Consider the following 288358-nt stretch of genomic DNA (forward strand, 5'->3'; position numbering starts at 1 on the left):
TCAGTGTCCACCTCTCAGCCTGGGTATAGCCTGGTATTGAGATTTTCCTGTGATTCCTTCTAGAAGTTGTGTTCATAAATCATTGAATCATTTGTTCAGCTGATTTGTTCAAAAACACTGATTCATTCAGGAATAAGTGACTGAGTTTATGAGTGAGTCATTGAATCATTCATTCAACTGAGTCATTCGAAACAGATTCATTCCATACTGCCATGTGTTGACTTGCTCTAGGTATGTTTGGAAATATTTTGATTTGTGGATCAAAACTAGACAAAATAACTGGTAATATTGTCTTTAAAATATAGAGTAAGTCACATAATGTTCTTGTTTATTGAATTGTTGGAAATGAAATGTTAGCTTTTAAACATGTTGGAGCAAATTGAGGGTTGAGAACCAGAAGGCCATAAGTTACATTTTTGGTGAAATGGAGATATATTCATCAAATAAAAGCTCTTAATGAGCTCTTTCTAATGGCAAAAGTACTGTCGTCCATGAGTGTACACATTGGTATTATAAACAGTTGAAATCAGTACACAAAGTCAGATCAAACTATGGTAATTGTTTTTTGTTTTGGCTCTCCTGTAAAGTTGGTGAAATGTCACTTACGCTCTTCTGGTTCTCAACCCTTGTACCTGAGGAGTTTGAAAAGTGGAAGTTCAACACAAAGGTTAGAATATAGTGAGTAAAACAAGTCCGCTAACATACAGTTAAAATGAATGTGTGTCTGTTATTAAAGACAGATATCTTTGAATTTGACGTGTCCTTCTTCTTTCGTTCTTCTTGTGCTTTAAAAGACCTATGAAGTGTGCTTACAGTTCTCCACAAATGACCTCTATCATGCTGAACACTTTGGATGAATATTTCTCTTGGACATCGCTTCTCCTCGCATCATCAATAATAAATCAAAATCAAATCATAACGCACATATCAGGTCTGAATAAAACATGAGTCTTAATCCTGAAAGGAAATGGAGCCAGTTTCCAAAGGTATATTGTGACATGAAAATGTATTAGTGAAATGAGCTAGTAAATCAGGTTGGAGAAATCTCTGAGTAAAACATAAAATATGCAAACGCAGGAGTATATTATTAGATCTACGCTAATACATTCATTTAGAGTGCTGCTTAGTGTGTGATGGAATATTGAGATCTGAATCACTCCAATGCTACAGAGATTTCTTCACACAAACGCTGCGCTCTCACTTCCATCCACAATCTCTTTACTTTCTGTCACTCATGGATTGTGTGAATTGAGTCTTTCTCTTATAGATTTGAGGAAAGTGTGTTTAGTGAAACATAATGTAATAGGCAAGCTCAAGATTACATCTTTCAGTCCCAATCTCTCCCTAAGTTATTTGTCTTGCACCTCATTGTCTTTCTCTCTTTTTAGATATTTGTTAATCATTATGACAGCCTCGAGCATACAGTTGTCACTGAAGCATGTCAGTGAGTGAGAGAAACCTCTTTTTCAGTGTCATTTTATAGCTGGTTGACAGCTCAGTTTGATGATTTTACAGAGTGTGTTTGGTTTACATATGTTTTTGTCTCAAGCGGTTTCTTCAACAGTGAGGTTGAATTGTAACTGCTAGGGCTGTTAAAGTTCTCACAGCAGTACTGTTTATCTGTATTTTGGCAGTGAGATGATCCATTTGTGAACCTGTGAAAGAGTCCAGAGACTCAAAGTCCACAGCTCTGACTAAATTACTATGTTTAAGTTGTTCTATGTGCATACCAGGCCTTGCAATCTGGCTTGTGTCAAATATGTATAAACGCATGGAATCTGAAGGTGCTGTTTGTTAAAGTGAGAGTGTAAAGGCCTGAGCAGATATAACAACATCTTTTGGTAACTATTTGTTTGTTATCACCATAGCGTGCTAAAGCTTGACATGACTTATTCTGTTTAAATGCATAAGTTTTGGCTAGATTAACAAATAAACACACGCCACCCAATCTAAATATTCCCTCACAGTTTAATAGTAATGACTTTATGAATTTCTTCACTGATAAAATAGCTAACATCAGAAATACAATAACACATGTATATTCTACTGCGTCTAGTATTTCAGCTTCATTCATCGCATCCAAAGAAAAACTGCAGTGCTTTACAACTATAGGACAGGAAGAGCTAAATAAACTTATCACTGCATCTAAACCAACAACATGCCTGTTAGATCCTGTACCCACTAAATTACTGAAAGAGTTGTTACCTGTTGCAGAAGAACCGCTTCTCAATATTATTAACTCATCGTTATCTTTAGGTGACGTCCCAAAACCATTCAAGCTGGCGGTTATTTTAGATTCTAATGAACTGGCAAATTACAGACCCATTTCAAATCTTCCGTTGATGTCTAAAATTTTTGAAAAAGTTCAGTCTGCTCAATTGCGCTCCTTCTTGCAAAATAATGATCTCTGCGAAGAATTTCATTCAAGTTTCAGGCCCCATCACAGCACAGAAACTGCAGTAGTTAAAATTACAAATGACTTGCTTCTTGCCTCAGACCAAGGCTGCATCTTATTGCTAGTTTTACTTGATCTTAGTGCTGCGTTCAACACTATAGATCATGACATACTCATATAGATCAATTACAAAACTATACTGGTATTCAAGGGCAGGCTTTAAGATGGTTTAGATCCTACATGTCAGATCGCTACCACTTTATTTATTTAAAAGGGGAGTCATCTCAATTATCACCAGTAAAGTATGGAGTACCACAAGGATCTGTCCTAGGTCCTCTGCTATTTTCAATGCATGTTGCCCCTTGGTAATATCATTACTTGCCTATAAGGCCCTAAATGGTTTAGCTCCTGCATACCTAACTAGCCTTCTACCACGCTACAATCCAACCCGCTCCCTAAGGTCGCAAAACTCTGGACTTGGTAGTACCTAGGATAGCAAAGTCCACCAAAGGAGGTAGAGCTTTTTCACATTTGGCTCCCAAACTCTGAAATAGCATTACTGATAACATTCGGGGTTCAGACACACTCTCTCTGTTTAAATCTAGTGTATTTCTATTCATTTTCAAATAGACTCGGCAAAATTACAGCTGCGCCTTTGCTATGCTCATGCAATGCAGTGCTGCTCTGCAATATACTTTTACCTGTTAATACAGCTGTGGAAATAAATATGCACTGCTTATGCTTGCGGTAGAAAACAGGCCTTGGATTTTCCCATGACACCCAATTTATTGTAACATTTGTCTTTTGATACATTTCATATTTGGTCTAATTTTTGGTGAGTACAGATAAAAATAGCAAACTAAATGCAGCCATTGGGTAAAATATAGTTTATTAATAGTTATTTAAACAGGGATTTTGTGGAAATGCTAATGCGCCTCCACATTAAAAAATATTAGTTCATTTTGTATATGAGACAACTGTACACCACCTCTCCTCTACATCCTCCTCTACGAGTAAACTTCTAGTGACCCAGTTAAACCCAGCCTCTTTCAATCTGACGAGACAGTCACTAACCTAACCTGTCTGGGGTGACAATGACACTTAATCAGTCACAGCAAGGTTGTAGCCGATTTTTCCAACATGCTTGTGCATGAACCTGTTTTGATTATGTATGTTGTATATTATATTTATAGTAATTGAATCAACTGAGAGATATTAGAAGCAAGAGCGAAAAAGTAAAAAAGATGGAGCTAAATGAAGTTTCAAACTCATTAGCATCAGTGATGAGTCAATAAATACATTTATTAAAGATTTTTCTCTCTCCCTCTCATTGTCTCTCTTTCTCTCTTTTATATCAGGAGAAGTGTCTCTTTGGTGCTTTAAGGCTTTAAGGGGGATTATGACAATCAACCAGAGCTTTTGAAAGCCCTTTAGAAATAATTACCTCTCTCACACGCTCTTTCTCTCTTTCTCCTTCTTATTTATTGATGTATTAGTGGTGCTATAGAACAAGGGAACAAATATGAGTTCCGGAACACATTCAAAATGTTACAACTTTCTTTTACAGTGCCTCTTAATGACCATTAAAAGCCTCGTAGCCATTACAGAATAAAGCGCGCAGGCAGACCAGCACGCTCTCATAAGAAAACATCACTCTGTTGAGTTTCATCTGTCACTCTGGTACCGTTATTAACTCATTTAGAACATTTCACTCTGGTGCCATTATCATCTCATTTCTGTAGTTTCCCAAAGGGTTTGCTCATCCAAAAATTTAAATTCTGTCATCATTTACTCAACATCATGGGTTTTTCAAAACCCAAGTGATTTTTTGTTTACCAAAATGGAACACAAAATGTTCCTTATGGCTGAGCAGGGCCTTGATAATCTATTATTGAAGCATACAGGTATCCATTTAATGGCAAAATACATGACACAAATTTTAGTTCCAGTTCCCTGAGCATTCTTCTGTTAATAGACGAATAGCTCAGTAATGTAAACTTGGCTGTGATGTTTCCATAGTTACATTATTAGACGTCTAATGACACCCCCTTAACACCACTGTGCTCTACCAAGATCCTCAAAATACTTTCCACAAAGTACAGATATTAATTCATTGAGAGCAAACAAGTTTTCATATAGATATGTACTTTATTAAGCCTTCACAGGAAATTATACAGTTACTAATATACATCATGTGTCATACCATTGGACTTTAGAGTATACTGTATATAGAACAGAGCACACTGCCTATTAACACTTCACATAGAAACTATATTAAATACATCAGAGTAAATGATTTGCAAACCCAGTGTCTAGTCACTGTAACATTGTGTTTAGAGACGGTGTTTATATTTTTGAATATGTATATTTAAACTGAATTTTGTCTATTTTTACTGATAAATTCAGTGGGAAAAAGAGGGAAGCATCAACTGAACATTTAAAAAGATGTCAGAGATTCTTATCGAACAGAGTTTACAGATCTGGAGGGTTTCACACCATTCCCACAGCACAGACATACCCCCATGCTGTTTTAGCAAGAATAGCAGCATACTTCTTTATTTATAAGGTGCTCAATGTGTTTATGTGTGTGCAGACATTGCTTTGAGAGCTTTGAGAGAAGATGGATATCAAAGGATGTTTTTAAATGGATGGTTTTCCAAAACAAGAAATTTTAAAGAATGTCGGTAACCAAACAGTTCCTGGTAGCCACTGATTTATACATAACATCACAAATAAACTTTCAACCAAGCGGTCAGTTTATGGGCATGAAAACACTTTAAAAGATAGTTTACCCCCCAAAAATTTAAATTACCCCATGATTTACTCACCCTCAAGACATCTTAAAGTAGATGTATATGACTTTCTTCTTGGAGTTATATTAACAAATGTCCTGGCTCTTCCAAGCTTTATAATGGCAGTGAATGGGTGTTGAGATTTTTAAGTCCAATAAAGTGCATCCATCCATCATTAAAATGTACTCAGTATAGCTCTAGGGGGTGAATAAATGCCTTCTGAAGTTAATCGATGCATCTGTGTAAGAAAAATATCCATATTTAAAACTTTAAACCGTAATCTCTAGCTTCCACTAACTGTCATGCACATTATATGCACATAGATAGATAGATAGATAGATAGATAGATAGATAGATAGATAGATAGACAGACAGACAGACAGACAGACAGACAGACTGAACTGGATAAAAGTGTCTGACACATAACTGTAATGAAAGACTTATTTTGTAATAAAATGTAGAATTTCACGTCTTAGTAACTGGATTGAAAGCAGCACTAAAGCTGCATGAACCACAAGTTTGTGTAAGTTTGATGAGCCTGATATCTAGCAAGACACTTCATGCTTTCAAGATAAAGAAGGGTTAAATTTAGATTTTGAATTCCAGTTTTTCAATATAGCCAACTTTATTGAAATAAATTGTACTACAGAAAAGAAAAATATCACATATTATAATCAGACATAAAACAAAACCTAGATAGATGGAAAGAGAGAGAAGCTGTTTAAAAATAGAACTCTGATAGGACCATGGGGACCAATACATGTTCATGAATATTAATGAACCTCACACATGTTCCAGCATTCTAAACAGACACAAATATCTCTCTGTCTTCATTTCCCTTTATCTGACCCTTTCTCTACTCCACATTGATAAATGAATTATATATATGAATTATTGGGCAAGAATCTTTGCTCTATAGCTTGTATTTAATCTCCATACCTAACGCGTGTTTCTTTTAGCTCTGTCATTTCACAGAGAAAGTTCAGAGAAAAGAACTGTTTTCAAGGTTTAATGTTTTCTGAAATGAGGTAAATTTTCTTCACAAAGTAATCACACCCCTCCCGGTGCTTATTTACGTGTTTCAGTTACACATACTGAGGTGAGAACTAGAGGTTATGGAGTAAATGAATTAATAATGAGCAGCCCCTCCCCTTTCCCCTCCCCACTGCTTACATTCCTCAGGGATTCCACCCTCATTAATAATTCATCCCCTGTCAACTCCAATATTCTTGCACTCAACGATGCGACAGTTCACACTGGGATTACGCATGTGGGCCTGTGTGTGTCTAACATGGATGGTTCTATCACTGTCTACTTATATACAATCCTATACACTGATGTGTATGTGTGTGCATCTAGATGTGCTTGTTATCTTCCATTCACTCATCTGAGATGGACCATGCCATTATTTAGGTCATTCTAGGTGTCAAGAAGGTCATTATCTAGGTCATAATGTCTGTTTGGAAAGTAATGAATTTTTTTTTTTTCATTTCCTGTTATAGACAAACACCTACTGTTGGACACTTGGCTAGTCTGAGATTAAGTGCCACGCCGCGGGGTAAAAACTTCAAGAGTGGCACACCAGAGCCTGTTTTCTTCTGTGATTGAAATGGACACACACACTTCAAGGCTGTGTCTGTTTTGTGTGTTGGTGCACTGGGGGTACGCAAAAATGACTAATTTAAATAAGTCAGCACAAACTGTGTTAAAAGCCAAGTGAGGACCTGTCTCCTCTGGCTCCAGTGACACATAAACAATCGTGCAGTCGGTGTGTTTCAGCAGCTGCTGTAGTTGAATTTGGCATTTACAAGATACTCCACTCATTCTGTTTATCTAGCAGCATTGAAGACAAATGCCATTAAAATCTCATTCTCTCTGCATATGATTGACCCATGTCTCCTCTATGAAAGGACACCGGGTGTTTGAATGGCTGTGCTAATAGATGCAGTGCTGGTGGATCTGATTATCAGGCATTATGTATTTCTCCTCTACAGTTCTCAAGGTAAGAGCCTCGGAGATTTAGAGTGGCATATGTAGAAAACCATACAGATCCTCTTATAGAACTTAACCTTCTGTAAAACTTACATTAAGGCCTGCCTCAAGGTTTCTTGTACCCTTAGAACTTATTTGCCTTGAGGCAGTCTTTTTTGGCTTTCAGTATTTTTCAGTTCGAGGTAGTTGTCTTGCTTCCAAATTTTCAAAATTTACGACACTGTGTAAAAAGTGATAAGTTGACTTAACTTAAAAAATATTGAGGAAACCCATTGCCTTAAAATTGTTTAAGTAAATAATTAAAAAAATAATAATAAGTTAAGTGAACTTGACAATTCACTTAACGTATTTTTTTATTATTATTTAATTAATAATTTTAAGGCAACGGGTTTCCTCAATATTTTAAGTTAATTCAACTTACCACTTTTTACAGTATAGCAAATTTCACAGATTCAAAGAAAACACAAATGACACATTGAATTAAATGTGAAATGTTGAAGTAGAAAGACTGAAATAATATTTTATTGTAAAATATACTATAATAATCTTTGATTTATTTACCACTTTTTGAAAGTATTTAATTTTTTTACAGTGCTCTTGCCAGGGATGTTCACTTATCCAGGTCTAGAAACTCTTCCAGCCTCCTTTCCAGCCAGAACAGCAGAATCACAAATAATGTTTGTAGATTAAAATATATTTATTATTTCCAGTCTTTTACATATTATGAATGGGGACTGGAGCTGTCAAACTGCAGAAAAAATAAATAAATAAATAAAAACATGAAATTAAAATATAATAAAAATAGATCATATAAAAAGTGTATTACTGCACTCTAAAAGATGGTGCTAAATAGCACTAAAAGTGGTTCATGGGAGGAACCCCATTCTCCTCATTATATTTTAGATATGTTACTCCACTCTCATATGTTTGCAATGAATGGGAATTTACTACAATTGCAAAAGCCTTTTTAAATCACTTTTATGCTTTTCTGAGGTCAAAAAGTCTTATGTGTGAGCCCTGGAATATTTCCTTATGTGGCGCCCTTGGGGGCAAAAAGGTTGAGAACCACATTAGCTTCAGGAAATCTATATTTTAATTAGTGCTGTAAAATGATTAATCATGATTAATCGCATCCAAAATAAAAGTTTTATATAATATATGTATGTGTGCTGTGTATATCTATTGTGTATACATAAATACACACACATACAGCATATATTTTGAAAATATTTGCATGTATATACATTTATATACATTATATTCTTATATTTTATATTATATATAAATATATTTAATATAAAAATATAACATTTTTCTTAAATATACACATGCATGTGTTTGTATTTATATATACATAATAAATATACACAGTACATGCACACATATATTATGTAAACAAAAACTTTTATTTTGAATGCGATTAATCGTGATTAATCGTTTGACAGCACTAATTTTAATATAATATCTTTTAATGTTGTTTTATAATCCTCTCCATAACTACACTAAGAGACTTAGAGAGAGTTTTAGAACCTTTAAAGAAGTATACAAGGGCTTAATGGCTTGTTTGTAACGCAATGGCGCTATTTAGTACCTTAACCACCCCAAAGAACCACAGAAGAACCACATTGGGCTTAACGGGATCTTTATAACAGGAGCAGTGCTACAGCACCTCAACCACTCCAATGAACCGCTGAAGAAAGAATTGTGTGTGTGTGTTTGTGTTTGTTTCAAATCTTCTGAAGCCATACAATAGAAAAATATCTTTGTGTTTGTTTTTGTATTTTTTGTTGTTTGTGGTGGGTTTCTTTTCTTTTTTGGACCCCATTGATTTTTATTGTATGGACCTAAAATTTGACAAAATGCTTGACAATGGAAGTGACGTATGATTTTCTTTCATCTGTGGAACACAAGTGTTGCTGTCTATGGTAACCAAGAATGTTTGTTTACCAATGTTCCTCAATAAATCTGTTATGCTATAAAAAAATTAAATCAAGTTTGGAGCGAAATGAGGTAAGTGATGATCAAATTTTCATTATTGGGTGAATGATCTTCACGTTATTACTCACTGAAAATTGTCCTCGCTTAGTCTAATCAAATATGCCCATTACCCTCTAAAAATGTCTTAAAAATAGGATCTAGTGTACTGTTATTATGAGGGAATTTTCCCTATTGATTTCTCATAGATGTTTCACCTATATTTTTAATTACACCTTGTATTGTGTTATGATGTAGATTTAAAGGAAATGTTCTGATATATATATATATATATATATATATATATATATATATATTCTTGTTCTTGCAATTGTCTTTGAATAACATGTAAATGTAAAAGTCAAGTCTAAATGGGTGTTTGCTGACATGACAGACTATGGCAGATGCTGATCATTTACATGACAAAAGGTTTGAAGCACATGGGTTTTTAATGCCATTTTTATCACTTACTGGGCTTACTGAGTGCATGCTGATATTTTATGTCAGAGGTTTTATGAGTAATCATGTTTCCCTGAGGGTTTGCCTCTAATTTTCCACCCTTTGCTCTATTGATTCTCAATTAAAAACAACTATCGCCTGAAAACAAGATCAAGTCAGAACATTTCACCATTCTCATAGATCAGCTCTCATCATGTAAAGCCTAAGGAGCAGTTATGAGATTCCTTTCAGTTGAAACCATTCATTTTCTGGTGTAATCAGCAACAAGGTGCACTTATTTTTAATTTTTACAGCATTAGAGCTGTATAAGTATCATAACTTACTTTCTTTCTTTGAACATGTAGCTTTATTTAACCTAAAACCATCACTTCTGGCCAAAATCCATAATAACACTTCCACTAGTTAATAAGTCCACCTTTTATTGTTCTCTCACATCAAAATCCACCAACAGTTTTGTTTAGAACAGTTTGAACTGTTCGAACTGTTTACCCTTTTAAATGGTACCCGATCTGTGCATATTTCTCTCCTGATTCAAATGAGGCAATTTTTTTAAATGGAGAAAGAAATATTGTGCATATAGGACTTATATTTTAGTTGGAAGCAATAATTTGAAGTTACAACATCTTAAGAAGAAAACATCAAGTAAGAAGGACATCTTAAAGATTCTCATTCTGATGGTACCCATTCACTGCAGAGGATCCATTGGTTGAGTAAGTGATATAATGCTAGAAAATGATAAACAATGCTATACAAACTCATCTACATCTTGGATGGCCTGAGGGTGAGTACATTTTCAGCAATAGTTCAAATATTCCTTTAATAGTCTTCTTCTGTCTCTAGTTGAAACAGAGGGTAAATGAAAAGAAATTTCAGTCAGTTTTTACTCAGAATTACTTTTGTATTTGCATTACTTTTGTGCAAATGCAGTTGTTTTATTTTATAATTTTGCTGCTAATGGATTTAAATAATCTCATTTAAGATGCATTTGGCAAAGTACATTTTTCATCTTACCATCAATATCACTAACAAAATAAAAAAACCCTTACTGACTGATCGTGTTAGTCAGTAATTTCTCAGCATGATATTAACATTGCATGTCCTTCACCTATGAGATCTGGCCTTTACCAATCAGATGCCAGCTCAGTCAATGAGATCCAGCATGCACCCCACACGCAGGTCTTCATTCTTTCTGACAGCACTGGAGCAGCTCAGGGCCTCAGCAGTCATTATGTCTTAAACTCACAGGGGTGCAGACACACTCCTCCTGACCCACAACCGGGTTATGAAGCTTTTTAGCAATCTAGCAAGTCCGATCCAGGACCAGCAGCGAAGGTCTACCCTTCATTCGCACCTGACAGATTAGACTGTCACATTCTTCCTCTCTCTACTGGATGAATGAATGGAAAGAAGGTCCCTAATGGAGAAAGTGTGTTCTCTCTCTCATGCAGGCTTTCACCGCCTCACACCACTGTCCATAGAGGACACCCTCTCAAAATGAGAGAAAGGGTTACTCTCGCCTTTCCTTCCTCTGTTTTCTCTGCTTAAATGCTTTGAATATGGCACTTAACATATAGTGCACGGTAATTGCTCTACAATCTCCTTGGTCTTTCTATCCCATATGAAATATGGTGGAGATGAGCACAATGGTTCTGGAAGTGCTTGGACTGATTAATATTTTATGATTTTTCTCTCTTGATTTGTGAATAAGTGAACAGAAGAGCTTCAGCAATAAGAGAAAAGCTCAGCCCAGGCGAGACCCAATGTGCCATCTAACATATTCAAGGTCATTAGTTACCTAGAGGCCCGAAGCCATTAAAACTGGTCAACATCTGATAACTCTTAGGTTGTACACTATTGTTCAAATGTTTTCTTTGTTTTTTCAAAATTCTTTTTGGTTTTTTGTTTTTAAAAAAGGAGTCTCCTAAGTTCACCAATGTGTATTTATTTGATACAATAAAAGCTGTAATATTGTGAAATGATGTTATATTAATTAATCATAACTGTTTTTCGAATGTAATTTATTTCTGTGGTGGAAAAGCTGAATTTTCAGCATCATTACTCCAGTTTTCAGTGTCACATGATCCTTCAGAAATCATTCAAATATATTGATTTAATACTTCAAAACATTATTATTATTACCAATTTTGAAAACAGTAGTGCTGCTTAATATTTTGGGGAACTCATGATACATTCCTTTGACAATATTGTTTAAAATTTTAAAAGATTTATTTATATATATTTTTTTTTTATAAATTTCACTTATTAATTACTTTAAAATCAGTTTTAATAACAAATTATTTTAAAATGATTTTATGTTCATATTTTTAATATTTAAGAAATTGTTCAATTTAGAGCTACAGCTGAGATGCAAAAGTTTAGTTTATTGTTATTTTATGTTAGCTTTAGCATTAACTAATGTTAATGTTAATTTATTAAATTAAGATGAATAATTGCTGCTCATTGTCTGTTCATGTTAACTTTTGCATTACTGTTTACTTATGTTAATGTTTACCTTATTGTAAAGAGTTACCATAGATTTAACCCAATGATATTGATATAAACTATAATGTAATATATGCAATTCAACATCTTTCTGAGTGCAATATGATATATCATTAAAAAAAAGTAGGACAAGACTGGGAACTGTTTGGATTGTGAAAAGTGGGTGTTACAAGGGATTGAAAAAGTAAGAGGCATTCAAGACATCAGCCAAAATGGAAAGTCATTTCAGAGGCAAAGGTATTTCATTTTGATAAAAGATTTCGACAGATTACATTTGTTCTTATCTGGAGTAACATACTTATTAATTGTGCACAATGAGATCTGGAACATGCATTAAGAAAGTACATAGGGCCAATTCTGATTTCAGTTGACTTGAATGTTAATAACATCCTTGCATTCTTGTGTTGTTGTAATGCATCTCCTTCATCCTACAACATTATAGAACCATTTTTTTCAGGATGGTAATTACAGTGCCATACACAGTTATAGAAAGCTTAAATTATTCTTGAGAAATAAAAGCTTTAATAATGCCCTGCAGTCATTGTCAGACTGTGCACTTTGATGTAGTTTACTTTCAGAGAATTATGAGTATTTCAGAGCTTTTGATTTTACAGGCACAAATGTTTATGTCAAATTTCTAGTCACATACTTTATTTAAAATAAAGTTAGTTTATAGTTAATACATCGAAGCCCAACAAAACCCCTCTGAATGCCAAGTTGACTGCACATCTTTTAGAATGTGTATGTGTTCATTTTTAAAGCAAAGCATTAAAGAGAAATCAAGTTTTTATTTGTACTGAGAATACTGCTTCATTCTCCTCAACAACTGACATCCAGGAGAAAAGCACCTCTGGCTACCCATAAATGTATAAATGTAATACTATTCAAGAATTCAAGAACACTAATTATGGAAATTAGATTGTGTTCTTTTTCATAGTGCAGAGTAATGGTCATAGTGTAGGAACTGAAGATAAATCTCCTTTTTGCGTTGTTAGAGATGCATTCAGAGCTGAAACATGTCATTAATGCATTAAAAATAAATGAACATGAGACAATTTATGGACCTTAACAGATTGTTGTTGAGATGGTGTGAGTGCCACAATCATTCTGTTGTAAACTTAATCACGTGGGTTATTTTCTCAATGATTTTGGTATTTTAACAGTCTATATGTTTGTGTATGTGTGTGTGTGTGTGTGTGTGTGTGTGTGTGTGTGTGTGTGTGTGATTGTGTGCATGTTTATGTGGTTTATGAGGACACAAATTTGTATAATGACATGGGTATGACAGAGGTATTACAATATGAAGGTGGTTTATGAGGACACTGCCTATGTCCCCGTAATTCAAAAGGCTTAAAAAACATACTAAATGGTGTTTTTTTTTATCTAAAAATGCACAAAGTCTCCTGTGAGGGCTAAGTTTAGGTGTAGGGTTGGTGTAGGACAATAGCACACACAGTTTGTTCAGCATAAAAACCATTACGCCTATGGAGAGTCCCCATAAACCACAAAAACCAACATGTGTGTGTGTGTGTGTGTGCGTGTGTGTGCGTGTGTTAGAGAGAAATTATGCTGATACTTGTCCCCATTCAAGAGTGGAATGGGTCTTCATGGGCCACTGTTCCATTTTAGTCATGACATTATGATTGAAGGTGAGTTCTTTTGTGAATATAATAATAATGAGACTGTTACATGGTCAGAAGAAACCCACTGCTTTTTCCATATCACATTATATCTCTTTATCCTACATAACCAGAGATTTGACTAAACAGCATATAGGTCTAGACTAATTCACATTGCAGCTTTTCCTGTGCCAAGATCTGCCCACTTAGACAGAAAAAGGTTGTTGTTTATTGTAGGGGTTTTCAAAATGGGCGCTTAAACTACTGTATAAAAAAAGAAAGAAAAAAAGGGAGATATTATTTTATTACAAACTAACATTACAAAATTATATGAAATGTTATTTATCACTGATTTATCTACTAAGCAATTTAAATAATTGTACAAAAAAACAAACAAAAAAAGGATTGAAAAGCCAGGTCGCTGCTTGGCATCTGAGTAGCTTTTTAAAAGTAATTCTTTATTTATTTTAATAATCGTTTATTTTGTATAATTATTTAATTTTGAATATATATATATATATATATATATATATATATATATAGTGGTAGTGTATATAAATATATATATATATATATATATATATATATACACTACCACTATATATATATATATATATATATATATATATATATATATATTTATATAAATAAATAAATAATTGTGTATTAAAATATATTTAATATTTAATATTTAAACATGTATAAAGAGTGTCTGTAAATACATTATACATTAACAGTTAATACATAATATGTAACAAATTATTTCTGTTTTGAAAGAAAAAACTGTCCTCTTGAACTTTCTATTTATGAAAGAGTACTGAGGGGAAAAATCATCCTTTTTGACAAAAATGTTAAGCAGCACAACTGTCTTTAGGATTTCCTCAGCACTTTGTATTCATTTTTAAATTGTGATAATATTTCACAGTATTATATTTGTGACCCTGGAGCGCAAAACCAGTCTTAAGTCGCTGGGTTATTTAGCAACAGCCAAAAATACATTGTATCAGTCAAAATGATTGATTTTTCTTTTATGACAAAAATCATTAGGATATTAAGTAAAGATCATGTTCCATGAAGATATTTTGTAAATTTCCTACTGTAAATATATCTAAACGTAAGTTTTGATTAGTAATATGCATGGCTAAGAACTTCATTTGGACAACTTTAAAGGCAATTTTCTCAGTATTTAGATTTTTTTGCACCTTTCCAGATTCCAGATTTTCAAATAGTTGTATCCAAATATTGTCCGATCCTAACAAACCATACATCAATGGAAAGCTTATTTATTCAGCTTTCAGATAATGTATACATCTCCATTTTAAAAAAAATTACACTAAAGACTGGTTTTGTGGTACAGGGTCACATTTATGAGTGATCAAACAAATAAAAAAAAAAACAGCCTTGGTGAACATAAGAGATTCCTTTCAAAAACATTTTTAAAATCTTACATAAATCAGTCTTACAAAAATATGAAAATGAAAATATGAAACTGACTGAAAGACTGTGTTGGTGCATATGTGCTATCTGGAGCTCAGACCACCTCTGATGACTCTGCATTGCTCGACCCACTAGTTCTGCTGAAGCCAGCGGTGAACTCACCCGGAGGCAGCTGAGCATCAGCTAAGCATTCTGGGTGGAATGGTTTGCTCAGTTTGCTGAGTTTTGTTGAACTCTCATCTCAGCAGGCTGGCAGAACCTCAGTCAAAGATTATTGGTAGACTCTTCTCCCTTCAGTAGGTTCTTGAGCTTGTATTTATTTCAGGGCTTCAGAGAAGGTTTAACTCTGACCCACATTTCACCATTACTGCCCTGATCTCTTCACCAAGACACCAGGGATTAAATTAAATACGATTAAATTACTCACACAAGCACATACTGCCTGGGTACAGGGAATAGAGCCAAAACTGAGCTGAATATGCTGCACGCGCTCCTCGCCGCTGCCTTGTGCCCAATACAAGACATTTAGTGCCTCAATGAACAAGTAGAGCACCTTGTCCAATTTAAAGGACATATGAATTATATGTTATATAGCACACACAATTTCTTAGCCTTGCTCTCATGCTCTCACTCCCACTGGTATTAGTCTATGCGCTTGTGAAAGTATGAGGCAGAAAAGCAGGACAGAACCGAGACAGAATGAGCTCCACTGTATTGTGTCATTATATTTTGATACTCACTGATTTGAGATTTTTTTGGTTTTATTGGTTAAAGACTAAAGACTCGTTGGCTGCAGGTTTTTGTTTTGTAAAAACCCACTGGCTAAGGTTTTTGTTTTGTGAAACTTCCTTTGCTGAAAGGTTTTGTTTTGTAAAACAAAACATATATATATATTTCTTCAAAGAAGAGAGAATACAGTTCTGGTTTATTATTCTAGTTAAACTCTAGTTTAGGTCCTGCAATACTAAAATACATGAGGTATTTTGTAATGCTTGCTAAATTGGGTTCCAAAGATGCCGTAAATGGTATCTTGATCTCTCAAACAGGTTCAGATTGTCAGAACTGGCAGTTATGTGCTGCCCTCTGCTGGTCATCACTGAGTGCGACGTTTGAGTGATGTGTGCCTGCTTGTTTATGCTGTACATCAATTTCCATATTCATGAGGATAGGGGAAAGTGGGGGAAACGGGGTAATATCAGCTGCAAAAATATACACAAATGCACATTTTAAAAACACTATAATATCTTATTTTCAATTTACTATGATTTGGGATGCATGGATTAGGATGGACAGTACTGTATTGACATTGGGATGCAGCAGTAGAAAGTACCTGTATGTGTTTAGAGTGAGTGTGCCTGTCTGGATGTGTGTATGAAATGCTTGTGAGCTTCTATTTTCACTTCATGCTGCAAAGTGTGAATCAAAGGGAAATCAAACCTACAGATATCTCTCACATCATATACATATACTTGCGCATTTTCTCTCTCACACACACATCGTGACTCACCTCCACTGAAACAAAAACACTATAGAAAGGTAACATTCATCATCAGTCTATCTAAAGGAGGTCAAGTGGCACTGATGGAGCTTTGAAGACACACACCTACACAATGTGTGCACTTTAGTCTGTAACACTAGATAGGACTGATTATAATGTTTATTTGTGTGTGTGTGTGTATCAACCTTTGCCTTTGCTTGGAAATGTATTATTTAAAGTCAATCCACAAATAATAATTAGTGAAATTATATTTTGTTGATAACTCAATTATAAGGTTTATGCAAATGTCAAGTATAGATTGTTCAGTAGGATGTGATTCAGTCAAGTGTAGTTTCGAGCATCATGTTCTTATGCTGAGAGTGTGTTTCAGATTGAGGTTTAGCACTGGGGTGATGTAACACGGGATGTTTTTTCTTGTTCGAGTGTTTGATACCAGTTGTACTATAAGCCACTCTTGGACTCTGTAACTGTTAAAAAAATGATATGCTTGTGTTGTAATTCAATAAATTATTTCTATAGACCTTTAGAAACATGCTCAGCTGAGGCACTAAACAAATGGGTCTCAACTTTTTGTCCAAGGTGATATTGATAGCCCCCCCCCCCCCCCCCCCCCCATGTTTCTGGTACTTCTGGTGCCTTAGTTTTTTTGCTCAATTTTTTTTTTTTTTTTTTTTTTTTTTACATTCCAACAGAAACTAGATGTGGCAATGTGTTGAGTAAATATATTAATCATAAATGACAAAAATATTAAATGATGTATTACGTTTCAAGTTGGTGGTGGTTGAGGAGAGACCCCCCCCCCCCCCCCCCACACATGATTGTAAAGCGCTTTGGGTGTACAGCAATACACAATAAAGCGCTATATAAATGCATCATTCATTCATTCATACTTTTGTTGTGATTACAGGATAAGATTGTTTTAAATTATTTTAATTTATAATTAACAAGTTCTCAGCTAGTTCTATCCCATTAAATATTTAGACATTACTTAACATTACTACAAATTTTACATGCATTAAATGTCCATTAACTTGTCTTTTTTTTCACAGTCTAAAACAAAATCACACTTTTAAAATGCCCATTCAAACCTTGGTTGTTACAAATGGCAGTAACAGTCAACAAATTGCAACAATTAAGCTATTTTAGCATCTTTGATTGTTTATTTTGCAATATTTTTCATCACATTTTGAATTATTAATATTTACATAAATCATGCTTACTTCAATTCAATTATCACTATTCACATAACTGAGCAGGATGAAAATAAAGCCTGTCAAAGTCTGGATTTGATCAATTTTAATCATCTTTTCATAATTTGATGCAAAAATTATGATGGAGTGATACTGAAACTCTAGAAATTGACGAAAACAATATTTCACATGAAAAAAAAAAGAATAATTTTGAAGAAGGAACAGCATATGACAAATATGCCAACATCAACCTCCAAAGTAATTGAATTATTTAAATTTGAATAAATATAAATTAAATTTTTAATGAAATAAATATAAAAATAAAATAATTCTAAATGAATTAAATTTGTTAATGAGTTAAATTTGTGTAGTAAAAAAAAAATGATAAAAGAAGTTGAATTTCCATGTATGAAAATGACGCAATTAAAAAAATTTTATTAAATTTCCGTTTTGATGAAAATGTAAATGATAATCGGAATGAATTATTTTGAGTTGCACAGTGGCTCTTCTATTCATCATGTTTGTGTGGCATCAGCTGGTGTGGAATAGTGATGTTATGACAGCCAAGTACAATATGGGAGAAAGAGGGGGAAAAAACAGCTTCACACAGAGAGAAAGAGAGACAGATAGGGACACAGTGTAAGAGTGAAAACAAAGGGCTAAAGATCCTGAGTGGAATCCATTAGTGTAAAAGCTCTGAGGATGACAGACAAATGGCCTGGTTAGTCGATACTGGCAGCAGCAGTGTCTCCTGTCTGTTTTTATTTCTTTTCAAACTGAGATCACGACCAGAAGGGCAACTCATTTGTTTTATTGAATATCTCTCTGTCTTTCTCTCTCACATATCTTTATCTCAGAGGGAAATGAAAAACAAACCAAACAATAGTACCAGAAGACAGGCGGCTTTAAAGACAAACAAATGAAAGTAAAATGAGTGGAAATACATGTATATGAGCATACAGCAACACACACACACACACGCACACACACACACACACGCACACGCACACGCACACACACACACACACACACACACACACGCACACACACACACACACACACACACACACATATTCTGTTACTGAGGGAAGTGCTTTGCAAAATATTCTCATTACAGATGGCCTAAAACCATTATGACATTCAAAAGCATCCAAATAGCTTATAGAAAAGCATTGAATGATAATTTGAATTCTTTTTCATTACACATATACAGAGGGCAGGGTGCAGTGAGGAATTACGTGCATAAACACATCTCATTTGCATACATAAATGCATCTTTTTATCCATTTCACTGCGCCTCAATTGAACCGCAATTCAAAACAATTTCATGCATGAGAAGAATAGTGCGGTGACCACACAAGCCAGACAAGCTTACACACAAACCACAAGCATTCATACAGGCCAACTTAAATAATATTAAAACACTCTCCCAAACTTCATACGTAAATCTCATCAAACAAAAAGCCAAAACAGTGATGTATCTCAATACAATCTCATTACAAAGTTTAAAACAACAGCATCAACAACAAATCATTAGACCTATTAGTCAGGGTATAGCACAATATTTAATTTCTTGACAGGAATGAAAATGAGGCTGTGATAGATAGAAATACAGTGCATTTAATGAATTTAACTGATCATTCAGCTAAAGAAATGTCTTTCAAAACTCCATAAAACAGTTTTTTTCAGTTACTTAACACCTTAATACAGTGCGAGCCATTGCAAAGACCAGTGCTAGTTAATGTAATATATACTACTAATAATAGTTACTCTTTTCAAAAGTAATATTATTACTTTAATTGCAACAGTAATTACTTACACTACTAGTTTACTTTTCTTTCACGCCCCACATAAGTTGCATATATCTTCCCCATAAAATTCTCCTAAAATGCTAACAATATATTTCTGCCTCATCATTTGACCAAAATCCACATCCCAGATGCCTGCTGCACTGGTGACTTCATGCTTGTGCAAGTTGTGACTAGTGACTACACTCTAAAATATGCTGGGTTAAGTAAAACCCAGTGCTGGGTAAAATGTGGACAAACCCAGCGATTTGGTTGTTTTGACTCAGCGGTCGGGTTACTGCCCAGAAGGTTGGGTTTAACATTTAACCCAACTGTTGGTTGAAAACAACCCAGTTGCTAGGTTTGTCCATATTTTACTCCCATTTTTTAGAGTGTAGCTGTTTTATGAATAGTATATGAATATTCCCGGGATGAAATTAACATCCAGCCAGTCACGCTTTCCAAAAGGCAGCTTGAAACTGCTTTTCATATCAATGTCATTTGATGTGTTTTTCTGTTTGTGTCCATGAGGGGGCGCCAGAGATAAGGTTAGGAGGAGCTCATTAACTCTCACTGAAACTCAAATAAAGGCGCATTTATCAGCTCACCTTTGCCATGACTCATTAATAATAGCTAGACAGAATTTAGAAACATCCGGTTGCATTAGAGAGTAATACGTATCGGGACTGAGAAATATGTAATGTTAATATATATATGTAATAAGAATATATATATATATATTTATTTATTTATTTATTTAGTCATTTAGCAGACGCTTTTATCCAAAGCGACTTACAAATGAGGACATAAGAAGCAATCAAAACCAACAAAAGAGCAACAACGTGCAAGTGCTATTACAAGTCTTGGTTAGCCTAACGCAGTACAGATAATTATTATTATTATTGTTGTTATTTTTTAATAAAAAGACATAGATAAAATACAATTAGAATAGATAGTGCTAGAGTTAGAGGGTCAAGTAAAGATGGAACAGATGAGTTTTTAGCCGTTTCTTGAAGATGGGTAAGGATTCGGCTGCTCGGATCGAGTTGGGCAGGTCATTCCACCAGATGGGAACAGTTAATGAAATAAATATGAAATAATATGAAATATATATAAGAAATATATATATGTATATGTATATATATATATATATATACATATACATATATATATACGAAATATATATATGTATATGTATATATATATATATATATATATATATATTATATTTGATAATATATTGTTTTTGTAAAAACAAAAATGTTTTAAGCGTTTTTTTTTTGTTTTTTGTTTTATCCTGCCATTAATATTTCATGAATGTCTGAAAAGCATTTACTTTCACACAGAAAGAATGTGTTGTGTCCATAGATATCAATGCAAATTAAAATCAAGTGCACCGTAAATAAAGAGACAATGACATTTGAACAGTATTGTGTTTAAATCACTACAATAAACTGCATGTAAAACAAACAACCGTAGACAAAGACACTGAACAGACGCTTACTTAGCCCCGCCTCTTTCACCTTAACATCCAATCCGAACGGATCATTCTGGCTAGTGGTCTCCGCCTATTGGCTGAAGGATCTGTCAGTGGCAGCGGTCTATATTTTCGGCCGGGACAGTAGCACGCACTGCCAGCAGCAGAGAAAGTGAGAAATAACTCCGTAAACTGGGATACATCTGACCGCGAGGACTGATGAGCGAACAAAAACACATATGAAGGTAATAAAATTAATACATCATGAAATTATGACTTCTTTTTGCTAATGATAGAGGGCGTGAATGTGATCTGGAGAGCGTGCTGGAGTGGACGAGTGAAATCTCAGATCCCAGGATAGATTTCCAGTACATTATCTCGCTATTATTATGACATGTGCACATCGTTTTAAATATGATAAACATTGATTTCTTAGTCACACAGTATTCTTTCATACTCATGCACAATTAATACAGCCTTACTAGACATGTTTTTACGGATTTAGATACAACTAGATAATTAACTTAGTTGTATAGTGTGTCCACTAAATGCTAAATAAGCTGATTTCAGACATCTGATCGTAGGTTCTTCACATATTTGAGTGCTCTGATTGCCTGTTTAGCCGTATGTGAAATGTTCCATATGTTCAGGGTGATTTTTTTAAACACTGAAAGGAAAGCTTTGTGTCCAACAGGAAACCTGATATCCACAGAAGGGATTTTTCCTGAACAGTGCTTGAGTTTATGGCTCTTATTGCTAATCACGCAGCTTATAAAAGATTAACCATGCATTGATTCTTAAAACATGGGACAAATCTTCACCTGCCATTAGTTCCTAAAACAGCGACATTTTCACTTGGAAAATTAACAAGAGATGGTATATTTGTATTAAGAAAATTACAAGTGATTATTTCATATCAAAAATATGACATTACTGTACCTGTGTCCTCAGATCACGTGTGAATTAAAATATGTATTAACAGATATTTCTATAAAAAAATGAATGTGTAAACTTGCACATACAGTACATAACATCTGTACAAAATACCAATCCTCATCCCATTTTCACCTACTATGAGTTTAACTAGCTCATATTTGTTATTGTGATAGTGTTTATACTCGATCCTTAACTTTATTCTGTTTTTGTTTTGTAGCATTGTTTGTGCAAGTGCTTAAGAATCTGCATACACTTTTATGTTCGTAATGGATTCTTGTAGTAGCTATCGAATACATATGCCAGAAATTTGGACACATTTGTTAAAATGTTAATCTGAATTTAATCACTCAGTTGATGTGTTTATTTGAATCAAACAAGCCGTGATTTTTAAAGAGCAGACATGTGAGTGTTTGTCAGTGGATGAAGAGCAAAAATGTGGTCTAGCCTGTATGCAGTGAAATGCTCTGTTTTGACTGGCATGTCAGAATCAGTCACTTGAGAACAGGGTTGAAGACATTCTCTCGGGTCAGGACGTAATTACACCAAAGAAGAGCTTGCTTCGCATTGCAGATTTTCCTGTAGGTCTAATGTATCCAGTTAATGGCCAGTTTTCCTTCAGTTTGAGAATGTGGCCCATAACATCAACGAATAAGGATTTTAGTCTTCAGTAGCTGTAAGTAAACAGTGGTTTGAACAACAGATATTGCGGGCAAATGAGAAAGTACTGGAATAATCTTTTTAGCAATAATGTCAATGACAGCAGAAGTTTGAAGTCATGGTTTGTCACCTTAGTAACCACTGGGTGGTTTGTTTGAGTCCCACTCTATACAAATTTACTTCAGAACCGCAAATTTGCAGCAATGAGGAAGCTTTGCTCAGTAAAAAACACGGTGCTTCAGTCCAGCTTGACTCTTTACCCTGGGGAAAGGGTTGAGTTTAGGATACCATGTATTGAACTCATTTGAGCTGGGTTAACGGGTTTAGTTTACTATAATGTGCCAAATCACTGCATTCTGCTTTTATGCAAGTGTTATACAATAGCTCCCATTGTGAAATCATTCTGCATGGTTATGTTATGTTGCCTATGATCTGAATACTGCTTCAAAATCTTGAATTTGCAAATCGTTAATAAGATGTGTCAGTGACAGGGAAAAGCAGATGCTGGATCAGCTGTTAATATAGTCGAGATGAATTAGTATGCATTACAGTCTCTTCTGGAGTCTCTTTCTGTTAATATTTGATTAATGAGTGTGTGTGGGGTGTGAATTCCTGGAATTCCTTTCAGTCTGTGTAATCCATATAGTGTTTCTCTTTTTCCCGCTCTCACACTCTCTGTGGCTGTGTGAAGATTGTGTTTTGTTGCCAGATAATGGCTTTATTGGGCTTGTACAGGTTTAATGTGGGGTTATAGCATCAGAGCGGTGCCGTGAACCACACACTGACACATGTCCCGCTCTCTCATTACTGCTAATGATTCATTAAGCAAGCTGACATTATGCTGTGGTCTGATGTTTCTTTTTAGCAGCTGTGGTTTAAGTCTGACGTTTAGTGAGTTTTCATTGAGATGAGAAAGTGAAGAGAAAATGTCTGTTCTTACATAAGCAGATCCTTGAAAGGAAGTTCAAGCAAAATAATAGACTAGTTGTCATTATTTACTCATAATCATGTCATTCCAAAACTGTATGACTTTTTTTCTTCTTCTGTGGAACACAAAAGGAGGAATTTTAAAGATGTGATATAGTCTTCTTTTCTTCTTGAAAATGGTCCATACTTTTAATAAAAGTCTGTTCTTTTCAGTGAATCAATTAAACTAGTTTACATAACTGGTCCAAATAATTAATTTATGAATCAGTCTGATCTTGTTCTTGAGAATAAAGTATAAAGTAATGGCTTCAATTTCACTCTGTACCTCACATATAGCTTTAATATGACATATGCATTGAATCGCATATTGATCACTTTGATGACACTTTTGTTGTAGTTAATGTATCCTTTATGAAACTTTTAAGGTGCTATCACATTAAGGCTATCGTCCATTGTCAATAGTGTAGAAATGCATGAAGAACAGCTCACACAGAAGTCACTTTCAAACAAAGCAGCTTTCTGTTGTTCAGCGTATAATTCACACAACCAACCTGAACCCATTCCGAAATCAATGCAGGGGAATTTAACTTGAAATTTCTATTGATGTGAATGGATTTCAAACTTGAAATTTCGCTGAGGAATGATAAATGTGATCACAACAACAAGAAAATATGAATAAATGATAACAGGATTTTAAATTTTGGGTTGAAAGACCTCTTAAATGATACGAGATTCATATCAGTTGTCTGTCAGGAGATCTTATTTGTCACTTCACAATATGTATATGAATGTTGTAGTGATACAAGAGATTTATTGGTTTCAAAAATCTTGGTGTGCATTTGGTTTTGGGAGCAGCAAACTGGCAACAGAGCCAGTAACTCTTTCTCTATAATCTCTCTCTCTCTCTCTCACAGACACACACACACACACACACACACACTGTCGCGCACACTCATAGCCTTATTCTCTTTATTATATAAAGTAGTGAAACATTTTACTGTTAAATAGCCTCGTTTCTCACTGCAGCTGTTACTGATTTCTCATCATCAGGATCGGTGTACTTAATGTGTAACTGAATCAAGGTCAGTCTGTGGCTCATCGTTGTTGTGCGCCAATTTTTTCAGATTTCGTCAACTCGGCGGTCTAAATGATTCGTTCACACATCAGACTGATCTGGTTCTTGTAAATAAAGTAGCCTAATGACTTAAATATCAGTCTGCTTTCATTCTCTCAGGTCTTGGCTGCTGCAGTGAAGATTATATGAAATGAGTCCTCTCTCCTTTGATTGCTATGTATAGTTTAAAGTTATGTTTCCTTTTTCTGGAATGCAGTTCTTGTTAAAATGTGGTATTTGTGTAATTGTTATTTACAGCCTGGTGTAGGAGGTTTCTTAGATTCTTTAGGCAGAAAACCAGATTTTTCCCTTCTGACCGACACATTACAGCCACAGTCAGGGGCGTCGTGCTCTTTTTAAATTTTGAGTGGGCACCAGTGGGAGTCCTGGCTAGTTGAGATAAGACATATCCAATAAAAAAAACAACAAGCCAATCAAGTTACTTTAATTCATGTAGCGCTTGAAACAATATACATCAAAGCAGCTTTACAGCGTTAAACTGGAAAATAGTGTCAATAATGCAAGAGGACAATAACAAACAGTCAGTTTTTTAGTTAAAGTCAGTTCATTGTTGAGTCAGTGATCATCGTCCAGCTCAGTTTAAATAGTGGCTCTGCAATCAAGCTGACAATTTTGCCAGAAATTAAGTGTCCCCAACTAAGCAAACCAAAGGCGACAGTGGCAAGGAACCAAAACTCCATCGGTGACAGAAATGGAGAAAGAAACCTTGGGAGAAACCAGGCTCAGTCGAGGGGCCAGTTCTCCTCTGGCCAGACGAAACCAGCATGGTGTGTTTAATTCCAGGCTACAGTTGTTCAAAACATGAACAAAAAATATGTTAGTCTGGTGGTGCAGGTTTTGTTTAGCATGCAAGAGGACGCTGGATCCATTCCTGACCTGATATACAGTTGTTTTTTAAAAAACCAAGCAAAAATCCAACTAACGTGACAGCCAGTGATCAACAGTTTTGGCATTTTGATAAAACATAAAATGATGATAGACAATATTTCCTAATCCAAATAGTGAAAACCATATTTTATTTAAAATACTTTCAAGATTATGTTGTTGGAAGCTTGTTAGCTTCAGTGTTTCAATTCTCCCTTGTCATACCTGTGTTTGTCCAAATCTCACACAATAACAATATAAGTGTGTGTGGCTTTTATAGGTCCTCTTGAGAGGAAAAGTAGGCAGGAAGGATGCACTTGTGATCTGCACGGATAGTGTTTTTACCGGATGCTGCAGGATGAAGATTCTTATGGGAATAATAATGCAGTCTGTTTCCTATATAGATTGAATGGATGTAAATAATGAGTTAACCAACCCTGCACACACAAACTGAAAAGATAAGATGTTTCAGGTGGTTTGTGTCTCTGTCTGTGTAAGTGTTTATGTATTCATTTGCATGCGTTGTGGTCACACCATTATTAGCAGAGCAATTTATAAAAGGATGTCAATGATGTCATAAACATACAACTCCTAAGCAAACAACAGTTTCTGTATCCATGGTTTAATGCAAATATTAGGTGTATAGCCTATCAAATCAGTGTGTAAGCAGACACATACACACAAACACACTCCGGTTGGATCACAGACTCCAGTGGTAATACTGCATGAGTTATAAAAGTGAATTCCAGTTTTAACACACACACAGACACACACACATATTCTGGCTCTACAAACAGCCCCCATCCGCAGTGTGTTAGTAATGTCTGGATGACATCATTGCACTGAGATTATATTAAGTCTGGACAAGCTGTGTAACTTTCTATTCAATGGAAGGAAAAAAATAGCACACTTGTCATCCTAGTAACACACTGACGTGTAACCAATTTGAATCATATCAGGAAGTGATCTCATTAAATTGTTTTAGAGAAAAAACACCTAAAGCCTTTATCTAGGTTTTTGATTCTTGGATTGATTGAGAAAGTTGTTGTTGTTGTAAAAGGTTTTAAAGCTATGTCATAAAAAATTAGATGCACATTAATAAGCAATCCCTCCTAACATATTCTGCATAATTTTATATACACTATTATTTAAAAGTTTGAGTTCAATAAGATTTCTTTAAGAAATTAAGAGAAAAAATCTGCAATTGATCAAAAGTGACAATGAAGACAATAGTAAAGTTATGAAAAAATTATATTTAAAATAAATGCTGTTCTTTTAAAATTTCTATTCATCAAAAATAGAATAGAATAGAGTCCTGAAAAAAAAAAGGATCATGGCTTCCACAAAAATATTAAGCAGCACAACTGTTTTCAACTTTGATAATAAGATTTTTTTCTTGAGCATCAAATCAGCATGTCGAATAATTTCTGAAGGATCATGTGACACTGAAGACTGGAGTGATGATGCTGAAAATTCAACTTTCCCATTAGAGGAATAAATTGCATTCTAAAATATTAATAATTAAAATAGAAAACAGTTACTTTAAATTGTATTAACATTTCACAGCATCACTGTTTTTGCTGTATTTTTGATCAAATAAATTCACATTAAACTTTAACATTAAAAAAATCATACAGAGTAGACCCCAAACTTTTGAAGGGTACTGGTAGGGCTGGGCGATAAATCGATTTTATCGATTAACTGGAATGTACAGTTTATGTCGACTTGTTTGAATGAAAATCGTTTTTTCTAAAAAAAAAAAAAGACGTGTACTACAGAACTCCAATAAATACGAGATAGGAGATAAATATCAATACATTCTCTCGCAGTTATATCATTAGGTAATCATAATTATGATTATGGAATTAAGTAATCATCATTGAGCCGCTATTATGCATCGCTGCACGTTTCAGAATCGAATCACGGTGCGGGTGTCTTTATATCACTGCATTTCTGAAAGAAACCGACTGTCTTCAGAACATTTTGAATGTCACTTTCATTTCATCTTGCATCATTTCTGATAAAGCAGCGTATGTGAGCAGAGTGCTAATTTGTGTACAGCGTTACCGGGGAATACGCTATTTCTCCTGCTCTATAAGCGCCTCCTGCTGGCAGAGAATTAATTTGCATATATGCAGCCACAAATAAAGTCCAAATCTGTGGGAAACACTGTTAATGTAACAGGCAATTGTTATTTGTTTTCTGTGCCTTTCTGAATACTGATTCACGATTCAGGCCAAAGGGCATCACATAATTTTATGTCTTATGTTAGGCCTACGTTACATTTTATGTTATGTTACATTATTTTATGTTACATTTTCACTGTCTTTTTGGCTTGTTGTTTCTGATTGCACTTTAACCCCAAGGGGGGAAATCCAGATCAAATCCCAGAAGGCAAAATCAAAACAAAATAAACTTAGGGCAGCGGCTATTAGTGAGCACTGAGTGTAAATGGCAATTAGATTCTATTTATACTAATTAGTGCAAATAGCATATTTTCTTAGCAATAGATACTATTTACACTAAGTGCAAATAGCGATGGATTCTATTTACACTGTTAAAATAGCAAGATTTTCTGCTATTTATGCTAGGCTATTTATTGCAAATAGTGGCAATTATCTGCACCTCAGTATTGTAGTACATTTTAAAACCGTACGCAATAATAACGTATTGAGTGTAAATTATAGTTTTAATTATTATAAGACATTATACTATTATATGCACATTCTCCTGGTCGGTCTTCTAACCTGGACCTTCTAACTATTCCTAGAACACGTCTTAAGACAAAAGGTGATCGTACTTTTTATGCTGTGGCTCCAAGGCTCTGGAACTCTCTCCCGTAAATCTGATCGTAAATCGTATATTTTGTTTAGGCCATATTGCCCAGCCCTAGGTACTGGTAATGACTCTGAATATTAATGCTAATAAAGCCACAACATGAAATGTAGTGGATGTTATACCTAATATATGCATTAATTTTCTGTTTGTCAACAATTATACCTAAAATACTCTGGTGTATAGAACTGCTTACTTATGCAAACAGTTAAGTATATTGTCCGGAAACAAACAACGTGGCAAAATTATATGCAGCTGCAATGTGGTCATCAAACCTGAAACTAACTGTGCAATAATGAAAATTATTCTACACCTTTAGAACGTGAGTCATTCAATTGGACAGTGTTGTTGTGTGAAGTAACTGTATGATTATGATGATGATGTTCAGCTGTGGGGTAAGGGAGTAATTATACAGAATGATCGTAATTTGCACAAATATTTTATAAATCAGTGGTCACACAGACTGTGTTTGGGTGTTTGGCAGGTTTTCCTCTGTCCTTCTGCTCACACACAGTCCAACATAAATGGAAATATGAACACTGACACAGCAAGCCAAACCTTAATGGTTAAGGAAAAACCGTCCTTTACACTGCAGCTGAATCCAGATCTGTCTGTGTCACTTGCAGTAAACAGAGAAATTATTCACAAGAGCATTCAAACACACTGAATGCAATGTGTGTGTGACTAGACTGAGGGAATCCGTTACAGTACAGCAGTTGAACTCGTTCACTGGAAACCTCTGTGCTGATATGCTAATAGCTTCCTGCGTTTATGTGGTCTGACGGAGAGCCAGACCACAATGCAGAGACACCGAACACTGCTGTGCGTGTGTTTTAATGTTCATGAATGCCAGACTCACACAAATGTCATTTCAGATCAAGAGTGATTCACTGATGAAATCTGTGGAACTTTATTGCGTTTCTAGGCCAGAGAAATTGATCTGTGTGTGTGTGTGTGTGGTATGATCCTGTTACATTGATCTCGGTACAGTTATACAGTGCATGACCTGCTAAAACATTGACTTATATTGCCAGACCTGTAAATCAGCGGTTTTGCTTCAGGGCCCAGATTCTGAATTCATTTGTTTGTTTGTTACAGGGCAGCAGGATGAATGTGGAGACTCTCAGTAAAGCTGAACTTCTGATGCTGCTCAGCATTTTGGAAGGAGAACTGGAAGCACAAGATGTAGTCATACACACACTCAGGGTAAGAGCACACACACACACATGCATGCATTTATAGCTGAACTGTGTCAAGAATAACTAAAGTAAAGTTTGGCTGAACAAAAAATATGAAAAATTAATGTTTAAAATGCTTTTAAATGCTTTAAGATTGACAGACAGAAAGTCAGAGTCAGAAAGACCAATGAAAACTTTATGCATACAATTCTTGCAATATTACAAAACTTTAAACCACATTAGATCTTAGTAGACCCCTAAGAAACCAACAGAGAACAAGTAAAAAAGACTTTAGTAAAAACTTTATACTTTAAAACTTTATACATGCAATGTTACAACACACACACACACACACACAAGTCAGAATATATACAATACATGCAACATTACACAATTTTAAACCACATTAGACTTTAGACCAGTAGACCCCTAAGAAACCACAACAGGCAAGAAACCACCATGGGTGCAGCAGGCACAATGATATTACGCAGCGCCTGAAAGTAGTCCTCAGCTATATCATAGGCTACTGAGCTGGGGACTACTTTCAGGTGCTGCGTAATATCATTGCGCCTGCTGCACCCATGGTAGGACAGCAAAGTTCCTTGATTATTACGCCGGAATGAGAGTATAGTTCCTAGCCATATCAGCCTAGAAAATTTTTCATTTTCAGTCTTAGTACACGATGTAACTGCAGAAGAGTCAATCTTTAAATAGGAAAATTATAGAAACTCTTTGGTCATTTTTGATGACCAAATGCTAATGGATTAATCCGATTCAATGATCTATGCTAAGCTAAGTTAAAAGTGGTACCGCCAGACCCGGAGATTGGCTGAAATGGATTCAAAAACGGTAAAACTCAACTGTTTAACTGTTGAGTTTAAAAGTTGTAAAATTAGCCTATTTCCAAAAAGTGGAGTGTTCCTTTAATAAATGTGAGATTTGAGCAGTTGTGAGATTTCAGATGTTGTATTTTTACTGTATAACCTCAGATCTGTATGTGTGTAGATTTGTGTTATGTAACAGGCGGTATGTAATCAGTGTTTGGTGTGGACTATTGGTCAGGAACCACAGGAAGTGTGCCGGGGGTACTCAGGAAAGAGGCAGACAGGAGAACAATAGAAGGCAGTGCTATTCCTGTAAAATACACACATACACACACTCCATTTTTTGTAGGGACATTCCATAGATGTAATGGTTTTTATACATCTATACCGGTGATAGACAACATCGGTCCTGGAGTGCCGCTGTCCTGTAGAGTTTAGCTCCAACCCTAATCAAACACACCTGAACAAGCTAATCAAGGTCTTCAGAAATACTAGGGGTGCTTCTCAATATCCCTTCTCGCTTCCTCACTCCTCCGTCCTCCATCCTATGACCCGGAAACCGATCAAGCTTAGCCATCTTGAAGGACATCTCAATTCTCTAATTGCACCGTGAGGAGGCGAGGAACGAGGAGTGAGGAGCCTTCCAAAGGAGCTATGAGCGAGGATACACAGGTGTATCCTATGCGGAAATCTTTTTCATCGAAAAACCTGACGCACGTGTAAATTCTCCTCCCCCTTCTCATCTGTTGTAATAATTTTTAATTTATATTTTACCTTTGCAATTTAAATAAACCATACATGTCATATATTTCAACAGGGCATCTTGCTTTATTAATGTTTATTTTGAAAGTCTTAAAAAACAAACTTTAACAACATAAGGGCGGATCCATTTTGCGCAGCTGATGACGCTCTAAAGTGATGCTAAAGGGAGTGAGGATATATCATTTCACCTCATTCAATTCCTCCATCCTCGCGTCTTTTATGTGCATCCTTCCCTCGTATCCTGAAGGGGTGGAGCTAAGATGCGAGGAAAGGACGCAAGGAAAGGAAACGAGGATGCACAAATAAGAATTGAGAAGCACCCTAGGGCTACAGGCAGGTGAGGTTTTTTCAGGGTTGGAAACTCTGCAGGACATCGGCACTCCAGGACCGACGCTGCATACCCCTGATCTATACTTTATTTTCTATCCCATTACAAACCTACCCTCGCACAAAACTTTCTGCTGTTTTGGATTTTCAAAACACTCATGGGGACCAGAGCAGACCATGTATCAATTAAAGGGATAGATTTCCTAAAAAATGGCATTAAGAGATGCATGAATTTTAATTAGATCATGCAGAAGTTCCCAAATAATTGAATATTCATGAACTATGCCATGAATTGATTCATTTATTTGCTGTCTGATTAGTGCAGATTAGTGCAAACGTTTTCCTTTCAGCCATTAAGTGCATCATGAAACATAAATAATAATTATGAGCACAGTCTTCATCCTCTTAGGACTTATGAATTACTACATGACGACATGTACATTCTACAAACAAAGATTTTAGGTAGTTATTTCTTATATGTTCATTTTCAACTGTTAAATGTTTTTAATGTATAATGAAAGTCATCAAAAATGACTGTAAAAATGTTATCTTGAAAAAAATGATTACTCCTTAATACTTAAACATGTGTTAGCAAAGAGCCCTGCCCTACAGATTTCTTTATCATTACTCTCTTAATTCGCCATCTTCCATTTCATTTTATGCTTTGATAAGCACACAAATTAAATCAGCTTTGCTCAATTGAGTCTTTATTCCTCAAAACTAGAACAAATCTAGTTCATTTTTGCGTGTACTCATACTGACACATAACAGAAGCCCACAGTGTTCCCTCTGGATATATATAGTGTGTGTGTGTGTTTTATTAGGCCTGTAATTATTCTGTCTGATGCTATAGTTAAAGAGTTAACACGGCGTTAATAACAGAGAACAGCAGTTTCACATGAGCTCAGGGGTGTGTGTGGGAAAGATGGAAACCTGAGACGAGGGGCTCAGCCACTAAAACTGCTCTGGTGTCTAACTATGACCCGCTGATCAACTGCTGACTCTTTGCACTGGACTGAGATTAGTTTGTGGGACATTGAAAACTACACAGAGAAGCTACATTCATCTATATATTAGTGTATTCACAATACATAGTTTCTTTTACAGACACATCTGTATTTTTTACAGTGACTTGTTCAGTCAACATCTTATACACGTGAATAGGCTTTGTTCACATTGTGCACAAATCTGATTTAGTTTCCAAATTAAGGTCATTTAGCAAATGATGGGCTTACAGTTCTGTCTGAAACCGTTTAGTCAGACAAAGCCAAGTTGTGTTTTATGCAAATTTATCCTGTATCCTTTTAATATGCTATATATTTCTTATATGATATACAGTTTTTCCGCTTAATTTTTTTTGGCAATTTCTATATATATATATTTTTTTTTGCAGGATTTTTTGATAAATAGAACATTCTGAAGAACAGCATTCATTAAATTAGACATCTTTTGTAACAATGTTAAAGGTTTGACTGCCACTTTTGATTAATTGTAAGCATTCTTGATGAATAAAAGTATTCGTTTCTCTCTTTCTGTCTTTTTTAACAATAGTGTAAATTCACTACTACTTGGATGGATATTGTCAGCCGTGTCTGGTGCATCTGCCTTATTTACCTGTCCAAAACCACTGACTAATTGACGCATTTACTATTCAATACATAGTGAAAATATCCTGATTACTATCAGATTTCAAACAACACGTGGACGTGTTTTTTGTTTTGTTTTTTGCTGTTGTTTGCGGCCTACAGATTTCAGACGGATTTATGAAATCAGATTTTTGCTTCCTGTCTGAACTTTTACTGCTCAGCCCTTGGCAAGATCCTAAGCGTGTGTGTGTGTGTCAGTGTCTTTTAAAAGCTTAATTTGACTTTCTTCCTGGGCAGTAAGGGCTTTATTCACAGAGGGAACCTTGAACCCTTTGGCCTTGAGTCTTTGATCATGAATGTTGCGGTGTGTGTGTTTAAGTATATGTATGTGTGTGTCACTTCAGTGCCCTCAGAATCTCCTGTATGTCCCGGCAGTGATAAAGCAGTGCATGCTGGGAGAACAGTGTCAGTCACGTTAGATGCTTTGGAAGCCTCCAGATCAACTGCAGCGCTTTTTGCTCCTCCTTTTGAGTTATTTTCCCATGGCTCATTTTGATGTAATGGAGCAGCCAGTATCCTGAGGGCTGGTGGTTAAAACGGGAAACCAGCCGTTAATATGACTCACTCGCTTGCTGTTTCATCATCTAAGCCTTATAAAGGAAGATCAGGTCTGTTCACAGGTCTCTGAAAGGGGAATTCCATGTTAAAATCACAGTCCAAACAGTCTAAACAAGCCAGTTTGTTTGTTTTGTCCTGATAGGGAGGATGTCTAGCCCATGTTTTACCTTTATAAATGTGACTCATTTCCACACACACACACTCACAGAGAAAACCAATGGGGTTCCTCGCTCTTCTGAACTGCCTGGAGTGTGTGTTTGTGGGTTGATTAGAAGGAAGTAGGATTCCTTCTGTGTGAACTTCCTTCCAGGAAGTCTCCTGATTCCTCTCTGTCTCCGACGGTAAGCGCTTCAGATCAGCAAGAGCTTGATTAAAAACTGCTACAGCAAAAAGAGCGTCCTGCTCTGTCCTGCATATGTATTACTAATCTCACAGCAACACACAGAGTAAAATAATATTAGTCAATAAATTACCATAAAAAACTAAAACAACTGAATCATGCTGCACTGAGATCCCACTGTGTGGGAATACCCATAAACCCCTGCTTGTAAATAATCAAATTAATTATCCACGGATGAGCAGTGGGATTTAAAGGGATTATATAAATAGCTATTATTTAGAGCTAAAATAGTAAGTTAAATCATTAAAGCTGAATGTCTTATCTTTAGAAACCTGCCATTCTCATTAGTTTTTTTCTACCAGTAAACTCTTTTACAAACTGAAGTCGCATGTCAGCTTTTGAGGTAGTACTGGCAACTGAGTTGCGATTCTGTTGCAGTTTATCTACAAATGTACAACAAAAAAATTGCTGTGCTTACTCAAGTAATTTTTGAGATTGCTACATTACAGGACGTCCTGAACTGTAATTAACTGTAGAGCTATTGGCTGTTACTGTAAGTATGGCAACTGTGCCAGTATTTTACCGTAAATGCACAGTGAAATCTTTTATAGTGCAGAGAAAGCAGAACAATTAGTATGTTCAAACTAAACATCTAGAGACTGACAGGGCTAAATATAGTAGCTGGATTTCTGGTGGGAAAAGCAGTTACTAATGTGTGTAGTGCTGTCTGTCCCGGTAGACTGTTATTGTTGGTGTGGGTGTGTGTCTGGGCTTGATGTGAAGAGAGGCAGTCAACAAAGCTTTGTTTGCAACTGGAAAATATTATTTTATTACTAAAGGATTCAAATGTTTAATATAGATGTTTGGTACATTACCATTCAGATGTTTGGTGTCTGTAAGACGTTTCTTATGGTCACCAAGGCTGCATTTATTTGATCAAAATGCAGTAAAAACGGATATTATAAAGTATTACTACAATATAAAATAGCCATTTTCAATTATTTAAAATGTAGTTTATACCTGTGATGACAAAGCTGAATTTTCAGCAGTCGTTACTCCAGTCTTTAAGTGTCACATGATCCTTCAGAAATCATTCGGATATATTTACATTTATATTTATTTGGTGATCTAGAAACACTCTTATTATTAGCAGTGGAGAAAGCAGTTGTTGTTGTAGATTATTGCTGCTGCTGCTGCTAAGCAAGTACTATACAGTGCTGTGAGTATTTAAGACGTACTGCTGCTGCACAAATAGCATATACTAACCCATAACAGATCTATACAAGTGGAGCTGGGGAAGGTAGAAGGTTTCAGAGGATCTCTGAAGGTGTGCTACCAACCGCACTAGTGAATGCTAACCAGCCATTTAAATGTAAAGCAGTAAGCTCACTGGCTGCATATGTAACATGAACCAATCAGCTTGTGCCAAGTAGTTTAATGCTGTGAGTATCATCAATTTGCGTTAACGACGCATCAGCTTGCGCCATCTAGAGTTTCATGTCATAGATGTTGTATTGCCACTTTTGATCAAATTTAATGTATCCTTGCTGAAAAATGTACTAATTTCTTTCATAAAAATAAAATCTTAATGACCGTGAATTTTTGGACAGTAGTATATATCCAAATATTGGTTGCTATGACAGTGCTTTGCATTTGCTAAAGTTTTCCAGGTGGTTCTTTACTCTTTTGCCAAAGTGAATCATTCTTCATATCATTTATGTCTGTAGCACAAATTGTATAGGATGAGTTACAGCCAAAAATCTAATAATTAGTGTATTTGATCAAATATATAACCCGTAGTAATAGTGATGTTTGTCTTGCCGCTGTCTCCTCTGTTTCCCTCAGTTGTGTCTCTCTCTCTGATCTCTGGATAAGGTCATTCAGAGGCCAGCAGGGCCACAGATTAAAGCCTCTAGGGCTGGAAATGAACTGTAATTTTCTATAATGATGTTGAGTAGTATACAACACTGCTTAATGCTTAAGTTAAACAAATAAACTATCCAGCCTGGTGGTCTGAGACACACTTAACACACTCACACTGCTTCATCATAGACATAACTACAATATGAATTTCTGCTTGATACAGAGAGACTGAGAAACAGAAAATGGATGTTAGTGTTAACAGCCTGGATTTAAATGGTTTGTTGTGGTTACATCTGCTGCATTGTGCTGATCAATATGCCGATGTTCACACCCAGTACACACCACACCCTCTGCGATTCTCTGTGTTATTAAAAGACTTTGAGTCTTGAATGATCACAGATAATAACCTGCAAACGGCAGAAGTTGAGATCTCTTGAAGTCTGGTTGGTTAAATATTACTTTATTTCCCACATGGATTGTGATCAAGCAGATAAAAGTGTATGTTTTTTTTAGCGTTGGTGTGTTTAAGGAGGACACAAAGGCGTGCTCATTAAAATTCCAAATGTGTATGCGTCATGTTCACGTTAGCCTGATAAGTTCATGATTCTTCACCTGTAATTTACAGTATCATATTGGATATTAGCCATTTTTTATTTATCGGAATTGACCAATTTGTCATTAGTTTGTAAATGTGCATTTAATTGTCATTCCATCTATTTTTATATTTAGATTACCTTTGCCATCATTATATGATCATATAAAGTAAAAGCTGGCATTGAATTAATATTCACCATATCTATTTTCTAAATGGATGCTGTTGTTAACTTACTGTGAACAAGGGATAGTTCACCCAAAAATTTAAATTCTGTTATTAATTACTCACCCTCACGTTGTTCAAAACCCGTAAGACCTTTGTTTATCTTCAGAACACAAATTAAGATATTTTTGATGAAATCTGTGAGCTTCCTGACCTTCCATAGACCCACAAAGAACCGCACAAAGAATCACATAAAATTGATGCCACATGGACTATTTTATCTTTGTCCTTACCACCTTTCTGGACCTTGAATAGTAGTTCCCTTGATGTCTATGCAGGGTCAGAAATCTTTCAGATTTCATCAAAAATATCTTAATTTTTGTTTCACGAAGATGAACAAAGGTCTCAATTGATGACTGAATTTAAATTTTTTGGTGAACTATCATCGACTGTTGTATCTTTTTTTGCAAATAAAATTATAATAATAATTATATAATATAATATAAAAAAATAATAAACTCTTCATATGTTTACACAATACTATGGAATAGAATAGAAGAACAGAAGAGGGCAATTGACTCTTTTGAATCGGGTATGATTTGAAACAGAAGAATGCAGCGGATGGAAGAACAGCATGAAAAGGGCAGAGGAATATAGCAGGATGCAGCATGTTTGTGACCCAGAACATAAACCACATGTCTATTCCAGTCCTGAATTTAGTGTGTGTGTGCCTCCCATCTGCTGATCTGTTTAGTAAGACCACCCCATCCCTCCTAAATTAGTCACACTGCCCCCCCTGTTTCAGCCCTCACACATGCGCACACATGCACAATAAGTAGTGAACAACACCCCCTACAGCTGGGCCTTTTGTGGTGTGAGCCCCCCTCTCCATCCCTTCAGCCCAGGGGAGGTTTAACACCTGCCCACAGAGGAGGGGTCAGGGCTGTGATTATGTTTTGTGAAAATAGATCTGATAGTGACCAGCTGTAATTGCATCATGATGTGTTTAGAAATCCTGCTTTCTCTTTATGTCTCTCATAAAAACACATGGCCCATATGCAAACATAATGTAAGGTATTAATCAGTCATTCGGTGAACTTGCTGTGTAATCACAACAGAAACCAGTTACTTATTCCTATCTTTTCCTGTCTACCTTTGACATTTTTTAGGCACAACAGAGAGATGCATTTGTACAAGAGCGATATGGACATTACAACCTCCGTGACCCCTTCATAGCACTGCTGAGAGACCACGAGCTGTCGCAGGCTCAAGATGATGGAGGGCAGAGTCCCGTGTGTCTGAACCCGCTGGGCGTGTTGAAGCTAGTAATGGCCCACTGCACCAACATGAAGGAGAAAATGATGAAACAGCTCGCTGCTGCAGAGCGGAGACACAGACAGGTGAGAGACAAAGACTGAGATCTGAGTTACCTAGGCTGTATTTTTAGACTCCTATGTGAAGCCTGTACTTTTTAAAATAAAGGTACATTATTGGCACCTGAGGTTCCATGAACCTTTAAAATCCATGAATTTTTTCCATTCCACAAAAGGTTCTTTATAGTTAAAAAAGGATGTGTAGATTTTGAAAATATTCTAAACACCAAGAAAATGATTCTTTTAAGAACTGTTCACTAAAATGGTTCTTCTATGTCTTCGCTATGAAACCTCCATGTTCGTAATTTTATTTGTGTCCCTGGACCACAAAACCAGACATAAGTGTCAATTTTTTAAAATTGAAACTTATACATAAGCTGAAAGCTGAATAAATAAGCTTTCCATCGATGTATGGTTTGTTAGGATATATTTGGTCGATATACAAGTATTTGAAAATATGGAATCTGAGGGTGCAATAAAATCAAAGTATTGAGAAAATTGCCTTTAAAGTTGTACAAATTAAGTTCTGAGCAATGCATTGAGCAATCAAAAATGGTGGGCAATTTACAAAATATCTTCATGGAACATGATCTTGACTTAATATCCTAATGATTTTTGCCATAAAAGAAACACTGATAATTTTGAACCATATAATGAATTGTTGGCCATTGCTACAAATACACCCGTGCTTCTTATGACTGGTTTTGTGGTCCAGGGTCACATTTTCAGGAGTGTGGTAATGCTAAACAGCTGTAGGTGTTAAAACTAGTGAGGAGTGCTATTAATGTCATTTTAATCAGTCACTTTGGATGCTGGGTTTGAAGGTAGTTGCCTATATAGACAGTAGACTAGCTCACAAGGTTTTGGAACAGAGCTTGAGTGCATGCATTGAAAATATGTATGTATGCTTATGGAACTGGTTCATTCAGTTCTTTGAAAAAGGTTTATTTATTTCATAAACATTGTATGAAAGATTAATCCAAAATGAAACAACTATTCTCTCTGTTATGTACATTGGGTGAGTCTTATTTTGAAAGGGTGCAGATCTCTGAATAACAATGTTTGATCTTCTGACCAAACACTCTTTATTTTATTTTTTTTGCAATTATGATAATTATACTCATAAACATAAGAAAAATTATGTGACTCAAACATCAACTCATATGAAATAATATGTCCACAGTTAATTAGGTGGAGCAGTCATAATTAGTCATCTTTCTTGACCTGATGTTTGAATGTGTGTATGCCTGTAGGTAATAGCTGATTTAGAAGAAGAGAAACGACGGCGTGCTCAAGACAATGCTGTGGGTGATGACATCACTGCCATGCTGGAGAAGGAACGAGACAGACTTCTGCAACAGGTAACCTGGCAACGCCACCAAAACATATATACACATGCACAAACTGTGGCATTATAAATACAACATAAATGGAAAAATAAAAGCAATCACAGCACCCTGTCCCAGCAGATTTTGTGTGGCTTTGTTGTGTAACTGTTGCCACAGATGTCTTTTCTACAGAGGAAAGGCTCCATTGTTTTTATGGACTGTGGTGCATAAGAGTCCGTCCGCCTTTGTATGTGCGCAAAGACATTCCATTGTGTTTTTGTGTTTTTATGGGATTAGGATAAGGTGATGTTAAGGTCAAAGTACAGACTGCAGTATTATGTAAAAGGCCCTTCCTGTCCTGCCCTGAGTTTCTCTTACACACAGACACTTTCACACACTCATGGCTCTCGCATATTCTGTAGCTCATAGGGTCCTGAAGTCTTAAAGATATTCATAAGTATTGTTTGAGGCGGGAAGTAGCAAGTAAACAAGATATTTTTAAGAACAGTTGTATAATTCATCTTCGATATTGTCTGCGTGGTGTTATTCCCTCTGACTTTACTAATATCTTCAAATTTTTAAAGTGACATCTCTTGATTTTCTTCTTCACAGCTGGAGTTTGAGAGGGCTCAAGTCGAGCGTTTAGAACGTGAGCGGTCAGTCCTGTCGAATCAAGCTGAGGAGGATTTAGCGCAGCAGCAACAGTTATCTTCGACACTGGCGAATGAATGTCAGAAGGCTACAGCACGGGCAGAGGAGGAGAGCCAGCGGGTTGCAGATCTTAGCCGCCAATTGGAACTGGAGACCAGTTCCGTCAAAACCCTAAAGGGGGAGCTGGAGAGTGAACGCACTCATACTCAGCAGATAGAGGCGAGAGCTGAGAGAAAGCTGGCCGAATTGGATACAGAGCGCGAGCAGATGAGAGGGAAACTACTGAAGGAAGAAAAACGGTATCAGGAGCTTTTGGAAAAGTTCAATAGTCTAAAGAAAGAGTTCGATGAAATGAAAGAAAGAGAAAAGGCAGAACTGGAAAAGGACAATGAAGAAAAGGTAAAAACTCCACAGAAAGCAACCACAGGGATCATGCCTCCTCTTAGTCAAACAGAAGTCGATGGCAAAACCATTGCATCTAAATCATCTCCGCAACCCAGGCTAAATGGCCACCACACTCCCACAGAATCAGAGTCTCCAGCAGATGAGAGGTGCAAGGAAGTGGGATCGGCCGACAATGGGATAGTGCTCCCTGGAGGAAGTGGAGCCTTGCAGTGTCTCTCCCCCAGCAGTCCCGCCTCGTCCTCCCTTAGCTCATCTCCTTGTTCTTCCCCAGTACTGACCAAGCGTCTGGCCTCTATAGGCTGCTCTAGTCCGACGTATCCATCCTCTTACCAGGCCAGCATCAACCAGCGATTCCAAGCAGCACGACACAAGTTTCAGCAGCAAGCTGAGTCAGAGCACCAACATGGAGCATCCATTGTCCACTCGCCTCGAGACCTCTCTCCTACTGCGACTGCTCCTACTACTCCAGACAATTCTACTGCAAAGCAGATTGCCCGCAACACTGTCACTCAGGTGCTGTCACGGTTCACGAGCCAACAAGCAACAAGTAAACTCCCTCCGTCCAACAGCTCACCCTTTGGCACTGATTACCGCAACCTGGCCGCAGCCTCCTCGCCGACAGGGAAGAGTCCAGGGGTTCTCTCACCAGGGATCCGCTCACCAATAATTCCTAGGGCAGAGAAGATTCATCCACCCCCTGTTCCTCCTAAAAAGCAGGGGGTCAACCAGTCTCCTGGCTCACCGGTTCCTTCTGGCAGGGCCAGCCACTTCCCCGAGCTCTCTGGGAGCTGTGGTCTCACCAGTGGTCAGGAAGATGCAAAAGAGCTTGACTTGGTCGTGTCGTCATCTAGTTAACCAGCCTAGAGTTCACAGCCTGTTCTTAGCCTTCTCCACTCCATTCCCTCCAGTAGCTTCTAAAGCACTCTCTCAGAACCTCAAGGTTTCCTTCGTTTGTTATTTTCACCCTCATTGTCTTGTCATAGTTGTTAATTCTTGTCCTTAAATGCATAGTTCATCCTAAAAATGAAAATTCTTTACTCAACCTCATGCCTTTATGACCTTTTTGGATCTTTTTGCTTTTCTGGACTTTCAATGGAGGGACAGATATCTCTCGCTGAAAAGTATCTTCATTTGTGTGTTGATGATTACTCAAAGTGTTATAGGTTTGGAACAACATGAGGCTGAGTAAATGCAGACAGAATTTTCATTCTTGGGAGAAAAATCCTTTTAAGTACCTTCGTTTTGGATGTCTCCTTATCTGAAACAGTTAAGGTCTTGGAACCTTTACAAATGAGCTAATGTGGTAAAGAAAGACATTCAGAATGTGTAGTGATACAATACTCCAGAACTGAAAACCACTGGTCTGAAAGGGTAGACAACCCTTCTGGAGTACTACCTTTCCGCAGAATTTTGCTCTAACTTTAGTCAAACAACCCTGAACCAGCTAGCCAAGGTGTTCAGGATTACTTTAAGATTAAAGGCAGGTTGTGTTGGAACTGAGTTCTGCAGAAAGGTAGCTCTCTAGAAACGGTTGGTTACCTCTGCTCTAGTGTACATTGTTCTGTTTCTCCAACGTTGTCCAACTCTGATTTTGGAGGGTCACCTATCTGCAGAGTTTAGCTCTAACCCTGATTAAACACTCCTTAACCAGCTAATCAAAGTCTTCAGGATTACTAGAAACATCCAGGTGGGTGTGTGTTGGAGCTAAACTCTGTTGAAAGGTGGTCGTCCAGGAGCAGGATTGGACATCTCCGATGCAGGCCACACACTAGACGATTTTCAAATCTTAACCAATTTTAAAACCACGGGAGACCACAGACACGAAGACAGTTTTAACCGATTTTGAGCCTTATAGCCATTCTGTCTCGAACGAAAGCAGTTAAATAATCGTAATGACACCACACAATAGTGGACTTTTTGGACAAAAAAAAATTGTTTGTGACAAGTCTTGAATCAGGCCACCCACACCCCTAACCCCAAATCACCACCGCCACACCCCCTCCTGATCGTTCAGGGAGAAAATCGGCCTTAAAATCTTCTAGTGCGCAGCCAGCTTAAGTGCACAGAGGTGATGCCTCACTGAAAAGCTCTGGTATCCCAGAACAAACCTTAGCCTGAGACTAACCCATCCTAACTTTGTGAAAAGTTTGAAAGGAACACATACAGTCAGCCTCTTAAATACTACTCCTGTAAGACTGAATCTATTTAAATACTATTTTAATCTGTCTTTTAATGTTTTATTCCATTTTTATTTTTTACAAAAAGATTTTTATTTATCCTAAAATGTTACTATTAGTCCATCCCTAATGACCTGCACAGATATAAAATGTTAGTATATAAAGTAAAAACTATGCTAAGCAAATAGTGATTAACCGAGTCCAACCAACCGGTCAGTCTTAGGCTACTAATATTGTCTTTATCTGTCTGGCGAATGTGTGACATTTAATATTATGTTTATGGTAAATATATAAAGTATTGGTTATCTGACAAGCAGTAATATATGACGTGGAGTTGCTGTTAATTTCCTAAATCTATTTAGAAATTAACTACTGGAGATATGAACTGATATGAAGCCTCGGTGTCCTACTGTATTGCACCATGACTACATTGTCCTCTAGTGTCAATCTGAAGCGCTACTCAGGAAGCTGCCACCTGGTGGTTGGGCAGCATTAAACAACAGCCAAACCAGAATACCTTCTCTGTAAATGAAGATTAAAAATTTAATTCTTCTCATGTGACATGATAGTCAACAATATTTGCAATCAAGTCAAAATGTTATGTTCTGAGAATGTAAGTCTGGGTCTAATAACCATGCCTGGATGTATTACTCCATCACTGATCTTTGTTTATGCTGTACAGTCTTATCTTTAAAATTTTAATTTTAATTAAATATTAGGTAGAACCTATAGCACCAGTTTACATGATTCACAACCATGGTAAAAGCACAAGTGAGTAATGTCATCATTTAATGATTACTTTACCCTGGGACTTTGTTTTCTTACCTGTGTCCTCCTTGAAGTCTTTTTGACGTTTTAACTTTTTAGTATAAAAATAGACATGATTTTATGTTTGTGTCAAAATCTTGCTGGCATTAAGGTATTGCTTACGAGAGAACAAAGTATGTTGGGTTTTTATGAGTAAATGTGGTGCATGTATCTGTCCTGTCCTGCCTAGGTTTCAGCTGCTCTGTCATTTAATTTTTCTGTTTTAAATACCTCACCATTTCTCCTACTGTACTGAAACTTTTTAAGTAGCAGTTTAGATTTTTACTACTGGAATGTTTGTTTTTTGTGCATCAATAAACCTGAACCGACACTTGGAATTTTTATATTTCTACCCGAGACTTTCAAACTTTTTGCTAGTTGTATGAAAATAGTTTGTTAAATGAGTTGCATTTTTCCAAATTATTTTTACACGTTAGCAGAGTTGCCAACTGTATTTTATCCCCTAAAGGTTTTTTTTTTTAAGTTTGCTTTTTTCCTATGCATTTGACATTTTGACTGTAGTCCTCACCCTAAAAACATCACTAGGAGTAAGGCTGTGTTCGAAATGCCATACTATCATACTACTCTTACTATTTCTGCAGCATCCAGTATGTATGCTGCTCATAGTATGCACATTTGCTGTATGCATGAAATGCCCGGATGACCTACTATATTTGCCAGAATCTGCTAAATATAACTCAAGTACACTGAAATCAGTACAGAAGCTGTTCTGAATGGCATACTATCATACAACTCCTACTGTACTGCAGTATGCTGTGGGAATACTGTGAATAGTATGTGGATTTTCTGTATGCATGGAATGCCCGGATTACCTGCTACATTTGCTGAAATTTGATGTATGCATCTGAAGACGCTGCGTGGGGTACTGTTTCCCAGAATGCAACGCACTACATGTGACCTCTCATCTTCAAACGCGTGACTGAACTGGAGGCGGGGAATAATAATTATAAATGTAACACTTGTATATGCACGTTTATACATATACATGTAATCTACAAACTATCGCTGTGCATTTAAAAATAATATCATTTGTAGGAAATAATTGTACTTTAATCTCTACAGCACTTTTCCGATCAAGTCAAATGACGTCACCTTTATCTCTATAGCGCTTTATACATTGTTTCAAAGATATTACATAATAATATTAATATTGCAGTAATATAATATATAAATAAATTATATATATAACTAGAATTAATATTTCAAGAAACGGAGTGTATTTACTCTCAATTTGTTGTCAGAGGCTATTTCCATTAACTCCGGCCACCAATGCCTGGCTGTGATAAACAGCTCTGCAGAAGACACGTGTATTTCTGTAGAATCAGTGGCGGAGAAAGTAAAAGATACGAGCTGCTGTTGATGCGAGCGATCCGTCAATGCGAGCTTTTGTCAAACTCGTGCAACTCCTTTTCCCATCACATACCAGATCAGAAAAGCATTTATTTTCAATAAAAAAATAAGTAAATATTTGAAAAGTGGAGATTAAACACCTCATTAATAATACAGTGTGCTTAGCTGTTAGTAGGTTTTTGTCCCAATAAAGTTGCGTTCATCAAATAAAATTTGATAATTTACACTAAAATGTTGTCTAATATGTTATTACATACTGTTTTATAATGTACTACAGTATAAATATCTGCCACCTAACTACTATTTACACACCTGTTGCTAAAGAAAATGCTGCTATTTTATTGTAAACATAATTTATCATTATTTGCACTTAGTGTAATTAGATTATATCACTTTTTCCACTTAGTGTAACTGCCAAAAATATTGTTCAGTTAAAGACAGCTCATTCAGTTCAGTCTATAGCCTATGTAAAGTTATTCAATTATGAAATGAGTTCAATTGGCCAATATTGTTTACTAGTATGAAGCCTTAATAACAAGCCTTTGTGAAAAGAATAGTTAGCACATTTGTTTGTAAGGTAACAACCTTCACAGCTGTGCTGAATTAATGTTTGTGTTTGTCATGTGACAATTAAGCATACTACTCTGAAACATTTGTTGCTTACTGTATACTGTTTCACACACTATTCTTTAAAAATAGTAGGCAGTATACACTGTGTACTGGGCAGTAAGCAAATATGCCATTTCGAACACAGCCACTATGTGTAAAGATGTCAGGCACAAACACAACAGTTTACAAAATAAAGGCTCAGAAATAACCATTTAGTCATTTTGGTGCCATTTACTGTGAGCAGACGTTACGTTTGCATGATTTAAAATCTGAAAAAATAAAGGTTATGAGAGAGAATATGCCAGTCTTACAGGATAGGTGTATTTTACAGAGGATCTTTGATGGAACAGTCAAGACAAACAAGGTTAATGTGAAAGCAGGGTGGCAGAAACATGCAGTTGCAACACTGATGGAGCCCTCAGTACTCTGGACAAGAGACTCAGATTTACTGTGTGGTTTGTGGATTTGTTGCACACTGTGGATACCCTAAATGCATCACAAGTACCTGTAACAACAGACAGTCTAAACCTCTATATGTGAATAAAATTCATCTGGTGTATAAATATAAAAATCAAGACTTAATTTGGATGCCTTTGCCACCAAAGAGGGTTATCCATGGATTTATTTATTCTGTGTTTTTGGGTTATTAAACATTTAGTTTAGCAGACGGTGAGTCAGACAAAGATACGGTGAGAGCAGTTAAGACAGATGGCCACTCCAAACCCTGACACAAAGCCCATTCCCCTCCTCTCCTCGCCTGACCTCATACATGCCCTGTTACAGCCTGGACAGTTGAGGACAGGACAGCAGGAAATCTCATCTCTCCAGGTTGTCAGTAGGAGGAGGAGGAACGGGTTTGGAGATACAGTGAGTGAGGCATTAATTATCCACCGTTTTAAAACACAAGCATTGCAGGTGTCACAGTTCACAAAAAAGACAAAAATCAAAACAATACAACCTCTTTGAGTGACTTGCGAGTGGGTAAATGACAGAAAAGCGACAATTGCCGATAATTTAGATCCACGATTCCCTCCAAGTTCTCATTTGAACCTCATCCACAGCTGAGACCCATCCAAGTCTATAAATGACAGAAGGTTGAATGGAATCACATCTTCTTTTAAACGGAAAAAGTTTTTTTGACTTTTTATTTTTGGGAGAATTCTTCATGCTGAGCGAACGGCACGTGGTGTGTGTGCCGGCTCCGCACTTGAACAGAAGGAAGAGGAACCGGGTCGGTTTCTAAGCATTTTGCATCTCTTTGCCGATCTTGTAGCTCAGGATCTTGTTCCAGTCGATCTTGGTGCGAGTGACGGGCAGCTGTCTGCGGAGAGCTTTGAAGGTGGTGTCTGACATTGTCTGGTAGTTCTCGCTGATGGCCGTCTGGAGGGAAACATTTAAAAAGCGCAGATGTTAAACTGAATTCTGATCATTAAAATTGGGGATGCACCAATCATATAAAATATTTAATATTCATCTTAATTAAAATTTATACCTGGTAATCATTTTCAGCTTTTTTAATGATTTCTACAAACTCCTTGGCAGTCTGGGTTTCATTCTAGAGAGAAAAGGGCAGGAATTTACTTTGTTGAAATCTTAGCTTTGGTTAAAGCTTATGCGAATATCTCTTTTTTTTTTTTTACTCACATTCACTGCAATGGACTCCTCCACCTCTTTATGACTCACCAGTTGTACATTACCATCCTCATAATAATGTACCTGTAGGAAAACAAATTATGTAACATTTTACCATCACATTTTTGTTTTCTCATCCCCACTATGCTAATCTTTCAGGTCTCACCTGGATCTTCAATACTCCCACCACCTGAGCTGATGACTGACTAATGGTGAACTTCCACTCTGACCTGCACCGGCCATTCCTGATAAGAGAGAATCATCAGAGAGTCAGAGTACTATCAGATTTAGTCTTACTACAGAATCAGACTCCAGACATTGAATTGGACAATTATAATGTAGACCGTAGAGACTCGCACAAAGATTTCAGACTAACCAAATTAAAATAACTCATGGCAGATCTAATTTGATAAGTGATGTACAGCCAGCTGATCATAATTGCAAAACAAAACGTGGCAAGAGTGAATCAGTTCTTAATCACCTTTAAGAGCTCCAAAAATGACAGATGGCTGTACATAATGCCTGTTATTTAACAAATACACCATCATTTAAAGACTCAGGGTCAGTAAGTTATGCATTTAGAAAAAAATGAAAGAAATTAATACTAATAACCAGCAGTAAAGACTATAAAATAATTTCTATTACACACAAATACTGTTCAATTTTCTAATCAAATAATCCTGAAAAAAATGACATTTTCATCAAAATATTAAATAGCATGTGTGACACTGAAGACTGGAATAATGGCTGCTGAAAATTCAGATTTGGCATTACAGGAATAAATTACATTTAAAGATATGTTCAAATTGAAAACAGTTAATAACTGTAATTAAATTGTAAATAATTGTAATAATATGTCACTGTATTACTGATCAACTAAATGCAGCCTTGGTGAGCATAAGAGACTTTGCAAAACATTTACATTTTTAAATTACACTTTTTTTTAACAGTTAAATCTTACCAATTCCAAATGTTTGAACAGCTGTGTAAAAACATAAATGTACCAGAAATGCTGATTTAAATTATCATGAAAATAGCAAAGTTATGTAAGAAATCAGTTGCCTAGGACAAAGGGTCAATTATACAGTTTAGCAACATTATACAAGTATTCCAGAGAGCTGGGTATAAGGAGATAGAGCGTTGAACATTACTCACCAAAAGTTTTTGGGCTGGAACTGATGACCCTCAATACATGCAATAATTGTTTGCTGTCCGTCAACAGTCTTCCCATACACCTGCAGCACAAACATCAGTGCACATGACTTCACAAACAATGGCTGCCAGCATAAATGCAAATGCAGCAAGTGCTAACAGTAAGCAAAAAGTATGAAATGCATATTATTCTGATGAGATTCCCATAGGAAAACTGTGTACCGTGCAGACTCCAGTGGGATAGTGCTCTTTCACATAAGCACTGAGCGCTTCATCACAGGCGTCCCTCCAGGACCGGAGGGCAGTCTCTCCCTCGTAGGGCTGAGGATCGCTCGCTTCCTTTCGCAGGTGATCGAAACGGAATGACACCCGCTTCCGTGGGTCGAAGAACCGTCCCTGACCCAGATCTCCATGCTCAGTGATCAGAACCTGCAGGAAAAGGATGTCCCTTCCTCTTTAGGCAAAACTAATCACACACAGATCTGCAGCTCTCCTAACGTAGCAGCAAACACTCAGTTCAATGCTCGTGCCTGCCCTAATCACTCACAAAGTACAGTCCAGAGAGCAGAGTTTACAACCAGCTTGAATAAATGTGTCAATATTGTGCTCTCTGTTTAAAACTAACACAGAGTATCATGGCAGCACAGAAACTGTACTGTACACAGAAAACGTTAACTTACCGACTCCTCACTACCGTCCAATTTGACAGGAGTGAACTGATCCATGTTATACTGAGCAAAGGCACTGTGACACAAAAGAAGAATGCAACATAAATACTTCTTACAAAAACACACTTTCAACTACATGCAGATGCATCTTGACATAACGTGACACACAGATCTGTAAATAACTTACTGTGCTGCCCCTTCACGGAGGAGGTTGTCATTGTTGAGGAGAAGTCGAACATCTTCAAAAAAAAACACAATAAATAAAAATCAATCACAAACCTAAGCACAAGTCCAGTATAATATACAAAACTGGTTTGAAATCAGGTGTTTTTGATGAGCGAGAGAGCAGCAATGAGCAATCCATTGTGAAGCAGGAGCAACCATAAATAAACATCAAACGACTCCCCATGTCTCCCCGAGCACTGTCTTCTTGTGTATTTTTTCTTTTTTTGCCTTTATGTGCAAATCAGTAAACATTTATCACAAGCATTTCCTCCATGTTGTTTGATGCTGGTGTAAAGAATCAAATCTCTTATTGTGACCAGCACAAGTTTGAGATATTCTGGGACTCCAGCCTCAGTTGGGTAGGAGAATGATGTTGTAATCAACATAAAACAAGCTGTACACAACTGTTCAAAAGTTTGGGGACAGGACAATTAAAAAAAAAAAAAAAATCTCTTATTTTCACCAAGGCTGAATTTATTTAATCAAAAATACAGTAAAAACTGTAATATTAAAATTTTAAATAAATGTTTTCTAATTTAATACATTTATAAATGTAAATTATTCCTATGAAGGCAAATTTGAATTTTCAGCAGCCATTAAACCAGTCTCCAGTGTCACATGATCCTTCAGAAATCAGAGAGATGTTCTGCCTAATATTTCTGTAGAAATTGGGGTACTTTTTTGGAGTTCAAAAAAACAGCACATATACAGTGGCATGCAAAAGTTTGGGAACCCCTTGCAGAATCTGTGAAAATGTGAATAATTTTAACAAAATAGTTAATTTTCCAGCATCTTTTGCATATTTGAACCCTTTCCAGCAGTAACTGTATGATTTTGAGATCCACTTTTTCACACTGAGGATGATTGAGGGACTCAAACACAACAATTAAAAAAGGTTCAAACATTCACTGATGCTCCAGAAGGAAACACGATGTATTAAGAGCCGGGGGTGAAAACTTTTTGAATTTGAAGATCAAGGTAAATTGTACTTAATTGCAACATGCAACATAACATGCAAGTAGCTTCTGTTGCTTCCGAAGGGCAGAACTAAATGGAAAAAAAATTATATTTCTACAAAATAAGAAAAATTTGGACATCTTCATTCTGTTCAAAAGTTTTCACCCCCAGCTCTTAATGCATCGTGTTTCCTTCTGGAGCATCAGTGAATATTTGAACCTTTTTTTAATTGTTGTGTTTGAGTCCCTCAATCATCCTCAGTGTGAAAAAGTGGATCTCAAAATCATACAGTCACTGCTGGAAAGGGTTCAAATATGCAAAAGATGCTGGAAAACTGAGGAATCTGCAGGACATGGAGGATTTTTCTGAAGAACAGTGCTCAGTTTAACTGTTCAGAACAAACAAGGGACTCAAACACAACCATCACAAAACAAAAACAGTGTCGTAGATCATCCAGGTAACCACACACAGTAGTAAGAACCAAGGGTTCCCAAACTTTTGAAGGGGGTTATTTTTAATAATTTCAGCTGTTTGTATATCTTGTGGACTATATGTAAACATCATTTATGTAAAATATCTTACTCAGGACAGTACTAAATAAAAAATAACATGCATTTAGTATGATCTCTCTTATTTTGTTAAAATTATTCACATTTTCACAGATTCTGCAAGGGGTTCCCAAACTTTTGCATGCCACTGTATGTGTATATATATATATATATATATATATATATATATATATATATATATATATATATATATATATATAAGAGAGAGAGGGAGAGAGAGAGAGAGAGCGAGAGAACATTATAAACATCTTTACTCAAACATTTGATCAATTTAATGCATCCTTGTTGAACAACCATTAATTTTTTCCATCTCACTGACCCCAAACTTGGTAGTGTAACTCTTCAAATGTGCACAGGGTGTGGATCCTCCATCTTGTAGTGTGTGTTTGATTTTTTAACATGCACCAAGACACTTAAATTCAAATTCAAATTTGTTTAAGCATAATGAAAAATGAAAGCACGTATTCATGTTCTTCCACTTTAAACCTTGAAAGAAGTCCCAGAACAGAACAGCTGAACATGACACTCACCGTTGAACACTTCATTGAATTCTCCAGGAGGAGCGTGGGTCACAAAGTTAGCTGCGATGCGGACCTGCAGATATAACACATAATAAATTATGAGTAGGCACATATTTGCCTCACTAAAACACTCTGGCTTCAGCATTACTGAATCACAGCCAGTTTCCAGCGGGTGACTCTAGAGCTCAAATTACCCCATATACGCACCCTGGCCTGTAACACTTCAAGAACACACACCGCTGAGTTCTCAACAATACACACAAGTTACACGTTCATGTTTTAAAACCACATCATCCACACTACTAAATATCAAAAAACATCTCATTCAAACAGCTTATTCCTGTCCTCAAATATCCTCTCAACCTTAGTGTAAACGTTGTTATGTTGACCAGGGGGCTGTTCCATAAACCAAGATTAGAGTATAAGCCAGGCTTATTTCGGTTAGTCAGGCTTATTTTTGGTAGATTCGGTTTCATAAATCAAACTTAAAAAAGTTCAAACTCAGTTACCCCGGCAACTTATGCTGGCAAACTAACCTGGTCCGGAGCAGGCTAACTGTCAGGCTAAACTGAGCTCCTCTAACTCTGACCAATAGGAACGCATCCATATTACCACTGACTCTCTCACATACAGTCAGTTTAATTTATTATCGGTCCAAAAATAAAAGTATACAGAAAATACACCTTAAATAATCAAATAAATAAAAAATAGGCTACAACCAACTGTATTTAATGTATTGTGCCCAAAATGTAGGCGAATGACATTTTAACATATTGCTACTTGTGCATGCAGTTGATCAGAAGTTTCTAGCCATGCAGCCTTTCTCTCTGAATTTATGACAGCTGTACCTTTTATGGTTATTAGAACATTAAAACATTACAATCTAAAATGTCTCTTTAAAGCATTAAAGCATAAAAACACAATCAAAAGTTAAAATCACTGAATTAAAAATGTAAATTTATAATAGAAATCAGAGTACATTTTAACTGATAAGAGGAACACACATTTAACTCATTGAGCTAGTGATTAACAGTTGCTGCTATCATAAAAATACACTTATATGTAGTAAAATTCTATGTGTCACATTTAATGTCCAACAACAAATATTTTAGCAGAATGTATATTTTATTCAGAATTCTTGCGCTAGTATTCTATTCTGCTCTGTCTGTGTAGCGCGCATGCGCGCCGCAGCGCTCGTTCTCTCGCATAAGCCTCGCCCACTCCTGACAGCTAAATGGATATATTTGCATGGCTTTCTGACATTTACAGATGTAAAAAATATACCTGTGACGTATCAGTTATGCACTGAGGAAAACACAATGTTTCAAATGCGTTAAACAGCACAAATATTCGCTGTTTGCTATGGTGGATCGATTTGATCCATGATCGACATTATGGGCTGCTTCAGAATAAGCGTGTACGTCACATTATCCTGACTCACTGAACCTGGATAGCATTAGTCAGATTGCGTGAACTTGAATTGCCGTTTATGGAACCGCTTTAGTCTCGATTGATTTGTTAGGTTATTTCAAGTCAGGTTTTGGACTTTAATCCCCGCTTTTCTTAGCGTCTTTTATGGAACAGCCCCCAGGACAATTCCACATCCACATCAGCTGTGTGATGTTAAAGTGATTGCTCATCCAAATAAAATATTTTGAAGTATTTTACTCAAAACTACTTAACCAAGTATTTAAGCTGTTTGTAGGGCTACACATTTTGGCCAAACAATTTGTAAACATTCAATTTACTATATATCAGTCTAAGTGATTGGAAAGATTATCTCTCTCGGATGGCCTGGGAACGCCTTGGGATCCCCCAGGATGAGCTGGAGGAAGTGGCCAGGGAAAACGGGAGGTGTTTCCTTACTCAGCCTGCTGCCACTGTGACCCTGTCCCAAATCAGTGGTGGAAAATGTATGGAATGCATGGATATAATAATGTATTATTAATTAAAATAAGATAAATAAAATATTACTATTGTAATATATAACTGTAAAATAAAAAGATTATACATAGCAAACAACATTGGATAACATTAATTTTTAAAAAGCTAATCCCCCGGTTTCACAGACAAGGCTTAAACCTAGTCCTAGACTAAAATGTAAATCTGAGCTGTTTCGACTGAAAGAAACTTGCACTGACTGATCTTAAAACATGTCAAGTGTCTTTGTTTTGTCTTAAGATGCACACCAGTAATGTTTTTTTCTAAGGCATGTTTATAAAAATTACTTAAATGTCCTAATTGAACTATGGCCTAATCCTGGTTTAGGCTAAGCCCTGTATATGAAACAATGTCTTTCAAACCCACCAAAAGAAGCCATCAATTACACATTTTTGACAAACAAAACACATAAGAACCCACGGTGATGCGGCTGTTACAAGCACCAGTGGTGATTATCTGGAAAGGTCCTTTTAAAGCATTATCCCACACTTTCAACTCAGGAAGTCCCTAAGTGACATATAATGAACACCCAGGTTCAGTCATGTGACAATGTGTGCATTTTGTGAGTGAAGTGACATACGGCCAATTATGGTGACCCATACTCGGAATTCGTGCTCTGCATTTATCTCATCCAAAGTGCACACACACACAGCAAGGGCACCTCAGTCGTGGTAATGAGAGTGGGGAGAGCGCTGTACATTCACCGACAACCTTTTGATTACGAGTCCGACTCTCTAACCATTAGGCCACGACTTCCCCTTTGTGTTGCCATGTGTTTTTGTTACTAAAGGTATGTTTCAACCCATGCAACAATTCTAATATTTTAATAACATATCATAGATTACTCTTAACCTGATTTTAATACATTTCTTGAAAAATTGATATAAAACAAGTTACAAAGATATTGTGGTGACATATGTCACATCGGGCTATTAACCTTATAAAAGTAGGTGGAATTTTGATGTGACGTGTCACATTAAAGGGATAGTTCATCCAAAAATGAAAATTTGTTTATCTGCTTACCCCAAGGGCATCCAAGATGTAAGAGCCTTTGTTTCTTCAGTAGAACACAAACAAAGATTTTTAACTCAAACCGTTGCAGGCTGTCAGTTATATAATTGTGGTCAATGGGACTCACGGCTTTGAGAGAAAAAAAAAAAACAAAGTCACCTACATCTTGGATGCCCTTGCGGTAAGCAGATAAACATTACATTTTCATTTTTGGGTGAACTATCCCTTTAAGAAATATGATCTGTTCAATTAATTTAGCTGATTCAATTATTTTAGTGTTATATATTTTCTGCTGCTCATTTCAAAGCATATTTTAACAAATCTACGTGCACGTTTAACATGTTGACCTCCAGTGTGAGATAGTTGTTTATTTTTATTCAGTTCGCACATTTTCGAATTGTGAAAAAATAAAAAATCTAAAAATGTATTTCTGGTTAAACCATATACCTGAAAAGGTAGAATTTTGATATGTTATAAATAGCTGTTGTAGAACTTAATGGTCACAGTTATGTGGTTTTGAAATATGTTGTGGCAAAGCAAATAAAATACGAAAACTGTATTTCTTCTGAAAAATGTTTTTGTTTTATCTTCCCAGAAAAGTAATCATCCTGATATAAGTTGTGGAAAAGCAAATAAGCAAAGAAAAAAAATGTTATTTAGCAAAAAATATATAAAATGTATTTTTTTCAATGAAGAAACGGCCAATGTAACATTATGTAACATGAAAAATTTATCAAACGCCCAATGTGTCATATGTAACATTACAGATCTTTCACAAGGAGTGATTGTATTTCAAAAACAACTGTAGAAACATGTTATAAGTGGTCCATTTGGTTTGTTGTATATGCCCCATATTTTTCCTATAAGGATAAATTGATACGGGTTCTTATGGGTTCATATATATTAAGGGGAAGAGATTAAAATAAAGGGGAGCATCTGGTAATCTGCCTAATGAGCATCTCCTGTGGCCTGGCTGGGGAAGTCAGCTGAGCCTGTAACTCAAAGCTCTGACAGTATGCAGAAAAAGACCACATGCAATTAAAGGGGAAGAAAATACATAGCAGTTAAATGCGGCTTTTAGAAAAGGGACAAATGCTGACAGAGACTGAACGAAAGAGCACAAATAAATCAGAATCCACCCATTTGCTCCATATAAAACTCGAGACTACTGTCAAAGTGACTGGCCATGTAATTGACAGTCTTGCCCTTCAGTTTCAAAATATGGAAAGATGCAATTAAAAGCCAACGCTAAACAAGACAGTCCATCGCTAACATTCTTCCTAACGTCTCGTTTTTGCTTCACTGCAGAAAAAACACTGGGGTGTGTAAATGACGACAGAATTCTCCATTTGGCTAAACTATCTCTTTAAGTCAGCGTAGACTGCAGACTTCCACCTCAAAACACACCCGCTCCTGCGGTCGTAACTTCATCCGGCCCGAGGCTTTCGGCTCAGATAGCTGTCGTGTCAGGCGGATCTGGCATCTACTGTCCCACACATGTGTAATTCTACCGGAGCACAGCCCGTTAAAGCCCGTCGGCTCGGTTCAGAGTGGGTGGATCTGCTGAGATCTATTTCTGAACTCACTCTGACAGCTAACTGCTAACAGCTGGTGTTCACAACACTTCCACTCAAAACAACACGGCCATTGCGGCTTTAACGGACTGCGCGTATCTTACTAAAATACTGCGTGTTGATCGGTGTTTCGTTATTATTAAGCCAGATCTCTGTGTTTTACGGGAGTGCAAAACTGCGATTTCACTTCCTCACAGATTAGCACAGCTAACCGGCTAGGCAACCCCGGGCTCCTTCCGGGAACCAGTTATTCATCCTTCTGCACGCGGAGCGTTTTAATATAAAGACGTACGAGCGTGTGTACTTGGGCGGTTTGTGAAAGTTAATTTAATGTTTTATTTTTACCTTCTCCTCGTCTGAAAGCGGCTCCTCAAAGTCGGTCATCTTGGCTGTGGCGGAGCCTCACGCCGCGGCGCATGCTGGGTAGCGCGCGCTGTCACGCTCGTGACCATAATAGGGCATAATGGAGCGCGAGCCACAGCCTCGAGCAGCTCCTGCTCTCCTCTCCCGCCTCCTCCGGTCTGACAGTCAGCTGGCGGAGAGGATATACGGGGAGCACGACTTCGAGGTGCACTTTCTAATGGGCATTTTGATTCATAGCGGTGACTCGAATCTTTTGGATCAGTTCATAAAAACTTTAATTCAATGATTCGTGTAGTGGTCCTTTCTGCGAGTTACATTCTTACGCCAGGAGGTGGCGACAGGTGAATGTGTTTTTGTCACTGAATAATTCACTCAGCAGATTCTTTAAATAATAAGTTGATCTTAAAAACACATCTTCTTATTCTTTTTTCGTATGAAAATTTAATTCCCAAAAAGTAACAAAATAATAATACTAAAAAATGTTGTGTCATGCTAACTGCACTACATCTACAGTCTGAAATATAAATTAGCCTTGTGAGCTAATGTGAGGCCCTTGTGAAATTGTATTTAATACACACACACACACACACACACGTCTGTTTCTGTGAATTGTGGGGACTTTCCATAGACTTCTATTACTTTTATACTGACCAAACAATATTTTCTAACTTACCCTAAACCTAACCTAACGCTAAACCTACCCCTTACAGAAAACCTATTTGCATTGTTACACTTTCACTTTCATTTACTATTTTTACTATTTTCTTCCCTCGTAATGTAAAAAATGTCAGGTTTTACTATCCTTGTGGGGACATTTGGTCCCCACAATGTAGCATATACAAGTACACACACATACATACATGTTATGTTTCAATGTTTTATGGGGACTTTCCATAGGCATAATGGTTTTTATACTGTAAAAACCGTATTTTCTATCGCACTACACCTAAACCTACCCCTTACAGGAAACTTTCTGCACTTATATTCCTTTCATAATGTCCTGCTTGCATTTATATGTACATTGCATTTAGGCGACTTTTGCTGTGTTGTGATGATAAGCTTATAAGAGTTCACACACACACACACACATTTGTTCCAGTTATTGTTTTGCTGTGTTCAACTATGAGAAACCCCCCCATCCCCCCCCCCACCCCCCATCCCCCCCACTCTGTATGATTTATAAGCATTTTGAAAAGTGGGAACATGGGTCAATGTCCTGAAAAGTCACCTTCACCTTGTAATACCTGTGTCATACCTGTGTCATTATACAAATTTATGTCCTCATTTGTCACAAAAGCGCGCGCGCAATATAATTCAACAATATAATTGACAAATCCTTTCTGTGATTCTTCTGCTGTCATACAGAGAGCAGCATTTCTCTAACATTTGAACTGCTGTTGGATGTATAAAAAAAAAAAAAAACGAAAGAAAAAAAAGAATAAAAAAAACTTTATTGAGCAGTAGAGGGCGCGATTACTCTGCCAATATCTGTGAGAAGCACATTCGCATCTAGAACCATAGAGGTGAAATCACTGCTAGCCAACAGCATTCGCATCTGGGTCTTGTTTTATTCTCACGAATCTGACACAGAACTTCAAAATTCACTTATTCAAGAAGAGATAAATAGAAAATGAAGTATTTTCTATTAACGTTTCCATTTGCTGAAGTAGTTGCACAATGCATGCACATTTTTGTAGTGACTTTAAAAGTCGCCTAAATGCAATGTACATATAAATGCAAGCAGGACATTATGAAAGGAAGAGCACGATCCATCGAACTTCATTTTAATGCCCTGGAACTAATGTGCTTGCCTGGAGAGAAGTGCACCACAGAGGAGCCTTTAGGCCCCTATATTTCCCCTTTCCCTTCTCTTCTCCCATCTCTTCTATCAGAGCCTGAACCTTTAGGTTTCTTGCTTATAGCACCATACCTATTACATATACAATATATCAAGCTACAGATTAAATATGACTCTTAACCGAGCAGAGCTAAACAAAGCAAAGGCAAACATTACGTCCAGACTTGCAAATTCTTTCCACAAACTTTCAAACAGTTTTCAAACATGGACATATGTCTCAACAGAGAAAAAGAGCAAAAGGACACAGAGAGGAATATTTTTTATTGCGTATAGTGTGCTGAGGATATTCTCATAGTTGAACACAGCAAAACAATAACTGGAACAAATGTGTGTGTGTGTGTGTGAACTCTTATAAGCTTATCATCACAACACAGCAAAATAGGGGTAATGAGGGATGAGAGAAGCGAGAGAGAAAGTCATCCATCACTAATGTGTCATCTCTTTGATCATAACCAACATTAGTGTATGTTGGTGAAATTTCTTGCATTTGTCTCTGGTATTTACCTCCCTCACACTGAACTTTGCAGTAAAAAAATCTGTGTGTGTGTGTGCAGTGAGGAAGTGAGGTGTGTTCCCACGACCTGTGCGTGTGGTAACCTTACCTCCCTTTGATCCTGCTTTGCCCTGATAGATTCTGCCTCGCACACTCACACACATACTTGGGAAGGCACTGATGTGATGTGACAGTGTTAAGGCCTCTCGCTTTGATGTGGATGGATATGTGGAAGTATTAGCCCTTCTGTGATTCAATCAAACACGCACGGACCTCTTCCAAACCACACACATGTGCTGTAACTGAGAAGCTTTTGTTATTTCACAGCAGAGGAGACACTGGATTTCGCTCCCTATTTTTCTCTCATGGAATAATTTCTGTGTGATTATCAGCAAATGTGATTAAAACAAAACAGGCAGCACTGTCCTGAACGCACACAATTGGTCGACCAAATAGAAAATAGATTGGAGAAACAATGTATTTGCGTGTGTGTGTGTGTGTGTCCAACTATTTTCTCCATACAATATTGCCAAAAGCACACACTACATAAGGAACAGCTTGGGCAGGAACGAACAAAATATGTAGACACTGTGGATTATACATAAACAACTAGCAAATAAAAATAATATAATATAATACAAACACACACACACACACACACACACACACAAACACACACACACACGCACTCACACACATATACATATACATTTTAATTGGTTAAGCATAACTATCACTAAATGTATTATTTTTGCAGGCATTTTTGCATTGTATGATTTATACATGTATACATTTATACATATTGTATGATTTTTTTCAGCCTGTTTAGTTGTGCTGATGTGAAGCAGAGTATTTCTTTGTCTCACTATCCTTCTTTCTGTCTCATTCTCTCTTCTGTTTGAACCTAAAGAGGTTGCGATGGTCCCAGGTCCCAGTTGCACCAAGGAGATTCTGTTAAGGTCCCTTCTTTGCCAGAAGGCTTTTTTTCTATTTTATTTAACACAGCCAACCAAGACTGTCAGCGCATGCATTTAAGAAACAAAAACAGAAACAAACAGTCTATGGAGACCTTAGTCATCCAGATGAAGTGTTCTGCGCTGTAGCGGATCAAGCACAGCTTATAAAAGATCTTCTTGTGGAATGGCAGACATTACTTTGTGGCTTTAAATGTGATGGGAATAACTATTAGTTAAGCTGTTGGTCTCCTGCTATTGCTGTGTCACAACCAATAAGACTGGACTGCTAGATTCATCTCCACAGAGGAATTCCTGTTACGACTGAACCGAGTCTTCAGCATTAACACACACACAGTGAGGACAGTGAAAAATCCCTCACACAGGGGCTATCATTCCTCTAAACCCAGACAGCAACACAGAGACAGAGGAGGGGGACAGAAGGTCAGGTTTGTTTGACGGTAAAGCATCACAACACCCTGCAGTGTTTGTTTTTGTTGCTGGTGTTTTAGGGGAAGAGCACTATCAGCACGTTCAGGTGTGTGTCGGTATGTTTATGTGTGTGTGTGTGTGTGTGTGTGGTGATGGTGTTTTGAGTAAACGCCTGGGAAAACTATTGTGAAGGTAAAGTCATCCATTAGTGACATCTGACATTTTATGGTAATTTTATGGCACTTTATCTGCACACAATACACAAAAACTGACAATCTCAGACAGCAGAGACCCTGATGATCCATGAAGACTTACAAATTAGATTAACTGAATGGGAAGAATATTTTCTTTGTATCTAGATCAATATGAGTAATGCAAGATGCACTTGTTTGTACGAGATACATGTAACAAATAGACATCATCTTATCAGATCCATAACCGCGTGTAAATCAAAATTTAAGAATAAGAAAAAAATGTGTTTGTTTGTTTGTTTTTAAAGAAATATATTTTTAGTGAATAATAACATCACTGGTCTTCAAAGAGTAAATGTGCTGTTTTCTTTCACACACTTTGTCTCTGTCTTATGCCATGTATCTTGTAAATACTGTAAGTGCTGGTTGCTGAATAGGTGGAATAATGCAAGAAAAAAGAAGAGAGGAAAAAAGATGAAATCTTTTTTTCCAAGAGCACTGGGAAAGACACAAATGACATAAATCAAAGAGAAAATGAATTCAGAGAAGAAACAGAAATACTAGACTCTTCGCTCTTTCATAGCTCAAGAGGCTTTACTATGTTCTCAGGTATTTTAAATATCAACTTTGCCTCAGATGTTTCACTTAGAAGGGAAATAAAGAACAAAAACAAATGAGTCAATTGTTGACTTGGTTTTAGAAGAATCTGATGGGAAATTTGGGCTCACACTGTGACTTTTAATTTCAGACTTTGGTATGTTGGCGAATCTGAGCACGGTGTCAGACATTGTTGAGATCTGCGATTACAGAGGACTTATCCATTTAATCTCATTGCTCTCTCTGAAAAACTGTGATATTAAAAAGATGATTTACTCTTCTGTGAGTGTCGAGAGAGAGAGTGAGAACGATTCTTGACAGCGATATGTCGTGATGTTGCATATCTATGTAATGTGAAGTGATGTGCTGTGTTGTTTGCTCAAGCTGAGTGGGAATGTGTTTATTGAAATGTTTACTAAGACTTTCAAACATGCACAAACATTCTCTCTCTCTCTCTATCTAATCTCTCTGTTTTCTCTCACTCTCTTTTCTCTCAGTATTTAAAGACGACTCTGGAACCACAGACATAAAAGCAGGTCTCCACACCTGTGTCAGAGATGCACAGGTGTTTTAATCTCATTCTCTTGACATCTCCGTCAGTCATCTGCCACACTCTCTCCGTCTCTTTCTCCCCCTCACATGCCATCTCTCTCTAACAGCTGTAGATGGGCAGAATATATGGCTATGTAAACACATTAGAAGTCTGTTTATGGCTAAGTAAACCCCTACAGTTTAAACACTTTTGAGAAATGTGATTCAAGAGCCAAAGTGAAGTGCTGTGAGAGGGTGCGCCGTTAAGGTGTCCCTGGCATGCCTGTTTATTTTGGTTGGGGTGTCCTTGCCAGTGGACAACTCTCACCAGGGGTGAGGGGGGTTAGATGATGTGAGCTCTGCGATGAGGATGAGAAAAATGTCAAACAAACCAAGGAGCAAAAGAGAAGAACTCAGCTGTTACAATACGTGAGAGTGTGTGTGTGTGTGTGCGAATGTTTGTTTGTATGCGTGCGTATGTCTTTGTGTTTTGTATGTGCATTGGTTTATTAGTCATGCAATGGGAATCGTAGGAACTTAACAATTCTGGTTCTGATTCTACTAAATGATTCATTCAATTCTATTCATTTTTAGACGGAAAGAATGGACATTTTATGGTATTCACTTTTTAAACAACCTGTTGTCAAATGACGAGGTCATTTCGGCCGAGAGAAACCGCACTCCAAAATGAATGTTTGTTTCATAATGTTTGTTAATTTTACGAACAATTGTTCAGCTGACAAAATGTTTTTCCGAAGTAGACAAAAACCCCATAAAACAGTTTTGAAAGTTGTATGTTGTGAACATAAATTGAGCATGCCGTAAAGACTTCAAGTCTATTCCTCACAGTCTGGTTTTCATGTTAAATGTCTACCTTGTCTACATTTTTTTTCGATTTGCAAATCACACTGAATGATTCATTCGTGAATTGGACCGATCTGATTGGTGTTTGCTGTTCAACTCACTGATTCCGGTTTCCAGTCAAACCAACTCTCCCAGTACAACACAACGATTCAATGATCCGGAACGACTGGAGTAACAAGAGTAAGTGAACAGGAAAGGTGGTATTTGAGTGTCTGTATTTTAATATTTTGACCCTGACCCCATAATCCCAGGAACCAAATTTTGTGAAGTGTGTTCAGAGAGCATCGGTACACTTAACTCACATTCACTAAGCAACTTCAAAGGCACCTGAATTATACCCCAGCCCTCTATCTGTCTGCTCTCTGTCTCGCTCTTGCGCACTCATACCTTTCAGAGGACTGGAATCCCATGCATTTGACCCAGAGACCCTCAAGCCAACAAGCAGATTCAGCATTCACTCACTCATACATGTAATCAGATAATCAATATATCATAATAACATAATATACAATAAGGCGTTTCACAATTAGTAAAATAACAAGACTACAGTATATAGACTTACAAATGTTTTAAACTCTAAACGTACCTGCATATGCAAAGCACAATTAAAATCAGATCAAATATCTCAACCACTCAATATTCCCCCAATCCAAATGCCAGTGCGAACAACTGTTTCAACTGATGGGGTCGACCAGATATAAATGGGAAGATTATTCCATTTAGGAGCCACTACAGAGAATGTTTTATCACCTTTTGACTTATTATTATGGACAACCAGATATATACACACGATTATCAAAACCACATATGTATGTGAATGCACAAATACAGTGGAGTACAAAAGTCTGGGACCAATTTGAAAAGCTGTTTTTTTTTTCTGTATGTTTAAATCCTGTATATATATATATATATATATATATATATATATATATCCAGTTTAAATTTAACATGAAATTAAAGTTTAAACATGAAATTAAAAACACTAAAGAAACAAATCACATAAAATAAGACATTTCAGATTCTGCACCATTTCTAGTTTACTAATCAAATATGTGTGATAATGAGAAAAGGTTAGATGTTCTTGGAGTTTATGCAGCTTGATGTCATTACAGCAAAAGCAGGACAAATCAGATATTCTCAAATGTTATTTTTTCAATTCAACCTTAAACTCAAAATGTTAGACTAATGATACACTGCCCTCCAAAAGTTTGGAAACGCCATAGAAAAGTGGGGTTTTGGACAATATTGGCATGAATCCTTTTTAATTTGTGATAATTTTGCACTGCTAAGGGACAACACAAACTACGAAAACATATTTTATTATATAGGTGTGCTGACCCAAAAATCTTTTAAAAACCTGGGCCAAGTTTAAACCAGTAACCAGGCATCACAGCTGGCAAAGGGGCATGCCTGACTTTGGCATGTATATATTGCCATTATTATGTTTTATTGCTGGTTTTCAATGATAATGTCAAGTTACTTTAACATATTTGCAGCAAAAATTTATAAGGATTTATACTGATATCGTCCAAAACCACACTTTGCCAGGGGTGTTTCCAAACTTTTGGAGGGCAGTGTATATTCAATATAATGAAAATGTTGAAAATTAGACAAATGCAAAGTATTTTCACTCATGGTCTCAGACTTGTGGTTTTCACACTAGTGCCAAGTTGTGTCATGAAATTGTAAATGGCACAGACCTTAATGCAAAATGATGATATTCACAGATATTCACTGCATTCAAACTATACTTGGCACCTGCTGATTGATTAATGTTGCATGCACAGACATTCACAGCGCACTTTCAGAGTTCCTCTGAAACTCCACCTTCCCCAGATCCATCTGTGTAGATCTGCAACAGGTTATTATGTATGCTATTCGTGCAACAGTTGTATGTCTTTAATACTCATGGCACAGTATCGTATGTATAGGAAGTAGCAAGTTCCTGTGCTTGCTTTGCAGCAGCAGCAGCAATAATTTACAACAACAGCAATAACCACCAGCAGCAGCGTAGCAGATCTATTCCGCTGAGACCAAATACATTAACATTGTTATATCCATTACCATGCTCAAACCTTCAGAGAGTTGTCATGATAGAAATAAACAAAAATACATTTATGTAATTAAATTCAACATAATACCTGCAGAAATTATACTTGAAAACAGCAGTATTTCAATGTGGATCATTCATCAACAATGAAGAAAATGTCTTGTAATCACTGCACACTGTATAGCCTCCAATTCCTATCATACCCATATGGTCAGTGAGTGCAAAGCTTTCTGTGAACAGATGTAAAGACAGCACACAGTATGCCAGGATAGATAGAGCGGAGAGTAAAAGGGCAGATCAGTTGAAGGCATTCTTGAGTGCTGACTCAGGGGGATTTTTTTATTTTTTATATGGTACCATGTAATGGACTCTATGTTCTGTTTGCAGTCACTCCCTCTGGACTTCCTCTGCAATCTTATAAACATAGGTAAAACCATAAAGCTGCTCCTCGTACATATACCTCTCTCTATCTCTCTATCACATACATAAAACATGTGCAGAGGAACTTATGCATCAGATCTTGCAACTTTACTCACTTTTCCTACTACATTAAAGGAAACTAATGCAATGTTTCTGGGAATATGACTTGATATGAAGCAGCCCTCATACTGACTGGCTCCTCTTCTCCCTTAAACGTACTTACAGTAGAGAAAAAAAAATAATCACAACTCAAACAGGTTGAATTATATGGAATAAATTGACTCAAAAATCAATTGGGTGTAAACCATATGTGTGTCATTATAAAACTTCAAAATTGTGATTCTATGAGGGATTCCAAAATCTATGATCAAAACAGATACAGATGTGACATTTGCTTTGTTTTGTTTGAGTACGACTCAAAATGTATGACAGGTTGAGTTTACACACGAAAATGTCTTTCCATAACTATTTTTCCATAGAATTAGTACATTTTTGCATGAATGTGTATGTACTGTATATTTGCACTATTGTGTGAAACACCTCTGTGATAAAGGTTCCCCAAGGATCATATCAATACATAAAAGGGATAGTTCACCCAAAAAATTTTAATTCTGTCATTAATTACTCACCCTCATGTCTTTCCAAACCTGTAAGATCTTCGTTCATCTTCGGAATACAAATTAAGATATTTTTGATGAATTCCGAGAGCTCTCTGACCGTCTCATAGACAGCAAGGATCCTTACACGATCAAGGTTCAGAAACTTAATAAGGACATTGTTAAAATAGTCCATGTGACATCAGTGGGTCTACCGTAAGTATACAAAAACATAAAGGTTTGGAACGACATGAGGGTGAGTAATTAATGACTGGATTTTCATTTTTGGGTGAAATATCCCTTTATTTTCTTAACTATTCCTATATTCTATAGCAGCATGAATTCTTACCGACCTGCTGAAGAGCTTCACCTGATGTCAGTCTGAGGAGGTGAATAAGGTAGTTAATGATATATGGAGAAAGGAAGAGAGGAATTGAGTGACATTGAGGTAAAATCTGATGACATGCAGGCATTCAGATGGACAAATGGTGAGTTTGTGTCACTGATAGTGGGGGGTCTGTGATACTGATATCTTTTAGTCTGGGAGCAAGTGTATATGTATGTGCGCTTGCATCTTTAGCACCGTCCTGACTGGAGTTTTGGGTCTCGTTCAGACCCCAACATGCACTGGAGCAGGACAAGGTGACAGGAGAAGTAATGAAGATGAATGTGCGTGTGTGTGTGTGTGTGTGTTTCTGAGAAGGCTGCTTTTCTGCTCAGATTAAGATCAGGCTTGCTGATAAAAATGCCCGCCAGGCCACTCAGAAACCCAACACTCCTCTCTTCTCATCTCTTTCCTCACCTCTCTTCATTTCCCCCTTTTCCCATTCCCTTCATCTCCGTCCATTCCTCTTATATGAGTACAGGAATGAGCTTTTGGGTTTTGTCTTCCTTTATAGTCTTTTTAATAGAAGTTTGCGTAATTGCAAAAAATATTTCCCTCAGTTTTCTATGTACAGTATGTTGTATATGTGTGAGAGAGAGCTGAAGGGCCGCTACTAAAGATTGTTTGGGTAAAAATGACAAAAATGAGTACTGTAATGAATACTGTATAGAGTCCGGGAGGTTTAAAAAACCATACCATATAAAATCCCAAAATAAAGTTATGAGATAAAAAGAAGAAAAAACATTTGAAAGTGTGCACTATTTTTGACATCATGACAACAAATGGCCTCTAGAGACAAGCCAGACTGCTGTGACAACACAGCATAAAAACCATCTGTCATGCTTCACTATGTTCATAACATGTTCACTATGTTACCTTATTTGATTAAATCCTGAGTTCTCTTCATCTGACTAAATATTTCCTGATGGATGAAGTGAATAGTAGAGCGCTGTATGAGATAAATCATTTGACCTTTTATTCGGTCTCAAAAAAACATCTCTTCTCAGAACTGCTGGTGCACATAGTGCAAACCCAAAATGGGCTTGAGAGTTGTCTGTAGCACAACTTCTCTGAACCAGGTTTCATAAATCACTGTATAAAACCTGGATCCTAATCAGGGTCATGCACCCTCTCACCCACCAGCGGAATTAGGGCAGACCCAAACAGACCACTCAGCAGGCCCAGATCGGTGGCATTCGTCAGCTACCATGCAGCCTATTTATTTGCTGGTGACATGTGGCTGCAGGCAACACTGATCTCTCTCTATCCCTTTGTTTCTATATCTCTCTATCAGCACCCTGATCCTCTAGGGTCATATTAAGTGTGTTTAAGGCCACTGTTAAATGGTCTGAATTATCATACTGTAACAATTAGTAATAATGGCCCACAGCTCATTCAAGGCAATCTGAGAACTATACCACAGCCTTATTGTGCACATCTGCTTTCCTATGAGATCATACTATACATAGAAATCACTTAATGTTTGACAGATTACAATACTTGCACTTTTACAAAACTCACACACAAACAGTGTGTCAACAAAGCTGCAGTGTAACAAGTATAACAAGTTTTCAAGTATAATCAAGCGACAGTCTTCACCTATGGGTCAAAGTATACATGACACAATGCATAATTGGATATTTGAATGATTAAACAGACATTGTGCACTACCTTTGTCTTTTGCAGCAAGTGTAGTGCAGAGACCAGTTGTCCATTGACCTGTATAGATGCTGAATTAAGCTGAGCTATACTCACATTATCTAGATAGTAAAGTGCATGTAAGTGCAAGTAAACTGACTAAAGGTATACATTCTTAGTAATTAAGGAACGAAAGCTATCACCAGGTTGGTACCTTTCAAAAGGTACACCTTTGTACCTAAAAGGAGGATATTGGTACCTTATTAGTACCTAAAAGCTACAAATGTGTACCTTTTAAGAAATGTATCACCCCAGTGACAGATTTTGTACCTTTTTTGATACCTCGCAGATAAAAACGTTGGATGTCTGTTGTCGATAGTGTAGTGCGGCAAATTTGCTTGACCTTCTTGAACACAATGAGAAATCTGCATGGGAAAATATTTTATCTTCATGTGAAATTCCTAGTTGTGTAGCTTCCCATTGAAGTGACTGGATTTCACTACTGAAAATTCACCGAACAATGGTAAATGTGCAGTTTAGCAGCATTTCTACTGCATAGGCTTTTTGCAGAAAATAAAGTGATTTATTGTCAAAAATAGTGTATTTCTTTTGATAAATGCCATAAATCATAAATGGTTCTCAATAGTGGTTCATTGAATGTTATCATGAAATTGACCATTGTAAAAACACATTTTTCCAATAAAAGCAGATCTTCTGAAAACGTGTTGTTTCTAATCAAGGAGAGAAGATTGTAGGACATGCTATGCTTAGAAAACAAACTGAAAATCACAAGCAGACACAAGCCCCACTGTGATGGAGGCCTGTTCAAAGCTCCCTCTGCCCTGTCATTAAACTAATCAGCTCATTATTGGACAGTTCATGTTGGTCATTGGTCACGTTTTGTAGAAAGAGAGGCCCTTTTACTAAGCAGTGCTTATGTCTGAGATCTCTCTTAAGATACCCTAAACTCTGAATTAAACTAAGGGATCAATTTTTGGCTGCTTAGCATGACCCTTTAAAGGAGTAGCCCCCATGCCATCCAAAATGTTCACGTATTTCTTTCTTCAGTCGAAAATATGTTTTTTATGGGAAAACAATCCAGGATTTTTCTCAATATACTTCAGTGGTGGCCGATGGGGTGAAGAACCAAATTGTAGTTTCAGTGCAGCTTCAAAGGGCTCTACATGATCACATCTAGCAAAAAGATAGGTAATTTATATACTTTTTAACTACAAATGCTCATCTTGCACTAGGTCAACCTCGCACATTACATAATCACATTGGAAAGGTCACACGGAAGTGTTTACAAAGCAAACCTGTAAAGGAAGTCAAAATGCCCTCTACAAAAAAGGTCAAACGACGATGTCGGACGATTTTGAAGTTGTAAGGAGAAAATGAGATTTTTAGCCCTACCCTTCCTTTTTGAACTGAAGTACACAGACGAAGAACTAACCACGCGAGACCTTTTCAACGTGATTACGTATTTTGTGAAGATGCACATGCGCATTGCAGAGCTAGCGCAATATAAGTATTTATGGTTAAAAAGTATATACATTTTTATATTTAAAAGAAAATGACTGATCGTTATGTTGGATAAGACACTTATTCCTTGGCTGGGCTCGTGTAGAGCCCTTCGAAGCTGCACTGAAACTGCAATTTGGACCTTTAACCCGTTGGCCACCATTGAAGTCTATAATATGGAGAAAATTCTTGGAATGTTTTCCTCCAAAAATTTTATTTCTTTGCAACTGAAGAAAGAAAGAAATGAACATCTTGGATGACATGGGGGTGAGTAAATGACCAGGAAATTTTCATTCTGGAAGTACTGGAACTACTCCTTTGAGGCAGAGCTGTATTTTCAGCAGCCATTTTTCCCATCTTGAGTGTCACATGATACCTCAGAAATCATCCTGATAAAACGATGTGGTACTCAAGAAACATTTCTTATTATCAATGTTGAAAACAGTTTTATATATCTTAAATATCTCACTGGTCACAAGCTTTTGATCAGTACATATATAAATATATCTATCTCATTATAGTAAAGTAGATATTTTACCAGTGCTCAATTCTTTTTAGAGGACTTCAAAAAAGGATAAAGTGAACTTGTGCTGCCATGACATCATTATCCTGCAGCTCCAGAACAATTAGTCACATGACATCAACTGCTAAGGTAACTGGCTTAAAAAACTGGTGGGAAAGCAGGAAATAAAATGACTCTTTATGTCATACTTAATGTCTTTATATGAACTTCTGCTGAAAAAATAATACAGTTAACAAGTACCACCGCACAGGAGAGCTTACACCTCTACTAGTCACATGTTAACACCTTTCTTCATGTTTACACAGGCAATGATGAGTTTTATAATAACATGTCATTTTCGCTCCACTGTTAGCTAACGGCCTTAGTGCATGCTCGTTTATATTATTAATATTACCTCTGTAGATTCCAGAGAAATTCTCTGTTAGGGCTCCATGTGGAGTGAGCAGCCCACATAGCTGTCATCCATTTTGTCCTCCTCTGACCACCCTCATTCATTTTTATATTCAGTACCGGTGGTAAAATACTGTCCAGTATGGGCACGTGATGTTTGTTAAGCACATAGTTGTGTTTTCAATAACATGTGATGTACATATTCAGCTATTAGCCATGATAATATCTGATAGGCTCAGAGTCAGTTTAAAATATTCTTTTAAAAGCAGCACACCTTTTGTCACAAAACAACACTCACAGAACAAAATTCTCACGTCAAAACGAAACAAAAAAATACACCAACATGTTACAGCACAGGTTGTTCTTGAATCTTAAACCTTTACCGTCCTCTGACCAATTCAAAACAAAAACAAAGAGAGAAAAATCTGCCATACTGGGCAAAGGGTGCAAGGCGCTCATGAGAAATGTAGATTTCAGTTGTAGTGCTTTCACAAAATAAGTTCAAATAAAGCCATGCAACAAATAAGAGGGATTTGGGGGGCAAGGTAAAAAATGCAAGGGATGGACTTCATATCCCAGAATGCTGTGGACAAAATCCTGAGGAACGGAGGGAAGCAGGTGTGTCTCAGGTCTGGTCCAGCCATTCGGCACGTTTAGGAGCTTTACAGGTGTGAATGTTGATGGCCTCCTCACAGTCTTTGCACTCCACGGCGCAGCACCACTTAAACTTACACTCGCACTTGGTGATGCGTTTTATGCGTGTGGTGTCATAACCCCGCCCACAACACATGACCTCGCAGCCGTCGGTCCCCCGGGACGTCTTGTTACAGACCCGACCAGCAGTACCCAATGAACCTAGAATGCGAAGAAGGAAAATGATTACTAGGTTTGCGCCAAGACCCAGATTTTACATCGGTCGTCAAGTGGTGACCCACAATAAATCTGTAAAATAACAAAAAAATACTGATCATTGCCAGGACTTAATCCATTTAATGCAAAATGCAGGTAAAACACCTGTAAAAAATAAATATGGAAATTTTCTTCAAATTAATACAGCACATTTTGACATATTTAGATTTTTTGTTTGTGTACCCTCCGAAATAAAGTATTTTAGAATGTATTAACAACCATAAATTTATTAAATCATTAAATATTTAAATATAATTATAAATTCAATAGACAGTTTGATTCTAAAAGTGTTTCTTATTTCAGGATTACAAAGTTAACGTAGTCTGGGTCGTATAATTTAGCCCAAATCCTGTTTGACTATAGACACTAAAAATGATGTCTGTGAAATCATGGCATAACTTCAATGAACAGAAATAACTACTTAGAAATAAAGGTTCTTGATTGGCATTGATGGATCCATGAAGATCCTTTTACATTCATGCAATATTTCCTCCTATTGTACAAAAGGTTCTTTATAGAGAAGAAACAAAAAAAATCGGTAGCACTTTATTTTAAGGTGTCCCCGTTACATGTACTTAGTATTATAATAACAATTAATTATGCATAGTTACATGTAAGTAACCTTATAAGACAAACCCTAATCCTAGCCCTAACTATATAGTAAGTACACTCAAAAAAGTGATTCTTTAAACTAAGTTAATTCAAGTATGGACAATGGTTCCACACAACCAAATTGTTTTGTATTAACATGAATTGATTTTTTTTAATCTATGCAAACTCTGTGTTGTGTGAACACAATTGAATGAGGAAGAATCTATGTGAAATTGTAATGTCCAACCAACTGGATTTATTAACTTCCCTGTAACTTAAACCGGTTAAGTTTAGTGAACATGTTTTGGTTTATTAAAAACTGGCCAAATGGGTTTCACTTTATCAACATAAGGAGGTTGGTTTCAAACAACTCATTTAAATTATGGACAGTGGTTCCATCCAATTAGTTCTAGTTACTTTAAATAATTTCTATTTAAAGTTACTCCCTTCAACAAAGCATTTTTGTGTGTGATTGTCTTGTAATGACTCATAAAAGACAAGATGCATCACAAATGATCAAGTGTATTTGTTAAACAAGAGCAAAACATACAGTTACATACAGTTAAATACAGTTGAAACCACATTAGACAATTACACAAAATAACAGAAATATCAAACTATTGTCATTTTCTAATTGGCATTTAAAGGTAATCAATCAAACCTTATTCCAGGAACAGGCACTGGCTCCAGAAATAACTTCTGCAGTACTTCAAATGTGTACCTGAGGTCAGGAGGGTTGCTCAAGTTCAGTCCATATATCAGTCCCAGAAACATGGTTTTGCATAGGGTATAATGCCTGGGTACTGAAGAACTTTATCTTCCAACCCTCCAACATCTGCTGTCCACACCTTCACATCTTATGACATAGATTCCCATGAGTCTTCTGGATCACCTCCTGAGGGCCAGCAACGTCTGTATCCTAGAGAGAATATTTAAAAGTAAAAAATACTCAAATTTTTGTGTATTAACTTTACCAAAGCATTTATCATCCTTGAGGAAAAAAAAAAAAAAACAACGTACTCACCATATACTCCATAAGACATGGTAGGGATGTGCGCTTCGTCTAATTTTACTGTCGTTTAAACGGAAGTTTGGTATCCGACTAGTCTAAAAGCTAGACAACCCCAAAAAATGGCAAAAGAAAAAAAATTTGCATGTCCATATAACAGCCTACACTTGAAATACGTAAATCTTTGAATCACACTGTCAAATCCCTCAATGAATTCTGCTAAAAATAGGTCATGATTATGCCATTGCTTGCCTCGCGTTATCATCATTTAATATTAGGAGGTCGTTAAACAGAAAAAAAGAAAGAGCATACACTCAACATAAACCGGTGCATAGCTTATTTATTCAGATCGGCTAGAGCAATGCAGAAATGGAAAATCAATCAATAGACTGACAGAATTCTTCATTTTCATATAAAGTTAGCCAACATATTAAAAAAATAGGAACGTTTATCAAGGAATAGCATTAAAACGGCTTAAAAATGTACTCCGTGTTGGTTATGTTGTCTAAAAACAAAAGAATGCTAGTTGTACTTACTCAGACCATGCGCATTTGTTCAGTGAATTTACAACGTTAACGTGGTCTGGCGAAAGACGGGACTAGACGATTCTGCACTTGAAAAAAAAAACCCCCACTCTCGGCAGGAACTGAAGTCACAGGCACGCAGAGAGATAACTACAAGCAAGCAGACAGTTTCGAAAAGAGCCTGGAAATCCCACAGCACCACCGAAGTGGGTCTTCATTTAGAAGAATAGATCGCACGGATGGGATCACGGACCGCAGCGACGTATGAAAGATTGACATTTGCTGGCTTTGGCTAGCCTCCAAGCTAACGCATGCGTGTATTGAATAAGATTACGCATCGCTCCAGTAACGTTAGTTATTGTAAGCCAATTTGACATCACACAGTTTACACAACTTTTCAATCTCCTTCTAATAATAAAAAAAGAATCCCTTGCTGGTCTTTCCTGTGGTCATTTTGAGCTCGCCGCAACTGACATGAAGAAAACACATGAGAGGTCTGAGGTAAAAATTTAGTTTCTGCCCAGATACGCTTTTAAAAATATTTATATATTTAAATATTTTGATATGTATTCTTTTTCAAAAAATTTATTTTAACTTGTTATTTAAAATGTTTTAAATGTAACGTTAACATAATGGTAATTTGAATGATAAAGTCATCATGTTTTTTTTTTCTCTCGTGTAATCGATTATTGTTTTCAGTGTCGACTAGTAGGAGCTGTAACTTACCGTTTAGCAGACTAGTCGACTAGACCCGCACATCCCTACTGCTAGGGTCTTCAATCGGGTACTTCAATGCCATTAGTCTAAAGATTAAAACAACAACAAAATTTATGTGATTTAGCCTTTACATAAAAAAAAAAAACAGAGTTCAGCAATATTCCCAATTAAAGGGATAGTTCATCCAAAAATGTAACTTCTGTCATGAATCTCACCCTCATGTCGTTCCAAACCCACAAGACCTTCATTCATCTTTGTAACACAAATTAAAATATTTTTGATGAAATCCGAGAGCTCTCTAACCCTGCATAGACAGTAATGCAACTGAAATGTTCCCAGACTCAGAAACGTTGTAAGTACATCAGTTTTTGTGAGCAAACAATTCTTCTCCAAATCGTGACTTCCGCCATTATCGAGAGTACATCTGCATGTAAACAACGTACGCGTGTGATTCTGCTGACGTCTGCGTGTGACTGCTGTTTGTCACTCTACTAGCCTGACCCCCAACCCCCCCCCCCCCCCCTTCACTCATGCCCCCTCAAAAATAATGAGTGCATGAATTGTTGAATAATGATTATTTTCATTTTCTTTGCACACAAAAGGTATTCTCGTAGCTTTGTAAAATTACGGTTGAACCACTGATGTCACATGGACTATTTAATTGATGTCCTTACTACGTTTCTGGGCCTTGAATGTGGTAGTTGCGTTGCTCTCTATGGAGGGTCAGAAAGCTCTCGGAATTGATCAAAAATACCTTAATTTGTGTTCCAAAGATGAACAAAGGCCTTAAAGGTAATTAATGACAGAATATTCATTTTTGGATGTACTCTCCCTTTAAACACACCTGAATCAGCTAATCAAGTCTTACTAGAAGTTCCAGGCAGGTGTGTTGGATCTAAACTCCACAGAACACTGGCTCTCCAAGAGCCGGCTTGGACACACCCGCCTTGCCTCAAAATAAATTGTTTATGGTAGGTGAATACATTTGTAATATCCGTCACATATTTTGTATTCATTGTATTAATAAACCTAATCTCATTATATTGATCTTTTTTGTTAATACCCATGACCATAACCCTAAAACTCAGTGGCCGGTGAGAGAATAATGTTTTAATACAATGTTTTGTTGAGTGCAATTGTTCTTACCTGTATAGTGGGCACCAAGAGGGTTTAATTATTTGTCCAAGGACTCTTCTTCGATTTGCAAACATCTTCATAATTTCTGCAGTGTGGATCGTTTTTTTGGCAAAGACAGTTGACACTAATAGGCCTATCATAATTCTGTCTGTCTCAAATTCTGCACAAATCTGTAAACACATGAAGTGCAATTTGTTACAAGAACACCCATACAGTTTAACAGCAAAGACAAATTCAATGATCAAAAAAATCAATGATTTGTGTGAGTGATGAATAGTGTCATGTTTATCATTCCAAAAGGGTGGACGTGATTACATATCTGGAGCATATGTATAATGTGAACAGCTCAGAGTACTGTCCGGTTTGAAGTCATTGTATGACCGCCCCGACATGTTTATAACCAAAACTTCAAATAGGCTAAGCCGTGGATTGTAACAAAAGTCTACAAAATATTATTACAGGGTATCTGCAGGATTTTCTAAATCAAATTTCTCATATCTATCAAACAGACAGCAATGTGTAAAAATTAAAGGGGTTCATTCTAATACCGTAAACTCTACAATGGGCATACCTCAAGGATCAATACTAGGCCCTTTATTATTTAGTTTATACATCAATGATCTCCCACAGCAGTGCGAAGGGATACAAGTGCAAATGTATGCTGATGATACTGTTATTTTTACACATGCGAGAACTGCAAAGTTAGCTGCTGAAAAGCTAAATGTTGCTATGGAAAGGATTACACAGTGGTTAGAGCAATCATGTCTTACCATGAACACTGGTAAAACAAAAGGGATGTTTTTTTCTAAAATGAAGGTGTGTTCTTCCAATGCAGATATTTTTATAAATGGTGAGAAGATAGAAATTGTCACTGAGTTTAATTATCTAGGTTTAACGCTGGATTCAAACCTTAGTTTTAAAAAACATGTAAAGAAATTGGTGAGGACTATAAAATATAGTTTGATAAACTTCAGACAAATTAAACAGTCTACCTACTGATGTAGCCTTGCTACAATTTTTTCTCATCTGTCATATTGTCTGACATGATGGGGTCAAGCAGGAGAAACGGTTATTAAACCGTTAAAATCTCTTTACAAACAGACTCTAAAAACGTCTCGGGTTACGTATGTAACCGTGGTTCCCCGAAGGGTACGCTTTGGGAATGCCTTTCCAAAGCGAATGAATTGACCGTGGTCTGAATCACATGTGTAATCAGTCCAATAGAGGGCGAGGCATCACGGCGGGGTGCGCCGTGGTTCATGGTTCGCCCTTCGGGGAACCATGGTTACATATGTAGCCTGAGACTTTCCCCTACAGGAACTCGAGCTGCGTCCGAAAACGCTTTGGGAACGAGATACCCACGCCGCCAGACTGACAAGTCCCTGCCCAGTGTGTACTAGGACGAGAGGACAGAAGAGCCCGGAGTGGCTTGCATGTCGAGGTCATGGAACCTCACGAAAGTGAGGGGCGTGGACCACCCAGCTGCGTTGCTTTTGTCCTGCATCGACACACCTGCTAAAAAGGCCTTGAAGGCCGCCACACCTCGGGTTGAGTAAGCTCTGACTCCCATTGGTGAGGGGAGCTGAGAGGGCTCATAGGCAGTGTTAATCACATCCACTATCCACCTCCTGAGGGTCTGCTTCGTAGCACGAACACCCCTCTTAGGAAGACCATAGCACACAAGCAGTTGGTCCGCCTTTCTCCACAGGGCAGCTCTGTGGATGTACGTGCCCAGTGCTCTTTGGCACCCTGAAGGGAGGAGGACAGAAGGCCTGAAGTACAATGGGCTGTGGTGTAACGGAGGGAACTTTAGGTACATACCCCACTCGAGGGTAGAGAAAAACTTTGGCCATGCCGGGCGCAAAGTCAAGATAGGCAGGGGCCACTGAAAGGGCCTGAAGATCACCAACTCTCTTTAGAGAGGAAATAGCCAGAAGGAAGGTAGTCTTAATAGTGAGGAGTCTGTCAGATATGTCCTCGATGGGCTCGAAGGGAGCCTTGCAAAGAGCCTCTAGCATCACAGCCAAGTCCCACGTGGAGAGACGTGAACATACCGGCGGCCTCAGCGCTGAGGAAACGCAACAAGGGGGTGTCTACCCACTGACTGACCACCGACAGGGGCGAGGTAGACCGCAATGGCCGCCACGTAAACTTTAAAGGTTGAGTGGGTTAACCCTGTGGAGAAACGGGCCTGCAGGAACTCTAGCACTGTACCAATCGGGGAGTTAACTGAGTCGAGCTGGCGGTCTCCGCACCATGAAGTTAAGAGTGTCCACTTCAGGGCATACAGTTTCCTCGTAGAGGGAGCTCTGGATTGGAGGATGGTCTCGACAACATCGGTTGAGAGACCGGAAGCTATGAGCTGTGCCCCCTCAGTGGCCACACCTACAGCTCCGGGCGAGGGTGGACGATAGTGCCCTCCGCCTGTGAGAGGAGATCTCTCCTGACGGGAATCTCCCATGGAGTGCCGTTGAGGAGAGAAATCAGGTCCGAGAACCATACTCGGCCCGGCCAGAACGGTGCTACTAACAGTAGACTGACCTCGTCCCGGCGCACTCTCGCCAGAACTCCCGGGAGCAGAGCGATCGGGGGAAAAGCGTACAGACAAAGCCTCGGCCAAGTCTGTACCATAGCGTCCAGTCCCAGAGGAGCTGGAGGAGCTAGAGAGAACCAGAGGGGACATTGTGCTGACTCTCGAGTTGCAAAGAGGTCCACCTGTTCTGTGGAGGAAATCGGACCAACTGCTTGTGTGCTATGGTCCCCCTAAGAGGGGTCTTCCACTCTTAGCAGGTGGATAGTGGATGCCATCTTTCTGGCATACGAGGCCTCTGAGCGTCCCCCGCCGCTGGGAGTCAGAGCGCACTCGACCCGAGGTGTGGCGGCCTCCAAGGCCCTCTGGGCAGGTGTCCCGGATCAGGACATCTGCAACGCTGCTGGGTGGTCCACGCCCCTGACTTTCGCCAGGTTCTATAACCTCGACATCCGAGCCACTCCAGGCTCGTCCGTCCTATCGTCCTGACACCAGGCAGGGACTTGTCAGTCTGGCAGCGTTGGTATCTCTTTCCCATAGCGTCTCCGGACGCAGCTCAAAGTTCCTGGAAGGGAACGTCTCAGGTTACGTATGTAACCATGGTTCCCTGAAGGGAACGAGACGCTGCGTCTCTTAGCCACACTTCCGGCATCCCTCGTCGATTTTTAAAATTCAGATTGTTTTCCGTCTTATTAATGATATATGAGCAGTTAAAAAAAACTCCATGTGCTCTTTCTACACTACTCAATTAGCTAAATCACGGAAGTGAAGAGTTAATTTGCAAGAAACGGTAAACGCCAATTTAAAAAAAAGAAAAAAGAGCTGATTGCCGTGCATTATTCTCCACAGATAGCGCGATCTGAACACTAAACGCATTTTGTCAAAGCCTGTATTGTCCACTTTCAAGGCATCGCGAGTTCACGTTTTACTGCAGAAGCCGACAAGCGCCCTTGCTGTTTTTGAACAGAAGCCGATAAGTCCAGTTCTGGCGGATACGGGAGGAGAAAAGGACATGCCCGTCTCACTCTCGCCAGCCAGATCAGCCTGCGAGCTCCACGAGCTCTATGGGCAGAACCGCACGTGCTTTTATGCTTCCTGGTTGTGACGTCACCCCGCCCGTGCCGCCTCACCCTCCTTCGGACTGATTACACCTGATATTCAGAGCATGGTCACGCTGAAGGCGTTCCCATAGCGTCTCCGGACGCAGCTAGAAGTTCCTGGAAGAGAATCGTCTGTTCCACGAGCACTCAGTCCAAACACTACAGAAAGACATGCGCATTCATATCTCCAATCCGCACGAAATCATAACGGCGCGGTAAACAGTTACACAATAACTACTCGACTGCAAAACAAAACACGAAAAGCACACTAACAGAAATGAAAGACTTTGACTTAACAAAAAGAAAACTTTAGATTTTCTTACCTGACTGGTACTTCTAGACGCCATGATGCACCTCCTTCGTGCTGTCTTCATCAAACGCGTTCGAAATCGTCATATCCATTGTTTTGTTTTGTTACGTTAGTTTAACGATTGATAATTAAGTAAAATGGAAAATTAAACAGTTTAAGTTACTTAACACAAATATATTTTATTTTCCTCCAAAACATTAATGTATTGTGTTCGTTTTAACAAAAAATATCTGAGTAAAACGAACAGTGGCACAAGACCATTTTTTTTGAGTGTACATGTAGTTAATTAATATTACAGTAATTAAATGTATAATTACACTGTAACAAGGACACCAAGTGTAATCAAAGGTTCTATAGATTATTAAAATGTTGTTGCACTAAGAAAAAATGGTTCTTTTAAGAACTGTTCATTGAAAGGTTAGTGTCTTTGTTTTTAAAAGTGTACTTGATAACATTCTTGTAACACAAAGTAACAAGGAAAGTAAGACCATACATAATCCGGGTGGTGTTTTGGTGGGTCTGTATGTTGTTGTTTCGCAAGGTTGAACACACAGTGGACAGTGATGGTCTCTCTTAAAAAAATAAAAATAAAAAAATTCTCTGCCTTCCCTGCGGCCATGAGAACCAGAGAGTGATGGTTGTGCTGGCAGCTTTGAAAGAATGGGATTTGAAAAATGAGCCTGTTGTATCCTTGGGGTGCAAATTCCACTGGGGTGGTGGTGCTGGTGGTGGTTAGGGGGTAAGCGTATTGACCCTCTGAAATCACTGAGCTGTGAGCTGTCTGTCTGAACCAAACACACACTGATGCATGAGCTGCAGCACTGATCTCAGAAAGCAGAGAAACACACTGTCCTAGCCAGGTCACATGACACACTTCCAGAGGGCATATGCTGTCTAAACTATTAGCCGACTGGTCAGTCTTAAGAATGTCCTCACTATTTCTGACCCATCACCAAGTGAACATGGGATATTTGCAGGTAAAAGGCTACATGCAGAGGTGTGTGAGAACATCAAGGATTAACAAAGCAAAAAAAAATCCCATCCCACCTCTTCTGACCCTGTCAAAGCCTTGGTTGCCCTTTTTACCCTTAAGGTTTCTGGTTAGGTTTAGGGCAGGGCAGGTGTGAGAGTCAATTTACCTCAATTACTGAATCCTATCTTTCTCTCACTCTCGAGTCATGTAAAAATGAACATGGCTTACCACCATCAGACTGAACCTCATGAATGGGGACCCTCTGAGGCCTGTGACAAGTGACTCAGCCTATTAGTCTTGATAAATTAAACACTTTATAGTTTCTCATAAACAGGATATTCCAATGAATTGACACTATATTTTTTCACTTAGACAGGCTGAGCACTTCATGTGTTCTGACGTCTTGTATGATCTAACTCTTAATTCTGAGGAATCCATGTGAAACCCAAGTTTGACATTAATTTTGTTAATACTGAGTGATTCAGGGGCAGCAGAGTTAACTATTTGTGTCATTAGTAATACATGAGTCACAGAATATTTTAGTGCTACTTGCATTATTACTAAATGAGTTACACTGCTTGAAAGACAAGACTGTACTGATATTCTTCAAACATTCAAGCTTAGTTTATTTTAAACTCTTTAACCTTAATTATTAAACAACTGGACAATTAATTCAACCTAAAAAGCTTAACATTCAGACTCTGCGTTTTAGAAAATGTCAGCCCTAAGTGTGGTATCTTTGATGCAACTGTAAACTTTGTGATATACAGTATGTAAGAAATATAAGAAAAATATTCGCTATTTATGCATTTATTCTTTGTGGAACAGGCATAACCAGAAGCTTCAAAAATGAAAGAACAAAATCATTAAAAAATCGAATAAATAACAAAAATAAAAAATATGTATTACATAAATAATAAAATGATAAATAAATAAATTAAAATAAAGTAATACAATTAATGAAAAGTTTTTTTATACTTTTTCTCTTTCTTACCTGCAGCTTTGTCCATGACACAATAATCAGGTGAGTTTTCGAAGTACACCAGGTCATTTTTTGTGGCTTTCCTGAAGTCTTTATTGGCTACTGTGAATCCTGTCCCATCTTGGTTCATGGTTACCTCGATGGCACCGTTGTATTTCTTGCGAAGGTAATCTCCGGTTTTACGGAAATCTGACATTGCCAACCAGCAGGTTCTCAGAGTGCACGACCCACTGACTCCATGACATTTACACTCCAGCTTCATAAACCGCTTTACAGCCTATAAAACAGAAACCAAAAAAAACATCCCTAGTAGTAATTATATAAACAGATTCCACATGACCAAGAATAGCTGCAGAATGTAAACAGAGTTTTACAGGAACGTTTAGCGTCAATGTGTCAGTATTTATATGCCAAAATGGTTGTAATATGTGTTTCATTCGACATGAGATTTTGTAAGGTTTCTCCACCACACGGGTAGAGTTATATTATCTTAAACGTACATAACCTTACCATTCTCCCACAGCGGTTATTGTGAAGGTTCATGAGTGCTCGTGCATCTTTCACAGTTTGCTCTTTTGCATCTACGAAGGCTTTGGCAAACTTTATCCCATAGTTTATGTTATCACTGCAGCCACCCCAGTCAAACTCTCCTCGTTCGTCACTGGCCCGACCACGCTTATGGGGGTCACAGTTGCACGTCTTTAGCTCCCCCTGACTGCAGGCGCGGGTAATGGCGAAAACCACTCCTGCTGAGGAGATTGCGTATACGAACGCCGCCTCACGACTGCCTGTGAAGACAAGAATCATGTAGCCACAACAAACACATGCAGGTCCTTTATCAGACACTCACAAACACTTAATTACACCCTCCGCTCTCATATAATCTCAAACAGCACTTCTGATTTGTCTGCTAGAGACCTGTCCATAGAGGCATGACTGGCCCCAGTGTGAGTGTTTTGTTTAAATATTAGTACAGACCTAATCCCTCCAGGGTGGGCCATTCTCTGCTAGGATAAATTGTTTGAAGGCTAGCAGTCTGATAGTGAACTGCCACAGTTATTTTCTAACCCTAACCTGGTATTTCTAAGCGTCCTGCATGTTTGGACTTATGTCACTCACACTGATTTCTTTAGCCTGACTGAATATAAGACAGCGAAAAAAGTAATCAACTCCTCTCTACTTCTTGTAATTGTCCAATTTTGTGATTGTACCAAATGTGTGCTTCACGGTTTGTATTATGGAATGTACTTGCATTAAACTTTCTAACAGTCTTTTTTCTATTAGCGAGGATGCATTAGCTTGACAGTAAACATCTAAAACGTTACAAACATTTCCATTTTATACAAATGCTGTTCTTTTCAACTTTCCATTTAACAAGATGAAAAAAGTAATATTAAGCAACTGTTTTCAACATTGCTCATAATATTAAATGTTTCTTGAGCACCAAATCAGCATATTAAAATGATATCTGAAGGATCATGTGACACTGAAGATTGAAGTAATAACTGAAAATGGAGTTAGCATCACAGGAATAACTTATTACAATTTATTAAAATAAATTAAACACTTTATCTCCGGTTTTACGGAAGATGCAGAATTTTTTTTTTAAATGTAATAAGTATTTCACAGTATCGTTTTTGCTTTTGAACTATTCTTGCATTTGTGGCAGGTAAAATCCTATTGCATTAAAATGTGTCCTTATTACACATTAAATTAATATTACATGGCAATATTAAAGGACATATAAATAGATTTTGTTTTAAGCCAGTAGCTTTTAAATTACATGAGACATGAATAATAAAATTTTTAAAGCTTTAAATATATCTGCGGAGTACACCAGCATTTAAATAACCCTGAAGCTCTATATTCTAGTGTATATTAATAAATTCCACAGGATTAAAATATTGTCACGGTGCACACACACACACGAGGACTATACAAGAAAACGGAGACGAGGAGTAAACTCAAATGAACACTCTTTAATGTAGACATCAGGGCAAGGCAGGGCAAGACAAAGCAAGGCTGACAGACAGGATCACCGGGGAGTAACGAGTAGACCAGACAAAATCAAACTGAACAGACAGGACTATAAATACACAGGATAATCATAGATAGAGACAAACACAGCTGAATGGAATTAACTAATAAATCACACTAGACGAGGACAGGAAACAAACCAAATATGGAAACAAGAGACGGGAACACATGACAGAGGTCTGACATAACTCCCCCCTCCCGGAAGGCGCATCATGCGCCTTAACAGTTCCACCGGGGACGGGGGGTGGGCGCTCTGGAGGACTCTCAGGACACACAGGGCCAGGAACACAGGACGGGGACCTCTAGAGCGGAACAAACAAAACGGAGGCGATGGCGGTGCAGGGAGCTCAGGAGGCCATGGCGGGTGGTCTTCGTGGCCGTGGCCTTGTCCCGCCACTCCAGCCGGAACCCATCTAGCCCTCCCCCAAAATTTCCATGGGGCAGCTAGGGGGTATCAGGAGTCCTCCGGGGCTAGACAGACAGGACAGCCCACAGGAACAGGAGGCCCTCCTAGGCTAGCTTGGAAGCTGAGGCTTCTTCTGGGCATGACAAGGAGTCAGGGGCCCTCACAGGGTCCCTCAGCAACCACTTCCACTTCCGCGACAAGACGAGTCCCCATGGACATGACCGACAAGATACATTAAAACTGTTCCTGAGGGCAAGACAAGACTTGAAAACCATGACTCTGGGGACATGGCACGGCACTCCTGGCCGTGATATGGACTAGATCCATGGGACCGAGTCAGCGGAGGGACGGCAGTAGTGATGGGAAGTTCGGATCATTTTACTGACTCGGACCTTTGAGTCTCGTTCAGCAAAATGAATGAATCTTTGAGTCATTTCATTCATTTTAGCAAAATATAATTCAAAATGTTACGCGCTACTTCCCTAACACATCTACGTATGCAAACGTTGATCACACTACAAACAATACAAAACTATAATGGTATAAGAAACAGAAAACAAAATAATTTGTTGTTTACCTGGGTCTAGTCTATGATTAGCTCACCTCACCTCTTATCTGACAAGTCTTCGGGTTTGAGTCATTTGTTCATCACGTTACATCCCCATAAACTTAATCAATGCAGTCAGAGCCGGAAAGAGATTTGATTAGTTCATCTCGAGTCTTCCGGTTTGAGTCGTTCGTTTTTTTGTCACATGACGTGACAGCATTGGATAGAGAAATTAGTTAATTTGAATTCCTTACAAACGGGTGCATAGTTATTATAATAAGTATTGTTATTATTAATTTACTCTTACAGTTTCGTGATGCGTTTCTGGTCTCAAATTGTAGCCTTTTATTTCTTACAGTTTATAAATGTGTGAATCTGTCATGATGGTTCTTTTCCATAACACTAAATGTGGTAACAAAAGGTAATAAACTAAAGAGTTGGTTATTATTATTAATAAGTAGTTTCCCCTCAGATTGCATTGGTTTAGCTTATGAGGCTGTCATGTGATGAACGAACGACTCAAACCCGAAGACTCGAAACAGGTGAACTAATTCAGTGCAGAACCTATAGGATGTTGCGCATGCGCGACTAAACGAATCACTCCGAGACGACTCGTTCTTCCCGAGTCACATTAAAGATTCGTTCAAAATTAACGAATCGCTCAAGAACGACCCATCACTAGCCAGCGGGCTTGAGTCAGCGGCGAGCTTGGGAGAGCCGCGGACAGCGGCGTCGATCAGACTTGAGGGCTCGTGGCCAGCGGACTCGCGGCGATCCCGCCGAACTCCCACGGTAGTTTTCAGTTTCCTGTTGCAGCTAAAATGTGTTTCAATGATCTGTGCTCATGTAGTGCAATGACATCTGGAGGATATCTATGTTTGAATCGCTCCATCATTCATACAGATAGATATTCTCTGAAGAATTTTTTTTTTAATAGTACAGTTGCTGTTTATGGGAGAATCCTCTCTTGGCAACCGCTCCAATTCTAATTCCATTTCATAAACTGAATACGCACAGTGCTGCAAGAGTCTGTCCGGCTGCCAGAATCATCTCCAAACATTTACATCCACTATGCCTGTTTATGTGGTAAAGAGGCATAGAGAATGCTGGAGGGATGATATTTTCACACAGGGATCTTTGGAACGCTGTATGAAAGCCAAAAAGAAAGCACATTTACAGTACGGATTTCTTGAGTAAACTTCAGGTTCAGACTGATTTAAATGATCCTGCGGGATTTTTCTGTTTATCACACCTGGCGAGGGACTTGTGTGAATGTGGCTGGATTTTCCTGTGAGATCTGAGTCCTTTCATTAATGTCCCACAGTGATAAACAGCAATGGACGTGTCCAAGCATAACTGTTTAAAATATCATTATTCTATTCTAATCCTTAGTGATATACTGTGGTGACATTACAGTATGAGGATCTAGGTATTTGCTGCATGTAATATATGTATCTGACTGGGGGAATGCACACATACACACATATATACACTACTGGACAAAAATGTAAAGTAAATATTTAAAAATACAATTTTAATTGTTTTTGAAAAAGCCTCTAATTCTATCTAAAATACAGTAAAAATAGCAATATTGTGTTATACAGTATTATTTTATAACAATAATATGGTAAATATAAATATAATAATATATAAAATGATAAAATAATACAAATTATTGTGATTTATTTAAAATGATTTATTGTCATGATGGCAAAACTGAATTTTCAGCAGTCATTACTCCAGGCGTCTTTTCAGCTCAAAAAAGATTTATTATTATCAATTTTGAAATCTAAATTTTGAAATTTAATTTAGTAGAATCCATGATACATTACTTTTCAAAATGTTGGGGTATATTAAATAATATAATGCTTTTATTCAGCAAGGACATTTATAATGCTACAAAATATTATTTTTTAATATATTTTTATATAATAATAATAATTATTATTATTTCTAATATATTCTGTTCATTGAACTTTCTGCTTATCAAAGGTTCCTGAAAAATGTTGTAAACCTTGATAATAATAATAAGAAGAAAAACTGAACACCAATAAAAGCTGAGCACTAAATCAGCATATTAGAAGGATTTCTGAAGGATTATTTGTGACCCTGGACCACAAAACCAGTCTTAAGTCGCTGGGGTAAATTTTAAGCAATAGCCAAAAATATACTGCATGGGTCAAAATTATTGATTTTTCTTTTATGCCAAAAATCATTAGGACATTAAGTAAAGATCATGTTCCTAGAAGATATTTAGTAAATTTCTTACCGTAAATATAAAACTTTTTGATAAGTAATATGCATTGCTAAGAACTTAATTTGGACAGCTTTAAAGGCGATTTTCTCAATATTTCGATTTTTTGCACCCTCAGATTCCAGATATTCAGATATTGTTGTTGTTTGTTTTGCTTTTTTGATCAAATAAAGCAAAGCTTTGCTGAGCATAAAATACTTTTTTTCAAAAATATAAAAAAAAAAATCACAATTATTCCTTTGACTGCTATTGCCTCCAAAACACACACTGAGACATTTCCAGCACTCACTGCGCTGTATGACTCTCCCAAAAACGGTATGGTCTCTGTCCAGGGCGCTGCAGTTCCAGCGGTGATGACGGAATTGATGCTGGCACTCTCGAATCCACTCTTTAGCCCCGCCCCCAATCGACTGCATGATGTCTGGGTACTTCTGACACAACTGCCTCTGTTTATTCACTAGCCCGGGAATGTTGTCACAAATCACACGGGCACCAAGTGCTCCAATGTACCTGAAACACAGACACAAACACGGACGCTTAAAACCTGAATTGCTTCAATCAATCACAGCAGTTGGTACTCTGCGAGCAAATGTCATTACAAAAGCGATGAATCTGTAAACATTCAGTGTTTATGCATTGTCTGATGCCAAAGAATCTGATGATTGAGTCTGATCATTCCCAGAATCTTACCACTCATTAGTGGAATTTCAGAGGGAAGTTTGGCAAACTGACATTTGTCATAAACAGACATTCACAAACCAACCATTATTTATGATTTATTTGCAGGCAATTGTATAATAAGTGCAACATCAACAGATTTGGAATATGTTTTTGAGCCCTATGATAACCTTGCATTTTGAGGTAAAACCTTTAGTTTTTAGATAATCTGAAATATTATATATTGGCTCCACTATCTTTTGCTGTGATTTGATTTTACTTAATTCAATCAGCTAATGAGAACAGAAGGAGATTTAATGAATTCTGATGTGTTCTATCTCTGTATACTTTTCATTCCCTTTCTGAATGCTTCAATCCATCACTGTTCAATATTTTTTGTCTAACACCAACAGAAACTGGCACAAACTCCTCTTTCTCATACACACCCAAACTATCACATCAAGCTTAATCTCAGTCATCACACACTCACTCATGTCAGACTAGGAGGAGGACTAATATTTTAGTCTGCTAAAATGAGCATTTCTAATGAGAAATGAAGGTTTTACCTTTTGAAGAAAATGTTTGTGAATGCTGATCAACCTTTTTATTATGACTGTGTTCCTACCATTCCTCTGCCTCATTTGACTGTGATTATAGGGCTTTATCGTCCCCTGAGCTTTGTGTTCGATAGAGTTTGGAAACACTCTCTCTCTCACACACACACACACACACACACACACCAGGCTGGCCGCACACACTGTGGTGGTTTGCAGGTTGGCTTTACCAGAAGCAGTAAATCATTATCCACAGGACCACAACCACATGCTGTAAAAACACAGTAAAATCTGCTCTCATTTACATCACGTGTCTCTGTGTGTCTAGTTAGGCTTGACTGGGTAAAGAATGCACGACTGTAGTAATTTGTTGCTTCTATTACCCAAATAGTAGCTAAAAACTCCTCTCCTCCCTATTTCTCTCCATCTCTCTGGATCACCCCATCTTTGTCTTTTTCAACATTGGCATATTCACATTTTCTCCTTTAGACAGGAAAGCAAGTTAGGGAAAACAATTCTCAGGCTCTTTTGATGCAAGAACAAAATCAATATTGGCATATTTTATTATATCTTTCAAACTTTTCATCTGAATCAGAGTCCTAAAGTTCTGGATGAATGATTTGTGAATTGCTGAAATGTACATGTGCTCTAATGTTGCAGTCTTTATTTATGCAGATTGCAATATGTTTGGACCATTACAAAACTAGCCTGTGCGCTATTTACAAAGGAACTGAGAAATTAAACAAATTCATATGACAAAAATTAATTCAACTAGAAAAGCAAAGTTTGTCAAAACATGTTGACCTCATTTAAAAGTTTGAAGTTCAAAGGTCTTACACATGGATAGATGGATAGATGGATAGATAGATAGATAGATAGATAGATAGATAGATAGATAGATAGATAGATAGATAGATAGATAGATAGATAGATAGATAGATAGATAGATAGATAGATAGATTTGCAATTCAGTACATTTCTGTCAGCCCAATTAAAATTCCAATTCAACATTCTGTGGGGTGTGTCCAATTTTCAGTTCTGAATTTTGTCCAACCCTGGAACAAAAGTTCAAAGATGAAGTTCACTTCAAAGGACACACACACCTTTCTATCTGTGTGGAAGTCCAGGGCAGGCTTATGTCTGGCTTCATCTGTGTGTGTGTGTGTGTGTGTGTGTGTGTGTGTGTGTGTGTATGTTTCTGTCTGTGAAATAAGTTCACTAGTATGAGACGCTAACAGGCCGCCCAGTAGCTTAAGAGGATTCCTGCTCTGTCTGCTTAAATTGATGAATGAGCAGATCAGAGAGAGAGAGAGAAAGAGGAGCGAAAGATCCCTTTCTCTCTGGCTCTGGTGAGTGCCTCACATTGGGAATGTCAGCCTGACTTATTACACCACAATAGTGACAAAGGACTTGCTTTCCTCTGGTTTCTTTCTTACTTTCATGCACATCAAACTTAACATGTAACTGATTTCTGAGCTGTTTGTAAAACCTGTAATCCCTGATACAGTTGTTGAGGGTCCAGTAATGAACATATATGATCTTTAACAGAGATCGCTATAGAACATGGATGTTTTAATAAGAAAAACATTAACTTTTGTCTTCTTAATCTCTCACACACAACCACATGCACATGTATAAAACCCAACAACTCCCCAACTACATTTATGTGTGAGCAATGGGCATGTGGCTGGTTTCTACGTGATTGTTCAGGCTCCACCAGCTAAGTGTGTGTGTGCCTGTGTATCTAAGCAGGAGGCCTGACACATACTGCAGTTATTTCATTTATTCCTCTGTTATTGGCTGGCACGACACCTCAAGAACACCATGAAAACCCGACCCATAACTCTGATATAATGATGTGCAGAGCCTGTTACTATACATAAGCACAAGCTCTGGGGAAAACCCCATCCCTCATGAGACTTTTTGAGGGGGAGAAGCGCGTGATTTGTGTGTTTCTAGAATAATTGCGTTTTAAATGCCAATATCTTGAGCGGTGAAGCTGCGTTCCTGCACCAAGCGCGACGTGTGTGTTCATTATAGTGTGCTCTTGAGTCGACTGCCATCTCCCGAGCTCTGGCTGCCCACCACCAGGGTGCGAATTATGGGGAGTTTGGGGGGTCCGAGACCCATAATTAAGGCTTGAACCTCCCCAAAGGAAATAAAAACATAAGGTTGGGGGTCTCAAAACTATGTATTCTTTCACATAAGTATAGGTCTATACACATTTCAACAGCGTTTTCAAATAAACAACAACACAAAAAAATTGTGTTTTAGTAACCTCAAAAGTTAGATTACAAGTTTTTTTTTTCAGACTGCGCTAAACAGACGCTCGCAAACAGAGGTCGCGTTCGCCTGAGAAGATAACCATAGCAACAGATGCCCGAGCGCTTTCCGTCAGGATCCGTAGGGACAATATCAGTAGCCTATATATTTTTTATTCATCACTTATTTACATATAAGTAAATAATAAAATAGTTTTTCATTAACCTCTCCTCCTCCGTACCTTACCTTCAACGCAAACCACTGTTATCCAAAACGGAACTACGTAAAAACTACATAAGAATAATTGTACCTAATAATAAACATCTGCTAATGTTCAGTCTCCCAACTGACAGCAGCTCAGTCACCGTGAGTAGGAAAAAAAAACGCCCGGCTTCTGCGCGCGGGTGTGCGCCACCGGCGGCGCGTCGGGATGCTGGACGCTACTCACCACCAAGACGAGTCCACGCGCGGTGTGAGGATGAGTAGGAGGAACAGCAGCGCGCAACACAACCGCGAGGACGCACGGGGACCGCTGTTTCTGATTATATGTCTTAATCCTGAGCCTCCTGGAGCAGCGGTGGATCTGTTGAGAATCCGGGGCGACGCAAGAATTTTACCGCAGCCAAACATAGTTGAGCGTGTCCTCCGGCAGTGATAAGAAAACACGATTGTGTATTAGGGAACCGGCGTAAAGACCGTTTAGGTACGCGGGGACCTGCTGGAGTTGGGATTGCTGATAGCTGGACAGATGTAGAGCTCTGTGCGGACGATGCACGGACGGATATCATGTATCTGCCCGGATATTAGCGTGTGCCATATAAAAGTATTCCCCGAAATCTGGCAACCGCGTCAGAAATAATCCAAGCCAGACGGCAGGTTCAGAGAGCGCTTTCTTTTCTTTTTTTTTTTCACCTCCTCTTGAGAACAGATGAAGTCTCGGTGAGGTGCAATTTGATCAGAAAGAGTGCCAACTTTTCCACTTTTTCTCTCCACGTTTTGCGTTCAGGCAGGGCTGTGAAACACGCGCCTCTCCGTTTTTCCATTGGAGTCTGCGAGCGTTGATAGCAGACTGCGCGAGATAAACCGGGGCGATGAACTGTGCGAACTGCAGACCGAAGGGGTGGGCGACGGGGGGAGAGAGAGGGGCGATAGGAATGTTGACAGGCCGCCGTCTCTCCACTCTTATTGGGTAGAGTTCTCAGAGACCGGAGCCCCGGGGAAGCTTGAGCTCGCGCGGGATACGCGCCTTTCCCTGGTCAGCAGAGACATGCGCCACGCTGCTTTCACCTGCTGAACGACACGCTGCATCCTCATTTACACACCATTCTGGAGTTCACGCTCACAATTTCACAAACACGGGAAAAACAACAACAAAAACCTTTTTTTACAATTCTAAAATGTAGCTATATATATGTATTTTTTCGTTGTCCCAGCAATATACATCTATTTAAATTGTAACAATAATGTTCTGCATATAAACTTAAATGTTTCACTTTAGTGAGTTAAAACGTTGCAGTGTGGATTTCAGGGATGCCACATATTGACACATATTCGCCGGTCTCATGAAAATGCGGCTATAGCAGGCAGAATACAAACAGAAAATTGTGCTATTGATACGCAGAAATTGACTTCGCGTGCATATGATACGCATCTACCCCACAACTCTAATCCTACACATTGCGTATCATATTATAAAGTATATTATCTAAGCATACTATACATGCTACTTCATACCTGCATATTAGGATACTATGCAATTGGAAACCACATATTATGATCACTGTATAAAATAAAACACTTATAAAAATCATATATTTTAATGTACTCAAGCATGCAGCATTCGCACTGTTTGTAGCCGCAGTTACGAGGCCTTTATCGTCTACAGAGATGCGCGTGTCTGAATACACAAGCTCGTGTTTACAGATAAGGCTAGAGCTTGCACGAGTGCTGCTGTGTATAAACATCGTGCGGATTCCAGTTTCAAAACATCACATAGTTGCCTGTTGCATGTCTCTCTAGATAAGTGAAGCCATTCTCTTCATTAATGTAATGTGCAGGAGCTCTAATCCCACAACAGCATCCTACATTTAAATGGCTGCAGCTGCACTGCTCCTATAATGTAAGATAGACACGCACACAATATATAGCAAATACACTGTTTCAACAGTAGCAGCTAAAACTCCAGATGAGGGATCTGCAACACCCAAGACTGCACTTCTGTAACACTTCACTGAGCCGCAGAAATAGGCCCAAATCCCTGTTGGAATTGAAACTATTAGAGTTAACTGCACTTTCCACCAGGGATTAAATGAACAATTATAATGTTTAGCTGTAAATCCCAAATTAGGCTAATCCTGAAATTTTCATTTGTACTTAAACTTTAGCCCCTTAGATGCTTTTGTCCACCTAAAGCTGCCATTATAGTCTGTGAAACAGAGAGGCCTATCTACTAAATGTGGAGGAGAACATGTCAGTTTAGAGGGGGATTCTATGGCTAAAAAAGAGGAATTTGCCAGTCTGTTCCAGTCAATTTTATTCCAGAAGTTACAGATACATTCTTACTGAAGCAATTCATTTTATTGGACAGAACAAGGCCTCTTGGAAGTTTTCAAACTGAGAGACTATACTCAAATAAAATAATTCAATATGTCTGATCTACCGATTTCTGGATGAGTACACCTGATCGAGGCTTTTTCCAGCATCTTCTGCATATTTGACTCCTTTCCAACAGTGACTGCATGATTTTGAGATTTATCTTTTCACACTGGGTTCAACTGAGGTACTCATACTCAACTATTTCAAAAAGTGAAAACATTTACTGATGCTCAAAAGAAAGCAACACGGTGCATTAAAATGCAGGTGTAAAACGTTTTTTCCATTATTGACAATTTGCATTTTCTGCAAGCGGTATGTGTGCGTAAATTAGAGCAATACAAATTAACAAGCACATTACTGTTATACTGAACATTTGAGGTTTGGCTGCATGCAGAATGCCATAACTCCATGTATGAGATCAGCTCACAGTCATACTGTGTGTGTGTGTGTCCCTCCCTTTCTGACTGCTCTATAATAGACCGAACACACACTCAAGGTGACCACAGGGTACAGGAACACCTGAGAGAATGAGCTCACGGTTTATTTCTGTACCTGTGTTTGTGTGACAGGTCTTAACTCTTCAATGCCGTAAGGTTTGGCTCTGTTTCAGGAATGAGGACACTGTGAGTGTCCTCCTGCCGGCCTGCTCAGAAGTCCACCACTGGCTATTTTAGAAAGGGGCTCTGGGAAACACTCACCTGATTTTAAAACCTCTTCCAACTGTTTAAGTTCTTTTAATTCTGTACTGCTCTATATTTCTTGAAAATGGTTGTAAATTTTGACCCAAGCTTGTGCGAAAGTGCATGCATATGAAGTGTATGTTATGTACCTGTTCTACCCTTGTTTTTAGCTCATTAAATGGCACTTTCCACAAATAGGGGTACAATTTGGTGTCCCCTGCTCTCTCTCTCTCTCTCTCTCTCAAAATAAAAAGTGCAAAACTGTCACTTGTTTTGCCCTGAAAGTGTACTTAGCCTTCCAGACTGAATATCCAACTATTAAAATTAAAACAATAATGTAGTTTTTTTAACAACAATCACTCTGTTTGATTGATATTAATATAATTGTAACAAAATTTTTTAAATTTTTAAGAAATTAAACAATATTTAAGAAGTAACATTATTTGGACCTTTTCTATAAGAGGGGAGTAAATACATCATTTTGTTTCATTTGCATATTGTTAGGTTTAATTATCCAACCTGATTACCAAGAAAGAAAAATATGAAAAATGTAAATGTAATTATTTTCATAAATTACAGAAAATTAAGGTTTATCAATAACTACAAACTGAAATTACTCCTCTATTTCATTTCTATTAATAGAAACGTTTAAAAACACACAAATATGTATAAGGTTAGAAAACTGCAGCTCCCATATAAAATGTATAAATAATAAAATAGCTTTTATCATATTTAGACCTTCTGAGGCTGAGAACACTGACAATATGTTGAAAATGAAAAAAATATAATTTTATTTTCATTCTGTCCCCATTTTGTACTCTATTTGTGGAAAATGTCAAATATATTGACTAATTTGGTACTTATACACTTCTAATATTAGTACTCTACTCACATTTAACACATTGTACCATTACCATTTAGCATTCAAATCTATACTACAGATTCTGTAGATTCTGCAAACTTTTCTTACAAAATCAGCACAGAGAATGTTGCAAAATCACAATATGACAATATGAATCTGCTAATGTTGAAAGTTATAATGCTGAAGTTTTATAGTTCTGTACATTATCCCATTGTAACAGAAAAAAACCCCCTGTCACTTTGGGAATATGAACCCATCAGCACAGTTTTCAAAACTAATGCTGTTAAAGCACAAGACTCATAGTCATGAGAACATCAGAGAGTTCTGCAGTATCACTATTGCGTGGATATCCATATTCAATTCAATTCAATACAATTTTTATGTTTTTGATCTTCATTTAACTAGATAAAACATCTTGATCTTCTGACCTGAGCAATCTAAAATCCAACTGGCTGCCATACAAATGACGAAGATGGAGATGACCAGTGCAGTGGATGAGCAGAGCACAAGTGACAATTAACATTAATCAGCATGTATTCATGCATTACTCTAAAACGAAGTAAAGGTCAATAAGAACAAAGCCTCTAAATATACCTCCACTGGAAAGAGAGAAAGAAAGAGAGAGAGAGAGACTGCACCATGCTGTCATCTGTCTCAGACTTTAAACTAATTTATGGTCTTGTATTTTTGGATGTTCTGACAGCATGATGGAATCTATTCACATTCAGACTCTGATGTGACTCTCTGAATCTAAATCTCTTTCCAGCTACTGTGCACACATACATACACTATCTCACACAAAGACACTTGTTATACATCAGTGTTGACAATATATGTCTTAAAAATGTGTAATGTGTGTGTCAGACAGGATACAGCTCAGCATTGGGAACCGCAGATGAGGAAATGATGCAGGAGAGACTCTCTGTCTCGTTCCCCGTCTGTCTTCTAGTCATGCAGCGAGGGTCACATGTCATGACGCATCACCATTTGAGCATTATCTGTCCGCTCCTAATTTCTGACCTTATACTAGCTGCTGCAAAAAAGGTGACCAACATTTACATCATAAACACACACACACACATGTTGGTTTTTGTGGTTTATGGGGACTCTCCATAGGCGTAATGGTTTTTATACTGAACAAACTGTGTTTGCTATTGCCCTACACCAACCCTACACCTAAACTTAGCCCTCACAGGAGACTTTGTGCATTTTTAGATTTTCAAAAAAACACCATTTAGTATGTTTTTTAAGCCTTTTGAATTACGGGGACATAGGCAGTGTCCTCATAAACCACCTTCATATTGTAATACCTCTGTCATACCCATGTCATTATACAAATTTGTGTCCTCATAAACCACATAAACATGCACATGCACACACACACACACACACACACACACAGGATCTTACTAGGCAGGAGAACACACAGATTAAAATAAGTTTCCATCTCCAGACTGGGCCCCTCACTGTCTGCATCACTGTCTGTCTGCTAAGAGGAGAACAGACACTTATAGAGAAAGTGTCAATGCTTTATATTCGACCTCCCCTCTTCTCCTCTCCTCTCCTCTCCTCTCCTCTCCTCTCCTCTCCTCTCCTCTCCTCTCCTCTCCTCTCCTCTCCTCTCCTCTCCTCTCCTCTCCTCTCCTCTGTGGTTAATATGAGGAAATCTCTCTCTCTCTGGCATGTCGCCATCCTGCTCAACCAGATTAATGTGTATATAACTAATTCAGCGATTTCAGTAAACAAGTGCTGGCGCAACCTCTCTCACTCGCAGTCTCTATTTGTATCCCTTCTATCTCACTTTTCCTCACAAGAGTATCACCTCTCTCTATATATTGTAATAAATGTGATTTTTTTTTTTTAATAAATAAATAAATAAAAAAAAAAAAAAAAAAAAAAAAATATATATATATATATATATATATATATATATATATTGCAAAAGAAAAATCTTATTTAGACATTTTGTTTTGTTGTGCAGACAAATCTCTGAACACCATTAAAACAAGATCCAGTTACTTGAGGATCAAAAATATTATGTTTTCAGAGAATATATATCTTAAATGAAATGTATTTTTCTTGTCCCACTGTCAAATATATTTTAAAGCATTTTTAAAGAAACTAATACTTTTATTCAGCAAAGACTGATCACGTGATAGTAGATTTTTATTTCAAATAAATGCTGTTGTTTCAAACTTTCTATTCGCCAAAGAATCCTGAAAGCATATAAAATATCTTTCCAGTGGTCATATGCCAAAATTATAATATAATATAATGATAATATAATCTCTTTTAAACCTTTTATAATCAAAATTTTTTGCAGATAACTCAATGCAGTGTCGTGTATACACATGGATCTGTTACATGCAGACCACCTTACAGCACAGCAGGAAGGAACAGCCCCAGTGATCTGTATAAGATCACATCTGCTCATTCACTGCTCATGTCCAACATGTCACAGTACCTCATGGTGTATAATGTGTGTGTGAGTTAATGTGTCTTCGTCAGCAGTGCTGTCAGCTCTGTGCAGGGTCAGTTTGTTGATGTGTCTGTGAATGTGCCTCACTTTCCCTTTCTGTCTCTCACTCGCTCACTCTTTCGCACGGTGCGGGCCGGTTTGTTGAAGCGGAGCTGTTTATTTAGCAGAATTTGCTCTGATCTCTTGCACTACAGGAGGATACTGAATTCCAAACTGCTGCAGAGTCATGTGACGGCCTGCATGTTTAACTGAGGAGTGAATCTGCGCATACATGTGGACCAGATATCAGCTGATTCTGAAAGGCGAAGCTGATGAATCTGAAATATGATGGAATTGATCCGAAGTGAAGTTAGATTTTGGCTTTGTTCACACTGCACCCAATTCTGATTTGATTTCAAACCTGATCTTTATTAAGCATCAGAGAAAAGAAAGTACTGCATTTACACATTCATACATTTGCTTTGTCTAAGACAGACACATTCACTCACGGATTCACCATTCAATTCATTGTAAATACTATAATGCATCACCGCTGTTTTGAAAAAAAAAAAAACTTGAAATACAGCACTGTTTTACAGTGGTTGCCAGCTAAAAATGGTTTTAAGTCAGTTATTTCTAGCTTTTGCTGTAGTGTGCCAGTAGGAAATATCATTTTACATTTCTAAATATTCATTTTGCCATTAATTGTAATATTCGAGTGAGATTTTTGTTTGCACAAGGTGTCTGACAATAGCCAGTGCTCCACACAGAGATCTGATCTCACCATCATCCAGTCTGAAACTGAACAAACTGAGAATAACTGTGGCAATGTCTCCAAGATGCTTCAAGAAACCATACCTGCAAAGCTACCTGAAAAACTATGCGCAAATGCACCTAGGACAAAAGCTGCTTTAAACGCAAAGGATGGTCACACCAAGTGTTGATTTATTTATTTAACAGAAGTTAATTGATAAAGAAAATATAGCCAGCTCACAAAATATGTACAAACTGCCGTGAGATCGGGATTGCATCCAAAAATCAGATTTTTGCTGCATGTCTGAACAAAGCCTTAAAGTGAATCTGAGTTTAAATAAGATTTACGTAATCAAATGAAAAAGTGACTTGAGAACATACAAATATTGTATTTAATGGCAATTAATCAAGTTAAGATTAAACAAAAAGTGGCATTAGATGGATACTTCTACCAAAAATTAAAGTTGTTATTAAGTTGTATTTTAAGACTGTCTTTTTGACATTGTTATTTTTCTCTCTCTCTCTCTCCATACAGTGGGAGTCAGTTGGGTGCATTTAGTTTGAACCTCACTGTTCATGAAAATATCTTTTGGAATGACATGATGGTAAGTAAATGACAGACTATTCATTTTTGGGTGAACTATTGCTTTAAGAACAAGGTTTGTAATGCTAAATGGATATATGTTTGTGTTTTTGTGTGTGCAGATACTATAAGGGCCGCACATGATGTTTCAGCCTGGAGGGGGTCAACATGAGAAAGCAGAGAGTAGAGAGAGAGAGAATGAGAGAACCTCACTCTCTGAGCGATGACACCATTTCTAACTTGCTGCAGGTGTTTGTGTGTGTGTGTGTGTGTGTGTGTGTGTAGCCTGAATGTAGAACAGGCTCCAGGAAAGCTTTGATATTTGAGCCAGGACGGACCTGCTCTACGCCACAGATCAACCAGCACACAGCAGAAACATATTCTGTTTCGATTTATACAAACTCTCTGTGTCTTTGTTGGTGCCTATTTCTCTCTTTCTGATTTAAAATCAAACTGATAAGGCTGTATTGGCATGACTATCAAAGAAAAAGGATTATTCATTACAATTATGTGTGACTAAAGTAATATGACTGTATCTGACATATGTTTTCTGTGGAAAATTATATCTCTAATCAGCTGAAAGTCGAATCTGCGATTTGCTTATGGCAGTGGTTTGCATTTTCTAATGTATTCCTGATTTTCATTCATTCTTTACAAGTTGACATCTTAGGTGAAGTTCATATTTTTTGTACATATTTTAAGAGAAAAGTCATGTACGTCTCAGCCCAATCTTCCATACTGTTTTTGCACTGGATCTTTGTCTAAATATGGATTCATCAGCATCATGAATATGACAAAGCAATAACCAATGACTGGACTGGACTGAGTGACTCATTAACAGTTTAGGTATATGCAAATTAACTACTTATACAAAGATCCAAAGGCTTCATATTTCTGTGGATTGGATCTGATAGAGAGATCTGTGCTTAGAAGCGCTCATATTTAATCAGTCCTGCCAGATAACACTTTGAGAAATCATTTTTCCAAAAAATCAAACTGTTATTCCTCTGAACGACCACTACGGTTGAATGATTTGTGTTTCTTTCATCATTCTCCAGAGACAAATGGTAAGAGAGAGAGAGAGAGAGAGGAAGAGAGAAATAGAGATATTGCATTTGGCAGGATTTATTAACCGTGTTAAAACTATTGGCAGGTGATATTAGAGGATTGCAGCACCTTTGTTTCCTGAGATGGTGATATTTCTCTGCTGATGTCATTTTGATGTGATAGAACAGAGTACGTTTCTTTGTCTTTTTCTCTCAGTGTGCTACACATGAGTTGGAAGAACATTCAGACCAAAGATCAACACCAAGACAAAGAGAATGACAGAATGATAGATCGATAGAGCAGCAGAACAACAGATAGATAAAATGATAAACTGATAAAACAATAGAATGATAGCTAGAACAACAGATTGAACAATAGATATATACAATTACTGCTAAAACAACAGTTATATAGAATAATAGACAAGAATGAGATATAGGTAGAATGAGATATTAAAAGATAGAAAGATAGAATAATTGGATGATAGATAGATAGATAGATAGATAGATAGATAGATAGATAGATAGATAGATAGATAGATAGATAGATAGATAGATAGAACAACATATAGAACAATATATATTGGGTGAATTATTCCTTCTATCTATCTATCTATAGAAACATAGAGAGACAGAAATGTAGAATGACAGACAGAATGTTAAATGACAGATAGAACAATTAAACGATAGATAGAATGATATACAAATAGTAGAAACAACAATATAGAAACAATAGATAGAACTATAGAACATTAAGCAGAACTACATATAAGTGGTACAATAAATAGAACGAGAGATGGAATGAAAGACAGACAGACAGACAGATGGACAGACGGATGGATGGACTGTAAGTGATCCTGTGCTACTCTAGGCAAACTCTCCTCCTCCCAAACACAAATGTTTAGGTGAAAAGGACTCAGGAATAGTTTTTATGTCTGAGAGCAGGTTGCTCTGGGGACAAGGACCCTCTGACCTGAGATGGACTCTTGTGCATCTCCGCTGCTGTTTTCTGTCCCTGCAGAGAAGACTGACGGAGCATCTCGAATCTCTGGGCCTTGTTTCTGGCCAGTGTCTGGCTTCTCCTCCTGCTTGCCTGAGTTATGATTTTGCAAGCAGCGTGAAACCGATCTCCATATTTAGCCCCTGTGAAGGCCAAAATGCTTTTACCCAACTCCAGCCATATTTCACCTGAGAGAGAAAACGAGTGAGAGCTATCGAAAGAGAGGCCACTGACCAGATCGCTCTACCACAGCAATCTTCTCCTCAGAGTTGAGTTAACATCAGATGTTTGACAGAATGAGAGATAACGAATCATTATCATTAACGTATTATGAGAAAAATGGTTTAAAATGACTAAGATGCACCAGTGCGTAAGGAGAGATTAGACTGAGAGAAGAGAGGGAGATGAAAGAGAGAAGGGGGAGGGCTGAGGTTAAGGTGGTCTGGTCTGTTGTAGATTACGCAGATCTCACAGGCCTGGTCGTGCTGTTCCACAGCCCCTAAACCAGAACATAGTCTGCCCCCCACCCACCATGTGCTTTTAATAGAACCCTCGGTGGTCCCTCTGTACGTACCTTCTTTGTCTTATTTCTCTCTTTCTGTGATGTGGCTGTAGTGAACTGACAGCTTGTAATGTCAGATACCTTTTGCTTGCTGTGTGTTCCTCACGTCCACGCACACTTACTTTCTCTGTCCCAGCCTGATATACAGAGACAAGTAAAAGTAAGCTGTTTGTAGGTTGATTTACCCAAAAACCGTAAACACCGTGGCCCTATCAAAACACTGTTCTGTTTGTTTGAGCATCTCAAAACGCCAGACGCACCAACATCGGCTCAACCAGTGGTGTGAGTTTGGGTGGGACTCTCTCACATTGCGAGGTTGCAATTATGAGAAATACAAATATGAGAATTTTCTATGGTCCTCATTTGTAAATTGCTTTGGATTAAAGCATCTGCTAAATGACTAAATATAAATTTAATGTAAAATGAACTGTTTTTAACATTGAAAATATTGAAAATTCAGTAGCAAATCAGCATATTAGAATGATTTATGAAAGATCACGTGACACTGACACTGGAGTAATGGCTGCTGTAAATTCAGCTTTGCATCACAGGAATAAATTGCATATTTGAAATGTATATTAAAATAGAAAATAGTTATTTTAAATTGTAATAATCTTTCACAATATTACTGTTTTTATTTAGATAAAATGTGCAGCCTTGGTAAGCATAAGAGACTTCAAAAATATCAAAAAATTTACAGACCCCAAATTTTGAACTTTAGTATATAGTTGCAAATATGAGAGATAAAATCATATTTATGTTTTTTTTTAGGCAGAAACTGGCTTCCATAAATTTTCTATCTTCATTTTCCTCACATACTGTTTGAATAAAAGGGTGTCATTTGAGATATTGCTCAGCTGATCTAGATATTGTGGGGAATGTTAAGCAGGCTTCTCAAGCACATCAGTCAGCATCTAGGCAATAAGCTGGAACTGAAAATATTCTGTGGTCCAGACCAACGGAGTCAAAGCAGAGGCTGGATTTGATCTTGTGAGAGTGTTCTGCCTCTCAGATGCCTCCGGTCAGCGTACGGAATGTTGCTCTCCACTTATCTGCATCTTTTCAAACACTCCCCGCTCTACACCGACTCCTCTCGCCCTGGGTCAGTGTCCGCCGGCCTCAATGGAACGCCAAACACAAACAACAAGAGCGTCACCCTGTCAAGCCGCACGTCTGTTTGTAAACAACTGGCTGTGTTACTTCACACCTCATCACACCCACACACAGAAAACTGAGGGCAGACAGATACATGCAACCAAGCACAGCTCTGCACAGCACAATGCTGTGTGTGCTGGTATATTTATGTTCAGATGGACCAGAATGCATATACAATTCCATACTTATCTAGACTGGTTTAGACTGATTTGTGTTGGTCTAGTTGGTGGATTGGCATAGCCATGTTTTTAGTTAGATAGTGAAGCTACTCGACCAACATGACCATGCAATACTTCCTTGAGGAAACCAATCTGTTGGAAAAATAAGCTTCCAAGAATAGAATAGAATAGAATAGAATAGAATAGGATAGATAGATAGATAGATAGATAGATAGATAGATAGATAGATAGATAGATAGATAGATAGATAGATAGATAGATAGATAGATAGATAGATTTTATTTTTACTGAGAAACACAGTTAAGCATACACAAACACTGATGCATGACACACACACACACACACACACCACTGAAGTGTGTAAATCATTCTTCTCGAGTTGTTCTGATTCCTGCTATTTGACATTTGTTTCTATTCACCTGCCAACTCTCACTTTTCACACCGGTCTGTGCTATCAGTGAGTGTTTGTGTGTGCATGTGCTTTTTTCAGGTGTTGTCTGACCCTGTAACCTTGCATTGATAACAGCGGCATATCTTTGCATTCAGGCTTGTAACACATCAGTCCCAAGATAATTAAGTTATCAGTCTTCAGGCAGTCTTTGGCTTAACGTACCCAGTGCACCAAAGACAGAAAGTGATAAACAGCTAAGAAAAAGAAAAAAAACTAAACTAAACGCTGTGAAGCATTAATCAGTTACCCCCCCCCCCCCCCCCCCCCAATCTATTCTTTTACATGAAATGACCTAACAGACGGATTCATTAAAACAACTCACTTTCCAAAAAGGACAGTTTACTAGCAGTTGTAAGTTGGTAAAAGTAGGCTTTTTAACCATAAAACTTATAATAGCTGAACTACTGTGATTACTGTGTAGCTACTACAAAATATTATGTTGTTACCTGTAGTTATTTGTTCCAGAATCCTAAAAACACTTAACAGGTCATACATTTCATGTATTTCATATATGATAAATGACCATCTTGGGAGTCTTGCAAATATAATACTTTAAAGTTAAATCTACCAAAAGTTAAGTGCAGACACAGATGTTTTGGCATTTCTGTATTTTGCTTTGGATTTGTTTGAGTTTTTCTACCCTCATGCTGGTTTTTGATCTTCACATAGCCTACATGTGCTGGTGTGAGTTAGACCCGCTCTGTGATAAGGATCTCTTCCCTCAGAGGGCCATTTCAAATCACTAATACAAAATCAAGACTAATACCAGTTCCTTTGAACTCTTTGATCATTTTTTTCCCAGAGCCTGCAGTCATACAGAGGTTCAATCATGCTTGATTTTACACTAAAACACATGCTGAATTCTGTGGGTGATGTTTTCTGATTGTGATCTGACAGTTTTGCACACTTATATTATTATGTTAGAGAACATTTATATTCATTAATATAAAATTAACTGTGAAATGCCCTGTCATGAAGCTTTAGTTTAGGTATTGTGGTCTTTGGTGCCTGTTTGTTTGCTTTGAAACTATATTTATATGCTAAATGAGAAAATTAGCATATAAAGATATACAGGTATAAAATTTACAGTCTTACCTTTTTTGGAAACCTACCAAAATATTATTGATTCACCATCTGCATAGAGGTCCAATAAAAATCCCTTCTTCTTCAGCACAATCAGCACTATTTTGGATGCTCTTCTTAACAGTTTTGAGCCTCAATCTACAATGTTTGATTCAGAATGAGCCCTATTAGCTATGCTAATATCACATGTATCAATGTAATTCATCTCACTCAAACTACCCACCCACCCAAACACACAGAAATGCACACAGACAGACAGTGAGACATACATCCAAAATATTTCTGTCTTATGTAATGACATTTCTGTAATCTAGAAGGAAACCAGCCATACCAGTATACATATGTACTAAACACATGCACACAGCACTCTAATTTACACTGGTTAATCCATCATGCAGTGATATTCTCCATGGTTATGCAGAGTTATGCTGAGATATGTGGGTTGGCTGCTTTAAGCCTGTTGTTAATGGTCGATAGATCACAGTGTTGTAAACATTTTTTTCTGCTCTGGATCCCACTGGTCTGTTCACACAGACGTTTACCATCTATTAGCAGAAAAGAGACAAGAGAGAGAGTTACACAGAAGAGGAATCAGTCACTGCCACAGAGAGAGAGAGTCTGAACTATGCAGGAGAAGGATCACTGTCACAGAGAGAGATCAGCTCAAATCACTGTCACTGAATGAAAAATCAACTCAATGAGAGGGATCAACTAAAGTCACCATCAGAAAAAAATAAAGATTTTTTTCAAATAGAGAAATCCGTTCAAATCATTGTCACTGAAACACTGACCGGGATCAGCTCAAGTCACTGTCATAAAGAGTAAGATTTGTTCAAATAGAGAGATCAGCTCAAATCACTATCCCTGACACAGCAATCAGCTTGAATCATTGTACTGACAGAAAGATCAACTTAAAGAGAAATATCAGCTCAAATCACTGTCCCTGAAAGAGAGATCAGCTGAAATCACTGTATTGAAAAGCAGATCAGCTCAAAGAGGGATCTGCTGAATTCACTGTCACTGACAGAAAGATCAGCTCAAATCGCTGTTTTGAAAAGCTGATCAGCTCAAGCAGAAATATCAACTAAAATCCCTAACAATAAATGAGGAATTAGCTGAAGGACAGGGATAAGCTCAAATCACTGACACTGATAGAGAGATTAGCTCAAATCACTGTATTGAAAAGCAGATCAGTTCAAAGAAAAGGATCAGCTAAAATCATTGTCACTGAATGACGAATTAGCTCAATTACAGGGATCAGCTAAAGTCACTGTAAAGAGAAAGATCTGTTCAAATAGAGAAATCAGCTCAAATCACTGTCACTGAGAGAAAGATCTCAAATCACCGTCATATAGAAAAGGATTCGTTCAGAGTGATCAGCTCAAATCACTGTTCCTGACAGAGAGATCAGCTCAAAGAGAAATATCATCTTAAATCTATGTCACTGATTGAAAGATAAGCTCAAATTACTGCTCTGAAAAGCTAATCATCTTAAGGAGAAGGATCAGCAAAAAAACACTATCACTGAATGAGGAATTAGCTGAAGGACAGAGATGAGTTCAAATCACTCTATTGAAAAGCAGATAAGCTCAAAGAGAGGGATCTGCTCAAATCACTGTCACTGATAGAGAGACCAGCTGAAATCACTGTATTGAAAATGAGATCAGCTCGAAGAGAAGGATCAGCTAAAAATCACTCACTGAATGAGGAATTATTTCAATTACAGGGATCAGCTAAAGTTATAAAGAGAAAGGTTTGTTCAAATAAATAAATCAGCTCAAATCACTGTAAATGTAAGGGGGATAAGAAATATCAGCTGAAATCACTGACACTGATAGAGAAATCAACCCAAAACTGATCAGTTCAAGGAGAAGGATCAGCTACAATCACTATCGCTGAATGAGGAATTAACTCAAGGGCAGAGATCAGCTCAAATCACTGTCATTAAATAGGATCAACTAAAGGCACTGTCATATCCACCTTATTTTTGGCCATTTGTAACTCAAAAGTACATGATCATCTTAAGGAGAGAGATCAGCTGAAATCACTATCACTAAAAGGGACAAACTAATGAGAGAGAGCAGCTCAGGACAGGTCACTGTCACAAAGAAAGTGAGATCAGCTCAAACTATTTCACGAGTTCGCCTGCCCATCCAGTCCTGATGGTCAATTGTAAACAAACTTGGCTTGTTGTCTATAATGGAGGCTTGAACCCGAGGATCAGCTTGAGCACCGAGTTCAACCCCCTATTGCGGTACTACCTAGAGGGAGAATAACAGAAATAGAGGAGATGGGGAGGTGGGGAGGTGGAGGGATGCCGGAAGAATTGACACTGGAACGGTGCAATGAGTGCTGCTTATATAGGCTCATAATGATGATTGACAGGACTGAATGAATAGGCTCCTCCCGAACTGGATCTTCATCATATTGAAAAGGTGATCAGCTCAAGGAAACAGCTCAGCTCAAATCACTATCACTGAGAAAGGGATCAGTTCATGTCAGCTCCACAGAAAGAGTTATACGGAAGAGGAGGAAAGACTAGGGACCAAAAGGGATTCCTTTGATCCATCATGACTTTTTTTTTTTTGGGGGGGGGGTTGTGAGTGAACTACACATTCACTCACACACATATAGGCACCATAACCTGCCCATCACCACTTTGCATTCCTTAACAGACACTCTTTCCTTTCCTCTCATCTCCCACTCTCCCTCGTCCTTCCTGCTCTCTTTCCCAATACTCAGAGGAAGAATAGCTCGTAAACAGTGCTGTAAATAAAGGTAAAGCTTGTAAACAGAGAGATTATCAGTCCAAACAGTCTATAAAAATGGAGTCTTAAAGCATCAAAGCCAGAAAGGGATGAGAAGCTTTAACATCTTTTCAGAGAAAGAGACCAAAGACAGACACACACCCTTCATGCAAACTACTTACACACAACCACAAATTTAGACTTCATCTATTTTACACAAACACACACACACACACACACACACACACTCAAATTCTGGCTATAGCACACTTGGCCCAATCTGTTGTGCACACAGTAGTAAGAGAACGGCTTATATGGCTGGAGAATTCCTCCACAGGTGAAGATAAGGGTCTAACGATGGAGTGTTGGCCCGGCAGGGTGCACTCATACTGGGGAGGGCAGGCAGCTGAAGAGGGGCTCTCCAGTCTGTCTGGGTCATAAGAGGCAAAAGCAGGAACTGATAAGAACCTCAAGCAGCCTCTTTACCACAGACAGACACACTCTTAACATTTATCCACCCATATCACCTTTATCACAGTGAGAGGCAGGGAGTGTGGGCAGGGGTTAGAGAATAAAAAAAAAAATACTACAGTAGATACAGATACTGACTAATTTTAACTGGTCAGATTGTGAACATTTATATATTAGACCCGCTAAATGTAAATTTGACTATCTTATATGAATGTTCAAATGTTCATTCAAGTGCATTTAATGATCAAATTGAATTCGATTTACAAGAGACTTTTGGCCATTATTGAAAAAAGGTTAAGGCTGACATCTAGTGTTTGATATGAGCAATACATCCATTCATGCCGGTTTAAAGCTAATTAAAATATAATTGTGCAGTTAGCCTACTAATGCACGTTTTTTGCCTTAAACATTATATATTTTACATATATATATACCTTTTACCTAAAAAATGTTTACACTGTTTAAAAAGACTCCAGTCATATCAGTAGTTTAAGTTTTTTTCTCTCTCTATCTCTTAGATAGGATCACCTTAGGGGTTATTATATTAATACTGCCGAATACTACTAACTGTACAGACATTTATGCTTACAAATTATAATTATTAGTATTATTGTTGTTGTATCAATCTGCATGGGATTAGTATTATCTGGGGACCATGTGTGATTTTGAAATTACCCCCCCACATCTGAATTTCGCGTGGTGCATTCGCACGGGATAAGCGAAGCCTGTGATTTTACTCAAAATTGCTGATTTATCTCCGGATACCCGGATGCCAAGACTTTGAGATCCCGTTCTATGGTCCAGATGGGTAAAAAAAGAAAATAAACGAATATAGTTTTGTGCCAAATCACAGAGATGCCGATTCGCACGGGACTAATATTATCACAGGACCGCGGTGTTCGGCGAAATATGGTAGGTCTTTTGCGGGGGAATTTTTACCTTACAAATTACAGACATGGCCGATTCGCACGGGATTAAAATCACAGACAATCTCCGCAATTATTACAAATGACTGGAGGTCACCAGGTAGGCTAATACTAATCCCGTGCGAATAGGGTTTATAGACACAGGGGGGAAATACAGGTTTTTGTCAATAATCTTCTGTAAGTATATCATTTGCTGTACCACTTTTCAATATAAAATGGTATTTTACCAGACAATGTGAGTTTCCAGTCTCCTTTGAATGGGACGCAATAATTAAGGCAATGTTCCGCGAAATGCACGCAAAAGAGTTCAGAGTAGTCCGATACGAACATCGACTCTTATTCAACAAAGGAATCGGTTCTTTTTTAGTGAATCATCATAAGCATAAAGCGCGAACAGCGTGGCGAATTCCCTGAGTCGGTTCTTTTGAATTTTTCAAAAAACGAGTCACCTCTTTGATCCGCTCTGAAACACTCAAAGACTATAGAATTCCCTTAATACTCTTAAAGGGGCTTTGGAAACACTGCACGGCACACTGTATAATAATTCAGAGAGAGTATGTAATAAAATAAGCACAGTGGTCAGTAAAATAATATCTTATCTCTAAATCTTAAATTGCATGATCTGGCATGATCAACCACCCTCAGGCCTGTAACCAAGCAACCAAGTGACGAACACACTGCGCGAGCTGCTAATGAGGTAAGTTAGGCTAAACAAAATGGATAAACAAAACCGGCGAGCTTTTAATTTCAGTGCCGCGGAAATTGAAACTTAGATAAGTTCAATTTGATGAACTTTCAATTGAAATCAGAAAAGGCAAAGCCGATACTATCTGGTAAGATTTCACCTTCGCACTCATGAAGAATTTTAAAGACAGGGAGTGGGCAAGAGTTTCCGAAAGTTTGCGTGGGGTGTCTAACCGTACAGCTCCATTTGACCAACAGAGAGCGCAGTTACCCCTCCGAGCACCTGACCAGAGTTTATTATTATATTCTACTTTTCACTTGTTTATTTTTGGCCCCTAGCCCTTAGTACATTTCCTATATGGCTCTCCTTTATTAACAGATGCAAACGAAGGGCACATAATGGGTTTTCATTTTAGGAGAATAATCCAACCGAAGCAGATTTTAAGTTTCGTTTCATCCGTTGTAACCGCTTCCGCAGAAACAGCTGCACTTGTTTCATAAAAGGCAGTGTAGATGATAACTGATCTGATATCTGCACATCAGCACAGAGCTCACGATATCAGAGCTAAGAAACATGAACAGGAAAAACAGGAAAAGACAGCTCTCTAGGGATAATTTGCGTGCCGTTGGATTTGACTTTATAGAATTTCTGGCGGAAAGGGAAAGGAGAGACATTACTGACAGAAGCATTCTCAAAAACATCTACAATGAAGAGTTTCGAAACAGGTAAACATTTGACATGTTTTCACAGCTTTTTAAATGGTTATTATTTTTATTGGTTATAATATTCCAGTTACGTAGCCTACACTGAAAAGATCGATATAATTGACTATATGCACGGAGCGATTTAGAATTTCCGGATAAAGATAAGCCAGCTTGTAATCTTCCGGTGAAGCTCATTTTATATGTCCTATGGGTAGAGACTCTCACAGAAACCTTTTCTGCCTCATTCTTATCTGAAACTGAGAAACAAAATACATTTTATTTTTTTCAAGACATTTATTTCAAGCGGAAGTGCATCAGTACTATGTGAACAAACACTGTTTTCTGTCAGTTTATATTTATTTTCATTCATTTTTATCCACAGGGATGGAGTCCGAGACCCAAACTTCTCTTCAGTCCTCTTTGCATTGAAAAACTGCAGCAAAGCGTGCATCACCACATCAGGACATGCTTACTCTAACACAAATGTAAGAACATTCCTTTTGATTACTGAAATTCTGTTGTGGATGCCTGTTTAGTTTGATTTCTGTATTGTCAGTGTCCGTATGTGCTTGGCTTGTATAGAATGGTGTTTTTTTTGTGATACACGTCCAGTAACACAGAGAGTCTGAATATGTCTACTATTGTAGATTGTTGCTTTTATGAAAGTTTATCATCTCATAACTATGCAGTTTAGCCTATGTAAAGTTTGTAGTATGTAGTATTAGTAATGCAGAGTTAAACAAATGAACTGTTGTCTGATTTAAAGCCTGAAGATGTTCATTAATATCAAACTGAATCAGAGTTGATTGAGCAGATAAAAAATAACACTAAAGTCAGTGTCAAATAAAACAATATGTACAATTTTGTATAATTTGTACAATGTGTATCATTTTGGTCTTTCGCCACGTTGATGTATCAATTCCAAGACAACTGTCATATGCTAGAATGCCTTAAAACTTTAATTTACAGCTCACTCAAGCTAATTAATTTTTAAGAAAAGGCAAAAAATACATGGTGCAGATGAAAGTAGTAAATCAAGATTACTCAAGACAGCACATTCTCAATCTCTGACGTTTCTTGGGTGTCACCTTGTCTGCTTGCTTTATAATAAGTGAAAAAACCATACCTATCTCCACTCTGCTATTTCAGACAAGGTACGTAGTGCCTCCTGAGAAAAGGAGTCTCTTACTGTCTCTGAGGAATTATTTGGAGAAAGACATTAAAAGAGAAAGACAACCTGTGCTCAGCTATTTAGACATACACACTAAAAAGCAACTACGAAGAGCACGAGTTATTATTTTTTATAGTCAAAAATGTCTGCAATTTATGATTTAACTATGCAAGGCATAGTTAACCCAACAATGACAGTTCTGTTATCATTTACTCACCCCCAAGTTGTTCTAAACCTGTATGAGTTTCTTTCTCCTGTTGAGCACAAGTAACTATACTTCTTCTAAAGTAGTGGTATGCCTTCTTAAGTATGAAAAAACATATTATGGTAATCGTTGGCTATCAGAAACGCTACCAACCTTCAGGTTTGGAAAAACATGAGCATGAGTAAATTATGACAAAAAAAACAACCTGATTTCTAGGTAAAATTATTATTCATGAAACAATAGTCATGAATACTATGAAACTGGGATGACTGGCTTATCAGATCTGGGGAATTTATGATTTTATTGCCCTGTCATAAATATGAGTTGGTTATACAGGGCTCATCAGTACGGAAGGCCTGCTAGTGTGACACAGCTTCAAGTCAGCTGATGCAACACTTGGTCTTTTAGAATTGTAAAAATGACTCTTAAAAGCATTGGTATGTAACTATATGAATATATATATATATTTTTTTTTGTGTGTGTGTGTGTATATATATATATATATATATATATATATATATATATATATATATATATATATATATATATATACATACATACACTTATACTCTATATTATACTTTTATTATATATTTTGTCATTTTTATGTACTTTTCTGTTTAGCTTTAATTTATTTGTATTTAATTTTTAGTTTTAGTAATTTTAGTACTTCAACATGTTTCATTTAGTTGCCAAGGCAACATTTCTAATTTAGTTTTTTTTTTAAGTTTAAGTTTTCTATCTAATATTTGTTTTATTTTATTTCAGATTTGTTTCACAAAGTCGTTTTCACCATGCTCTTTTGTCACTTAATATTTTATTTTGGTGTGTCAGTCTGTTAGATTACTTTGTATATAAAACCATGATCTGCACTCACAAATTTTTTTTTTTCTTTTTAGAGTTTTATTTTACACCAGTAGGACAAAAGACAAAGGTTTTGGCTTAAAGGCTTTTTCAGTGCATCGAACAATTCAGTTCCTCCACCTGTTTTTTAAATGATATTGACATCATCATCCTTTTACCAATGTTTAATCTCTAACACACATCTTACATTTAAATGCTGGACAATTTCCATTTGTGCACAACACAAACCTTGATGTCATCATAATTATATATATATATATATATATATATATATATATATATATATATATATATATATATATATACTGTAATATAATATGATGTATTTATATATATATACTGTAATATAATATAATGTACATATAATATAATTAATTAGCTAAAAGTGTTAATATTTGTGAATGCAGATCATGATTTTATATAATAAGCTTTATTTCAGTAACCAAAATTTAGCAAAAATTTGAAATACTGGTAGTGGTAAGTACGAGGTGACCTTAAGATTCAAAGCAGAACAGATAGGAGTCTATCCTGCCACACTAGCATTTGAGTTCAAGAAAAACACCCAACCCACCACCAGTCCTTTCCACATTGTTCGGTTCATTCAGGCAGAATACAGATCCGAGCTGGCAGCTCTGCTGGGTCTAGAAGAACCATTCAGACCTAAGAGGCTTGAGACATATGAACCTGCGAGGTGCACCATAGATGAGGGGGTTCCACCTGAGAGGTGAAAGAATTAAATACATTTTTTTTTCTCTGTGTTTATATTTGTACAGAAATAATTCATTTGCATGTTTTTCTCTCATTTGCAGTTTTGCTCAAAACTTTTTGAAGTTTGTGGTACCACTGGATAACTACACTCGTCCTTCTTACATCTCTGACTTAGCCAAGGTCCTAAAAGGCAGCCGTTCTATCCCAAAGCTCCAGGAACAGAAGTTAGTGATCTCTAGTTGTGTCTAATTGTGCTTTTAGATCTTAGACCTGTTACTGAATGGTCCAGAATCAGCTCTCTGCATGAACATGTATAGTAGAAGCTATTGTTACTGTTCCCCTTGTGTGTTTGGTGGCTTTTAGGTCACTGCTGGAGAGTGATCTGGGTTTTCATAACTATATCGAGCGCTTTGATTTACTACTGTACCTGGAGGAAGATCAAATGCGTCTAGACATCAAGGGGTATAACAAAGATGATGTGTCCATGGTGAAAGACCATGAGAACAAACAACTACTGGTCTTAGAGGTGAGTAGCATTGTTTTATTGCCTATTATTAAAGCGTGTGATTGTGGTTGCATCCGAAAGCTGAAAATGCTGCCTTTGCAGAAATGCTGCCTAGGAGAAAATTAGTATTGTAGTAATTCGCTAAGTTATCCCCAAAAATGATCTATTTTGTTGTAGATCATTAAACCGCTATGCTGCCTCGGAAGTCTGTGTGAAATCAGTTTCACAAAGTATCTTTGTGCACAAACACTGCCTGCAAAGTCATTGTCTGATAGGGTTGACACATGCATGGCTCTCAAAGGGACAGTGCACCCAATTGTTTACTTTTAATTTGTTAATAGTAAATGCACTACAAGTAATATGTGCTTTTTTATTTATTGGAAAGTATAATGTGTTGAGGTCATTTAATGCATTTGTTATGTTAAAGCTCCCTGGTATATCAGAGAACAGACCATCAGTCCTGCGGGGAGATCACCTGCTTTTCACCAAGAGTGATGAGGTCCAACACTCAGCTGTGACCAAATACAAGGGTTATGTCTACAGAGTGGAACAGGATCAGGTCAGACTGGGCTTCTCTGGAAGGTATGATGTATGAGGTTTATCACAGGTTTATGACAGGTGTTTATGACAGGTGTGATTTCAACATCAGAACATTGAAGGAGTATTGAATAAAACAGGGTTGATATTGTCAAAAATCAAAGCATACTGTAAATTCCAGAACGCAAAACTGGGGCCAGTGCAGACTTAATTAACTTAATTTCTTAGTTAGCTCAGACTTAATTCAATTTCTCAGTTCACATGTAAAGACTATTTACATATAAGTCTTAACGAAAGCTGCAAAAATCAGCACATGTAATTGATCATTACTTGATGACAAAGAAATATGTGTCTCTTTAAACTCTTGATTACCATTAATACAAATGTGGCATTTGCTAAAATGTTGCAGCTCAAAGTATTTTAAGCTAAGGAGCACACAAAAAAAATGACTGAAAAATGGTCACTGAAAAGGGTTCTGTAGTAGATTTCCTCTATGCAACTGATTAAAGTGAAATTTTGGGCATTTTCATCCGTCATTTGTGCAATTCAGCAACAGCACAGATTCCACAAAAATATTAAGTGGAACTGTTTTCAACATTGATAGTAAGAGATGTTTTTTTGAGCAGCAAATCCGTATATTAGAATGATTTTTGAAGGATCATGTGACACTGAAGACTGGAGTAATGGCTGCTGAAAATTCAGCTTTGCCATCACAGGAATAAATTACATTTTAAAAAATATACAGTTGTGGTCAGAATTATTGGAACCCTTGGTAAATATGATCAAAGAAGACTGTGAAAATTAACCTGCTTTGTTAATCCTTTTGATCTTTTATTTAAAAAAATCACAAAAAGCTAACCTTTCATTGGATAATAAGAATTTAAAATGGGGGGAAATATCATTATGAAATAAATGTTTTTCTCAAACACACGTTGGACACAATTATTGGCACCTTTTTATTCAATACTTTTTGAAACCTCCATTTGTCAGTTTAACAGCTCTAAATGTTCTCCTATAATGCCTGATGAGGTTAGAGAATACCTGACAAGAGATCAGAGACCATTCCTTCATCCAGAATCACTCCAGATCCTTCAGATTCACAGCTCCATGTTGGTGCTGCTTCTCTTCAGTTCACCTCACTCATTTTCTACAGAGTTCAGGTCAGAGGACTGGAATGGCCAGCAGAAGCTTGGTTTTGTGCTCAGTGACCCATTTTTGTGTTGTTTTTGAGGTTTGTGTTTGGATTATTGTACGGTTGGAAGATCCAAACATGGCCCATTATAAGATTTCTAATAGAATCAGTCACTTATTGATTTTTTATCTGTTGGTATTTGATAGAATCCATGATGCCATGTGTCTGAACAAGATGTCCAGGACCTCCAGCAGAAATATAGGCCCACAACATCACAAATACAGCAGTATATTTCATTGTACACATGGGGTACTTTTTATCCCTGTGTTCACCAAACCCATCTTGAGTGTTTGCTGCTAAAAAGCTAATTTTTTAGTTTCATCTGACCATAGAAGCCAGTCCCATTTGAAGTGCCAGTCCTGTCTGATAACTGAATATGCTGGAGTTTGTTTTTGAATGAGCTAGGAGAATTTTTCTTGAAATCCTCCCAAACAACATGTGGTGATGTAGGGGCTGTTTGACAATTTTTTTTTAAGGTTTTCTGACCCCGAGACTCAACTATTTTCTGCAATTCTCCAGCTGTGATCCTTGAAGAGTCTTTAGCCACTCAAACCCTCCTCCTCACCGTGCATTAGGACGATATAGACACACGTCCTCTTCCAGGCAGTTTCATTACATTTTCTGTTGATTGGAAATTCTTAATTATTGCCCTGATGGTGGAAATGGGGATTTTCACTGCTCTAGCTCTTTTCTTAAAGCCACTTCACTAATTTGTGAAGCTCAATTATCTTTTGCTGCACATCAGAAATATATTCTTTGTTTTTTCTCATTGTGATGATGATTAAGGGAATTTGGGCTTTGTTTTCCCTCCTATTTATATTTCTGTGAAACAGGAAGCCATGGCTGGATAATTTCATGTTCATAATCACCCTGGAGTGCTCAAAATTGTGAATATGAATGGGAGTATACTTCAGAGATATTTTACTCTTAAGAATTTCTAGGGGTGCCAATAATTGTGTCCAACGTGTGTTTGAGAAAAACATTTATTTCATAATGATATTTCCCCCCATTTTAAATTCTTATTATCCAATGAAAGGTTAGCTTTTTGTGATTTTTTTTAAATAAAAGATCAAAAGGATTAACAAAGCAGGTTAATTTTCACAGTCTTCTTTGATCATATTTACCAAGGGTTCCAATAATTCTGACACAACTGTACTGAAACCGAAAACAGCCTTATATTGTAATAATATTTCACAAGATTACTGTTTTACTGTATTTTTGTTTACAAATAAATGCAGCCTTGGTGAGCATGAGAGATTTCTTTTAAAAACACAAAACAAACTTACAGACCCTAAAATTTGAAAGATAGTGTGAAACATGCTTCACATATATAAGGTTTACAAAAATTATGCCATGTTCACTTGACCGTATTTTACATATTTTAAATCTTATTTAAAGACCAGATTTAAACTTTGTGTGTGTGTGTCTGTGTTTTATGTGTTTAGGACTGTTAAATCCAAAGACTGGACAGCTCGTTTTGGCTGGAGATCCCAAGCAGCTAGGGCCAATCCTGAGTTCTCCTTTTGCCATTAAATATGGACTTGGTGAGATGAATAAAAACACACATACAGTACACACTCGATTCATGTTGTAATTTACTTTGTAAATGTGTTTGTAGGTCTTTCATTGCTGGAGAGGCTGATGACACAGAATGAACTTTACCAGAAAGGTACTACTGGATACGACAACCGTTATGTAACCAAGCTGCTGCGGAACTACAGGTAAAATCTGAATAATCTGCAAAACAACAAATTAACTAGTTGCCTGACCAGATTGTTGACTAGTTGCTCTTTAAGAAGCCTTTAAGAATAAGCTCTGAATAGCGTCCAACAGAGGGAAAAAATAGCTTGATGGAGCACAAAGTTCTCAAGGCTGAACAAAACTATTTTGAACTTGTCTCTGTAAAATTTCTGATATATTATATTTGATATATTATAAAGTTTCAGCGGTGTATAGAGGATGATCAAAAATTCTTAGACCTTTGTGTAGAGGGAGTGTAGATGGTTATGAATGAGCAACAAATACCAGCTAGAGCCATTTGTCTTTTTGATGTAGTAGTTTTGACTTGTAGCCAGGAGCCAGTAAGAGTAGAAAAGATAGGCGCACAGGCCAGTATAAAGAAGTAAACAAATAACCTTAAACATAGATTTGACTCCTGGCCATGATGGGAACCAGAGGAAGCTGGTGTGTCTCTGGGTTTTTGCTGTGCATAAAAAAGCAGCGGGCAGGATGCCATGTGAAAAGTTTGGGAATGGGCCAATCTGTGTAAAATAGATTGGGATAGGCCCAATCCGAAATAAGAGTTTGGAACACCTGATCATGTATCTTAAATCAGATGTGGGATTTCTACCTCAAAATGACACATGCTTCTTACTTTGATATTTTGTTTTTACATTTAAATAAGTCTTAATCCGTTTCAGCACCACTGATTCACATGTCTCTAATTCACATTTTTCTTTCTCTCTCTCTCTATCTCTCCAGGTCTCATCCATCCATTCTGAAGATTCCTAATGAGATGTTCTATGATGGGGAGTTGGTGGCATGTGCAGATGAGATCATCTCCCGCCAGTACTGCACCTGGGAGCACCTGCCAAAAAGTGTATGAGACATCCCAGACACACACACCTGATAAACAGCAGTTCAGGAATGCATTTTCAAGTCAAGTCATTTTGGTTAGGTTATGATGTTATACTGTTGTCCCAATACCCACATGCGTAGCGCTTGAACATTTGTCTGTGTACTTGCATGACGTATTTCCTGTAATTGGCTCAAGTGTTCAAGTAGGCACGTAGACCGCAAGTGTGTGTGTAGAACTTTTGACTCTTCTTTTGACTGTTTTACTGAATCTAATTAAGTGGTAAAAAGCACTTTCAAATGATTTAAAAATACACATACTCATCTCTGAAACAATAAAATGTTCACCACTTCACATTTTATTACCAAATTAAGCGACAGCTGAAAACTATAAGAAAAGAACCTTTGCTTTCTCTTTCCTTAATCCCCCCATATAGCTTGTACTAATCTGAACCATGCCTGAAACGTTGTATTAACAGCACTTCTTGTGTTTATGTGCCTCTTTATGATGAATCACTTGTATTCCTCAGTTGAATATGTTGGGATACACATAGCAGGGTTTCTGCAGTCCTTAAAAAAATCTTACATTTGGTTTGCTAAAATTTAAGACCATAAAGAGCCTTAAACAGTATAACACAAGTGCTAATTATACTCACTGCAATATGGATATGTGATTATTAAACATCAAAAGGCTATGATTCAATTAAATAAATGTGCACTGCACATTTCAAAATAGTGAATACGATTGCTTATGATGCACCATTGATAAAAAGACAATGTTTACATTATTATTATTTTTTTATTTTGTAGATGGTTATGTCTCTCTCATCTTTTTGAATGAGCAGCTGGAAGTAGTAAAGCATAGACATTACAAAATAAGAATGATTTATTTTGATATTGTGTGGTTTTTTTCTGTACCAGAATGTTTCATTAATTTCATTTGTGCAGGTCTTAAAAAAGGACTTAAAGCCTTAAATCTGATTTTAAAAACCTGCTTGGCTTCGAAAACCGCTCCCATTCACTTTTCAACATGTAGTCCACCTCCTCCTCAAGGGGTATCCGGTCACACACACACTAATCATCAGTGTAAGGAATGTGAAAGCCAGAAACTGAGATAACTGCCTTTTTGAACTTGGAATTATTGGTTACATTTGGTGCTTAAGAATGTGACTTTTTTTTTCATTAACCAGTCTCCACTTGTTCTTTGTAATGCTTATGTTACTGTTGATATCTAGAAAGTTAAACACAAAGACCTCTTTGATTGAGTTGTTGTTTTGCAATGATAATTATAGGATAGTTTTCCCTTTGAACATTTTGTACCTTTTGGAGATGTCACATTTCGCTCTGTGCTGTATTTTCAGGGATTTCCTGTGATTTTCCATGGAGTGATTGGAAAGGATGAGAGAGAGCCCCTCCTTTTTCAACACTTCTGAAATAGATATCACAATTGACTACCTGAATAAGCTGCTCCTGACACAGGCCAAGAAGGGCATTGCAAAAATCTCCCCCAAAGAGATTGGCATTATTGCCCCTACAGGAAACAGGTGAAAATACCGTTTTTTAAGGGCTCAGCCACAGCAAACGTGATGCATAATGTGCAATTACAATTCAGTTAGTAGTACCAAGTAAATCCTAAAGAAACTGTGTTTGCAGAGATACACCAGTATTCAAAAATTTGTGGTTGGTAAGATTTGTTTGAAACAAGTATATTGTACTACAGCGAAAACAATTCAAATAACTTAACTTTCTATTTTAAAATGAAAATGTATATTCTAAAATGTAATGACGGCAAAGCTAAATTTTCAGCATCCATTACTCCAGTCTTCCTTCAGAAATTATTCTAATATGCTGATTTGCTGCTTAAGTCACAGTTGAAAACTACTATGGTGCTTAATATATTTTGTAGAGAACATGAGGCTTTTTTCAAGATTCTTTGATGAATAGAAAGTTCAAATGTATGTATTTGAAATAGAAATCTTTTGTAACATGACAAATGTCTTGCTGTCCTTTTGATCAATTTAATAGGTCCTTTCTAAATAAATTCAATAAAATTAAAATATCAATATCTTACAAAGTACGAGTGCCAAACTTTTGAACGGTAGTGTAAATACATAAGTCTGCACTTATGGACAGTCAGAAATATCTACACACATTTTCTACTGTTTGTTCTCCGCACAACCGTTCACAAAGACTGCTGGCTGTTATTCAAACAAGCTAAACTTTGTTTTTACGCAGATCATCATTATCATTCTCTTTAAGGTGATTTTATTTTTTTTCTCATGAGTGTTCACTCTGCTTTTATTTTTTATTGTACATATCTGTTTTATTTTTACAGGTGGAGAAAATCAGGAAGGCCATCAAGATGCACAGGCAGCTTAAATCCTATTTGGGCATTGAGGAGCTGAAGGTCAGCATGAGTCTGAGATACACTCTGTTATCAGTTCTCATCGTTGTCAGGACACGTGCGCAAAAACATGACTGCTGTGTGTGTTGTGTAGGTTGGCTCCGTGGAAGAGTTTCAAGGCCAGGAGAGGAAAGTGATCATTGTGTCAACTGTTCGCAGTGACAAGAAACACATCATTTTGGATGAAACATTCAACATTGGGTTTCTGAAGAATGAGAAGGTAGTGTCTGACACATGACAATACACCACACAGAAGTCTACCAAACAAAGCTGTTTCACCTCTTGCATTCTCTTCTCCAGAGATTCAATGTGGCAGTGACGAGAGCAAAATCCCTGCTCATTATGGTGGGAAACCCCATCATTCTACGGACAGACGCAACCTGGGGCAGGTATATAAAACTTCCAACTAACACATGCATAAAATGGATATAAAACTCTTTATATGATTTCTGGACGTGTTTGGGGTTGATGTTGCGAGCTGTTTTTTAACTTTGTTGTTCTGTGTGTTTGGAGGTTTATTAATTACTGCATTGAGGGGGAAGGTTATACTGGATATTCCAACTTTGAGGAAACAGGGGCGGTTGTTGAGCGCCTGCTCGCATTAAACATCCGTGAGGAGATCATAGGTAAGATATGGCTTTAATTAAAGTATGGTCACACTAGACTTTGCACCTCATTTTCTTCCAGTAGGAAATGCAAGCTTAAGGTAGTCTATTGCTGACGTTTAAATGAAGTGAACTCTGATCTGGGAATTTGCATAAAGAGATATATTTGAAAATTTTGAATGTACTGTTTTTATAATTGATTATTTAATAAAAGTGGCCCAAGAGCATGACATCACATCCTGTTTCCCATATTTGTTTGGTGTCTCAAGAAATTTTGTGTACTTAAAGCCTAGTGAAACTACACATTCTTAATTCATCATTTACTGACAGGTTATTCAGTATAAAAAAAAAAAAAATTGGGGTCTGTAATATTTGTTTTCTTTTTCAATAAATAAATAAAGAAAAATATTTTTATTAAATTCACATTAAATTGGTCAAAAGGGACAGTAGAGACAATTATAACTTATAAATCTTGAACCAAGTTCTAACTGTCATGTTCTTTTTCATTCTAGTGGAAACAGAGGAGAGTGTGGTCCAGCAATATCAGAATCCTGAGTGGAGACATGACCATTAAATTAAGTGCCATTATTAAAGTGCCTCCCAGTCAGGCCCTCTTATTAGCATAACCAGACCCCTTTCCCTTCCTCTAGTTAGAAGAGGAAGGGAAAGTTAGACTGGGGAGTCTATAGACTTTTTATAAATTAACTTTGAAGTTTCATTTTAAAGCAAAAACTGCACTATGTTATGTAAATGTTGCATTAAATTAAAGGGGTAATTTTCCAAATTTCTTTGTATTTTTGATACTTTTTATGTAAAACCATTTATTTTATTTGGATAAATTTGTAAGTCTTTTATCAGATTTACCAACTGTTATATCATCTCTAGTACTTTCAGGAAGCCAAAGCTAATTTAAAGCTTCTGGTTGCAAAGCAGTTGGACTGCATCAATAATACACTTTAGCACGAATTTGGCTATATTCCCCAAAATAAGCTCTCACTGTCTTTTCACAGGCAAGTGATTTCGTCCAGGAATCTTAAAATCGAAAAAAAAAAAAGAAGAATAATAATAAATGAAGGGGTTACCTACAGCATTCATCGGATCTTTACACTCCATGTGCGCGCGCGTCCATGTTGCTTAGTAACGAACGCGCGTGCGGCAAACGGAAACAACGGAAACGTTTTAAACGGAAACAACAACATCCTAATTTCTGATTGACTGGTAGGTGGCATTTTACTCCGTATAACTAGAGAGAGCTATGAACTCGGCAGAGAACTTACCTCCGTATTCCCTCGTCTATTAATTGTACATATAGCAGGACAAGTTATCCCTTTATCAGCGTGAGAAATACAAAGTGTGGCGTGTGAACTGGTTGAAATGCGTGAGACTCACGGTCAGTGTTGGGGAAAGTTACTTTTAAAAGTAATGCATTACAATATTGCGTTACTCCCTGAAAAAGTAACTAATTAGGTTAGTTAAAAAAAGTTACTTTTTATGGAAAGTAATGCATTACATTGTTACTTTTGCGTTACTTTTTAAATATGAGCAGGGCTTGTTTTTAATACAAGAAAGTTCTAATCATAGCAAATGTAAAAGCCCTTTCACACCAAAAAGTGTAATGAATAAACCTCAGGCTGGAGGAAGAGTAAATTCACGTCTGTAAAGTAGAACGCAGGAGAAGAAGGTTCAACACTCTTCAGCACTAAAAAAACAACGAAGTAACGTTACAATTGTTAGTTTATCTAAAGTCATTTTTGCTGCTTAGTATGGTTGAACTGGATCATATTCTGATGCATATTCTTTTTGCGTCATATTCTGAGTTTGCATTTCACTGTTTTAATTAATTCTGATGAATACTAAATCATTTTTTGCGAGTGGAATGAATTAATGCACATTCACATGTAGTCTAGAACTACAGTAACAGAATGACAGCGCACTGTCAGTCAATAAATGGAAAAAAAGTAACTGGCGTTACTTTTTTGAAAAAGTAACTCAGATATTTTCTTGTAAATTAAAAAGTAATGCGTTACTTTACTAGTTACTTGAAAAAAGTAATATTATTACGTAACTCGCGTTACTTGTAATGCATTACCCCCAACACTGCTCACGGTGAATATGTGAGACTTGAGAGCCCTTAAAATTAGTGCTGCATGACTAGAGAAAACAGAAAAGGAGCTGTGGCGTTTGAGAGACTTCAACACCCATAATACACTGGACTGCTGTCCAATGCATGTGCAGGAATACTAAGATGCAAGTAAATAAACCGGGACATCTGGGTGCAGGTTACATGGGGAAAGAATAGACATTGTTAATTTACATATAGAACTGGAAGTGTAACTATATAAATCTTGTCCTTTAATCTCAGGGCTTTGTATGCAATGTTGCCTATATTGATTGAAAAGTTGTATTAGATGTTTTAAATAAAATGCATTCATCTGATGTCATGGACAGATGGAACACATGGTTGATAAATCCCTGATTACTGCCCTAAAATAAGTGCCTTGTTTTATAAAATTACCAAACACCAGAAATGTTTTTGTTTGTTTGTTTTTTATGTTTAATTGTTGGTGGTAATGGTTTTGTGTCTAGAAATTGCAAATGGAGTTGGAGGTTTACATCAGTACATTGTCAAACACATAATTAAACAGTTGTGTACTTAATTTCAAAGACTTTTGAATGAAGTAAATACATTATTGTAAAATGGACGATGTTGACTCGCAATTGAATGCAACATTTGGAGACATGTTATTACTTCTATCAAACCTGTCAACACACTCAGAATTAGGCATTGCCAGTTTCTCACAGTCAGCAGACTTCAAAATTAACTACATGCCATGACACATACTTTGAAAAGAAAAAGTATAATGTGTATGTATTGACCATGAAACTGTATTATGCATTATTTCCTTGCTAAGGAATTATTTAGTAGTTTTTTCACTTGTATTATGTACAATGTTATTGCCATCCAACAGTAAAATATGATATTAGAATTTTGTTCTGCATATTTTAGTTTCTGTAGTAGAGGAATGTGTCACCACATTAAGTTATCATTAATTATATAATGAAAACCTGTCCTCTTCAGAGGATTAATGATAGTCATTGAACTAGTAGACTGCATGTGTTTCATTGATATGATTTGCTCACTTTCAATTAAAAAACAAAACAACAACCATGCATTATGTTGTCAGTCTTACAAATTTTAGATGAAAAGGAAGCCTTCGTAAAGGCAACCTGTGACACCCAAGCTAATAATCCTCACTTGGTCCCTTCATCTGCAGTGCAGCTCTCTGATCAGCAGGGGTCGTAACTCTGGACGCCACAGTTGCGTTTATTCTGATCACTGTGAAACTTTTGTTTTGGGAATACTAGCACGGTTAGATTTATACACTTCCTAACATATTTTTCCTTACACATGTGAGGCATGGATATATCGTGAAAGGATCCTGCAGGTTTAACCCTACACCGCTTAAGTTTCGTTTTGTCTGCTGTTCCGTAGAAACAGTTGCGCCTGCTACATATGAGAGTGTAGTATTGTGTAATTTTGTTTACTCACTATAGCATTGTCTTATTTAAAATATTAGACATGTTTAAAAACATAATCCATGTACTATTCTATGCAAAGTGTGATATCCTAATATTAATTACTATTATACTGGATGTCTAAATACTGATTATGGGTCTTGGAGTGCCATCTACTGGCCATACTGATTATAAGTCTTTAAGGGTCATACACTGGTCAAATGCAGGTGTTATACCAGTGAACTTAGAATAACCCGAGGAACTTTGGGTGATTTCCAGAATATGACGAATATGACAGATACATGTAAACAACTGTGATGTATGTCTTCTGGGATCACTGCCAACCAATAGGAGTGATGTAGGAGTGATGGAATAAAGAATCTTTTTAAAAATGGCGGATCTGGCCAAATGCCACCATTAAAATTGGACCAGGTGGGCTAGTAAATTAATTGTGGTAAATCAGACAGACATAACCAATAAAAAAACAGGAACTACCAAATTTGGGCAGTAAAAAGAGTATATATGATGATACCAACACTTGAGACCTCAGAAGCAGTTGATGTGGTGGCTGCGTTCTCGGCTTTGTTATCTTGTTATAATAAAGTCTTTTCTTTCACATTTGAAACTCTGCTGTTTTGAGCCTTTCTAATTGCACCAACTGAGATCCAGACGAGACAACTCCGGCGTGCCACGACAGTAGTCGTAAACCGTTCATTTTGTTTCTAGTAACTGACCTAGAAGAGCTTCAGGTATCAAACAGTATGAACAGAAGAAAGAGGAATAATTATCTCTCAGTAGCCGCTGTGCGCGCAATTGGACTGGACTTCATTGAGATGCTAGAGGAAACCAACAGGAGATCCATTACTCACAGAAACACACTCTGCGACATCTACAACGAAGAGTTTCGAGATAGGTACAACGATATCAATGCACATCAGTGAACGTCTGTATTCATTTGAATTCAGTTAAATTAACAAGTGCATGATCAATTGTACACTTGTATTCACAGGGACGGTGGGGTCAAAGATCCAAACTTCTCTAGAGTCATCTTTGCTTTGAGAAAAGGGAGCAAAGCCCGTGTTTCTAGATCAGGAAGACATGTTTACTTTAACACCAATGTAAGAGATCGTATTATCTACTGCTGGCTAATAGTTAGCCATAAATTATGCACTTTTGATGCATCACGTGAATACTCTTATCAGCAGGACATTTTGAAGGCAAAATTGTGGGTCATGTGATACTTTTGGCCAGGACATACAGAATTTATTTTTCAAATGTCTTATTACTGCCACAATGTTACCATTATTCTTGGCTACTTGTTAAGGTTACCTGTTACTTGTTATTATACGTTTCCTGTATCTAATGAAAACATCAACAGTAATAATAAATAAAGTTTGAAACAGTAGTTTCAAACACCCTCCCAAATTACAATAATGTTTGTTTTCTTCTTCAGAATTACAAGTTAATAGCATTTGGGTAAACAAGTATGCACAATAGCCTACCACACACTAGAGCAGGGCTGGGCAACTTCGGTCCTGGAGAGTTACCCTAATCAAACACACCTGAAGAAGCTAACCAATGTCTTCAAGATCCCAAGGAAGTTACAGGCAGGTGTGTTTGATTAGGGTTGGAGCTAAACTCTGCAGGACACCGGCCCTCCAGGACCGAAGTTGCCCAGCCCTGCTCTAGAGGGTCGATTTTGAATGCATTTTTTCATGTTTTTTTTGTCAGTTTGGGGCTGTCACATGTATTTTTATTACTTTTACTTGTTTCCCATTACAATTTAATAAAAAAAAAAAAAAAGATTATTTAATGATTTGATTATTTAACAGTTGTGCATTCGTTTATTGTCTTAAGAGGGCTGAGATCTTAAAATATGTGATGTATACTATTTTCAAGACCCTGCACTCATGAAAATGTTACATCCAGGTCCGAGTGAGGCTGCACGATCAGTGGTTTAGACCTTGTCGAAGACCTCAAAACCAAACTACTCCCGCTCCGGGTAATGTTAGCTCATTGTCAGCTACTAGTGCTCCAGGGCCAGATGATGGAGTCAGAGGAAGAAGAAGATTGGCGAAAGCCATCCTACTGCGACTGAACACTACAGACAGGTGAGCTGGTATGCTTGAATTTTAATTTTTTTTAATCAAGACAGTGATTGGATGAAACACAGGCTATACAAACATTATTTAGTATTTCTCTTATTATTAGCTATCTGCAATACTCTTGTATTGTGAATATTGCAATTGACTTTCACAAATGCTTATTTACGTATATAATAACATCACAAATACATGTACTGCAGCTGCTCTTCTCTTTCCCAGATCCTTTTTTGTAGCTGATAAGTATGGGGTGCAGGTGTCCTCCGAGCTGTATATGGAAAGTGGAAAGATTCAGATCAGTGTAGATCGGGCAGACGTTTATGAGCTGAAGCTGTTTGTGGAGAACACGGGTCAGGATGCCATGTATTTCACATACTACACTGCTCTTCACTGGCTGCAGTATTTCACTCTGGAAGACAGCAGAAGAGTCACATGCAACAATCCACTCCGTCTGGAGCCACGTGAGTTATTCAGTTGTACCATGTTGTTTGCAGGTTATATTATTGTATATTTTTGTTTACTCACTATAGCATTATCTTATTCAAAATGTTAGACATGTTTAAAAATATAATCCATGTACTATTCTATGCAAAGTGTGATATCCTATTATACTGGATGTCTAACTACTGATTATGGGTCTTGGAGTGCCATCTACTGGCCATACTGATTATAAGTCTTTAAGGGTCATACACTGGTCAAATGCAGGTGTTATACCAGTGAACTTAGAATAACCCGAGGAACTTTGGGTGATTTCCAGAATATGACGAATATGACAGATACATGTAAACAACTATGATGTATGTCTTCTGGGATCACTGCCAACCAATGGGAGTGATACAACTGTGATGTATGTCTTCTGGGATTACTGCCAATAGGAGTGATGGGGAGTGATGGAATAAAGAACTTTTTACTTTTTAAAAATGGCGGATCTGGCCAAACGCCACCATTAAAAATTGGACTAGGTAGGCTAGTAATTAATTGTGGTAAATCAAACAGACATAACCAATAAGAAAAACAGGAACTACCAAATTTGGGCAATAAGAAGTGTATATATGAAGATGTACCAACACTGAGAACTCAGAAGCAGTTTGATGTGGCGGCTGTGTTCTCGGCTTTGTTATAATAAAGTCTTTTCTTTCACATTTGAAACTCTGCTGTTTTGAGCCTTTCTAATTGCACCAACTGAGATCCAGACGAGACAACTCCGGCGTGCCACGACAATATCTGCATATATTCTGGTTTTACACCTTTACTGTGGTCAATCGGAAATGAAGGTAAACCCATTTGTTTTTCAAATAGGTGAGAAGTATGATGTGACTGTGAGATTCAAATCCAGTCACGTTGGAGTTTATTCTGCTACTCTAGCATTTGAGTTTAAGCAGAACACCCAGCCCACCTCCCGTCCCTTCCACATTGTGCGCTTCATTGAAGTGGAGTACAGGACTAAGCTTGCAGCCTTACTGGGTCCTACAGAACCATACAAACCTCTGAGACTCAACATCTCTGAACCCGAAAATTGCAAAGTGGATGAGGGCTATCCACCTGAGGGGTGAGAGATTATTTTTTTTAAATAAAATAAGAAATATTAAGAAATTATATTTATACAAATAATTTTAATGTTTTATTCATTAAAAATTAACAAATTAATAATTTAAATAAAGAAATGAATAAAATAAAAAATGCACATTGTGTCCTCCTTAAATGTATGTAAATGTAAATAGATATTGTAGCTTTATTTATGGATTTATTTATGTTTGTATCTCCATTAACTTCTCTGTTCTTTAGTTATGTTCAGAACTTTCTTGAAAATGTTCTGCCACTGGGGCAATACACTCCTCCTCTTCACATCCCTGAACTAGCCAAGCTCCTGAAAGATGGCTGTTCTTCCCGGATCCTCAGGGGAAAGTTTCGAGAACTTCAGTTAGTGTCCTTTTAAGTGAAATCTTCTGTTTTAATACATTTTAGAGTTTATTTTATTTCTGTGATGGCAAAGCTGAAATGATTATCAGAAATCATTCTAATATGCTAGTATTTTCGTTTGTTAGTTCTTCATATGTCTAATTATGCCCTTTGGAACTGGTCTGGGATCAATTTTAGGGTCATATGTTATGTTGTTGGTGGGCTTGAATTTACATTTACATATTCATTGAGACTTCAAGAGAAATGTTTTAGCAGTTCATGCTTTCACTGGGAATTGAACCCATGACATTTGCATTGCTTGTGCCATGCTGGTTTGTTTTGAGCTGTGATAGGAAAACCAGAACATGAACTTTGGCTACCTCTGCAAGGCTTTTTTTTAACATATTGTGGCTTTGTAAAATAGTTTCACAAAAACCAATATGACCAGGCTTATAACTTCATGTTTGCCCACAAATTTGTTGAGCAAACTTGCAGAATATTCTACAGGCATTTTCTAATTATACTTAGATAATTTCATTCAAAATGTTTTGTTAATATTCTTACTTGGCTCTCAACGAAGGCGAACGCATTTTTCTCTCCCTCTCCTCCCCTTACCTTCCCTGCTTTGCTCTCCCGTCTCGTCTCGTTTATTGTCTCTACTTGACAGACTCTCTCTGCACTGCTCTCCAAACTGAAAAATCATGGATTCGATCAACTGGTCTCCCAACGCAATTGACACCATCTTCTCGACGAGAAGTCGCAGCTGGCTACACGATGGACGCATGGGAAAGGTGGCGGGTCGTGTGTCTGGCAGCTCTTTCCGTGGAGGACATTGAAGATATCTACCTATTCAGAACCGATAACAGGTCTTCTGCTGATTGGATCAGGCTTTGCCCTGGGTTATCGAAAAATTCAGGAAACGGGAACAGCTGTCAAAAAGCCTCACAAGGCTGCCCGTCATGATTGAAGCAGTGGGCAGAGTGGTCAGCACTGAGACTATTAACCGCAATATGGATACCATCACGGATAAGCTTACGGCTTTTGCAAAGGAAAATTTATGGATTTGGAGACCAGAATGGACAAAGAGAGTAGCCGTGAAAATTGGAATGTGGCTACTCGCCCCAAGACCAAACAATCGCAATCTTATCTTCTTTTCGGGTCCCCTCAACCAGCACTGCCTCGGTCAAGGTCACTGTTGGAAAAACAACCCAGGGAAGAGCACTGCAGTGAGACTGTTGCAAAGCCGTGTGTCTATGTTGTTTTGAGTTTGTGCTTTTGTTGCTGGGGTGTTTTTCCTGTTCTCACAATGTACTCCCATAGGAGCATAGTTTGGGGGTTATTTTTTTTTCTCCCCCACTTCCTCATGTTTTGCTGTATTTCTGCCTCAATTACCCTGTCTTCCTGTCCTGTCTACCCTCTTGTCATATTGTATGTATGTTGTGTATGTATGGACAGGTTGATGGCTAATTTCGCTGGTACTTGTGATTAGTGACAATAAAGGGCTACTACTACTAATTGTGCGTTTGATTATTTTAGTTTTCTTTTTTTTTTTTTGCATCCCCTTTTGTGTGCATGTTTCATACTTTTGCATCTCTGCATGTTTCAACTGTTATATGTAATTTAGAAATATGAATGTTCCTGATTCAGTTCTGAATGATAAGAGAAATAATGAATGTTTCCTTTGTGTTTGATGGTTTCTAGGTTATTACTGCAGAGTCCGCTAGGCTTCCATAATTATGCAGAACGTTTTGATTTACTACTGTATCTGGAGGAGTGTCAAATGCATGTGGATATCAAGAGATACAACAAAGATCAAGTCACCTTACTCAAAGACTATGACAAGAGACTAATGGTCTTAAACGTGAGTGGAAATGTCTTTTGTTAAAACACATCTTGAAACTTTAATTTGCATAGGATAATATAAGGTTGTGGGGTCTGATTGTGTATTTCTTGGATTAAAGCTCCCTGGTGTTTCGGAGAATAGGCCATCAGTCCTGAGGGGAGATCACCTGCTTCTCACAAAGAGTGAGGAGGTCAATTTCTCAACTGTGACCAAATACAAGGGCTACGTCCACAAAGTGGAACTGGATCGGGTCAAACTGGGCTTCTCTCGAAGGTATGAAGAATGAGTACGTTCTAAACCAATGTGGTGCAATCAGTCAAAAAAATAATTAACAGATGTCTGATCTAACATGTTTTTGGTGTTTGTTAAGGTTCCTTGAGCATGTATATGTAGATAAGATGAAATTCCGTGTGGAGTTCACAGTGAATCGTCTCCCGTTAAGACTGCAACACAGAGCAGTACACATGGCGGTCCAGCACAAGCTCGGAGATGTGCTGTTCCCTGTAGGCCCAAGGAGCTTGAACCCTGCTTCTCCACCTGCACTGAGGTCAGTAAGACCCCTATTAATATGTTATTAAAACTTCAGAATGAAACATTATGAGAATTTGAGCACAGTGTGTGTCTCTAGGTTCTTTGATCAGCAGCTTCAGAGGAATCCTGAACAGTACACTGCAGTATGTCATATTGTGGCCGGTACATCCAAGCCAGCACCGTACTTGGTGTTTGGACCTCCTGGCACTGGTAAAACCGTCACAATAGTGGAGGCCATCAAACAGGTAAAACCGGTTATGGCACACAACAGAGCAAACACAGCTTCACCTCATCTTCATTAAAATGTCAGCTCGTGCATTGTATTGTATTATGCTTGCCTGTATGAAAGATTTCTCCATTCAGTGGAATACCTGTTGCATTCAGTCATTCTCTCTGTTTGTTTCTCAACATCTCGCAGGTGGAGAAGAATATACCTGGTGCCTACATCCTAGCTTGTGCTCCATCTAACAGCGCAGCTGATCAACTGTGTGAAAAGTTGATCACTAGTCAACATGTTGATGCACGGAAAATATACAGACTTTATGCTAGCTCACGCGATCCAAAAGCTATCCCTAAAGTTCTAAAGGTTAGTGTCTGTTTAACAGTAAATAAAAAAAAAAAGAAGAAAAAAAATGCTTTACACTGACACACAGTTAAGCATTTAAATATCATCTTACCTTACTTACTTTATATGTCAGGCTTTCAGGGTTAATGCACTAAAGGGATAGTTCACCCAAACATGAAAATCACCCTCAAGCCATTCTAGCTATATACAGTGTCGTGAAAAGGTTTTTTCCCCCTTCCTGTTTTTTTTATTTTTTGCATGTTTGTCACACTTAAAAGATTCAGATCACCAAACAAATTTTAATATTACACAAATATAACCCGAGTAAATACAAAATGCAGTTTTGAAATGATGATTTCATTTATTAAGGGAAAAAATCTGTCCAAACCTGCCTGGCACTATCTGAAAAACTAATTGCCCCCTAAATCTAATAACTGGTTGTGCCACCCTTTGCAGCAACAACTGCAATCAAGCGTTTGCGATAACTGCCAATGAGTCTTTCACATCGCTGTGGAAGAATTTTGGCCCACTCTTCTTTGCAGAATTATTTTAATTCAGCCACACTGGAGGGTTTTCGAGTATGAATGGACTGTTTAAGGTCATGCCACAGCATCTCAATCGGTTTTAAGTCCAGAATTTGATTTGGCCACTCAAAAACCTTAATTTTGTTTTTCTTGAGGCATTCAGAGGTGGACTTGCTGGTGTGTTTGGGATCATTGTCCTGCTGCATATCCCAAGTGCGCTTGAGCTTGAGGTCACAAACTGACAGCCGGAGATTCTCCTTCAGGATTTTCTGATAAGGTGCAGAATCCATGGTTCCATCAATAATGGCAAGTTGTCTAGGTCCTGAAGCTGCAAAGTTCTTGTTCTTTTTGGTCAGCAGTGGCTTTTGCCTTGGAATTCCCCATGGATGCCATTTTTGCCCAGTCTCTTTCTTATTGTTGAATCATGAACACTGACCTTAATTGAGGCAAGTGAGGCCTGCAGTTCTTTAGATGTTGTTCTGGGTTCTTTTATGACCTCCTGGATGAGTTGTCATGGTGCTCTTTTGGCCCGGTAAGTTTGGTAGGCCAGCCACTCCTGGGAAGGTTCACCACTGTTCCAAGTTTTCTCCATTGTTGATAATGGCTCTGACCGTGGTTCGCTCGAGTCCCAAAGCCTTAGAAATGGCTTTATAACCCTTTCCAGACAGATACATGCCAACTATTTTAACATTTTAATAGTGTAATATTAAAATTAGTTTGATGATCTGAATCTTTTAAGTGTGACAAATATTCAAAAAATAAAAAAAAACAGGAAGGGGGAAAAAAACCTTTTCACGGCACTGTATGTCTTTCTTCTTTCAGACAAATACAACTGGAGTTATATAAAAAATGTCCTGGCTCGTCTAAGCTTTATAATAGCTGTTAATGGAGGTTGAAATTTTGAAGCCCAAAAAAGTGCATGCATCCATCATAAAAAGTACTCCACATGGCTCTGAGGGGTTAATAAAGGCCTTCTGAAGTGAAGCGATGCTTTTTGGGTAAGAAAAATATCCATATTTGACACTTTATAAATCGTAATCTCTAGCTTCTGCTAACTGCCGTACATGCATTCATGAGAGAGTGATTCATGAGAGAGTGGCCTTCCAGCGCATTATTACGTTGGACGTAGGCGTAGCGTAAGCTCCAGTTAGAATATGGTAGTCTCGCAAGTTTTGTTTACAGCAAAGGAAAACCAGTCTCCTCTTGGCTTATATCAAATTCCTCTGACATTTTTATTTACAAAATGTAATTTTGTACTTCTAATTTGTGACCGGTGTTTTGTTTTGCTCTATCCTCTGTATTGCTCTCGTCCACGTTCGTCACTTCTCACTGGAGCTTACTCCTACGTTCTACATGCGTACAACAGTTAGCGAAAGCTAGAGATTATGGTTTTAAATATAGATATTTTTCTTCCCTTCACTTCAGAAAGCCTTTATTAACCCCTCAGAGCTGTGTGGAGTACTTTTTATGATGGATTGATGTACTTTTCTGGGCTTTGAAATCTCGACCCCCATTCACTGCCATTATCTAAGCTTGAAAGAGCCTAGACAATTTTATATAATTCCAATTGTATTCGTCTGAAAGAAGAAAGTCATATACACCTAGGATGGCTTGAGGGTGAGTAAATCATGGAGTCATTTTCATTTTTGTGTGAACTATCCCTTTAAGTAAGATTTAAGCGGAAAATGCCCAATGGTGTTACTTTATGTAAAAATGCTTATAGTTTTTATTTTGATTGTTCATGTTGGGTGTGTGTTTGTGTGTGTGTGTTTAGAATATCAGTAATCTGGAGGGAGAGATGATTGTTTTCCCATGTAAGGAGGATCTAATGTGCTACAAGATCCTCGTCAGCACTCTGGTCACTGCTGGCAGGTGAAGAGCATTATCTTATCTAAACACAGTGAACTCTCTTTTGCTGTCTCTCTCTATCAGACACATAACACGTGATTTATAGCAGTCAGTAAATACTGTGTACGTGCAGGCTGGTCACTGGTGGTTTTCCTGCGGATCATTTTTCTCACATCTTTGTGGATGAGGCAGGACATGCTACTGAGTCAGAGACCATCATCTGTGTGGCAGGTGTGTTTTACTACAGTACAGTACGTATGAGACAAAGTCCTAAGTCTGATAGTAGTGAGATCCATAGACGGTATTATTGCATTGTCTCACTGTGTGCATGTAGGTCTGCTGAATGCAGAGACTGGACAGCTTGTTTTGGCTGGAGATCCAAAGCAGCTGGGTCCAGTCCTGAGATCTCCTCTTGCCATTGATCATGGGCTTGGTGAGAAGCACATGCAGACACACACTCACTCATTCTACCTGTTAGCCGATAATTATTTTTGTTTTAAAATATATGTTCCTTAAAGTATTATTATTGTTTACCATTTAAGCTTTAACTGTTGCTGACACATGACTCTTGTCCAATAAAAACAGAGACATTTACAGAAGCAAAATTGTGTGTATGAATGTGTTTTACTGCAATGTAATCTGGAATTGTCTGTCTTTCCTGTAGATGTCTCTTTGCTGGAGAGGCTGATGACACAGAATGATCTTTATAAGAAAGATGACATGGAGTTTGACAAACGCTATGTCACCAAACTTCTTCTGAACTACAGGTACTTCTGAATTACACCAGTCAAACTTTTTGCTTCTCACATTGGACCCCTGGGTCTAAAATCTAAAATAAAAGTTCTTCCATGATGCCTCGCAGGATATCAGTTAGGGATGCATGATATATCGGTACCATATTAGTTATTGACCATCCTAAAAAAAAAAAAGGATAATTTAAACACTGGTAAAAGTAATCTTTTGCAGATCTCAAAATGAATATACATTTTTCAAACTGAACATTATAATGCTGCGATGCCCAAATTCACTTGTAGCATTTAAAATGCTGATTTTAGTTTTTAGTGTTTATTTATTTATAGTATGGAATAGTATAATATAGAATAATACAAATAGTGTTACATTTTATATCATCCGTTTATTGGTTACCAGCCATAACATGATAATAGTTATCATCTTATCAGAATTTTAATACTGATGCATCCCTAGGATCTATTATAAGATTTCATAGACGACATAGCATGCATCTGTTTTTTAATCGTCTCTCTCCAGGTCTCATCCATCCATTCTGAAAGTTCCTAATGAATTGTTTTATGAGGGGGAGTTGGTGGCATGTGCAAATGAGATCAGCTCCAACCAGTACTGCACCTGGGAGCACCTTCCCAAAAGCGTATGAGACCTATTAAACAGCTGTTTAGTCTCCGTCTCTATGGTTACAGCCATTTTGTTTCCAGGAGATTTGCCTTTTAATGTGTGGTTTGTTTTTTCCAGGGATTTCCTGTGATTTTCCATGGAGTGCCTGGGAAGGATGAGAGGGAGTCGAACAGCCCCTCCTTTTTTAACATCTTTGAAATCGAAATCATTGTTGACTACCTGAAGAAGCTGCTCTTGACACAGGCCAAGAGGGGAATCTCTAGAATCTCCCCCAGAGATATTGGCATCATTGCCCCCTACAGGAAACAGGTGGAAACTGCTCTTGGACAGCCCATAATAGCAGATAAATTAGTCATGACACTCCTATCAAATCTCTGACTGTCTGTATCACTTTTCTTTCTGTGGGGTTTGATTTTGTAGGTTGAGAAGATCAGAAGGGCCATCAAATCAGATGAAGAACTCGAAAAGCACATGTGCATTGAAGAGCTCAAAGTTAGTTGGGGTTTAAGCCTTCTAAACATTGGTAGTGCTTTTTATCTTAAAATAGGATGTGAAAATAATCTAATAGATGTCTTCCTTTGTGTGTTTGGTGGATTATGTAGGTTGGTTCAGTGGAGGAGTTTCAAGGCCAAGAGAGGAAAGTGATCCTGGTGTCGGCTGTTCGCAGCAGCAAAGAGCATATAGATTTGGATGAAACGTTTAATATCGGGTTTCTTAAGAATGAGAAGGTATTGTTTAAACACTTTAAATTGATCAAAAAAGACATTTTCTGTTTCATATAAATGTTCTTTTAAACTTTCTATACATCAAAAAAATCTGAGAAAAAAATCACTGTTTTCTACATTAATGAAAAATATTTCTTGAGTAACAAATCAGCATATTAGAATGATTTCTAAAGGATCATGTGACACTGAAGATTGGAGTAATGACTGCTGAAATTAATAAATTACGTTTCAAAATATACTAGAATAGGAAACAGTTTAACATTTCAAATGGAACAAATATTTCGTAATATTTCTGTTTTACATAATAGGCTTGGCAAACCCAAACTTCTGAACAGTAAACACACTTTAGTCTTGAACTTGAGTCCTTGTTCATGTCTCTTTTCTTCAGAGATTCAATGTGGCGGTGACAAGAGCAAAAGCTTTGTTCATCATGGTGGGAAACCCCACCATTCTGCGGACTGATGAAAGCTGGGGCCGGTATATACTGTATACTTCCTACTTGCACATGGATGAAATGTAAAGAAACTTGCTCTAAACATCTCTTGTGTATGTTTATAGGTTTATTGACTTCTGCTTTGAGGAGGGCGGTTACACCGGGATTTCCTTTACCAGTGTAGAAGGAATAGAGGAGGTTGAAAGGCGTCTGCTTGCTCTTAACATCCAGGATGAGAGTGGTGAGAAGTTTTAATCATACACTTCATATCTCTTAAGTCACCTACTATTGTTTGACTTCAACCATAAACCTGTTTTTCATACCACAACTTCATTGGTTTCTGTAGACTTCAGAAATGGGATGAAAAATGAAACTGGTTTTAGTTTAATGCCTTCAAAATGCTTACTCATTTAGGAAAGGGAAATACATGAAGTCATGTGTGTCTGTTGATGTTCTGCCAAAAACAGTTGCCATTTCAAGCTTAAGTAGTTTTGCAAATTATGTTATCTACATCCGCATTGCAAGCAGGATTTTGTTTTCCTGCCTCCATTTTTTTTATTTTTTTCAAAACTGGTTGTCAGCAGACATGAACATCTGACTGTAATACTTTATAAAGTTGTACTTTATACTGTTGTGTTCTTTCACCCCCTAGTGGAAACTGAGGAGAGTGCAGTCCAACAATATGTGAATCCTGAGTGGAGACACGATTACTAAGGTCCTTCAACTCAAGCCCGTCAAGCCTTCTGAAGCTAGTATGGAAATCTCGGATCTTTTGATTCTAAAGCTGGGCACACACTGTATGATTTGTATGGTCCTTTACATTTGTTGCTTGTCAGACTGCAAGAAATTATCCTAAAGGGATATTGGGTATAAAAAAAGCCATGGCACACTGTGCAACATCAAAGATTTTAAGTCAGACTGCATGATAAACATTGTAGTCAAGACTTTCTACAGTGTGATCCTGGATTGAATCTAGAAGTGTAATTGTAAAGCTTGCATGTAACTGAATTTTACATTTTAAAATAATTTACCTTAAAAATGAGCACATGGACTGATTCATAAACCACTGATTTTTGATAGTAAAATGCCTTTCTTATTCCAACATTAAATCTTTCATTATTAAACCACTGACGCATCAAATGATCTCCATTAGATTAATGTCAAAAACCTCTCCTCTCGTGTGTAGTTTTCCAGTTTACGTCTTTCCCTTCTGGCTATTGGGAATACTGCAGCTATACCCAGCTGAGTTACTATGGGTCCCAGTGATGTTTGAGCCATTTTCCTTATGTACTGTTAGACACAAAATGCCTACAGACTTGCAATCCTATCTTCTTCACCTCAGGGTGTTTTTTTTTTTTCTTTTTCCTATAGCATTTTATAAAGCCTAGGACTTATAGAGCCCTCAACATCAGCACACCTGATCTTGTTGTATCTGTCAAGTCGAAAGGAATATTTTCTTAAATAAACAACACCAATTATAGGGACAGTCCTACTGGGGATTTTGTTTTGTTCTTCCAAGGACAATACCTCTTTTCTCAGTCACCTCTACCCATAATTAACCTAAACAATTTTGTTCCCAGGCCAGTGTTTTACAATGATTCTGAGTTAATGCTTTGCTCATAAAGGTGCAGTCACATTATCAACATTGTTGTGAAATTTCACAGGCAAAAAAAGACCATTGTCTATTATTAATAGTGCACACAAACGTTACTTTCATATCAAGCAGCTTTCTGTTTTTGTTAGAATTTGGAGCAGTCAACCTGAAACTATTGCAAAATCTGTGTGGGGAAATCTTTTCACACAATAAAAATTCCAGTTGTGAATTTCTAGTGAAATGACTGGATTTTGCCAATGAAAAAAAAAAAAAAAATCACTGAACAACAGTAAATGTGACTGCACCTTTATTTCTACCAAAACCTTCACTGGTGACACTTGTTCAATAAACAGTCAAACCGACTACCATTCTGAGAAGATGAAAAATGTTTAGACAATTTCCATGTGAGAAGGATCTAGAGATAAACTTGAACTCACAGAAGAATTGAAGGATAGACACTTAATACTATTTCTTCTTAGCAGACATCATCTGGAGTCGATGAATTGTCCTTGAGTGTATGACGCTTCTGATACTGTAACACACTGTTCCACAGGCGAAGCCAAAAAAGATTAATCTTTCCTTCTATTTCTCACACAAACATTATGCTAGACTGACAGCCTGAGTGAGCTAATTCATTTTCAGTCTGTTACACCATTTTTCAGATAGCCTTTTCTAAACAATCGACACAAATGTTTATGCCAGTCAACCCCATTAATCAGACTGTACTTGTACTTCATGTGAAATAAATATGGCATCTATCCTGACTAAGGCCAATGGACAAATTTAAACAAGTCTGGCTGTTCCAAGATCAGCCTTCAAAAAAACAAAAACAGACACACAGAGTACAGGCTGGCAGGTTAAATGAATGATAAATGTATTTTTCCTTTTTTTTTTTTTATGTAAATCACTGAGCATCATATACAGAGGCATAGAATAATTGTAAACCAGAACCGAAAAAGACAGAGAAGATTTATGTACAAATACAAAATTAATCAGTCAGTCTTTCTCCCAGAGTAGGAAGGAAGGTATGCTGGCGAAAGGAAAAGAAAAAAGAAAGATGGCAGGATGGAGAGGTATTGGGTACCGACACACATATTGGTTCCCTTATAAATATTTTTCTGTCATCCACACCTGGATTGTGAGAAATGTGGCGCATGGTGGGTACTGCAGGCTTTTCCTGGGGTCAGTTTGCGGGGTGTGTGGCTCATAACAGCAGGCAGCCGCTTCTCTTCTTGCGCTTGCGGACCTGCAGCGCCGCCCTGGTGGCCATCTCAAACACCTCCCTCACTCCCTCTTTAGTTTTAGCCGAACACTCTAAATATCCAAACGCACTGATCCTGTTAGCCATGTCACGGCCTTCCTCAGGTTTTACAGGTTCCTGGAACATACACATATGATGACAGGCAGCATTCTTTCAGAAGATACTTTAACTAGTTTGTTTCATTTATCCATCAAAAGTGACAGTAAAGACATTTACAATGTTACAAAAGATTTCTATTTCAAATAAACTGTTCATTTTGAACTTTCTATTCATCAAAAAATCCAGAATTTTTTTTATCACTGTTTCCACACAAATATTATGCAGCACAACAGTTTAACATTAATAATAATAATAATAATAAATGTTTCTTGAGCACCAAATCAGCATTTTTTGAAGTGATTATTATTGAAGTGATTATGAATCATGTTACACTGAAGACTGCTAAAAATTGTTAATTAATTAATTTATTTGATTAAATGTAGCCTTGGTGTACATAAGAGACTTCCTTCAAAAACAAAGTCTTTGGCAACTTCAAACTTTTTAACATTAAAGTTGAACTTGCATACCAACTCAAAGCAACATTAGGTTACAATAAAACAATCAACGGCTACAATAAAAACATTAACCTCATTCAGGACAAACCAGGGACCGACTTACTGTGTTTGATATGCCATATTAGCAGACTACACGCTGACACGGCAGGCATGTTATACTATTTTAAATAGCAGCACATAAAACAGTAAAATACTCCACAATAACAATTTTATACTGTATTACAGTAGTGTACGGAATGTCATATGACTTACAATCCGCCACATTCCTGTAGAGATAAAATCAATGGTTGAGCTCAATGAGCATTCCTAGACACTGACGACACCGTTTGGTAGCTCTCTTAAATGGTACTTGAACATCTATAGACACAACAGTTCCTTTCAACACAAAAGCAGATGAGCAATTTGAGAGAAACTGATGGGTCATAATTGTGTAAGACGTTTCACATTAGCAAATTACTTGAATCGCATGAACACAAGTATATCACTACTGCTTCTGGCTTACTCTTACAAACACCCTTCAGTATGAAGCAATCCCTGAGGGCAGCTTCATCCCCACAGGAAACAGCTGCATTTCCATTTTCTTTTGTGACTGTCACAGACAGGAAGTGTCCTATTTGTTAAGGCAAAGGCCAACAAAAGGCCTCTGCTGTGTCTCTACTTCAAGTTACTATGGCAACACCTGTTTAACACGTGCACACACACGTACACACACATCTGCCAAACCTGTTTCATCTTGATCAGCTCCCTGCGCGTGTGTTCATCATTCCGCAGGTCCTTTTTATTGCCCACAAGGATGATGGGAACGTTGGGGCAGAAATGTTTTACCTCTGGCGTCCATTTCTCTGGAATATTCTCTGGAAGAGGCCAGAAAAAAAAAGTGAATGAAACCTGACGTCACTGTTCGATATTTTTAGAAATGATTTAATACAGTAAATTAAAATTATGAATAATAATTTACAGTATTTAAAACATTTAACAAATTCTCTTAAATTTTGCCTTAATGTAATCTTTACGACTTTAATTACTGCTTCAATTTAATGTAAATGTAATTTACATTTCTGTTCAAAAGTTCTGGAGTTTGGAGTTTTATTAAAATTGAATAATTTCACATTTTAACTGTTAAATTGTAAAAAAAACAACAACAACAAAAAAGGTCTTCTACTTTAGTATAGCTTCTGGTGTTCAAGAAACATTTATTGTTATTACCAATGTTTAAAACAGTTGCCCTGCTTAACATTTTTATGGAAAAGGTTTTATGTACATTATATATATATATATATATGTTGAATAAAAGTGTTAATTTAGTTAAAAAAAATAAATGGAAAATAAAAATCTTACTGACTCCAAACTTTTGCATGATGTGTATTGTGTGTAGTTAAGTACCTAAACTATCTGGACTATCTATAGAGAAGCACATCAGAATAACATCTGTGTCTGGATACGACAATGGCCTCAACCGGTCATAATCTTCCTGGCCAGCTGTATCCCATAGAGCCAACTCCACCTGAGAGAGAGAGATGCAGATACTTCAGTATTGTTTGTCAGCTGAAGGTATGAACTGAACTTTGAGTGGCCTGAATGTCGATGTCAGTTGCCATAAATATAAAATACCATTAATAAACCTGAGGCTATTTAAAGAAATAACTGCAGACTAAGCTTGACTTCTCTCATAATATTATATCCAAGCATGTCTGTTCAAGATGGCCACAGATTTGGGTTAAAAATATGACCGGCTGCAGTAACACCCTATTTCTCTCTCTCAAACATACACATTCTCAGCGCTTCTGTCCACAAAACGAGGAAGAAGGACTGTGTACAAGACTATTTCAGGATGACTGACCTGTTTGCCGTCCACCTCTATGTCAGCAATGTAATTTTCGAACACTGTGGGCACGTAGACCTCGGGGAACTGATCTTTACTGAACACAATCAGCAAGCAGGTTTTCCCACAGGCTCCATCTCCCACAATCACCAGCTTCTTACGGATAGCTGCCATCACTACAAAAAGCAAGAGAGGTAGAGATTTTACCAGAAGAAATGGTTAAAAATAATATATTTTTTTAATATTCTGAATTTGATGACAATAATGACTGGCTGTATATTATGTCACTTATTATATAGCTATTTAACAAATAAACAAAATTAAATTGTATATTAGCTTAAATAGTATATATTAGTTTACATGAATAAATTAAAAAATAAATAGTATATTAGCTAAGAAAGATGCCATTAATGGTGAAGAAATATCCAGTCATTCCAGAGAGCCACAAAATACACCCTAATAAGCGTCATAACAGTTTGTTTCCCCTGTGGTTTGAGAGACACAACACAATAGAGTGTAGCAGAAACGGTTCCGAGATCAATCCTGCATTTATGCAGAATCAGGAGGCCAAAATGCTGATCAAGGACCTAACTGACCCAAAAAATGAACATCACACTGGAATGAAATGAGCACATTTTGTTCTAGGCCTTATTTGGGAGCGGTTTTTGCATCCACACAGACAGAAACAAAGCCAGAGCGTGGAAAGTATGGAAAAATACAGTAAGAGAAAGAGGGAGACTTTCCTGCCCCACCCTTTTCCTCCCTTTCCCGCAATTTGGAGGAAAAATAAGGACACTATGGCCCAAAAATGTCACAGCCAAAGAATATACATAGCCAGACAATTTTCTTTAAATAGAGCCAATCCAGTCAGCTGTCCGCATTTAAGCAGGACATACACGTATAGAGCAGCAGTACTGCCATATGATACAATAAACAGGACTACATGAGTTTGGCTTCTGTGAGTGACAGCAGACTGGGAGAAATGCAGAACATGTCAGACATAGGTATATAGAAATCTATAGTAATACATTTAAAACATAAGTTGACATTTACCACCACAACACACCAGTCCAGCAGCAAGCACAAAAGCTATTCGTTTGGCCTTGAATCCCAGTAATACCACAGTTGTGTTATACCACAGTTTGGTAATACCATGGTTTTTTTTTGACATGTTGTTTGATAATATTTAATAATAATGTGGTATTATTATTAAATATCATTTTGCACATGTGCCATGGCAATACCAATTTAGGACATTTATTGTGCTTTTATATAGTATTCTCTGAACTACCTTAGGGTACAATGGAAATATATATCGAAGTACTAAGATAATACCATAAACTACTCTTCAAAAGTTTGGGGTCAGTTGAGTTTTAAATTGTAATAAATACTTCACTATATTACAGTTTTATTGCATTTTTGATTTAAAAAAAAGATTCTTATCACATATATGTAATATTTATCAAATAAATTCTGCCTTGGTGTGCATATCTTTCAAACTTTTGAAATTACCTTAATAAAATAAAGTCTTCAGTGTGTGTAAAGGGATGCACAAATTAATGAATGACTCAACATTTCATTAGTGTGGTTTCAAAATATAGTCAGGATTGTGCAGTTTCATAATGAGACATTTGGATTGGATGGTCACAGGAAGTTGACAGCGGAGCCTGAAACAGGCCGCACACCCACACATTGAACTTCAAAAAAATCAAAGGACATGTTCTGAGAGAGAGAAAAGTACAGAAACAGGTCAGTGCTATTCTTGAACGTGCATCCCTGGAGAAAGAAATGCGTTCTTGGTGACGGCAGCCTGGTTTCTTACTTGCACACACATTCATCTCTGCTGCCATTATCTCACAAGCCCTTCAAACACACCCAGTTCTGCCAACACTTCAACACAAGTGGCATTTTGAAACAAAACTGGCATTAATTCACTGAAAATGAAAAAACAAATCATAATTCATTTTTAATGAGATGCAGAAATCTGTAATATGTCATACTGGGAATTTCCCACAGTGCTTGCTCTGGGAATGCTGTCCCGTCTCTGAGGGCACAATGAGGAAACATTTCCTCAACCTCTGGTGGCAGGATTAGAAGGAGCTCACTTCCTGTTCTGACAACTCCCTTCCTGTTCACACACAGGCTTCAAAAAACTATTATATCTTTTAAATGAAAAAGATTGCAGCCCTCATAAATAGCACAGCTGCATCTGAGAAGAAAGTATTGTTAAACCAAAGCCATGTCTTTTTTAAAGGGGTCATATGATGATTCCCTTTCTCTTTGGAGTGTTACAAGCTGTTTGTGCATAGAAAAGATCCCTAAAGTTGCAAAGACTAAAGTCTCAAAACCCGAAGAGATTGTCTTTGTAAAATTTAAGACTCGACCATGCCCACCTAAAACGCCTCATTTAAACGCCCACACGTCTATGTCACTGTGTGGGAAGATTTGCAAAACACTGCCCAAATGTATACGCAAAGAAAGAGGGCGTGATTTTTATTCTTCCTGTAGTATTGTTGCTGCCGGCAGCGCCATGTCCTGGTTTCATTGTGAAACTACTTTGTTTGGGCTTCCAAAAGAGGACACTAGAAATCAGTGTTTAAATTGGATTTACAACACTGTTCCAGAACAGTTATTAGAGTGTGTGCAGCGCATTTTACGGAGGACTGTTTCCTAAACCTGGGAGAGTAGTGGGGAAATTTCAACTTTGCAAAGACAGCCTGGCGATTATGACTGGCAGCCTGTATCTATTCATATTTAAAGAATTTGCCCCTGACTATTCAGTTTTGAGCAGTGTAGAGTAGCGCTTGTTGTTTGTCTTTTCTCCGATCACAAATGCAGATATGGTAATGTTTACGAGGCACGATGCAACGCGACACATAAAATACAGTATAAATCATTATAATCAGTAATTATGTCCCCACTGGATGCAACAAAAGCCTCGTTTATAATGGGTTTTATTGTTTTTGACTCATTGCACCGGGACACGGCATCACAATATGGTTAGGGGCATAACATTTCAGTCACATGCTTGAGGTATTCAGCCAATCATAACGCACTGGATAGCTGACCAATCAGAGCACACCTCGCTTCTAAGAACGATGAGCTTTGTAAAAATCTACGCGTTTCAGAAAAGGCAGAGCATAGAGGAGCAACAATAATGTACAGTATATGGACAATAAAGTGTTTTTTAACCTTAACCACATAAACATTGCATTACACCAAATACACAAAATAATGTTCTTTTTAGCAATGACATATGACCCCTTTAATTTTATACAAAGTATTTAATAATAATTTGAATTAGCTTAGATTAATTTTACGTTTTTTTCTTCTGTGCTTATCTTTTTTTTTTTTACTTAAAAAAAAAATTCTATTTAGCATATTTTTTCAATTTCAGTTTTACTTTTAGTAGTTAAGCTTAAATGTATTCGGTTTCATTTAGTTTATCAAGGCAACATCTTTAGTTTTCATTTAGGTTTTTATTTTCATTAATGTCAACTATTTTTAAAAATTAAATTTAGTTAACAATAACAACACTGAACTGGAGCAGAAGATAAAGTGAAATCTGACAGGCTCACAAGTCTGTACAAACATACAAAAAAATTTTTTTTCCAATTATTCATTTGTATTCTTTTAAACATCGCAATAAATATCGTCATATCATGAGATTTTGATAACGTTACATCCCTACATCAAATACATCAATCATAGACTCAGCTAATCATTTTGACTATCAATAAAGGCAAGCAAGGATGTAGACTGTATAGATAGACATTCAGTTATAATCCAACAGGTCAACTAGTCTTTCTGACAACCCAACGACTAGTCAGTTATGAAAATATGTCGTCCTGCACAACCCTAACATCCAGAATCAAAGACTTGTTAAGTCAAGCACTGGACTGAATCAGCAGGAGTTAATCAGAAGAAAATGAGAAAAATATGTTTCATTATGATTGATAAGAATCTATAACAGCTTGATACAACCTGGATATGGAAAGTGACTGAGATTTAAATTGGATTCAGGAGGGGGTTCAGTCCTTCTGCTTCAAAGATTTACATAAAGGATCATGGGATAATTGAGTCGAGTCCATCACGACAGCCTTCTTCCCTCCAAACCCACCATAGAAATGGCACACACACTAAACGGGGCCCAGGAGAGCGTTTCAGGGGTGTGTTGCGGATGAGCAGACACTTTAAATGCTTTTAACTGACCTTGAGCCACAGGAGCTGTGGACTGATGGGTCTGTAATACAGCTGGGCAGGATATTGAATATTCATGATAAATTTGCGACAATTTGGCTGGTGATATCAAATTAAGCAACACTGCAAACTTCTAATGTGCTTTTAATTTGGCCATTAAGCTTCCTAAAGACCATGTGTCAATAAACTAGTTTCTAGTTCCCTCTTTGTGCCACGGTAATGCGAGCGTTGTTTTAAATGGAGGTGGTAAATTTGAATCAATCATTATCAGGAATCCAAAATTGTCATTTCACGAGTCAGTTCAAACAGGTGGTTTAGGTGAGAAAGATTTTTGTGATGTTTTTAAAAGAATTATTTTACGCTCAACAAGGCTGCATTTATTTGATCAAAAACTGTATTTATATTATCACAAAAAATTGCTATTTTCTATTTCAGTATATATATATATCCTCTAACTATAGCACTCTCTATTCTAATTCTATTATTTAAAAAAACGTGTCCCTTTTAGACTTGCACTATTTATTTATTAACTGCTTGTTTTCTTAAAAAACAACAACTAACACTACCTTCTTTAATCTTTTTGTATTCTACTTGTCTTTATTTATTATACAATTAACAAAAGCAAAAAAAAGGCCTCTAACACTAGCTTGCTCTATTCTTTTTCTATTCTATAGGTTTTCTTTTTAGTTATTATACAATTATAAAACAAACCTTGCTACGTGTACTGCATAAAGTTAACTGAGACGTGTTATAGCACTTGCATATTATTGCTCTTTTGTTGATTTTGATTGCGTCTATTGTCCTATTGTCATTTGTAAGTCGCTTTGGATAAATTTTGGATCTGCTAAATGACTAAATGTAAATGTTAATGTAAATATTAATCTATATTTATTCCTGTAATGTCAAAGCTGAACTTCAGCAGTAATTATCTTCGTCTTTAGTGTCACATGATCTTTCAGAAATATTCTGATTATTCTAATATTTTGATAAGTAAAATTTCTTATTATAAGTGATGAAAACAGTTATACAGTTTAATATTTTTTGTGGAAACCATGATGCATTTTTCCAGGCTTCTTTAAAGAATATAAAATTTAAAAACAGGATTTGTTTGAAATAAACTGTAACAATGAAATATTTTGTAACAATGCATAACTGTTTACTGTCATTTTTTTATCAATTTAATGCATTCTTTTGGTATAGAACACCTTTCTTTAAAAAAAAGAAAGTACCTTTTTACTTCTTGTTATGCACAATACCAGCTGTTTGGTTTAAAATTATACACACACACGGGGAGAAAAAGATACCTTGACATCAAGAGATATATTGTAAGAAGTCTATATTGGCCAGTCTGTATGTGAGGGTGTGTTTGGCCATTGCAAGCATCTCCTCCTGCAGTCATCTGCCAGTCTGCGCACACAAAGATCTCAGACAGGTTGGGAACATGAGGAAATGAAATGGTGCTGACTGTTGAGTGATGCCCTCTGGCCTGGTTCCTGTAACGGGTGATGTGAGCACTGGTGAGAGTGTGTCTGGAGGATGATGTGAATATATGATGCCTGCAGTGGGAGCCGCAGCACTCAGAGCTCTGTGAAACATGTGTCTGAGCCTCACGGGCAAGCTGTAAAATCCCTCTGCAGCACTCGGCCTCTGCCTGAAGCTCAAACCAACTACTCGCACAATGACCCTGTTTACTAGGCATGAGCAAAATTACTTTTCGAAACTAAATATTTGGGTAAGCAGTCTGACCTGGAAGTCCTGCATAGGGCTGTTATGATATGAGATTTTCAGTAAATGATTATTGTGGTCAAAAGAATTTACGATATTGACATTATTGCCATTTCTATAGACATTTTGGAAAAATAATATAATGGCAGCAGCAAAATTCATATGTAACTGTTTGTTTTAGGTTTTTTCTTTAAGCAATGAATCACACTCAAAATATGATAGAGAGAGAGTTATTATAGGTGACTAACAAAAGTGTACAAGCAGAACTTACAGCTAATTTTTTCTGTATCACTTTCGCCTGTCATCTCCTCTGAAATGATTTTGTGTGGCATTGGTAGCTACACACTGCATCACTAAACACAGCCTTCATTTTTCCATTTTATAACCGGTGTTAACTAGCAATAATGTGCAATTCCACCACCTACTGTGTTAAAATGTGCTAACCAGATCTACAAAAGAATAAATAACTATATTAGCATCTGCACCGACAGACAATAACATTCTGTTTATTATAAATAAATGCTGCAGTTTTGTCATAACTACTGCTTTAAATGCTCCAGTTCTGTGTGGTGGATTCTGATTGTCAATATTTATATCGGTCTTCAGCTGGAAAACATTGTTGCTAAATTGATTCCAGGGTTATTGTTCTTCTGTGTCATTATCATTCTTGTGGTGCGGATTATCTTATATTATTGGATAGCAAGTGTACCTGGTAATAACACGCGCCTCGGATACATTGTGATCACAAATTGATGTTAAAGATGCACTAGAGGTTTTTGCAGGGTAAAAATTTAAGTATTGAGCATCTAAAAAACAAATAAATTAATAACAATGCTCAGAATTGTTCTTTAATGTGCAACCTACTAGATGCGAACAGGGTCAGACTCAAAATTAAGCGTGATGTAACAACTGACCTGAACTGCACTGTCATTTTCAGCAGGAATCTCACTCATCTATATGCATCTGAGGACATTTCACTCATTATGAACAGGTAAAGAAGATAAATCTCTCTCGCCAGGAAATCTGACTGGAACTTCAATATACTCAAACCCACTGGAGCACATTAAAAATATTTAATGGGCTATAAGTATTGATTTAATAAGGTGAAGCTCTGCCATCAGTTCACAGCTAATCTCACAATTAATGACCTGTAGAGATCATCAGGGGGTCCACTGGGTCTTTTAAGACTGAGACACCTTTAAGACTGCACCTCACACAAACACAGTGGAGCACACACTTCTCCTTTTGCCAATGGATCACAACAGTTTAATATATGAAACACAGACCATTTAAAATGCAGGCAAAACTGAATTTAACCAGGAGGACTTTGGAAAGCATCTGCTGATTTTCAATGATCTTGTGAGGAGGTCAACCTCTACCAAAAACTCATTGACTCCTCATTTCTTATCTTTGTCTTACTCCTCTTACTTTTTGATTGAACCACCAAAACACTTTCAGATAAGGAGCATCTCTTGCTGTGTTTTTCTAGTAGGTGATGGTCTGAATCAGCAAACACAGCAACTGTTGACATGGCAAAACAGCGTCATAGTTTTAGAAGTAAAACATCGCCATCTTTGGTTATATAAACATTGCAGCAAGTGGCAAAATTTTGGCAAGATCCATGGGAGAATATCTAGAAAAAAAAAGAAGAGGATCCTTCAGTTTGTATTGAGTGTGTAATTATTCTTTCCCTTCATAACCTAAAATATGAATCATATTTCATTGTTATTGGCAATATATAATATATTTCATTTTCATTGGCACGGACAGTTAAATCTTCTGTAATAATTTACTCACTTTCATGTGGTTACAAACCTGTAGATGAGGAACAAAGATGATGATATTTTGAAGAATGTCAATGTTTTGGTCCATAAAATGAAAGTCAGTTCTGTTTTAGATTCTGTTGACTTCTGTTGTATGGGCAAAAATATAAAATCACTTTAAAATATCTTCTTTTGTGTTCCAACATGGAGGTTAGTAAAAAGATTTTATTTTTTGCCTCAACTATCCCTTTATTAAGCAAAATCATTAGTAATAGCTCACAGTGACTTACAGAAGGTGTAAGCACACAGCTAGTCAAACACAAATAGCTCATCCCCTGTTGTTTTCACTGCTGGGTCTAATTAAAGATGCTTATCTCAGAGCACACATTGACTAGTTTATTAATGCTGATCTAGGATCATTATCAATTCTTTAATCCAACTTTGACTCGAAGCTAAAAACAGATGACAGCTGTCCTCAGGTTAATGTATGAAGGCTGTTGGGTGTCTGGATTGTGTGGAATTTGCACTCATGCTGGGCAGGTTAAGAATGTTTCAGCTTAACCAGAGACCTTAACTTGGGGGGGGGGGGGGGGGGGGGGGGGTGACTGTTGCGTATGTATTTAACATTTAACAGATCAATTATTTCTCTAAATTATTTTTTTTTGTTATAATACTTTCTCATATCAGAGTAAGCCATCCATACTTAATAATAGTAACTTTACGTAGGGCTGTGCAATTAAATCGAATTCGATTATCATGCGCATCTCGTCAGTAAAGCCGGTTCAGTGATTGGCAGTAAATCGCCATCACCTGCTTTCAAATGGAGCGGGAAGCTTACTACACAGAGCTGTAGTTCACCGACAAGATAGGCAATATCGTGTTCATAATCGCAGACGAATCCCCTTCGATTATGAACACAAAATTGCCTAGCTTGTCAGTGAATTACGGTTCTGTGTAGTAATTCTCGCTCCATTTAACTACTAATCAAGAAACCGGTTTTACTGCCTAGATGCGCATGATAATCAAATTAGATTAATTGCACAGCCCTAACTTTACGATACTGTGAGTTACAAAGTTGTTTATCGATGGTGTACACATTTGTTGAACAGCCTGTACTGTTTTAACTTATTTATAAATATGGCATTAAACACTAGAACCGCTGGGGGTCGCTGTATACCTAACACCGCCAGCGGGTAAATTTTACCCGTGCATATTACAAGTTTTTATATGGCTAAAGAACATATTATTTCACTGTATTATATGCCACTGTCTTCACAAAGAAGTGTCTAGAATGAAATGATTGTGTAGTCATCAACTATATTTTTGTCCTGTTTTATGTTCGAGGCTTTTTTTATGCAGGCCACTAATCACTTTTCATATCGGTCAATATAAACAAGCCTGCACTGATGGTGAGAATTAGAAGGAAGTAAATACATATTTGGGTGGTGTAATATTATACTACAATGTCATTAATTAATATATTAAAATATGATAATATAATCATATTAGACATTACAATATATTAACCTATGTTATTTAAATTACAAAAATAGCCAATAGACAATGATGAGCAATTCACCACACTGCATGATGGGGTGACAAATTCAAGCACAGCTTCACCTAATTAATAATTAATTTGTTTAGTTATATCATTGGATTAAGAGAACAACACCAATAAACTTCGGGTAATATCAAAAAATGGTTTTGTTCATTACAACATAGATTGGATTTTTTTTTTTTCTTCAGGAAACGGGCAGACTAAAAAGCCCCACAGAAATGCACAATGAACGATAGAAATGGCAAAGCAAAAATCTAAATTTTGGAAAATTTTTAATCTAAAAATCTTTAAACATTAGGCTACATAAATATGATATTATGAGAAACATTAGGCAACAAATCTTGATCGCTGTCAGATGAGCTGTCAGTTGCTGAGCTGTCCCAGGATGCTTCCTCTCCCCGCCATCAGACTCTCCATCGCTCATGGTATTTAGTGCTTCTTATACCCTTTCAGCAACCATAAATAGCCTTCTTTTACTCATTTTGTCTTTATTTATGAAAGTGATAACCGCTAATTCAGTGAGTGAATGTATTACCTAGCAATGTGCAATGTTAAAACATAAACGGCGAGAAATGACAGTGAAAATACAGGCATTATATAGTGGGTAAATTTGACCCGCGTGGCGCTTATAGGTATAAATGCCCCGTTTTTTGATCTGGTTTTATCTAAACAATTTTTAACAAAAGGGGATTGTAAATGACACAATTTTAGTAAAAGTCAATGACTGGGAGACTTGACTGTTTCATTGAAAATCTGTTATGTACATTTGAAAAACAGCCACGAGTAAAATTTCCCCCGTGGCGGTTCTAGTGTTAATAGTGGAATTCCTGGTGAAAAACTACATTACCCATGATTCTGCAAAGAAATTTCCACTAGTCAGAGAATCGCAACAAGCAAAGCATGCCAAAGAATTGCTCCTATGATTGAATTGCCACAACTATCAATAATTACTCCACAACAGCCACAACAATCACTAATTACCCTGCACCCGTCACTGTTTAACACTTTTTTTAAATCAACGCTTTTTTTTTTCTCATCACCTGTGTGAGATGTGATGTGACTCAATATTTGTGTGGAAAGCCAGATGAGGTATTTTACAAACCGCTTGCTGAAGCGCAATCGCGATGACACTTGCTGCAGATTGTCAGATTGCTACAGCAACACTTTTATTACAGGATTCATTGACCCTGAGGGTGATAGCCAATCAACAGCAAACGCCAGACACAAGCACACAACTGCCTCATGCTTCTGTGGGGCAGCAGCGGATCCTTAGATCAGATTCTCCACACAACAGAACAGAGAAGAGCCCAGAAGATTAAACTCTAATTTAAAGGCCTCGCTGATGTTTGGCTTCCTTATCACACTGAGAGAGGAAACACTTCCAGTGTATCACACACATCAAGGTGGGAAATCAGAAACAAATACAACACAACTTTAAATAAAATTCTTCTGCTTAAGTTTAATAGATTAGATTAATATCAGACAGTTGTAAATAACGACTGTGCATTTCTAAGCGGTGAGTGGGTCTCTGATTTCAGCTTCCAAAGAAAGAAAGAAGAAAAGCCACAGCCTTGCAAAACAGAATGGACAGCTTTTTCCACACTAAAAGGACAGAAAAAGCAGAAGGGTCTGACCTAGTTGAATGTTTGTTCTTGTTCCTAGTGAGAGGGGGGAGTTGGAGAGGAGAAAAAGAGGGTGTCCTAATTAAAGACCGTCTTCTCTTCCTCTCCTCTTTTTTTCCCCTCTTTCTCACACGCTCAGGTCGCCATCATAGAGTAAATGAACTGTATCCCAGAGGGCTAAGACTGACCTGAAACAGCTTTCCATGGACAATCAATCAAAATCAGTGGCATTCCACACCAAGAACTGATCTTTAAGCAGTCAGAAAGTGAGTGAAAAGTAGCAGCTACTAGTTTGGACATGTCTGCTTCTCTCCATTTTTACAGTGAGTGGTCACAATTCTGAATACTCCTATTTCCATCATAAAGAATCTGCTTTCCTTTTCCAGCAGAATGACACATGGGAATCCATCTGTATTAATGCTGACCTTTGGGAGATCAAGGGTTTTTAACCTGATTCAGGTCAAGGACCACTTGGTGGTTAAAGAGACAGAGAGGAATCCAAAGAGGGGCGGAATGAGAAAGAACCATGAGCTGGGATTTGATCTCAGGTCAATCAAAGTACAACTGCGCTCCTACTTTTGCATTATATATCTTGTATAATGCATTATATACCTTTCAAAACTTTGGAGTTGGTAAAATAAATGTTTTTGATTACTTAAGTTCATTAAAGCTTCATTTATTTGATCAAAAGTACTGAAGAGCATTAATATTTTGACATCACAATATAAACTAACATTTAAAAAAAATATATATATATATTCCTCATGGCAAAGCTGAATTTTCAGCAGCAATTATTCAATTATTTTCAGTTTCACATGATCCTTCAAAAATCATTGTAATATGCTGATTTGGTGCTCAAGTAACATTTATTATCATCATATAATAAAATGGCTATGCTGCTTAATATTATTTGTTGAAACAATAAAACATTTTTATATGATTCTTTGATAAATAGAAAATTTAAAAGAACAGCATTTATTAACAGGATTTTTTTAATAATACAATTTTTATTTTTTTAATACTAAATGTCAGTTGTCAATTTTAATCAATTTAATGTGTCCTTGTTAAATAAAAGTATTTCTTCCTTCATTCTTTCTTTTCTCTCTCTATGTGTGTGTGTGTGTATGTATATGTATAGGCCCCAAACTTTTTTTTGACATTACCTGTGGATCATGGGAACAAGACAAACCTCACACTTCTAGCTTACAAATACCTGGTGGTACAAAATAGATCAGAAGCTCATTAACAATAATCAATGTTCTTTCTGGTGGATCCAAACGTTCCTCTACTTCACAAATGTTTGACATCACAGGAGCAGAAAACAGCCCAGAGGACACAACAGCACAGACGCCCCACCGAGACATCTACTTGATTTTAGCAAGCAGGAAGCCACCCTTAAAAACATTCTGCTTATGTAAGATAAATGTAAACAAACAAACCTCCCGTCTGTTTAATGCTCGTAAACACATTTAACAATTCATTTTAAGATCAAACGTCAGCTCTGTTTTGATTATTTTGTAATTATTCAGCATGTGCGGTGTTTGCATCATAAATGTTATTTGTGGCTCAGTGCCCACTAAAGCACTAAAGGCTGTTTCCGAATCAAACCGGTGTGCCTCACTTTGATGCTTGGACAGTGAGCTGAATAATGACCCAGATATCGACCTGCACCTCTCATACACAGAGAGCAGTGTGGCTGCGGGCCCGCACCTGTTGGCAATGCGGAGGTGGCACAGCAGATGCAGCCTCCCTAGTATGACTGGCATACTTCGCCATTCTTATCAAGAGAGACTAGTGCTCTTCAGACCCTCTACTCCTTTTCTGCCTGATGTTTATCATCCTCACACTCATCAGATTAAAAAATGGTAGATAAGCAGTAAGTCATGCTCTTTCAGCAAATATTCCAGTTCTCAGTATAGGCACAAAAAAATGATGTCTAGGTAGACAGCTCAATACGTTTTGTGCCACAGCCGTTGAGACCTGGAGATGTAAACGTTGACCTAATGTGGTGGTGGTCTTTTTCAGAGGCTAGCTCGGAAATTCCTGCTGAAATGTGGCCTCTTCCTTCCCAAACACAGTGATAAACAGTCACTGCTTTAAACACAAACACCTGAATCATTCCTGTCTAACAAGTTTTTAAATGAACCATATGATCATTTTGCTTTCAGTAGCCTACAAAACAGACCACGGCCAGCTGTTTTGTCCAAAACACATTTGGGTCAATGACAAACAAGGAAATCCTGGATTACAGAAAGTCTTTTATATTGGTTTCATACATTTGTCAAACACATTGTTTTTTTTTTTTTTAAACTTAATATATTTCAAGTGGTGTAACAAGCATGAAGTACTAAAATATTTCAAATTAAACTTTATTACTTAGTTATATTAAGCTTTCAAACAAAGTAAATACAATTCATATTTTATCAATAACCATTTAATTTAAAATTAAATTTTAATACGTAAAAATAAAATGTTTATATTTAAATTCATTTTTCTACATATTTATCTTACAACAGAAACAATAATTCTAACTTCTTAGTCCAACATTTCTTCTCCTTGAGAAATTCCTAATCCGTTTTGTTTGTTTATCTTTTGTTTTGTCTTTTCGCGTAAATGCCATAGGCTACAACCAAATCCAAATAAAGGACTATGGTGTCATGTCACATTGACATGGTGGCGTTCATGAGGCAGCGACCTGGGGCCTGTTTCATAAAACAAGTTCACCAAATAAGCCAGGTTTATTTCAGTTAGTCATAAATCAGACTAACTGTAATAAGCCTGGCTTTTATATATATATATATATAAAAATACAAACTTTTTTTTTGGAAGATTTAAATCTTAATCTCATGTAAGTGTACATTTTAATCATATTACTTAAGTTATGTGCAAAATTTTTGCAATTAATAAAAGTGCCCATTTAACATTTAATTTCAAAATGAATGACCATCACGTCAATAACCCAAAATATATATTTTTAAAAGCTTGGAATGAATGCGCCTCAGCAGCGCACAAATGTGAAACATGAACCCACACTACAGAGCTGAAAGTTGTTTTATTTCTAGGCGCGGTCTTTCATCTTCAAGTTTCATTCATGAACACTCATCTATGTGCCTTTATGAGCGTGTTATATTGCAATGTTTGCATTTCTGACCTGAACTACGACCTCGTGGACCTAAACACAACGATGTGAGGTGTTCAACAGGGGTGTTGCCGCACACTCCCATGCCAAATCCATCTGAATCTAGTGCTGTGGTCAAAAACAAACACTGCGCAACCGAGCTGCGCGTGGAAACAGGTGGTGACCGCCGAGAAACACGCCGCAACTTCGGCGACGCTTTTGCGTCCTAATAGATCACAGTCAGGTCTCTCGGTGTGTGTGTTTTCCAGTCTTTTAAAGAGCCACGTCAAGTTGTTGCTCTTCATTAAAGACGCTTTTCTCAAGCCAACACCTACTTATTTTCTCCCTGCAGAAGTGTAAAGCCGTGAAAGGGCTCTTGCTTTATCCACGACTTAACCAGAACTAATAACAACCCCCAATGCTTTCAAAATAAACTCTTACCTTCTTATCAAGCTGAAGTTTCGGCGCTGAAGGTTTCGTTTATTTGCTTGGCGCAGTCTGTGCTCAAGTGTTTGGCTGGCTGTGCCTGTGGAGGAGCGGAGCGCTGCCGTTAGATCCTCCCACAGGCTGCTGGAGTTCTCGCGATTGGCTCGAAGGGAGGAGCTGCCGGTTACTGCCGCGCCTCCAGCCGTTAAAGAATGACATCATTGGCACGAGCGGCGGCGGGGGGTTGAGGTGTAGAGGCAGGGCGAGCGGAACCAGTTGATTGAATTCCAAATGCATCATATGCAGTTCTGTATGCTTTCTGAGTGAATCAGTCTTTTGAGTCGGATCTTTGTGATAAAGCGATCCAAAACCGGTCTGACTGAATCATTCACTGAAAAATGACTCACCGACTCATTGAACCGAGCTCATTTCGGCAGGTGCGATTCGCATAGGCTGAAAACGTGAAGCTTATGTATGACCGAGTGGAACAGGTTTTACCTTTTACCCATAGCATTTTATTCATTTTTCAGCCGAATAATATGAACTTCAGTATTGTTTATTGTAAATAGCCAACAAGTTATTTTTAAGTCCAAAATTACTGTTTGTATGATTAATCTTGGCTATAAATTGCAAAAACAAACTGAACTGGATGCATTAGATTAAATAAAAAACAAACACTGCTATATCATTAAAATTATTTATAAATCGAAAGCCGTAATAAACCTAGTCATTTAAGGACCATTTGGAAGAAACATCTTCTAATTGCTTATTTGAATCGATCTGTTCAAAAGAACCGTTTCATCAGTGAGTTTGAATCAGAGCGGTTTTGATATCACACTCTAAAAATGCTTGGTTGTTTTAACCCAAATGCTGTGTTCAGCCTGTTGCGTCATTTTACTGGGTTGTTTTTAATATCGATACCCTGGTGCTAGGTAGTTTTTCTGTAACTAAGCTGCAGGATCATAAAAAAACAAACAAACAAAAAAAACACTGGGTTATTTTTTTCCAACCGCTGAGTTGAGACTGCTGGGTCAAATGCTGGGTAAGTGGGTATAGTTTGTGTTACCTAGCCATTGGGTTAGTGGCTGCATCAATCTCACTGGGAGCAGCAGTTATAATAATAAGCCATATTAACAGCCCTATTTTCACCCAGTTGCAAACCTGGAATTTGAGAATCTGTGAATAGTTTGTGGAACAGTTATATAAAAATAGATGTATAACTTATTTTGAACTAAAACTATTTTTTTTTACATAATGGTTAACAGATCATTGGTTAGAAAGTTACAAATCGCTTAATAGTTGTAAACATTATAAAAAAATCTAAGAAAATAATGTTGTATACAGACCACTGTATGAAAACATTTCTCTGCTGTAATCTTGTATATTCATGTCTACTTAATGTCTGTGCAGTCATAAGATCTCAGTTTCACTAGTCTTGTAAAGCTTCATTCGACATTTGAGTTAATGCTCATATTTTCTGATTATTAGAATCTTAAAAGAGTAAACTGGGGAGAAGTGAGAGATGTCTAGTTTGCCTTTAAGAGAATGTGAAATTAATTGTGTTATGGTGTTCTGTCAACACTCTACTTTGCTGTCTCCTAGTGATGACAATATACCTATTAACCTATGACCTGATTACTTTATCTATATAGCCCTAGGATGACAACCTGCTGTGTATATATGAAGAAACAGGAAATTGTCTCTGGTTGCGGTAGGCTATTGTTGAAATTAAACATTTTCAGTGCATGTCTGTTCACAAATAACCATAAAGAAAATACAATTTCCTATATTGACTTAGTGAGTTTAAGATATGTCAAATGATTTAGAATAGAAGTGCAATGTTTGTTTTTGTTTGTGATGATGTTTTACATGTGAGGATCTTGTTTGTCTGTTTTCTGTCTTCTTGACTTATGTTGCTATGACCACGGGTCTAAACTAAATCCTCACCTGCTGTTAATGTAAGGCTGATCCTGCAACAGCAGAAAACAACAGAACTGTAGAGCTCTGATGATGAGTCAGGCCTAAAGATCTGCTCTTCTCTTTCTCAGATTACACAGTAACGCTATTCCCAGGTGTTGAGGTAAAGTCATGTGGATCACGGGTTTGTCTTTTGCAGGGCTTGACATAACACCTGCCAAATGCGGGTAGATTTCATCAGTGGCTGGTAACACAGACACTCCCACAAGCCGCTCTGGCGGGTTGAATTTTATATACAGTAACAGAGCTTGACGTTAATACTTGTACGGGACAAGTAGATTTTTTGAAGGGGCAAGTGAAAGAAGAGAATTTTACCCGCCTGGCTGGCCGGACATCTAATCTGATTAAAACATCTAATTGCATTGACATTTCGGCGAGAATGGTTCTGATTTTATTACATTATTATTACATTACGTACACAAAATTATACAAACTGACAATAAAAAATTAAATATGAAAAAAATGAAAAGCAGGATTAAAATATATTAACAACATTCATGTTCACATTGTTGATTATTAAGAAGCCATTTCTTAAAATGATGCTTAAATTATTTAAAGGACGTGCATTCTCTAATTAATTGTGGTATTGAATTCCACAGATGTGATGCTCTGAATGAAAAAACAGCTTGACCAAATGTGTTTTTTCTATGTGGAATTATGCAATCAGCTTTAGCTGCACCTCTAGTTACTCTGTCAATAGATTTAAATTTAATCAAATCAGACAGAGGAGGAGGAGCCAAACCATGCATAATCTTATACTCTAAACAAACATTAAAATTTAGAGATATTTTCCCAGCTAAGCAGGTTATACGTATTTAAAATATGACAATGGTGAAAACTAAATAGTTTTTTATCTAAAAGTTTAAGTACTTGTTTGTACAATAATTCTAATGGTTTTAGGACTATAGCATGTGTATTATACCAACTTGTCATACAATAAGTAATGTGAGAGAGAATCATAGAATGAAAATATACCTTTGCAGCCGCTTTTGATAAAGAGTTTCTAATAAACCGAAAATTAACTAAATAAAATTTTACCTTTTTACATATCTTTTTTATATGAGTACAAATGAACCCCTAAATATTTATATTCTGAGACAACCTGTAATCTCTGTCCTGAAATGAAAATATCCTATTTTATATCAACACTGTCCTTTAGAAAAGAACATACAAGCTGTTTTTGACACATTTAATTTCAGATGACACTGATTGAGCCAGGATATAATTTTTGCCAGAACATCTGTCAACTTATTTGCAACCTCTTCTGCATTTTTACCATGTGAAAATGACTGTATCGTCAGCATACATTATGATATTACTGTCAGTCCTTGTCTTGTGTTTCCCCTCCTCCTGTGCCCATATTTGGCCTTCCTGTTCCTGTCCTCGTTTGTCTTCATTAGTTTAATTAGTCCCTAGCCCTGTGTTTTGATTAGTCCACACCTGTTCCTTATTTCCCTGTGTTTATAAGCCCTGTGTTTCCTAGCCCCTGTGTCCGGTCTATCGTCAGCAACGTCATTGATGTTCGTCTCTCCCCTAGCTCCTCGTCTCCTTGTGTGTCTCTCCAAATAAACGTGATTATTGGAACTCCTACGTCTCCTCGCTCCTTGTGTCCCGAGAGGGAACGTGACAATTACATTGTTGACATACCATAGGTAAATCATTAATATACATGCTGAAGAGAATTGGCCCCAATATGGACCCTTGTGGAATGCCAGTTGAAAGGAATAGTGAATTAGATTTGTAATTATCAATCAATTTCAGTTAGTCTGACTTATTGACTTATTTATTCAGTTAGTCTGACTAACTGATATAAACCTGGATTATTTGGTAAACTTGTTGTATGAAACAAGCCCCAGGTAAGTTTCAGTTTAGTTCGCACCAATCCTGGGTTTTAGCTTATAGGTACCATGAAAGTTGCTTGGCTTTTAGTTGCATTCATTGCCATAGTAACTTGCACTCCACAGCTAACCTGGGGTGCGTTTCCCAAAAGCATTGTTAGCTAACTATGGTGGTAAGTCCCATTGAACTCTATTGGTAATGACGTAACTTGCAACCGTAGTTGCTTGATATGGCATGAATGCAGCATAATTTAACAAGTGTCACTTGTGACTGCACTGACAAAGCAAGATCATTTGTTTGTCCTCTTTCACGAACGAGTACTTTTTTTCATTGCAAATGCATTTAAAGTAATCACATTCTTCAATCTCTTTCTAACCTTTCGCAAATCCTTTAACCTTTAACTAAGGCTTGTGATTGGCTTTTCGCCAGTGATGTCACACATTCATGTGCACGTGCTCCACAAACTCAGGATCAAAGAAAGTTGATGATCAGCATCATGGTACCAATAAAGCTGGATTTGAGTGGTTTGGTTTTGTCAACTCGAAACTAATCCTGTAACTCTGAATTTGTTCATCTACATACATATTTGTTCATCTACATTGTTCATACAGGCAGTGTTGCCAATTTAGCTATTTTGTAGCTAGATTTAGGGACTTCCCCACCACTTTAGAGACTTTTTGCAAAAGTTTAGGGACAAATATAGCAACTTCTTGGACAAACCTTATCTACATTCTCATCTTGCCCACTGATATCTATTCATCTTTATATAGATCAGTGAATTTGGCATTATGATGTCATCTAGTCACATTTAGCTACCAGTTTTAGCTACTTTCAATTGAAAGCAATTGGCAACACTGGGTACAGGCCCCCGTATGTCTGAGCAACACACAATGGCATTTTGTTAATGATTTGCGTTTTTGAATTTTGAATTCATTTGAGTCAATGATTCAGTGGTTCATTCACAAGGACAGGCACTTGAAAAGAAAGATCGATTTTGTAGATGATTGGTAACAGCCCTGTATTATCTTATTATATTAAGTGAAATTATTAATAAAATGTAAGAATTTGATTTGAAAGATGACACTTGCATTTAATATTATGGTTAGGGAATGCCCTTTAAATAGGTCAAAAATGACCAGGAAATCAATTTAAATACATTTTTGTATGCAGTATAAAACGTGATTTCCCAACAACAAAATTGTGGCCAGTGAAAATGCTGAGTGGCTAGTAAATTTGGAAAATCACTAGACACAGTGGCCGGTGAGCAAAAAAGTTAATGTCAAGCCCTGGTCTTTTGTGCATCTTAATATTTTCTCTGCGACTAGCTCTGCTAAAGAAGTTCTGTTAATGAGGAGTTTGTTAGGTAAATAAACATCAAGATGACCTTTTGTCTTCATGTCTTCACTGTAACTCTTGAATGTGTGAGTAAATTTGCTCATGTGTAATTTTTGAAAATAACCCTGCTGAAAAAAACAATAGAAGCCCAATATAAACCATCACAGAAATTCCAATGGTTTCCATTAAAATACCATTATAAACCATTAGCTTTTTCTAGTAAAACCATAAAAAAATTACTTTTTGTAGTGTGTTTTGGGCATTTTTCCAATAGGATTTAACATCCCACCAATAGAATCCATCACATACCAGTAGACACTATTATAGTTTACATTAAAATCAATACAACTCCCATTATAACCATTAAATCCATTACATTTTCTATTGGATTTTGAGCAGGGTTCTATTGTTTTTTTTTCAGCAGGGAGAGTCTGGTGACATCTAGAGGACATAAAGCGTCCTTACAAGATGAGGTAAATCGTTACTTATTGCTCTATTTTGTTTGTTCTGTTGTGTTCATCTCCAAACAGAGAGTTTATCAATGAAGTAGACATCAGGTCAATTATTTTAATAAGAGTACTTTCTCAAGAGCTGTTGCTATGTAGCAATATATATGAGTGGGTGATGTTCTATGTGAAATGTTGAAAGGAAATATAACAATAGTGCTGTGTCTGGTGTGTTTGAATATAGTTGGGAGTTGGGACACTGACAAAATTAATAAGGAGCTGATTATTTATAATGAGTAATTCAATGAAGGATGTATCTGTAATACTGAATTAATGTAGGCTATGTTTACGCATAATGCACATTCTCTAGGATGTCAAACCTTGATAAAATTAGGCTATATACTTGCAATGTTTTAATTAAAATATATATATATATATATTTAGTAGAGCATAAAATTTGAATAAAATTTTCCAAGTATTATTAAGTTGTTAATGAGCGGTGATACTTTTGTGGTACAGTTTTTGCACAGTCACACAGAAAAGTAACTTTTTTTTAAGAATCTGCATTTGAGCTCCGATTTCAAAATCAATATTTTCAGTCAAATTTTGGGTTATTGCTCAAACTGCAATAACATTTCAATAATGACCCATTCTGTCATTAGCATATTAAAAGCATTATTGCTGTGTGGCAGTGAATAGGAAGCTGTAAGGCCGAGAACTACACACGAAACAATATTTATTTTTATTTGTTTTCTTTCTAATTCATTTCCCATATAATACTCCCATAACAATATACAGTGCGTATCTCTCAGCAGTTTAATCGCAATTATCAATTTAAATGTCTTTGTTCCGCTCCAGGCAGATATTATTAAAATATAAAGTGCAAAGAAAATGTGAAAATGCAGGGAAATGATTGGCAGCATCCTCAGGGAAAAGGAAATATCAAATTGAACAAAACATTGTTCGGGAAAGAAAATAAAGTATAGTGGTGCTGCTGACTCGACATGAAGATATTTTCTGCTTGTATGCAGTTCATTTGGGTGATATGTTTATTAAATTCTTGCACCATTCTCTGTTTAATGTGAGTTCTAAGCTTATGAAAATTATGGATGCCATTTTTATGATAAACTGATTTTTCCTGTACTGTGACACAAAATCATCTTTTTGATAAACAGCCATTCAACTTTCCTTTCTTCTCTGCTTTTTAATTTTTTTTGTATGTTTAAACACATACCAGTCACCCATGTGAAAAAACTTCAATATAATTTTCCTGATCAGTTTTAATGACTTTAATGGGTAATTTAATATTTAAATGAATGTGAAACGATGAAACGATGAAACTATGAAACGGACCACTATGTGGCAGTAAAATTATACAGGACAGATCTCTCTCTCTCTCTCTCTGGATAAGAATTCGGAAGCTTTAGATGCAGATGTTTGGAAAATGTACCTGATATTTCATACAAATCACATGAAACAGTCAGCCAGCTTTAAGCATTTCTTATTGATAATTGAGAGATTATGTGCTGCTCATTATAAATATGACTTTTGAGGTGCCAAAGACTAATATAAACAGCAGTTATAGTTCCATAAATGAGTAACATTGCAACATATGGTTACTGTTAATTGGTGGGCAAAAGTCATTTTTTTCCCAAAGTTCACTAATATGCTGTTTAGCAGCTTTTTCAACTTTGGACAGTTTGGATTTCCTCTTTGTCCTTTGGAGAGTGCAGCTGGTTAGAGCTCCGATTATTGCCTATTGTTAAGTGATGATGATCCAGCTTTAAGCAGTGCTGTGTGTGATATTATTCTGCAGAACAGAAGGGACACATTAAATTAGAGATCCATAAAAGCAGTGCAGGCATAGAGTCTGCGAACAGATGTCTGCTTTCTTTCCTGAGATAAAAAAGCGTCGCTGTTGCATTGTGTTGATGCTGATGAATGCCACACAGGTGGGTTCATTGTGAGAGCTCTGCACAGAGACGAGGAGCCAGTAGTTGACTTTCAACAGCTGGGGACAGATATTTTTGGATGTTTTAGCACAGTTGAGGATTTGAAGTGGCAGGCGCTCAAGTGCTCTCACTGTGTGTTTTGTGTGAAAGTGTGCATGTGTTTTCAATTACTTTAATTACCTCATTGATATAATGGTAGCAGTTGGTTTGTTAAATCCTTTTTATTATTTTTTTACAGTCTGCAACTGCTTAGATTATTATTAAAAGGGATCTTTTAACATTTCCTTATTGTGTTCATATTGGTTTCATATGGCTTTCTTTCACCATTTTAAAGAAAACAAATGTAATGACTTAAAATGCCATAGTGTAACCAATGTAAAATACAGTATTTCCTTATAATGTCAGTGTACATATCTTAATAACTATTTGAATAAAGATAATAAGAGGTTTTATAATATAGTTTTTCAGTATTTTTTAAAGCATCATGAATTATGAATAAATGATCTAAATAATTAAATTATCTGATATTTCAATAAGAGGCTTCTAACACACAGTCATGAGGGTCTGCAGAGATTATTTTTATGATGTAATTTTCCATAATATGTTTTATTTTCTTGAACATATTTCAGCATGTTGATGACTTTGACTTAATAATAATAATAAAATGATTTGCATTTGTAATGCATGTTTTAAAGGGGTCCTATTATGCTTTACCACTTTTTGAATTTTAGTCAGTGTGTAGTGTGTATGTTTGGGCATAAAACGATGTACAAAGTTACAAATCTCAAAGTCCGCTCAAAAATGGAGATATTTAGTTTAAAAAAAATCCATTTTCAATAACTGCAATGAATGGCTCGTTTTGGACTACAGCGTTGCTTTCCAGTGTTTCTGATAACACAAAGTGACCCATTAGAATATCATTAAAATAAATCCCGCCTACTGGCTGGGGAGAGGTGTATACAGTACAGTATCCTATCAATTACAGTATAGTAAAAATAAATAAATTCCACATTCTTACCAAAATTGCATTACAGTATTGAACAATATTTGCCAGTTTCTTAGTCTTCTGACGAAAGACCTCCCCTAGACAGTTGTCTCTCAGTTATGCAAAAGTACAGTAGCCTACACGTCAGAGATGCTTGGCTACAAATCAATTTGGCAGTTACAAATTTGAAGGTGTGCAACTAGAATAGAATAGTAAATGTTCTCTTATCAGAAGTACTGCTACTGTGTAGCCTACTGTAAGTACACTTGATTCGTAAGTAATAAAACACCTTGTAGATTAGCCTGTAGGCCAGCTTCCCTTGGTCATGCCATGCACAAGAAATATGGTCAAATAAACTGCTTTGTATTTCAGGAACAAATGACCTTTGACCCCATCCCCTTCATTTTCCCTTCCTCTTTGTCTCCCACCTCTAGGATTTCTTTTCTAAAGCACTTGGCCATATTTATATTATTCTGAGATTCTGATTGGTGTGCAATCTTAAAGTTCACACATAGATAAATGGGTTTAGGTTACTATTGGGATGACTTAAGTTAATTATATTGTGTGCTTGTGTTTTCTGAACGAGAACAGGATGAACTTATGTAAAATGAGGGCATTTTTGTGTAGAGTTTTGTAGAAAACATTGAGAAAATTGGAACATTTGTAAAAATGTGTTTATGGTTTTGTCTTTGTTTTGAGAACTGAATGATTAGTTTGTGAAATTGGGCCAAATGAAACAGTTACAGTGTTACAGTGTGAATTCGTGTTGAATTAATGTCAACATTTTCTATTTTTTTTCTGCATGTTGGTGACTTTTTTCAAATTGTATTTAAATATTATGATAGTTGTTATAATTGTTATAATAATATTAATAATAAAATTAAAGACATAGAATTAAATAATGAAACCAAACCACTAAAAATAAAATAACACAACCACAAAATGAGTGTCACACCATTGGCTCATATAATATTGCTAAATGGTTAGTTAGTAAAAGAAAATATTTAAAAAATATTTTTTTATTTTTTCTCCCACTTTACAAAAGTGAACTTTGTTTTCCATTCATTCTGATGAGCAGGATTCAGATTATAACATTTATTATCTTAAAAGCCTCACATTTCAACCTGTTTATCCAATCAAATAGTCGGTCTTTCATAAAACTGTTAATCCTTCTTTGGATGGATGGGCTCTTTGTTTCCAATTCTTAAAAGAAAATAAATCCACTAGCATCTTCTTTTACTAAAAGCAGCCTGCGAGAGTCCCAGGAGGACTTTTTTTGTGTGTATCACCCCCCAGACTTCCAAATGCCTTCGCTTGATTTTATCCTGATAAGTACAAAAGCTGCTTTTGTGAAGAAAGCAGTGCGATAAACAGCGAGATTTGTCTTCCATCACAAGGCCACCGAAACTTAATCCCAGATTTTAGTTGTTTTTCCTGAAATGCTTTGGATTATGGAGAAACCGGAATACAAGAACAGCCGTCGCGTGCCACTATCTGGAGAACAAGAGAAGGATTAGGTATGAGAGGATAAGGAAAAGAAGGAAGGATGCAGAACTGGAAGGATGAGACAATAGAAGGATGGATGGATGAAAAGAGTGATATTAGGAGATTAGTCTTTAAATGAAAATCATTTTGGAGCGGAAATCCTGCAAGACGCGAGGATCATGACTAGGAAAAGTTGTTGTTCCTCTGGCAGCATTATAAACCTGCAGCTGAGCAAAGCAATCTGTCTTTGAATGAACTAAAACAGTCAGCTTCATCAGGACATTTAACAGTCTCAGATCAATTTATTACATAAGTGAGCTGTGACTCTCTGACCTTTCATATTTCAAGCCTTCTGTAAATTGGGTGCTCACTTAGACTGTAAAGCCGCAGAGGAACCCTCTCTTCTCCTTTAATAAGCTGCTGTGCATTTGTTCTGCACAGAAAACTTTTTTTCTCAGGCCTCATTGTCTCACATTTCCCCTCTCTCTCTCTCTCTCTCTCTCTCTCTCTCTTTCTTCTTGTCTGATTAGTGCTTCTAAAAAGGCAGAAATATTTGGAAAATGTCTTGGATTTTGAACTATGTCCATCTGTCTGTGTTCTTTTTCAGTAACATATGTCTGTTTCTTGATTATCTCTTCCTCTGGTTCTCTGCAGACCCCCACAATAATGACCCTCTGCTCATCTCTGTCGTAGCACCACCTACTCACACATTCACAGTACAACTATGAATGTGTGTGTGTATGTATGTGTGTGTGAGACAGAGAGAGAGAGAGACTGGATGAATATAAAGAGGTCTGTGTTTGACAGTGTTGAGATAGTTGACTGAAGGATTATGGGTAATGGAGCAGTAGTGCCGGGCAACTGTAACTGTGTAACAGGGAGGAGGAGTGTGAATTTTGATATGGATTAAAAAATTTATAAGAACATGAAAAACATTTGACAATATTACTATAATTTTAAAATAACTTTCTGTTTTAATTTTAAAATGTTTATTTATATCTATTTTATTTATGAAATTTATTCATGTAATGGCAAAGCTCAAATCTTCTGAATTCGTATTACTGTTAAAACAGTTGTGCTGCTTAATATATTTGACTTTTTTAGGATTTTTTTGATTAATAGAAAGTTCAAGAGAACAGAATTTATTTGAAATCGAAATGTATAACATTATAAATGTATTTACTGTCACTTTTGATCAGTTTATTGCATCCTTGCTGAATAAAAGTATTAATAAACAAATCTAAACTTTTTAATGATAGTGTACATACAATATTGTTTTCTATAGCGTTTTTTATAGAATATTATTTCACAATATAATAAATTATATCACTAAATATCTATAATTGGATTTTTGCCTTCACAATTAAGTTATATTAAATTTTTTAAGTCTATAAATAAAATTAATTAAAAAGGAATTAGAAAAGGTTTCTCTGCTGCTTTTCTTTTAAAGATTCTTTGCATGTAATTTATTTCTATTATATAATTCATATTATATTAAATTAGAGACTACATGGAATATTTGTGACCTGCTCCATCAATGAGCCACTTTGACCCAGAAACACATTTTAATTTTCTTGCACTAAAGCAAAAATAGAATTTTAGTCAACCTTTACAGGATCAAATCTCGCTATCAGTTTGCTTTAGAAAGTAATACCAGTATGAGACTCAGTATGTGTTTCAGGGTCAAAGTGACTCAAAATAATGCAGCAGGTCACATTTGCACTTTTAAAAATGCATTCGTCACATCATATATGTAAAATCTGAAGAGATTATGACCAGTTTGAGCACCTAAAAATTAACAAAAATAAAGATTTGCTGATAATTGAGTCACTCTCAGACCATCCAAGACGTGAATGCGTTTGCTTCTTCTGGATTATTGTAATGCTTTTATCAGCTATTTGGAATCTCATTCTCATAGCACCCATTCACAGAGTTAATTATGAGCGATTTTTCTTTTTTTTTTCTTTTCTTTTTTTTTTTGAAAAATAGGCCTTCTGAACTACTCCTTTAACCTACAATGCTGATGAAAAAAAAAATGATCAGGAAAACCCCAACCATGCCAACACTGCAGGCAGCTCCTGAAGAGTTTCAGCACCACAGAACAGTGGACAGCTCCAGCTTCTGATTCAGGAAAGCATGAATTACATGACCCTGATGCCAGAATAATTGGGCATAAGCCTGGTTTAATGATGAATGTCTATCCTCCACAAATGCCCTTTTGTCAGGAAGATGTTGGCATGGGTAATATGTGTGTGCAGGCCGGCTTTTGAGGAGTCCCGCAGGACATCACCTTTAGCTCACTGTGACTCATACACAGCTATGTTCAGCCCAGAGTAGAATATCACTCCACACTCCACTGTGCCTCGTACAGCAAACCGCCGTACACAACGCAGACACAAACAGACACGCAGATGCAGCTTTCATATGCTAATGCTGATATTTTAGCAGTGCCAGTCTCCCCCTCTCGCTCTGTCTGTCTCTCTCTCTGTATGTGTGTGTAAGAATGCCATTATGTCAGTTTTTGGAGGCGGTTTGTTGAATATCAAACAACATGAGTCATATAAATGGAGAGAAAGATCCTTTTTCTGTTTGTTAAGCAGAAAGGAGGCATTACACACAATGATAGACTTTCAGACTTCAGATGTCTTTTAAATTGTCACACCTTGTTGCATCATAGCTTATAAAAGTGTAAATGTGACTAAATGAGACAGGATATCAGGACAAGTCTGCTGAAAGTATCAAAATACAGAAACAACAAAAATCATAAAGATGTGCCCTTTCTTTTTGAGTTATGCTGCTCTGCAAATGTTCTCACAGACCGTGGTCTATAAAGCTGTGTGGGTGCATTATGGGCTTTAAACGGCTGTTTTATAATAGTGTGGTTTATCTTGACATGCACATGGTGACTGTCGGCAGGAGCTGGTGAATGTTGCTAATGAGAGAAGAGTGAGTGAAAAGCAAGTCAGTGAACTCATATGCTACCTGTAACTGATTTAATGCATTAATGATCAGCTATCAGACAGAAACACGCACATACAACCGCTCGTTCTTTTCTTAAACGCACACACATAGGCTTTTAATCTTACACCTGATGGTATCTGTGACATTAATGAAAGCGTTTCAGTATCAGACTGTGTGTGTGTGAGACGCTGTTTATCTTGACAGGCAACTGGTGAAGTAGATCCGTCTGAGCATCACATCATTCTTTTATAAAAGCACTCATCTGCACCTGCCACACATACAGATCTGTTTGGAGAGAACTGTGTTTAGTGTGTGTTTGTGTGTGTGATTTTTGCCTACATTATGGGTACCAAATGTCTGCATAAAACACTAAATCACATCTTTATGGAAATATACTAAAGCAATAAAGTAATTTTATGTATAGTACAACCCGAATTCCGGAAATGTTGGGACGGTTTTTAAATTTGAATAAAAGGAAAAATGAAAAGACTTTCAAATCACATAAGCCAATATTTTATTCACAACAGATAACATAACAAATATTTAAACTGAGAAATTTTACAATTTTATGCACAAAATGAGCACGTTTCAAATTTGATGCCTGCTACAGATCTCAAAATAATGGGACACACACACACACACACACTATAGGAATAAAAGTGACTTATGAGTTCACACCTGTCAAAATGTGTGTGTGTGTATGTGTGTTTGTGTGTGCATGTTTATGTGGTTTATGAGGACACAAATTTGTATAATGACATGGGTATGACAGAGGTATTACAATATGAAGGTGGTTTATGAGGACACTGTCTATGTCCCCGTAATTCAAAAGGCTTAAAAAACATACTAAATGGTGTTTTTTTGAAAATCTAAAAATGCACAAAGTCTCCCGTGAGGGCTAAGTTTAGGTGTAGGGTTGGTGTAGGGCAATAGCAAACACAGTTTGTTCAGTATAACAACCATTACGCCTATGGAGAGTCCCCATAAACCACAAAAACCAACGAGTGTGTTTTCACAAATCACATTGTTTGTAAGCAGATTTACAGAAAAGAGTGCTTTAATATCTCCAGTGAGCAAACCAAAAGTGGATGTAGTATTGGAAATAAATAACTTGTACAACACACACACATTTTTTGATTTTGTAATATTATTATTTACATACCTAAATTTCAGTTTCTTTCTTCCACTGTGTGTGTGTGTGTGTGTGAAAGAGGAGGAGGATAAGACAGATGGCAATGGGGTGTGCTGCGGTTTGTTAAATTGTTCATGCCAACACTGGATTATTCTGGGCTGGATTTGCTAACACTAACAAAGGTAAATTGCTAAACAGTTGCAAACAATCTGTCCTAAAATTCCTCTCTGAAAACAACAATGTATTAAAAGAATTTCTAGAACCCTAAAAATAGCTCTTGTTAGTGCCAATTTGACTCAAATTCCCGTTTAAAACTGAGCAAGCCCATTTCACTTGAAGCATAATATAGAAACATGCATTTTGAAATGAAAATCATGAAACCAGAAAGCTAGAAAAATCTTCAAAATCTTGAACGGATCTGTTACAAACCCAATAGTCTTTTCTGCTTTGAAAATTAGCTTAAGGTTTGATGCTACTTTAGTTATGTTCGGTTAAAATAGTGCAATGTGTTATTAATAAAATAAAAGCTTGCCATTTCTATAAGCAATGCAATAATAAACTAAACAAAACACTGTACGGTGCTCTTTTAAGCTTTTAAGACCTTTTGATTGGATACCGTCTACTATTAATACGTTAAGTTCTTATTTTTCTAAATGTGGAACCATGACTTACTAACAGAAAACAGCCTGCTCCTTACTAATGAACAATCGATGCAATCGATGAACCATTTTGGATTCCTGAATAAACTTTCTGTAAACACTCCTTAAAACATCCATTTTTTCTTAGTAAGAAGAATATTTCAATAATCCGAATAACCTTCATCTGCAATAAAGAACCATTTGTGCAGTGGAAAGGGATGTGAAAGGCTCTTCATGGAACCACAGATGCCAATAAAGAACTTTATTTAAAAGAGTAGCTCAGGAGACTTAATGGACTTCTTACTTTGTATTAGATATTTCTTCAAAAAATCCGGAAAAACAGACAAAAAGAAGACAATTTGTTGACACATAATGAAAATTTAGAGCTAATGTGGATGGCATAGCACAGTCCATTTGGTACTGAAAGAATGTAACAAGAAATGTATGAGTTCAAATGTAATCTCTGACTTGATTTTCTGAATTCTTATGGAATCTGAGCACCATTTGAGATGCTTTGAAATCTCTTAAACACATGTCTCAGGAGATATATTTGAAAAGCATGAAGTTCCCTTTGCTCTCGTTTTTATCTAATTTCTTTCTAGATGACATAATCAGATGTATTAAAGATATTTCTTTTGTGATTCCTCTCGATGCGTCTGGGTTTAGTAATTCCAGCAAGTGTATAATTATTATTACTGTGTGTATAAATAGTTGGAGTGTGTAAGTCATTAAATTACTGTAATTAAACCGTTTGAAACTGAGATCACAAACACAGCTTTGCTCTGATGATCCCTGTCAGACCTGCGAAATACACAAGGGCAGAAGGTTGCTCAGAGAGTCTGTGTGGTTAATTAATTGTTGTTTTAGACAGAGAGGTGTTGAGATTTTATGTTGTGGAAAGAGCCACTGACCCTGATGAGTGTTGACAGGTGAACTGACACCACCAACGACAGCATCCTTTACTGTCTTCAGGGGCAAAACTGTCGGCTACAACAATTTCACTCCCTGTTTGTTCTTATGTTTAAATCAGAGGTCTTAAACAGAGGGTCTGCCAATGTTTGTTCGATCTCAACCTTTTCTAAGCTAAGTTAAGAAGCCAAAGTTCAGCTAAATGTTTCATTGTCCCTTCCACATTTATTTGTTGAGTAAAATTAAAATGTAATGTACTTGTATATGACTGTACATAATTGATTACTATTTTAATGGCTTTACAATATCATAACGGACACTGACAGTTAAATTCATGGCTCTCTGGAATATTTAACTGATCATTTGTGGCATTCAGCAGTCTGATCAGCAAAAAAAAAAAAAAAAAAAAGAAAAAGAAAGAAAGAAAGAAAAGGCCTATAAAACAGTATTATTATTATCTTTTTTAACTATAAGTTTTTAAAGTTGCCCACCCAAAAATTAAAATGTACTGAAAATTCAGCCTCTCAACCTCAGGCCATCTGAGACGTAGATAAGTTTGCTTGTTCATCGGAACAGATTTGGAGAGATTTAGCTCATCACTTGCCTGCCAGTGGATCTTCTATCTTCTGCAGTGAATGGGTGCCGTCACAAAGAGTGTCCATTGCTTTGGGCTAAAATATGAGTCCTCTATCTATAATATTGTTTTCTCCAGTGAAAAAGTATGTGTAGATCAAACACTGTTTACAAGCCAAAATAGTCCAAAACAGTTCTGGTGGATCTTAATGTGAGAGGATAACAGAGGATGGACTTTTTCATTGGAGGAAGTGTTATTATCGATGACGTTTTAAAATGAAAACACCTATTTTATTGATTTGTTTCTTTCAAACATGCAGCTTTTCACTTCACAAGACATTATTTGATAGACTGGAGTCATGTGGATTATTATTCATCTACATCTTCAATGGCTTGAGGGTGAGTAAATTTTCAGCTAATTTTCATTTTTGTGTGAACTATACCTTTAAGCAGATACAATGAACATGTTAGGAAATGTTTACAGCTTGCCAAAGTAATGATTACAATATAATATTTAAATGTCCATCCAATGTTGGCATCATTCTCTCCTCTCTCTCCACCTTTTACTGTTGTTTTAATGCTTCTGTTTGTCTCTCTTGCCCCAGACACAGCTGTTAACCAAGCGCCGTACCCCCTGTTAGCCTTTAGCCCAGTTGTGTCTGTCTAGCAGCGCTCCTGCTGTGAAAGGGTCTAATGCAGAGCAAACAAACATGTCAACAGTACATTCACTCTGTCACACACACGCACACACATCTCGGTCTGTATGATAGATATCAGTAAAAATAGAGATCTGTTTTGGTCTGAAACACATGTTGGCTTTAAACAATGTCTGACACTTCATATTTTCACAGATTCTGGTGTCACTGGCTCACCATGTCAGACCAGCCTATAAAACCATTTCGACCCAACAGATGGATTTGATTTTAATGCTGATCTGAGAGCGTCTGGCCTCATCTAATGCTATTACAGGAAGAACATGCACAGCTGATCTTAGATCAGACCAAAGCCTCAGGGGAAGAGAAAGCAAGTGAGAGAAGAGACAGTAAGATGTCTCTGAAAAGCTTTGCTTTGAAGTGTAATGGAAAGTATTAGTTAATTTCAGGTGTAATAAACTTGAACCAAATGTATCGACAACAGCAAATGCCTTCTGAAAGGCTTTTAACAATGGCTGCCAAATATCTTTCTCTCCTTCTCTCTTTCTCAGTCTGTTCCTCTCTCTCTCTCTCTCTCTCTCTCTCTCTCTGTCTATCTCATTCCCCCATCCCCCTGTTTATCCCCCATATCTCTTTCACTCTCACATTTCTATGACTCTAGTGAAACTTGTCCACCCTACACATTGCAAGCGTTATAAATCACTTAAGAAGTCCAACACGTGTATGACTCTTTGTGACTTCTATTGAATTTCAGCTGTGGGGGAGGGACTCAGACCGACTTAGCCAAGTGTGTTCAATCTTCATCTGCTGAGGGGGGTTCATTTTGTCAAATGCCTCTTTGATGCCAAAATGAGACCCAAGTGCAAAAATACAGTAAAGACTGAGAGACATTTCACTTGTTTCAGTGGCAATCATTTCCAATAGTATATTTGGCTCATGGAATCAATAAAGCAGTCATGTAGCTCTGTGACCCTCAATTAAAGTACATTTTCTTATGGCTTTTAGTTTCCCACTAAAAGCAATCATGGTGTAAATTATTTTTGTAATATATGTAACACTTCATGATTTTATGTGTTATTCATATTATTTCTCAAAAGGAAGGTTCCTGCGAATGTGCGAGACTTCCAATTCATTAGCGGCTTGTTAACTAGGAGAATAACAAAGTGCAGTAAACCATAAAACTTGCACTAAAAAAAGTGATTTATGAGTATGATAATACATTTAAATAATGTGACTGCAAATGCATAATCAGGTAGCATTATGGGCTGTTTCTAAACAGCTTAACTCATCAAAACCCAATCAAAAACCTTGCACAGTCAAGGTAAATATGCCTGTGCCCACCCTTACGTTTAAAATAAGGTGGATACTTTTAAACTAAATTCATAACTTGTTATTAAATTAATTTAAATTAATGGTATTTATACTTAATTTAACCCAATTGCACATTTTTTTATTCAAAAAAGAAAATTTTATTAATTATTATTATTACTTCATTAAATACTAGAACTGAACAGTTGATCTGTCAGAACTGTCCAAATGCAGCTAAAATACTTGAAACAAATCTTGATTTATTTTCAGATTTTGCAGTTGTGCCACATACTTTCAAAATGATTATTGCATATGGTTTACATTTCATTCATGGCTTACTTTTTGAAGGCCATGAAATTATAAAGTGTTTATTAGAAAGATGATTTAATTACATTTTTAGAAATATCCAATTTGCAATGATCAAAACTAAACAAAACTAAATATATAGGCTTAAGATCATCCCCTTCTGATGATCCTAACAAATATAAGATAAAGTGATAAAAATGAGCTAAAGGTTTTCATGAAATTATACATGCGTGTGTGTGTGTAGCCTATTCCACTAAAATCTGTAAATACATATAGAATAAATATGTTTTTTATTTGGAAAGAGGCATCCTCATCTTGTTAATGTATTAAGAAAATTTCCTTTATTAACACATTGTAAAAGGTGATAGATTAAAGTAATATTTTACTGGTATGTTCATAAAAACTCAAAGAAGTCACATTTTTTTTCGAACGACTTCTCATAAAATCTGTTTCCTGCCACCTTAAACAAATGTAGTTATCAGGCATATAAATGGCAAGTTTAGCTACATTTTATGCCACTCAGATGAACCTGTGAACTCAGATAAGGTGCCCTTTTCTTTGAAAGACTTTTTATAATCTATGAAATGGGTGTTTTTCACCACTTTAAGCTCATGTGTACTTATCAAGTTATGTGCTTTTAAATGGCAGGTTTAGCTATAGGCTATGCCACTCATATGAACCTGTCAAATATCCAAAAACGACAACAGATTAGCACAGGCAGAGTAGAACCGACAGGATAGCAGTCACAGACGCCGCTGAGTGGCGCTGATTCACTGTACGTTGGGTTCCTTCTGACATCCCTGGAGAGCACGCAGGGAGCGAGTCAACGCAGCGCAGCGCTCCAGACCTTTGCCTTCAGCACCGGCAGATCCTGCACAGAGCGTCTCCAGCGCGGACCAACACCGACAAAACAAGCCCAACAGGATACTATGCGGGGTGATGGCTCCGTTACAAACATCTGTGTGATTTTTAAACCAGACACGAAAGCACTGATGTGAAGTTTCACGCCGCTCTCATTTGAGTTGAGATGAAGATCTGAGACACTGCGAGAGAGGGAACTTTGCGTCTCCGCGCACCCGGACGCCCTACGGGGACATAGGGCGCTTTCGTGATCAGAGAACTGAACTTCTTTTTTTGTTTTTGTGGGTTTCTGACTCTCTCTGACAGAGTAGATATAGGAGGGATCCTTTGGTGCGGATTGCTCAAGCCTCTCCGGTTCGTGGATGGAATAACTCATAATGGAAGGGCAATGAGACCCGTCTCTGCTGCTGCTGGGCAATAATCCGGACCACCGCACCAACAGGTATGCAGCCTTTGCTATTTATTTGGTTTGGCACTTATATTTTACATGTGCTTAAATTGAATTCTTCACACTAGATGTCCACAAAGAAGAACGGGATGGTGTATTGTATCACTCTGAGTTAAAAATCATTGATCAGTTTAGTAAAATAAACGGGTAGTGTCTGTTTTAGTGATCATGACAGTTGCTTTAGTGAGTCATGCATTCTGATCGTGACCGGACGCAGGTCACTGAAACTTAATAGGTATAGGCTATACCCTGTGTGTAAACCTGAGAATCATCATGGGAGCTATAAAGCTGGACTATTTTGTGTCAAGTGTGGTTAAGAAATAATACCATAGAGTAAAAAGGGAAACGAGTGTGATGAGTTTGCGTGTGCGCGCGCGGGAGAGCGAGGGTGTGTGTGCTGACGGCGCTTCGTCTTCTTACCGCATTAACACTATATGCAATGTAAAAGTCAGGCTTACCCAACTAAATCAGCTTACCCTGCTTGGAAAGGGCGCAAACAGAGGAAAGGTCTCTGGTCCCAGTAGCCTGGCATGCGCATACAGCCACCGACTCATTCAATTCGAGTGATTAGTGATGGGAAGTCCTAATTATTTTTGTGACATGTTTCTTCCCCTCTCGAACAGTTCCTTTCAAAGAATTAATAATAAATTAATAAATGTTTTTCGCCATTTACCATCTTGCTATAGCCTATGCCACTTTCCTATTGATGAAAGTGTTTCTCATTTTGTCACAATTCAGTGTCTTAGGCGACATCGCTGATTTAGCCTACCTCATAAAATGACACTTAGAACATAAATAGGCCTATATTTTGCATTTACATTAAACAGAACATTATATCAGTATAGCTAACATTTATTTACACTGGCTAAAAAACGTTGATTTTTAATAATGCTAATTCTCACAGTTCATCGGTTTTCAGTTCAGTGAGCCACTGAGTAGTTGACTCGCGGATCACTCGAATTGATTTTATTGAGCCGCGAACAAATCCTTCACACTTATTGGTGAGTTATTAGATCGGTTTTGTGATCCAGTTCATTCGTTTCATTACAAGGTTTCGGCTGAACTGAACGATTTGAGGGTTAAACGAGACAAAAATGCAATAAAACGGGGGCTTCACACATACGTTTTTGCAACAGTATCTAAATTGCACCAAACAATATAAAGCGTTTTATAAATTCTCCACATCACTCTAGGAGAGAGATAAAAGACGGGGAAAAAACGAATACTGTAGAATATGGCCATATGAATTTGTAGTTGGCACTATAATTTCCACTGTAATTGCATTGCCTTGGCTGATGTGGTTGGCTGATATAACTCCCTTCGGGCCACAGTGCGCGTTTATTCTCCTCCTAACAGAGCTGGTTATGTGTTCGCTATGAGGGAGGATGTTGTCGGGAGCAAAAGGCTTAGGAACACACAGATGCCCCGCTGATACTGGCTGCTGAAATAATCCTTTGTGAATCACCACTGAATGTAGTAGTTTATTTGATTTGGCTCTGTTGTGTGCAGGTCCTGGATCTGCTGTTAGAGTGAAAGTGGTTTAACCCGAGCACCGCATGTGGGACGGGCCTCGCTATACTGAAACACTCATTCTCACTCGGTGGATGAATAGTTGCCAATGCAAATGGTTGAAAAGGGGCAATAGTGGTGTGCCTGTCAAAAGCAGTGATCTGCCCATTCTGAGACCCAGAGCAAGTTTAATTAGCCTGTAGATTGACAGGAAAGAGAGAGGCACTCTATAAAAATGATTTACTAATCATCATATAGAGAGAGGGATAAAGAAAGCGAGAGAGTGTGCTAATTATATTTGACTTGAAACTGAGGTGAAACATTTGCAGGCCTTTAAGAATCTGTTGTATTTTAATGCAGAAAACCTGGTTTTAGATATTTCTTTCTGGTTATAATTATTCAGCTCTTTATTGTGTTAGTGCTTACTTTCGCCAAGAATTTGTTTGTAATGCTAATGTTTTGTTTAGCTGCTAGTTGATGCTCATTTTCCTCTCATTATCTCATTACCAACTTCATACACTCGAACTGCACATGTATCGTGTGTGTTTGTGTTTATAAAGATGCTTGGCTACGTTATTGTGTGTGTTTTCACAGGCTATTAACTGTGACAAATAACTGTTACTTGTTGGAAAGGCTGATGTCTGGGTCAGAGCGGGAATATCAGGTTCCTGCAGCTGGTTTGGGTTTCAGTTAAAATGATTTGAGTATAGTCACCTGACCAGATCCTGTTCATTCAGTCCCACTAATTTATCTAGTGTGGTGTGAATAATTCATTAAAGCGTTCACAGAGAACCAGTGTGTGTAATTATGTTTGTGCCATTGTGCGCGTGCGACTCTCCACTCACAGCAGCAATACAGCTGTCAGTCCAGTTTTAAAGGTGGGATATGCATTTTTTCAAAAACGCTTTAGAAAACGATTCGGGGCCGAGTACCAAAACAAACTTGTAGCCAGTCAGCAGTAAGGTGATTGAGTAAGGCTACTCATGATCAGGGGCGGAGCTAGACGATGTAAACATTCGGGGCTTAGCCCAAACCTAGGGGGGTCCGGGGGCATACTCCCCCGGGGAGATTTTTTTCCCAATTACGTCAGCTAAATGCACTATTTTTCAGGCTGTTTGAGATAATAGAATGCCTAAAAATCTATACACTATCTGGGAAAATGATGATAGTTACTCAGTAAAAAAAAAAAAAAAAAATTCAATATAAATTCAAATTCATACAAGCTGAGTGATGACGTCATTTTTGCCGCGCGCACCTTCGCGCTCGTGCGGACGCGTCGAGTACCGTCCGACACCACGCACAGTAATAGAGCTTTTGTTTCATTTTTTGCCGCTCCTGTCAGAAAGACTGAGAGGAAATGAAACAAAGTTGAAGTTATTTTAAAAAACCTAAAAGATTCGGGGCTTTTGACAAAACATTCGGGGCTTAAGCACAATTAGCCACCCCCCCGCTCCGCCACTGCTCATGATGTGAGGAGAGAGCGCTCATCAGTGCTCATGACGGACCGAGCCGAGCGACGACAGAAAGATAGAGATGGCAGATAAAAAAACAAAAGAGGAAAACGTCTGCGGTACAAAAGAAGGCTTACACCGTGTCTACACCGGACGGGACAGTTGTCCTGTCGCAGTCTGTCTACACTGGACGCGAAAAAGCGACCGTTGAAAATCATTTGTGTCAATATGTCATAAATAGAACGCGGCAGCAGTTTACTTTTGGGGATTTGTTGCACCACGCTGCTCACATCCCGTGTAGACACAGTGTTATGATAAGGCAAGAGGTAGGACCCGTGTAAATATCGGATCAGCTTTCCAGCACTGGAGAGAACTGAAGGAGCGGGAAGGCCTGCGATCAGGCGCAGAGATTGCTTTTTTTCTTCTCGATAGTTGGGTAACATTGGTTTTGCTTTGTTTTACAGAACTAATCGTTGCCGTACGTATGTGTGGGGCGGAGCTATCTAAATAGGGGCGAGACCCTTTCGGGGTAGGGGAGTGTTTGTTTTGGTGATTTCAAATGTCAACATTGGCTACGAGAATCGCTGACCCCACGTTTAAAGTGCTGAATACAGTTACATGCATTTGGTGTGTCTGTTTATATTTATACACTCACCTAAAGGATTATTAGGAACACCATACTAATACTGTGTTTGACCCCCTTTCGCCTTCAGAACTGCCTTAATTCTACGTGGCATTGATTCAACAAGGTGCTGAAAGCATTCTTTAGAAATGTTGGCCCATATTGATAGGATAGCATCTTGCAGTTGATGGAGATTTGTGGGATGCACATCCAGGGCACGTAGCTCCCGTTCCACCACATCCCAAAGATGCTCTATTGGGTTGAGATCTGGTGACTGTGGGGGCCATTTTAGTACAGTGAACTCATTGTCATGTTCAAGAAACCAATTTGAAATGATTCGAGCTTTGTGACATGGTGCATTATCCTGCTGGAAGTAGCCATCAGAGGATGGGTACATGGTGGTCATAAAGGGATGGACATGGTCAGAAACAATGCTCAGGTAGGCCGTGGCATTTAAACAATGCCCGATTGGCACTAAGGGGCCTAAAGTGTGCCAAGAAAACATCCCCCACACCATTACACCACCACCAGCAGCCTGCACAGTGGTAACAAGGCATGATTGATCCATGTTCTCATTCTGTTTACGCCAAATTCTGACTCTACCATCTGAATGTCTCAACAGAAATCGAGACTCATCAGACCAGGCAACATTTTTCCAGTCTTCAACCGTCCAATTTTGTTGAGCTCGTGCAAATTGTAGCCTCTTTTTCCTATTTGTGGTGGAGATGAGTGGTACCCGGTGGGGTCTTCTGCTGTTGTAGCCCATCCGCCTCAAGGTTGTGCGTGTTGTGGCTTCACAAATGCTTTGCTGCATACCTCGGTTGTAACGAGTGGTTATTTCAGTCAAAGTTGCTCTTCTATCAGCTTGAATCAGTCGGCCCATTCTCCTCTGACCTCTAGCATCAACAGGGCATTTTCGCCCACAGGACTGCCGCATACTGGATGTTTTTCCCTTTTCACACCATTCTTTGTAAACCCTAGAAATGGTCTTGCGTGAAAATCCCAGTAACTGAGTAGATTGTGAAATACTCAGACCGGCCCGTCTGGCACCAACAACCATGCCACGCTCAAAATTGCTTAAATCACCTTTCTTTCCCATTCTGACATTCAGTTTGGAGTTCAGGAGATTGTCTTGACCAGGACCACACCCCTAAATGCATTGAAGTAACTGCCATGTGATTGGTTGATTAGATAATTGCATTAATGAGAAATTGAACAGGTGTTCCTAATAATCCTTTAGGTGAGTGTATATATATATAAATGAGCAAAAATACTGTAAAACAGTAATAATGTGAAATATTATTCCAATTTTAAATAACCATTTTCGATTTTAATATACATTACAAATATAATTTATTACAGTGATCACAAAGCTGAATTTTCATCAGCCATTACTCCAGTCTTCAGTGTCACATGACCCTTCAGAAATCATTCTAATATGCTGAAACTGCAAATTGATTTAATGTGCACCTGTTCTCCTTAAATTTGATGATCAACTACTTCACAACATTTGTTCAATGTGCTTGGAGTGCAATGAAAAATGAAATGAAAAAAATGATTACTTGATTTTTTGCTATATGGTGTCGATGTCTGAAAAGGAAGTTATGTAAAATTAATGACTAGCAACTATTAAATAGACATGACAGTGCTGTCAAAGTGTTGGCAGAACAGTTTGCTGTGGATTTGCAGTTTCTTGAGTGCAATGACTACAGGTAGAACTGAGGAAGTGTTCTGTTTAGCTGGCTGCTGTGGTGTAATGAGGTTTTTATGCATTAGTTTTCCCTTAATGGTGAATTTGCAAGTTTATATCCATTAATGCACTCCAAGAAAAACCTATAAAATTAGGGCCCAATGTACTGTGTTAATAGGAAGAAATTTCTGTATTGATCTCTCAAAGGTGTTTTACACCTATTTTGAATTACGCATTGAATTGTGTTTTAGGGTTAGAGGAAATACCTAAAAACTTAATGTAAAAAGTATTGGTATTCTCTTCCAGGGAATTCTACATTTCTGTACTGATTTTTTCTCAGTGTATGCCTTCAGAAACATGTTGTCAGTGTAATGATTAAACCAAATGATTTATACAAGATTTGCTGTGTTTAGAAGGTAATGTCACAATTTGGAAGAAAGAATGGAGTTTTAAACTTCTGAATATTTATGCATGAAAGTTTCATGACCTTCATATTGATGATTGGCTATTTTCTGAAAATTGCTTTGTGTGCAGCTGAGCCTTCTGCCAAAGTGTTGATTAATGAGAGAACAACAAACCACCAGACAGATGAAATCTGCACCTTCAGAAAAACAGTCTCTGCGTCAACCTGATCCTACTTTCTGATCCCATCATCTGGAATCACACAGAGAGGATCTCGCAATGAGAAAATAAGGGCAGTGATGACCACAGCTTCACTCTTCACCTCAAGAGTTCAACAGACCTTGGCTGAGAGACAGAGAGAGAAAGCACTTTATTACTGCAGTCTCACCCTCCTTTCTTTCATCCAGTCATCATTTCTGTCTCACAGGGCAAGATTAACATTACTGTCATGACACAAGCTCTGCGGGAATCAAGAGATAGAGGAAAAGGAAGTAATAGAGAGTAAGTGACCCCCAGTGTTTCCCGAGATGAAGCGTATAGATGATTTGCTCAGTAACAGGGTGAGCTGGGTGGAGAGGTTGTAAGTGTGTGTGCATGTGTGTGTTTGTAGCTTGAAGTATTTATTTGTTGAAAGAATCTTTATTTTCCAGTGAGAGACAGCAAAATAAGTACCTAAAAAAGAACAGGTAAACAAACACAATAGAAATACCCGCAGGAGAATGCTACTCTTTTAACGCTCAGGAGACTTGATGTTTTGCCTCATTTAAGTATCAACTTTGTCCAAAGTGTTTCTCTTAAAACAAAAATAAAAATAGATGCGGCATACACACAGTAAGAGCATACAGCTTTAAAATGAAAGAGGATTGCATCGCTCAGATAAATTGGTCTTGGGAGAATTTGATGAGAAATAATTGTGTTTATACTGAAATATCTGACATTTCATTGCAGATTTGGGTATCTTGGTGTAGTGACGTGAGATTATGTGAGGAAAGTTAGAAGCAGGAGACTTGGACAAAAGTCCATTTGATCTACTTTTAGAGACATAGCTACTGTTTTTATACTAAATTTTAATGGATTTGAAAATTAAGTGAAATCTACTAAAATACACTTTGGCATAAATTTTATAAAGTGAATGAGAATGTAACTTAAAACATTAAGTAAGCAATCAAGAGCTAATTCTGCACATTTTGTACATAAACAGGTCATTTGGAGTAGAGAAGGATGCCATAAAACATAAAAAAAAAAAATCTACTGGTTGACTCATTTTAAATATAAAAAGCACTTTTTTATTTATTTACACCACCTTTACACATACTTTAATATTTAAAAAAATAAGTCTATTATGTTCACCAATGCTGCAATTATTTGATCAACATTACATTAAAACAGTATGTGAACTATTATTACAACTCTATTTTAGTATATTTTAAAATGTAACTTCTTCCTGTGATGCAAAGTTGAATTTTTAGCGGTCATTACTCCTTCAGAACTAATTTAAATCGGTGCTTAAGAAACATTTATTATTATTATCAATGTTGACAATAGTAAGCGGTATAGTGTAAATTTATATGTATTTATAATTTTTTATGAATTTTGAACTGTAATTATTACATGAAGAGTTTGCTTAATATTTTCAAGTTTAAACTAAATAATGCAATGTAGAAAGTACAATATTTACTTCGCCACAAAATATTTCTTGAATGTAGCCATTCGCTGTTGCTGTTGCTGAATGAGTGATATTCACGTCATTAAGTGTTACCACTGGATGCATCTTGTGATCTATTTTGTGTTTGAGTGTATGTGACTATCATAGATGGTTTGTATTTTGTGCTTCTGGCTGAGTTTCACACTCCGGGTCCCTGATGTCGTGGCTACTGATCTCGTTTGCCAGAATTCAGGCAAAACAAGCACCTCTGAGCCTAATTACATCCAACCCCCAGTCTGATGTGGATTTACACATAACACACATGCACACACACCTTGAGGATCCGGCAGAATGAAAGCAAACAGTGGTGAGGGTTTGCTGAAGGATGATGGATAAGAACGGATCCACCTTTGAGGTTTATTTTGGGACAAACACACGTGGTATTTGCAGGACTAACCTGGACTCGGTCAAGCTGTAATAAACAGCGAGGTAGCGACCCGCTGTACCTCTCTTTCTAACTTATTTGTTTGCAATAATACTTCATTGTTTCATTCAGTCTATTTTTCCTGTTTTCTTTCCTATCTTTCTCCCAATGCTGTTTTCTCCTCTCATGTATCTTGGTGTGAGACAGCTTTCACTCAGAACAATTTGTTTTTGCTGAACCACTAGGTTTTCACTTTGTCTCGTAATGTGTCTAGTTTTTCATTTTCTCTCTCTCTTTCGGTCTTCTCTCTGAAGGTGTTATGGGAATTCACGCTGGAAAGAGGACTTTCTGCTTCAGGGCTGAAAAAACAATGAATATCATCACTTTTTTTCTCTCACTTTTTTTTCCCTTACATTGAGTGTGTTTTTCACTCTTTTGTCTTGTGTGTGCATAATTCCAAATGAATCAGATATTTTTTTGTTATATCAGTAGTAACATCATTGCATGCATGGCTAATTTTAACTTAAGTGAGTTCTGGCACTTCAGTTCATTAATTACAAACACAAAATTGCTTTTATCTCTTCATCTGACCTTAATTAATGAATCATTTGATTCATTATTTGATACATCTAGCAGGATCCCCCTGAGGAACGTAGGGTTAGGGTTCTTAATTAAAGGCAGAATGGTGATAAACTGAGGCTTGAACCTGCAACCTTCTGTCAGCATCATAGATCCTTAACCATTAAGCTTGAATCACTCTTTAATGCAATGGAACTAAAAGAAATACTAGTAATTTAGCACAACTATCTTCATGTTAATGTGTACAACCATTATAGTTTGTAGATGTGACTAAATAGTTTTGGGTTAGTATTTTAGTTCAGATGACTTCATTCATTTATTTTGTTCTATCTCTCATTGAGAGGTCTCTGAATGTGTCTAGATGTATAACATTCTGGGGTTGAATTACTCGAGCTTGGGGTCGAGGATTCCCATGATTACCAGCCCATAATTACATTGATGAGAGAGGGCTATTAACAGCACATTTGTTCACCCGTCTCATCACTGCAGACCTAACAGATCACACGGTTTCTAGCTCGGTGGATGAAGCTGGGAATCAAAAGTCTTTGCAAATGTCCAACTTCCTGAAAGAGATAAGTCACTATTTTGTTTCATTTTGTTTATTTATTTTTATTTTGGCTTGTTTCGTTTATTTTATTTGTTTGTTTGCTTTTTTTGTCTCCATAAAACAAAACAAAAGAGAACAAAATAATATGTTTTGTTTTGTTTCTTTTTGTTTGTTTTATTTGCAATTCTTTTGCCTTTTTTTTGCTATGGTGGACTGTAAGTCTCTTTGAAGGTCTGCTGATTTAGAAGTTTGCAAAAAAGAGCATGGTGAAGTTATATGTATTAGTCAAAATCTACTTCATAGTCGTGTAGTTACTGTATAGAATGTTAGTCAACACTATCAGAATCAAGCTTTCAAAAATACAGTGACTCTTCTTAAGTAAATATCTTCCAAGTTGTTTTTTCCTCTAAACTCTGCAGTTTAATTTTGCATGAGAATCAAGTGACAGAGATGACAGGCCGATCCCTACAAATCTCCATAGACAATTTCTCATTCTCATTTGACACACCATATTTACTGCCATATAGAGATACATGTTGTTTGTGTGGGTAGTTTAAGCCCTCTGAAATGAATTTGGATGATCTCACGCTGCAGTGCTCTGACGTTGCTCAGATCCCTGGGCAGAGTGAGACAATATCCCATCATCCTCTGCTCTCAGGCTTCTCGGCGCATCTGCAGCCGTTTGATAAAACCTCCATGTATCTTTCCAGTCTTTTCTGATTCTCTGACATGTCACACAGCAAGACTTGCTTTGACTTCGCTCTGACTAGAGCGCTCACGCACATCAACAGAAAGAGCACCAGAGGAAATGGAGAAACATTTTTCCCCCCGTTGTCTGTCTTCCATTCGTCTGGTGTGTCGCTGAGAAGGTTTGTTAGATGGCCTACAGCTATAGTGACATTACATGACAGTATGTACATCACAGAATATCAGCTCTAAAAAATCCAGCCTGTGAGTGAAACAGCAGTCAGAATCTTAAAAAATTAATGATAATTTACTAGACAAATGTGTTTTAATTCGGTGTGCCCTTTGCATTTTGTGTTGAAAGGCTATAAAATACTTAATTGGGGCAAAATTGTTTGACATGGTGGGAATTATACCACAGCTGTGCACATAACTCATAATAATTTAATTATTTTGGTAGCATTTTATTTTATAGTGTCCTTGTTACATATATTACATGTAGTAATAACAGTAAATTAAAAAATCTAAATCTAAAATCTAAAAAAAATCTATCTATCTATCTATCTATCTATCTATCTATCTATCTATCTATCTATCTATCTATCTATCTATCTATCTATCTGTCTATCTGTCTATCTGTCTGTCTGTCTGTCTGTCTGTCTGTCTGTCTGTCTGTCATCTATCTAATATTTTAAGTCAGTTCAAGTCTAGTTTAGTTCACTTTAAAATTTGATAAGTATGTGTATTTTAATGTGTTTTCTGTAAGAGGTTCTCATGTAGAGTAGTCAGACTTATAATGATGATAAATGCTGACTTTGTCTTCTAATCTTGAGCTAGTGTTTCAAAACTAATGCAGATACATTTCTAATTTCCTGTCTACAATGGCCAACTTCCTGCTTCCTCAGGTTTAGGGGCACTTAGAGAGTCTTCCTTGTGGAAACACACAGAACACCCCCTTTCGCCAGTTAATTTAACTTTAAAACTTGAATTATTTATATACTGTTGCCAGTCAAACACGTTTCTTTTGCTCTCTCTCTCTACCTCTCTCTCTCTCTCTCTCACACACACACACACTACGATGAGCGGTAGATTTGGGTGGATTCGCGGCCAAACTCAATTCATTAATTGATGCATGAATCCCTGCTGGAGACCTGCTATCTCCTCCTTCTTCTCCAGCACTTTCTCTGTCTTCACTCTTTTCTTTTTGGGTGTGTTCGCCAGGGAGGTCACAGAGGGAAAGATGGAAAATAGGTTTCTGCTGCACTCAAGAAGGAGAGATTTGAGGAATGGGAAGGGAGGGTGAAGGCAAGAGTTTTAAGCTTTTAGTGGATTTAGTTCAGGAGTGAGAGTGAAAAGGAGAGGACAGTACGTAGAAACGTGGCCAGCCCCTCTCTCTCTCTCATTCTTTCTCTCTTTCAGCATTCACTCTCTCTCAGTTTTTCAATTCAGTGTGCTTTATGGCCATGGCTGGCTTCCAGACAATATTGTCAAAGCACTCAGTCAATACAGGAACAGTGTTTGGAAGGAAAACAAAAAACAATAGATGTCGGTAAACTATGTAATAAACAATAGAAGCTGGGTGGAGCTCATAGAGTTAATAAAAAAGCATAATATTTTAAATGAATTAACACAAGCAATTTGAGTTATTACAATACAATTAAATGTAAAATACATTAATGTTTAATTATATATAATATATAATGTTTTAAAATGTAATTTCTCTAAATGATTCAATATCCAGAAAATATTTAATTGTATTATTTTTTCTTCATCTCAATTATGTCTTTATATTCATTTGGGGACTTTTCTCTGCAAATCTGAACATGTGATTAATACTGATTAATTTGATTAACATTTTTAATCCATTGAGCCCTTCATCAAATATGAAATTACACAGACATAAACATATCAAAAAAATCCAAACTAGCAATATCAAAGTAAGTTATTCTTCTCTCTGCTCCAGAGGATGTATATTATTGAAATATAAATGTACTGCAGTGCTTGCATAAGACTCGCATAAGACCCTGGAGGCAATTGCAATTGTTCATTATAAAGTCATTTTTAAAAATGTGGTATAAGGCTAAAAAGTTTCTCAAAGTATTTCTCATTGTGATTCAGTATCTCAGCTTTAACGGTCTTGCAGTGAACACTGTTTTTTTAGAGCCCATGTTCTCTCCACTCTCTCTCTCTTTCACTTACAGTGTGTAGTAATCACATTTCCTCCTCTCCTGTCCTCTTCTTTCTCTTCTTCTCTTCTCATTTTGAAGAGAAAATAATTTCTTTGAAGATTGTGCAGGTAGGTGCAATATATTCTGATCTTGATTTTGATACAGATATTGTCAAAGCAGAAGATCAAGGCATTGATCACTGGACCGGGACCGAATAATGAGGTGTATATGCTTAAAAAAAATGATGTCCACGTCTCTCCACTGTTCTTTCTGATGTAATCAGATTCAGGAATCAGGAATATTTTGGGTTCAGTACAAGTTAAACTCAGCTGACAGAATTTGTGGCATAAAACAAAAAAAAATATTTTGACTTGCACCTGCCAAAATATGGATAACAGTGAGGCACTTACAACGGAAGTGATTGGGGTCAGTAATCTGTAAATGTTTATGTAAACAAACGCATAGCCACAAGACATAAACAGTATGAATGTAAACATGATTTTAGTGTTTACCTTTATATATCACTCTTCATTCATTTTAATTTGCATGGAAGATGTTGTGACAATTCAAAAGTTAAATGAAGTAGTTAAATTAAGTCATATCAGGTTACTTCCATAATTTTGTTCTTGGATTCGGTTTCTGATAACATTTTTAATCTGAGTAATTAGTCATTAGTACTGGAATACATTTTTAAAATAGCCCTCCCAAGTCTATTCTATTTCCATCTCAGTCTACCACATCCTCTCTCTCTCTCGCTCTCTCTCTCTCTCTATCTCTCTCGCTCTCTCTCTCTCTCTCTATCAGCCTCTCAAACTCCTTGTCACTCTCTATCTTTCTCTGCAGCTTCGCTTGTGTTTTTGCAGTTAACTTCCATGGGACCTAACAGTTTTCTAAAACGCTCTGAAGGAAAGGCCTCCCAAATCCATAATGTGCTCTAAGCCAAAAGGGGTCATAAAACATTGATTTGGCCACATTTTTCAGAAGAAGGTGTCAAGCGTTGCTTTTTCTCCAACTGCTCAGACAGCTCCAACTGCTCAGACAACAAAACTGCTCCAGGGGCCATCGGCGGGGAAGAAGGAGAGGGAGCGAGAGAGAAAGAGGGATGAGAACTGAGCGCATCAGAAAGATTCCATTAGAGGATCATCTGTGATCAAAGACATCTCGTCAACAGATACTTAATCACGATTGGATTCATTAAAACAGCGCAGACCAGTTAATCAATGTGGATCAGGACGAGTCCTCATTTATCTGAGGACAGAGCACATGAAATGAGGAAGGCATTAAATTACAATTTGAACTCAAAGTGTCCAATTTACTTACTTACTTTTACTTTACTTTTGTCATTTAGCAGACGCTTTTGTCCAAAGCGACTTACAAATAAGAAAAAGTAACTAAAACTAAAAAGTTACAACTCTATAAATACTATCTACCCACATATTTAAGAAAATAAAGAAATTAAATAAAAAGCTACTACTATCCCTTGCCGGTGTCCCTGCCCGGTGGAGTCGCACGGTAGAGTCGATGGTCTTTACACTCTTTACTTTTTTACTTTTGTCATTTAGCAGACGCTTTTGTCCAAAGCGACTTACAAATAAGAAAAAGTAACTAAAACTAAAAAGTTACAACTCTATAAATACTATCTACCCACATATTTAAGAAAATAAAGAAATTAAATAAAAAGCTACTACTATCCCTTGCCGGTGTCCCTGCCCGGTGGAGTCGCACGGTAGAGTCGATGGTCTTTACACTCTTTGGTCTTCACACTAAGAGGGCTTCACACGACGACTGCCGCGACCGCTGCCGCGGTATAATAACCTTTATTATACCAAACCAACAAATGATAATTTCAATTCAGCTGGACCCACTTTCCTGTTTATCAACTACAAATGGCCAAGCAAGTGCACACACTGACAAGATACACGATACAGTACGAGACCAAACGCGATTTCAGCAACTCTCATCCTAGTAAACAAAATAAGCGTTTCCTAGCAACGGCAAATGCGCTAAACACTGAGACAAGTAAATACACTTACGAGCTGATTTTAAACTTCCGCTGATAGACTGCTTCTCTTAAAGACCACTTCATTACACTGCCTTCTGCTGGCGCTTGAACCCACTTTCCTGTTTATCAACTACAAATGGCCAAGCAAGTGCACACACTGACAAGATACACGATACAGTACGAGACCAAACGCGATTTCAGCAACTCTCATCCTAGTAAACAAAATAAGCGTTTCCTAGCAACGGCAAATGCGCTAAACACTGAGACAAGTAAATACACTTACGAGCTGATTTTAAACTTCCGCTTATGCATTTGGATGTATTATAAATATCCCGTCACGTTACTCCTCATTGATAATTACACCATAAAATAAATTGCATCTCTGACAGTAAGTAATAGTATAAATCACATGTTTCAGTAGTTAAATGAATATATGTGTAGAGACTCAGTAGTTGTCTGCCCATACATCATTTCAAATATAATGAGGATCGACCCTTTTCACATTTCCGAGGTTCTCATAAGCAGATGTTTTCATAGTTTGGTAAATTTCTATAGTGGTGAAAGGAAACTACAAACCCACAAGCGTTTCTATGACTTTCCAAAAGAGGCAAAAATAGAGAGAGATTGATTACGCTGGTCAAAAAAGAGAAATATGTCCAATTTTATATAATTTCCTTAGCCATTGTATTTGAAACACTTAACTAGTTTTATGTAGTGTAATGCCAAGGTAAGAAAACATTTTAAAAGATGAAAATATTCAAACTTCGCTACACTAAAAATAGGGCACAATGTACTGTAATAAAAAGAAGAAATTTTCCGTATTCATTTGACCTGTATTTTGAATTTTGCACTTCATTGTGTTGTGTTTTAGGGTTAAAGTAAATGTCCATAAAATTAGTGGATAAGGTCATTGGTGATTTTTATTTATTTATTTATTATTATTATTATTATTATTATTATTATTATTATTTTACAGTGAAGTTTTACAATGTTAACTCTGGAAATGTGTCTGCTAAGATCTATACTTTGCTCAGTGGGTTCGGTTCATAAGTGTACTGTTGTTTATTTATTTTTTAGTTAGTTGATTAGTTTAATGTGTGTTTGGCAATATTACATTATAATTTTTTTAAGTGGCTTTTACATCCTATTTCACGTTGCCTTACTTATTAGTGCATTAGTGTATATGCATTTATATTGTGTTTTTAACAATCTGAGGGACAGTCAAAATTATTGTCTGTGGTAATTGACAGAATGCTACAGAAGTTGTATAATCCTTAATGGCCCTGGATATACTTTAATGGTAATGCTATTATGGGGTATTTGTAAGTTTACAAGACAAAACATACATACAAAAAAAAAAAAAAAAAAGAGTATAACATATCACAAAAATACTGATATCTTTTTCTACTGTATATCACGCACTATGTGACAAAACCTTTAAATGTGTGTGTATTTGGTTTTTCCAGAGTTTCTGGAAGCAGAAATTTGGTTTTGATTGTGTAAAATATAATAAATATTGAAAATATAGGATTTTGGCATATACTTTGTGAATCAGTGTTTTTCAGTCTTTCAGTAGGTTATATACACTGTGATTGTAGGTTCCATCCAAAAGTGCTATTGAAGTGAAGAAAGAGCTTATCTAATAAAATTTATCTTCATTGCTGATACTGAACCACAAGAGCATGTTAAATATCTAAACAAGTACTGGATGATTTAGTCGGTTTGATTTAGCCTAAACAGTGTATGTTTAGCTGGCTGTATAGTGTTTATGTGCTTTCTTTTTCCTTGTAGAGTGTTTAATATTAATGAGTGAATCAGAGTTGGATGGTCTCTGGTCACATCTGAGCAATTTTCATGATGCATTACTCAGAATTTGAACATATACCCTAAATAACCCTCTATACAGAGCTGAGCCCTATAGCAAGAGAAGTGTTTGTAGATTATTTCTAATGCTGTTAAAAGCAAGAAATGCTGGGTGAAAGCAGGACAACACATATTCTCACAAATGAGGAGGGTAAAAATGTAACTGTGTGAAGAAGAGCAGCTCAAACAAGGAAATGAACAGCTCTGCGAAGCTGGACCAGATCACGGCCCAGCTGTACACGGCTGTTTGGGTTGCCAGATTTAGTGTCTGCTGTGCCATTTTGGGTTGCCAGATTGGGCAGGTGGTGATGAGAATCCTTTTCTCTGGGTGGATCATGCCCTTGTGTGCTCCCCATGTGTCTGACTGTAAGAGGAGCACATGGAAAGAACAGCCGCACACAGACATGTTCTGTTATACAGCTGAGAAATTCATATTTTGCAAAAGCGAGATGTTCATTAGGCTACTACTGATGAAACAGCTCTGAGACAGGATTCTTCTTTTTGCAAACCCATGCAGTTTTTTAACCATAGTTTTTTTTTAAAAATCTGTTGGATGCATGAATTATATCTGGGCCCCCTGTAACATCAATTTGGTCCATAAATCCATTCTCACAGATGTTTTTCTACACACAATTGAGAATGAGAGTGAAGAATTTAATGATTCTGGTTCCACTCTTTTCAGATCTGTTAATGTTTTTGATTCCTTAAAGGCTCCATTTAACAGTTTACTTACTTTTAAGGAATAAGTATTTGTAAAAAGGAAATGCAAATTCCTTTGCCAAATTATAAGATCATTACAATAATACATTTTTGCAAAGGTTTTTTTTTTTTTTTACAACTTTTAGGATAACTGTAATCCATTAGCAATACTAAACAAAAACAAATGTGGTAACATTTTATGCATTAATATTTAAAAAGATGCTACTGACAGAAACACGTAATGTGTATTTAAATACATAAAAGTTTTAGATACTGTCAAATGAATAATCGGTCATTACAACACTGATTTTAGTCAGTTAGTTTAAGGGTGTTGAGAGTCATGTGTTCAGGAGATTAAAATTACATTGGTTCCGCTGTTTGTTTATGATTCTCTAAAAATAACTGGCTCATATTAGGCTTGTCTAAGAATTGGACTGCACGGGTTGTGCTGTATGTTCTGGATTTACTAAAAAGAGCCGCCTCATAATAGTCATTTTTTTGGGGGAATTTGGATTTCACAAGTTGTGGTATATGTTTTTAGATTATGTAAAAAGAACCAGTTTAAGATTAATTTATGCTGTAATCGGACTACTCTGTTTGCACACTGTCCTCGTCATGCTGTAGAATCAGTTGCAATGTTGAGGCGCCACTGAATAAGTACAGGAAACTGTCATTTTCAGTGTTTTTTAATGGAACTAAAAAAAATAAAAATGTTTTCAGTTTTCAGTTCACAACCCTAATTAGGCCCACTGTACTCTGGGTTCATGACTGGTGGTTTTGGTTAGTGATTTTAGTACTTTTTAGATTTTAGCGACTGAAACAGAGGATAAGCCAGATACATTTCTGAACGCTGCATCATCATATCAGTCAGAGGTTATTGCACAAAATCACACCTTGTGCTTCAGGAGGGCAAATGTCTCATTATTCACTGTCTTATTTAAATAAAATGAGAGATTCTGTGTCACAGGAGAAGTTCACAGGATCAGAGCACTGGTGTAATGATATGCTCGAGCATTATGAAGTTTATGACATTTTAAAAGATGGAGCCCAGGCATTGATTACTTCATAATGTTCTGGCACCTCTCCAAAATATGTCATAGCTCCCCATGAGACATCCCTGCTGTATTGTATTGCCACATGTGATTGTGTAACACAATGGAGCAGGGAAAGAAGTACTTAAATCGGTTCACTTGTGAAGCTCTATATGTGTTATGCGGAGGCATAACAACTTTTATTTAAGGTGTTAACAGAAAACTTTAATGTTTATTTTTGAGGTTTTGTTTACTTTTGATTTGATTGGTTTGCTTTTTTTGAAAAGTAGTGGTTACCTACAATTCAGAATTGACTCCCTTTCAGTATTTGATTCGACTTGTTTTGCCAGGAGGATTTTGTAAAGTTTTCAGTTCAACAAAGTGGACTTAAACAGATTACTTCTTAGATATTCTGCTTACATTTTTTTCAGTCACGTTAATGTATTAAATACACTCATACACCAAAATATTATTTTAATTAATAAAATAATAAAACAAATACTATTTTGTGTTCAATCACTGATTATTAAAGGGATAATTCACCTAAAAATGAACATTTTGTCATCATTTACTCACTCTCATGTTGTTCCAAACCTGAATGAGTTTCTTTCTTATGTTGAACATAAAAGAAGATATTTTGAAGAATGCTGGTAATAAAACAGTTGATGGTCCCCATTGACTTCCATAGTATTTCTAGAACTACACGGTGCGAAACCCCCTAATGGGGAACAACAACTGTGGTTCTTCAAAAATATCTTCTTTTATGTTCTACATAAGAAAGAAACTTATATGACATGAGTGTCAGTAAATAATGACAACATTTTCATTTTTGGGTGAACTATTCCTTTAATGTCATGTAACGTTTGTAAAAACGTTATTAAATGTGTTTTATGTCGTCATTTTGCTGTATTGTTTCAATTGTAATGCTTTGTAGTGGAAGTTATTAGTGTTGGATTGTAATGGTTGATGTTGGTTCAGGGTCGGTCAGTAGTTGTGTTGGTTGTTGGTTTGATGTGTTTGTTACAGTCAGGCTAGCTAGAGCAGCACATCTATAATCCTGTCACCGCACACCATGAAGAACATTTGCTGAATGCTAAAGTACCATCAACTGGCTTCAGGACAAGTCTTCTGCCATGCTCTCCCATTACCCTGTTTAAGAACACCTGCAATACACACACACACACACACACGTGCAACTGTGTGTGGAAGGTCTTGCATTTCATTAATTCTTAGAATGCAAAAAGAGTTCCACTAGAAAGTGGAAATATATGTAACAGATGAAAATCAGAACGCTCTGGTTTCTGTTATTCTTTCTTTTAGGATGCTTTGAAGGGAATTGAGTTTGTGGTTCCATTGTCAGAATCTTTCCCTTTGGGTTCAGAGCTCTGAAAATGATGAACTCTCTGTTTGATTTAATGTGAGAAGGTCACTGAAGCATCTAATAACACTATTAAGAGTGGAAATAAGGGGAGCTGCTCTGTGATTTGTTCCATAGTTCACCACGTTTAGTTGGCAAGGAAACCATTGCGTTTTTGTGAATATGAGGTTTTTGATACAATGTTTTGGTTCTGTAAGACTGATGCTGACATGTGGGTTAAACATATGATCATTGCAAGCATGCCGGCTGATGAAATGGAGATAGGTTTGTGCCCTCAGCTGTGTGAGATCTTGGTTGAACAATATCATTGTAAAACAACCAGAAGCTTTTTTTTTCTATGTGGCTGTTATAGGCAAGTCTTGTGGCTTCACTTTCAGTTGATTTCAGTTGTTTGAAAATTTTCTTGATGTTCTGAGGCAATATCTCACAACATTGAGCACTAGAGTGATATTCACTGTTTAATTAAAACTCTTTAGAACCAAATGCGGTAAAGATGTGTCGCAAATTGAAAAGACAATAGTTAAAAAACTGTTTAATCGCATTGCTTTCTCTTTCTTTCTCTCATATGCTCCTTTTCTTGTCTTGCTGTCAGCCTTTTGAGGGAAATAGTTGCCAGTTTGTGGAGGTGAATTGGCACAACTTTTCAACCTCACAACTTTTGAATTTCAGTTCATTTAGATTCAGTTCAGTTCCATTTAGTCCAGTTCAGGTCATTTAATTTAATTTAGTTTATTTAACTGCTGCAACCGAATCAGTAAGTTGAATTCAAGAAATGAATTGATTTTGATTCATGAAATCAATTCATTTTGTCTCAACAAATCATTCAGAGCGGTTTTGTGAATGGGATCAACCGATTCATTGAGAGAGCAGATTTAATGTAAAGATTTGTTCACTTTTATATATGATGTTGACACAGTCTTCCGCAAAATGTATTTGTCTTCTCTGTTTCTCTTTTTTCCTGTGCTGCTTTGAGTTATTAATGAGCTTCTAAGAAAATCTTAGAATGAAACAAGAAAGAAAACATGATGCTTCCTTCTCTGGCTCCAATTTGCTGTGTTGTTTACGCTGAGGTGAGATTGTTTTTGAATGTTACGGGAGGTTCTGTATCTTCCAGCCAGACTCTTGTGAGATTGTCTTGAATTGCTGTTCTGGCAGCTGCTGTTGTTTTTGTGTTTCTGCACGATGTTTGAGATTAGATTATACTGAAGCATCAGCCAAACATCCCAACAGTGGAGGAGCTGAGAGGCTGCAGAGAAGCTTTCAGATCACAGGATCAGAAACTCAGAAATGGATAAGCAGCTCAGAAATGAAAACAGAGGCTGGTGTGGAATCCTTCCCCAAGTGTCTCTGCACGACTGTGTGTTTATTTCGGCCTTTTCTATCGTATGCTTTCTGCGTAAAGCTCTTGATTCTTCTGCACAAACACAAGAAATGGAAAAAAGATGAGGATATTGGCAGATGTGTGAATTGAAGCTTTGCAGTTGCTTGCTGCTTCTTTCTTCAAGTTTAAAGATGGTTTGTCTCATTCATTTAAGCATTGCTGCTGTTTAGCGGTGCGTACCTAAATGTTTTGTATGTGTGTTTGCGCTGGGTAAAATTATATGCTAAGCATGCATTATTGGGTGATAACCTCCTCTTTCCCATCAAATGTGGCATGTGTAGCTGTTGATGGAAACCAAAGTCATCTTGTACACTGAGGTTCTACACACTGTGACTAAAGATTTGTCTTTGGAAAACCCAAATTAAATTTATAAATAAGTAAATCTCTTTTTTTATTTCTTTCTCTCTTCCCCCTTTTCTCTTTTCTCTCAATAATTCACATAAACACACACACACATATTTTGCAAGTTGTGGTTAAAGTTGAAGAGACCGATTTTAATGTTTTGCGAGTCGCTTCACCCTGACACATTGAGAATCTTTGCAAACATCCTCTCTTTCTGTGTGTTAGGGAGAAAGCGAGAAGGACATTGCTTAAGTAATACGTTGAAAATGAATGACCAGATGGTCTTTCTGCAGAAAGTGGGGACAGATGTATAGAGAGGAAGATGGAGAAGAAACACTATGGAAATTAAACACTCTTCCACTTGACTTCCTGCTGCCTAACTGTGGATTGCAGCAATCAATAAAAGTACTTAAAATGGAATAATAGCACAACAGGCGCTTATGTTTTGCCACTGCTGGTGGGATCAACAAGGCATAAGCAAACACAGTTTAGACTAAACATGTTAATTGTGCAAGTGACAGCATGATGGTGCTTTACAGACTTTTTGAATGCACAAATGTTGCTTGTTGTCCTTGTACATTCGCCTATTTATAGTGTTTAGGCTGATTGATATTGTATATTGGGGTTTTTATAAGATATATTTACAATTATTTCTGTCGGTAATACAGTATAAAATTATGCAAGTCTGTAAAAATCACAGCAATTTTGGGGTGGATTTTAGTTTTCTACTAAGTTAGTAGTGTTGAGAGTATGAGAGCATTAAGATAGTCTTTGATTTAAACTTCTGTAGGAAAAATAATGTGGACTTGTGGTCAAAAAAAATGTTTCAGTTGTTCATTTAAAGAAAAACTGTGTGGGAAGCATGCATTAATTATTTTGTTGTGTGCACTTTTTTACACATTAATATTAATATCCTTGGCAACAGTGACTGTTTGGTTGAATTCAGTTTTTTCCCCGATTGTTTTCTACAATGCATGATGATTGATATTCTTAAATAGCTAAAAATAATAATACTTTTTGGCTTAGGATAGTTACATATAATTCTCTATAGCTGTGTGATGCTGCGATATCAGTGGAGGTGATAGACTTTAATTTTTTTTTTCTTTTGTGAAACACCAAATACATTTATTTATTTATTTAACCTGTGCTTTTATTTGTCCCCTTTTTGATGTGGTTTCCAATACGCCCTGCCATAACAGTATATGGTAGAGCCCTAAACAGATTGTGCTATTGGAGCCTCTGCCCTCGGCCTCTCTGGATCTGACCTGCTGTCACTGCTCTACAGAGGGGCTGCAGTCAGAGAATACTAATATAATGTAGTTTATTACAACAAAGACCAGACACTCTAGCTGCTGTAAAGCCTGTCTTCACACAGAGGATGAGAGAGAGAGATGAGCAGGCACAAGCCATGCTTATGTTCATTTTTACAAGCATTGACATTATTATTATATTATTATTTACTGTCAAATAGCAGCTAAACTGTATATTGACACTGTAAATATGCCATTTTTGTTATGCCATGCACTGAAGCTCCCTAAATTGAAATTTAATTTGAAATTGAGAAAGATGGAGGGAGAGATAGTTTGCCATTTGCTCCACTGGGGGTTTTCTAACAGGTCGACAATTTGATTATCCACTCTCACTTTCACCTATAATGCAAAGCAGAGTTTGATGAGGTCCAGACACCTTCAGAGATACTCTTTTCTATAGTCAAATATCCTTAACCCAGCCTTGTCAGCATACATGTGTTTGTGAGGCCCATCTGATGGTGATCACCATGTGCTGCTTTAACGGTGACTTCTGTCACAAATCTGCATCACTGACCTTGGTGCACAGGCAGTGGTCAAAGCTCTCTTTCTCTATCTGTCTCTCTCTTTGAATAAAGAGGATTAGAGCAGTACTGGACATAAGCTTCCACTTATGTAAATACATGCAAATAAGCTGGTGCTATGAACGGATTGGCCATGATCCAGAACAACTTGTGTTTTTGAAAGGATAATAAAAAGTGCAGAAGACAAGTCGAGCCACTTCGCTGCTCTACGCGTGGATAAATGTTTCTGTGCTCTCAAATCCGTGATTACAGTTTAAGCTGTGGAGCCATCAACCTGGAGACGGATTCTGGAACTGGAACAGCTGTAGAGATTCATTAAAAAAGCACTGCTCAGGTCCTGAAAGCCATTAGGGGAGTAAAGTAGCAGGTAGAGACACTGACACACACACACACACACACACACACACACTCACTGGTATATGTGGTTTACAGCGACTCTCCATAGGCGTAATGATATTTATCCTGGACAAACTGTATTTTCTATCCCCTAACCCTACCCCTCACACACAACTTTCTGCATTTTTAGATTTTCCAAAAAAGCACCATTTAAGTATTTTTTTAAGCAATTTGGTTTACAAAGACACAGGAAGTATTCTCATAAACCATATTCAGTTTGTAATACCTATGTCATTATATACATTGTATCCTCATAACCATATGAACCATGCACACACACATACACACACACACACACACACACACACATTTACAGTACTGCTTGTTACTGTGGTTGTCACATCAGAAAAATACATACTTTATTCTAAGAATCCCTATCGAGTTTTCTTCATTAAATTAGCTGTTCCTAATTCATATTATAAATAGTATAGGATTTTTACTAAAGCTGTAAATTGAATAAAAATGTTATCACATTTTTCTGTGGTTTAACTTAAGTATTCAGTTTGTAAATATTTTCTTGACTATTCATATCTAATCAGACTAATGTAAAATCAACATAAAGAGAGTATAACATTTTTAAAATATAAATATGATATAAATATAATGAAAACAAAAATGAACATAAAAAAAATAATATTTTTTACAAATAAAAAGTATTTAATTTTATTAGCAGGTCAGATATATAATGATAACCACAGGAAGTGGGCCAACATACATTTAAACAGTTTAAACACATTATTCACAGATACAGTAATTTGTCAATTTTCCTGGGCCTGATTTCTTTTTTTTTTTATACATATCCTACAATTCATATGATTAAGTGTATTTTATTGTCTCTGTAGGTAAATTGCTCTACATTGAATACTGTTTATCAGGGTCTTTGCTATGCGGAGAAAGGGGGTGATTCAGTTTGTATTTTTATGATAATTCATAACTAATGTAAAATCAACAAACTATAAATTTTTAAATAATTTTGTACATTTAAATTTTAATTTAAAATGTAAATAATAATTTATTTTGTTTAATTAAAATAATTTTATTAAATTAAAAAATAAATAAAATAAAATGCGTAACATGCCCCCCCCCCCCCCCCCCCCCCAAAAAAAAAAACCCCCATCAAAAACAACATGCTCAACCAGCGGCCATGCATACCCTAGTTATTTAGATATGCCAATAAAGTGCCAGTGAGCTTTTAACTCATACCACTTTTCTGCCATTCTTCTCTCTCTTTCTGTTAATTAGTCAATTAGTTTAATGAGAACTGTTAGTGAAAGGGGTCACTTCAAAGTACTCTTCTGTAAAACAGCCTTTTTTTACAGGAAGTTCATGATTTGTTTCATAAACACTAAGTTTCTAAGTTTCCAGTGACAAGTAATTTGTCTATCCACACTGAAAACAAAAATGTTATACATCACAGCCAATTGTTTAATGTATACTGTAAAATTTACAGTAAAAAAATCAGCAGCTGTGGTTTTAACAAAAAACACTCAAATGTGAGTTACTAAAAACACATATGAGAAGAAACAAAATATATTTATTTTTTTAAAATATACTTACAAATTGTGTCACGCAGAAACATCTGGAAATATGACAGTTCACAGAATTGACCATTTTAACATCCAGTGTTAAATCATTTACAGTTATTCCACTGTATATATTAATGGAAGCTGAGTTAACTAGTTAACAGGTTTTATCTGTAAGATTTGTTTTTAGTCATGTTTTACAGTGCACATTTATGTGGCTACTGTATGTGTATGTTTGTGTGATTGACATTTTTTTCCTCTACATTTCATCGTAGTTCCACTCCATATGTTATTGTTCAATAAACTGACTTGGTTTAGAAATCATGTTTCTTTAAGTTTACAGTTTTCACACATCCTCTAGAAATATTGATCCTGGCACCTGAAATGACCTGAAACGCTGCCAATTCCCTCGCGCTCTTCTCCCTTGCCTTCAGACAGGCCTGGTTTATCAGACAGTGTGATGTCAGAGCTTAACTGTGTCTAAAAGCGTTCTCTTGTTCTAGGTGTTGCACATAACAGGGTAAAACAGGCAGATGACAGATGAGTAAGCTCCATTAGCCACAAAGACAGATGGAGAGACAGAAGCCAAGCTTTCATATAAGAGGCCCCTGGTGGATGTGATATGTGTTGTTTGAAGAATCAAAAACCATCCATTTCTCTCTCCCTCTTGTCCATGTACACACACTGTTCTCTCCGAATCGTTTTCCCGTCTCTTCACAGATCTTGACAGGCTTCATCAGAGTTCGGATCTGTTCTGGCTGGATGGGCTCTAAGTCTTGTTAGTTAGGGTACACAGCTGTTAGCCTCTCACACTTTGTGAGTCAGTGGCTGCTAAAGTCATGTCTGCTGAAGTTAGCCATGGTGTTGAGTGTCCTGGCAGGTGGAGGTTTGGCTGTGAAAGTCAGCATGGCCTCCGTACTGAAGGCTCACATGAGCCGGGCCATCACTTTACCGCTGACTCAAATGTCTCCCCGTATCACCTTCATCACATTCATTTGTACTGTATATTTCATGAAGCCTGTATACTCCACAAGCTGCACCGTTTTATATAAATTGACCCACAAAAACAACATTTGGATGGTTTATACTCTAGAGTTCAAAAGTTTTTTGATGTTTTTGAAAGAAGTCTCTTATGCTCAAATAGGCTGAATTGATTTGATCAAAATACAGCAAAAACAGTAGTATTGTGAAATATTAATGCAATTTAAAGTAACGATTTTCTATTTGAATATATTTTAAAATGTAATTTATATCAGTGATGGCAAAGCTGAATTTCCAGGCAATCATTCTAATGCTGATTTGGTGAGCAAGAAACATTTCTTATTATTATCAATTTTGAAAACAGTTGTGCTACTTAACATTGTAATGGAAACTGATTTTTACAAGATCCTTTAATGAACAGAAAGCAGGTTTAGACTTATTGACCTTGACCTTTTTTTTTCTTCTTCTTCTTCTTCTTCTTCTTCTGCTTCTTCTTCTTCTCAGTATTTCAATAAATTGTTGAAACTTTGCTTATCAATTTGTGACATCATGTGTCATATTGCTGTCATCAACTGCTGATCGCTGCAGGTTTATCCACTAGGCCTGCAACTCTTATATTAGCATAGTTTTTCTATTGTTTAGGGTGATATAAAGAGCTCAGATGACACAGGAAAGGAACCGACAGAACACTTTTTCACATTTCCGCCATTAATGCCGCCATAATGATCAGCATGCATAAGTTATACAGCTCAGACACAGGCAAAACATTATAAACCTCTCTATGACAATCTAATGCCGATTCCTGTTATTCGAACTGGCAGTTTCAGGGGTTGCACAAAAGTCACATTAATTACGAGAGCCCAAATTATTTCATAGAGGGATGTGGGATGTATCTGATATTGCTGTGACTCTCCTCTGTTCTAATGAGACTCTGGAGTCTGGAACCAGAGAGCCACATCTTCCTTGATCTTAGTTTCCCTCCCTTATTAACTCACTCCCATATGATCGGATGAGTGTGTATGTGTGTGTGGCAGAATAGGTCTCTTAAAAATGTGTCTGATTTATCATGCATAGCAAAAGTGTGGCAGGAATTATTCAAGAGACTTACGAGGACCCCTGGTTAAGTGCAAGTGTGTTATCGTGCGAGTCCTTCTTTTAAAGCTGCCACGCCTGTAAAATTAGCATGAAAGGAGATTTAGTCTCGTGCACACTGTTTCATTAAGTATTATAGCAGAAACATTATTAGTGCACCATCCAGCCGGTAATAAAACCCAGCAGCGTTCGGCCGGGTTCTGAGAGGTGGGGTGTGGGATCTCATAAGCTCTCTGCAGGCAGGAGGACAGACGGACCAGGCCATAACACAGGTAATTACGCAAACTCTAGTGTCAAAGGTTCACCATGAACACACAGAGAGAGAAATACAGGCATAAAAAGAGAGAGAGGGGCAGAATCACACCTGGTTCACACAGCATGCTAATTAACAGCTAGGGAATGATATGCAGTGCATGTGGAGAGGGTTGAATTTATTGAGTCCATGCAGTCTTAAAAGCAAGTTTAATATAACTCGGCTCTGTGAGGTGAGAGGTTGCTGAGGTTCTGGCTTTTCGCACTTCTGTTCTTTGCACCCTTTCTGCTTTGCTAATGCTGAGGTGTGGCGTGTGAAAGAAGCAGAGGAGATTTTGGATCAGGCCACTGTTATTCTGTTGGTAACATACTGATGGGAGCAGATGAAAGGACGGATTACTGGGGACAGATTTGTGGATGATTATTTACTTAAACAGAGGCAGATCTGTGGCAGTCATTCAAGTGAGTGGAACTAACATGCCACACATTATGAGATTTACAGTATGTATATATATATATATATATATATATATATATATATATATATATATATTTATACATACATATATACACTCACCGGCCACTTTAGGTACACCTTTTCAATTGCTTGATAACACAAACTGCTAATCAGCCAATCACATGGCAGCAACTCAAGGCATTTAGGCATCTAGATGTGGTGAAGACTACTTGCTGAAGTTCAAACCGAGCATCAGAATGGGGAAGAAAGGGGATTTAAGTGACTTTGAACGTGGAATGGTTGTTGGTGCCAGACAGGCTGGTCTGAGTATTACTAGGGTTTACAGAGAATGGTCCGAAAAATAGAAAATATCCAGTGAGCGGCATTTGTGTGGACGAAAATGCCTTGTTGATGTCAGAGGTCAGAGGAGAATGGGTAGACTGGTTAGAAATGATAGAAAGGCAACAGTAACTCAAATAACCACTCGTTACAACCAAGGTATGCAGAATACCATCTCTGAACGCACAACATGTTGAACCCTGAAGTAGATGGGCTACAGCAGCAGAAGACCACACCGGCTGCCGCTCCTGTCAGCTAAGAACAGGAAACGGAGGCTACAATTCGCACAGACTCACCAAAATTGGACAATAGAAGATTGGAAAAACGTTGCCTGGTCTGATGAGTCTCGATTTCTGCTGTGTCATTCAGATGGTAGGGTCAGAATTTGGCGTAAAGAACATGATAGCATGGATCCATCCTGCCTTGTCTCAACGGTTCAGGCTGCTGGTGGTGTAATGGTGTGCGGGATATTTTTTCACACTTTGGGCCCCTTAGTACCAATTGAGCATTGTTTAAACACCACAGCCTACCTGAGTATTGTTGCTGACCATGTCCATCCCTTTATGACTACAGTGTACCCATCTTCTGATGGCTACTTCCAGCAGGATAATGCACCATGTCACAAAAATCAAATCATCTCAGACTGGTTTCTTGAACATGACAATAAGTTCACTTTACTCAAATGGCCTCCACAGTCACCAGATCTCAATCCAATAGAGCACCTTTGGGATGTGGTGGAACGGGAGATTCGCATCATGGATGTGCAGCCTACAAATCTGCAGCAACTGCGTGATGCTATCATGTCAATATGGACCAAAATCTCTGAGGAATGTTTCCAACACCTTGTTGAATCTATGCCACGAAGAATTAAGGCAGTTCTGAATGCAAAAGGGGGTTCAATCCGGTACTAGCAAGGTACCTAATAAAGTGGCCAGTGAGTGTGTGTGTGTATATATATATATATATATATATATATATATATATATATATATATATATAAATAAATTAAATTAATGTTTTAATAATGATTTACAGTTCACACTATGAATTACACTAGTTTTTAGTTAATTAAATTAAATTATTTACTTTTATTTTCAATTTCCATGCATGCAAATCTGACCTTTTGTAGTGGAGTTCACATGATCAGTGTCACAAATTTGATGAGTGACCTAAAAATAGTGCAGAATCTTACATTTCTAATATTCATTTTACCTCATTTTTTTTACATACTGTTTTTAGCTTTAAATTTGATTTTGAATCCCGAATTTTCATCGTGGTCTTAGACTGTTAGATCCAGTCTGTATATCTACTAATTTGAATGAGATAAATAGAAAGAGATACTAAGAGAAGGATGTTTGTGTTTTTGTTATGTATTTGTGTGTGTGTGTGTGGATAATCTCATGTGCCCGTTCTGACCTTTTCCACACACATTTCCTCTGTAGATGTCATTAGAGTTTTTACTCATTACGATCTATTCACTGCCCCAGATATGCAGAACACATATTTAAGGATTGAATAAAGCCAAATGTGATATGAATATTTAGATAATATTTAGACAACACTACATAATATAATAACATGACTACATACACTTTCAAAAGAGTAATAAAATCCCTATTCATCAAGAAGAAATAAAAAAAACCTAGTGAGTTGCCTATTATAGACAATTTCAGCCGTGCTTGAATCCAGAATATATTGACATCTATGCTGCCTATGTAGACAGCTTACTAGATTTTGAGACACAGAACTGTATTTTTTCCAATCTTCCAAACAGTGAAAAATCAAGCACCTCATTTATGAGGCTCAGTAGAGATGCATTCTAAAAAGAGCTAGCCAATCAAAAAACTCGATCTCCCCCCAGCAGACCAATTACAATCATGCTGCTCTCACTAATCCAGATGCAGAACTGGAAATCTCATTCTGCACGGTTTTAGGAAATTACACACATACAAATACACAATGCAAACAATAAAATATGTGCTTTCTAGTGATGTGTATATGTATGTTGACATAATCACAATGAAATAGTTGTGTGACTGATTCAAATGAATTCAGGACGAGAGATATTAGATGCTTGGATGTATTTGCCTTATTAAAGATATTGCACAATATAACATGTACATTAGTAAGAATATTAGTAATAACTCTATTGCAGCAAACTGATGATTCATTATCCTTTCATTATGAAAAGTAATAGGAATATCAATGGAAATGCATTGATCGGTGTGACCTGGGTTTTTCATTACTGCCACAGAAGTAAAAACTCATTCAGCTTCACGGTCTTGCGTTGCGTTTTTGGCACCCTCCAAGTGTTTTAGTGCTGATGCAGAGCTTATTAAGGAGGAAACAGTACTGCAGACTTCTAAACGTGTGCTTGTCAAGGAAAATGGTGCATTAAATCCTCCTGAGGTTGATTATAGGGAATGTTACTGTATGTGGGTTAGAGAGAGAAATCCCTTCAAAACAGATATAGTTAAAACCTCTTTCACAGCACTGTTTGATCTCTCGTGTTTTAACAGGCATTTCGGTGAGAAGATTTATTGAATAAAAGATTTATTATTGCTATTTAGTCTTTTTTTTCATTAGTCAAATATTGAAATATTCCCGTCCTTTCATCTAATTTCCTATCTTCTGGTCTCATACAACACAACAAAATTAAAAAAAGCAAACATAAGCTCACAATGAAATTAAAAAAAGCAAACAAAAGCTCACAACACAACACAATTTTTATTACCAACACTGCCCCCTAGTGGCTGGGAGCACTTCCGTTTTGTTGTCGCTTAATTTTGTTGTGCTGTGAGCTTATGTTTGCTTTCTGAATTTTGTTTTGTTGTGAGCTTATATTTGCTTTCTGAATTTTGTTTTGTTGTGAGCTTATATTTGCTTTCTGAATTTTGTTTTGTTGTGAGCTTATATTTGCTTTCTGAATTTTGTTTTGTTGTGAGCTTATATTTGCTTTCTGAATTTTGTTTTGTTGTGAGCTTATGTTTGCTTTTTTAATTGCATTGTGTTATGCACTACTGGGCCACCGTACCTCTCCTCTCTGTTTTTTTTTTTTTTGTCTCTTCATGTTTCATCTCCTCTTGTCTCATTTCCTCTATCCTTCCTCTCTTCTCAATTCATCTCCTCTCATTTCCTCTCATCTTGTCTCATTTAGTCTCATTTCATCTTCTTTTCTCTCATCTTGTTCTTTTTTCTCATCTAATTTCTTCTCATCTCATCTTCTCTCACTTAAAGGGATCCCCGGGTATTAAGACATGTATAGCTTAATATAACGTATAACGTCTCTTATTTAAATATGTAGTAGAAAACCCATAAAAATGTATATTATTTAAAAAAATCGTCATCGTTTTTGGACTATGAGGGGCGCCACTTTTTTTATGTGCACAGTACATTCTGCATCGATGATATCAAATGGCTGCACTCGGTGAGCTACTGGTGCTTTTTACCGCAACACAACTCAGAATACACATCTCAGAAAATCAAATACTGATACAATGCCACATTGTGAGGCTTTTAGTTGTAATTTTCAGTCGAAGCTGCAACAAGAGAAGCAATGTAAGACTTCACTGCTTTCCTAGCGATAACAAGAGGAGAAAAGAATGGGAAGATGCCTGTGGACGAATAAAACTTCCTAAAGACTCGGTTCTTTTTTCTCTCCACTTTAGTCCTTGAGTCTTTTAGTAGACCACAGCTACTGAAAGAGCTTACAAATGGATTACAAAAACATTTCCCTCGATATCCGGGGCATTTAGACTCCTTGTGGGGAAAAAACGATGGTACAGCATTTGGTTTAAACCTATACTTATATCCATCGCCACCTGTAAGCTCTTTCAGTAGCTGTGTTCATCATATCAGTATTTTATTTTCCGAGTTGTGTTGTGGTAAAAAATAGCAACAGGTACTGCTTGTAGCTCACCGAGTGCAACCATTTTACGTCATCAGAATAATGGCGCCCCCATAGTCCAACATATGTATAAAACGATGTGATTTTTTAAAATAACATAAATCTTTAATGGGTTTTCTACTACATGTTTCAGTAAGAGACATAATTTACATTATATTAAGCCATACAAGTCTTAATACCCAGGCATCCCTTTAATCCTTTTGTCTCATCTCCTCCTGTCTCATCTCAGCTTCTCTCGTTTATTCTCGTCTCACTTCCTCTCATCTCCTTTTATCTTGTCGCTTCTCATCTCATTTCCTCTAATCTTTTTACCTCGTCTAATTTCCTCTTGTCTCTTCTCATCTCATTTCCTCTCATCTCTCTACCTCGTGCTTCATTTCCATCTCTTTATTTCTTACTTTCTCACATCTTGTCTCGTCTCCTCTCCTCTCCTCTCCTCTCCTCTCCTCTCCTCTCCTCTCCTCTCCTCTCCATCTCTTTATTTCTTACTTTCTCACATCTTATCTCCTCTCATCTTGTCTCATTTCCTCTCATCTCATCTCATCTCATCTCTTTACCTCGCGTCTCATTTCCATCTATTTATTTCTTACTTTTTCATATCTTTTCTCCTCTCATCTCGTCTCTTCTCATTTCCTCAATTTTTTTACCTCTCCTCTCATTTCTTCTCGTCTCCACTCGTTTTGTCTCCTTTTATCTCATTTCTTCTGATCTGAACTGATTTCCTCTCATCTCCTCTCCTCTTGTCTCATTTCCTCTCATCTCGTCTCTTCTCATCTCCTCTCAGCTTTTTACCTCATCTCATTTCCATCTATTTATTTCTTAATTTTTCACATCTTTTCTGCTCTCATCTTGTCTTATTTCTTCTCGTCTCCTCTTCTTTTGTCCCCTTTCCTTTCCTTTCCTTTCCTTTCCTTTCCTTTCCTTTCCTTTCCTTTCCTTTCCTTTCCTTTCTTCTTATCTCATCTGATTTCCTCTCATCTCCTCTCCTCTTGTCTCATTTCTTCTCTCATCTCGTCTCTTTTCCTGTGTGCCGTGAGAGTTGGAATGCTCTCCCATTGGGATGCTCCTTTCTGTTCTCAATAATTCATAACTGCATGCAGAGTGTTTTTTTCCTCACCAGAAACAGACACTGAGCTGCTCTTGCATAAATGATTCAGCGCACATGCACCTAGCCCCACACAGTCTCTCATTAACTTTTAAAACTACCCAGAGTCCCATGTTGTTGCTTTTTGGTTCTTGAAAAACCTCCATTTTAGGTTTTGTTCTTCAACCACAGCATTCAAGCTTAGTACCTTCAGCACGGTTTTCAAGGCCCATTTGAATACTTCAGTGAAGTCATAAACCTTTAGTGCATATTTCATCTATAGTTTCTCTAAGTGGCCTAGAAAGTCTCTCTTAAATGCTCAGGGTAAATATCTCCCTGCACTGTGTATTGCGTTTGTGTAGGTATGTTTCTTTTAATGGATATTTACCAGGTGTAAACAGGGTCAACAACTAATACAAATTTCCTATTGGATAGCTGTAATGTTAAAGGGGTGGTTGATTGCGATTTCATTTTTTTCATTTTAAATAGTGTGTAATGTTGCTGTTGGTGCATGAACAGTATCTGCAAAGTTGATGCGCTGAAAGTTCAACGTAAGCGGAGATATCGCCTTTTAAAAATCAAGAAGTTTAATGCCTACAAAAACGACTCAAATGGGACTACAATGAGATACTTCCCGGGTTTCATACGTAACAAAGCCATAAATTTACATCAACCCTCCCTCTGGAACATGCAAAAAAGGGGGCAAGGCCATGTTCTGTGGCTTTGTCGAAGAGGAAGAGTTATAGTGGAGAGCTGTAGCCATGCCGTCGAAAGTGTGTTATTTTCACCCAGCTGTCAGGTCTTCTGTGTTCGGGCTTCCTACGGACGCTGTAGTTCGTCAACAATGGTTAAAATTTATGTTTGATTATGTTCCTGATAATTACAATCGTAACTTAGCTCTCTGCGCTGCGCATTTTACGGAAGACAGTTTCCAGAATCTACACGAGTTCAATGCCGGATTCAACCAGAAACTATTACTAAAACATGGAGCAGTTCCAACTTTAAAACCAGAGGCAGCAGTTGTTGGGCCACAACCTGTAAGATTTAATCATTTTAAATGTATTTGCATGTATAATTTCAGATGTAATGTTTTAGTTTTATCAAGGACGTAAACAAATGCCAATGCTGGATTTAGTAGGCAGTTAGGTATGCTATTTCGTGTGTCTATGACAAATGCGTACAATCATTTTGGACCCGAATTTGTAATTATGTACTAATTTTGTAAATGTATTTTCCATGTACACTTTATGACGTAATTTTTCATGTAATTACTCAGTCATGTATTCAGTTATATTAAATGTTTAATCAGGAGAAAACCGTATCTCAAAAGCTAACAAACAGCAGTAGCATTTTCAAGTAACAGCGTATCGAAATTCTTTGAGAGAATAATAATAAAAAAAAAAAGTACCATTCAGAAACGTTTTGTAAGAGCCATGTTTGCGGAGGTTCTGCTTGACTCTGTTCATTACCGCTTTCTGGGTCTGATTCTGGCTCAAACTACGTCAAATTTGACACCATTATTTACATTTGATCGGAGCACATGCAACTGTTGCCCGTAAAGGTAATGGGCGTGAAGTTTTCCGCAGTTTAGCCAATCACAACACACCGGCCCAACTAACCAATCTGAGCCCATTGCCTGTTTCTGAGGGAGTGGTTTCATAGAATCAGGAAGTCAACCAGTCGTTCAAATGACAGAGGAGAAAGCGGCTTACAATAAAGGTGAAATTTATGAAAAATAAGGCGTTTTTTATCAAACGAAACACGAAGACATGTTATATTGCACCCCATAAACACAATCAAGCAAAGAAAAAGGCAGTAAACCACCCCTTTAAAGTATGACAATCAGAAATGGCAGAAAAAAAGGAGTGAGAAAAAGATAGAGATGCAAGAGAGAAAGTGAGACGTTCCTAAGACATTTCTTCATTATACAGAGAATTCCTTTAGGAGGCATCTTGACTCGGGCCAAGACACAGACAGAGTTCAAAGTAGCACTTGGTCAATCCTATTTGAATCCATGGGACTCATTTCGAACAGAGTGTGGATTTAAAGTGGATTAGAGCCTGTTTGGGGACAGGCTGAGGGGTTTCTGAGTAAACCTGATATCGGTGGTCTCTCTCCACCTCTCCCCTCAGTCTCCACACGCTGATTGTTTTTCAAAGACTTCCACGCTGTGCTATTTGCATTTCAGATATATTTCTTAAATTCCCAAACGTGTCCCGGAACCAATCCTGCTCAAGCTGCTTTGGTTCAAAGTGTTGGTGGGACTTTTCTCTCCCTGTAAATCCTGAAAGATGAATATAAAGGCTGCAGATGCACCGTGCTGCTTCACTTTGATCTTGTTTTATACTTTTTTATCCTGCGCAGAGTCTTCATTTGTGTAAAACTCCTCACACTGGGTTTGAGAATATCAGCGCTTGGAAATAGTTTGAAAACTGCAAACTACTGTGTGTGTGTGTGTGTGTGGCATTTCCTGTGTTCTGTTGTATGAAATATGAGCGTTGCATATTGTGTGGTTACACCCTTTGGAAATGTAATAGGTTACAGATTACAAGTTACATTACTTAAAATGTAATAATAGTGTAACTTTTCAATTACTTTATTAAAGTAATGTAGCTTATAAAATTTGATAAATTTTTTATTACTTTTCAAAATTTCTTATGTTTTCAACTGTTAATCATTTTCAAAGATGTAAACCAGGCAAGGTAAACCTTACAGTAGTATTCAACACTGATTTCTGTCAGATTTTCAAAATCCTTCATTACTTGAATTAAGATCATATTTCAATTTTAAAGTAGACATTGGATGCAAAATTCACTTTGACATGGTGTTTGCATATAAATGTATCTTAGCAGATAAAAATCCATTCACTCCTTTCCCCCCAAAATCCTAAACAGTCTCAATTATTAAGCTGTTTTGATTTTCTGAGCAGTATGATGTCATATTGCTCAGGCCCCGCCCACAACCGCTGAATTACTGTCCAATATTAGCATATTTTCGCCCTCAGCAAGTTGTACGAAGTCCATTATTTTCTCCACGCTCCAGCGGCTGTAGCGACAATGTCTTGTAAGCAATGCAGGCGTTTTGTTGTTTTGTGATGTAGAAGAACATAAGAATCTTAATTTTTTTCTCGACATCCATTTTTCTCGATATTCCACTGCATAGTACTGCATGGCACGGTTCAGCACAGCTCACTTTTGGCGGGTTTTCCACTGGGAACAGTACCTGGTACCTGGTACCTGGTACTTTTTTTAGTACCACCTCGGCCGAGGTTCCAAGCGAGCCGTAACATTACCAAAACATGACTCTGCTTAAACTCTGCTGATCACTGATTGGCCAGAGAAAATCGTCACTGTCTGCGTCATTGAACTTTCAGCACGAGGCACAACAGACCCGCTAGATTTAAATTGGCACAGCCAGCGAAGGATCGAACGCAACAGTTTTGAATGAGCACACCTTTTTTTAACAACCAAAAAATGGCTGTTTCGTTGTCTGTTGAGGAAGTACAGATGCTCCTCTCGTTGATAGCCGAGGAGCGGATCCAGTGAGAGCATGAAGGAGTGACGCAGTATTAAAAAGTTTTTCAGGAGTCATGGCAGTAGAGGCGGCACAACTATAACGACACGCGAATAATCCCGCCCACTCTAAAGCAGTACTAAACTGCAGTGGAAACAAAACGAGCCGAACTGAGCTGTGCCGAGCCATACTACGCAAAAGCGCCATAAGTTTTGGTAATGGTAATGCGCCACCGAATACAACTAAATTTGTTTATGTCTATACAAATAATTTTACTCCAGACTGCTTTCTGAATGAGGGACAATTCAAGGCAGGTTTTGTTAAAAAATCTAAACTCAAGGATAGATCAGTGCCCATTGTTCATGATCCAGCTGCACCTCCAGAAGAAGTAAGTCTGACCCTTTATATATTTTTTATGATTATTTACAAATCACCTTTGCTCTTCCACAGAAGAAATGAGCAGAGCTCATTAGCCTTTAAAGGGACATGCCTCAAAATTAGTCGCTGTGAACAGAGCAAGGTAAAAAGGTGTTGTTTTACATGACCACTGAGGAATTTTAACCAAAGTATGTTGCAGACCTCTCATGAAAACCCTAAAGAATCATACCAACTTGTTGAAGATCAATGTCCCCTGTGAAGCACACCCACCACAAAATCAGACTTACTTTCTGAGATCATTCTGAGGTTAAATACACATTTAAAATCATAACAAGAAATATTTTATAAGCTATGATACTGTTTTTGAAATTGAATCTTTGTATAGCTATGACAGGAAACCCTGGAATCTAATAATGCCTTGGAAAAAACAGTTAATCTTTTAAAAAATGAAACCCATATAGGAAACAAAAGAGTTATCGAATATGCATGTTCTAAACTCCTGAAACATTGGTGTTTCATATTTTAGAGCAGTTACTGCAATTATGAAAGAAATCAATTAAATCTGTATGTTGGAGTGTGTGTGAAAAAAATTAGATGCAACCCCCTTTGTAAGTAACTGTAATTTAATTACACATTTTTCTCAGTAACTGTAAGTGATTACAATTACTTTTATTTTGTAATTAAATTATGTTTTTCCATTACGTGACTAGTTACTCCCCAAAACTGATTACACTGTAAAAATAATTATGATTTTAACAGTAAAAACCTGTTAATTGGTATACAGTAAGTTTCCATACTGTACTATATACAGTAAAATACTGTTCAAATTATGTGTTTTTGGTAGTGAAAAAGAAGTCATTGTATAATTTACAGTGACAAAACATAAATTGACACTCCCAGAATTCCCTGCATGACACTTCACATTTGATGTTTTTTTTTTTGTGGAAATGTTTCTAGTTTTGTCTTGTCAGTTGTGTTATTATCTTACATGCGATGTTTCTAAAGTAATTTTTATTGCATTATTTCAGTATCATGTCATCATGATGGTGTTTAGTATTTGTGTGAATGACACTGTGCATCTTCTATATATGAGTATTTCCCTCCTCAACTTGTTGTAAAGTTGTGATGAGCTTTGACATGTGACTTCATCATGTGACTTTCTCATCAAAACCTGTTTTTGGTGGTTATCAGTGTATTACAATGTTACAAAGTAGTTCAGTATGTTGGCATATGAACATTACACCAGTTAATGAAATACATATTTTTATTGAGAATTTAAGTTAAGTCTGTAAAACCTAAAATGTTTTTACCTAAAACATTTTTACAATGAAGTCCTGGCAACCACAGCTGCCAGTGTTTACCGTAAATGTGATGAATTATTATTATTATTATTATTATTGATTGAGGTTTTCAATTGTTATTTCAATTTTAGTAATTTTATGTTTTTGTTATGTAGTAATTTTTTATTTCATTTTTTCTAATATTTAATTTAATTAATTAATTAATTTATTTATTATAAAAATAATCATTATTATTTATTGAATTTAGTGTGGCAAAATCAATATTTCTAATTGTATTTTATTTTATTTGACCAAAATTCTATATTCAATAGTTTTATTTTTTAATTAATAACAACACAAATACCCATTTATACTGTAAGAAATCATAAATATGTGTGCAATATTGATTTGTAATAAGTGTTCTGTAAATTGTAAAATATTATTTATTTATTTTTACACAATTTTCTCTTTACTGATTTAAATTTTGAGTGTTTATTTTTACGTTTTCAATTTTTATTTAAGTTTTAGTAATTTTATGTTTTTGTTATGTAGTAATTTTTTATATTTATTTTTTTTAGAATATTTGCATTAGTTTTAAATTAAAACTAATGCAAATATTTAAAAAATATATTTAATAGTTTTATTTTTTTAATTAACAATAACACAACAACCCATTTATATTGTAAGAAATCATAATTATGTGTGCAATATTAATTTGTAATCAGTGTTCTGTAAATTGTAAAATATTATTTAATTATTTTTACACAATTTTCTCTTTATTTTTTCAAAGATTCTCTTACATCCTTCGGGGGGCTGTGAAACCCCCTTGTTTGCCATGTTTGTTTTCAGGATAATGACTGACATTGTAGAGTTCTAATGAGTATTTCTTGAAGCATGACTTCATTAGGAAGTCTTCCATTCTGCTATCCAGGAGCTTCTCTCTTTCTCTGGCTCTGCTCTCCTGTCTGGTGTCGATGTCCTGGCAGCAGTTTTCTCATTTTTAATTGGTTGTCATTTCTGGTGCCAGTGTGTGATTGAGATCAGGTGTGTGTGGGTGGGATTAAATGGCTGATGTAAACCATCATATTTATTGCTGGCCAGGTTTGACCACCTGTTCGGTCCACTGGCACAGAATGCGAGTCGCCCTTTCTAGTTCAGATCTTCATCAGATACCTGTTACCTGACAGAATCTGCCACATGACAGAGAAGGGATGCCAACTCGTGGTCATTATTTTCACCAGCTCTGTCTCTGCCAGCCACACTGGCCATGAACACCTATCAGACGAATAAAAATATCCCTGTGAAAAAAAATCAGATAAAAAAATCCTCCGCCCGCTCTCTCATGATGTCTGTCTTTCTTATTCTAGTGAGTTGGTTCAGTCGGAGGCTGATATTCGCCAGTGTGTCGGACATGATTTGTGGCCATTTGAGTAAACTGATACACACTAACTGATCTTATCAACCCACAACCGAGACATTGCGTTTTAGTGTAGGGGTTATACAGATTACAAACACATACACAGATAAAGACCCAGGAGCTTCATAAAAGCTTCTTCCTTTTAAGAGAAAACGCAACAGATTCTTCTTGAGACATGTTCTCTTCTGAATCCCAATTCGGGGTTCAACATTATGGATTGGGCGACTGTGAGAGTTTTGGAATCTGTTGATTTGTCCTTTGTTGATTTGTATTGCGTTTTCACTAAATTCTAAATTTAATTAATTGATAAATTCTAATTTTATAATTGATATTGTACATGTGTTATGTATTGCAGACTTTATATTTGTAATGTATTAATGGCACAATCTGCTAATTTAAATGTCACCAAAGGACTATTATATAGATTGGAAAACATTACTAATGTATAAATTGTTTAGGAAGTCATTTTCGCAGTTTCACCATGTATGCTATTGCTTAGTATTGTTGTCAGCAAAAGTGTGTTTAGGTGAATTCATAGCGGTCATGGAATTACTTTTTAGCTAATATTGCTAAAAAATAGCTATTTAGCATAGAGGTTTTCAAACATTTTGATGTCAAGGATACATAATATAGCCTACTGTTAATATTAATATATTAATATTATAAAGGCAAGCTGTTTTTTTTTTCAAAATGAAACTGTATTTAAAGCCAATTTTAAATATTATTAAGAAAATATTTACGAATTATAATAAATGCAATGTGGTTTATTGAAATAAATATATTTCTAAAATAATCTAATCAGTGAAAAGAGATGGTATTTTTTAAAATGCATGTTAATTTTAATTTATACCTAAATATAAATTAAATATTAAATATTAAATATAATAATTTTAATATTAACAAAGAGCGTTCAGTGCGAGGTCACTCTGGTGAAGGCTAACAGGTTAAATTATGTTAACTTGATATTTTATTTTGTAAAACATTTTTTACTCTCAATTTTCCCCCCAGACTTGATAGCACCTCCCTGTGGCATTTTCAGTTTGAAAACCTCTAATGTAGCATTTCTATGGCTTTGTAGATGGTGAAAATATTGTCAGGTCAGGTAAAAATCTGAACTACTAAATATTCAATCAGACAGGTAACTTCAAAACTAATTTTTATTTACCAGCATAACCTGACATGCCAATATTGATTATTGCACATTAAGCCCCAGAGCTTCTCAACATGTGCATTGTTCATTGATTTTAAAGACTGCTGATAGATTAAAAAATATTCCTATGAGTGCTGATGCATTAATATCTTCAGACATTCTTATGCAGCTGTGTGTTCAGATATGCAGATTGTTCCTTTAGGGGAGAGAGCGGGAGAAAGGGAGAGTAGAGGGAGAACAGTAGAACTACAAACACATTAATTTTATAGTGCACAAAGCAGCACCGCTACCAGCCTGCAGCATTTGTTACAGGACTGGAGAACCGGTCTGAATAGAAGCAGGAAGGGAAGATGAAAGGGGCTTTAGGTGATGGGTGAATATTCTTTGATGCCTTTTGGTCTGTCGGTCATAATGAGGTCTACAATGCAAAAGTTGTATGGATATTTGTGTGTGTGTGTGTGCGTGTGTTTATTTTTTTGTGTTGATGTGTAGCTAGTGTTTGAACTTGAAACGTTACATGAAATGATGAGCTCTCTGAAATGGAATGATTGTTTCAGTCTTGGCCAACCAAATAAGGATTGGAACCATTAGGCCATGGTTTAAAATACTGAATGAGAAACAGAGAGACGGAGAAAGAGAGAGGTTTGATGTGGACATATACTGTATTTGGGGAGAAAATGAAACAGAAATGTCTGCGTGTGATGATGTCACCATCTGCAAAAATTCCAGTGGGACTAATTAAATGAATGGAATGGAGACGCCTGCCTCTCTGTCTCTTTCTCTCTCTCTAAATGTTTAAGATGCAGTTGCTGTACTGTGAAACACTAACTGGGTTAAAAAAAAAGCCTCACTGCAAGTATAGGCTTAATATGGTTTCACTGTGGAAACACTCCTGCCCCTCACACTTCAAATATGTCTATTAAACCTTTCAGTGGGTGCCACCTTACCTCTGAAATAGGCTACAGCTCTCACAATATAAACTTATAATTCTAAAATACCGTACCTCTATCTATGACTTCCAAAATATAACCTTTAACATTCAAATACTGCCCTTTTATCTGTGAAATACTGTCCTGTACCTATGCAATACTGTCCTATATCTTTGAAATACTGCCGCAGTATATCTGAAATACCTTTGAAATGCAGTACTGCTGCTTTGTTTCTGAAATTATGTCTGAAATACTATTGTTTGTTTTCTAAATATTGCCTGATATCTCTGAAATTCTGCTGCTCTTGTGCTGTATTAATGAAATATTATTCTATAACTTTAAAATACTGCTGTTCTGTCACTGAAATACTGTCCTGTATACCTCTGATATTTTGCTGCTCTATTTCTAAAATACTGTCGTATACCTCTGAAATACTGTTCTGTACTTCTGAAATACTGATGCTCTCTCTGAAAGTTCTGCTCTATTCTGCTCTATTTCTGTTGTTAAATACTGTTATATACCTGTACAATTCTGCTGCTCTGTCTCTGAAATACTGTCTTATACCTCAAACATACTGTTGTTCTATCTCTGACCTCATGGAATTTTGTCTGTGAACACTTTACCCAAATATCTAATCTTAAAACCTTTTACGCTCAAATACTGCTCTTCTATTTCTGAAAGATTGCTCAACTGCCACAGAATTTCTGTATTTCTCTATTTTTTTCTACCACACTACAAACTTTAACACTCAAATTCTGCCATTGTAAGAGATACTGTCCCTTCTATCATTAATACAACCTTACAACTCACAACAACTGCTCATTTACTCTGAATTACCAAAATACTGTTGATTTAGTGCATTTGTGGTTGCAAATTAACACTTTATTCATTCTTTTGGATGCAGGAAAAAGTGTATGAAGTGCTTTTGCTGAATCAATTGATCAGAAAGATGTTTTCCCAATGCACACTTCCAGGCATTCTCTCTCTCCTTTCTTTTTCCCTTTTACAGTCTCAATTCTAATATGCTTTTTGGCTTGAAAAATAACAGTACATTTGATGGAGCTGCAGGCCTTTGTTAGCAGAGAACTGAAAGTAAATAATTTAAAAAAGGGAGAAAAACATTAAAGTAAAAAGGGCATATACCACTACCGTAAAAATATATATTAATTTACATCCATTTGAAACACTTTGCCTTTTTCTGAGATTGAAATTAATTACAAAAACTAAATAGCTAGCAATTAAAGTCTTGCTGGAGATTTACTAGTGATTAAGCTTGACTGGTATTAGTGCAGAGACATGTTGATGATGCTAGCCAGTGGCTGTTTGGCAGTGTTTACCGAGAGTTCCTAAAGAACTAATGAACACACAGCGGAAGTTTAGCCATCAAAGAAGAGCAGCCAGAGCAAACTCAGATATACACACACTCAACCCAGCACACACAATGACTTTCTTCTGTGTGATCATCAGCCTGTTGAAATTCCAAAAGGACAATGTTAGAGAGTATAATGAAGCTCATTGGGTATTATTTTGCTGATTACAGTCTATATTGACTCCAAATTGCATCTGTGTACAGTAGTACTGATTACAGAATTAATTGTTAATATTGAAGCGTTTTATATTTTTCTATGTTAAAATACTTCCATCCCAGCTTAATGACTGTAAGTAAACCCAAAAAAGGTTCAAGCTTTGATGACTATCTTTTTGTCTAAACAATGAGGAGATGGGATTGTTTGGGGAAACGGTTTGGAGAAGGTTTGGCGCCACTGGTGGTGCAGAAATAACACACTGCAGATTTCTGTGTATGATGTGAGAATATAAATGACAGCGACAGTATCTTTTTGTGTGTTCATGGCCATCCACCTGCAAGCTACAAAATTCCCTCCAGGCAGGGGTTTTCCTGCCCATCCCTCAGCTTTAAACAGGAGAGATTTCTAGTGAGCCCTGCTGGTTGAAAGATAATTAGTACGCTAAATCTGCATAATTTGACACATTCCCACAGCGACTCATAGACTTCCCTGAGCCAGGCAAACTATTTCCAAAACACCTCTTTATGTTGTTTATCTCTCTATCTTCCACACACGTCTAAATCTTTTTCAGTCTGCTGAGTAACTATTTGTGTCTGGAGCTTCATCAGAGTATGTGTGTGTTGTGGTCCATGAATGAAAAAAGAAGCAAATTCATTATTAAACTGATACTAATCAGAAGAGTAACTCACAGGCCTCCATTACCAAACTGCAGGGGGGGGGGGGGGGGGGGGGTAACAGGGGAGAGTTCACTAAGAATGAACTGTGCCCACTAATAATGTAATTTATTTGTGCATGCTGTTTGTGTTGTGTTAGCACCCAATTCACTAAAGGAATTACGCCAATCAGGCAACAGTGCGAACACGCCCCAAAATTAGTGCTGAATGCAATTTGCACAGTGCAATTGCCCATTTTGCAGGCCAGTTGTTGCGGAGGATGCAGAAACTACTGTACAGCATTGCTCCACTGCAGTCCAGGCACCTGAATCAGCTCTTTTAAATACAGATTCTCATCAATACCTTGTTTTTGGATATGTGCCCGGTTATAACGCTTTTCTTTATCATTTGATCATCATTGGATGAGGTACTGCTGCCATGATCAACAGAAAATGTACACAAACTTCTCTTTGTGAGAGAATTCTGCTAACCGTCCATTTTCCACAGATGTCTAAATGATAAAAGTGTGCTCTTATTGGTTGGCTGATGCTATTAAATGCTCTCACATGATGTCTTCTGAACTTCCTCTCAGAAGTGTTATATAGAATTACAGACTAGTGCTTACGGTAACAGCATAACAATTGCACACATGCATATGAAGAGTTTATTAGCACCGTTTACCTTTAAGATTTCAATGCATTGTAAATGAATGATCTGCTTTCATTTTCTCTCCAAATGAAATGCTTAAATATGTCTGTCTGAGATAAAAGAAATAATAATAGGAAAGCTGTGCAGTGCTTTTTATTTTGCAGAGTCTAAACCAATGGTCTATGTAGTTTTACGATTTAATTTCATTAGACCCGACACAAACATTCCTCAGAAGTAGCCGTTATTTTTGGCCAGAGTGCAAATTGTGAGGAGGTTGGAAGGGAACTGGCTTTGCTAATTAAAGCTTAAACCCCCAATCCACGTCATATTCTTAGCAGCAGTCTTATTTTACAATAGACTTTTTTTTATTTTTTAAATGAATACATTTATTCAGCAAGAATGCATTAAATTGGTCAAATGTGAGGATAAACAAAGATATAAAAATATATTACAAATAAATGCTGTGCTTTTTAGCTTTCTATTCATCAAAGTATCCTGGAACAATTTCCAGAAAAAAAAAAAGAAAAATAATCAGCACTGTATCTGTTTTCGGCATTGATAATAGTGAGAAATGTTTCCTGAGCACCAATTTAGCATCTCAGCTTTGCGCACAGGAATAAATTATCTTTTATAAATATATAAATAGAAAACAGGTCTTTAAATTATAGTAATATTTCACAGTATTAGGTTTTTTTTTGCAGTCAACAAAATCCCCACCCCAAACATTACCAAAATCGGTACCAAAATCAACCACTAGGGTATCAGTATCTGCCAGAAAACACCAACCCACCCCCGAAAGCTTACTCTCTCTGTAAGTTTTAAATTGTATAATTCAGTGTTTTGGAGCACTTAGCATTGTATCAGAAAACATTCAGGAAGAGCATGATGACATTTAGATAGCGCTGGAGGAGAGAACGAGATCCCCTCTAGAAACATGCAGTCTAATAACCTTTCTGATCAGTGTAACGCTCATGTGCTGATATGCTTTGTGTGTGTGTGTGTGTATGTGTGTGTGTTTCAGAATGCAGGAGCGGGTGGTACAGAGGGTGTGCTCGTGGCTCTTGCTGGTGATTTTGACCCTTCTGTCTCTCTGGGGTCATCTGTCTGATGCCTCCTCTCACCGCAGTCACATCGGTAAGTCAAGGTCAAGGTTCATTCGGTCAAGCTTGTTGTTATAGCCTTATTTTCATTTCAACCTACAGTGTTGATTATTTTAATGAGCCGTCTCATTAAAAAAACAACTTATGTGGATTGCATGAAGTTAGATTTGGGGCGATATTAACATAAACATTTTCATTCTGTTTTTAAAGATCTGAAGTTTGGTTCTTGTGTCTATCTGTACAAGAAATTTGAACTTAAAAGCATAACCCATAGACAGAAAGCAGCGTGTTTTTGTAGACAGCTCAGTGGTAGGTGGATGCTTAGATCAGCTTAAAATAGTCTAGAGAATGTTCTCTATTTATGAGGAGAAGAGCTGATGGACCACAGGACGCTGACGTCTCTGGGGTTATGTAGAAGCTGCTGTAGAACATTCCAGTACAAAGTGATAAGAGTTTATTTGTCATAAGCACTTGTTTCTTTTATATAGTAATTGAAGATGATATTGATTCTGATTTATGCAGCTGGCTGACACTTTCTAAAGTGAGTTGCATTGCATCTGAGGGGTACATTTATCAGTTTATGGATTCCTGAGATTCCCATGGCCTTCTGATTAGATAAGTAACACTAAAAGTTTGTTAAGGCTTCTTAATTGTTTTGAAAGAAGTCTCTTATGCTTACCAGGGCTGCATGTATTTGATCAAAAATATAGAAAAAAACAGCAATACTGTGAAATATTACAATTTACAATAACTTTTTGTATTTTAATATCTTTTAAAATGTAATGTATTCATGTGATGGCAATGCTGAGTTTTCAGCAGCAATTACAGATTGTTTTAAAGCAGCTTTACAGTGATAAAAAAATAGTGATTCAATGATGCAAGCAAAATTCAATTCTGCTGTAAAGCAGCTCTAAAAAGACAATAGTAAACTCCTAGTCATTATCCAGCTGAAATTAGTTCATTGTTGATTCAGTTTGGTTCAGTAACTGTCTAAAGTCCATCAATTATGGAATGAGTTTAATTTATCTTTAAAGCAGTTCTCATCCAATAGCGTCCGTGCAGTCAAGTCAATAATATTGCCAAATATAAAGTGTCCCCAGCTAAGCAAGACAGAGACATCAGTGGCAAGGAACCCAAACTCCATTGGTGATAGAAACTGAGAAATAGCTTTGATGAATTGAGACATTCAAAAGAACAGCATTTATTTAAAAGAGAAATCATTTGTAACAGTGTAAAACTCTTTACTGTCACTTTGGATCAATTAAAAATGTCCTTGGTGAATTTTTAAATGGTAGGGATTTCTCAGGTTTTGTCATTTTCTGTAATCTATTTATTTAAAGGGATAGTTCACCCAAAAATTTACATTTTGTCATTATTTATTCACCCTCATGTTGTTCCAAACCTATAAATGTTTCTTTCTTACGTTGAACATAAAAGAAGATATTTTGAAGAATGCTGGTAATCAAACAGTTGTTGGTCTCCATTGACTTCCATAGTATTTCTTTTCTTAGTATGGAAGTCAATGGGGACCAACAACTGTTTGCTTCTTCAAAATATCATCTTTTGTGTTCAGCATAAGAAAGAAACTTATGTAGGTTTGGGACGACATGAGTATGAGTAAACAATGACAAAATTTTCATTTTTGGGTGAACTGTTCCTTTAAATCAGCAGTACATCGAATGCAAGCTGTGTTGTTTTTTTATTTTGATATGTTCACCATCTTGCAATATCTACCTGATTGTGTAGACAAGCCGGTGACGCAATGCAGTGCAATTTATTTGTGTGTGTGTGTGTATTTGTCCACTAAAATAAATCAAAATGCTAGTTTTTAGAAGTTACAAAAATTTTATGAAGAGGGTGATAAATCTCATCATCATTTCAGACTTCTGCAGTAATTTTAAGCTAATTGTTGGATACTATTAATAATTATTTGTTTTAAAATGAAACTCTGATAAAGTGTTGCGCTTCACAGCCTGTTTCTTTTCTTTTGTGGTGAGCAGATTTCATTTCTTGACAACATGACTCACTCGTTGTGTGAACTTCTCTCCTCTGCTGTAGCAGAATGGTGACTCTTCAGCTATTTTTTTGAAGAGGGTGGAGGGGACCGTAAATTGAAATCTCAAAATGTCACATAGAGAATGATTTGTGAATTCATTGCCTTTTATTGTGATGTAAAAATACAGCTTACTGCTGGAATTAATTGATGTGGCTCACTAATCACTAGAATGTCATTAGAAAATAAAATCAGATTTTCTTGACCACACTCTTCCCTACACAGTAGTTCTTCATTTTGATTGAATAAGTAGTCCAGGAGTTAAACGTACGAGCCAATCAGAGGTGGGAAATAGTTCAGACAATCGGTTAATTACACACTTCTGCTAACAGGTCAGAGCAGGGTGACTGAACGCATACACACACTAAACCACTGGGAGGGAAAAACTAATAACTCTAAACTCTTCTTTTCTACGAGCAGCAAAAGCTTCAGGGACAATGAGCTAAATGAGAGTGAAGTATTTGTTTCACACACACATACACAGGGAATATAGCCAGAAAGTTTGCTGCTACTGTAGGTCATTCTTTATGAGGCTCATCCTCTCAATAAAACTAATATCCCCGGAGAGAGAAAGACAGAGAGAGTAAAGGAGGGAGAAAGGCTGCAGAGATCCATTGAAGGGCATAAAGAAGAGAACGAGACAGAAGTGTGGAAAGAGAGAAAGAGACAGATGAGTGTGTCATGAGATGAAACGCAGGAAGAGACGCGGCTCTTGTGGATGACTGCAGTCCTGAGCTCTCCTGCCCTCTGAGTGTGTTTGTGTGTGTCTGTCCTGTGTCCTTCCGCCCTGTAAAACATGAGACTCGCTCTGTCTGTCTGACATGTCCTAAACCTGCCCACCCTAAACAAGACACTGAGACCAGTGACATCAAAACTATGAAGAGAAATAGTTCAATTCAGTGGGGACGGTGAGTCGCAAGGACACAGAGGAAAGAGTTTATAAATGTGCAAGAATCTTTATGGTTGAACAAAACTGTGGAGGATAGTCTGGAATCATAGTGAATTGGTTCATTGGGATATTCATCGAGATTAAACTGTTCAAAAATAATGAATTTGCTCATTTGAGTAGCTGTTTAGAATATTACAGTTTTGTAATAGCAAATGTCGCTTTTCATAACTGATACACATGTTTTAGACTCGTTGTATTTAATAGTTTAATATGTAGTTCTGGTCTAAAAAAGCTTGTTTTAGTGTTTTAGTTCAATGGGAAGATACAAGGAACATTCATGTAGCTTACTGCTTCTTTATTTAAAGCAAAATACTTTTCTCATTTTGTATAATTAGTTGAATATGTAGCACTGGAAAGTCTGAAGTTTTAGTGATTTAGTTCATTAGGGTGATTCATGTAAATTAACTAATTGAAAAACAAAATACATAGCTAAACACTGCTTTTACATGACTGTGTTTTCAACCCGTTTTATATATTAATTTGATTTGTAGCACTGATCTGAAAAATAAAAAACGATTTAAGTGAATTGGTTCATTGGAAGATTAACTGCAATGAACATGTTCGATTCACAGAATCACTGTGTACCATCTGTATAGCAAAATACCACTCATTCTATATCTTAGTATAATATTTCAAGTATAATTCAAGTTTTAATTTCTTTTAATTTCTTTTTTTTTTTTTTGAATAGCAAAATACTCTTTCTCATGAAGTCTCATGTTGCGAACTGCTTCATTCTTGGTAGTTACAACCCAGTATTAATAGTTGTTTAGTGTAAATGTATCTGTTAAATTTAATGCTGTCACCCTAACTGAGAGTCATTCATTCAAAAAGCCTTTAAAAAAAAAAAAAACAGATAGTAGCAACAAACAACTACTCTTCTAATTAAAATGATACAGTATATTGTAATATTTCAAGATTTTTGCCTGCTTATGTATCTTTTTACAGATTTTGCTAAGATCATCTTGACTGCAGTTTAACACTCAATTTTAAGTAGCTTTGAGTTTTAAAGTTGCTTCCCCAACACTGATTGTGTCTTTGAGTGTATGTGTGTGTGATGGTCACATTGCCACACAGCTCGCTGACCGATGGTGCTGTCATGTGACAGAACCAAAGCGTTTGGTTTTTATGATTTCTGTCACCCCTGACCTTGTTTTATCCCCAATCTGCCGCCTGTCTTATATTCTCTGTCTCTTTCTGTCTGTGTTTGAACATCAACAATAAAACAGATATTTCTAAGTCACATTCCCTGTAATGTTCAAACACTGATCTCTGAGATGTCAGTGAACCTTTTTATGGATTATAAGTTTATAAATAGCATTTGAATGGTGACAAAATAAATTAGCGCTTAGTGTTTGTCGGTGTGAGATGTTTTGTAGATACTTTTCATTTAATTTTTTCAATTTTAGATCATTTTCACAAAAAAGAAGTGATAAAGAGACAATTCTTTTCTCATACATTTTCCCCCTACACACACACATGCTTTGTTATATTTCAAAGCTGTTGTATTGCTACTGATGTATCAGATCTCCCTGGTTATTTAACCAGCATGAGTTTTCAGTGTTTGAAAACAGGTCATTTCAGACTGTCTGACAAAAGATTATAAGAACCGATTCACAATCGCAAAACTTATTTTTTCTTGAATTCTAGCATGAACTCCGTGCATGATTCTCTGATATGTGTTAGCTCTTCCTGTGACTGTTCACAGCCTGTCCAAGGCGCCCATATGGCCTGTGAGAGACACAGAAGGAGAATTAAAAATGTGAAATTTTCAAGCACGCTGCTCTGTTTCATCTGTGGCATAAAACATGTAGGTCACACCACCATCAAACCCTCCCAGAGCTCCCCAGCCTCATTCAGTTTTATTCAACCATCTTTTTTTATCACTTTTGGGCTTTAGTGTCGCTATTTTTGAAATCATGTCACTTTGGTAGCAAAGCTATTGTATTCGATTTGTTACATAACAAGGAAGCGTTGACAGACGTTACATTTTCTCCACGAATATTTCAGAAATCTAGTCGTATGTCCAGAATTTTACACTACTCAAAAGTTTGGGGTAGGTAAGATTTTTGGATGTTTTTGAAAGAGGTCTCTTAAGTTCATCAAGGCTGCTTTTATTAGAAATATATCATTACGATTTAAATGAACTGCTTATTTGAATATATTTTAAATATATTGTGATTCATTCCTATGATGGCAAAGCTGAATTTTCAGCAGCCATTAGCCTATTTCATTCTTCAGTGTCACGTGATCCTTTACATATCCACATTTCTTATTATCAATATTGAAAACTGTTGTGCGGCTTAATATTTATGTGGAAACAGTGATACATTATTTTCAGGATTCTTTGATGAACAGAAAAGTTCAAAATGGTAATTTCTTATGAACAGTAGTGTTTTGTTTTAGAACCAGAAGTAGACTGCCCGATTCCTGAATGAATCACTCTTTTGAGTTGTTTTGTTTGATAAACCAGATGTAGAGGCTCAGATGTTCTGAATCAATTCATGACTGATTCTTCATCTGAATCACACTCTGAATAGCTTGGTGTGGTTTTTCAGTCTGTAAAACTGTAAGAAGATACTTTAGAAATAAGAACGAAAAGAGTGCTGGATGAAGTGGAACATTTATCTATAATCAATTAAAACAATTTAATGTATTAGTATTTATGCTTATATTTAATGTTAACATATCGAGTAGTAAACATGTAGCAAATTACGTTTGCCATGTAGGGTGCAGTGTAACTATCTATTAGCTAATTTTCACTGCTTTAAAGTATTTTTATGCAGCCTTTGTTTCATTAATTATTAGTATTAATTTTCAGTTTAATTTAGATTGCGGCGCCCTTTAAAGCTGGCTCTGGGCTCCATTATTGTTTGATTATTCAAAACAATGTTATTATGTTTTGTGCTTTTATTTATAATTTGCTAACTAATTCTAGCAAGGCTGCTGCTTTACAAAAGAAATGCCTGTGGCGGCTCTGGACATATTTAATACTCTCGCCTGTGATTGGTCAAAAGAGGCTTCCCTGAGTGTGTGTGTGTGTGTGTGTGTGTTTTAAGAGCGCACTAGAGTAAGTGATTTAAAATGGGCGTTTATGAGTGTCTTAAGCAGGCTGCTTTGAGCTTGATGGGTGTTTATTTATTCCATCAGAGCATGGTGTTTAATCTCAGAGCAGATGGCAGTGAGCTCACACTCTCCATAAACAAAAACAGCTTCCTATCTATCAGGCGTCCTGATTACCGCGGACTCAAACATGTGTTCAGGCAGAATTCTGCATGAGAAAAGGTGCTGACACATTGTTCTTATAGGATAAAGAAAAACGTGCTGATAGGTGTGATTTCTGTGCTCACACTGTGGAGGTGTTATTTTGAGAGAGCTGTTGAAAGAGATAATTTTATATAACTTCAGTATGTGGAACATTATCATAGCCTACCTGTGAACCTGCTAATAGATTAATGTTTTTAATGTTAGGTTTTTCAGTGCAGAGAAACAGTACTGAAAGTTGCTTCTTTCTGGAAAAACAGACTAGTTTGATCTCCTCACTGTCTTAAAGGGATAGTTCACCCTGAAATGAAAATTCTGTCATCATTTACTCTCCCTCGTGACATTCCAAACCTATATGACTTTTTTTGTTCTGTGAAACACAACAGAAGATATTTTAAAGTGTGTTTCAACTATAAATTATGAATGTTAATGGAGATCCAAGATGATTCAAGACACTAAAAAGGTTTTATTTTAGGATTATGTGTATACTATCACACTGTAAAAAAAGGAAAAAAACAAGTTTAAGAGAACTCAAAAATCTGCAGAAGCTGGTTTTAAGTTGGCTCAACTTTTTTTTTTTTTTTTTTTATCGTATTTATTCATATTTTGAATGAACTTTTATTTTTAGATTTTAAAGTTTAGTCATTTTGTGCTTTTGTTAGTTTTAGTTTTTTTAATCATTCTATTTATCATTTTCAGTTTTAGTAATTGTATTAGGCTACCTCAACATAGACTTAAGTTAGCTGCAAGGCAACATTTCAAACTTTCATGCAAGTGTAATCTTTTCAGTCTAATGTCAATACTTTATTTCACATTTATTTCAATTTATTTAAATAATTTTAGTTGACAATAAAACAACGCAAAAGGGGCATTAAGATAAAAGAATTTATGCATGAACCATGATGTTTAGTCACATGATTTGTGAGAACCAAGGAGGTTTGACTTTTAAAGTCCACATTACAATATTTAATGTAGTCTGTATGTGCATGTGTTGATCAGTTTTGATTTAATTTGAAAGTGAACATAGGCTTATATATATACAATCAAATGTATACACTTATGTTGATATACTGTAAGTGACCATATTGCTTCAGAAGTTGTATGGATAAATCACCTAATATGTCCTTTTGGGGGCTTGAAGCTTTTGAAACCCATTGAAATTGGCATTAGTTGGACAAAAACAGCTCAAACATTCTCCAAAACATCTTTTGTGTTCCATTATTTATGACAGGATTGTCATTTTTGGGTGAACTATCCCTTGAAGTCAAATAATAGCAGCCTGTTCTTACATTGTACATGCAAGTTTGTGAAGGGCTTTCTGAAGAGCTTTGTTTAACTGACAAGAGCAGTTTAAAATACTAGAAAAGGAGAGAGAGAGTGGCGTCTCCTGGGACATTTGCCGTCACATTCTCACTAGGTGGTCTCATCAGGGTTCTGTATAAATGTGCTGACCCCTTCCACAGGACCTGAGGGAGATCGGTCTCACCACAAATATGTATTTCAAGATGCAGATGGAGCCAGCACTCTGGGACAGCATGCTGTCCTCTGACATTTGATGAGACTCTGGATGACAAGACGGAAATGAGGAAGAGATGAGTGCGGAGGGAAGGAAGAAACACAGAAGCGCCGAATGACAGGAAAGGGGAAAGGTTCCTTTCCTCTCAAATTGAAGCCAAAGAATAACATCTTCAGCTTCAACAGCATTGGGCAGCCATCAAAATGTCACTTTTTTCACTTTACCCCTCTTTTTGTCTCTCTCAAGGGTCTGAAGTGTATAGGAGAATATTTGTTTGAGAGCTGGCTGTTTGCACTGAGAGTTTGACTGAGGTGTGTAAATGTGGGTCGGCCTGAGAAGGAAGGAACACTGACCTCTGAATTATTGGAAGAGGCCTGACCACAGCAGACAGGTCGTGTGATACTGATATCTGCACATGTTCTCTTCTCGTTTATTCCCACAGGCCTCTGTCTGACATTTCAAAATATTTCAGAAAGCCGCAGCCTATCTGCATTCTTTAAACAGAACTTAAACAACAAACGATAGTCTGTACAAATATGTATAGGGTTGCATCTCATATACATAGTATAAGAAAACAATACGGCAGAATCAAAAGGGTATGTATCAGCATTTAGGTTCAGGCATTGTGACATGAAGCGCAAAAATGTATTGATTAATTAAATTATGCCCCTCCCCCCATTTCTTTCTTCTTTTTGGTATTAATATATCAATCCAATCCAGATGGTTGCGTTATTACAGATTTGAATTCATTTTTTAATTCCAGTTTGAGAAATGTACAATGTTTGAGAGCAATACCATTGTTCAGTGTCTTTATATTCAGTATTGTGGAAAAGTTAGTTCACACCATGGAAGGTTTTTACTTTTTCAACATATGTGGGGTACTGACTTTGATATGTTTGTTGTCTTTCGTTCAACAAAAAAAAAAAATCTACATAAATTTTTTGATGTATGAAAATTTTTTCATTTTTAAAAATATATTGCCTTTTATATATTAACATTTACGAAATGCCAATTGAATAGCTGTCCTAATATGTTGGGGATTGTTCTGATTGGCTGGCAGGTATGAATTAAAACTGTTTAATACACAGGTAGATCCAAGTCAGTTTAATCACTATTCTATGCTAATGCATCCAAAAACAAAAACATCCACAGAAACTTGTTGTCAACAATGTCCCGCTAATTTTATTAATAAAATAGATTTGATACTGAATCGCTACATTATATTTCTCAGCAACAAGTAGGTAAAAATCGCTGTTTTTGAAGTAACTAAACTTACAGCTTCATTGTTTGTAGAGAGAGGTGCACACGCAGATGCAGGTAATTACAAACAGACTTTTCATCTATATCTAACATTCGATCAATAATTAATTGAAATAAATGCTATAATTCATTCAAACAAATGTGATCTTACTGCACTAATTCATCTCTGTGTCTGATTGGAAGCAGACTAGCTCTAACTAGCGGTAACTGAGGAAAATAAACATAATTTTTACCCTTCCAGTCAAAAATTGCACCATAAACATCATTATTTGTTCCAAACGGTGATGCACATCTGAATGAAATGTATTATCAAAAAAGAAAAAAAAAATGTAGGACGAGGACTTGTTTCTATCCATTGGTTGTTGATTGGATGAAGCCAGATCTGAACCCTAGTGAAAAATAAATATACTAAAATGTATTTGAAATACATTTATTTCATACTAAGTATACTACAAATACATTTAAATATTTATGTACTTAATAAAAATACCCTGCAGTTGTACTGTTGGAATACTAAACTGGTATAACTTAAGTCTGCTAAATTGGAACAACTAATTTTGTATTTAATGCACTTTAATTGTGTGCAAGTAGTGCTGAAGTCCAATTAAAGATATACTTTAGTACATTTGATTGTGCTAAAGTGGAACTATTGCAAGTATACTTCAGGTACACTTTAAATATCTGGCATTTAAAGGCTAATATTATTCAAAGATCATACAATCGTCATCAATAGAGACATTAAAACACATTTTATGTTTAATATAAAGAAATATGCATTGTGCACAAGTAGTACTCCAAATAAAGTTTAATTATAATTTTTATATCAAGATTTAGTATCAATACTGAGGCTGGTATTGTAGCGAAGCAAAAATTGTGGTCCCAATACAACCCAACTTCTTTTCTCTCAGTCAATGAAAATCTCAATGTGGGCTTGAGGCATGATATCCCTAGCGTGTCTCACACTCTCCATAAGTCTCACGTCTTCAATGTGTCTGTGTTTGATGGATGGCCCTTTTTACCTCCATTCAATGGTCTGTAATTAACGTCAATGCTGCCGATGCCCTGATAGAGATGGAGAGCGAGAGATAATCATAAGAGGGGGAAAAACAGGCTAGGGTAAAGTGCTGGCTGGGCAGATTTTACGCTCAGACGTCATTTTACATGAACCTCTCCATTTCACAGTTATCAGGAAGGGATGATCTCCTGTCTGCTGCTACGGGGGGCTTAAATAATCTAACACCCCACTCTCCCAAAGAGAGCGTATGCTGGAGGACAGCATGTTTTAACAGATTAGCAGATTAGAGGGCGGTAGAGCGGAGATCTCCACCTGCAATGCCGCTCGCAGACCCCTCGCTGCCAGCTGCACAGGAAGGAGACAAGACACAAACCAGATCAGAAGTGAGAATAAATATCCCCAACATGGCAGTGATCTGAAATGTGTGAGAGAAATATGCTTAAGCTGGATTTATATTTGCTAGTCCTTTAATATTAGAACTTTAAATAAAACACAAATGCTACTAAAATACTAATCCGCTTTTTTGCCCTAATCCGACTTTAATATTACATACTCTTTCTGGGGAGATAGAGAGAGTGTGTGTGTGTGTGTATAGGAGACAGATGAGCCAAAAGATACTTTTTTTTCCATTATTTTGATATTTAATGATGCTTCTATACATCTGCACAGGAAGTGATGTCATTAACAGCACATTTTTGCCATCTGTCAGAGTTATATTTATGACACATTCTGGGAACAAGATGTCTAAACGCTTACTTTCTGTGCAAGAGAGGTCATTATTTCTCCCAGCCGTACAGATTTTCAAAAGTGACGCATAATCACACATGACAGAAATCTGCTTAGGGAAAACAGTAAACAACAACAACTGTTGATGCCGGTTTGATTGCCTGATATTGCCTGACAGGATCCTTACTTTAGTCTTACGGATTTGTTTTCTTTTACCACACACTGCCGTCATCGTACCTGTCTAAGTGCTTAGCTCTGTTCCTAAACCTGTTGAGCTTCTTTGTTGAACTGCTTTCTAAGATATCTTCCGAATGGAATTGGATCCTCATTGACTGGTTTATTATATGTATCATATGGTGTTTAGCTGTCTATAGTGCTCCTTGCAGGAAATGCACAAGAAAACTGACTCACACTTGACTTATACTGTAGGTTAGCATGTCGCTAAGATAGCAATGTTGGTATATTGGTTTGCTTTAATTTATTTTTGTAAATTAGATTTTTGTAAATTAATAGATTTTTGTTCTGATTTTGTGGGAAAACTAGCAAAAAAAAAAAAGGAAAAAAGGTTCAAACAGTAATTATTATGCACTGAACAATTTCCTTAGTATGAAATTGTATAAAATATGTTTTTTAAATTCTTAAATAGAAATCTTTTAGAGATTGTAGTACAGATTCCATTTGGGCAATGTTGCTTTTTTAATCTTTAATTTCGGATAGTAAATTCAGTATACAGTGATATTTTAGTATTATTTACTACTATTTATTCTTATTTTGAATTAGCTTTTATTTTCATTTTTATTTTCAGTCTTTCCAGTTTTAGTAATTATGTGGTTTTGACATTTTTATTGGTATTTTAATATTTCCATTCAGCTTATATTTTTGTTAAATTTAATACTTCAACTTAAACCTATATTTGGTACTTCAAATTTACAGATTTAAAGATTATTTTTATTTATTTCATTTTTTGTCTAACATTTTTTTTTTCAGTTTTTTTTTCAATTAATAAAAAACAATGTTTAATAGTTTTAGTTTTCAAGACTGTCAATTTATATTTATAAATTAACACCTCTCAACTTCCTCTACCATCTTTTTCCAATAAGATTCCCCCCCAATAGATGCATGGCAATCCATTGATTTACATTGAGTTACTTTGAAAGATACATGTTTTCTAACAATTTGGGCAAAAGCTGTTATCTTAAAAGGAGAAAGTTATCTTTTGGAAAATCCTTTGTGTCAGCATCCTTAAAATGCCATCTAGATAGGCAGGTCACTAAGTGTTGGAACAGAGCTATTATATCTGTGGAATTCATTAGGGACACTAGGATTCATAAGAACCACCCTGCTTTAATTGGGTTTATATATGCTCCAATAGACACTACAACAAAAGAGCAATGGGCTTGTACTTTAATAGAGAAACAATCTCTTAATGACTGAAGAGAAAACGAGAGTGAGGGAGAGAGAAAGAAAGAGTGCATTGGTGCAGGTGTAATTCCATTATCCTCTCAGTAGTGCAACTGCTCCAGGTGTCTGCAGTGCTCGAGAGCAGCAGGGCGTTTCCTCTCATCAAAGCTTCATAATCATCTCGCTAATGAATAAAATAATTGCACAAGTGCAGACTGTGATTGGATGATAGCCTGAGATCAACCCCTCCCACTGATTATAAGCCTTTTAAAGTGCCTCATCCTTTCTTGGTTAATGGGCCGTCCAGAAGTGGCTGTCGTGATGGCCAAGATACACAGTTACACATACACTTCCACAGAATTGCATGAATATAATACACTTTGGTGTATTTAATGTATTGTTTTTCAAAGTAAATGGACATCTTCCAAATACTATGGTTCAGATTCCAGATTCCATTATAAATGTAGTTAATGTACTTAAAAAAGGTCAAATGTTTTATATATAGTTTAATATTATACATATAACAGTTCTGAGTTTTCTCCTATAATGCCTGAAGAGTTTGGAGAACACCTGATAAGAGACCAGAGACCATTTTCTTCATACAGAATCTCTCCAGATCCTTCAGATTCACAGCTCCATGTTAGTCTTCTTCTCTTCAGTTCACCCCACTCATTTTCTGTAGGGTTCAGGTCAGAGGACAGGGGCAGCCATGGTAAAAGATTCATTTTGTGCTCAGTGACCCATTTTTGTGTTTATTTTGATGTTTGCTTTGGACTGATATCCTGGTGGAAGATCCAAACACGGCCCATTATAAGATTTCTAACAGAAGAAGTCAGGTTTTGATTTTTTTATCTGCTGGTATTTGATATAATTCACAATGTCATGCATCTGAACAAGATGTTCAGGACCTCTGGCAGAAAAACAGGCCCACAACATTAAAGATCCAGCAGTATATTTAACCGTGGACATGGGGTACTTTTTTTTTTTTTTTTATCCCTGTTTGTACTAAACTCATCTGGTGGGTTTGCTGCCAAAAAGCTCTTTTTTTCAGTTTCATCTGACCATAGAAGCCAGTGCCATTTGAAGTTCCAGTCGTGTCTGACAATTGAATTTGCTGGAGTTTGTTTTTGGATGAGTAAGGAGAATTTTCCTTGAAACCCTCCAGAACGTGATGTAAGGCATGTTTGATATATATATATATTTGGTTTCTGACCCCAAGACACAACGAATCTCTACAATTCTACAGCTGTGATTCTTGGAGAGTCTTTGGCCACTCAAACTCTCCTCCTCACCGTGCATTAGGAGGCACGTCCTCTTCCAGGCAGATTTGTAACATCTTTAGTGGATTGGAATCTCTTTAAGTATTACCCTGATGGTGGAAATGGGGATTTTCAATGGTTTAACTCTTTTCTTACAGCCACTTTCTATTTTGTGATGCTCAACAATCTTGTTCTGCACATCAGAACTATATTCTTAGGTTTTACTCCTTGTGATGGATGATTAAGGGAATTTGGCATTTGTGTTCCTAGTCACCCTGGTGTGCTAAAAAATGTAAATATGAATGGGAATATACTTCAGGGATATTTTATTCATAAGAATTGCTAGGGGTGCCAATACTTGTGGCCAACATTCATTGGAGAAAAGCATTTAATATATTAAGTTTTTCATCTAATATTTATATTTTATTTCAGGTTTAAGTAACTTGTGGTTCACTTTGGTGTATTTCATGTACAGTATTTAAAAAGTAATTTATTTTAGTTGTTGTTTTGTAGTACTATTATATAATGCTTGCTTTGCTTATTTAACATGAATGAAAATGGAATTGCTTTCATACTGTATTTTTGTTGTTTCTACAGTATTATTTTTGTATTTATAAATGTCCCAGGTTTTATAAAAGGGTTGGAAAAATTGCAGCTCACTGTCTAAAATATATATATATATTAAAAGAGAGAGATCAAACCACTCTGGTGGTCCGTGTGGAGAGAGCTGTATGCTGTTACAGCAGAGCAGGGTATTGTATATGTAGTGGATGACACTAGAGAGCAGGTTAAAAGGGTTTTTAATGGGACGCCCATATTCCCAATCCATCTAGCCTCTGTTTTAACACACGCCTCCACTTGTGCAGACTGCAATAAAGCACACACAGCTATTGAAGCCTGCTCTAGTGCGCGCACACACACACACACACATGATGGAACAAACCCAACCAAAACTACATCATTAAAAGAGCATCATAAGCATCGAACTGATAATGATTGTGGTCATTTTTCATTTGTTTAGTCTTTGTATGGTATCTCTTAAGATTTACAGATTTCTGACTGTGTATTGACTGATCGCTCGATTCTCTCTTGCTTATATACTCTATTTGTGTGTGTGTGTTGGTAAATGATCCATAATCTATATGAATTGTGATGTCTGTGGGGATCTGGTGAACTCTGGTGTGGGGAGGAGCTGAAATTGTCCTCTGAAATAGAGCCTGATTGAAATGGCCATAAAATGACACAGGCTTTAATAGCCATGTCATGAAACTCCCCCTCACAAAGCGCGAGGAAAAATCTGCTTGTAAAAGTGAAATATGTCTCTAGGGATTTTTATAGGGCTGGATCTCTAGAGGAGATCAGATGTCATCAGACTCACCTTTCTGTCCAACTCAACCAATCAAAGCACATATTAAACAACATCATTATATTATATATTATGGCAGAAATATTTCATGTTTGAATTATTTGTGTGTAACCTAGACCTCTATTTCCTGACATCGCACACTTCCTCAACATGCTACAATAATACACATAGGACCACAAACACCACACGCTAGATCACATACTCTTGTCAAGCCTCTGCAATCTTCGGTTTGTATAACATGTTTAAATAATAAATAAGATTGCGTGTTAGAATGACGCAGAATATGCTAGTGCAATATGGGAGATATTTTTAGCTACATTATGAATGACATAAGTTTGTGCGATCGCTGTGCTCAACATGGATAATATAGCACAGATGTTAGCAGTAAGTATATGTATTTAAGGAAAAAATCAGATTTAAAGGGATAGTTCACCCAAAAATGAAAATTCTGTCATCATTTACTCACCCTCAAGTAGTTCCAAACCTGTATGAATGTCTTTGTTCTGCTGAACACAAAGGATGTGATATTTACCATTATTTTTCATTGTTTTGTTCTCACATCACATATTTAACTTCAAGCATGCACTTTAGGGACAATGTTGACTCCTTGGTAAGCAAGTACTGTACATTAACTTGATATTCACAGTAAATATTAAATTTTTTTATAATTTTCCGTTTTTATTATTTATTTATTGTTTAGGCTTTTTTTAGTTTAACATGGCCGTCATATAAACAATACAATATGAAACAATGAACAATGAAACAATGAACAATGAAATCTGTAAGGTTTATTGAAAATCAACTCCCATAAGCGACAACCGTATGTACAAGAATCTAAAACCCTAAACCATGGCAAAATCTGAGAATTTTGATTAGATGTAAAACGAAGAAAGGCATACAACTGAAATAAAACATGACCAAAACACAACACATGGCCTTGTACCCTCACATTTCTAGCAGTTGTTAAGATATTATTTCTCGCTGCCTCAGTGCAGTAGTTTTCCAACGTGTAAGTTTTATTGCTGAGAAATAATTTCAATTTGAATGTGCTTTCAAACCTGGAGCGATAAAAACCCATTACCTTCAGCAATGTGTCTCTTTATACATCTGGTCTTATGAACAGTCAGACAGATTAATATGAGAGCATGCGTCTGCATTCACTGCATTGTTTTATAAAACCTGCCAGGAATCCGCTTACAGTGTATCGCAGTGCAGTGAACAAACAACTGAGTTCTACACACACAAGCATAGTGAATTCAGTGATATATTAAAGTCATCCAAAAGATCGATAACGAAATGAAAGCTTAAGACCTGCTAGTATAACACCGTAACTTCAACAATAGCTTTGTGCTCTTCTCACTACACTTCTCTGTTGGCAGAATATCTCTTTGATAGATTTTTTTATTTATTCCCTCTTCCTTTCTCCCTCTATCTCTCTATATGTAGGATATGAGGTATAATTCGATATAGAGAGTTATAGATATTGTCAATCTCCTGAAGATCTTCCTTCCTCCAGAGTTTAGATCCAGCACTGTAATATCACACATGATTTTCAAATATAAACCCCTTGATTCAGATGTGTTTCACTTGGATTTGTGTAATAAACCCAACACATTCCTTTTTAAAAAAAAGTCAATTATTGGTGTATATTTCATGCTGTTTCTGCCAGTTTCGTGTGAACCTCCTAAAAGCATCTGTAAACCCATTAATCTTTAATCTTTGTGCATGTGTATATGAATATGTTTATGCATTTGAGGGCTCTTCTTCTAAAAAGCCGATTTTAAAGCTAAGCCACAGGGGATGCGCCTTCAGAGCCATAATGACTGTTAGTTTCCCTACAGACATTTGAGATCTTTGAACGAGAATCTGTTTGATATATCAGTGTGGGATTGTGTAATTATATAGATAAACTGGCTCTTGAGGGCTGTGTTTTGTGTTGGCATATCAAAAACTTCCCATCATCATCATAATGACCACCAGCAATTACAGTAATGTGTTGTGATATGTTATTCAGAATTTAAATAAGAAAGCCTTTTAAATTCTAATTCCCAAATGTGAAATTAACTTTAATAGACCTTAGTCAGGGTAGCGCCATATTTAATTTTTGGCAGGAATGAAAACGAGGCTGTGAGGGATAGAATTACAGTGCGTTTATTGAATTGTACTGTTGTTCCTCAGTTCATTATCAATAGATTAAAAGTTGGTCAGTATTTATTTTTATAAAGTTAAGTGAAAACAGTGTGGTGGACACCTTGTGTGATTGTATTACAAAAATAATAATAAATAAAAATATATATTCAATATCAGGAAGTAAATATACTGTAAATAAAAGTTGTTTCAACTTAAAATAATTTGTTACCCCCGCTGACTTAAAATTTTTAGTCAACTAAAATATTCCAGTTGTCCCTTAAATTAACATTGAGTAACTTAAAATTTCAAGTTGACTTAAGTTAACTAAAAATTGTAAGTCAGCGAGGTAACAGATTATTTTAAGTTGAAACAACCTTTTGGAACATTCTTTTTTTTTTAACAGTGAGGAAAATAATGATGCTATCTGTAAGCTATTTGTGGCGTCGTGTTGAAATTCAGAATTTTGTCTAACCCAAGTCTGTACATGAAGAAATTGCAATTAATGCCAGTCCATGTTTTTAGAAGGGTTCAGTTTGCTGCTTTTGTTTAGCTTTGGGCAGGATATAAACCTGAAGATCTCAAAAGCAGTGCAGTAATGCACGAGAGCCCAAGACAGAGAGTTTCTGGAGACTAAGTGAGCTGTCTTGGTAAATCCGGCAAACACCATGAAGATATCATTAACATACTGAGCAATTAACAGCATCTCCTGTGGCTAGTAAGGTGCAGAATACAAATCTTTTTCCTTCCATCCTGATGATTTCTGATGCATCAAACCCATCTCCCTGCCGTCTTGTGTGGTCCCACGATACAGGAAAGCTATCACCTTCTCATTCCGATTACACAAATATTTGCATTTGGCATTTACAGCTGATTTGGGCGGCACTCCCTCTGAGCTATGCAATGTTTCCCTCACAAATTGAAGGTTTTCTGTCTGTAATGACTGAGTAATATAATTCACCCAACTGAAAGGATTCAACACTTGCAATATTTACATCTTGACATTTCAATCAGCAGACTTTGATAAGTTGGTATTAAAACAAGCAGTGAGCAAACCACACAGAAACTGAGAGAATATCTCAGTCTCACTGTAAAACAGATTCAAAACTAAAAGAGGAAAAAATAACAAAGACCCTGGACCAGTCATAAGTCGCTGGGGTACATTTGTAGCAATAACCAAAAATACATTGTATGAGTCAGAATGATCAATTTTTCTTTTATGACACAAATCCTTAGGATATTAAGTAAAGATTATGTTCTATGAAGATATTTTGTAAATTTTCTGCCGTAAATATATCAAAACTATTTTTGATTAGTAATATGCATTGCTAAGAACTTCATTTGGACAACTTTAAAGGTGATTTTCTCAATATTTTTTGCACCCTCAGATTACAGATTTTCAAATAGTTGTATATATCATATCCTAACCATATATCAATGGAAATCTTATTTATTCCGCTTTCAGATTATGCATAAATCTCAATTTCAAAAAATTGACCCATTTGAAAAATATGACTGGTTTTGTGGCTGATGACTGGTTTATATATACATATGGATAGTTGACAAATAAAAATTGGACTGTGTCCTATGGTGTGACGTAACAAAAATGTAGAAAAAAAACTTAACATACAAATATTCTTAGAGTTACAAATAGCCTGAGAGAGGTTTATCTTCAATGTTAGAGTTTTTTTTTCGTCACACCATAGGACACATTGATACGTCAACTTCCCATATATAGTTGGCAAATAAACCTGGCATAGTGTGCTACAAATATTGTTGACTCCTTGCCAAATTGCCTTAGTTCCTCTTTTGGTTGTTGCTTTGGATAAAAGTGTCTGCTAAATCCATAAAGGTACATGCAAGTTAAATAATAAGATAATAATATATATTTTTTAATATTATGTTTAATATATAATATAGTTCTATCTATAAATGATACATGCATACATACATACATAGAAAAGAGCCAAATAGGAAATTGTGAAATACTAAATTGAAAGACCAAAATGAAAACCCAGGACAAGAGAGGAAGGAGAAAGTGGAACGTGAGACAGCGAGAAATGAAGAAAAAGAAAGAATAAAGAAACATAACTCCCCTAGGACAAACACACACTACCAGACCCCCGATCCGAACTCCTCGCGGGTGCTGTATGACAGTATGTGTGTGTGTGTGTGTGAACAACACCTCAGTTCAAATCTTTAGGGGCCATATTGAGGAATCCCATCATGTTGGGAACACAGAAATGAAATGCCCTGTCACTGCAGTTAGTGAGATGCATGATGAGAAAGAATATGGTTGAAAGAATCGTTTCTCAGCTGAGAGGTCGATCTCTCGGGACGGTTGACATTTACACATTTCGCACACATACACACAGCACAGGCTGTTGACCAGCAGCGTCAACCCCCATTTTGACCCAGTCAGGATGGATTAATCTGATGTGAGGTAATGTGTGCCGAGATTGAATTGATTGGCTGTTTCACCCTGTGCTGCCCATCCACTGAAGGACAGAGCCATTCCAAAAGAAACATAAAGCATGTTCTGTTCTGAAGGATATTTTAATTCTGGCACTGACAAGAATTTCCTCTTCCGACTAGCTAAAGGTCATTCCATTCGAACACTGTTGTAACATTTGATCATGTTGGTTGGTTCATTTTAGTCCTTTACATCACAGCGTTTCCACTGCTTAGCCTGTTCCTCATGTTCTGTTGCTAGTCAAGGTCTGTCCACACAAGGTCTGATGCAATTAAATGACACACAAGTACAGAAAACAAATCTGTCCTGAAACTATTCACACCAAGTCCAATTCAGAATTTTTGTACAATGCAAAAATCTATTTATTTAATCAATATTTTTGATTAACAGATCCTTATATTTTATACAATATATCTTGAACTGTTTAAGTGAACAAATTCTTGTTTTAATAGTAAATAAAGGTTATTTGAGATTTATTTACCTTTATTTAAGGTAAAGAAGTCAAAACCTTTTAAATGGGGTAAGAAAAAAAATAAACTTTAAGATGTAGTCTATTAGTTATAAAGGCAGACCAGCAACATAATTATAATGTCATGGTGTCTATAATATCCACAACCTTCATAAACTGACTTGAACAAACAGCTGGCTTTAGAAAACTGCAGTTTTTTTCTTGAAAACTAAAGCCAAAAACTTGCTTTCATGACCAATAAATCTGGAACAAGCAAGTGAGATTTGGAATAGAGGGCCCAGCACAGATTTAGAGGTTTTATTTTGGGCGATATAAAAAAAAAGCACCCCAAAGCTGCATTATCGATCTATGTGCAAGTTCACATAACAGTCCGTGTACTAAAAGTCCCTTCACAAACAGGGATCAGAAACTTTATACCACCTGACAGTTAGAAGAGTATCCCCCATAAACACGGTGGCTGATGCTAAACCTGCTCCAGCCATTAAGGGGCATGTTCAAAAGCTCAGACTAAATTTCAGCTGAAGCCTCTGGTGTTTGTAGGGTGAAAGCCACTAAGCTGTACTGATCCACAATAAACTGTTTTGAATGCTTCAGACAAGGTGGGTGGACTGAGAAAGATCAAGAGCGATCTTTAAAAAACTGAATTCAGACGTTTGTTTTTTACTCATTATCGGTGTTTTTTCTTTTCTCTAATAGAACTCTGTGTTTTTCTGTCTTGTAGTTTCGGTTTTAACGTTTCAGTGCATGTCTACAAATTTCACATTCAACATTTGGAAAAGCAAAACACTTTTCATTGACGTGATATTGAGATGGTGAAGATCTCTGCTAGAATTTCAATCATATTGAAGGCCTAGCAAGTAGCCGTCAGGCACCCAAAGCGGTTCTCTTAATCATTTTTTGGTTGTGTCTTCTTTTCATCTCTGTGACCCTCAGAGCTTTAATTAAAGTTCTCAAAAAATACTGAGCAAAGCTTGTATGTTTCCTGCAGAAGAAAAACAGGCTTAGATTCTTTGGACAGACTAAAGTATTGCTACAAAAATAGCTAGAATTATGGCTATTTAAGTTTTTAATTTATTTCAATTAATTATATTAAGAATAACACAATAAAAATGAGTGCATGCCCCCTGACCTGTATGCAAAATTACTGTTACAATTTTATTTTTTTGTAACTTCTATATAAAACAAAGCTTTTTGGAGTGTTTCAGTCTTTCTACTTCAACATGTCACGTTTAATTAAATTTAATTCTAATTATACATTTTGGATAAAACAAATCTGTACATAGCATAAGAGCAGGACAATATGAGCATGCAGTAACAGACTGTGGAGAACTGACTGACTGCAGGTGTGCCTGTGTAAATGAGATGCTGACTGCAATGTCATTCAGAGACAAATGTTCTTATGAAATGTGTGTGTGTGTGTGTGTTGTTGCAGTGCACGTGAAGGCTGGCACATGTGAGGTGATTGCAGCCCACCGCTGCTGTAACAGAAATAAGATTGAGGAGCGATCACAGACGGTTAAGTGTTCCTGCTTCCCAGGACAAGTCGCTGGAACAACAAGGGCTGCACCCTCCTGTGTGGATGGTAAAATGGACCTTCAATTCATTTCAATTCCTATTTCCATGTATTTAGTGTTTGGATGAACTGCAATGTTTCGCAAATTCGCCCCTATATACACAAGATATCAAGATATAAATAAGAAATCGTGTCCTGCTTTTTTCATTCTTTTACCCCACCTCTCTCTTTTTCTCTCATTCTCTGTCTTTGGGTCTCTTTGTCTCCCTCAGCTGTCTGGCTGTTTCATTTAATATTGTGTCAACACTGTCCACTTGACAGAGAAATCGATCGTTATCTTATTTTGCCTGACTGTAAGCTCAGGAAAAAATAGCTCAAGTGTCTCTACACACAGCGCTCTGCGTGAGAGGAAATGTCAAATAAGCCATGTTTCACCCCATCTCATGCTTCATTCTTTCTCTCTGTATCATCTCAAATAGCTCCTCATCTGTTTGCCATTTTCTTGCTCCTGAGCTGCTCCATGAACCTCTGTATTTAAAGGGGTCATATCGTTTTCTTTCCATTTTATTTCTTTCCCTGGAGTCCACTTACAATTTTAACTGAGATACTAAAACACTCTTAATTTGTAGGTCTCAAATTTTAATGGAATTAATTACTTTAATTATAATTAATTACTGATTGGTGAAAGATGGATGCCTTTGGTTGTTGCAAATCTCGCATTGTAATTGGCACATTTTTAAGATGCCGTTCAAAAATGCATTCAGTTGCGTTCCATCCAGCTGTTGTTGAGCACAAAGTACACAAAAGTTATTCTGTACTGCCTGCTCTTGATAAGCATGATTTGGTGAAGCTAATTTCCTTTAGTAGTGTACATGTCAAGGAGCATGATTAAATGCATGATTTTTTTTATAATTAAGTGCACTAAATTAACAAGTTAAATCAACAGCCCTAGTAATTTAGTTGTTCATGCCAATTTTACACCCTTTATTCAACACTCAGCAATAAGCACGCTGCATTTGCATTTGTAGATGCTACACCTATCTAGAACAATGCAAAATTTGCCTGATTTGTTTCCCTTCATTCCATGATATGACCCCTACTTCTTTTAAGTGAGTGTGTCTGTTTGTACTGACCTTAGTGTGTACTTGTTCATGTTCCCTGTGATGTGTGTATAGCGTCTATAGTAGCTCAGAAGTGGTGGTGTCAGATGCAGCCGTGTTTGGATGGCGAGGAGTGTAAAGTTCTGCCTGACCTCACAGGCTGGAGCTGCAGCACAGGAAACAAGGTGAAGACCACCAAGGTTAGTATACACTCCCACACATACATGCACACACACCTTAAAACACCCACCTTTTGGCCTGTGGGACAGTGTTAATTTTGGCAGGTATTTTTGATTTAGTCTTAGTCTTTATCTTGAGACGAAAATGCTTAATAGTCTTAGTCACATTTTAGTCATTTGAGTCTCTCATAGTTTTAGTCGACGAAAAGTCATTGCATTTTTGTCAACTTTTAGTCATTACTTTTAGTCAAACTGCAGTTACCAACATTTATTTTGGTAGCTATTTTATATGTAGTATTCTAACAAAAATAGTCATCAATACTTCTCTCTTTAGATCAAAACAATTAAGCTTAGTTATGAGAAATTTGAATCAAGGATTGAATTTGGAAAAACTGGAATAAATTCTTTTGTTGGTTAACATTTATGACAGATAATTAGGAATGCTGTCCATTTAATGCGGAAGGTATGTATGTAATAGCCTACTGACACACATTCAGTTTTCACCCACCTGTTTAAGCTCACTTAAACCATAACGCACTGTATTTCCGTGAGATACTCTACATGAGAGACATTTGGACTGCTGTGTGCGTATTTGAGCACTGAGAACTGATCGCGCGCTGTATGAGAACTGAAGAAGTGGAGCGCGCGCGAGAGAGAGCACTTCTATCAGCGCGTTTCCGCCTATTGCACCTTCACTGACTTTAAGTTAATCGACAATTAATTGTGACTCCCGGGAAAAACTGGACGTCTGGTCACCCACTCCCCAACCCTTCGGTTGCTGAGGCCATTGTTTCAGATCGCTAATTCGCGTTTTGGTAGCCTATCCGTCCACTGCGGCTGCCATACTGAGACTAGATATGCAAACGCAACTTATCCAATGACAGAGAAGCACATTTTGAAAGACAAGACAGTTAACTTAGCCTATAGGATGTATTTTGAATGTCCGGTAGTTCTCAAATAACATTTTAGTCCCGTCTCGTCTTGTTAACGAAGACGCGCATAAATTTCGTCATAGTTTTTATCATCAGATATTAGTTTTAGCTCGTCAACGTCTTGTCTTAGTCACAGAAAAAAGGTTCGTTGACGAATATTTTTCGTTGTCGTCTTCGTCAACGAAATTAACACTGCTGTGGGATGCCATAACTTTCAAAGCTGTCAGGGTCATTCACACTCCAAGTGCAGTACTCCAACATAAAACACATTACACAGAAATATTACGTAACACAGTCAATATTTATTAGATTTTATTTTTATTTTTTCATAATTGACATTATCTGATTTTGTTCATCATCTATATATATATTTTTTCCAATGGGCTTGTTAGTGTTTTTTTTTTTTATTGTTGTTTTTTTGCGTTGAAATATACAAGCAATGATGCCTTAGAATATGGCTAAAATGTGTCTCTCAGTATTTAAAATATGGTCTAGACAGGCAAAACACCAGATTTTGGAACAAAGCCTGTCTCCCTTTCTCTCAGTGACCTAATTCCTCTTGTTGTGAACACGCTCCGTACAATACCTTAGGAGTTCATGTGGAGAGAGTCTGAAGTTTGTTGGAACTGACATCAAACACAGTACAGCCTGATTTAGGAAAAAAAAGAAGAACAAAACAGAGAAAGAGAGTGAGCACCTTTTTATCCTGCCAATAAAGCTTCTTGAATTTTGACAAAGAGAGACAGAGACAGAGAAAGAGAGAGACAAGCACAGCAACAAACACACAAGCACTTATGTTATGAGTGACAGATGTGAAGTGACTGACTGAGACTGTTCTCAACAGAAAAAATCAAAGGCAGAACAAAGCAGTAAATAAAATGAAGTGACCAGAAGACTTGATGTCAACATTTATTCTGATCTCTAGTCACTGTAGAGCAGGGTACAAAATTAACTCTTGTCAAGTGGAAAATTTGAGGAAAATTGTTTTTTACTTTAGGGACAAAAAATAAATGGTATATATATATATATATATATATATATATATATATCTGGCCATGAACGTACACTATGCATCAGGCTATTTTGTATTTTACTACCGTAATGCATGATGCACATTCAAGGCCAGTAAGAAATTGATTACACGTATTACTGGCAATTTTTGTCAGTTCACCTGACATTGATAAGTGTGACAGAAACTTAATTTTGGACTCAAATTATGCATACACAACTACATATATTATTATTATTACTACCATGTTAACCAGTAGAATATGTATTTTCCATACACTGCAGTTATAAATATCGAAACTTTTCCATTAAAAGTTTTGACAGATATAAATTTTCTAGACTTACTTAGCCTCTACTCTGTTTTATTGTAGAGAACAATGCATGGAGACGTATCTGGAGAGTTTTCATCCATAAATGTAAAAATGAGAGTCATGGTAATTTTAATTATTTTTTAAAGAGTTCTATAAAATATAAAAAAATATTGGAGAGCAGAAGAGGAGGAGAAGAAAGGGTCTGGTTTGATCAATGACTGATAAGCTATTCTGTGCCATCATAACATAAAATGTACACATAACACCGATCCATATTTCATCATAGTGAATTCATGTGAACCTACACGTGTGTGATTGAAATGTTTTTGAATGTATGATTCTTTAGATGTAATTAAATCTTGTATGTGTTTGTGTTAAAATAGTTTATATATTATTTGAGACAATGCCCACACACAGCCCTCTGTCACATCTTTCTGTTTCACACATGCACACACATTCAATCTGTCTCTCTCTGTTGGGATATCTAATTCCCACAGTGCAGACCAAATCTGACCCAAAGCTTATTAGTGCCTGTGGTAACACTTAATTTTGATAGTCCACTTTAGACATTCTACTAAGAGTAAGTAACTTTGCAACTACATGTCAACTAGCAGTCATTAGAGTATTAGTAGACTATCTGCTTAATATCTTCTAACACTTTATTTTGATGGGTCCACAACATACAACATACTGAATATGAGAATCTTTGCAAATATATGTCAACTTATTCTACTAACCCTAAACCTAACCTAGCAGTCTACTCTGAGAGTTAGTAGACATGTAGTTGCAAATTAATGAGAATTAGTTGGCATGTAGTAGCAAAGTTACTTATAGTAGAATGTCTAAAGTGGATTATCAAAATAAAGTGTATCTGTGCCTGCTAACAAAAAAAAATCATAAAGACTTGTCTCTCTTTTGGCTTGGGCCCATAAGCAACCATCTAATGTTCCAACAAACACCCAGAAGACCTGCATAGCAACACACTGAAAACCACCCAAAATACCCTATAGCCTCATGGTTGCTCTCCCATTTTCTTAAAAGTTATATTACAGCATGTATATTGTCTTTTTATATGAAAACACAAAAACGTTATTTACTTTATGAATCGTTTTTACCTTTGAGAACATCCCCAGAGGTTTTTATCAGGTCCTAAACCCACACAAACATATTAATTCTCATTACAGATGCAACTGTGTTCAGAATGAGACCTACAGCACTGAACCTTCAGCTCTTTAACACAATCTGAAATGTTTTAAAGCAATCTCATTTCTCTAAGTTTGTATTCAGTATTGGACCACATGCTGATCAAAACTTTTAACCAAGATTAATAAGTGAACTTACATGCAATTGATACATCACATTAAAAGAAACAGAAATCAAGGGAAAGAAGCTGGAGATCTTGTATAATCCGAGGATCTACAGTGCAGGTTTGTAAGAATATTAGAGAGTTGCTTTGATCAGTTATGGATGTTTATAATGATTGATCAGCATGGTAACTGTTCGTATATGCCAGCACACCTCTTGCAACATAAACCTTGCCAAAACTGAAAGAGACACCGGGAAGAGGAAAGAAAGAGGAAGACTGAGAGGGTGGATCAAGTATCGGGCATTGTGCCATGCCACTCTCCTCAGTCATCCCTCTGAGCCAACTTGGAAGGCATGGTGCCAAGTTCTAAATGAATGAGTTTGCTTGGGCGCCAACTGTTTCACCCACAGCTCCGGCAGACCATGCCCATCAGCGGGCAGGACAAGAAGTCTGTGCAGATAAATGTCAAGCATTAATGAAATCTGTACTAACAGAGATGGAGAACCAGATGACTTCTTCCTCTGCACAAAATGGGGCCATATAGTTCATAGTGATTAATATGTTGGGGTTATTGGAGTCAGATGTGCTGGTAAACACAGGTGCAGGTGTGTCTAATGGGAAAAGACCAAATTGTCAAATTCTTCCTTGTTCTCTATTTCAGGTGACCCGATAGTTCTACACTCCAAGGAACCATCAGACCCAACTTACCGAGGACAAAAGTGCTGAAAGTGAAGACTAACTAGAGACAGCTTTAAGCTTCAGCTAACAGGATCGATCAGTATTAGTTATACGAAGATTATTTGCAATCAAAACGTCTGAGGAATAGACTGATCTCCAGAAATATATCTACCATAAACATTAGGACCATCCTGAAGTTAATGTGTCCTCCTCAATGGACCCCCTGGCCTCCCGGACGCTCAATCTTCTGGGTGTGGATCCATAATCTCTGGAATGTGTTGGCTGGGGGGTCTCGATGTACGTATGCAGTTGTTGTTGTTTTCTTTTACAGAAGATTTGGATCATCTACACCAGTGCAGCCTAATGGAGTTTAAGCTTTTAAGCAACATGGTCTCCTTCCTTGTCCTTCGATTCTTCTAGCAAATCCATAACCATCCCTGCTCTACCCGATCAGAAGGTCCGATCATTTCTTGTGGAATCCTTTAAACAGCATTTAAACATGTAAAATCGATCTGGACCTTTAACGGACTTATCTTCTGTATATCGTTTGTTTCTCAATTAAAGCGTTTCAAGCCCACAGTTTAAAATAACAGATTAAATGTACCAGTATATTCTAGAAAATGTAAAAGTGTAAAATATCAAAGTGTTATTCTCAAAACAAGCAGAATAAAGTTTAAAGGTTATCACTTTTATTATCAATGTTTTTATCCAGCCTGGTAACTGCTATTGAGTACATGTATCAGTATTATATTCAATAATTAAAAATGTTGAAAATAATTTTTCTCCATTCTCTGATTTCAGAGGCTGCAAGCTAGTGAAACCTAATGGCTTGTTGTGCCACAAATAACATGATTTATTTAGTTTTCCTCCACCGATACTGATACGCAGAAAAATAACGTAATCAGTATTATATATGTATTGTGTTTTCTGACCTTTACGCCTTAAGACAAAACCACAGTCACTCCAAATGCACACCCTCATGTTTCAAAAGGAACTAAAATAACTCTTTGCAGTGTAAATATACGTTCTCTATGCACCACCTCTCTCTGTCCTTCCCTTTCTGACAACAAAATAGGATTTGTGTTTGTCTAATCGAATGCTCAAATCTGTTCAATGCACATGCTATTTAGCTTTGAGGAAATCTTGAGAACATTTGCACGTCATTAAGAGATTAGAGAAATTAGCCCAAAATAAAATTCATTAATACTAACCACAACAGCAGCAAAGCGAGAGCGAGAGAGGTGCACAAAGAGAGATATTTGAAAGTGAAATGATGCATAGGCCGTGTATGGAGATGCATGCTGATATCGTAATACATGATATCATGAAACACACACCCAGAGGCGTACGTACACATACTGAAGCTCACCGTAGCAGAAATTCCCCCTGCACAACAACAAGACTGAGTTTTAAAATTCAACGGAACATTGCGGAATAATAATAGGCGCAGCTCACTTCTAAAGCATCTGGGATTGTTGGGCTACCTTGAATCAGTAGGAATCTGGCAAAATACAAACAGGTGAACAAAACTGCAAGCACGTATTGGCAGGCGCTGCCACTGCACTGTCTTTCTCTCATTCGCACACACCAGGAAATGACACGTCACTCTGGGATGTAGGTGTTGAGACTTGGTGCCGCTTATGCAAATACAACTTGCAGATTTAATGAAGTCTGACGGCAGAGGGAAAAGGCCAGGAGAGATACCATGCACACTCTGACAGCACAGACGAAAATAAAATGTGAGCTATATGAATAAATAAGAAAGAAAGAAGACGAGAAAGAAAGGGGGAAGAATCGCTGTGCGGTTGTTGGGTGACTGGTGCATACATGTAGTAGGTACTATATGTGTATGAAAATGCAGATGAAAGTGTGCATGTGCATAACACATTAATGCTAGGAGTTGGATGAATATGAATGTGATGAGATGTGGTAACTGTATGGTGCGCATAAAAATATGTAATTCTGTATATTTGCAGCCATTTGCAAGATAGTTAGGACTATTCAATTAGTTATGGTTCTTGAATCTGATTGGATGAGGGCCTTTCAAAAAATGCCTCTTTCTGCACTGTACATAGTCTTAAAGAGTAAGTCATTGAATTATTCAGTTAACCGATTAATTCAAAACATTGATTCATTCTTAAAAATAAAGGTTCAAAATTGGGTTTTTACTGTGATTCCATAGAAGAACCATTTTTGGTTTTCCAAAGAAACATTCAGTGAGCAGTTAACAGAACTATTTAAAAAATCCAAAGAACCATTTTCCACTATGAAGAAACTTTCGTGGAATGGAAAGGTTCCATGGATGTTAAATGTTCTTCATGGAACCACTAATGCCAATAAAGAACTGTTATTTATTAGAGTGTTAAAAAAACTATTATTATTTACATTATTAGTGAGTTTTTGAATCATTCACTAAACCAATTTGGAACATTTAGAAACTAAACATAGCTACTGTGTGTTGCTCTTAAACGCACATCTGTAATTCACCTGTGACTTCAATTGGAACTTTTTTCACTGGTGCAACCTACATAGACACAATACCATTTCTAAAAAGTTGTTTATTGAACTGTTAATAGCAATATCACACAGTATCACCCTATAAATCAGCATGGCTCTGCTTATCTAAAGCCCAACCACAGCCATGGTGATATTCAGAACTCCACTGCTTGATTAATATGCACTTGTGACCGTGACAACAGAATTTCAACACTTATTATTTTATAAATGATTACTTTTATTAATTAGAATTAGAATTTGCTGTAAAGATGCAAATATTACAGAATAAATCAGCATAAAATTACAAGTGGGTTGAGGAGAGCAGCTTAATCAAAAACATCTGTAGATTATAAATTAGCATTATCACCATCACACACACATAGCTACCAAAACACGCAGATGAAGGCATATTAATCATGCTTTATCTGGCTGGATTGTATAAGTGTGTCTTCCACTATTCTGAAGTTTAACATTGGTGACCTACATAACTGTTTGCTGATAAAAACACATCATTCCTCATTATTTTCATATCAGCCAGGCAGCTAATAGAGGAAAGATTGGATAGAGATTGGAAATGTTGTCTTCATAGTTTTTCGAATAGAAATTTGCATCAAAACACTGGTTGGGGCTTTAATGAAGTTCGGCTAAATTATGATGCCTTAATAGCAACTTCCCAGCACACAAACACAGTACACACACCGAACTGTGTGTATGTGTGTGTGTGTGTGAGAGAGAGAGAGAGAGAGAGAGAGAGTTTGTCACATACAGTATTCTGCAGCCTATAGCAAAGTCTGAAAGGACATTCATTTTTCAAGTGTAGAAGAAATGGAAGGCTTCAGCCCCAAATTGCAAAGTGACGATAAATGTTTGTGACCTGCAGTTGGCTCTTAACATGCTCACAGAAGAGTCGTTCCCTCCAGAGGCACAAGAGGCCTGAGGTGTTCAGAACAACAGAGACAAGCCAATAGGTGAATTGGATGTATGCCACTGACAACAAGGATAAAAGAAACAGCAAGTAATATTGAGGAGAAATCTTTCTGTCTGCTCTTGGGTAGAGCCCCTCTAGCATAATAATGTGAGAGGACACCAAGATCTTTCAGGAGCCAAACGCTGCACAGCTAAATCTAGCAGATCTTAATAATTCAGCTGGCATGATGGTAACATTTAACTGACCCCTCTATCATTCTGCTGTTCCAGATTCCACAAGACAACATTCCCCATCAAAGTAAAGGGTTTGTTGACATTAATTATTCAGTAATAGTAGTACTAAATCTAGCTGCTATGGTCTAAGAAAATGTTGTTGTTTTTTCTTTGAGGTCATACTTTGGTGAAAGCAGTAATGCATGTAGACTGGTTGGTTCAAATAGCTCCACAAAGATAGTAAAATCTGAAATTATGGGGACAATCCAACAGCCCTCACAAGGAAAACGGCTTAATAAACATAGTAAATAGTGTCTTAATGGAAATGGTCAAATGCAGAATCTGAAATGTTATAATATGTTATAGAAATAGTACACTAAATAAATAAAACTAAACAGATAAATAAATAAATAAATAAAAATATTTCGAAAATATATTTTAAGAATACGCTAAATACATGTGGCCAACAACGTTCCACAGCTAGGAAACACAATTTTCAAATTGAATATATACAGTATATGGGTTTAAAACTTCCTCTTTTTATATTTTATATTTCCTCCCATTTCTCTGTTCACATTATTATTATTATTATTTAATAATTAAATTTACTAAATGTGTTAAATTTATGCCTCTGGAGATCCAGTCCTCGGTGATGCTGAAGGAAAAAGTGTAAATTTGTGGGAAACTCAAGGAAAAGTAGTGTTTCTGGGGCTGTCATATGTTCATATGGGGGGGGGGGGGGGGGGGTCCATGTTGAGAATGTTGTTGATTCAGTGACAGACATAAAATATTAAATGCACAAGATGCTTAAAGTGGCAAGCCCAAAATAAACAGCCCCACATCTACAGGTTTATAGGCCAGACTGCTGCTGGCACTGATGAGGTTTCCCCTCACTCATCTTTAAGTAGAGTCTGTAGCCAGATTGCAGAAAATAGTTGAGTGTGTGAGGGTTTGTAGATTCCGATGCTCTAATCTGGTCCTATAGGACTTGCAGAGCTTATAAGACTCCTGTGGTCAAATTTCTTTAGATGCTGCCAACAGTCTCCACCGCTGTGATCCAGTGATCTCCAGAGCTGGAGTTTAATCTTGTGGTCTAATTGCTTAATTAATACTGCAGTTTATGCTGGACTTTATGCTATGGTGTTGTTGCACTTTTAAGTTTTATGATGCATCAAATGTAGCTCAGTGGTGCATCTTAGTCTGTAGTTTAGTGTTGTACCATAGTTTAATGTCCTGTAGTTTATTCATGCAGTCCATTGCTCCAGTGTAACCATGCAGTGTAATGTTATAGAATAATCACATTTGCCCTATGCTAACACATTTACACTCCCTATTTAAATTTGTTGTGATTATCAGATACCAGGACACTAGTGCCATTTAGCATCACTCAGTCCAGTGTGCATGTGTGTGTGTGTGTGTGTGTGAACAGATGGCCCCGTCACAGAGCCATTAGCACTGAAGAGGATGAGTACAGAGCAACAACAGATGAACAGAATGAGTGAAAGAGAGATAAAAATGAAAAACAATGAGAGGATGAGAGAGATACATGAGTTTTAAGAGTGTCATATGGTTTAAACTTTGAAACTCTCTGAAATGTTTAATTTAGTCCAGGGTTGTAGAGTTTGGTGTTCTGCCAAATACTTCAGTTTTCATATTTTTACATAACTAAAGCTCGATATGAATGCTTTATGGTTTATGGAAAGGGTTTTAAAACTGGCGTCTGCAGGTATGTGAAAAGTTCAGAGGGAAAAAACAATTCTTATTATTAATAAATACTAGTAGTAATAATAAACATTTTCAAAATGTGATATTATTGGGGTTTCATTCCGCTTTCAAACCACAAAAATGACTTTTGATTAATCAAAAAGTAAACACACACACACACACACACACACATATACGAATATATACATACAATAGTTATATCTATAATAGTTTTCACAGTATACATGAGAAAATAGCTGTAACGGTGGAAGTCGTGGCCTAATGGTTAGAGAGTCGGACTCGTAATTGAAAGGTTGCGGGTTCGAGTCCCCGGCCGGCAGGGATTGTAGGTGGGGGGAGTGAATGTACAGCGCTCTCTCCACCCTCAATACCACGACTGAGGTGCCCTTGAGCAAGGCACCGAACCCCCAATTGCTCCCCGGGCGCCGCAGCATGGCTGCCCACTGCTCCGGGTGTGTGTTCACGGTGTGTGTGTGTGTGTGTGTGCATTTGTTCACTACTCACTGCTGTGTGTGTGCACTTGGATGGGTTAAACGCAGAGCACCAATTTCGAGTATGGGTCACCATACTTGACAATACGTCACGACACACACATATACGTATATATACATACAATAGTTATATCTATAATAGTTTTCACAGTGTACATGAGAAAATAGCTGTATATTTATATTTTAAGAAGGGGGTCCTTCGCAAGGGGATCATCATATTTGGTGGTTCTTTGCATAAAAAAGTAGCCCCTGGTTCATAAATATACATTTTCAGTAATTAGGGTCACATTTCTACAAATAAATAAAATTAGCTTAAACTAGCTCATGGTGGTTGGTGGTCTCAGCTTGTCTTAGTTTGGTTTGCTGGTTGGAAAAGGTTTTTAAACCATCTCAAACCTGCTTTACCAGGCTGAGAAACCAGTTGACAGGCTATGACAGACTTGCTTCAACCAGTTAAACACCAATTCAACTAAATAGTGTTTACAGCAGGGATAACCAGTAAATTCTTAATGATATACATGTATGTACAATATGTAATGTGTATGATAATTCCCCATGCAGATCATATTGACAGATGTCACACTGGCCAGAAGGTTTTGACAAATGGCTTATGTGGGTGTGCTTGTGTGTGTTGTGCAGAATTAAGCAGCGCTGAACACTCATCACCCACAACTGATCCAGAACCACACTGACAAAGGCAGTCTAACACTCGGAAAAGCAGCTCACAGTTGCTGGTGGAACCTCTGTTATTTCTTGTGAGGCAGAGAGCAAATGAACACAGTGGGATTTGCGGTGAGAAACCAAGGGGAGGCTTTTATTTTAAATGAAATAACAAGGGTTTACAGTGTCCACCGGGAAGTGAAGGTCAGGCTGTACAGGGGGTGGTCAGGTCCAGAGGCACAGGGCCAGTTGGTCATTGTCTCTGTAGAGGTCCTGCTATGTCATACCCTTCCTGGACCTTGAGGACACCTTGGTCAGACACGTGGGAGATCCGTGTCCTGTTAGAGAGACATATGGGAGCCTTTATGGCGGTGGTGATGAGGCTCTAATAAGTTCAGGTGTGCCTCATCACACACAGAAACAGTCCCCTCTTAGCCACCTGCTCCTGTGAATCTGCCGACACCATGATGATATGAGGGGAGGCAGAATCTTTGTTGTATTTATGTTGACATTGCAAAACATAAAAAAACTGCTGAAAAATATACTTTTATACATTTATCTAGGAGACATTTTAGAGAATAAATCTTAAATGTGATTTTATTTTACCCCATTGGAATGTTTTTCTTAATTGATATCTATTATAAAAATTATAAAAAAATAAAAATAAATATAAAAAATGAAATTGTAATTTATAATGAAAAACAATCAACAGATAACTGTTACTGGTATATGTATATTAATAATTGTAATAATACTAACAATAATAATAAAAACAACAACAAAAAATAATAATAAAATGATTACTATTATATAATTACTAATTAAGCACCAGCCATAAATATTTATTGCAAACACAGATGTGAATTCTCTCTAAATATACTGATAAAATTTATATTTGATCATTGAAAACAATTAATTGATAACTGTCAGTGGTATACAACAACAATAATAATTAGTATTTATTTTTATATGTTTGTTTTTATTCATACTGTCTAGGATTAAAATCAAACTTATCTTTTGACATCTGTGCAACTTGTTCTTGTACATAGTTTCAGCATTTGGCTGCAAACAAAAACCTTCCATTTAGATGCATTGCAGAATTCTCCTGATTTACTTGAAGTTGCAAAAAGGCTATTTTCAGTTCTCCTTTTCCTCTTCCTGTGTGTGCCAGGATGCTTCCTGTTGTGAAAGCTTGTGACCTGTATTTGGGAGAGAAGCAGAAAAAAGTGAGTCCCATGGTGCTGGTGCTTAATTAGTAAGCCAGAACAGTGAGGGAAAAAAAACAAAAAAACATGGGAATAGAGGATGGAGACAGCAAGACAAATGGCTTGAGAACAGAATGATAAAATGGCAGCAGTTATATCAGTGTTCACTGGTTGTACGGATCCTCTAAACACATTTATTCTCCAGTTCTGGATTTTTGTGAAGAATACACACTGAGAAAAAGGGACCATTTCATAGCTGGCCATGACAGCAACAGCACACCAAATGTGCCTGCCATCAGAAAAGAGAGAGAGAGGATTAAACCAACTGGAAGTCATTTATTTTCAATGAGAATTGACAATTTGCAGCGACATGAGAGACGGAGGCCACTGACGATGTGTGGGTCATCCAGCAATTCAACAAATTTGAGACGGGTGATTCCTGTCATGCTTTCAAGTCCCTATCAAATATGCATTAATAGGTAGGAGATTCAATCCGTAAGATTTTTTTCTAAAGAAATTAATACCTTTATTCAGCAATGACTCAAACTGTTTGAGAAATGTCTGTAAAGACATTTATAATGTTGCAAAATATTTCTATTTCAAATAAATGCTGTTCTTTTGAATGTTCTATTTACCAAAGATTTTATTTATTTATTTATTGCAGCAAATAAGCATATTAGAATGATTTTTGAAGGATCATTTGATACTTAAGACTGGTATAAATTCCATTTTAAAATATATTCAAATAGTTATTTTAATTTATAATAATATTTCATAAAATTACAGTTTTTACAGTATTTTTGATCAAATAAATACAGCCTTGGTGAGTATAAGTGTCATGAATCTGGTCTATGAACTTCCGTTAACTCACCACCAGAGGTCACACGCTCACCACATGGACACTTGCACCACACTAACTGTTGCACGCCACCTCAGACTACAATTCCCATCATCCATTGCACTGACCACACACAGCTGATTGCACTGATCACACACCCTACATAAACCATGGACTTCCTCTTCCTCTCTGCTGAGTATTGTATTGCGTTTATCGCTCCTCTAGTGTTAGCTGCCTTACCGAGCCATTCTGTGTTTTTCTGTTTAGTTACAATATTGTTCTGCATTTATAACTCTCCTAGTTTTAGCTGCGATACGGAACCCACTTTGTTGTCATAGTCTTGCCTTGTGTGTTTTTCTAGTGTTTTGATTCCTGCCCGCGTTTCCTGGATTTACCCCTTTGCCTTACCGTTTGGACTCTGTTTGCACCTCTCTTGGACTACTGATCGTATACCTAGATTATCTCTCTGCCTTGCCCTGTTGGATATTGTTCGCCGATCGTCGACTCTCGCTAGCCCTAGGATTGCTCTGTGTCTTGCCCGTAGCATATCAGTTTGCCATTGTTTGACCCTGCCTGTTTATTGACTGTTTATAGATAAAAGCTTGCACTTGGATCCACACGTCTCACGTCTCGTTCGCCCTGTTACAATAAGAGACTACACTTTAAACAACAAAAAAAATATTTTGAAACATCAATACTAATGCTAAGCTAAGTCTTAAAAATAAGTTGTCCATAGAGAGGTTTGTGTCACAGTGAATGATTTCACTGTTCTATGTGATTAATCTCTCCCCACATACAACGATTTAATAAAAAATGATGCACTGAAAACCATGTCAGAAATACTTCGATAATCATTCATCTTGTTGATGATATGATGCATTGTGTACTGCTGCGACATATAAACAAACAGTTTTCCATACAGCATGTAAATTTTTACTATAGCAGCACAAGAACTGATTCTTTGTGAAAATAGAATGACATTTTCATAAGCTATTATTCATGTTTTCAAAATCTATGGTCAGTAACACAGCTCACCAATCCAGCAGTATAAGCATACAGCACAGTGACCTGACAACCCCAGAGATTAAACTGTGCTCAGTGTGAGAGAGGAATAAAGTCTGTATATACTCAATGCAAGTATATATTTATTAAGCATATTTTAATAAGGACACCCACTGTGAGGTAAACGATGCAGAGCAGTTCAAGCGTGCTTTAAAGACCCATCTTTCCTCCACTCTCAACCGAAACACCCCACAGAGTGCTGCTGAGAGACACTCCAGTGAGAAGAAGATACTGCGGCACAATAATTTCATTTCTATTTTATCAGCAGTATAAAATGATGCAGCCTCTAATGGCTTATAGCCCATCAAATTAATGTCTGTCATAAAGCTGCATTCACTGTAGGATTTGGGCTAAAACTGACAGTAACAGCTGCAGTAATTGTACCACGAGTGAACATTGCCCTTCACTCTCCTTAATAAAACCGAAAATTGCTCATTTTTGAAACATCTATTTGAACATGATTCAATGAATGGAAACTGGCGTAGAGAATTAGTTCTACAATAATTTACTTTGGCACAAACATAATAATATGCATGTTCCAATATTTTAAAGACAACTTTAATAGTGCCATTTAATCTGAGCTCTTAAAGGTAATTTATAGATTGGAAAAAGCTGAACTTGTTCTTCTGTTTCTTATTGTATAAGAATAGCCTTAAATTGACTAGCATTGCTATGAAACAGGTGTACTTATGTTTCGATGAAATGGAATAGATCTTTTCTTTCCTATTTGTTATATACATTGAGTGTTACATAGATCAAGGACTTGTTTCTATCTATTGGTTGTTGATTGGAAGGAGGCAGACCTGAATGTGAGCTTGCAGTCGATTATAAGAAAGGGGTGGAGTTTAAACAGACTAAATGATTGGTGAAGTGCAGCATATGTCATCAGAGAGAAGTCTTGTCGTTTCACCATAAGATCCAGATATGACACTTTGATATATATATATGTATATTGTGGCGGGAGGAGCCAACGACAGACACAGTGGGCGTGGCGTCAAGCCTCGGAGAGGTTTTTATTAAACAATATTTAAAATAAAGTGTCCAAAGGGGGAAAAGTGTCCAAAATAAACAGGGATCTGGTGTCCTCGTCGTGCTGCGGGGCTGTGTAGGAGGGCAGTGTTCAGGAGGGAAGGGTCCAGGTAAGGGGCGGAGTCCGGCGGCCGCACGCGCTCCCGTCTGGAGGTCCCGGGGCGCGGGTGGCGGCGGCTTCTGTGGCGGCTTCGTCCATCTCCTTCATCCCCGGGTGCTCGACGGGATTCCACGGCCCGGCGTCCTTGCCCGACGGCCGTATCGCGGGTGCAGTGTCGGCCGGACTGCGGGTCCGGCCGCTCGCGTCTTTGGCGGCGGCAGGTTATTCCCTCTACGCTCCCTTTCCTGGACCCACGAGGACACCAGCGTGCATGCACGGGAAGAGACCGGTCTCTCGAGGAGAGGCGCGCTCGGCGTTTAAACGGCGGCGGTGATGAGGCTCCATTCACGTCAGGTGCGCCTCATCACACGCCGCCAGCCCTGCGTGTTCAGCGCCCCTCCTCTCACACACCCACTCCCGTCGGGAGCCTGGTGAAGGGCGGCGAATACGGGACGGGGTGGTGATGATGGACAGGGGGGAGGCAGCCGACTCGTCACATTATATATATATATATGTATATACACTCACCTAAAGGATTATTAGGAACACCTGTTCAATTTCTCATTAATGCAATTATCTAATCAACCAATCACATGGCAGTTGCTTCAATGCATTTAGGGGTGTGGTCCTGGTCAAGACAATCTCCTGAACTCCAAACTGAATGTCAGAATGGGAAAGAAAGGTGATTTAAGCAATTTTGAGCGTGGCATGGTTGTTGGTGCCAGACGGGCCGGTCTGAGTATTTCACAATCTGCTCAGTTACTGGGATTTTCACGCACAACCATTTCTAGGGTTTACAAAGAATGGTGTGAAAAGGGAAAAACATCCAGTATGCGGCAGTCCTGTGGGCGAAAATGCCTTGTTGATGCTAGAGGTCAGAGGAGAATGGGCCGACTGATTCAAGCTGATAGAAGAGCAACTTTGACTGAAATAACCACTCGTTACAACCGAGGTATGCAGCAAAGCATTTGTGAAGCCACAACACGCACAACCTTGAGGCGGATGGGCTACAACAGCAGAAGACCCCACCGGGTACCACTCATCTCCACTACAAATAGGAAAAAGAGGCTACAATTTGCACGAGCTCACCAAAATTGGACGGTTGAAGACTGGAAAAATGTTGCCTGGTCTGACGAGTCTCGATTTCTGTTGAGACATTCAGATGGTAGAGTCACAATTTGGCGTAAACAGAATGAGAACATGGATCCATCATGCCTTGTTACCACTGTGCAGGCTGGTGGTGGTGGTGTAATGGTGTGGGGGATGTTTTCTTGGCACACTTTAGGCCCCTTAGTGCCAATTGGGCATCGTTTAAATGCCACGGCCTACCTGAGCATTGTTTCTGACCATGTCCATCCCTTTATGACCACCATGTACCCATACTCTGATGGCTACTTCCAGCAGGATAATGCACCATGTCACAAAGCTCGAATCATTTCAAATTGGTTTCTTGAACATGACAATGAGTTCACTGTACTAAAATGGCCCCCACAGTCACCAGATCTCAACCCAATAGAGCATCTTTGGGATGTGGTGGAACGGGAGCTTCGTGCCCTGGATGTGCATCCCACAAATCTCCATCAACTGCAAGATGCTATCCTATCAATATGGGCCAACATTTCTAAAGAATGCTTTCAGAACCTTGTTGAATCAATGCCACATAGAATTAAGGCAGTTCTGAAGGCGAAAGGGGGTCAAACACAGTATTAGTATGGTGTTCCTGATAATCCTTTAGGTGAGTGTATATATATATACATATATAGTTCAGATTAAAAAAGAAGAAACATATGCACAATAACATCTATAACATGCATTTACAAAATAGATAGCATGAATTTTCAGTTCAAGCCGACTTCGTGAGCCTCATATTGAAAAGAGAAAAATTTCATCTAAAACAGATGAGATGCCCTTACAAAATTGTTTTGAGTATGCCTTTAGATTGATCTGTTTTAAGATAAGGAGGTGATCTGGGTAGCTTTTATAATGTCAGAGTGTTTTCAGGGGAAATCAAGCAGGTGCTTAAAGTTGTCTCTGAATATTTAGCTGGAATAACACCACCTTTCTTCTATTTCCAACAAATTACAACCACAGACTGGAAGAATTTCATTTTCAAAGTAGTCAAGATAAGTGTGAAATTCTGACCATATACGTCTGCAGAAACTTATGATTTGAACTTCTGTGGCTAGACAGTGTATGACCAGATGTGATGTATTCAAACTTAAATATGTACATGAGGGTAGAATTACCAGTATTGTTTTCTCTAAAACATTCTTTAAACACTATTTCTGGAAAATGGTGGTTATGAATAATTATGGCAGAAGTAATAGTAACACTTTAGTATAGAGACCAATTCTCACTATTAACTAGTTGCTTATTAGCACGAATATTTATTAACATATTTGCTGTTTATTAGTACTTATAAAGCACATATTCTGCATGATCATATTCTACATCCCTAATCCTATCCAATGCCTAAACTTAACAACTACCTTACTAACTATTAATAAGCAGCAAATGAGGAGTTTATTGAGGCAAAAGTCAAATAGTTAAAACCGTAATTTTAACTATTTAATCATTATTTGCATCAATTAGCCCTAGAAAACCTACTATGTTTTTCTTTCAGATGAACTGGGGGTACATTTTTTGTGTGAATGTATTCATGTTCATTCTATTTATTCAAATATTTCATTTTAGTATTGTGAATAAGTGGAGGGTATCTTCATGACAGTTTGAAAGTTTCATGTGACTGGCCCTAGGGAGTGAAATGTGACAATCATATGCGGATGTCGAAAATAGTGGAAAGGTAACTTTAAAGAAAGTATTTTAACACCCTGAATAATTTTAGAGCAAAAAAACCCTTAAAGCTCCATTGTGATATTTATGACTCCTAAGAAACACATTTTCCAGATGGTCTCTGGTTCATTAAAAGGCCTAAATCATCTATGTGACAGCTGTGGAAAATAACTCAAGCGCTGAGTTTCACTTGACATTTTTAAAGATTAGATTAATTTATAGGTGCCTCCCCTCAACCCCACCCAGCATTAATCCACCTTTCTATCAGACTTTATCTCTCCTTGTGTGTTTGACGGAAGGTGAAACTATCAGTCAGCGGCCGTGCCGATCAATCGCTTCGATCGAGCAGCCGCAGTCGGGCCTATTCATCACCTCAACCCTGTTTTTTTTCTTCCTTTTCATCCCTCCTTCCCTTCATTCTCCATCTCTCTGCTCCTCTGGGGATAGTTGTGCAGGTGTTTGACCCCTGTGAAACCAGAATAAAAGCTACTTATTCTCTCTCTCTCTCTCTGTCTGGATGTGAGCGGAATGGTTGTGAGGATGCGTGTCAGGTGTCACAAGGAAGCTGGCAGACATGTTGGCACAAGTTTCTGATGTCTGTCCTCTATGTGTCTCGAAGGCAACAAAACCTGTTTGGGATGCTGTAACTTGTCATGAGTTTTGCGAGTAGGGCAGGTGTCCTCTTTCAGGGTTGAAGCCATCCATCTCACTTAAGCACGCACACACACACAGAGGTTCTGCTGATGGTTGAGGTTGGAGTTGGTGAACTGTGCAGAGATTCATCCAGCATAACCCTGCTGATTTCAGAGCTTTTCTGAATTAATGCCGCCACCCCCTCATGCCTGCAAGCTTTGAGCATCTTACAGTCAGGTAATTTTACAGTTGCTTGCAAACTGAGGCCGATCAGCATCAAACTGCAGTTAATGGCATTAACTAGAACTAGAGATTTATATGCAAGCCAGGTTCTCTGGAGCTTAGCAGACTATTTTTGCCCACTCGTTCGGATTTGCCGTTTAACTCGTATCTCAAAGACAATGCTCTTTTTCCCCTTGTCTGGCTGTTTGAGAACTACTAATCACTTTACATTACATCCTCTTCAGAAACTCCCCAAATGAAGCAATTTTGCATACTTTGAAAAATCCACTTGGAAATAAATTACATGCTTGTATTCAGGCATTGTTTCTGTAATTAATGCTATCTGCAACACATAGCTGTCCACAGTTATGAACATAGATGTGTTGATGAATGTTAATAGTTTTAACCAGGAGTTAAATGGAGTTTTTCAATGAATACATTTAATTTCTGTGGTGGCATAGCTGAATGTTCAGCATGTCCCTCAGAAATCATTCTAATATGCTGAGTTGGTGCTCAGGAAGCATTTCTTATTATTATCAATGTTGAAAACAGTTGTGCTGCTTAATATTTCTGTGCAAAGCATGATATGGTTTTTGCAGGATTTTTGATGAATAGAAAGTTCAAAAGGACAGAACTGATTTCAAATAGAAATCTTTTGAAAACATTTTTTCTATTTTCACTTTTGATCAAATTAATGTGTTCCCTAATAAACTATTCTAAACTGTAAAATATAAAACTATAAAAAGAATAATTATTCTTTTGCTTGCTCTCTTAGTCTTTTAATGAACAACATACTTATGTTTACATTTGTCATGTTCAAATCACTTTTTGTGGAGGATGTCATTAAGTTTTAGGCTGAAAAAGCATAAAGCAGTTAGCAGTTGGCTCCAAGGAAGGGTAAAATCTTCGACAGAGGACCTTGTCATTTATGTCTACCCGCCCTGTTGTTCATCCGTCACATCCAGGAGTGCTGCAATAGCAATAACTATTATTTTATTAGAGCAATTATGGTTAAATCAGTGAGTATTAATCTCAAGTTTGTTTAACCGGAGGGTCAGAGAGTCTCAGGTTTTAATAAAATAAAGGAGACGAGGCTGAACGGTTAACAGCCTTCATAGATACTACAGAAGCAGTGTAGACCATATTTAATAAATGGTCTACTAACGTCACAGAATTATCTCTGCTTTATCTCCTCATTTAAATACGAAGCTAAACCCTAAGGGCCCCTCTCTCGCTCGCTCTTTAATTTCACTCATCCCTTTTTTAATCAGTTTTATTTTATCTTGGGAAACTTATTTTAATATGTCTACATATTATTTCTTTCTCAGCAAGAATGTGTGACATCAATTATTCAATGATGACAGAACTGTAAAATAGGTTAACATTCATTATGAGCTCACTTCATCTAAGAAGAGCGAATTGAAACAAAAGCAAGGATAGAAATGTGTAGATTTGGACAGACAGGTCGTGTTCATTTGCGAACGCTAAAATACCTGTTTATGCTGAGACGAGAATAAACGGGGCAGCTCTGACCACCTGACTTTATTAGGCGCTATATTTCTGGAACACGTTTAAAAGTTCTCTTAGCCTTCTGCCATTTTAGACAGCTAGGTTAGTGTACCTGCTAATTAGCGCGCTGGTTAAGTTGATCCGTGAAAGCTGAGGTTCATGTTGCCATGGTGCATGTAATATGTAATGCGAGTTTTGCCACGGGAGTCTCAGGAAGTCATGCTTGCTTTTGCAAGGGTGGATGCAGTGGAGAATCAAAGGCAAAGGCCAGGCTAATCACAAATGCTGGCACATGCTGAAGAAAGCACTGAGGAAATGGAGAAAGAGACGTCTGTAACTGGAGGGTTAACACATCGACACTGGAGCACCTCTGATACCCCGCCGTCTGATAATTTACAGTGAGCTGTGTCTGGCTGGCTGATATACCGAGTGGAAGCATAATTCTGTCCGATCAGGCTGAAAAGCTATGGCAGACAGCTTATTGCTGTTGGCCAATAGGGGATGTACATCACTCTCTTGCTTTCGCTCCTTTACGCCAGAGTCCTGTGTTCTTTGCGCTCTATTGTTAGCTTTACCATAAAGATATACAATCATTCTGTCATTCTCAGTGTTTCTGTTATTGTCCATAAATGACTTCGCTGTCCACTTGCACTCAGTGTTTCAATGACATTATAAACTCTCAGAAAAAAAACAAAAAAACATGAGGCAGTACTCTTTCAAAAGATACTAATATGTAATTTAGGTACTAATATTTTTTTTTTTAATGTAATAATACGTACCTTTAATGTATTAATATGCTTTAAAAATATGTTTTAGGGGTAAATAAGGGTGCACCACCCCAGTGACAGCTTTTTTTCAGAGAGTGTAACGCATTTTACATGTTTAATAAATGGGTGTTTCTATTATATACTTTACCCATGTCATCATTATTTACTTTTGCTACTTTTCATATGCTATTTATGGCTTTATTTTATTGTTTTACCCTTTTCTCAGACCCAGACATTTGATCTTAGAATATCAAAATCCTTAAAAAACAAACAAACAAACATTAACTCTGTTATTTGATTTCCAATTTGATTTCATTAACTCCAATCAAGTTGCAATTTTGCTCAATTATAGAAAAAGTGTGACAATCATATTTAATTGTTTATTTAGGATACATAAATATTAGCTATGAAATTACCGACAAAAGAGTCCACACATGCTATTACACACAATACATAATTTGGATGAAATGAAATTAAATGAAATATACATTCCAATACTAGATATTATTATATGGTATAATTAAATATTAAATATATAAAAGCATATTTTTCAGGAAGATTTGTTTTGTACCAGAAAACACAGTGGCCAAATATACACTAAACACATACAGACGTTATAATAAACGATATAATATCAAATATACACAGTATTAAATAAACTTAAGTGACGTTTTTAATAAAATGACAGAATTCTCTTCCAATGTGTGTATATCCACTGTTGAACATTGTTAGTGAACACCTTAAACTGGTTAGAGTATAAAGTGTGTTTAAAGTTCTAAAAGTAAAGGCCTTTTTTTTTTTAAAGTCAGGGCCAATAATGCCCTGAAGTGCTTATAGTCAAAGAAACACCCAGCTCTTTCCTCAAGCAGATACCTGTATTTCTCTCCATATTTCTGTGAGAGAGCTCCAGACATCAATAGCAGTTAGAGCAGAGGCACATCCTGCCTTTTCAATATAAGGATGCAAGCCAGAAATCCTGGGTTTGATGCAGCATCTATCAAACAGCTGCAAAGAAGAAATCAGCCCAGAATTGTTCATTTTCAAAACAATATCGCAATATATCAACTTTTTCCAAAGCCTTGTCTGTTGAGTTGGCTGTGGCTGCATGGAAACCCATTGCAGCTCATCTTAGAGGTGTAAGGCTGCACACAATGGAGTCTTATGACTACACTAATGGTTCTTGGCAGATAGGGCTGGCAGATGTTCATCAGACATTCACATTGAGATTAGTGCCGAATGCCCGTTAAGCACTTAAGATCTATTGATAATCTTAGCAACAGATCTTTCACTAATGGAGTCTAAATACAGTATGTTCTATATCCACAGCGGCCGTTCAAATCCAGTCAGTGACACTGTTGTAAACTCAAATTATTAAGTAATTTTCTAGAAGCAAAAGCAGCATCCCAGTAATAACGAATGATGTTTAAACTGCACCAGAGAGACAACTGCTATTTCTACGAGAGAAAGTCTATTTATATGTAGATGAACATGGACTGCTTGTGTCGTGGAGTGTTTATTTTATGATGTTTTGCCTTGTCTTTTAAATTGTGTTTTACAAAGTCTTCAGTCAAATATAGGCCCTAGGCAGAGAGCAAGAGAGAGAGAGAGTGCAGGAATATGAATGGAGTGTTTGTTAGTCAGTACGAGTTCTCTCCTCAGAGATCAGACATCATTTGAACGTGGTGCAGCAGTTCATTCATCATTAATTAGCAGAGCCGTGTGAAACAATGTTTCTCTGTATTACTTACCTGAGCAGATGTGAGTGAGTCTGTGTGTGTGTGTGTGTGTGTGAGTGTGTCTATCAATCTATGCCTAATTTACCTCAGCATGTTTTTGTTGTCAGAGAGTAAGTGCTCAGACAAGCCTCTGTAAAGATTTTGTAATCCAATTATACATGCGTGGATGTTTTTTTTTTCTTTTTTCTTTTGAGTATGTTGATTTTAACATGTACCCTTTCTAACAAATGTGTTTGTTGTTGTGTGACAGTTTACCATGTGTGTATCTGGGTCCAAAATGAAAGGGATCTATCATGCAAAATTTTAATTCTGTCATCATTTACTCACATTCATGGTGGTTCAAACCTGTATGATTTACTTTCTTCTGACAAAAAAGTATAAAAGTAGTCCAGACAATATATTTCAAGTCTTTTGAAGTCATTTCAAGTTGTTAAAGTTTGTTTCTCACAAAAAAAGCTACGGCTTCAAATAATCTGGAATATAGCTCCTTAGTCCGGGCAACTTCTATGTTACTTTCATCATACCTTTTTTGTAATTTTGGAGCTTTCACTTATATAAAATAATGGTCGGGACAGGATTTTTTAAAAATTATTATTATATATATATATTTTTTTAATTCTTCTTTAGTGTTTAAAATTCATACAGGTTTGGAATAACTTGAGGGTGAGTGCAGTAAATAAAAACTGAATTTTAATTTCCAATACCATTTTAATTAATCAAAAACATTGCAAGAACTATTGGACTATTTGAACTATCAGAGCCTTTTTTCATCATGATTTGCTCAAACAACATAGCTGACTCAATTATTTGCTATCCAAATGCTCTACTAAAGTATCAGTGGCTATCATGATATCGTGCATCTTTTAACAACTTCTACCTTGGTGAAAAATTTACAGTCAGATGTTTTCCTCTAGAACTTCATTTGGTGACACATATGTGGAAGATTCCTCACATTACGCCACCAAAATGAATGACGATGTGTTTCCATGTTTCGTGACAGGTGGTGTTTCACTGTGCTGCGAGTGCCAGAATGAAGAGAAAAACAACTAAATAATACCCTCATTATAAGAAAAATATATTTTTACAGCACAAAGGGGTGTAAAACAAAACAAAAAGAAGGAAAAAATTTTGGTCCTTGCAAATTCATGTAAATAAATGATGGCAGTTCCATTAAATCTTTCCTTATTATCTATTTTATTGAGCTTAAAAGTTAATCAAACTTCAGCCCTTCATATTTGCATATTTTCTTTTACTCTACGCAGCTAGCCACTTTTAATATTAAGCGTAGAGTATTTGGCAGTCAGTTATCCTTGTAAAGAGACATCGTCATACAGTAAAAAGAAGTCTTTGAGCTAAATGAAAATGTTTTAAATAAGCCTTTTCTGGTAGACAACCTTGACTCAAGTGCAGTGTAAGAAAAAAAAATCTATTCAGAAAATTCAGAAATCAGAAACCTGGAAATTTTTACCCAGGACATTATTCATTAAGTTTACTGACATTCCCTTTAACCTTTTCTTTAATCATTTAAAACAAAACAAATTGCAATGCATAATTCAAAATACAGGTGTGAAAAATCATTGTAAAAAAAATCTTCATACTTGGCCCTATTTTTACAGACCTTTGTGTGAACAAGCTTGATGATCACTGATTGGTCTATAGACAACTGTATTTTAAGGTCAATCAGCAAGAAAATGAGCTGCTGCTGAATTTAAAGTTTAAAATGGTATGTAAATAAATATAAACCAGCTTTGTAGCTGTACAGTATGTGATGTGTGTGTGTGTGTGTGTGTGTGTGTGTGTGTGTGTGTTTGGGATCAATAGCAACAGTGTTTGACTGGGTCTGTGTGCAGCAGTGAGGCTGATTAAACTCAGAAATGAGCAGCTGAGTTTGACCTCTCTTTCAAAGCCATTATTTCACACTGTAGGGCTTGATAACCAATCAATAAACACCATGCACTCTGAGACCTTCAAGTGCTGCTTAAAGACACATACATAGACATTGTGGCTTAGCTACTTTATAAACTATTTATGGTGTGTGTCGTCTTTGTATGTTTCGTAGGAAAGGTGACTCGCTAATAATTAGATTTGATGTTGCTGCTCAAACCTTTGTGTGGTTACATAAACAAAGGAACAGAGGTGATGTTAGCGGTGGGAGGTTACAGTATGTCCCTATTCACATTCCAACTGACCGTTCGCAAAGACCTGCTCACGCTTAGTTACTGTTGCTATCTCCGACAAATAATGCCACTCTCACACTACACACGTTCTCACTCCGTGAAAAATACATCACTGAGCAAAGAGGAAACTGACAACACACTGACAGACAAGACAAAGCAGGTTACTTCTGGTATGAAACAAGGTCTCAGGACTCTCAGCTTTCAAATGTTGTTGTTTCTAAAAGTAATTCAAACAATAAATACTGTTTTGTGGCTCTATGTGTTGTGACAGAACACTGTAGTGCCTCAGTTCAAGCAGCACACATGAACCGATCATCTTTTCATATGTACTCAATGCACGGAATAAACATGAATAAACATCAGAACATGTTTTATTTCACCACGGAACACACCATTTTTCAAGTTTAAGTCCACCGAAGTTAAGTTATCTGGTACGCACAACAAGTACTTTAGAGGAATTCCTTTAGCTTATTGCCGTTACTGTGGCAGCCAACAACAGCAAAGAGTTAATAAGCAAAGAGTTACGAGTGAGAATTGGTCCCTGTACTACTATAAATTCTTTCATCAGATTATGCCACATGCTCTGTTTATTCCTCTTGCACCAATTTCAGCAGACCATAAACTGGACCCATATTTCCAGCTGGCCCTGAAAGCTGTTCTATTCACACAGACACTAGAACATTTCAGATATTTTTGTCACAGTGCTGCCAAATGAGGCCAGAGAAGAAAATAAAATCATAAGTACATTTTGAAGGAGAGATGGTTTTGTTTATCGTATGATCTTGAAACCAAAAATTACAAAGAGAAAACTTTTTATTTGCTTGCTCAAAACAGGCTTTTTCAAAACATCCACATTAACTCTTACTAAAACTTTCGAATATTTCAGAAAGCTACAAGAGATTTGAGTTTTGCGCATGTCCAGGCCTCGTACAGATATGTGGAGTTGATTATTCTGCATTAAATTATTACCAATGCTGCACTTATTGAGCATTTTGCACCATGGCTGGTTCATATAGAACACATTTTTACAATTCTGTTGTGCTCCTTTTACATGGTTTTTATGTAAATTTACCAGACGGACATGTCTTGTGCATTACATATCATTCTAAAATCACAACACTCAAGTTAAAATAAGTTCAACTGTTAAAAATGTGTCTCAAGACCCTGCGTTTTTTTCCCCAATTCCACTGGCCACAAGGCAGCATTCTTTCATTGTGTGTGTGTGTGTGTGTGTGTGTGTGTGTGTGTGTGCTTAAGGGAGTGATTCATTCATAGTAAAATCCTAAGAAACCTCAGCTCTGTATGGTGTTATTGATCTGAAGAAAAGTGCAAGGCTGGACAGAAGTGAAACTGAACCTCACTCAGCAGTGGGTGTGTGAGATTACAGGATCTGCACATCAGAGAGCCGAGAGCTGTAAGAGAGGGGAGACCAATCAGAGCACAGTCACAGGAGCAGAGCGAGGAGTAGAAGTTCAGCTGGGGAGCAGGTCCGAGGAGCAGAGGGCAGTTACTGGAGCACAGAGAAGCAACGGAGGTTTCAGAGAACTCATGGCTTCAATGAGGCATGAATGAGAAGGGTTTTCTGAGCGCTCCACAATAATGTAATGTTGCCACATGATTCTGCCTTCAGCTGTGTAAGAATGTCTCGATGTCTCAGTGAGATGTTGTTAGTGATGTTTCAGTGTGTGCACCTAAAAATAGATCTATTGACTTGCAGCACAGCTACTGTGTTGCATTTCACCCCACAAGGTGAGATTTTATTAAATCTACATCCTCTGCTTAAATCACCTTATCTTGTCGCAGTGTCTAAATATGTGCATTTTTATGTCAAAAATAATAAGAAATGTAATAGGTAACAAGCGCTGCAGGTCACGTGATGAGTCATAGCTTCTGATTAGGTCTTAGTAACCAGTAAATCAGCCACAACAGGTGCTGTCTGCAGAGCTGCAACTTTCCCCACTGCCTTACAGAAAGTAAATATCATGAGGAGGTTATAACAATTTATGAGGATAAAAATAAAGTTTCTCAAATTTAACATGGTCTGAGGATTTCATGTCCATCACTGGGAGAAACCTCATGAGATACAAACAAACGAAACCCTCTGAACAATAGTTTTGTATAAGAGAGCGAGAGAGAGAGAGAGAGAGAGAGAGAGAGAGAAAGAGGGAGAGAAATCGGTCCAGTCCTAAACCATTGACTACAGCAATTATCCTGTAATAAAATGCAGCGAACAAAGAAACATATCTATTTTACACTTTTAAGAGTTCTCCAAAAACAAATTGGACACTGGTAAAATATCTAAAATAATGATATATTTAAAATGTAAATGTTTCTTGTTAACACAATTTTTCAAATCAAAATGTCTCAGAATAAATGGCTGCAGCTGAATGGTTGTCAGTGAAACAATATGACCTCAGCAGATGACCTCAGCTTTTGGTTCCAAAATCGGAGGTAACTTTCAGGGTATGTAAGTGACCATAGTATTACAATATGTAATATAGCCTATTATATATATATACATATATATATATGTTAATGATAAAGCGCTAATACAAGTAATAAACAAGGTAATATATTATGCTAATGGTTATGGTTATTATATTTATTATATTGGCATATATAATAGTTATCTGTATAAATTATAAAACACTATGACAAGGTAATGTTTAATTTATTATATTATATATATTTATTACATTTTCTATGTAATAAATATATTTTTATAATATTTTGGCATTTTCTATAATGTATTTCTATAATAAAAATACATATCTGATATGACTTAATATATAATTAGCATCAAACAAACAATATAATTCATATATACAGGGATTAAAGATTAAACGGAAAAATAAAATAAAAATCATTGCATAACCATCAATTTGGTGGCGATATGCACTAAGCATGTAAATGGCGTGATTTTTCTTAGGGTCCGTTTCCATAGTGACTCGTCGATTAGTCACTCTGTTGAGAATGTCTTGAGTCTTAACCAGGAACATACTCTGAGTTGAATGAACTTACTCCCATACACGTTTTTGGAACCACATAACACGAGTAAGCAAGGTTTGGGGTTAACCAAACCAAAGTTCAGTGTTTAGCTGACGGTAAGTTAACCATGCTTTCTGGAATACACCCCAGGTGGGGTAAGTGATTTCTGGTAGCCAATGCTGAAATTTGAAATCACCAAAACAAACACGCCCCTACCCCAAAAGGGTCTCGCCCCTATTTTGTGCTCCACCACATATGTACAGCAATGATTAGTTCTGTGAAACAAAGCAAAACTCATTATAACCACTAATAATGCTGTCTACACTGGATCCCAACAGTACACTGTTGCTGCGTTCTTTTTTTGACATATTGACACAAATTTAAAATTATTTTCATCGGTCACTTTGTCGCATCCAGTGTAGACAGACTGCGTCAGGACAAATGTCACGTCCGGTGTAGACACGGTGTAAGCCTTCCTTTGTTCCACAGTCGTTTTCCTCTTTTGTTTTTTATCCGCCATCTCTATCTTTCTGTCGTCGCTCGTCTCGGCTAATGTACGTCATGAGCACTGATGAGCGCACTCTACTCTGCATCATGAGTAGACACTCCCCTTACTGCTGATTGGCTACAAGTTTGTTTTGGTACTGGCCTGACTCAGTTTTTCAAAGCGTTTTTGAAAAAATGCATACCACCTTTAATTTATATCCTTATCCTGAAGGAGTTCAAATGGGAATAAGTTTTAAAGCTCCATCTCCATTGAAAGTGTTCAGTTCCACTGCATTACTCATTGTCCAACATCCACAGCTGTAAATGTGCATGAAGCACTTTATCACTGCTGAAAATTTTATTCTGGTCCAAAGTTTTAATGCAGAGCATGGAGAAATAGCACTGTGAAAAAGCACCAGATTCCAAAGGGACTGTGTGTATGTGTCCGTTGTACTTTACATTATGTGCTCTATATCTACGATAAAGCTTGACACAGCAGATTACACACATCACACAACATCTTCAAATTTACTTACACACTGAGAGCCACAGAAGACTATGTGACACTGTGTCATTTTCCTACAGTATAGGACTGCTTAAACGTAGCTTGAAAAGAGCGGATGGCCTCCTTCCCTTATTCTGTAAAAATCTTTGCTGAGCTAGCCTTTTGGAGATTGTGCTTTCTAATCAGTTTGAGTGTGGCAAGAACATGGTATACTTCCCTCTGCTGAGATCTAAAGCTCTGATCTACAGCTCTGAGAGAGAAAGAGAAGGGCAATTCACTTTCTTTCTCTCTTCCTGTGGGAGTCATCTGCTTTACGCTGATGTATTAGGGGGTTCTGGTGTTGTTGCGGAGTACAGACACACGCTCAGTAAAGATGCTCTGCTGAGTGCGTATGGGTCTCTGGAGTCTGAGGCGTTGTGATGTGAAGTGGGTCAAACAGGGCTATTACTGGGAGCGGTCCAGAACTCCGCAGGGGAATCTGCTCCCACAGCTCAAACACCACGGGCTAGTACCGCTAACATTGCTATTGAAGCTACGCACTTAAAATGCTGCTTATGCTGTACTGTACCATACCCCGCTAACACCACTACTAATACTCTAAACGCTAGGCTAATATTAATAATACCACACACAGCTAAACAATGCTAATTAGATAGCTAAATAATACTGCACACAACTGTATAACGCTAATTATACTGAATCGCTAAAATTACCAATACTGCACACAATGATAGAGTGCTAATTATAGGCTACTGCATCGCTAACATTTCCAATGCTGCACACAACTGCACAGTCCTAATTATACTGCATTGCTAACATTAATAATATAGCATACAACTGTGCTAACTGCAATACCACACACAATTATACTGCATGGCTAACATTATTAGGACTATACAGAGCTAATACTCTACATAACTAACATTAGTAATGCACCGACACATTAGTAATACACACACAGCTAATTACTCTGCATTGCTAACAATAGTAGGCTACACATAGCAGTGATTATACTGCCAAAATAATAACAGTAGCCTACTACATAATTATAATAAAACTACATAGAGTTTTCCCTGTTCCTCCACAGTCCATGGAGAGTCATTAGTTTACGCAAAGCTCTTGCCATGTGCATTTAGACCGGCTCCCCCTACCGAGATATCTCTGTCCAATTACAGAGCCACTGAGGGGCAATACAGGCATCAGCAATCTGTAGTCCTGCTCACACACATCCAGGGAAGAAGATTAACAGTGGACTATGATTACAGTTTAACCTGGTTAAAAGGTGTTTTAACTGTTGCCACTCATCAATACTAATTAAACATTTTTGAAACATTTCTTTTCTTTTCTTTCTTACATGTATTTTAATCAAAAATAATGTATTTTTTTTTTAAATACATTTATTTACTCTTTTGGTTTATATAAATGCAAAACCATGTATTCATGATAATAGAGAAGGCTGCATATAGTAATGTTTGTCTATTTTCTGTACTATCATGCTACTGAATCATATATGTGTCCTATATAAATATTCTGTCTCAATGCTAATTTTATATAAAATTAGAACCAGAGACTTCAAGGAAAAGAAGCACTGTATCATATTTATTACAATCTGGTGGCCAATGTGTTAATACTCATCAAACTTCATTCATTAAACTGCATCACTGTGTAACAGCACAGATCTCTTTTCTCCACTCTCTCGCTCTCTCTTTAATCTTTGGTTTTTACAGAAAGAGCTGCTGATGAAGGTTCTCTTTCATCATTCTCTCTGAATACATTTAGTTTGAGAAGAGATGATACTGTTGAGCAGCAGATAAAATCAAAGACAAGTTTGACTTCACTTAGTTCTCTGTTATTTCATCTTGACCTGACCTCTCAAGTAACATAAGAAGCATAAGACTTTAAAGCACATTTTAAAGACACTTCTGTTGCTATGTTATGGAAAATACATTCACAAAATCTCAGTGAGTCATTTAAAACCTGCAGAGTCATGACTGCTTACACTGAGCTGTTTATTTCGTTGGGATGTTGTGTTGTACAATAAACCAGTTGGAGTATCGGCAGGGCAGGTTTAACCTGTAACTATGGAAACTGCGAGAGCGATGTGTTTGCAAAGGTGTGTGCTTGTATGGGGTCGGTGAGAATAGGCTCTGTCCTATTGCCATGCTGTCAATACTCTGCTGTCAGCTGGGAGCTCTAAATCCATTCATTAGTTTCACTCTGTGATTTCTCTCCAAACCTCAGCTACCAACATACACAGACAAAACTTCTGCTTATATTGAATTCTCCAGAAAGACAAAAGAAAAATGTGCACTGAAAAAAATTGAAATATTAAGTAATATATTATATAAGATTTCATATATTAAATCTTGTTTTAATGAGGTGTGGATATTTTTATACTTAATTTTTGAAAAAGACAAAAGAGAAATGTGTACGGATAAATAAATAAATAAATAAATAAAATGAAATTAAGGAATACTGTGTTATATCAGAAAGATATCCACACCTCCTTAAAACAAGATTTAAAAAGTCTATACAGAACTTTCCAAAAAGACAAAAGAGAAATGTGTACAAATAAATCAATAAATAAATATTAAGTGAAAAATTCTGTTATGTCAGAAATATATCTGAAACTCCATAAAACATTTGCAATGTATAAGAGATTAGACCATTTTTCCAAAATGTAGTCTAGTGGCTTGAGAATACCTGATGAGCGGAATGGACAGCTGTGAGGTGTAGGGATTGTGTCTGTGTCCATGTTGTTGTTTGTTCGTTCATGGATATGTTTGTGCATTGTGATAAGGAGGAACATAGCAGATGTCAGCATCACTCCCAGTGCAGTACCATGGACAGCTCCACAACACTTCACAGGAAGTGAGGTGTCAGACACAAAACAGAGACATGACTGTCGGCTCATCATCGGCTCAACTCACATTGCATCAGTCCCTGTGCATCAGAGGCCTCCTGAAAGCTTCCAGACAACTCAGAGGAAATAGAGGTGTTTTGGAGCAAAGTCTACATTCATCACATGTTGTATCTCTGGATTTGGATCGAAGTGCTATGTTTGGAATGGAATACTAGTGTGTTGCTTATAGCACAGAATACACTGTTTACTGCATATACTGTACTATGTGAAATTGTAAAAAGATTGTAAAAAGTGGTGCAGGTTTTTTCCTACTTGATTTGATCCTGAAAAAATTACCTAGTAACCTACTTCAGCTGGGTTAATTAATTCATGTTTGTTTGCTTATTTGTTTTTAAATTTTGACTTGAATAAAACTAGATGTATTAAATGTTTCCACATGAAGCACATTTTGAGGCTCTATACATTCTGTATACTTCGGTTTTGATGTCACAGTTCGGTATGGTTTTGGTACAGCAGGGGAAAAAATCTAAACATAAAATTGCTTTTTATATATATTAAACAGTAGTTTTCTGAACAAATTGCTCTTTCTTTAAATACATTTATTTACAATTAAAATTTTCATATGGATAAAAAGCTACCTCAGATTTTGTTCTAAACTCTAGGGAGCCCTTTTACATTACTATAAGGTTACAATTAACAACAAAGCCCAAACTTAAATTCAATTACTATTTTTATATAATAAGCAACAATGAAATATAAAAAATAAACACTATATTAACAAAAGTATTGGGTCACCCCCTTCTAATGAACATGTTTGACTACTTTAGTACTTTATATGAGTACAAATCTTAATGTTTAAGCATATAATGATATTCTATGGAATTGTGTGCTTCTAATTTTATAGCAACAGTTTGGACAGGACCCTTTTCTATTCTAGCATGGCAGTGCCTCTGTGTATAAGGCACGGTTCAAAAAGACATGATTGATTCCCTAATCCCAGCTGAACACCTCTGGTGTAACTTTAAATACAGACCTTGAGCCAAAAACTCATCACCAAACACCACTAACGGGTAAAGTAAAATAAAATGGGTATATAATCTAATATTTTGCGAAATGCTCTTTATTTATCTAGCTAACTAATGAGCAGAGACACTGATGACTTGCCTGAGGTAACTGAAATGCTTTGTGACATTTTGTTTACAAGCTGCTTTATTGACGTCTTTCCGTAATTGAAGTAATGACTAAGTGATTACATGAGCCATGAGATGTTCATTCGTGTTTATTTCACGTTAAAACTGGTAGTAAAGAGGAAGGGATGATCACGCTCACTCACGCTTCCATTTGAACTGAGACGTTTATACAGCGATCTGTGTCGCCACATGAAAGAGTGCCAAAATGGCATTTATTGTTAGAATTTCCTGATAAAATGGACAGAATTTGAAAGATGAGACTTTGTTTCTAATCAAAACTAACAATATATAAAATTGGAAGTTTACAATGAAGTTCCACTTAAACCAGTGTTTGTTCAGTACACATGTCTACTGAACCCAAAGACCCATACCAAAAATTTACGGTATGAATACGTGAACCGTTACACTCCTATTTGAGAGTATGCTATTCCATGTACAGTATATATTCTACTAGACCATTAGAGTGGAGGTCTTTTTACACATAAAATCCTTAGTCTGTTACAAAGCCTGAGGCACCAATCCCCCATCTCATATTTGTCACTGTTGAGGTGTCACTGCGAGAGATCCAAACACACAAACAACACACAGATGTCCCATGCAGATCTGTGATCAAAGAAAGTCCATCGAGCAAGACTGTCATCGCAGATACCCTGGATATTTTTCTAACATAAGGGACCCATTAGGGACTTGTGTGTGTGTGTGTGTGTGTGTGTGTGAGTGGCTGTAAATGTGCCTAATTTTCCCTCTTAATTGCCTTGTGTGAAATTCAGTGGGCTTGTACGAGTCTCTGATCATGGCTCTTCTCAGGTGCTAGATTAATCTCCCCGAGGTTTCAGAGCAAAGAACTAACACAGCTTGCTCTGTCTCCCACTGTCTCAGTGTGTGCGTTCCTGGCTAAATTGAGCCAGCACAGACAGATGAAAACCTCAGAGCATGAGCAGCAGCACAAGAGTGTTATGAGATGGATAATAATAATTAAATGTCTTATAATACCACCAAACGAACAAATGCAATTTCACAAAACTCATAAATGTTAATGATAATATGGAGCAGTTTGATTAGAAAGTCTGGCTGTCCAGACGAATGTACTGGACTTTGCTCAAAGGACTCTCCAGACATAAACTATTGATAAACAAGAAGATGAAGAGGATGAAGAAGATGAAGGTTAGCAAAAACACCTGTCTGATGGAATAAGCTAAAAGGCAGCGTAAGTGCTCATGTGACTAAAATGTTCTGTGGCTTTTAGACCATACTATTGGCTTTATATAATGTATAGCAAGCATTTAAGTTCATTTAGACAGATAATGTTTTGTTTTAATAAATTTAATAGATTTAGATTTCCTGTGTTAATAACTATCAATAACATGTCTGCAAGCTAAAGACGACCAGATTTACCACTATTATATGTAACATCAGATGAGCAAGTAAGAAGAGATGGGTTATTATTGCTTCTTACGTGGAGCAACACACATTAGTAAACATGTCACGGTAACACTTTAGAATAGGGAACACTTATTCACTATTAACTACGACTTTTCCCTCAATAAATTCCTAATTTGCTGCTTATTAATAGTTAGTAAGGTAATTGTTAAGTTTAGGCATTGGGTAGGATTGGGGATGTAGAATAAGGTCATGTAGAATAAGGCATTAATATGTGCTTAATTAGTACTAATAAATGGCTAATATTCTAGTAATATGCATGCTAATAAGCAACTTTAAGAGACCCTAAAATAAAGTGTTACCGAAACACCTCTAAATATCCTTCGTAACGGAACAAGTAATTCTCTTTATCATCAAAATTACAGTTAATTTCAATATTTACTCTCATAATGCAGTCCCATGCAAAGCATGCTGGGAATTACAGAGCTGCTGCCCAGTTAGTTGTATGTCAACAAAAATAACTGAGATAAATTTGAACAAATTTACATGGAGTGAACAATGAAATTAAGTTTTGACCAAATGTTCAACAGTTGTGTCTATTCAGCTCATTTCAACAAAGAATTTTGAACAAGCAGCAAACCCTATTTTCTGAGTTTATCATGTAAGCTTGTTTCATGCCAAATACATATTCTCGTCCAATACAATTCTCGGTAACACTTTATTTTAAGATGTCCTTGTTACACATATTACATTATAATAACAATTAATTGTGCATAATTACATGCAAGTAACCCTAATCCTAACCCTGACTATAATATTACTCAGTACTTATATGTATAATTACAATGTAACAAGGACACCAAAGCGTAACCCAATTCTCTTTACAATGTACCCTTCATTTAATACTCCCGCTAATAACAAGTAGATTTGGCATGAACAAAATGCACAAGGTTTTTTATATGTTCTGCCCAAACTTTGTCTAAATAATAAATACATCATCATTAAAAAAAATAATAATAATAAATAAAACTATTTATAGGGTGTTTACAGAGCTCTGATTAAAATGGTAACAAATGTGACAAAAAGTTAAAACTACACACAACAACGAACATAGCATGGGTAGTGATGTCCGATCCCTGATTAAAACTTATATAAACCTGTTCTTTTAAAATGATTCATTCATAGAGACTCAGTCTTAAAGAAACAATGTTGAATTGACTCATGAGTTGGTGGTTTCGATCAGAATTTCTAAGTCAGTAAATTATCCAAAGACAAGAGTTCTCAACTGACTCCCTCACTAAACCGTGAGTAATTTTTCCATTATGTCCGATTCCAAATTAATTTTAAACCATTACTGTGATGCTTAAAGAGTTTTGCTATAATAACTTATTAAATGGCAACCTATTCAATAGACATTCAAAAACATTACACAAAGTATATTTGGATATTTTTTTAAGCATATGCGGTCCAATAGTAAGTTTAAATCAACTGTAAGGTCAACACCAACCATTCACTAAATTTTACTATTCTTACAAAGGAATAATGTTTACATTTCACCTGTGTGACGATTATATTAAAGAGAGCAACATAGTTTATATAATTTAACTCATACGATGTTATTAAAAGATAAACAAGCTCCACTCAATGAACTGAAACACTTCTGAAAAACCGCCTTTATTAAGCAATTCTGTGATTTCGCAACTAATAAGTCATTGGCTTAATTTTAGTAGTTAGTTGTCCTATAGTCCACTGAAAATGTGACCTTAAACTTTGGTAATGACGTTATGATTGTGTATACTTCCCTTTCACAAAATCTACGATTTGCAATCTGTAAAATGACACCTTACTTGATCCACAACTTATAAACTGTAAAAAACTGTCGCCTCACACACTTCTACGTGAATTAAAGTGACATCTGAAAGCAATCCAAGCACACCTCTCTCTCCCCTCAACTAATCTGAGAAAGAATATTGAAAAGGTCATGAAGCTCTGTGGGACTTTATTAGTAAACCATGTCTGAACTTCACCAGACCTTCTGTCTCATTTTCTCTCTGTGCCGAGCAGACATCACTTGGGAGGCATGAGAGCAGCAGGGAAAAAAAGAGATTCGGAATAAAGATTGAATGTGTAGGCCTGATTTCGATATATATTTCGCTGGGCTGTGAGAAACATTAGCCTCAATTTTAAACAAAACAGCGAAACACTTAGTGAAACCGGTTGACACTAAACACAAATTAATTAATTTCTTCGAGGCCAGGTCTTTTATCCGTGAACAGAAACGCTAAATGAGATTCAGCTCTCGGAGGGAGATCACTGCCTCAGTCAAACCACCAAAAATTAAATTCAGATTCAAGAACAACAACAACAACACTGGCACAGAACTCCTAGCAGATATCGAAGGAGAAATTACTTGCAGATCAATGGCATCTCCTGAGGAAAAGTTGGCGAATAGCTTTGGATTAAAGGGCTGTGGTGTTTTTATTTGACATTTCATGGGGTTTTGCTAATCAATTGACAAAGATTCAGTGCAATTCATATATGGGATTACTGTCGCACTCATCGCTGCGTAAGTCATGCAGCTTTAGTGGATCTTTTAGACGTCTCTCTCATTATCGAGTGAGGGGAGGCCAAAGGTAATGCTGAAGATCTTCTATATAATCACATCAGGTCAGACTTGGTAAGAACTTGTCCTGTGAAAGAGGTGAAATTAAATCCAGGGCTCTCCATTTCCCTCCTCTCTCAGCTATTCCGTATCTCTCCAACCTCTTTCATGCTCCACGCTTGGGATTATCATATCAATCAGAATGACCTTATTACGAGAGGTAGAAGGAGCGAGAAAGGGACAAAACCAGAGAGAGAGAAAGAGCGAGAGAGTGCTAAACCCAACCTTACTCATACCTGTGATCTTTTAATGCTCAAGAACCACCCAACCCCCACCACACACATATAGGTGCAGTGTGCACTTATTTCAAGAAATGCATAAAGGCCTTTTCACACTTGAAATTGTTAACCTTTGGTTGTCTTGTTCGGTTTTTCGCAATATATTCACACATTCACACGTTGCAGAAAGATAGAAAGTGAGGAAAGGATGAGTTTAAGAGAGTGGAAATGTGAAATCCCAAGTTTACAGCAATATGTTCAAGTGCATAGACCTTCACAACCATCAATCACTTATTTAACCCTCGCTTTGAGTTTCTCAATGAGGCTAAAATTTATATTAAATGCACCTGATTCAGTTAGAACCTGGAGGTACTTGCTTGCTTTGCCTGTGTAACGGGGTTTCCTTTGTGTCGTCGTTGCAGACGGGGTTCCCCGAAGTTGCTGATTGGCTGGAAGTTCAATAATCTTTGAAGTGAGGTCTTGGGCGCTGGCTGAGGATGCGGAGTTGGTCTGGTCGAAGTTTGAAGCGAGTGCAGTCGGAGCTGGACTTTGTAGCATACTTACATTAGAACACGAAACTCCACGGAAAGAAAATAAACTAAAGTAAAAGAATAAGAATAAAAGGAGGTAATGAGACTAGGTTGGTTTTCTTTCCATTGCGGTAGCAGCTGGCACGTGGGCCAGAGCACGCTCAAAGAGCAGCACGCGGTGGCAAAAGGGAAGAAGAGGGCGTAAGAGAGTAAGAGAGCAATGAGTTTGATGGTGTCCTGAGTTTTTAAACTCAGCTTTCAGACCGTCCCATCTGGACGTCTTGACCAATTAGATACTGTCCTTGCTTGGGGAGTTGCTCTGTTCCTCCACCAAATCATAAATCAACTTGTTATCTGTTCAGTCAGAGGTCCGAACTTTACAGGCTCTTGCAAAGTATACTTTTGAACACGATTTCTATAACAAGACTATGATGCATTTGACAAAGAATTGATTGGAAGAAACATTTAAAGCATGATTTTCCAAACTCATACATACTAAACATGAATATTACCCTTTAAGGCTTAAGCTATTCAAAACTTATTAAAAGCAAGACATACACATTGAGTGATTAAAACAAGGATAGTCAAATGTGTGGATTGCAAACATAATATGAGGTTCTGCATAGAAATGTCCTTTTAGGATGATTTTATGTGCATATGAAAAAGAAAGTATTTGTATAGTTTTATGGAGAACGAAGGCATGTTCTTTAGACAAAGGAATTTTGGTTTGGACTGTCTTCTATGTGGGGGAGAAGTCAATCTAATGATGGCCATCACGTGAATTCAGTCGTGGAACACGTGATGGCCATCTCTTTGACAATCAGTCTTGATTATTTGCAACAAATTTGATGGTCTCTTTCCTGAATTGGAATTATCAATAAGTGTTCTTTTGTCTCAATGTTGAAAGCTGTTTTGTGAAAGAGGCTTGCTGGTTAGACTTGCTTCAGCTAGTTGGAGCCAGGAATCCGATTTATGACGTTGTCCTGTTACAGTTTGAGGCCCCCTCTTTCTGGAATCTCAGCTTCTCAGGTTTCAATGTTCTGATGCATCTTAAATTTTTCTTATTCAGTCTCTGATATCTTACACTTATAAAGCACATATTATGCATGATCATATTCTACATCCCTAATCCTACCCAATACCTATACTTAACTACCTTAATAAGCAGCAAATTAGTAGTTTATTGAGGCAAAAGTTGTAGTTAATGGTTTATTAATTGCAAGAATTGGACCTTAAAATAAAGTGTGACCAAGATTCAGAGATAGAATATTACAATAATATTTCACAATATTACAGTTTTGACTGTCTTTTTGGTAAGTCATAAGACATAAGACAGCATAAGAAATGTTTAGTGTAGTTTAAATACAAAAGAAAATACTGCCATTAATTTGTTCTGCAAAACACAAATTTTATATTTTTGGGTCCCAAACTACAACATTAAACCCCACAGGCTTTCATTCTATGGGCAATATATAATTTACAATATTAATTATTAACAAAAAAAAAAAAAAAAAAAGAAGAAGAAGAAGAAGTTTGGAACAGCATGAAGGCAATTAAATGTTTTATCATGACCAATGGTAAAACTTAGTGCTATACTGCTAAGCCACCTTTCAATATCCCAAGTGTGATAATTGCTTAACCTAGGTTTTAACTGGGGGCAGTTGAAGCCAGAGGATTGGGGGGAAAAGTCATAAAAGATATCTCATTAAGGGACTCATGATTATTGATTATTTCTGCTAGCACTGAGATGCAATCTGCAATCGCCAGAGGTATCAATATAAACATTACACATCAAATTATTCCAGTTCTTCAATTTGCATCTGTTTTATTTATTTCTTTTAATTTAGTGACTTTAGTAAGTGAAACATTACTGAGAACATTAAATCTCTCAAGCTATAAAAAAGCAGCCTCTGAGCGTTAAAATGTTCCTCTGGGAAAGGATGTTAACCCAGGGTTAAGTATAATGTGAAAAGCCCTTAAGTTCACTTCACATTGCGCGTTGTTTGTGCCGCGTGGCTGAGCCTGAACTTCAGTGTGTTTTACAATTGTTGGCACATTAAAAAATCCTGCTCACTTTTTGATGGTCTGTTTATTTAATTTCGACTAGCTTTTTGCCATCGTTTTTCACTAAATACAGCGTTCCTCACAGACAGGGGGTTCAACCACACAATTTTACCTTCATCAAAACAAACAGCAAAACAGCTTCTGGCTATTAAACACTTACTCGGCAGTTTTACATTGTCTCTGCGGAGGGAGTCAGGAGCACCTTCATTGTTTTCCCATCCAGTCTTCATCATTGGGCAGTTATTGCTAGATGCCCTGGGCAATAGAGCAGCGATTTAAACATTCCCTAAAGTGGGGAATACACACAACATCAGATGTCAGACTGCTGAGGAGCTTATTTTGTCAGGAAAGGGGAAGTTTGTCCCCTCTCTACTGTGGATTTCTCCATAGCTCCCTTTCTCAGGGGGGCAGTGGCAATGCGGCAGGTCAGGACCAGAGCAAGCAGAAAATGATGCAATGTGCACTCAGCCTCCAGATGACCCTCTTCTCTCACAATAGTTCTCAGCTCTTTAGTGTACTTCTGTTAAGGCCAAATCCCCATCACAATCCTCTGAGCCTGAGCTATCCATTAATACAGAATTCAGCTGCTGATCAGAGATGATTTTTCTTGGCAATGGCCAAGGGTGTGATTTAGTGCAGGCAAAGCTTGTCTGAGATCAGCGTTTTAGGGTAATATTCTCCAAGGCATCCCAAACTCTGAATCTGTTTTAGACCTCTTATTAGTGCAGTTACAGTGAGACAGAGACAGAGAGAAAAAGCAAATGACTAAAATAAAAAAGGGGATACACATTCAATTAAAAAAGTTAAAACACATTTAAATATATTCATTAATAAATGTTATACGTATATTAGTGATATGAATATTTTAATATGAATATTTTAAATCAGAAGCACACAAAAAATAAGGGTAAAACTGCAATAAACATAGAAATTTAAAATAAAACACCCTATTATACACTAATAAGAACTGATAAGAAAATAAGTATAACTATCTTACTATGAAACAAAGATAAAATAAAAGTATACGTACTTCATTGTTTGGATAAAATACATTTAACAGAAATTACATGGTTAATAGTTTTCCTAAGAAAATGCATAATATTTATTAAAAAAAAATATTATAATATTTTACTGTATATGGTAACTGTATATGGCAAATTATGTTAAGATAACTTGGACAGTTAACCAGTTAAAAGGTTCTTACTTTTTTTCTGTTTCTGTTTAAACTACAAATATTTTAGAATGCACTGTAAATTATTTGTGACTCAGTCTACAGGTTGTGTTTGCTGTATATTATTTCTTTAGCTGAATCAGATTATTTACTCTCTTGTGGCCTCAAAGTTTCCATTACAAATAAAAAGAAAACCTAGTTGGAAGAATAAAGTTACTTTAAATATAAACTATTTCTCTCAAAATCTAAGAAGTGATTGCAGCATTAGTAAATCTTATGCACTCTGATGCAATAACATCTGGTGTGGCCTAACACAGTTCTCCTCAAAGGACTGAGACAGGGCACAATTTATAGGGCACCAGCCTGCCGCAATACACTGATTTTACACAGAAATGAAAATATAGCTGTTGTCTTCAAGGTCTATGTAATTATTTTGATTTCTGGGACTGAAGTGAAGCTGTTTGCATTTCAAAGGCAGCAAAGCAGCATGTGAGGGCTAAAATATTCTCAGCAAGTAGAGTGCCCTCCATTCCACCAGTAACAAATTACCTCCCTCTCCCCTCAACCACCCACCCACCCACACACACACACACACATTTACATACACACTGTGCATGAGTTCACATGCTGCAGTTTTAATACAATGCGGTTATCTTGTAAATGGGAGCTACTATAGGAATATTATTCATACACACATATATAATTTAGAGAATACAAATCACGAGCCCAGAGAGCCACACAGCAGCCCGGGTCTCATCTGCTCTGAACAGCAGCTTGAAGCTGTGAGGGTTTCTGCAGTGAAGGACACGTTTGAACAATGTTTGTGTGTGAGTATTAGTATGTCTTGTCAATAACAGAGTGAAGTGGATATTGGGCCAGCAGGAATGAGTGACTGTGACAGTGAGCAACGTGAGGAAGAGACCTTGGACGGAGAAACATCCTCTCACACACACACTAACACCTCGCTCTATCATAAACATAAAATAAAGCTGATTTCCCATCCACCATCTGTTAAAGTCATAGTTCGATTCTGTCATTATTTATGGCACACTGTAAAATCTAACAAACGTGCTAACTCAATTATTTTTGTTGACTTTACATAAAGTGCTATTGTTTGTTTACCTTACTGATGTAGATTTATTAAATCTTACTATTTGTGCTAAAAGTCCTAGTTACTCAAATGTCCCTAGTTAAGGTTACATGATTTGTTTGAGTGCTGTGTAAGCCAGGTCACGGTGCTGTGTTTTAAATGCCGCTTCATTTTAAAACAGGTGATGGAGATTTACCGCTAATCAAGGAACCGGCTTTACTGACGAGATGCGCATGCATATTGCATGCAATATATCGCCCAGCCCTATACAGGTCCTTTTCAAAAAATTAGCATATTGTGATAAAGTTCATTATTTTCTGTAATGTACTGATAAACATTAGACTTTCATACATTTTAGATTCATTACAACACAACTGAAGTAGTTCAAGCCTTTTATTGTTTTAATATTGATGATTTTGGCATACAGCTCATGAAAACCCAAAATTCCTATCTCAAAAAATTAGCATATTTCATCTGACCAATAAAAGAAAAGTGTTTTTAATACAAAAAAAAGTCAACCTTCAAATAATTATGTTCAGTTATGCACTCAATACTTGGTCGGGAATCCTTTTGCAGAAATGACTGCTTCAATGCGGCGTGGCATGGAGGCAATCAGCCTGTGGCACTGCTGAGGTGTTATGGAGGCCCAGGATGCTTCGATAGCGGCCTTAAGCTCATCCAGAGTGTTGGGTCTTGCGTCTCTCAACTTTCTCTTCACAATATCCCACAGATTCTCTATGGGGTTCAGGTCAGGAGAGTTGGCAGGCCAATTGAGCACAGTAATACCATGGTCAGTAAACCATTTACCAGTGGTTTTGGCACTGTGAGCAGGTGCCAGGTCGTGCTGAAAAATGAAATCTTCATCTCCATAAAGCTTTTCAGCAGATGGAAGCATGAAGTGCTCCAAAATCTCCTGATAGCTAGCTGCATTGACCCTGCCCTTGATAAAACACAGTGGACCAACACCAGCATCTCTGACTGTGGGTACTTGACACTGGACTTCAGGCATTTTGGCATTTCCCTCTCCCCAGTCTTCCTCCAGACTCTGGCACCTTGATTTCCGAATGACATGCAAAATTTGCTTTCATCCGAAAAAAGTACTTTGGACCACTGAGCAACAGTCCAGTGCTGCTTCTCTGTAGCCCAGGTCAGGCGCTTCTGCCGCTGTTTCTGGTTCAAAAGTGGCTTGACCTGGGGAATGCGGCACCTGTAGCCCATTTCCTGCACACGCCTGTACACGGTGGCTCTGGATGTTTCTACTCCAGACTCAGTCCACTGCTTCCGCAGGTCCCCCAAGGTCTGGAATCGGTCCTTCTCCACAATCTTCCTCAGGGTCCGGTCACCTCTTCTCGTTGTGCTGCCACACTTTTTCCTTCCCACAGACTTCCCACTGAGGTGCCTTGATACAGCACTCTGGGAACAGCCTATTCGTTCAGAAATTTATTTCTGTGTCTTACCCTCTTGCTTGAGGGTGTCAATGATGGCCTTCTGGACAGAAGTCAGGTCGGCAGTCTTACCCATGATTGCGGTTTTGAGTAATGAACCAGGCTGGGAGTTTTTAAAAGCCTCAGGAATCTTTTGCAGGTGTTTAGAGTTAATTAGTTGATTCAGATGATTAGGTTAATAGCTCGTTTAGAGAACCTTTTCATGATATGCTAATTTTTTGAGATAGGAATTTTGGGTTTTCATGAGCTGTATGCCAAAATCATCAATATTAAAACAATAAAAGGCTTGAACTACTTCAGTTGTGTTGTAATGAATCTAAAATATATGAAAGTCTAATGTTTATCAGTACATTACAGAAAATAATGAACTTTATCACAATATGCAAATTTTTTGAAAAGGACCTGTATGTGTGTGTGTGTGTGTGTGTCTGTCTGTCTGTCTGTGTGTCTGTGTTTGTGTCTGTGTCTGTGTGTGTCTGTCTGTGTGTCTGTGTCTGTCATTTTAATGTTTTATTTGTTTATCTATGCTTTTGTTTTCCTTCAATCCAGTTAATAATTGCTATCCTTGTCTTTTTTAGGAAAGAGATTTTTGTGACAACTTTGTATTTTATCAGAAGAAAGTAATATACATGGAGGTTAGCATGAGGGTGATAAATGATAAGAGAATTAAAATTTTTAGAAGGACTATCTCATTAAATTAAAAGGATTGTCAGCAAATTAAAAACAATAAATAAGACATTCTTTTCACATACAGAATAAAATGGGATCTCATTTTATATACTCTTCCCTCTTTTCAGGAAACAGGTTACTCTTCAACACAGTGCAGTTCTCCATGGCATTCCTGTCCTGCTTAGGCACAAACCGGAGTGGTCTTACGTGTTTATTTTCATGTTTTCTCTTGATTCAGCTATTGTGTTTACTTGATGACACAAGTTGACATTGCAATACATGTCAAAGGACAGTGTGAGCAAATGTTTTTGTTACTACGTAAGTTATATTGAGTGTGCGTTCTTTTTATTGTTTTTATGTGCTCAGGGAATATTATTCTTCTCAAATGCTCTTTTGTTGATTTTGATTGCTTCTATTGTCCTCATTTGTAAGTCACTTTGGATAAAATTGTCTGTTAAATGACTAAATGTAAATGTACAACTCTTCACATTTGGGATTTTTTGATTCAAGCATTGTTAATGAACAACTATTACAAATTACCATATTGATATACATTATTTTTCTGCATTTTGAAAAATAAATGTTTTGAAATGTGAATGGAGAGCTGTGTGTTTTTTTTTTTTAACTAGGTATAGTTAAACAGTGTTCCTCAGATCACAGATTCAATTAAGTTAACTAAACTTAAATGGCTTAAGTAAATAGGAGTTAAAATAAAATAAAAATACTTAAGAAATACTTTTAATATTTTAGTAAATAAAACTTAAATTACACTTAATTTAATTTAATTAAGATTACTTAATTGAATTAAGGCAACGAGTTTGCACAATGCAATTAAGTAAACTTAACAAATTACTTTTTACAGTGCAGTAAGATGCCATTAACTCTCATAAGTCTGTTTTTGGCCTTGGTGTGAAAAACAATAAAAGTAATCAGAACTTTTATCACTTGACTGAAACATAATTTCTCACAAATCTGAATTTATTTATTGTAATTGCAAGTGTCAAACTCCTGGCTACGAGTTTACAACTCATATTGTGACTGATACTACTGTTCAAAAGTTTGGGGATGGTGAGATTTGTAGTTTTTGAAAAAGGTATATTATGCACATCAAGGCTACATTTATTTGATCAAAAATACTGCAAAAACAGTAATAACATGAAATATTACTACTCTATAAATGCTACTATTAAGTGTTCATTTAAAATAAACTGTTTTCTTAATTTATTCTGGTGGTGGCAAACCTCATTACTCCAGTCTTCAGTGTCACATGATCCTTCAGAAATCATTCTAGTATGCTGATTCGCTGCTCAAGAAACATTTTTGTGAAACATTGTGCTGCTTAATATTTTTTGTGGAAAAATGTTTTTACTGACACTACTCTAAAGCAGAAATGGTCTTCCAAACCACTTCATGTTGTTTCAAACCCTTCTGACTTTCTTTCTTCCATGGAACACAAAATTTATCTCAAAATATTCTTTTCTAAATAATAAAAGTGAATGAAGACAGTCTGGGCCTGTCAAGCTCCAAAAATATAAAAACGGTACCATAAAAAATCATAAAAGTAGTCCATATGATATTGACAATATTCAAGTCATACAATAGCTTTGTGTGAAGAACAACCCAAAATTTAAGACATTCTAAGCATGTTTAAGCAATCCGTCGATTCATCAACGGATCATTCTTTTCACTGTTTTTAATGAATCAGTTGATCCAGCTCAAACACCAAACTGAATGATTTGTTCACAAATAAAGTGATATGATTCTCGAGTTGACATGATGATATAGTCGCAGAAGTTAAAGGATAGCTCACCAAAAATAAAAATTCAGTTATCATTTATTCATTCATTACTTTCTTTTCAAAATATCTTCTTTTGTGTTCCACAGAACAAAGGTTTGGGACGACATAGAGAGAAGCATGAGAGGACGCTTGCCACCAGAGGACGCTTCCGCTTCCGGCACACACACACACACACACACACACACACACACAAACACAGGGCCTTGCCCTTTTCGCCTTTATTTTTTTCCGTGATCTCGCTCGACTTTCAATGCAATAACATTATACCATACAGAACCGTTTGCCACTGAACCTGCTTTAACGACGACAGTGGGGCTTTGACAGCCTTAGTCAAACGGGTTGGCGCGTATGGTCGGGTTGTTAGTTAGTACGCTATACGGAATCGTTTGCCACTGAACCTGCTTTAACGACGACAGTGGGGCTTCGACTGCCTTATTCAAACGGCTTTTCTATAACGTGTGAATATATCCACTATAGCGTTCTATAACAAATCCAATCAGAGTGCCTGTTTATCACTAGTTTTATTCTGATTCTCGAGTCTGCTATTAGCTTATAGCCCGTTAGCAACGGCAGCGTGGCTGCCGCTAATCTCGCTTACATTGCAAATCCTCTATTCACACACATTACTATCGTTTCACTGTTACTTGCTTAAATGGCGGATTTGTGTCTACCTTTGAGTGCAGGTGAGGACACGTTCAAGCTGCATTCGGTGCAGCTGGAGCTGGAAGCCGTGGAGAAGCAGAAGATCCGTGACCTGGTGGAGAAGCAGGCCCAGCTGAGACAGCGGAAAGCCGCGCTGGAAACATCCCGGGTTGACGCTCACAAATCCGGGGTAGGTATACAGCATGCTGCTAACACTCCCATCACCTCTACTCCGTGTGTTTCTCTGCACAGACCCTGTGCACCCAGGACTCGATCTTCCCAGATGTCCTTCACTCCGGCGCCGGGACACCACGGACCCTGGGTGCTGCAGCAGCGGAGGACACGAGCCAGGCCTCGGGTGACGACTTCTCCCCCCCCCGTCTTCGAGATCTCCACAAGGAACCAATTCGCCCCCCTCCGCGAGACAGAACGCGACGTTGTGATCGTCGGAGACTCCATTGTCCATGTCCGTGCTACGCTAGCTGAAGGTAAAGTACACGCTTCTAACATCCCCACCACCTCTACTCCATGTGTTTCTCTGCACAGACCTTGTGCACCCAGAACGCGATCTTCCCAGATGTCCTTCATCTCCACCCGGAACTGCTTCGCCCCCCTCCGCGAGACGGAATGCGATGCTGTGGTCGTGGGAAGCTCCATCGTCCGGCACGTCCGTGCTACGTCAGCTGAAGGTAAAGTGCACACTCACTGTTTCCCCGGTGCACGTGTTCTCAATGTTTCTGAGCAGATACCCGCGATCCTGAAAGGCAACGAGAACATCGG

At 37.0% G+C, this 288358-nt stretch overlaps 7 protein-coding genes and 1 long non-coding RNA gene across 9 annotated transcripts; 4 read left to right on the plus strand and 4 right to left on the minus strand.

Moving 5' to 3' along the window:
- Positions 1-21231: 21231 nt before the first annotated feature.
- On the plus strand, positions 21232-43823 carry LOC306848045 (CTTNBP2 N-terminal-like protein). The gene is made up of 5 exons (XM_079382360.1): positions 21232-21367; positions 29575-29682; positions 37901-38131; positions 39358-39465; positions 40045-43823. Exons 1-5 carry the CDS (start codon positions 21362-21364, stop codon positions 41341-41343), a joined length of 1752 nt encoding a protein of 583 aa, XP_079238486.1. The 5' UTR covers positions 21232-21361; the 3' UTR covers positions 41344-43823.
- Positions 43824-44915: 1092 nt separating this feature from the next.
- On the minus strand, positions 44916-56316 carry LOC306848103 (F-actin-capping protein subunit alpha-2-like). The gene is made up of 10 exons (XM_079382455.1): positions 56048-56316; positions 51186-51249; positions 49092-49143; positions 48917-48980; positions 48459-48665; positions 48240-48319; positions 47251-47329; positions 47097-47168; positions 46945-47007; positions 44916-46832 (listed from the first exon to the last, which is right to left on the minus strand). Exons 1-10 carry the CDS (start codon positions 56084-56086, stop codon positions 46692-46694), a joined length of 861 nt encoding a protein of 286 aa, XP_079238581.1. The 5' UTR covers positions 56087-56316; the 3' UTR covers positions 44916-46691.
- A 12982-nt stretch (positions 56317-69298) lies between these two features.
- Positions 69299-90090, minus strand: LOC306848039 (protein Wnt-2b-A-like). Its single transcript, XM_079382354.1, has 5 exons — positions 89455-90090; positions 85823-86043; positions 80800-81077; positions 80302-80566; positions 69299-70362 (listed from the first exon to the last, which is right to left on the minus strand). The coding sequence occupies exons 1-5, from the start codon at positions 89634-89636 to the stop codon at positions 70133-70135; spliced, it is 1176 nt and encodes a 391-aa protein (XP_079238480.1). The 5' UTR covers positions 89637-90090; the 3' UTR covers positions 69299-70132.
- Positions 71512-73732, minus strand: LOC306848040. Its single transcript, XR_013782199.1, has 3 exons — positions 73473-73732; positions 72032-73343; positions 71512-71926 (listed from the first exon to the last, which is right to left on the minus strand). It is a non-coding gene; the product is annotated as an uncharacterized lncRNA (long non-coding RNA).
- Positions 90091-107733: 17643 nt separating the features above from the next.
- On the plus strand, positions 107734-119746 carry LOC306848480 (putative helicase mov-10-B.1). Of its 2 annotated transcripts, XM_079383055.1 has the most exons (8): positions 107734-107967; positions 108329-108431; positions 110792-110910; positions 110996-111118; positions 111258-111420; positions 115610-115727; positions 117064-117246; positions 118038-118109. In XM_079383055.1, exons 1-6 carry the CDS (start codon positions 107816-107818, stop codon positions 115637-115639), a joined length of 690 nt encoding a protein of 229 aa, XP_079239181.1. In that variant the 5' UTR covers positions 107734-107815; the 3' UTR covers positions 115640-115727; positions 117064-117246; positions 118038-118109. The 2 variants fall into 2 exon arrangements, with proteins under 2 accessions (XP_079239181.1, XP_079239182.1); XM_079383056.1 differs by lacking the exons at positions 107734-107967; positions 108329-108431; positions 110792-110910; ... (1 more) ...; positions 111258-111420; positions 115610-115727 and adding exons at positions 118201-118326; positions 118407-118495; positions 118620-118732; positions 119224-119746.
- Positions 119747-122959: 3213 nt separating this feature from the next.
- On the plus strand, positions 122960-135557 carry LOC306848481 (putative helicase mov-10-B.2). Its single transcript, XM_079383057.1, has 22 exons — positions 122960-123140; positions 123237-123345; positions 124157-124338; positions 124552-124790; positions 125629-125878; positions 126115-126249; positions 127930-128089; positions 128190-128344; positions 128442-128618; positions 128700-128847; positions 129021-129188; positions 131466-131563; positions 131673-131770; positions 131874-131972; positions 132204-132306; positions 132809-132926; positions 133028-133219; positions 133331-133402; positions 133513-133638; positions 134024-134112; positions 134194-134309; positions 134721-135557. Exons 1-22 carry the CDS (start codon positions 122989-122991, stop codon positions 134780-134782), a joined length of 3048 nt encoding a protein of 1015 aa, XP_079239183.1. The 5' UTR covers positions 122960-122988; the 3' UTR covers positions 134783-135557.
- LOC306848482 (rho-related GTP-binding protein RhoA-D-like) lies at positions 135433-153872 on the minus strand. Its single transcript, XM_079383058.1, has 5 exons — positions 153727-153872; positions 139318-139475; positions 138861-138981; positions 138201-138331; positions 135433-137040 (listed from the first exon to the last, which is right to left on the minus strand). The coding sequence occupies exons 2-5, from the start codon at positions 139471-139473 to the stop codon at positions 136867-136869; spliced, it is 582 nt and encodes a 193-aa protein (XP_079239184.1). The 5' UTR covers positions 139474-139475; positions 153727-153872; the 3' UTR covers positions 135433-136866.
- A 19134-nt stretch (positions 153873-173006) lies between these two features.
- On the plus strand, positions 173007-246064 carry LOC306848556 (chemokine-like protein TAFA-2). The gene is made up of 5 exons (XM_079383185.1): positions 173007-173513; positions 218314-218426; positions 239700-239849; positions 240956-241080; positions 245278-246064. Exons 2-5 carry the CDS (start codon positions 218315-218317, stop codon positions 245287-245289), a joined length of 399 nt encoding a protein of 132 aa, XP_079239311.1. The 5' UTR covers positions 173007-173513; position 218314; the 3' UTR covers positions 245290-246064.
- The last annotated feature ends 42294 nt before the right edge of the window (positions 246065-288358 follow it).

Source organism: Barbus barbus (assembly GCF_936440315.1).
Source record: "Barbus barbus genome assembly, chromosome: 28".
Taxonomy (NCBI): domain Eukaryota; kingdom Metazoa; phylum Chordata; class Actinopteri; order Cypriniformes; family Cyprinidae; genus Barbus; species Barbus barbus.

Excerpts from the sequence above, each read along its gene's own strand:
- LOC306848045 (XM_079382360.1), top strand. Across the intron at positions 29,683-37,900 it reads TAGTCATACACACACTCAGG|GCACAACAGAGAGATGCATT; the intron begins GTAAGAGCACAC and ends GACATTTTTTAG. Across the intron at positions 38,132-39,357 it reads CAGAGCGGAGACACAGACAG|GTAATAGCTGATTTAGAAGA; the intron begins GTGAGAGACAAA and ends GTATGCCTGTAG.
- LOC306848103 (XM_079382455.1), bottom strand. The coding sequence starts at position 56,086 with ATGACCGACTTTGAGGAGCCGCTTTCAGACGAGGAGAAG. Across the intron at positions 49,144-51,185 it reads ATTCAATGAAGTGTTCAACG|ATGTTCGACTTCTCCTCAAC; the intron begins GTGAGTGTCATG and ends TTTTTTTTGAAG. Across the intron at positions 47,330-48,239 it reads TTCCAGCCCAAAAACTTTTG|GAATGGCCGGTGCAGGTCAG; the intron begins GTGAGTAATGTT and ends CTCTCTTATCAG.
- LOC306848039 (XM_079382354.1), bottom strand. The coding sequence starts at position 89,636 with ATGTTTGGCTGCGGTAAAATTCTTGCGTCGCCCCGGATTCTCAACAGA. Across the intron at positions 86,044-89,454 it reads CGCGTGGACTCGTCTTGGTG|GTACATTGGAGCACTTGGTG; the intron begins GTGAGTAGCGTC and ends TCTGTGTTTCAG. Across the intron at positions 80,567-80,799 it reads ATAACCGCTGTGGGAGAATG|GCTGTAAAGCGGTTTATGAA; the intron begins GTAAGGTTATGT and ends TCTGTTTTATAG.
- LOC306848480 (XM_079383055.1), top strand. The coding sequence starts at position 107,816 with ATGAACAGGAAAAACAGGAAAAGACAGCTCTCTAGGGATAATTTGCGT. Across the intron at positions 107,968-108,328 it reads AATGAAGAGTTTCGAAACAG|GGATGGAGTCCGAGACCCAA; the intron begins GTAAACATTTGA and ends TTTTATCCACAG. Across the intron at positions 108,432-110,791 it reads ATGCTTACTCTAACACAAAT|GCAGAATACAGATCCGAGCT; the intron begins GTAAGAACATTC and ends CGGTTCATTCAG.
- LOC306848481 (XM_079383057.1), top strand. The coding sequence starts at position 122,989 with ATGAACAGAAGAAAGAGGAATAATTATCTCTCAGTAGCCGCTGTGCGC. Across the intron at positions 125,879-126,114 it reads GAGGGCTATCCACCTGAGGG|TTATGTTCAGAACTTTCTTG; the intron begins GTGAGAGATTAT and ends TCTGTTCTTTAG. Across the intron at positions 133,639-134,023 it reads GGTTTCTTAAGAATGAGAAG|AGATTCAATGTGGCGGTGAC; the intron begins GTATTGTTTAAA and ends TCTTTTCTTCAG.
- LOC306848482 (XM_079383058.1), bottom strand. The coding sequence starts at position 139,473 with ATGGCAGCTATCCGTAAGAAGCTGGTGATTGTGGGAGATGGAGCCTGT. Across the intron at positions 138,332-138,860 it reads AGATAGTCCAGATAGTTTAG|AGAATATTCCAGAGAAATGG; the intron begins GTACTTAACTAC and ends GGCCTCTTCCAG. Across the intron at positions 137,041-138,200 it reads AGCTGATCAAGATGAAACAG|GAACCTGTAAAACCTGAGGA; the intron begins GTTTGGCAGATG and ends TGTATGTTCCAG.
- LOC306848556 (XM_079383185.1), top strand. The coding sequence starts at position 218,315 with ATGCAGGAGCGGGTGGTACAGAGGGTGTGCTCGTGGCTCTTGCTGGTG. Across the intron at positions 218,427-239,699 it reads CTCTCACCGCAGTCACATCG|TGCACGTGAAGGCTGGCACA; the intron begins GTAAGTCAAGGT and ends GTGTTGTTGCAG. Across the intron at positions 239,850-240,955 it reads TGCACCCTCCTGTGTGGATG|CGTCTATAGTAGCTCAGAAG; the intron begins GTAAAATGGACC and ends ATGTGTGTATAG.